Source organism: Parambassis ranga, chromosome 21, assembly GCF_900634625.1.
Source record: "Parambassis ranga chromosome 21, fParRan2.1, whole genome shotgun sequence".
NCBI lineage: Eukaryota > Metazoa > Chordata > Actinopteri > Ambassidae > Parambassis > Parambassis ranga.
The window spans coordinates 7,655,291-7,943,648 of record NC_041041.1 but is presented as its reverse complement, the minus strand read 5'-3'; the positions used below and the strand labels follow the sequence as shown (position 1 = coordinate 7,943,648).

Sequence of the window (288,358 nt, the reverse complement as noted above, 5' to 3'; positions counted from 1 at the left end):
ATCAAACACCTTCTGCTTTAACAGTTTCCTTCTTCATCTCCTGTCATTGTCTTTTTCTTAGAAGGTTTATACATGTAGACTCTCCATCAGTGACACTAATATCCATTTAAGTCTCTTCCCCTATCTCACAATAGAACAATAACCCCATGTTTTAAAGTGTACTTGTTAACATATTTACCAATAGAAGCAGTACAGTTTAGTTGCATTTATTTAACAGTGTTACTTCTGTATCTTGGTAAGTGTTGCAGCAAAGCATATAGTATAGTAAGTCTAGTGGTCGTGAATATTTAATGAGTGTGTACTGTAGTGAATAAAATACAGTTTTGAAGTAACGCCTCAGGCTCTGGGGATCAGTGTGATGCAACTGGATATAGATGTTTGTGCTCAAATGTCAATATGAGCTGATAAAAGCATCTCATTTGTAATTTGGAGTGGTTCTGTATAACCTGCTCCTCTTTGTTACAGGCAGATATCTCACAGGAGCAGATCCGTCCACATCTCAAAGCTGCATGCATACGTCACTCCCTGTGTACCTCCTCACTGCGTCCTCCATCATCAATAACAGCTTTGATTCATTCATAATTAATACAGACTGGATGAATGTGAAAGGCTTTTTCTCTCTGTTCTTTCACAGGCTTTCTCTCCCTTAAGATTTTTCATTTCTTGTTTTGCTGTTTCTCTCCTTGTTCTCCTCTCCTCCTCTTTCAATTAATTCTAACATTTTTACAAGGGAAACCAAACAAACACACACAGCAAACATACTCAGGAAAGTGTAGGAATGTATATTGTTTTAAAAGCAAATAAAAAGACCATTATTTTTAACATAATTATTATATAATTGGACTTGTTGAAGTCCATAAATTGTTGCTGCAGTACTGCTGCCAGATTGCATTGTTAGGTTTACAGAGCCTACAGCTTGTACAGTGTACAGCACCCCTTTCTGTCTGCAATACTTAAATCTAAAGCAATCCACCAGAGAGAGCTGAGAGAGCTCACCATATCCTAGCTTCAGAAAACATGTTGTTTGTGGTAACTTACTGACAATCAGAATGTTGATTGTGGGCAGGCTGGGATAATTAAAACATCCTAAAGTTGGCAACTGTAGCAAGCCATCATTAAGAACATAAATATACATTACTTAAAATCAACATTCAGGTTATCACAGATGCCATCAAGTTGCCAACTGCTTAAGAAGAACTCTTCAGCAGACAAAGAAATGCTGCTGCCTGTTTGTGTTTTGTGTAATTTAGTGTTATGATAACATTACACAAGGAGAGTTTGTTGCATTGTTGTGACAATACAGACAAACAGTGTGCCAAAATGGAACCAGAGAGGACACACTGTGTCCATCATTCTCCTGGAGAACTAATAATTCTGAGTGTGAGTAATCACTTAAAAATAAAGTTTGCTCATTACACAGAAAACACCAGAAAAAACAGTCAGATTGTCTCACCTTCTTTCTTGTAGAACACCAGCTCAGTCTTGAACTCCCTGCGGTCATCCAGCGCTCCTTGGATCTGGGCTGTCGACCGGTCGCTCGTTTCAGGGCCGTACAGGAAGTGACACGCGCAGCTCTTCTGCATGAGCTCAGCACGGGCATAACCGGTAAGCTCACAGAAGCCATCAGAGCAGTAGACGATGGGGTAGAGTGACTGTACCTGGGCATTTCCCAGAACAAAGTTGCTGTCTGTGGGAGGAGAGAGGAGAGAAGAGCCGTGGATGATCAGCATTACCATATACATTTCTATCACATATGTAATAATACTTCTTTCAGCATAGTCTAAAGGCTTTTATTTTTCTGCCTCGACCAAACCTCTGAACACAGGAAACTTCTCAGAAACTTACAATCTTTGCACAATATTTCCATCATATGCAGCTTTAAATCTGAAAACAACCAAACCTCAAAGAAAGCACTCTGATCATTTGTGTCAGATTTTCAAAATGATGCACATGAAAGCAGAGAGAGAGGAGGCAGACTGCAGCAAGATCAGTGAGAAGAAATGCTCGAGTGAAGTAAACAATGTCGAGAAGTCCTTATAAAAAAAAAAAAAGGTTTCATTAATTGATGCCATCAACTGCACACACAGCTAAAATTCCTGAGTATACAGGCAGGGACATGCCCTGTGCTGTATTACAAACACAGCAGCCCTCTCTGGCTGCAGATCAGTGATCAGTGTGTGTGTGTATGTGTGTTAGTGTAAGTAGTGGAAAATTTTGGCACCGTTAATGGCCCCGGGCATGTAGATGGGCGAGCACTGGGATATTTATGACTTTGTGTTCAGTCTTTCTTATTGATCTCAAGGGCCCTGGAAACCCTACAATAAATATTTTATGGCTCAATGATGATAGGAAGTGTGGGTGTGAGTGAGTGTGTTTTGCTTTAGGAGCTTAAAATAAAGTGTTTAGATAAGTGAGTGAGATAAGATAGGGAGGATAAGGAGGGTTTGCACCACATTTCTGGTCACATCAGATTAAATGTGGTGCCTTTAGATGAGCAGCAGTCAGTCGCACAACAGTTCATCTCATTAACTAATTACTCCCTTCTCTGATAATTCCCGCTCTCTCTGTTTTTGCCCTCTCTAGGGGAAACAGCAGAGACTTCTGGCAATGCCGACAAAAAGGTGACAACCACCTCCTTCCTCTGCCCTGATCCTGTGGGAGTCAACCCTGACGTCATCCAGAGCACTAGGCTTGGATATGGCACCAGCAGTAGCAAATACTCCAACAGAAACATCTCAAGACCAAAACTGAAACAATTTAGGTACAGAAACAAGTCAGAAAACGAGGTTTAGTCATTTTAGGACCTTACACAATCTGTGCGTTTGTCAAGGAGTATTTTTAGCTAGAGATGAATGCACATGAATCCATGCATGATACATCATGCAGCTCACCTGTTTTAATTGGATAAAGTTCTACAGGAGAATGGGTACGACTGCTTTGAGACAGGTCTTAGCTGCCTGCTTATGCTATTGCTTCGCCTCTTTGCCTAAATTTGGATTGAGCAGGGGTTTGGTCAACTCAAGCAGCCTCTACACTGAAGTTCAAACTTGCTCTTCACCAAAGGGTAGTGATGATTCATTCATATTTTTACAGTCTGTGCTTCACCTATGAGCCGAGTCAGGCTTTACTCAGACTTTGTGCTATAAGCTGGAAGGATGACATTTGGTTGATGAAAATTTCAGGTCTGCGGAAGTGAAACAGTGTGACTTCATAGATCACAGACATCCATGGAGCTCTGTGGCACAGAGAAAAAAAAAGCTTTATCAATTATTATTGGATGTGGAAAATCAAAGTTACAGCAGCATAGGGGACACGCTAAAGAGGTAGGTTCTGTTAAAGTAGAACTATTGAAAGTCTACGCCCAGTTTATGCAAACACAAACATAAAGTAGCTTTTGAATCAGCAGTCACTCTGTTACCAGCCTCATTTCTACATTCAAAGCTGATCGTTCTGTAGTTATGTCACTTTCTGCGAGGTCAAATGCGGCTCCCTGCAATCTGAATTACAAATAATGAAAAGTGCTGCCTCTGACCTTGGAGTGTTAGAACACCGTGTGTGAGCTCATTTGTATTACTGTCCCTGTATGGTTAAAACACTGAGTGGCTGATTGATGAGCTCTTATCTAAACACAGATTAATCACAATGATTCCCAGTTCATTTGTTACAATAAAATGTTTTTATTTTCATTACCGTGTCGTGTTTTAAATGAGAATTTGTGTGTGTGACCACGTGTGCCTGTGCATATGATGTCCTGCACATTGTGTGCTCTGTGATCTGACAGATACTTAAACAAACAGCTGTATGTACCTACACTGAAATGCAGCCTTAGGCCTCAAGCAGCAGCCATGACTGGACAATAATGTGTGCTCCTAAGTCTCCAATCTCATCAACCTGTCAGCAGAGTGATCCACTTCTATCTTTGGGCAATGTCTGACAGGCCACCTGAACAAAATCACAAATGTCAAGTTGTTTAAGCTCAATCCCAGTGGGGACTTTTGTCCAGCAAAAACACAATCACCACTTAAATACCTGCTGTGTGTTCTTCTGGAGCACAGCAATAGACACAGGAAAGCGTTTGTCCTGTAGCTATGACATCATCAGTTAATGACAGAGGAATCAAGACGTAAACTAGTCATGATGGTGGTGCGCCCTGTGATGGACTGGTGACCTGTCTAGGGGACTGTCCCCTCCTCTCACCTGTAGATATCTGGCTGGGAAAAAGTGGGTTCAGATGATTGATGATGGTGCATATCTATTTTGTTGCACACTTTCTGGTTTTCAAATTGTAACGATATAAATAATGCCTGGCCCACAGTACGACGCCTTGTCTTCCATCATGGTTATGGCAGTTCTTTTAGCTGTAAAATAGCTGTAAATTAATTAATTAATCAGGTCTTTGTTTCATACTGTCATTAAACTAATGCCAGGTCTTAGTTAGATTTTGTTATGTTAAGTGGTTAAGTAGGACCCAAACACAGAGCAGATAAGGTCCCACAAAAGGTGAGCTTTATTAAAAGCCAAAGTCAAACTCCACCAGATCAAGGGTTCAAACAACACAAAGGGCTAAGAGCAAGAGCAAGGTTTAAATTACAAATGAGAACAACAAAATAAAACCAAGAAATAAATTACTAACCTAACCATAAATAAATCCAAGAAGAGGAACAGGAGGACACGACGACAGGCAAACCACTACATGCAGGTACGAGAAAAAAGGGGAGGGAAAACAAGACACAGGTGGAAACAATCAGGGAGGAGCAGGTAATCACAGAGGCGGGAAACAGGAGGAAGTAAACTAACAGAGGAGACACAAGGTGGACAGGACTTCAAAATAAAACAGGAAGGACTACACAATGAACACATGACGGAGGTAAGGAAGAGACACATACAAAAGAGGTCAGGGCAGGAAGGAAAATAACACAAGGAGTCAGGAAATTACATCCACAACAGATTTCTAAAGAAATGGAGGCAAAGTGTGCACCTTAAGAGGAATGCTATATTTTTTTTATTTATTTAGTTTTTAGTTTTTAGTCTGTGTGCTGTATGAGTGTGGTGGGATTAAGACTTGAGAGTTTATGCACACTGGTCCTCCTCTCCAACTACCACAGTTGCCCTGAGGCTCAGTCCTGCACATCAAAGACTACATCCATCCAGGCAGGATGCCCACCACCAGCAGCGCCCGCTGACACAGGATGCAATCTCTACTGCCCTTCACCCAAAGCCCTGAAAATAATATGGTGCCCATTTTATCATTCAGTACACAACTCCAGGTTATGTTCATAGTCTGGATATGACAACTGCAGAATATCTTTACTGTATAAAGTCTGAATATCAAGATGTGTTCATTATAACCTTTTAATGCAACAATGTGTGATTGTTTTGTAAACACAAGTAAACTCAACTATTTCTTTCTCATTAGCAGTGGACAGTAAAGTGATGGAATTTGTGGCTAAGCAAAGACTCAGTGATTCTATTAGTTGAGGCGAAGAAGACTACACCCAGCAGCTGAGTGCATTGCAAACAGGCTTCTCCATCTTTTCTCACAGCAGCTTTTATGAATGGAGAACTGTGTCTCCTGCTCAGCGGTCATCTCTGTCCCTCTGTCAGTGTAACATCTATTAGCATGATACTCGCTGGACATTTTTCCAAAGTAGTGTGACAAAAACACAAAACCTGCCCCTGCATCCAGTGATGAATCAGTCTGCCCAATTCAACAGATGAAGCCATCATCTAAGATAAGATCAGATCTCATCGACTGTCTGCTGGTTCGTGACTGAATGACTTACTCACAATGAGAAACCCTACACATCATCACACTGTAGTAAACATGGAGTACTAACACACAGCTGTGGTTAGAAGGTCAAATGAGATAACGATGTCCTTCACGTTCTTATTTGTATGGTCTGAGTTTAGCTGTGAAGCAGACTGGCTGTCTGTGTTAGTAACTTTACAAACTGCAAAGCTGATTACTTACTTCCGGGTGTTTGATGTGAGACAGACAGATACTGAGTGTGAGTAAAGCTGAAGAAGAAGCATCAGAGATTTACTCTGCAAACATGCCTGAAGGCACAGTGGCTGCACAGCTTTGATGAATAATCGAATACACTGGCCTGGCAACAACTTGAGATGAGAGATTACAGGCCTGGACTGTGTGTGTGTGTGTGTGTGAGAGAGAGAGAGAGAGATGTGAGGGCGTTGCCTGTGCAGTTTCTATTAATTGCTGTTATTGGATTAGCAGAGCTCACCAAAGTTGTGATTGGATTGGAACATGTGGACTGTAAAAAAACAGGTTTGAAGCAGTTTACCTCTAATACACAAAAATATGAAAGGGTGTATTCCATCATGTACCGATCCACAGCTCCTTTGCAGAGCCCGATCCATTTCAATTTTCAATAAACTCATTGTACGAGCTGTACGAGCTGTCGGAGCTTCCCTGCTGCACGCTATTAAAACTATGCAATCACTTCTACTGTCTGAAAAAGAAGTGAGCAGTACAAACGAATTAACTGCAGTTCCAGTTAATGATGTATCAGCATGAGTCTGGAAGTGATTTGGGTTTGAAGCAGCTTTTAAGAGGCAAAAACATCATGGTCTTCCACAGTATCAGTGTTAGAAAGCGTTCCACATCATATGATAATAATGCTGTCACATTGTTTTAGTTCATCAAGTTATATGTCAATGGAGTGTGTGTGTGTAAAGAATAGTGAAAATTAGTCCCAGCTTCTGTTTCTGGTGAGAGGAACTGTATAAAATAAAACTCCACTATGTCTGACAAACATTTTGGACATACAAAGCAAACTTGAAGCACTAACCAGCGACAGAGAAGCACTTCATTCCAGCTGCAGCTCCTTCAGACTACAGCTGTTTGTACAGCACTCTTGATAAAGCACACATAAGAGATGTAAATCATTTGTGTAAATGTGACTGGAGAAGTTTTATAACTCTGTTAAACTCTTTTACACTGCAGTGAGTGCTGAAGAGCATTTCTGAATGTGCCCTCTGACCTCACTGTGAATAACCAACTGGCAGATCTATCAATAATGGATCCTACGGTTAGATGAAGATAGTGTTCTCCATGAGAATCAGGCAGAAACTGGCCAGCTGCTGACCTGAGTTCAGTTAAAATGGACCAGTACGGAGCGTGTTGACTGCCGCTGCACATTAAACAGGTGGGTTGATGTAGACCTTGCCAGCAGCAGTGGCAAACTAAAGCTCTCAGACCAGCTATCCATCACAGCAGGCAGCTTCACACTGCTCACATGCTGTAAACACACACACACTTTCCCTCTCCTGTTTTCTTTTACTTTGATGCCTCCATCACTCTTCTTCTGTCGTTCTCATTATTCCTCCCTGCACTGTATTCCACTCTCCGAATGCTGATATGCAGCGTGCTACAGTAGCGCTGTCTGATTCACACTTATCAAGACAGCTATGTGAATGGAACATGATATGAAGGTGTGAAAGGCTCTGTCCTCAAATCATCCATGTGCAGATTATCCTTCTCATACTGTGCCGTCAGTCAGTGTGCTAGTAGAACATTGATTTAGCACAGGTATAGAAATGATTTGTACGCAGAGGTGCATACATACAGAAAAACATTCGGTTTTTGATTTTGAGAGCTGAGTTTTCTGAAGCGTGTGTGCTGGATGGATGCTAGTTACAGGCAGGCTGGTAATCAGGGTCCCTTCAAAGGCACTTTGAAGGGACCCTGCTTTGAAAGGTGGAAATAGCTAGGGCTTGTGTGTGTGTATGTGTGTGTGTGGTCTGATACCCTTTAGAAAAGGGAGCATTATATAACTCTGTAGCATTCTGAGAAGACATAATGATGCGCATCTTGGCTGTAAATAATGTGTAGTGTTCACAGATTAAACTGAGAGGAAATCATAGTAAGAAATGTGCACCTGGATCAACAGACCGAAGGAGATTAGCAGCCCTCCTGTGCGATCAATACAAGATTGAAACATGGTTGCTGGGATGAAGATGAGTCTGTAAAAAAAAAGGGCGGGGGGTGAGGGGCACATGATGGCAGAAGAGAAAAACAAAGACAGGCCACGCTCATGACAAGTTTTAGATTAAAAGAGACAGAAGCCTGGGACAGAACAACCTGGTTGTGGCATTAAGGGTGCTTGAGCTTTGTGAAGGAGACACAGTTTTGTTGTTACCATCTCTTTTTTTTCGAGGTGTCAGAAAGAGGAGGAAACTGGTTAAAAGGTCTGTAGAAATGCATCCAAAAAGTGCTGAACTTAGCATGTTTCCTGCTAATGCAAAATATTATTTGAGTGAATGATAGCTAGCTAGCTTAATATATTGTGATCCATGATACAAACAAGTGTTTGTGCTATGTTCAGCAGTGTGGCTTCAGCCAACAATAAACTATGAAGTGAATTGTAGAAGCTGTTTACAGGCCTCCAGCTAGTATTGTTTCTCTGGTATCATCTGACTGATAGAGGATCTAATCTGATAGAGGACTTCCTCAGCCGTATGCTTTTTTTTTTAATAAGCGAAACTCCTACCTATCTTTTTGATCAATGACATGAATTGGAAATAAAACAAATAGTCAGTATGCATTTGTGCACAGATGCTGCACATTAAAATGCTTTCAGCATACCACTGTATTTCTTTTTAGTGTGAAAGAGACACACAGAGATGATCTTTTCATAAATTAACAGTGCAGTGGGGGAGAAAAATTACTGATTCTACAGATCGAGACAGTTCAGTTCCAATACTTCTATGTTAGATTAGTTTTTAATCAAGAGTCGACCTTCTCCTTACCATTTTTACTTAATGCATACTATCACCTGAGAATTTTCAGGTTCAAAAGTCTTTTAGATTTTCTTCAAATGATAAAGTATGATGGATAAAACTACCTGCAGATCAGTCCATCATGCAGGTTCACCCAGCCATATGATCAGTGGCTGCCATCAGCTGCTGTATGTGTGTGTGTGTGGCAGAACTGTGCCTATAAATGCACGGGTCGACACCCAGTTAAACCTCTTTGACCTCATGCTGAACCCTTCCTCGGGCTCATGGTTCACCACATTGGTTAATTCTAGCTGTCACAGGGAATGTGAATACACATAGATCATAGTGTGCCTGCGGTTTATGCTAATGATAACTATGCTGCTAGGTGTGCCGAGAGATTCCTGCATCTGAAAATTGAAAGGAAAGCCATGTGTGTTTGAAGCAATAGTGCAGAACTTCTACAAATATATATATATATATATATATATATATATATATATATATATATATATATATATATATATATATACTGGAAAGCTTGACCACAACAGACATTAATATATATATATATATATATATATATATATATATATGTTTTGGGGTCCACAGAAAGGATTACAGCTTGAAAAAAGTGATCAATGGTGGGGTCAAATACAAAACTCAAAGAAAGGCCTAGGCTTATATTCATAACAAAAATACAGAGAAATTCTCACTGTTTATGACAATAATCCATCCACCACAAATTCACATGATAAGATATATCCACATCAAACACTGACAGTGTCTTTTGGGCCCATTTCCTAGCAGAAGCTTTTAACTTCAAACAGAGGTAATGATCAGAGCTTATGACAGAAGTACAAAAATAAACACTGCTGCCTCAAATGACCTGAACAATAATAACATTTGTTTTGTACTTACCGGTACTCTCACAGGTGTTCTTCTACAGAAGCTTTTAGCCTCCTACAGGAGAGCAGCAGGAACTCATTAATCTGTGCAGAGCATCTTAGGCTGTGCTGCTTTTGTAAACCTATTATACAGGTTGCATAAGATGGTAATTTTATCGTTTTTGTTTAAAAGTCTTGTACTGCATCAACAATCATTGTGCACAATGTTGGGTGCTGTCCATACAAACGGATGGACCCACATAAAGACATGGACCAATCAAGGCAGGAGCCCGCCACCCTCCTCCTCCTCCTCCTCCTCCTTCAGCGAGACTGTGACAGAGGCAGAAATAGCAAACTAAATATACTGCTGTCAGAGTCGTCTCCCTCTGGCACAGTACTGTCTGTGTGTGTGCCAGCATGATATTTCTTGTAGAGACACTGTCCAGCTGTAAATATTATCTCTTGGCTAATCACCGTTTATCTAAACCAGTTACACGTTTGGTTCAGTTTCCTCATTAGCTGATAAAAAATGGGCTGAAAACAGATTTTATGTGACATTTCGTCCACCAAGCAGCCTAAACTTTGGGGTTTAATTGCTGCAGCCACTTCCTGCTGGAGGCTGATATTAAAATATAACTTGTGAGGGAGCAGTGAAGTGAACAGGAGTCCCCATTACACATGTAAACAAACCACGTAAAATGATGTTTCACATCAGGCACAGAGAACCCAGGACATAAACTATCCACCTGGCCCACCAAAGGCTTTTCACCAGTGTAACTGTACTGGATATGGATTGCAAAATAAAATGCACATTTTATAACCAGATTTTCTTTGACTTTTGAATAACTAAGAAAAGCATCATTTTTAATTTTGCGTTATCTCACTATATAAAGAATGTACACAGTGGCACACTGTGTTTGATAGAAGAAACCCGTCAGCCTTTTAGACACACATGTACACCCTGTGTGCTTGTTCCTCATGAGCAGTGGACACTGGAGGGCTCTGCAGTTTAAACTGTCTGGGCAAAGAAATGTGAAATGAACCACCTCTGTGACAGCTGAAAAACTCTGTGTGTGTCTGTTCTCTGCCAGCAGCTCTGTGTCCCAAAGATACCGGGCAATGTTGCCAAGCGACAGGTACCAATTGTGTTGCGTTTCCGTGGAGACAGTAGTGAGGGTGGGGCTATGATGAGAAGAACACTGTGTTTTCTGTCACGCGCACATGCACACACACACACACACACACACACACACACTGCATTAAACAGTGAACTGGGGGTTTGCAGCAGTGGACCTGAATTGAGCCCAATATCCTCCTTAACATAACTCCTCACATTAGTGACAATACACAGATGCATTTTCAAACCAAAAAGAAGAGAGCACAAAGTAACATGAACAGTCTGCATTCAGAAATTTCATCATAAATGTATTTCTCTTTTAACGTGCTTCATTTCAGTATCACTGCTTTTTACTTCTGACACACTCTCACTGACATTAAACAGTCATTGAGTATTTCTGCTACAGTTTCAAGACTCAACTTCTGTAAAATAGGGAGGGTTTTATTGTGAAAGAGACACAGGAAATAATACCATTGTATCTCAAAAGCATGCAAGCTTTGATTTATTCATTATGTGAGTCTAGCTAACCCTAGCACTAACTGATGTATTCAGTCAAATTCTAGATTGTGCTCGGACAGCACTGTTTGCTCTGTGTTCGAGCTCATTTGGCTGCACTGTAAACAGATGCACCAGTTTTTTGCTGTAGTACTAAGCTGCAGTTATGGTTACCACGGTAACCACAGCTTTAACCAAATAGCCAAGACTGAAATCTGCAGGAGAAAATTGACTTTCATTTATTATATGTGTTTAACATTAGTACTGAGTGGCCAGCAGAAACACCAAGGATGTCCAGCTGTTACTTGATGTATGAACTCAGTCTATTGTTCAGCCAAGACAAGATGGCAAAGCTAATTGCCGTATTAGCAGCAGAGGAGTTTTATTTCATTGCTGAAAAGTTAAATTGTGATACAAAAAACCTCAAACCGCTTGAGTTTAGAGGAAACAGCACAGAAGTAATCTGGCTCAGGTTTGTAGATGTGTTGGTCTTATCACAGGTTAAATCTCAGCATCCATCTCTCCTCCTTCCTTTCAGAGGTCACTACATGTCACAGCCACATAACTCTGGCGCTGCAACTTTTAATGTCTAATAGTGGACTTTCAGGGCTACTTATATGAACAGAAAACAGAGCAGCTGCCTCAATGCCAGCCAGCGAGGAGAGCGATGCAGAGCTGCTGTGCACCAGGCAGTCACAGCTGGTGGAGTCACTGTCTGTCCTGCTTCTTTTGGATGACAAACATTTAACATCTAAGCTTTCAGCAAAACATCAACAATGAAGTTTCCACCACTGTTTAACTTCACTTTAATGCCTCATATAGCAACCAGCCCAGTGCATTCTGGGCATTAAAGTGTGGAATACTACAGCTGTTCTCTGCTCAATGGACAGTCCATCTTTTGAGCAATAAAATATGTAAGTGAGCATTCAGCTTTTATTACAAACAGGCACCTGCAACGCTATGTAGGTGTTACAGCCTCCACCACTTCTTACAATCAATGGGCTGAACAGCATTAGGAGTCATGTAGTGATGTTGGAATTTCACCATCGATTTTGTTCAGTCTGATACTGAAGGAAACACAAACTGTAGTTAGAGGAATTCACCTCAAAAGACCCACAGCCCCTCCAAGAAATGCACCAAATTGGATTATTACACAGGAGAAACACAAACACTCAAACACACATGGCCTGCCTGCATGCACATACACACACAAATCTGAAAGTGTTTCCAAATTCCTTTAATCATGAATCTTGGAATAGAACTAACAAACAAGCTTTCTTTCCTCAGAGACGCTTGGTATCAGCGACTGTGTGTGTACGTTGGCAAATTGTGCTCAAACACAAAACACATGGCAATAAAAGTATGAGCTGAATAAGAGCAGGAGTCAGCACGTCTCCACACACCATGGCCTTGACCCAATCACAGCATTAATGACTCATTAGGAAGTAGTCGAGCTGTAAAAGGAAGTTGATCATTAACGCCACACCAAGTGCTGCATCCTGCCATCGCCATGGTAACCTGGCTGCAGAGTGGTGGTGAAGGTCGAGCTCCCGCCTGGCCAGCGGGCTAGCACGAGACTGCTCCCATCTAACCAGCCATCCCAAATTAAATGAGAACATTTATACCCTGGCACACATCACTGTTTTGTATGCACAGCCACACACACACACATTGGTATGCAGATCATGAATTAAAATTTAATTAACACATACAGCACTGTTCTCTTAAAAGTTTCTTCATTTGTACACCATCATGCTGACATGCACCAAAAAGCATGCACTCAGCTGACACTCTAATCACCCAAAAAGGTCCACTGGTGGTAGGTACACCTTGTTACAACAAGCAGAAGACTGCTGCATTCAAATGTGGCAGAGAGCCTGGAAGATGAGTCTCATCTAAGCAGGCCCAACAGGCCAAAGACAAGACAACTGATAAAACCATGATACGTTCCAATAGCACAGTAGTACGCTGGCACTGGGTATGTCCCAGGAACGCGGCCACGCTCTTATTCATAAAAAAATACTCATTGAGCAAGTGTGCAAGTGCTTCCTCCAGGATAACAGTCCATCATCTAACCCTGTTCACCTGATTTAAGACATTTTAAGACTCCTCTTCCCTGAGATGAGGTAGGAGCTTAGTGGTTGACATCAAGCTACAAAAACAATTCAGAAAATAAAAATCATGCAAAACATCGAAGGAATAATTGCTGTAAACACTGTTGGAGGATAAAAGATGTCACATTGGGCAACATAAATAAAACCTGACATCATAAGACTCTACATAGCTGCTTTATTCAGTGTCTTATTTTTCACAAACTGTCACTTGTGATGTCGCACTCCCGTTATTATAATATCATTTACCTGCAGCTCTATTATGCTATTCACACACACACTATCTCTGTGTAAAGAAAAGTGAGACGTGATTTGAAGACAAAGAAGTAACTATAAAAAAGAATATTATATGTAGTATGAGTGTATAAGAGGTTTCAGTGGTTTATATGGAAGTGTACAGGGTGTTCCATACTAACAGTATTTTATAGTATTTGTCAGTCATGATCCTGTTAAACTGAACGGCTTCATTCTTCGCCCAAACAACATAAATAAAGAATGAAATTATTTTTTTTCTTTTGCCGTTGTTGCTTCTTGAATAGAACTTTAGTTAGAAACAGTGTCTGGGTGTGATATCCTGCAGTGGCAATTTATAATCCCAACAGGAAGTCCATCCCTCACTTGCTGAGAAGCACTGCTGAGATTGACCAGGAAGAAAAAAAAACACAAAAAACTCTGAATAAAACCAGCACACATCTAAGTTATTGTTCCAATTCTCCAAAGATTCATTCCTACTAAAATATTGATGGAATCCGAGCCGTGCTTACTGATAGGCCTATCAAACACATCATATTATACAGCGTGTAGCTATCTTATCAGCCAGTTCCCTCAAGCAAGCTACAGTAGATGAAGCAATAAACGCTGCGGCTGGTTCAGGGACACTCAGCTGTGACAGATTCACTGAGCATGGCGTGGTGTTTTCCTGCTATAATTCTGTGATGAAAAATACAATTAGGGAAATCGCTTACGGGGCACTGCAGAGAGAAACTGAGAGGAGGCAATAAAGCCGAGAGAAGGAATGAAGAAGACAGAGTCTGCGCGTTCGGACGAGCTCAAATCACCAACAACAGAGCAGCTGCACTGAAAGGAGCTCCTGACATTGATTTTGTGAACATGATTGTCAGTCTGACAAGTGAGTGTGAGTGTGTGTGTGTCTTTATGAAGTTTGGCATTTGTCAATCACATTTAATTTCCTAATTAGCAACAGAAATCCCACCAGATCAAATGAATGGTGTCCATCCTGGCCCTGTCACCTGGCCCTGTTGATTTCTTCCTGTAAGATGATGCTTCACCACTACTACATGTTTTTTAATTAATGCATTGCACACTTCTTAAACAAATTTGACTGTTATTTGTCATCATCTTAGTTGTTTTCTTTGTCTGATGCAGGCAGCAATCACATTACTTTGCCCAATACATTAACAAAGAGTAGTCTAATTTTAAAAAACAAAGAGAAACAAACCCTATCTGGCAACAAATGGACAAGAATAAAACACAAAAAGATAAACAAGAAGATACATCGTCAAAAGGATGACTTAGGAAAACAACAATAATATGACCCTACTGAAACAGTAACATCTTGGCATGGTTACTAAAGAAATGAGAAGCTAGTTCCTACATCAGTTAGGGGTACTTATTGGCAGCCAAAACATTAATAATGTGCAGTAATTATCTAATAAAAGGCTCCTACCTAATGGCTTAGGTAAATCCAGCTGGTTACTTTTTTAGCTGGGCAGTGTATGTATAATGTGTTTATTCACATCATCTACCTGCTGCTGTTAAAAACCCACAGTAAAGACTGCTTGCCTGGAGTGTGCCTGGCCTTGTGCTGAGAGGGTTTTACATAGAATACCACCAGGACCCTTTTTAATGCCAAAAGGACTCTTTTGTGGTTTTATTTTTGCTCTTTGTGCACTGAGCTGATGGCAGCGTCCTTTCATCAGAAATGTGCTTTCAAAATCACCGGTTATGACATGGCTTTGCAGCCACGTGTGGTGAAAATGCACCCTTAATCATCTTTTTTATATATATTCTGAAACCTGGAATGTAGAAATTTTGACAAATGTTTGCTTTTACATGTCGTTATATAATACAAAAGTCCTCCAGTGAGCTGCTCGACTCGAGGAAAAGTTAAGTGTTAGGACAAATATTAAAAATCTGAGAAAGAAAGGAAAGAGGTGAGTATACAGCTCATCCAGTAAATGTGACTCATCTAACAAGACAGCTCAGACCAGCACGGGAAGAGCAGACAGACTCACAATCATTTAACCTGCTCAGTTTTTTTCATTCGAAGACTTTGGAAAAAAAAAATCAGACACCATCAAGGGACTCGATGCCCTGTCTGCCAGGAGAATGGGCTGCTTTATTTAAATCTAGTCTGACATTTTGTGGGTGGAAACAGGGAAAAAATATACATTTAACCTATTAAATTAAACAAAGAGTAATTTAAATGATAGAACAACCAAACCTGGCAACATCTGGATACAAATAAAATGTAAGCAGTATATTCATTGACATTAAGGGACCTAAAATGAGTTTTTCTAAGTGATGACATCACTTAGCTCTCAGTCCTGAATATTTATATCCCTGTGCCATTTTTTTCTCTAAATCCTCAATTAGCCAGAAAAGTGCTTCTTACCGGCCTTGAACTGTTTGTGGGGTCTGATTGAAGTGAGGTGCGTTAAGATGGAGAACCTTTAGCTGTGTTGGTGGACGTTCAAAGAAAGGTCACATTTTAGCAGAGTGGGAAAAAAAACCTCTGACCTTTGCACGGGTGTCTGGGGATGGTTGTCTGCTGAGGGAACGGCAGATAAAACCTCATCCTGCAGACACAGTTTAATAAATAAGGATGCCCGAAGGTACACTCTGAAACAAATCTACGTGATTTTACTGTACTCTTATGTTTTAATTACTGTGCCAACCTGACAGGAACAGGGTAAAATATTTGTTCAGTCCTGAGGGTATATCATCACAGCTAGAGATGCTCTGGTGTTCAAAGAGTCATTCTCAGACAATGGGCCATTTATACAAGAATAAAAATCCATGTAGCAGAGCCAGAAGTCTATTTATATTCTGCCCATTATTCTTCCTCATCACAGCCCACGGTGCAACTCAACAGTTGGGTCACATATCCGGTTGTTATGCTTGCAGAAGTAAACAGCAAGTGAAAAATAAAATCCAGTGTGAATGATCCTCCAAACACACACTTTGTGGCCTTCTCACGGGCCTCAGCATGAAATTGTCTATAGTGTTTAAAAACGCAACAAGTCTAAAACGTGCAGATAGCAAACACTCCTTTGAATCAATAGTGTACGGTACGTGACGTGCTGAGCTGACGCTGATGTCAATGAATACAAATGTGATTAAAGAAATGATTTGAACACAAATGTGAACACAAGTACCTCTTGTGACACAAAATGGATGGAGCATCTGTCATTCAAGCCTGAAAATGATAACTTACAGAGGGAAAAAGCAGCACCAAAGCCATACAATCCTATCGAAAGCACCACCTTGCTAGCCATCTTTACAAAAAAAAAATTGCCTTCGTTCCATCTAGAGACTGAGCCGCCTGTCCTGCAGATTAAAAGCACAAAATTTCCCAGCTTGGGATGGATAACGTATTCTATTCTATCTCTGAAAGCCACTGGACATTTTTCTCTCTCTGTGTTAAAGATAGAAGACAATTAAATGCATCTTTATGAGAGAAAGAAAAATGCATATTTATATCACTTCTTCAAATGAGTAGGACGGAGCACTCACCCACACTCACACCCACACAGCAGCTGTCTATTCAGGAACAATTTGGGAGTTTTTTTTTTCAAGGACACTTTGACAGGTGGACTGCACGAGTCTGGCATTCAACCCCTAACAGTATGATTTTTACATGAGCTGTGCTCCCTTCGTGAGGAAGCACAACTTTGTACCTGAACACAGAGCTGCTGGCCAAAGCATTAGAAACAGGAGGGCATTAGAGAAAGCTGAGGAGGAAAATGACAGAATAAACAGGGGACAGTCAAAGGCTAGAGATATGCTGCTCCAGTGCTCCCTCAGAAAAATGAAGCTCGGGCTCCATTTACAGATGAAATTGGTCCTTGACCTCCCAGATGATGTCTTTCTCAATGTGAGGTGAATCCTCAGTAATGGGAAGTTGATCCATGCTCGTCCTCCTGCGCTCTGTTATATTACATTGGTATCATTTGCCACCTTAGCAGGTAACACTCAGCAGGCTTGATGAGGATAGGGAAAATTCTGCAGCTGTATTCTGGTCTAGGATCATAACAATGTATGGTGGCTAATTTACAGTGCACAATCACTATAAGATTATATAGAATGTATAGCATCAATATTTATAACACAGAGCAGAGGAGGGATATGAGAGTGAAGTGCACCAAAAGACAGATGGAGAGAAGATGAAGGGAGCACAGGCATCACCATTCATATATGATGGGTCATTCACTTAAAGAGTATTGTGGAGGGAGGGGTAAGAAAGGAAGAATCTAATACAAAAGAAGAGGGTAACGAATCGGGGAGGAAGAATCCTTTATCAGTTTTTCACTCCTGTCACAGTCAGTGTGAGCTCATTGTTCACTGTATTATGTACAATATGATCATGGCTAAGCAGAAAAAACTCAATCATGTTTTTGTAAAGTTTAACTACAGAGACATGTAGAACAAAGAGGTTTGGATCAAATATTGTAAACATAGATTTTCTGACTGAACTGTACTTCACACATGAAGCAGTCAAGGAACATTAAGAGATTCAAACTTCAAGGACTCTTCATGTTTTTTTTTGATGAAGGTATTACAGAGATAATGAAAAAACATTTCAAGGCCGAGAGGTTGAGCAGACATTTCAATAAAATAACTGATTGATAAACAAAAATAAATATTTTCTCTATCCACATGGACCCAGTGAAGAAAACAGCCCTTCCTCTCTTTTGTTATTTACTCTCTCCTCCTTTCTCCTATTTTCACTCTCTCCGTCTGTCTCTCACCCTCTCCGGCTCAATCTCTGCCTGTGCCAGTGTTAATTTGCCCTGGCATTGTGTGGCTCAGCATCCACCTCTGGGGAAAAATCATGCTTTGAGCAGGCGGCAGGGTTCCTCTCTCTCTCTCTCTCTCTCGTACTCACTCACACACACAGGCACTGATGCACATCTTGCTAGTTCATAAAAATCTACAAACACAAGGTGAACATATGGTGCACAATTGTGGTAAGAGGGACAATCTGTGTGTTTGTGTTACTGAATTTGGACACACAGGTCTTGATTTTGTTTTCCATATTTGTTGATTAAGCTTGGAGAAGTAAAATTCTGCATTTACACTTAAACACAGCTGGTCTTTTTTTTTTTTTTTTTTTAAACCTACAAGCAAACGCAAACCATTGAGCATCACCTGCCTGCTGGCCAGCACACACATCCCCATGATAAAGCACCCTGCAGGACATTATGGAAATAACCCTACTCATCATTCATAGCAGATTCATCATGGTGTTGTCTTGAGGAGGCCAGACCAGGCTGAAATACAACCATGATTCCTTCACGGGTTTTATACTGCCTGCTCTGACTGCTTAAGTCCAGTGAACTGGCTCCAGGCCACTCATTTACTCATCTGTTTTCTTGTGCACTTATTTACAAACTCTACCAGTAACTGGCAAGATTAAATGGCTCAATAACAGTCTGCTGTGCTGTCAACACAGCTCCTTCGATACCCATGTGGGTAACAGCCATTGAGTGTTTTGTCTTTTTCACTAATCCCTCATTTAGCTTCCCCTCCTCCCCTAAAGAGATGAGGCCATTTAAAGGAAGGGTTAACTCAATATTTTACATGAATGTACACATACAGTATGTTAACACTGTACTATGGTTGACAGTGTCTCCTGAATGATGACTTGGTCATTAGCAGTGCACAGCAGCCACTTCTCTCTGTGCTGAAGAGCCTGGGCTTAAGAAGTGTTGTGACTAATACTACCTGTGTCCACCTCTGAAAATGGTGCTCTGATAAACACATAAGCCTCAACAAAACTCAAGAGGCCAAGGAAGCAGAGCAATTCAATTCAATTCAATTTATATATCACTTTTCACAATCAACACAGTCTCTAGGTGCTTTACAGAAAGAACATCAAATTCTATTAAAGGTAGAAGATATTGGAATACTGGACAGAAGGCATGCTGCTGCCCACTGGTTTCACTGATCTCTATATTTTAATTCCATTTCAATATTTTCTTTAGCTATCATTTTCTCCTTTAGTTTCTGCTGCCTCATTTCCCCCCTCACATCCTCCCTAAAAATAAAACCTACAGACTTTGCATGGCCAGTTTCCTAGTGACTTACGGTTAACGATATATGACCATAACTTTTCTCAGACAATTTGACAGTAGCAAAGCTAGCTACGCTAATTCAGCATTCAGCTAGTAGCCTGCCAGGTTGCACTGTACTGAAAGTACAGAGTTCCTAATTTTAATGCTTTCTTCTTTAGAGAAGCAGCTGTGCTTTCCTTTAGATGCAAAGGAAAAGGCAGAAAAGCTTGTTGCAGATTGAAGAATACCTAACCCTCACTATGGAGGAAATTAAAAGAAAAGTCAAAATGTAATGCTCCAACATACAATGCAAAGGCCAACCTCCTGGGGGAAGTCTGGACCTTGGTTCATACTGTATGAACACCTGCCACATGCAGCTTTTACCGTGGCAGTTCTCCTCTTCAGCCAGATTTGCAAATTAAAACATTCACAGCCTAATTGCTGAGGTAGTAGTAGTCTTAACGGACAAAGGCGCTGGTCATGGTCATGAATATTTATGAGTGGGCCATGAATGTTTGCATGGAACTGCACGCTAATAGCAATTTAACAAAGAGAGGGTGGCACCTGCTGCCGCCTACCCAAGACGCAAACAGAGGAGGAAGCTGGTGGGAGAGGGAAGTGGTGACAGACAGTAAATTTACTGAGCTGAATCACTGAATGAATAAGAGGTGAAACCGAGGTGAGAGTGAAGGGGATCTGTTAAGAGACAGAACAGAAGGTAAGAGAGGGCAAGGGTGAGGAGAGGAAGGGGGGGGGTTCTAATTAGAGAGAGAGCTGATAAAGTAGAGAGAGAACTGACTGGGATTGATTGACTGAGAGAAAATGTATGAACACTGAGGCGTTTTAAAGTGCCAATACACAGCTTTAGCTTCTAAACTGTGCAGAGTGACTGTGATAGAAGAGAATATGGATGAAAGAGGAAAATAAGAGGGCAAGGTGAATGAAAGCAATCACAGAGAAGAATTCAATCAGAGTGTGGATGCAGCAAGTGGACGAGAAAAACAAGGTGGGTGGCGAAACTGAGACAGAAAAACAATGGCTGACATGGAGAGAGCGAGGGAGAAAGTGTGTAATTTGTATGTTGAGGAAGTGAAGGGAAACCAAGACTCCATTGCAATCTGAAGTGCAACTGTATGACACCACAGAGCATAAATATAAAGCAGTGATTGATAAGTTTATAGCTTTGAGTGGCAGGGTACTACAGGTAGTTAGGGTAGCTGCGGCTGTAGTTCAGAGTGATTATAGAGAAGGTTTATGGCCAATAACAGGTCCGCAACCAAATGTTGAACCATATGGAGCATTTAGATCAGGAATATGTGCTGTTTGGTTTTCTAGAATAAAATAAATGAGTGCTAAACAATTGGTTTTAACTTCAGTGACAGTGAGAGCAGTGTCAGCAGCATGGACTGGCAGCAACACAAGCTAACGATGTAATGATGCTGCAGTCAAGCTTCGCACTGATAAGTCTCTTCCTCTGGAGGACTTCTGTTTGCTTTAAGCTATCACAGCTCACACCACACCCTGAAAGCCCACAGAACAACAGCTAAATTGAGCTTGCAGAGTTTCCAGAAGTATTATTCCAGGATGAGCGGGGGTGACCATGACACTTTGATTACAATGGTTCTCCTCCAGACTGGTGGAAACACTGTCTGGTAGACTAGATAAGCACCAGGTCAACAAGTGTACAGAAAAAATTGGGTGTAAAAAGAGCAATAAAGACACAGACACCACAGAGGTGTTAGTGGAAAGGTCAGGGAAGCTATGTAGCATCTATTTTTTTACATACATCGACCAGCCACAACATTCCCAACCAGCTGCCTAATGCTATGAAGGGTTGATGTAGTCAGCAACACATGTATGTATCATAGCATAACATCACATCACCCACATTTTCCCTGCAGAACATTGACCAGAACATCACACTGCCTTTAACAACTCTTCTTCTCACAGTGCATCCTACTGTCATCCCCTCCCCATCACTCCATGGTCTGGTCCTGGTATTCAAATAAAATTCAGGGACTGCATCCCCCGAGGGAAGCATTTGTAGACCGATTATATCAGAGCACCATGACAAGACCTCTCTGAGACGGTTGGAGTCTATATAGAATACAGAAGACTCATACAGTAAAGACTCTTCAGCAGGTATGCGAGTGAGGATTACAGTGTTACAATCTACAAAGCACTGAAGATGTTAAATGGGACCATGGCAGTTCAAACATCTCATAATGCAAGGAAATATGTACACATTCAGCAGCATTCACATCTCACACTGTGGAAATCCACCTGGTCCTGCAGGAACTGATGAACACTCACAGAGGGCTCTCATTTCTATACAGCATCTGATAATGAAATTCAGCCTTCCTCCATTTCTGGAAGAAAAAAAAAAAAAACGTGTGAAACTGATGGGCTCAATTACAAAAAAATAAGAGTCCATAACAGGAACCGCTGGGTAAAGCAGACCCCTTAGATGTGCCTCAGATCTGAGCCTATCGAATCATTATAGGGACCTGCAGCGTAATGAAAATCTTGTAACTTGCTGTGGAGATTGGCTTGATGCACGCTCACTTTGCTGCCCCTTGGGAAAGTCTACAGAGTGCCACCACCATCTGAACTCCTCAGATCTCATTTTCCACCACAGTGGACTCGATTATGGCTCATCCACATCCACACATTCTGCGTGGTTATGTCACCAAATACTGTGCCTTGGAAAAAAAAAGAGCATCTTACTACCCACTTCCTAAAAACCCTGGAGTCTCTGAGTATAGCCTTATAAATAATTCTCTGTTCGTCCACACAGAGTCAGTCTGTTTATTCTGTGGCGAGACTCATTGCTATTCCTCAGGAGAGGATCTGAGAAGGTTCCACGCTGGTCTGAGAATATTATTTATTTTTCCAGATACATTTTTTCGAGCTGCTGTAGTGTACAGAAAGGACCAAGCCTCTGTTGTATATAACATTATAGAACCACTGTTATGATTGTTGCATGGCTCCCTCTGTTTGCCACAAGCCACAATATCAGTTTGGAAGAAGAAACTACAGAGCGAGAGGAGGAACAGGGGAATCTGTGCTGTCCATTCACTGACAACACTACACGTCTTAAAATGTGTATATCTACAGTGCCAAAGTTATTGCCTATATTTTTTGCCTTAATGATTTCTACTTTACCCACCAGTATATACAAACACGGTAGCCTCACTCTGGCTGCATCACATATGGTTACATCGACAAGGTCAGAAACATCACAACATGAAGCAGCAGGTAGCACTCAGACTTTTATAAATGTGCTTTGTACAAAGGAATAAATCTTACAGTTTCACAGTAGATGCATATTTATATAAGCTTTCACATAGAAAAATAAAAAATGCCTTTGTCTTATAAAATGTGGATGTGCTTGAAGCAGGAATCCAACCAGAGACATGTATGCACAGTCAATACTTGAGTATAAACTAAATGAGCAAACTCTTAAATGTGGCCACCTTGATCAATTCTATGGAGACAGACATACTTTGAGAAACCACCTCATCTCTACAGCTCTGGGTCAACACTTGTTGACTGCACTGCATTATCGCAAAGCTGAAAAAAGAATACTTCAAGGAGATCTGGCTTCAAAATGGAATGTATAAAGCATACATGATAAATAACACCCTGATATTAAGCATATGCATAAAACCTTTAAGGATTACATCCACAAAGTTTGCTTAAAAACAGTGTAATGAGTACAGATAAGGCACCGATAATGTTTATAGTGCCCTGCATGTTCAGAAGCTTTTATAATGCAGGCAGAAAGCCATGACTTTGCAGCTCTGAGTCCTACACAGAGCTAAAGTGCCCTTCTTCACCTTCCTCTTTGGGAGAGCAGAGAGATGAGCATCTGATGTTTTGACTTTGACATTGAGTGTGAAAATCTCTCTGCAAGTCAGGCAGACGCAGAAGCCATCATAAAAAAACTATTTTCCTCCACTGGAAAAAAAGTCATGTGATCATGACAGCACATTTGTCTGTATGTGCTTTCAAAATCTCTTGTTGTAAATGGAGGGAAGAGCCATTCGAGTGCAAGTGAAAGAGAATATGAAAATGAAGAGAACAGTGTTTTCTTGCCCTTTATCACCTCTGCAAAATCTTTGCAAATCAATGAGGCACCCTGCGGTCTTCCCTGGGCTTGCACACAATGAATTGTTGGTGCACGTGACTATTTGAGACCGTGCATGTCATTTATTCCCTGGTTTGTACTCCTCCAGCAATCGTAGATCAATAGTAATTTTTTTCCCCAGAATGACCCCCTTAAGTGCCCTTCAGGAAATGAAGCTTCTTGTTGTGTAGACAGGCCCTTTTATAGTGGTGACTGCAGGGAGCAGTGATCCCCTTGGTTTAGGCTGGTTTGGGGTGGAGGGGTTAAAATGGAAATGATGTAAGAAGCCATTACCCTTTTGACATGCTCCAACACACACACACACACACACTTTACAAGGAGGATAAAACGACACTCTTAAGTTGGTCAAGCCAATTACTGTGTCATATTGCACCCATCAATCTTCTCCTTGTGTGTCTCTTTTTTCATCCTCTCACCTGTTCTGGTCCTCTGATAGAAGGTGTCAACCACAAATGCAGCTGTCATTGAAACATGCACACAAAAATTGCCATCACCCACACAGAAGATGTGCCAACAGGAGTGGAGCACAATCATTCTGAGGTAGAATGAGGCTTTGAGTGATGACAATAAAAGAGGAAAAAAAACCCAAAACACTGAAAGTGTCTGAGCTCTGAGTGCAGCCTGGAGCCACGTAAGACCAGAAGAACTTACACGAGCAATACTCACACACAGACAGACTTTGTTTCTCTCCCAGGACTCCCAGGGAGACAGATGACAATGAGTCAAACTGAATCAAACACTAGCAACTTCCAAAAGACACTACAATTCAACAACAAAAAACACCACCACAAACTGCTGCTCCAGCAAACTGACAGTCAGAGTTTGATGCTGCAGTAGGAGGCTGTTTTTTTTTAACTCGGAAAGTTTTCTAATCTAAGTCTGAGATGAAGGCATCCGGTTCTCAGCAGGATTTGTTGTAGTTCTTGTAGTTTGAAAACCAATCCCATAGTTCAGTAAATGGCCAAAAATTTTAAGGACACCACAATAAATATTATTCTATTTTCTTTTTGTCTCTGAATATGCTTCTAATCAAGCCAGAAGAGGTTCAGGACCCCATCAGCTGACACCTCAGTCATTTGTAGTTAGCTGTGGATAACTGCATGGACATATGCGGTCCTGGGAGAAACCCATTTCTCTCAGAATGTACCATTCTATTATTGGATCATGTCTCATTGTCTGTGGTCTCCTTTTTGAAGGAAAGGATCCAGCCTTAATTTTGTCATGCTCTTCTAGGAATTTGACCTTGCCCAGCTTTTCTCCTTCTTTCCTTCACAGCATTGTCTCCTAGCTGTCTTTCCTGACACCGGATTTACACCGGCCACGTAACAGACACGTGATGTAAGTGTAGCGACAACTGCTGTGAAACTCTTCCATTTTAGTCAATGAGAGTATTTACACCAGATGCGTATCGAGAGCTGTGTCGTGCCCAAGATGTGTCAATTTGCACCAACCAGATTGAGCAGGCAGGAAGTCAGGCACCAGAGAGAATCTGGTAGATTTTCCAAATAAAACACTGTGAGCGAGCTCTTCCTCATTTAACATCACAACCTGCGGAGAAACACAGGCATGTATGAGAGCTGAGAGACAGCACTTCATATGATATAACATGCTTTTTGATTTGATTTGATATTTTAATTGATGTCGTGCTAAAGACGCAGCAAAAATGTGCAGCAGCCCTTACGCGGCAGTTAAGTGGCCAGTGTAAAGCCGGGGTGAGTCTTTCAGAACCGTGAAACTGGCTCTATTTCAGCCCAAGTGCTTCAAAGCAATTTCTTCTCTCCTCAATCCTCCTCTGTCAAATCTCAGTCCCTAAAGAATCCTAGTGGATAAAAGTGCTTTGCCAATATTCAGATTACTGTAGCTATTTAATTTTAGAGTCTGCTGTAGGTGTCCTTGATTCTGAAGAGTGCAGCAACTTTTCTGCTTGCTCCTGCTCTTGCCAGTCCTACTTTTCTTCTTTTTTCCCCCAAAGGTTTTACCATTCAATCTTATGCCTATGTCACTTGAGATACATTCTTTTAACTGCATTTAAAATTTTATTTTTTTAGCAACTCAACGGACCTCCATGAAAAGTAGTGTTAATTATGATACTCCTACCTCTGATAAGCTAAACCTGGATGACACTGTGTCCTTTCAAAAACTTATGACAGCAGGACCTGAACAGACTGATGCCACCTGGCATACACCTGGTGCCAAACCAAAAAGACACAGAAAGAGAAAAATGAATGCTGCTATCACTGGAGTATATGCTGCATCACCAGGCATGCAGCTCAGAAACAAATATTAACCACTGTCTGAGATAAACAAAAAATTTGGAGAGAGAGAGAGATATATGAAGTGATGAAGAAACATTGGGCACACAGAGACAAAGATTCTGTGCCAAAAGTGAAGGACAGAGATATCTTGCTGCTTGGAGACGGTGCTATCAGTGACGTAAAACATGAAAGAATCTTCAAACACAGCTATTTGAGTGCCACAGTCACTGATATAACTGGACTTCTCCCCCAGGTCATGTCAAACCACCCAACAGTCAAACATATCATTCTGCATGTGGGTGCAGTTGATACCAAGAGGGGCAAATCAAAACTTTTAGAGATATTCAACCTCCCCCCCATTTAGCCTGATCAAATATATTCTCCTTAACACTGCAACCTCCCAGACCCCTTGCTTCTAAGACCTTTAACAGCAACAAGACTACTGCCAGGGACTAGGACGCCTGGGACAAATGCTGTTTGAGGACTTGTAGCCATAATAATCCCACTATCAATCTGTGGCTCAGGGACAGACACTGTCAGACAGCAAAGTAAATGCTACTCCTGACTTGGATGGGGCAAGATAATAGTTTAGCTGGTCCAAAATGCTGCTGCTAGAGTTCTGACTAATACCAAGAAACTGGGCCACATTACACTGGTTCTCAAATCCCTGCACTGGCTTCCTGTGAGTCAAAGGATACATTTGAAAACTTTACTCTTGGTCTACAAAGCTTATGGAACAAAATACATACATCATGGACTTATTGGTTCCTTATGAAGCATCCAGACCTCTGAGATCATCAGAGACAGGCCTGCTGTGTGTACCCATGCAGGGTCAGAACCAAACAGCTGAATACCTGAGGTCTGCTCAAACGTCAGGACTGAAAACACTATTGTTTACTGCAGTGCTTTTAATCTTTTATGACATTAACATATATGATGTTTCTTTTCTTTTTTAATGCTTTGTGTATGAATGGTGCTATATAAATAAACCTTACCTTGCCACTGTTTAGCCTGGGGCTTTTCTACACTGAGTTATAATCAAGTTATAAATTGCAAGTGTAAGAAACTGATCAATCTACATTTGGACAGAATATATGGGTAACAAGGGATTTTTTATGATTATTATTTAATGGTATGTTTTCATTGTGTTCTGTAGGAATGATAATTTCCACCAGTGAGAAGTATTTGTCTGTTTGTGTGTGTGTGTGTGCGTGTGTGTGTGTGTGTATATGAGATAGACCTGCTGCCGTCATACCGCTGCTCCCAATGGACACTGTCTCCATACCAATCCATATTAACCCTCCAGAAGCATTGGAGACATATATACACACACACTGACAAACAAATGTATGCCTGTTTGATGATGCTTTCCTTTCGCACCATGCAACACCATCCACCCACAGCAATCTGTAACAGAACATGGAGACAGAGCGGCACTGGGAGAACAGAGACAATTGGGTACAATCAAGAAGAGAAGCTCTGTATGTCTCACTACATTCAGAATCCAACTTCAGATCAGAACACTGAGCATGTTATACCTGTGCAGATCAATCCTCACGGGGACCTATACCTACATCCAGGCTTTATGGATTTATGCCCTCATTTCCTAGAAATTATGTCAACTTAACTGGCCCTTAGATGCAAACCTTTGTGCTAGGGGTGGGACACACAAGACTAACACAGACTGTTCTGTTTCTCCAATCAACAAAAAGACAGAAAGGAAACGTTACAAACGGAGAACCCTACAATAACCTAGTGACTATAGAAAGAAAAAAAAAGGTTTCATAGCCACATTTTACTAAACATATGATGCATTTCTAAATGCATATGTAAGTTATGTTTGCATTCTGTAAATTGAGTTTGCTTTGTTCAATAGATATTTTTAAACCTAGCAGCTATATTTAGATTATTAGTTGATTTTGCTAACATTAGTTGCCAAAAGTTGTTTCCAGCTAAGTGCATTTCCGACTGAAACAAAATACAGTGTTGATGTCAGGATGTGGGGTTTGTCAGACAGAAACCTTGTGACTATGTGAGATGCCTTTTGTAATTGTATAACTTAGATAATGAGCTATTCTGCAAACTGCAGTATACTGCTGTGAGATGAGATCTCAAAATTACACACTAGTACATTTTCCAAAAAATATTGCAAAAAAAAAAAAAAAAAAAACAGAAGGCGTCTGATGTGTGAGGTGATTTTTGGTCTAAGTGGCACCAAACACTTCCTGTTTCTCATATTAGCTTAATTTCAAGAGATGAAGAATCATTGTTTCCTCGTTACATCCCATGAGGAAGAAATAGCTCAGATTACTGTCATTACTACCTGTTGATTTGTGGCTACACACACACGCATACACAACAGTATATTGATCCCTTGGGTGGTTTGTTGCCATAGATACACTATTGTTGCTGCCCCCTCCTCCTGTGCTGACTGTCAGACACCATAGCACACAAAAGGTGGAGCTGATGGAGCAGGCAGGACAGATAAGGAACCTGAAAAACTGCAGCAGATGTTGTTAAGCATCTGTCTGAAGTTATCTCATGTTTTAATCTGGGTGTCTTCACATCCTCCCTTTTACTTAAGGCCTCTATGGAAGCCAAAGTCCTATGTGGGTTTCCACACTGAGTGTGTTACAGGCTCTGAGTGGTTCTAAAACACTGATGACCTGGTCACTATGCCTGAATGCACAACTTCACTGATAAGAAGCTGCATTTAGTGTAATGAGCAATCATGTGGGTTTGTGCAGAGGTTATATTGCCTGTGCATGCATGCACACACAAACGCACCACAAACTCATATATCCAAGCACAAGAGCGAGCAAGCAAATCATTGGCCATTTTAGCTGCTTTGCCAGCATGAAATTTAGGGCTACTGTGTGCATGGGTATGTAAATCCACATTTTTCCCTTTACATAAAAACAACAGATGTGTGTAGTTGTTTTGATAATAATTTTGATACCTGCATCATCTACACAGGTCTATATGTGTGCTGTTGGTTTGTATGCTTCATCTCTGTGTTGACTAAAATAGAGCAGATCATGTTGGAGCTGGCAGATCAAAATTTGCAACAAGCTTCTCCACCATTATCTAGATTACATGAACAATGTTTATACAACCACAGGAGGTAGCTAGATAGGCTAGCTAGTTCCAGGTAATCATGTAATCCTAGAGCATCACTGGCAGTATGTTGATGAAGATTCTCAGTCATCCAGGTCATCATACGTAAAGAAGATTGAAGGCGTCTGGACTTGTAGAGTTTTCTTGAAGACGTTTCGCTGCTCATCCAAGCAGCTTCATCAGTTCTAACTGTTTGGTGGGGAAACATGGTTTATATGTGGTTACAGACCTATGTGGGTGGGTCTGGGAAAAAAACTTAAAAAAACTTAAAAACAATAGCACTAAATGTTTCCATACTTACCTGTGATGTTCTGGCTGACTGGGCCAGGTGTGTCTAACGACTGGCTAACGACTAGGAAACTGCCGGAGGGGGACTGGTTGACAGCCCTTTGTTCTTTCTGTGAGTATGTGCAAACTTCCTGGGAATGGATGGAATCACTGCATTGTATGTGGTAGAAAGATGATGTCTGAGGCCACCACCTCTATTAAGGGAAGGTTTTTCCAGCTTAACATAGATGGCTTCCTTGACTCCTCTTTCATACCACCTTTCCTCTGTCTAAAATGTGAACATTGTTGTCCTCAAAGGAGTGTCCTTTGTCTTTGAGGTGGAGGTGAACAGCTGAGTCTTGTCCTGAGGAGGTGGCTCTCCTGTGCTGAGCCATTCTTCTGTGGAATGGTTGTTTAGTTTCTCCAGTGTACAAACAACCACATTTATTTCTGCACGTCTTCTGTCATCAATCAGGATTTAAAATGTTGTTGAGCTGCACTTGCTCTACTAATACTCGTTGGCTTCTACGGCTGTGGGACCAGAAAAATATTGATATTTTGGTTCCCTAGAGGCGATAACTGTCTGTCAAAAAAAGTCATCTGCAACAGCACAGATTGGATTCCTAGAAAATGTCTGAGAGTTCCAGAGATTCTTTCTTTTCAAACTTTTAACACACTCAGAAAGCAAACACAGACTTCACTTAAGCCAAGGCTGTGCAGTCTTCTGCATTTACAAAAGATGTTTCACTTGAAGATACAAAACAATGACAAACTGGCAGCAGATAACCTCAACACCAAAGAGACTCTCCAACAAAACAGAAACACCTACCCTACTGTCCATAACGCCGCAAGGTCTCATCAAAAACAAGCACCAAACTGTGACATATTTTTTACATGATATAAGTGAAATTATTTCACGAGTCATCTTCATTTATTAAGAAGATCTGCTGCTTTGGATGATTTGCATAGTGTTATGACATAATACCTATGACTTCACTCTGCACATTTAAATGGGTTTAGGTTGAATCATGCATCAGTCCATGCTCAGGAAGTAAGCCTCACCCCAGACTTCATTTAGTCATCTTCAAATCACAGTAACTAGCTATCAGCTGTTAAGTCTGCAATACAGGAATGGAACAACCAAAACATTCTACATGCGTGCTGAAGCTACATTATTTATTAGGTGTTATTATATAGTTTTGATATAGTTTTTTGATATCTGCTCTCTAACACCAATCTGTCAGCATCTGAAAAGAAGAAGAAGAGTTTTCTTCTGAGAATAAATCTAATGAAGATATATATTTATGTTTTTTAACCTTGTCAGAGAGATTCTGTAAAATTAATAAATTCATAAAATGTTCAAATATCTTTGATGTTAAAGGCTGGAAAAAATGGCTGCAATGTAGGCAGCCTTTTGTTTCCTTATCTAAACTGCACTGTTCCAACACATGCATGTGTGCTGGTTTGATAAATTTAGACTCATTAGTGTGTGTGTATGTGTGTGTGTGTGTTTAGATAAAGTACTCTATGTGTGTTGTCTTTAAATGGTATAAATTCCTTATTAATTCAACCTAAGGGGCAGGTTGATAATTACTAAAGTGAGCACTGCAGATCTTTGTTTGTGACTTTCTTACTCCTTGAGTAAGAAAACTGCACAGAATATTTACACACCTCTTTTATCAGCTGAACATCAGTGTGTGGACCTTTAATCTGGTCCTCCTGTTCTCTGAAAGCTTCCTCTAGGTTTCTCTGGTAACCCCCTTCCCCCTCCTACTCTCTCCTTCTATCTCAGAAATAGCCATGAAGCTTCCAGTCGCAGTCTTCCAGACTCATTAATATCACAGTGAGCACTGACACTGGGCCTTTAATTAGCCTGGCCTGGCTTCTCCTGAAGGAATTAACCTCACATTTGTTCTTCAGGCCTCAAAGAAGACCACGTTGGATAAACAACTCATCTCACAACAGCCCTGTTTGCCAGTGTTGTAGTGATTAGCACTGTAACCTCACAGCAAAAAGGTCCAAGGAGAGTTCCTAGTTGACAGGGTGGAAGTCTGTGTTTGATGGGAATAGTATCTGTGCAGCATACATAACATACAGGAAAGTGTTTTAGAACCTACATATTAAAATTATATCGTGACATTTTTAGGTAGGATCATTGGTCACAGATCAATATATCTAAATGTCACATATTGTATCCATTTCCAATACATATAAATTCATGTTTATGTGCTGCAATGGCATTTCAGTGTGGTGTATTGGCTAATTACTGTGAAGCAAATGATCTATCAGACAACCTTGATCAATGGTAATTACTTTTTTCATTAAACATTCAGCCTTTCCTCTGAGATGTACGGGCACATATCTGACACTGGAGCTGATTGATGAAAACCCTTCAACAATGTCAGTGTTTCCTGCTGAAAATGTTACATCATGTTAACATGGCTGGAAGGACAGACAGTTTCTTAACCTGCGGATGATGTCAACACCTGCAGTCATTAGTGGATGATTCACACTGACAGCTGTCTGACACATGTTCCATGCTTGCTGTCATTCCGCAGCCTCCATCCACTCTGACAGAAGGTGAAAATGAGCAGCTGATCTGAAATGCAGGTCCCAGGTTTCATACAGACTATGCCTGTATTATGGGACAAAGCCTGTGTGAAATGGAACATGTATTTCACCTGCACAACCCAAGCCTTCATTTAATGTTCTCTTACTCTAACAATAACTGCTCTCTATGCATCTGGTCTTTTTTGTCCATCCTCAGTTCCCATACTCCCTGAAGTGTCATTTCACTGCTACTGGCTCAGGTAATGGATGCACACTGCTAATTAGAATCGTAAGTTCTTCACACTGGTAATAACTTATTTATCGCGGAGGAGTGTGGGCCAATCTGCCCTGTTCCCTCTGGGTCTCTGTGTGACAACCCTTATATACTAATACTTATATACTAATACTTCAAATACTTCAAAATAATATTATATAGTGACTGAAGAAAGCATCAGACATGTCAATAACAAACCAACTTCAACCAATTACTTCTCACTGTTGTCATTGTAGCTTAAAAAATGCCATAACTACAGGTAGTTCCTCACAGTGGTCTAACTTCTTCTCTGAGGTTCTTTTCTCAGAAATCCAGCTGCTTCTGAAAGCAGCACAGAGACAAGTCCAGAGATAAAGTGAGAGAAATAAAATAACATTTTTCTCCACTCAATTTTACAGTGATGGAGACATTTCATGGTGTTAATAATACATGCCTCTGTCAGGTTATGATGGATGGTGTCTGCCCATGTGACTGTTCATGGTTTTGTAACACTCCCCATGTGTACGCTCAGTGTGACTCGGGGTGTATTAAAATGGGTATTGCCACACAGGCCTTCGATGTCTATTGTTGTATTGACCTGGCAGATCGTTGTGTGTCCATAAGGCTGGTTCATTACTCTGGGCATTGATCTAGAAAATTCCTATAAGCAACACACAGAGGGAGGAAGACAGCCCGTCAATGGTGCTCCTTTTCAGGCTTAACTAATTGATGAAGCTGTGTGTCTGTGTGTGGATGAATTGCTTGCTTACCTAAGGATAGCACAGTGTAATTGTCAAGTCAAGAGGCCCTGTGCTTCATGGCCATCGTGTTACCTGCTGTTTAGACATGTAATTACATATTTCACACATTACAGCGCTCCTCTTTCCATTATAAAACACACATCCACCAGCAGAATCAGGAGGCAGAGCCAAACACCATCGAAGCCCCATTACGTCTCTTTCAGGTTCATGCACATTAAAACACCACACATGTTCTGTTATGTAGGTGACTAAACACACGCTCACAAACACGAGCTGCACCACTGCCCTGTGTCACAACTCACCTCTTACAGAACCAAACATGAGATGGCTGTGAGCACATTAACAATGACCGCATACATTTTGTCTGTTCTTATATCACACACTTCACAAAAGCCTACAAGCACTCACACACACACACACACTGCTCTTATGCTGGCAAAGGACCCTGCATTTCTTATTGAAGCTGCACTTCAGATGGCCTGTCTGTGTGTCTGAAATGACTAAGTGTTGCAAATTAAGATGTGACACCTCACACTAACCCAGAAGTCTGACTACAGCCTGTAGTGAGACAAAAACACTCAGTTAAACTGCAGAAAGCTTTGATTTATGGCTGTAAATGTGGCTCATCTAACAAACAGACAAACAGGAACTTAAATAACGTGAGTGACTTTTATTTCATTTAAGTGTCTTTAAACAGAGAGAGAGACTTGAAACATAATAGCATAACAATGTGAGGCGGTGAGGCAGCATCAGAATGTTTTTCACAAAGTCATATCCTAAAATGTGCTATAATTAAAAACCAATTAAATAAAAACTTCTTTTTTTACTCATCTTTTAGTATAACAGTGAATGCAGCCTCACTGAGCAGAATCTACATATGATGTTTGTATTTAATCAGTACTGATGTGAGTGCCTTGCTTAAGTGTTCAACTTGCTAACATTAAGTGAATAAAGGCATCTAATTTAACAGGACTCCTGTGCTAAATCAGCTAGCCTGCCATTTGTATATTAGCCAGCTAAGCTTAGCTTATTTGCTTGTTTATTTCATCACTAAACACTACATAACACCGTATACACTTATTTGAGCCAGCACTGAGTGACATAACAGTACAGATACTGTGTATAACAACCAAGAGAATGCCTCGATTAATAAAATGTTTTGCCGAAAATAAGAGGTACTATAGTTTTTTAAGGCCACATGATGAAGGGTTAAAGTGACAGGCATGATGCTGCTCTAGTGGCAGATGGAGGATAGGGTGAGGACAAATTAACAGAGAGGAACACACACTGACTTTCAGTGTGTGAACTAAGGAAAGTTGTAGAGAACAAAAAAGGCTGCTAATACTGCAACACACAGAACAATCTAACAGTCTGAATCATTCAACCCCAGGAGGAGATGGATTTAATTAATCAGACTCTGTAAGTATTGTTTTTTTCTGTAACCTTTTTTTAGATATAAGGGGGGCCACCTTGCCGCAGCAGTGACGATTCATAGACAGAGTTCATTTAACGGGTACATTCTCCGACTACAGTATCATGGAAAAATAGTTTTTCTTGAGACTTATGGTTTTTCTACAGCTTCCATATGTTTTCAACTGTTTTTAATGGACGGGATGCTTTTTAGCATCCTGTAAGGTGTGACTGCCTAAATCTTAGAAAAGGTAAGGTATCATTTCAACTATCTCAGATAACTATTTTTGAAGAAGTGCTCTACAAACGTACTTGTCATAATTTTTTTTGTTATTATTGAGTTTGTTCCAAAAGGTGGAAAGAAAAACACTCTTCAGACTGAGAGTCACAATTCAGGAGCTGAGCAGAGAAGCGTGAGGGGAAAAAAGAATTCATATTAAAATTAATATTAAAGCTACCTGTAAAATGATTTTAAAATTGCTTGGGGACCAAGTGGGTAGAATAATATTGGTTACTGAAAAATTACATAACTGTGATTATTATTTAAACTAAGTGAAGTATCGTTGTTTACAAAGACTGAGAGGACAGAATATAAGGGGCACACATCCTAAAGAAGCAAACACACACACACACACATGTTAATAAGCCATATGGACACACAATGTGCCAGCAGTGACTCACACAGTGCAGCCTCAGTGATTACTGTTGTGCGATCAAAGCAGTACAACTGTACGACTGACAGCCAGATATAATAATTAGACAGATGGAAAGACAGGTGGATAAACAGAGTGACGTTTTTTTTTTTTTACGGACAGACTGGCAGATGAACAGATAAACAGATGGACAGACAGAAAGGCAGACAGGACTTTAATACAGCTCATAAAGGCACAGAATGATGTGGACAGACAGACTTATAAATAAAGCAGTGGAAAGACAGACACACAGAGATTGCTTTGCCACACGTCACACATGCACACATGAAGTATTCCTCGCAGCTAGAGCAATGACCATTCTCTAACCTCTGTGAAGTTCATGGTATTCCACTGATCATTAGAGAGGTGAAGTCAACCTCTTGGCAGAACCTGAGACCATCTAATTCCCTATGTTGTTTTCAATGCTCAACTCCAACTCAAGATTTTACAGTCCCATAGAAAAACATGCCTCTTTTGTTGTTTGACTGGTAAGGACAGTTTATTTTATCCAATTGACAGGCTAGGTGCGGGCTGACAGGATGTCACAGGTCGTCACAGGTCACTGCTGTGCAGAGCTGACAGGTCCGACTACGTTCAGATGGACAATTTACCAAAACAAAGTAAACTACACATGAGAAACGATGACTTCTGCACCTCTACTGTCAGAGAAGATTCATACACATAAATACACAAAGACAACCATTTGTCACGCTCACACAGCCTCTTTTACACCGACAGTCCAGCAGGTAGCAGCTCCTCCTCTGTGAGGAATCAACACACAGCAGCAGAAACATCGACCCTTTGCTATTGTCGTTCGCCCTGTCAGTACATCCCCTCTGTCTGTATGTATCATTCATGCAGCGGCCACATAGAATTGAATGGGTCACATGGAGCACAACATGGACTCTAGCATTAGCACTGTCTCAGGCTGTGAGGGCACACTGGCACCATGTTCTTTGTCCCTCCATCGCTGTCTTCACATTGTTTAGACTAAAGAAGCAAGAAAAGACCAACAAGACCAACTCCAGACATCCAGGCTACATCTGGACTGTGTTGGAGTAATGTAGGCATCAGATTTGACCTAGACTGACAATGCTGCAAGAATTCATTGCTTCAAGGTAGGGTTGAAAGAGGAGCACAAGGCTGAAGCCCAGATAAGCAGCCAATCACTGAACCTACAATATGTCATCAAGGAAAAAAGGAACATTCAGTGTGAAGTTCATCAGAATCATCAGAACGTGTGTGCAGCCCACTCCCACACCTCCCTATTCACTCCCACACCTCCCCATTCACTCCCACACCTCCCCATTCATTTACCACCAAAACGCTAACGTATCATCTGCTAGACTCTAGAAATCTAAAGCATCTAAAACTACACACCACATCTGAAAATTACACACTGTCGGCTGGCAAGCAGAACAGTGCAGAGCTGCTGTGTCCTTTTGGGTGACAAATATTTTACAATAGAAACCCACACAAGGACAGAGGAGTACTGGATACAAGAAACAGGAAGAAAACCTACCAAAGCCAGTTTGCTGTGAAAGACAGAATGAGTTTAACCTCACCTTGATACCAATGACCGGCTGTTAGCAGCAAGTGCATTCTGGATGTCTAGACGTCTGGAATGCCACAGACCCTTTTCTCAGTTTAAAAAAAATATTTACTGCTCTGTACACACTCAGCATTTATAAGTCCATAAGTCCATAAAAAAAAAAGGGGGGGAGCGGCCACAAAGACTCTCCATTTCTCCCTCCATTCATCCAGAATTTGTCACTCACATTTATCAAAAGCCAACATCCAGCACCTTGTTGACTTACAAGGCCACAACACAGAAGGAGCAGCAAAGGAACAAAGAGACTAATGTTCCAGTGACAGAACAGGCCAGTGACACCGTTAATATTAATGAATGCTAACGAAAAGCAGCCACGACGGTCTCGGCATGACAGAGAATGCTACCTACTGCCTCCTCCTCCATTTACTGCTGCTAAATATTTCATGTTCCCATCCAGACCTATCTGTCAGCTTTGCATATACAGGTCTGGTTATGTCTGGGCATCTGCTAGACAACAGTGTCTGGTCCATCTGTCCCTCTTTCACCCATTTGCTTTAAAATTAAGTAGCACAGAAGGACATCATAAAGGGCTCGGACTCCTCTGTGAACAGTACACAGTTACTCTGAGCTGTGTAGATTGGTTCTGTCTGAAACCTTCACATTCATCTACTTCACTGGTCTGCAGTATGTTTCTTAATGACCATTTGATTGTCTCAAATACATTCTGAATCTATAAAGTGTTTACACCGAAGCTGCTAGTGACAGTGCTGCACTACAGACTTTTTATACCACAAATCAAACAGTGATCATTAAAATGTGCCCTTCTTTCAGGCCACAGTTAAATCAGCTGTGTACAGTGGAGTTTTCAGATTTGAGAGAATATTTTGCTAAGGTCACCAAACAGTCCCTCTCTTTCTAACACACGCACACACTCACAAAGCTGGATGTTCTGTGAATAATGTGTGCAGCCTGATGAGAGATAAGTGGAAGGGGGGCACTGTGGAAGAGAGAAGATTGGCTGAAGATTACAATTTGGCATCTGTGCTCTGAATTCTTGATCAAAAGATTTCAAAAACAGGAACCAACATACTGCCGGCAATTACATGTAAAATAATCAGAGGGACGCTTACCGCAGCAAAGACAGACCCAGAGAGAAAACAGAGGCTGCTTCATGGTAAGTTAAAGCCGTCATTCTGGCTCATTTGACACCAAAGCTTTTTAATGTTTGACCTCTGCTACTCACCTGTTACAGCCCTTGCACCTCACTCTAAGTCAAAAAGGCGTACAGATGTTTTCATATTCAAATTGGTGCAAAACATAAGTGAAGGTTTCTGACCACAACTGGTGCGCAAGCTCAACTCAAATCCTCTTGGGTGTCCTGAGTATTTCTGGATTTTTTTTATTATATTCAGATATTCTTATTATTATCAGACTGTATAACTCCTCCCCTTTCTGTAGGGAGAAGAGCTATAAGATCAGATAATATCAGACCCTTCACTGGTCTATATTGGTATTTTATTTTAGCACCTTATCATCACTTAAATTACAGCCATATAACATATGCTGTGTACAGTCATACTGTTTACTGCTCAAATGTACTTTTGATTTGGATTATATTTATATTATACTCTTTATTTTAATGTGTAATCTGTAACCTCTGGCAAATCAGACAATCTAACACACTGTCTTGTAATTATATCCATATTGGATTTATTGTAGACAAGATTTTACTGCACACAGTATTTGTTGTATTATATATGACTATCAGTCTTCACTTGCCTGAATTTTACTTGAATGTTTATTAATGTTTAGAATTTATTAGGTTTTATTTGTATTTTACTCTTACTACTTTACCTTATTTTATATTTCTAACCTGTTTTTTGAGTATACATGGAGCACCTGGAAAGCAATTTCCCCCTGGGATCAATAAAGTATTTCTGATTCTGATTCTGAAAAGAATTTCCTTTGGGATTAATAAAGATTTATTTTATCTTATTCATGCTGTCTGTTTCTCTCTGTTGTAAATCTATGTGACAACATAACCTTATTTCTCTGTGTGTCGTTATTTTATTTCCTGTCTGTCTTTCTTTCCAGGTTACAGTGTATGTATATCTGTCCTTGTATCTTATAACAGGTGAATCTTCTCCACACACATTATAAAGCAGAGGTCATGCAGTTGCTACAAAAGGTATTTTCAGACAGTTGTGTCAGTAGTAAATAAGAAGACAATTTACAGACAGAAGTAAAAAGGGTGGTGATTATTCAGAATTGCTGCAATCTTGTGTTACTGTTATCACACTTCACAGACAGATTCTACAATCATCATAAGAATTCCAACTCTCCTGATAAGGTAGAAACAGCATTCAACAAGTGCAGCAAATCTACCATCATTATCCTTGTAGTCACTACAGCCAAGCAGCTGCCTCACTCTCTCAAATCAGTCAATCGATACCCGAATCAATCCCTCTTCCTCTCGCTCAGAAATCTCGTCACACCGAAAATAAATAGTGACCGTTTTTCTCCTCATTTCCACAGGGAGGACACGTCATTCTTCACACACTGCCGTGTTTGGCATTTTAATAATTATGAAGCTGTAATTAATTTGACAGAAAGCCTGTAGCTCTCCAGCAATTTGGAGAAAAGAGAACCATGCATAAAACTCTCCCTCATCAGTCTGACACAATGCCATAATTACATAATCGTATGACTCTGGCAGGCTATATTAAGAAAGGTGGTCACAATGCAAATGCCTTGAAGTCTCTCATACACACACACACACACAAACACAAATGAGGATTCACACATACAGCTAATTAGCTTGACAGTGGAGTTAACTTAGTCACTGTTGCATCTCCCTGCAGCTGACAGCTGGGATTAGACGGAGTAAACACCTGCCTGTAGGTGAGGAATTAAACTGCACTGTACATACACAAATATCGACATTTGCATATTTTAGTGGGGTAAACTCACATACAGTAAATACAAACACAGTTGAATGAAGCCCCATCATCGTTTATTGTGAGGCGGGCTGATTGTCGGTGCGCTCAGTCAAAGCTCAGGGATTAATAGCTTCCAGAGAGTCTTTGACCAGAGCGGCTTCTTGGACCACATCTCTACCTACAACTTAATCTCTTTTACACAGACACTGGGCGCACACTGAGCATATACACAAGTGATACTGATTTTTTTGTGCTTTCTTTAGCAAATATTCATATATAAATAAACATTATGGAAATATCAGTTGCAACCCAGTCTCACTTAAAAAGAAAAAAAGAAAAACTGAAAGAGTGGGATGCACCAAGGTGGTCCTCTGTGACACCTCATACACAGTGTTGGGAAGAATACTTAATAAGTATTTTACTAAATACAGATTACATGCCCTAAAACGTAATTTGTAACGTATTCCGTTACATTACTCAATCTGAGTACCAGATTCTGAATACTTGGATCACACACACATTGAATTGCATTTTAAGTGACTGAATGCAGCGATCAGTCCCTGCTTACTACAGAGGACGCTATAAAACATTCAATAGAAACTGTCCAGACTGTTCCAGCTGACTGGATTCACCTCAATGTTCTTCTATTTAGAGAAACAGAACATGATGATGTCAGAATATATTTTTTAAACAATGTAACCCAAAGTCATTTTACACACAAAAAATAGTTAAATATGTACATAAAACTGACTCATTTTACCACGTATAAAACTACCTGACTGCAAGAGACACGTTCCTACTTAAATGTTAACCAGCCTCAGTTTTGGATGGCGTTAGCTAGCAGCTAACAGCTACCTAGTTCACTCCTTCAAGTGGCGCTAACAGTGTACCGGCATCATGACGGAGGAGCATTAATTGAGCATGCAGCGCTTCATCCTTAGACTCTGACCCCATCAGTTCGGCTGTACTGTCCTCTCTGTCGCCCGCAGCTTTCTGTCCAGTTTGCTGAACCAAAAACTTTAGCTTTGATCAAAGATGTTGTATTGACGATAAGAGCTCTCACTCCAATGACTATTCACCGCCATACAGATGTATATGACCACACAATGAGACAACGGACAGGAGAAAGTCAGACATCTGCTGTAAATAAGATCTTTGTTGTAAGAAGACAGTGACTTTTTACGTGACTTGTTTCATCCAGCAGAGTGAATAAACACGTAAAAGTACTGTCATGTAATCCACTGATTTCAACAATGTAACTATATTCTGATTACCATCTCTTTAGACTGTAACTGTAATGGAATACAGTTACTCATATTTTGTATTCTAATTACGTAACGTCGGTATATGTAATCCGTTACTCCCCAACACTGCTCATACACAGATGGTTTGCTCAGAGTCTCTGACCTCTTGACCTTGTTTGCTTGTTTTCAACATGTCTGTCTCTCTTCTTGTCCACAGGTTAGCTATGATGAGCAGCCTCAACACACTCAAAGTTTCTTTTGATGATGGCTGCCCATTTTTGAGGTTGCAAAGGTTATGACCTCTGTCTATGAGTCATCTATGAAACTGTACTTGTGTGTTAATGTGATAAATAATAATAAACCACCAAAGTAAAAAAAACACAAAAAAACGTGAACACACTCCATCCATTGCATCCAGTGTCTGCTCTCTGACCAGCTGCCGCTCCCTGAGCCCTGCCATATCCAACAGAATTGTTTTCTTTATTAGAGCATTGCTTAGTCACCGGCCTTTTGATGCTACAAAGAGAGAGAGAGAGACAGGCCTGCACCTCTAAAGTCAATATTTGCTACAATTACACAAAAGCAGGAAGAGATGGCTAACTGGAGAGCAGTGGATGGGCTAATGATCCAATATAATGGTCATCTACCAATCCAAAAGCAAACACATGAACATGAACACAAGCTCAATAAAACATAAGCCCTTTCACACAGAAACATGCTTTAAAAAGATGCTTTGAGGCCGAACTCAGGAAAAAAGGCTGTTCGGGGTCCCCGCCATCTTCAGCGGGCAGGCTGGAGGTAGATTGACAGTCCCTAGGCACTCGCAGCCAAGTCCTGTTTGGGTCACTTGGCTCTGACAGAGTGTCTGTTTGACTGTCTGCTGACTGACTGAAGACATTCCAACTGCCCTGCACATTGTCTCACTCCCCTCCCAGCCATATGCCACGATACCCTGCCAGCTCCTGCCCCTTAAGGCAGGGCCTTTTAACCTCAGATTGACTCTGTGTGCTTTATCTGGCCACAAGGAGATCTTAAATTTACTTACTGTCTTCCTTTTTCTCTTTATCATAAACAAACTACTAGGAAAAGGAAAACTACAAAAGCTATAAAACTCTGACAATGTAACTATGCAAATAAAAATAGATGAAACTTTTTGATTATTTGATTTTCTTGAGGCACTTGTGTTCATCTAACTTGCTGTTAAATTGATATGGATCCATAATATTGGACATTTAACATATATGGGCCTTTCCAATCTCCAAGTGGCTATTTGCAAAATAGGCTCAGAGTTTAAAAAATACAGTATATAACTCTAAGAGTCTGAATTTTGCCTTGTATGTAGACATTGGAAGCCTCCAGTGAAACTTTTTGTATACACACTGTTTCAGGACACCTCTCTGATCCTCTCAGACTTTAACTTTGTTGCCTCCTTATCACTTCTCTTGTCCTTGTCCATGCATATATTTGCATCTTTGTCAGAATAATATCCCGTGGCTATAGTTGAGCCCCCCCTCGAATCGAGAGACAGGACGATGCCCGTTGGGAGCCATCAGGTTCCATCTGCTGATTTATTTACATCTTACCACAACTCCCTTTGGTACTGTAGCTGTAAACAGATGAAGGCTAACATGACACGAACAAAAGGTTGTCTCTAAAGGTAATCCTGTCAGAATAAAAAAACTGTTTCATGCTACATTACTCAATTGCACACTGTGTTTTCACCTCATCAGGTGAAAATATGCACACGCCCTGTGATCTGTAGGTCAGTGGTGTGGTGACTCATACATCACAGAGCGTTTGGAATCTAGTTCAAAGCAGTTCACTCTCTTGTTCTATGCGACATGGAGCACATATGAATGTAAATGGCTGGAAATGAAGAAATCACAGTATGGATGAGTGGATTAAGCTGTGTGGCTTCCACAGTATGTACAGTAGACTGAGGGATTTGTCACTGATGCTCGCAGGCACAGCTTACTGTTTGCATGCGCTCTGGTAGTTTGCAGAGCTTGAGGTAGCAGCTTTTAGGAATAAGAAGCAGAGAAGTCAGACTTATGTTATATGGCCAAAAGTACGGTACACCAACATGTCTTTCACTACCTGTGGGATAAATGTACACAGCTGCACTGATGCTTCCACAAGACTGACTTCCAGTGATGATGGGTGATATGGCATTTGCTTTGTAACAAGTCTGAAAACAAGTCTGTCATTTTTACTAATTAATCTGGCATTTTGTCACAAGTTTTAAAAGTGACCTAAAAATTAACCATTAGGGTCCAGATTGTAGAGTTTCCTGTATTCTAAAAAAGAACTCCTGGAATATTTTGGACAGTGAAGGATCTACCATTTGCATCCTTCCAGGAAAAAGAAAGACAAATTTTAATGCTTGTGGCATCAATGATGTGTTGCAAATATTTAGACCCTAACCCTAACCCATTTAAGATAACAGTCTGAGATACCACAGGTTATGAGATACATGCCTGTGGATAAATTTGTGTAACTAAATGTTTGATCCAGAGTTGGTTGAAACAAATAATTAAAAATTTTACACATGAATATAAAAGCTAAAGGCAATAAAAAGAGAAGACACTGTAATAGCTGCTTTTTCAGCCCTGTTCCAGGAGAATGTGGTAAGACTGGTGTCTAATGAAGCTGGAGTCTGGATTCATCTGCTTCCTATTTGAACATATTACCTCAGAGCAGTCTGTCACTTTGGCTTCATCACTTTAATTTACTGCTATTACAGTCTCAGGCTCAGTGCTTCTCCTCCTGTCTTTTCTTACGCACACGGTGACATCCTCATTGACCACCTGGTTTGGTGTTTATTTGTGGCTCTGTCTGCTTATATACCTAACTATCTCCCTCTCACTGCCTCCCTTATCCGATCGGTCACTCAGTTCACCTGCTTATTGTGTTTCTCTATCTCACTACAACTGAGCTGATCAACTTTATTGATCGCTTGTTCTAGTACCGCACAAGTAGTAGACGAGAGACAAAGTAATACATCAAATCTGTGAACACTGTGTGCACCTTTCCCATGTATAACCTGCAGTAGCCATACACAAACATAATGTGTAGTATTATAAATGAACAAAAGGCACAACACTAATCTCACCACTTGCACATCCACAGCTGCACGCAAGCGAAGGAGATTAGAGTAGAAAAGGACACAAAATACAGTGCAAAGAGGCCAGAGCTGCAATAACAAGCTGCTGAGTAAAAGGGGTCTAACACAGGTCTGCTGGTCTATAAGAAGCTGCTGCACACACAACTGAATGATTCACTGTGGAGAAAAGATGACAAAACACAACTTGACATTTTGACACTTGTTTCCTTCGGTTCATTTCAAGAGCTCTCGGAGCTCTGACTGGATACTTAGCTCCGATATAAAGAGCTTTTTCTTTTGGCAGCAGAGAAATTATAATCATAACCTCCGTCTGTTTTGGCATTTGATAGGTTCTATCAATCATGTTGTGTTGGCACTGAAAGTTCATGCTGAATATTTATGAGATTAACAACTCATAAACATAATTACAATATATTGTTGGAATAAGAAAAACTTTCTCAAGCAAAGTCCATGTTTTTTATCCAAGAATATGAAACTGAACACCAAATCCAAACGTTCAATAATCTGTTCTGAAGCCTGGTTTGTCCTTATTTGCCTTTGCAAGTAACCAACACTGCTGGATTTATACTGTAGCTTGGTTTCAGTTTCAGGTTGCAGTTTGTTTACCTAATATTCTTCAGACAGTGGTCCCTGACACTTACTGTATCATGGCGATACCTTTTCTTCTGTCTAACGAATGTACTCCGGTAGCAGGTGGGTGGTGAAAGCATCCATATTGATCCCTTTAAACAGACAGTCAGTGTAAATAATATATGACTGTTTGGGTAGCTATTGATTGCACCCGCAGTCTTCATAAATGCAGCCTGCTGCAGAAAGATTCAGGGACGTGTAAATGTGTTACTAAGCAAAATAAAACAACCTCTACAGGCCTTGCTGTTTCTGAACAGTGGAAATGATCCATCTGTTAACGACCTAATTCAGTAAGCGAGCAGAGTTCTCTCATCACTGATTATCAACTTCATAATCTGTCTGCTGGCTAAGTGCAAAAAGGAGACGGTTAAATTCAGAAATAATGAAGTGAGCTCTCAATAACGCCGCTCTCACTTTGCTGAGAGCTTTCTAGATTATAAACGCGCTTGAGAGCCTACCTAATGAACAGTTTCATTAATTGTCCTTCCCAATCACAGTCCATATTGCTAATACAGCAGGCATTGTACTGGGATGTGTTGTGATTCACAACCAGTAAAACAGCAGCAGAAGGTCGCTGAAGGAGAAGGTGTACCTGCAGGCATGTCACAGGTCACCAGCTGCAGAGAACAGGGGGCATAAACAACGTGGCTCTGGCACTACACCTATATAAATGTACTGTAAAGATCAGCAAAATGACAGGAATCACCCCCGAGGCAGGAAAAACAATATCCTAAAACTACACCCTGTTATTATCTGAAATGTATATAAACCGTGATCCTCCACCCTCCTCTTCCTACTTTACATTTTGATCATGCATGCAGCATCCTTTCATTACCCACCAATCCATGTTTATCCTCCTCTTTGCTTCCATTCCCCTCTGATATCGCTCTCCTTCTGCTGCTCCTTGTTCACCCAGTGTTGATAACAAGAGGTAGATTATGACCTGTAGGCTGAGCTACAGTACAAACACTGCATTTGGTGACAATATTAGCTGCAGTAACACATGGTGAATTGTATATACTCACAAACACTGAGGAGAGAATCAATGGAAATAAGGCTAAAAGGTCTACAAGGATAAAACCTAATCCAGCATGCTACTGATGTTGACAAAACTGGCGCTTAAAATCTCACCTCCAATTCAGACACCTTGTGCTGACTGCGTCTCCACCGCCTCCACGGCTCCATGACTCGTTCTGCCCTGTGCTTTTGTTTTTTCTCTCATGTGGCACCTCACTTTGTGTTTTATTTACATCTGTTTTCCCATAAGATTTTCTCAGAACCAACATCCTCACACAACACTGAGTGCCACTTTGCTCATACTTGGTATAACCTGAAGCTCGGCAGGCTAAGGCACTCAGAATTTAATCAATTAATAATTAAAATACTATCTGTTCATCAAACGTACTTAACGTGGAACACTGGCTGTAACCTCATAAAGCTTCTCTGTCATTCCTACTACAACGCAGAGTTGACATGCGCTATATTCACATGATCATGCCACCTGACCAGAATGTAAACATTACGTGACAATCATTTGTTTACTGAGAAAGGGCTGGTAGTATTGTATGTGCTCCTTTGAACAGGCTAATCTATAATATCATGCAAGAACTGAGAGCATGTTTAAAATTAGAAAGAAGAAACCATATGAGTCTCTGTATCTGCTACACATGCATGTTTGCTAATATCCACTTTGAGCCGTTCCTGAACGCACCCTCACAGAGCTGCTACCATGGCTCATTTTATTTGCTGTAAACCATAATGAGCATCCTGCTAATACCGAGACCAGCCTGGCCACTATTAGGCCGAACATTACAATCTATTCCTGACTGACAAAAAGGCCAGGAGAGGGGGAACGTACACCTGAGACATGACGATGCTTCACCACTAATGTGTGCTGTCAAAGACACACACACAAGCACGGGTGTGCAGGGATACAGAAACACAAGTACACAGGGAAGAGGTGACTTCTCCTAGCAGCCTGGAACTGTGAACACTCATTTCCTCACTTACACATATGCACATAGCCACAGAATGAGGTGAATATCAAGAGGAGAGGGTGGGAGGCAACTAATGAAAGAGTGAAGGAGGGGAAACAGGAGGAGAGAGAGCGTTGTCAGACAATTTGACACTTATCTCAGCTGCTAGAAAGAGACAGAGTGTAATATACCTCACTTCTATGGAGCAAATGGGCTTTGAGGCAAAGTAAAAGTAATGTGTGACAAGACAGAACATTGAAGTGAGAGATCTTTAAAATAATAATGGGAAGTGCTCAGTCTTCTATGACGAAACTAGGAGTTCTTAAATTTTTTTGTTAACAAGCAGAATGTGCAACTCAAGGACTCCTCAACCCTTCTCTAACAAACTGGTGACATAAGGGCTTAAATTAATAAAGGATACCAGATGAATTAACTTCTTGGTCACAGGTCACGCCTTCATCTATAACTGCACGCTGATGAGATTTAATGACACATCAGGATCCATTATGTTGTGCTTAAACCTCGTCTTGGAGTGAAATGAAGCATGAGAGAAAAAGCTGGCTGACAATGAAGAGGGCCAACATGACCATATGATGAGCAGGGCTCAGACCCTAACCTGATTAGGACCGAGCCGAGGCCCACTCAATTAATAGGACCAATTGACGTGTGCAGTCCCACACAGCTGCTGCTCATTTTCCAAGGAACAGCAGCAGCACCAAAAGAACATTGATTGAACTAAGCAGTGAGGTTCATGACTTCTGCTCTCTGTACTATAATTTCTACATTTTAAACAAATTTAAATAAGGATTTTAATGAGAACCCTGTACTGATTGCAGGATGAGAAGGAATAAACATCAATTCACATGGTGCTTAGTCATTTGACAAATGTATTTACAGCATGTTTGTGTGCATATATGTGTGTGTTCTCTTTGTCATGCTGCTCTGAGAGGTGTTGGCTACAGCAGTCGCTATGAGAGGGGTCTATAAATAATAACCTTCCTCTAAGTGTATGATTCAGAAGCTGTGATGTCTGAACGGCAGTGTGATGCAGCACTTCCAGCCTATATTTAAGAGTGTGTATGCAACCTAATTCTAAATGTCCAATACAGGTGGATGAGAAGGGTAGAATCATTTTGACTGATCATCTGATGTGGACAGGGTAAATTAGGTGTCAGGTGAGGATACATTGATCCAGGAACCTTAAGCGCAAATTGAACCTGCAACTAATCAACTAATCATTTTCAACCTATCAATAAATCCTTTAGGCTACAATAGTCATCAGTTTTCCAAAACCTACTGAGAGAAAGTATAGGATAGATTAATAAATGTATCAGTTTACAAATTATGGAGAGAGGAATATACATCTTCTGTCAAGTGACAAATCAATAAACTAGGCTTATTGCCTTTAGAGCAGATGCTGGTGTTTTTATATTTATTCATTGATCCTTGCTATAGATAGATTATTGCTTAGAAACCTTCATGCAGTCAAGCACATCTTTTTATTGACGGACCAGAAGCCAGGTTTATCTGGGTAAAGACTCTGTACCAGAGGATTTTACCACATCCTCACACAAACACAGACCATGACCGCCCGTGCCAAAAAAACACATGGGGTCAAGGTTTCTCACTTTCAATTGCGGCTTGGTTAGATTTGTTAACAACTATTCCTTGGTGAGGTTCAGGAAAAGACCATGGTTTGGATCTGGGTACCTATTACCAACAAAACAATTCCCTGCCTGCTCATTGATAAGTGATTCCTCACTGGTGCCTTCTACACCTACAAATATGATGTGTGTGTAGTGAGACTGCACTTTCAGTCCACCAACTACAGTACAGGTTGGCTTCTGGCTGCTGGGATAAATGATGTAAATACACAAAATTTTTTGTGAATTGAGCATAGCCACCCTATTTTCATGTTACATACATCTGATTCAACAAAGGCTGTAGAATCGGGGGCAAGTCACTCTGATGTGCTTGACTTTTTTTCTCCCCACAGCATGAAGCTGATTGTGAACCTGAACCTGCAGCCAGGGATTGGATGTGAATTTCTCACCTTCTCTGCATCTTCAAACTGGAAGCACTGCAGAAAGTGTTGTTAGAAGCCAGTGGACCTGAGTCACAGATGTACAGCTGTGAGGCCATTTCTGCAAGCTGCAGGTAATGGCAGCATGTTTGGAAATCAGCCTTTTCTGCTCTAATCTTTAAACTCAGGTATTATACCGACACAAGCAATCAGGATTTCCAGTTGACAATAAAACCTTTTAACAAATAACACACACACATATACACACACAGTGATATTTTTTAAGAAACAACACCTCCATCACCTCCACACACAGGCACAACTGCCTTTCCCCGTTCTCACCTCAGTGTCTGATTTAATGAGGAGCACTAATGTCACACCATTTAAAAAACACATAACTGCATCTTTGTCAGAGCCTGCAACAACATGGATTTATATTTAGACACCCCAAACCCCCCTTCCACCTTAGCAGTGACACACCCTCTACATCCCTCCCCCCACACCCCCAGCTCCGACAAGCAGAAAGGCCACCATGAATTCTTGACATCCATTCGTGTTAATTACAATGACTGCACATGTACTGGTGGAACTGTGTAATTATCGGCACCTCGGCACAATGGAAGGCCTGTGTTTTAGCTGCTCACAGAAAAAGAGACGCTCTCAGACTACCTCACATGATGAAGGCTAATCTACATGACTGGATGTACAGATTTGTGTGTCAGTGTGTGTGCAGCTCAGGGTGATACTGGTGCAAGCCTTTTCTCATGAATAATGCAGGCTACAGGGATATAATGTTGGAGACGTGAAGTATTTGTAGACACTGTTAGATGACACAACAAGTATGCAGCACAGAGACTGCTGGTAAAAGAAAACACTGGGAAGTCACTTTGCCTTTCAAAGTAAGAGCATTTAAATGTCCTGTAGACAGAAGAAAAGGATGAAGACAAGAGGACAGAGGGGAGAGAAAAGAAGACAAAGGGAGGTATATCCAAGATGAGAGGACAACAGAGGAAAAGAGAAGATGGGAAATGAGGAGAGGAAACAAAAATACAGGAGAAGAGAGACGATTTAAAAAAAAAAATCTTGAGTGAGATCAGGATCTGCCTTTGAGCGACTTGCTTCCTGCCTGGTCACATAATCCTTCCTATCACACTGTCACACATAACTGGTTTAGGGGAGACACTGGCTCACCCCCCTCACAGATTCACAACAACTCGCCATCGCCCTGAATATTCAACACAGAAGGAGGAGAGACGCAATATAAGCATCTCTCACCCGCCCACCTACCCAGCACGGGCCCAAACACACATGGGCTGCTCATTGCATCTGTTCACAAGACACCCTCGCCAAAGAGAAGAAGAAGAAGGTCTGTGCATCCTGCCTTCATCTCTACAGCATCATTTTAGCTGATTTTGCTTAAATGACCCCGTGTGATGACACAGATCAGAAGGAAACAAAGCATGTGTGTGATCATCTGGGCCTCACACACTCTGAACCTTAAGCAGACAATACTGAGTGCAGCTTGGATGGTGCACAAAGGAGGCAGCACAGGTCATAAAACTACACCACAGCTGGCCCTAAACCAGAATGCCCAGGGTGATATATAACTCCAAGGAAACGCTTGTTCACTTTAGACCAACACATTTAAAAAAAAACAGTCCTTTAATTGAAGAGAAAATAAAAACATCTTTTAACTTTTAAAGTTAAAATATTTCAGAATAATCCTATTAATGAGCTTAAAATGCACCATATATTTCAGGGCAGTTTTTTTGTTTTTGTTGTTTTTTTAACTACGTGACAAAAAGCTTGTTGTTACTCACGGGTGCCATCAAAGCGCGTGGCTATGGTGTCCAGGAAGGTGTTCTGTGGGGCCAGCAGCCCTCTCATCACCGGCATCCTGCTCCGGGTCGACTGGGTCCTCCTGCTGCGGCGCCCCGGGCCAGCGCTTGCTGACTCCTCGTCAGACCCGAAACTAGGCAGGAAGCGAGAGGTGCCCGGTGCGCATCCCAGCCCCTGGAGAAGCGCACCGATCCGAGATACGCGCGGTGGCTCCACCTTGGCACCGCGGGGGTTGTGACCATAATCAACTCAACGAGCACAGAGCGGGCGAGTATTAACAGGCGGGGTGCACCTGTGCACCTTCCGGAAAATCTAATTAAAAAAACGCCAGAGAGCGCGCTGGAGAGAAAGAGGAGGAGAGAGAGAGAGATGGGGATGGATGGAGAGACTGCAAGTTTTGGTACTGATGGTGCGTGGAGGGAATCTTATAGCAGCAAGCTCCTCCTCAGCACTCTCTCTCTCTCTCCCTCTCTCGTTGCGTGGTTATCTTCCCACAACTGAAAGCAGATGCAGAGTCACATGACGCCTTTCATGTCCTGCCAAGCTGTCCTGTTTCAAAGTGGAGGTGGGAGACAACAAAGAGGAGTCGGTGGCCTTTCTGTCACTCTGATTATCTGAGTGAATGGACAAAGTCTGCGATCGTTTTTTTATTTAAAAATTACCCCTTACAGGTGAATTAAATTGCCCTTTTTGTATATGTCTAATTAAATAAAGCTATACATAAGAAAGGTATAAACATGTTTTTAGATTTTTAGATTGATTTAGAAAAGGCTAAGGACCAATAAATATAGAAAAAACGCGTTGATTATGCTTTCTCTTTTCTCTCCTCAGGACCACATGGTTCTGAGACACACAGGAACGTCGCTCAAGTCTCATTGTACATTCAGATTGCGCCATCTTCTGGTCATACAGCTTATATTGCCCTTTCACGGTGTGACTTTGTTATAGGGAAATTGAAGTTAGCAAATTGTAAACAGATATTGAAAAAGCAAAGCTACAAACGAAGTCAAAGAAAGCTCTTTCAACTACTGAACAGGCACCGGAACATTTAGGGTATTTGCTTAAGAACTACAAACTACAAACAAAAATGTCATATTTTGAGTAAAAGGTATGGCAGGTCAGCTGAGTGTGCTTCTTAAACTGTATTGCCAAAATGAGCCACCAGGTGCCGCCATTCTCTGCTCACAGTAATAAAAAATAAATCAGCTCCGTCATCAGATGAACACATTGTACAATACTATGCACTGTGCATTTTTACTTTAACAAGGTATATTTACATAACCTCAGCTAATCTTCTGAGGGTTACTCACACAGACCTTTTCTTTTGCTATATCACTGAATACAAAATTATAGTTTTTGTTTTTTTAAGGAATACCTATTAGTACTGTAGTTTTCTCCCAAACCATCCTATTTGTTCATATCCAGAGAATGTCAGCTGCTTTATCAATTTATAAGAAAATGTGCACTGTTATAGAAAATATATCAAAATAACTGCTTGCATTCCCACAGCAAGCAGCAAAGGAGGACATACGCATTCTGACCAAAGTAAATGATGAACTGTTGTCACACAAGAAACAGTAAAGAACGCAAAATAGATTCCACTCCTTCTATGGCATTTCAGAAATTAAAATTAAGCTTGCTTTAATCATGCTATAGTCTAATGCCCCTGTGAATTCTCTGCCCACTAGCTGACCCACACGGTATTTAGTCCGAGGACAACTATTAACCATGATGGTATGATATCCTACATGAATAGTCTGTAGACAATCACCAAATATGGCAAACTATAGAACAAACATCCACATTAAAGGAAGCAGTCTACTACAGAGCAACACAACAACATTCAACCGTGTGCGTGGGGTTCTGTCTCTGGCCACACATGGCCTTATAGGACAAACAGGTTCACATAGTTAGTTGGATAGTTCAGTTTACACTACGTTAAATATTATATAATATTTATATAAAAACACAAAGATTTGCATAAGAGATTCGCAGAGATGGCAAAGAAGCTACTTACATAGGAAAATGTAATTTATTATGTTGAGTGTATTGTTGAGTATTTAATTCAATTAAATATGTATGTGTAATGAGGTAGATGATGTTTCATTAAAAATGCCCGAGTTCATTATTGTATGTAGTTTTGTCTTGAATCCAGGTCATTAGAATCAGAATATCCACCGCCAACCAGTTGAGACAGTTGAGAGAGTACACTGCGCTGCAATTTCACAAAGTGCATGCAAACAGACAAAACAGCAGCAAATTAGGAAAGTCTTCATCACTTTGTCAACCAGTTCTGTGAAGCGTTGCTGCTGCTGTCCTGCTGGGAAACGCTGGCTATTTAATCTATTGTGACTTTTGTAGTTACTGAGGTCTGCTTCCTATCTGTGGTGCTGGAAAAACATTTGTCAACCTTTTGCTAATTATTAGTGTGATCCCCTGCCCTGGCTGCGTGCCAATGTGTCCTTGGGTAAAAAAATTAACCCTAAATTTGCTCCCAGTGGTTGCACCACTAGTGTGTGAATGGGTAAATGTGAGGCATTGTAAAGCACTTTGATTACACAGAAAAACAAGGGGGGTATAAATATGGACCTTCTACCATTTTAGAGTAGACTCCTGGGCAGGTCTATCACCTGTGTTGTTAGTATTCACAGTGGATAGTTTGTCAAACTAATTAAGATGTTATCTTGATTTGCCTGGTTGCATGCAGTTTCTGCAGCTCAGCCACCGTACCCCTGACAGGTAAATCTCTGTTGTGGTTCAGGTGTCTCTTTTAAATAACCAGTAGAACCAGATCCACTTCCAGAATAACTGAAACCACCGTTAGTGAATCAGCTTTAACAGGATTTTTGTGAACCAAGACTAGCAGGAGGAGATTGTATATATGTGCCATTGCCAGTAAACTGGCAGGGTCCCCTTAAAAAAAACTGAATGCATCACATTCCTGCCAACAGTCATTCAAAAGTAGCAATTTTCTAAGACATGAGTAGGATTTTGAGGTAAATGGGAACAGGAAAAAAAAGACAGCAGCATGTAGAGAATAAAGCCAAAGAGGGTCGAGATGAGGAAATACAGCCCTTGACCTGTAGAAACAGAAATGTGGGTGTGCCTAGAGGGCGATAAAATCTCAAGACTTAGTCAATTATCATTGGGACCAATCAGCGGTCGGTGTCTGCAGTCCCTCCCCCCCTTCTGCTGTGTGGGCTAACCTGATTGGCGCTGAGCTTTGTTGCTGCTCTCCGATTGGCCGGAACTCGTGTAAGTGGGGTGTGTAGAAGGAAACCGGCTCTTCTCGCAAGCTGCTGCTGCTCCGCTGTCAGCTCGAACAAGACACCGTTCCTCTTCCTCACCTCGTCACTGTGTCGACATTATACCTGAGTAAGGTAGGAACATGCAACATGTAATTAAACTGTTTTTTACTACAGGGCGGAATAATGGGTTCGAACAGGGCAAAGAAATGTGCCCGGCTCTACTATTTCACATCTGCCACTACAGAGGTTAGCCGCTAGTCTGCACACAAACCGGCTAATTTAGCACAAATTAAACTTAAATACAAAACAAAACTGAGCTCGATTTAACGGCAGCGAACATAATGTCTTTTTTAGGGTGTTTATTTAAACGAAGTTGTGTGTAGTAGTAACGACAGTGCATATAGAGGGAACTCGGGCCTCGGCCTTTTCCTTTTTCCTTCCTGGTTCATGTTGTTGGGTTTTTAATCGGTTATTCATCACGATATGTAAGCTGCAGGTCACGCCAAAGGTTTGGACGGCCAGTATGTACATACTGCCTTCGGATTTCTTCACAAGTCTCCTCCCCATCAGGCGATGATCAGCCTGTCTGAGGACTTATGTAACTTCAGGTGCAGCCTGTGATCTTACACAAAAAGTAGGCAGAAATCACAAGCTGTGTAAATACTACAATTACTTCACCTATTAGGTTTTGCAATGCAAGTATGTTTATATCTCATAAGAGACAGTTGAACATTGAGTTTTTTATTCAGGCTGAAGGTTGGGGTTTTGGCCCTGGTAACTCATATGTTGTAAGAGTTAAGTTTAAGAGGATTACTAAACTGTGACCACTCTCCAGGGTTATGTTGTAAATGAATGTATTCATTTGGGACAAACTTAGTTATTATCCTATTGCTCTCACAATGTGTGAGAGAGTGCGCATCCTGGTTGATCCATTCAACAGATGTTCACTGTCCAGTACTGTTGTGTTGTATGTCATGAGTATTAGTATGATGACAAGCAACTGACTACAATGAAAAAAATCCCAGGGTTTGTTTTTTTTGTCAAGAAAAAGATTAATTAGATGCTGCTATCGGATTATTATCGCTATTTGGACAGCACAGTGTAGTGAGCAAGTTAATGTTAGCTATTGTTGCACATTGCCCCACCCAGGAAAAGCTTCTAACAATAATTGAATATGCACAAATCTATTTAAACTCTTACATCTCAAATGGTGAAACTGCCTGAATGTTTCCTGACATAAAAAAGGCCTCTCCAACTTGTAATTCTGTGTGGACAGATTTAGAGAGAACTTCAACCATCTACATTGCTGCCATGTTCTCTTTTTACCTCATCCATCTCTGTCTTTGACTTACTTCTGAATCATACTTGTCTCCTGTGTGAACCTTCAGGCTCAAAGATGTCTCAGAAGATCAAGGCCGGCTCTGTGGTGGAGATGCAGGGAGATGAGATGACTCGGGTCATCTGGGAGCTCATTAAGGACAAGCTCATCTTCCCATACCTGGAGCTCGACCTGCACAGGTGAGAACAGAATCAAGTGTTAGACATCACATTTTCCATTAATCAGGAAAATCTAACATCAGTTCCAGCCAGTCCTGTATTACTAGTTCGGCCTATTTATTATTCATATTATATCAGCTGCATGAGCTGTCGGCTCCCAAGTATTCTTTGGAAGGTGCATGTCCTTTACAAAGTTTTTTCAAATTACCTATCAGATCAATAGTTAAGTTTGTGTGGATATCCGCTGTTTCATTCATTTAGTTCTTCATTCAACCTTCCTCCACCTCTTATCTCTTGCATGGACTTTGTTCAGTTCATTTACATTCTGTATATGTGAAGCTCAAGTTGTTTATTATTCATATCATTAGACATAAGAGTATGAACAAACACATTAGACTAGCTTTAGATTATTTTTTTACACCTTATTTTCTATAAATATGATTCATGAAGTTTGGAGTGAGTCCCGGTGAGTGCATCATTTTGTTGCACGAATAATAAGAAATGAAACCAGCTTTCTGAGGTTGTCTGTGTCCATGTCTTGCCTCAGTCGTCAGTTGTTGAGCTCCGCATTGTCATGAGCTAGTGTTCGTTTTCGGGGGAAGGGCAGGAAAAAACTAGGTAAAAGTTCATTGCTGCTTTAAAGCCAAAGGGAGCATTAGAAAACAGACAAGAGGCTAATGCTGGAAGGGAGCAATGAGCACACTGAGCTAGGTGGCCTAGATGGGAGGTTAATGGCTCATCTTGATGGGAACACTGTCAGGTCTGCAAGAAATATAATTAGCTTGAGTATAAAGTGAACACAGCCCTGACAGCAGTTGTTCCTCTTCTCTTTGACTACACATTAATGTAATTCATGTCCTTTGACCTAGTAATTATTATTCTCAGATGTTAACATTCACTGCTTTGCTATCTATTAAACTAAAACAGATGTAATATGTGCTAAAGGCAGGCAGCTAAATGGTGAATACTGAGGCATAAATAATCATCGCTTTTCTTGAAACAGAGTGCTTTTGTTTACCCTGTTGCTTCCATGCCTCTGCTGCTCCCATTATAAATGGTTGTTTGGCCACATTCTTACATCTCATACAAGCATACAGATGCAGGCCCAATCCTATTTCAGTACTTGAATATGTGAAAAAACGTGTGTTGTTTTCTTTTAGTTGTAGCATTTACTGTGAAGACGAAAAGCCCAAACCTGCAGGAGCTCCCCAGAAGGCAGTCTGTTAGGGCTGTGTGAAAGATCATTCTGAGCAGTCATGTAGAAGCAAATGGGTGGACATGATATGGCAGAGTTAAACAAAAGAACAGAACAAAGAACACAACCACTAAATCTAATAATTATGGAGATGTTTCTGTGAACATCTCTATTTCGCCACTGTTGTTTGGCCTCTATATTGCCCAGATATAAAAACTCCACCACATTTCCAGCAGTATTAGCTTTCTGTCTGTCATCTTTAAGTTCGTTCTCCCTCTCTCTTCCCCTCAAGCTACGACCTTGGCATGGAGAGCCGAGATGCTACAGATGACCGGGTAACGGTTGAGGCAGCTGAGGCAGTCCGGCGTTACAATGTGGGTATCAAGTGCGCCACCATCACCCCAGATGAGAACCGTGTGGAGGAGTTTAAGCTGAAGCAGATGTGGCGCTCACCCAATGGCACCATCCGTAACATCCTAGGAGGCACAGTGTTCAGGGAGGCCATCATCTGCAGTAACATCCCGCGCCTGGTGCCCGGCTGGGTCAAACCCATCATCATTGGCAGGCACGCCCATGGAGACCAGGTACTAACATCCTAATCTGCTAAATGTTATTATGTTCATCTTACTCTTCAACTGTATTGCACCTTAACGGTAGTTGTATTTATACTGTATCTCTTAGTTTGATCTTACACTATTGTGTGTTGCAACAATGCAATTTCCCTATTGTGGGACAAATAAAGATTCTTAATCTAATTATTTTAAAAAAACATTAATGCAGAGATGCATTATCTAACAAGGCTATAACGCAAGCACTTTGATGGGTACACTTACAGCAAATGGACTGCTTTATCGTTTATGAGCTCAGCGAGTTATTGGACATTGTGAGGTTGTCAGGGTGGACACAAAGTCAATAATTGTTTTGTTAGCTGTCCTTTGGACTGTGGTGTATGCTCTCTGCAGTCTGGAGAAGATGCAGCAGCAGTGTGACAGAACTTAATGACAGGTTAGCTGCTCATGGTGCTGTGCCAACATACAGCGAGTTCTGTCTAGCATGTCCTGCCAATGTGTTTATGACTCTTTTGGTCACTGACCTTTGATATGACATGGCTGAATTGGTGTTTCTTGGTGGTTTCCAACATGAGTCCCTTTTCTTCCTCACAGTACAAAGCAACAGACTTTGTGGTGCCTGGACCTGGAAAAGTGGAGATGACCTACACACCCACAAATGGGGAGCCAGTCAAATATCTTGTCCACGAGTTTGAAGGTAAGCAGCCTTTAAGAAATGTACACATGCTCCCATACCATGCAGTGGATGGGATATATATACACACATATCATTTAGCTCAGTGCTGAACAAACAGCACTTTTCCAGAAAATGACAGCAAAATCTCTTTGAAATGGATTGTGCAATCTCAAGGTGGTGACATAATGTGCAACCACGCTCTAACCTTTCTTATGTGCAAGTAATCAGGACCTGTAAGCTGTCTAGCCAGATTTTTCCCCACTGACTGTTTTTATATAAGGGCCAGACAGTAGGTAGGATCATTGGTACCACACTCCTGTTCACTACTGCAAAAGGTTTGATTACATATTATGTCAGCAGGACAAGATAGCAGCACCCATTTCCACCACAAATGCCTTCACTTCGTAGGTTTCCCCTGAATCACAGGTCTAGTGATTTGACATTGGGCTGTGTAAATACAGTTGGACTTGTGTCACTATTGCTATCATAGTTTAAACATTTTTCAAGTGTGTAACTGTGGACATCAGTGTGAAATTATCTCTGAACAAAAATGTCAAATGTTAGAATATCAATATATAATGGTGTCAGTCAATAATACAAAATCAACGTACGAGAGACTGTTTATCTTCTCTCTTTTTTGTGACTATTTACCTGTTCTGTTTTTTTAATCACTAAACTACACACTGAGCAAACTGAAGACTTAAAAGCTTGTGTAACAGATTTCTGTACATTCCTCAGTGTATTTCTCTTTCACTATTGCTTTATATGCATATAGGATCTAGGTATAATCTGTGTGTGTATGTGTTTTGTACAGGTACGGGAGGTGTCGCTTTAGGAATGTACAACACTGATAAGTCCATCAGGGACTTCGCCCACAGCTCCTTCCAGATGGCTCTGTCTAAAGCCTGGCCTCTGTACCTGAGCACTAAGAATACCATCTTGAAGAAGTATGATGGCCGCTTCAAAGACATCTTCCAGGAGATCTACGAGAAGTAGGGACTTCCTGTCCACACACGCACACACACATGCTTGTACAGCACATGCTAAATGTGTTGTTGTGTGTCTCAGGGAATATCGCAGTCAGTTTGAGGCCAAAGGCATCTGGTACGAGCACCGACTGATAGACGACATGGTGGCCCAGGCCATGAAGTCAGAGGGAGGCTTCATTTGGGCGTGCAAGAACTACGATGGAGACGTTCAGTCTGACTCAGTGGCACAAGGTGCGTTAAAAGAAGTAATGGTAAGAGGTGTGTATGAACTTTTCTGAAAAAAAGGATATTAATTTGTTTCATGTATGATTGTTCAGGCTACGGCTCCCTGGGTATGATGACCAGTGTGCTGATATGCCCTGATGGACGCACAGTAGAGTCTGAGGCTGCCCACGGCACAGTAACACGTCACTACAGACAACACCAGCAGGGAAAAGAAACCTCCACCAATCCCATCGGTATGAAAATGGTCAAAGAGTTTAAAAACTAGCCAGACAAACACACATCAACTTAAGCATGTCCTGACACTGATCATCTCTTTGGTGCAGCCTCCATCTTTGCATGGACACGAGGTCTGCTCCACCGAGCAAAGCTGGACAACAACACGGAGCTGCGAGTGTTCTCTGAGGCACTAGAGGCCGTTTGCATAGAGACCATCGAGGCAGGCTTTATGACCAAGGATTTGGCAATCTGCATCAAAGGCCTTCCAAAGTAAGTCATGCATGAGGTGATCCACATTTACAGCATGCCCAAAATAATGGTGTAATTTGTTTCTGTTAAGTCCTCTGAACCTCCAATGATCACCTGATCCAGTACAAAGTGGTCTAAATTGTGTTTTCTTTCTTGCAGTGTGACCCGTGCTGACTACTTGAACACCTTTGAGTTCCTGGACAAGTTGGCAGAGAACCTGAAGAATAAGTTAGCCAACCAACCTAAGCTGTAATCTCACATTAACAGCAAGCTACAGTCAAACACACGTACGCATTCAAACACATACACACACTCATGCACACAGAGACATCTACACGTTTACTGGAATTATAGGCCCCTCCACCTGGCAACTGTGGAGAACCGAGAAGTGTACTGAGGACAGAAACCACGTCAAACAATGAGGGTGCCTGGTCCAGAAGAAAAGGGGAAGCCTCTGACTGCATCACAACTACACTAAAAGCAGCAACAGCACATCAACATTCTCCGGGACTAACACTGGGCAAAAGCCTGATGGCTCAGAGTCCTGTTTACCTTAATTGCACTAGGCCCTGTGAAGTGTTGTCAGTATTTGATGAATCTGAGCTGGACAGGGGTACAGAACTGATCTGAGAGAGCCTCTAGACCTTCACTGCCTTATTCATTTTGTGTGAAAGTCATTGATTGATTTTGGTCATCTCCTGCATCTTATGTTTTAACTGTAACAACAGAATGTTAGCACGAGAAAGCCAAAGCACAGTTTGTCTGCCTCTCATTCATGTCAGAGAGTGACCACACATTCCATGGCATTTTACTGTTATGCATTCTTCTGTAGGGGTACTGACACTTCTCACAGTTTGTAGTAACATACGTGGTATTAAACTACTTACTTAAAGTGTTTGTACTCCTATTTCCAGTTGTTATGCCAAGGTGTATTTCTTCGTCCTTCCTTTTGTGTGTGTCTCTGCATTAACTTCTAAGTTTATTAAGTTCATATCCTGCCAAAACAAATCATCAAACTGTCTGTTGGTTTGTAATCCACACTGTTTTCATTCCTGTAAGTCAAAATAAACAAGCTTGGTGTTTAAAACCATAGTGCAGAACTTTGTCTCCTCCTCCTGGCAGGGTAAGAAATTACAACATTGTTGACATGATTATGTGTTCAGGTGAATGTGGTGCAACACCAGGACTGTACAGACAAAATACAGTGTAAATGTATACATTTTTTAATTATGACATCATGTTTATTATCAGTAGTAGTAGTATTGCTGTGTAGATTAGGTATTCTACATTTACTACACATATTGTTTACTATTATTTATTATTACTCTGTTTTAGCTCATACAATTGACCTATTTAATCGTTTCAATAGGATATGAATTAATAATATTTGATATTCCTATGAAATATTCAGCCCATCAAACTAGCCTTTTCTTCAGGAAACTAGTTCTAATAATTAATAAAAACTAATGATTGACTGGATTAACCCTCATGCGTTGTTCGGGACATTTTTGTCCTCTGAGAGAAATTTTTCTGTTTATTTTGGCCATAACTTTGTCAATATGTGGACAAATTGAATCATTTTTCCTCAATAAGCTTAATTTTACATAAATTTTGTTAATATGATTTTAAAATTTTTCATAGGTCAACGGTACACTGTGGGCAAATTTTACCCCCTAATGTGTTGTTCGGGGACAAAAACGTCCCCTAACTTTAACGGTTTTAAAAATATATTAGATAAATATTTTTTTGAAATTTTTTTGCATAGCCCTTTTAATTAACTTCAGTTCTAATCAACAGTAGTGAAAAAATCATTTTCCCCCAGGATTTTAACCCTTTAATCACCAATTTTATAAGGGGTGGTGCTGAAAATTGAAAAAAAAACACACAAAATGGCTCATTTTTAATAGAAAAGGTGAATGTGGACTGGATTCTTTTGAACCTTTATTACAGTCTTGGTCATGTCAAACATCAGTAAAAAAATTGACTTTATTGCATTATTAGTTTTTGCACAGCACTGGATTTTCTTTTTTTCTCCCATTTTGTCCCATAGACTTACATTATAAACACACTTTTTTTGACTGCACAGCCATGGCACTAAATAATCATGCATTCTTGATTGTTGGTGGTTTACCCTGTTGGTAGGAGGTAACATTTGTGATTTTTACAGTTAACAACTTAATTACCATATTAACCCTTTACCTGCAGGCCTGTGCTCATGTACTGTAGTTTCTGGCTTAAGTATATGGAGTTATAGGGAGTATTTTAGCACATAATTGTGTGTCTACACACTGTGTGTGTATGTTAGAGAGGAAGAGAGCCATTTGCACACTGTCAGGGAAGGAAAGTCAGGAAAATAAAGTTACTAAGTAAGTGAAGTGTACCTAATTCAGACGTACAATGGCAATGCATAAGCATGTAAAATGAAAACATCCAGGAGTTCTGGCGTCTGAAGTTGTGGATGGGTAAAATAGCTGTTTTTTTTTTTTTTTTTAGCTTTCGGAAAACACGTCCTCCAGTAGAGTGACTTTACTTTTAGGTTAGTGTCTCAGTTGAGATCACTGAATTAGTCTAAGTGAGGTCTAAGTGCCCCTTTTCCATGGTGTGTTGCGCTCCACACGACCATACGTACATGTGCATGTTACTAAATAGACACCATAGATAGATAACTTGATAACATAATAAATAATCATTGACTAACCAAATCTAATCTACAGTTTAGTCCCCTACTAAAATTAGTATTAAAAGTAGTTTAGTAAAGTAAAGTAAAGTAAATTTGTTGCAGCCCTAAAAGTAAGTGCCGGGCCCTTTGATGCTGAGAGGTTCAGACTAAACAAAACAAAAACACTAGTGGACTTGCATGCATCCTCCTGGTCATTTAATGGTGACAAGAGCAGCAAGCAGCATGAAGAGAGGATTCACCTGTGCATGAGTGAAGGATTCACTTGTGAACGAATGAAGGATTCGCTTGTGAACAAGTGACGGATCTACTTGTGCAGCCTTCACAGCTTCACAGCCTGGCCCTTCATAGAGCCAGGCTGCACAATCATTTCCAGAGATTGCGCACAAGTGAATCCTCTCTTCATGTTGCTTTCTGCTCTTCTCACCATCAAATGACCACAAGGTCACATGTAAGACCACTTGCCTTTTTGTTTTGTTTAGTCTGCACCTGTAGACATCAAAGGGCCACACGTGCATAGCAACACTTTCTTTGTTTTTGTTTACTATGAAGACTCTGTGGTTGTGTGTACTCACAGACAACAAGATCAGTGTGCAAATGGCTCTCTTCCTCTCTAACATACACACACAGTGTGTAGACACACAATTATGTGCTAAAATACTCCCTATAACTCCATATACAAGCCAGAAACTACAGTACATGAGCACAGGCCTGCAGGTAAAGGGTTAATATGGTAATTAAGTTGTTAACTGTAAAAATCACAAATGTTACCTCCTACCAACAGGGTAAACCACCAACAATCAAGAATGCATGATTATGTAGTGCCATGGCTGTGCAGTCAAAAAAAGTGTGTTTATAATGTAAGTCTATGGGACAAAATGGGAGAAAAAAAGAAAATCCAGTGCTGTGCAAAAACTAATAATGCAATAAAGTCAATTTTTTTACTGATGTTTGACATGACCAAGACTGTAATAAAGGTTCAAAAGAATCCAGTCCACATTCACCTTTTCTATTAAAAATGAGCCATTTTGTGTGTTTTTTTTTTTCAATTTTCAGCACCACCCCTTATAAAATTGGTGATTAAAGGGTTAAAATCCTGGGGGAAAATGATTTTTTCACTACTGTTGATTAGAACTGAAGTTAATTAAAAGGTCTATGCAAAAAAATTTCAAAAAAATATTTATCTAATATATTTTTAAAACCGTTAAAGTTAGGGGACGTTTTTGTCCCCGAACAACACATTAGGGAGAAAAAAAGAAAATCCAGTGCTGTGCAAAAACTAATAATGCAATCAAGTCAATTTTTTTACTGATGTTTGACATGACCAAGACTGTAATAAAGGTTCAAAAGAATCCAGTCCACATTCACCTTTTCTATTAAAAATGAGCCATTTTGTGTTTTTTTTTTTTCAATTTTCAGCACCACCCCTCATAAAATTGGTGATTAAAGGGTTAAAATCCTGGGGGAAAATGATTTTTTCACTACTGTTGATTAGAACTGAAGTTAATTAAAAGGTCTATGCAAAAAAATTTCAAAAAAATATTTATCTAATATATTTTTAAAACCGTTAAAGTTAGGGGACGTTTTTGTCCCCGAACAACACATTAGGGTAGTGTTTGCGAACAATGCATGAGGGTTAATAAAGTATTTCGGGAGCCTGGGTGCAGCGCTAATGTATGCAGAAAATGTAAGCCTATAATAAAAGTCCTGTCTTTGTTTTTCCCAGCAGATGGCAGTGTTGCGGTAACGCCCTCCCACTCTGTTGCGTATACTGTACTGACAGCAGTGGATGACTGGCTGTAAGAGAAACCTGCTCCTGATATAGACTGCTCAGTCAGACCTCACCTCAGTGTTTACATGATGGATCCCTATCAGAACCAAAGAGGCACGAGAGAACAGCTGAACGCTGGAAGAAACGCGTCCTACCTGAGTGACAGCGCGGCAGGTGCGTCTGGAGCCCAAACACCTGTGGACAGAGGAGACCCTCAGACCGCAAACCCACCACCGGCAGACAGACAGCCTCGCTAGTAAGTCCTGTAATACATTTGAAATGAATTTTGACATTAACACAGGCCATTGTATTGTTTATGCCACCCAACAGAAATTATACGAAGGTCGAACACTAATAACAAGTCCCGCGTTTGACGTAAATGCAGTTATAAACAGGTCTATTTGTTTCTTTCCTAAAATCCACTCAGCTGACTTTCAGTTTCGTTTCATCTGATTGGAGACCGAAACGGTGCATTTAGGGGTACCAGTAAATTCCAGTTGCACCATTTTATTTTCCTGCTTCAATATAAGACCCAAAGAAACGCATGAATACCTTTATACTTTACAACAAAACAAGCTACTACATGAAAAAACAAAAAACAAAACAAGGCAACAATTCTAAAGTCTAGTAAGCTATCACATACTAAAAATACACTAAATAGCCTAGTTATTAATAAATACTTAGGGTGTGTTTGTAGTGGGGCGTTTTGTGGCAATAAAGCTATAGTGCAAACACTTTTACAATTTAAAGACAATGATCCTTTATTTATGTAAATGTTATGTAGGCAGTGTTTGTGTAATTACACTCACTGCCAGAAGAGGGTGACAGATATCCCACCATGTATGAAAGAAGCTACAAGTGAAGTCATTTCATTTTAAATTCCAAGTGAGACCACCACAGTTTTTCTAACCTTCCAATCTATTTAATGGGTTTAACACACCACTTAAACGCAGCAGCATGTCATGTTACCATATCAAAATACTTAAATAATTCTTCTGCTTGTGTGTCTCAGCTCAGGAGGATACACTGTGATCCCACCAAACGAATCTCGACGAAATGAGATTAAAATGAGTAACTATCCAATCTATAATTTATAACTTTCATCTTCAAATATGTCATTGTGTTATGTATGAAATTTCCCTGCAAAATTAATATAATCAAAATATTCTTGTTGCTGCAGCGGCTCAAAAAGACGAGGAGGTTCTTCAGAGATGGAGAGAAACAAATAGAGTTCAGTCTGTGGCCATAAATCCAGAGAAGCTGGGTAAACCAACACACACATCACCTTTAGTATTTTTCTTACTCTACGACTTTCTGATGTGATGCAATCTCTCACTTTATCTAGGTGGTCATGTGACACAATTTGAAGCCAGGGAGAGGCAGTTTAGAGATTTAAAGTGCTCCAAAATACAGAAGAAGGTACGTAAAGTTAGTCTAATCAGATATAGAATATTTCAAACACACACTATAAGATCACATGATATTTGGGATTAAAAAAAATTGAACGTTATCTTTTTCTATTTTCTAGCTGAAAAAAGAAGAGATGGACAAGAGAAGAAGACAAGAAGAAGAGGAAGAGCTGCAACGGATGAAGGCCGAACAGAGGGAGAAGGTGAGATTAAACAGGCCCAAGATTTAGGAAAGAGAAAGAAGGGTAATACTTGGAACATGAACAGAGGTAGGATGTGTTAGAGAGCACCAAACACATGCCTATGTGATGGTTTTTTTTTCTCCTGGAAAAATACATATGACAGCACAATATCATGTTCGGCCAGCAGATGTCAGTGGAGACAAGCGCCCACCTGAGTTGTACCAAAGAGTCTCCCCACACACACCCAGCACTAAAGCCATGAAAACCACCTGATTAATGGCCTTATAGTTTCCCAGTCGCCATAGACAGCCCCTTATTTGGTTCTCAGACATGTTCTCCTCCACGTCTAGCCCTGTCCTCCGTTGTGCGGTGGTTAATAAACTGCTGTACTTTTGGTGAAGGGTGATTAATGCTGGAGACCAAAGTGGTGTTCCACAGACCCTTTCCTGTTGCGCCATGACCTCTGTGAGGCCATTGGAATGTACTGGTAATCCAGCAAACTAACATATGAGCTACAGACATGATCTAACAAGATGCTGGTAAGAACCTGTCTTTGGGACATGAATCCGTCCTGACACATTTGGGCTGGGGTGCAGCATGCAGGGGCAGAGCATTATTATTATAAACACATAAAAACAACTGAACAGATGGCAGCTTGTCTCTGTGACTTGTCTCTGTTTTCTTTATCTTAGGGATAATGTATTTTTAGTTCGTTTTTGTCATGTGGAAGTTAGCATCACCCTGGTTCCCTTGACAAATACTTGCATGTTTTGTAGCAACATAACCTGACAACATTTTAGATTTGTAAAAAAAAATCTCACACATATTCAAGAACAAATCTTGGATATTTTCTGAAATTTAAACTTCCCCCTCTCTATTTACTGTTATGTAACAAAGGCAAAAGAACAGTTTGTAGGTATGTGGCTGCTTGATGTACAGTATGTAGTCTGACGGCTGATGTATTGTAGGCTGAGCGCCTGGAGGAGAGGAGGCGGCGGGACGAGCAGAGGAGGAGTGAGCAGCTCCGGCAGGATCACCTCAGGTCAGCCCTGGATCAGGTTCACTTGGGTCTCATCACTGTCACCCTGCGGTATTGTGTTGTTTTGTGTGCTGTGTTGTGTTCTTTCTTGCTCTGCAATGGATCTGAGTCATACACGTCGCATCAGATGGCACAATCTCCCGACCTTTACAAAGGAAGCTCCCAGTGTCTGATCCTCTGCTGACCTATAATTATCACTGGAGGTTTACTGAGATCCATTTTCAGTTGCCATAAAAATAATGAAGCATATCAGCTATAAATATCAGAGGAAGCAGACAGGCAGCTTGAGGTTCACCTCTGATTGCCCTCCTTTCACCTATTGTGCAGGAGGGGTTGGTACTTTAAGACAGAGCTTGAAGTCAAGATGTTTACTGTGAAAAAAAGGTCTATGCTAATGAGGTAATAATAATGATACTCAATTAAAGGGATAGTTCGGCTTCTTTGGTGACACCTCCAGGAGTCAACACACCTACAGTTTTGGTAAAGCCAACAGAACTCACAACAACACAACCGAGTAGGGCTGCAACAAACGATTTACGCGTAAATGCCATAGTTTTCCCATACATACAGCTGCAGCCTCATTGCTTCAGTCCGCGACCGCCTCCATACCCGGCGCCAAAACTGTGTGTCTGTGTCTGTGTGTGTCCGGCCTGCAAACGGCTCACCCGCGTTTCGAACCCAGGGCCTGTTGTGCCCAAAACACTGATCATCCCGCTACGCCACAAGAGAATCATTCTCAATGACGAGTCACCGAATACTAAATTAGTTGTTGATGCATTTTGTCCTCGAATATTACTCGAGTAATCATTGCAGCCCTAAAACTGAGCTAACCCTCACAACTATAAACAAAATACTGCTGAGGATCAGAACCGTTTCAGAGTAGTAAACTGACTGCTTAGTTGTCATTCCATTCTGAGAGAGCATGTCCCCCCACTTTAAATCAATTACCCTGACAGCCACAACATTACTGGAATATGATCCTGATGGCTCTGAGGGAAATTGCTTGTCTAGTAGCATCTCTGGCTTCCTTACAGGAGAAACAATAACAGGAGACAACAGACCAATGTGTGGACCTGAAGAAACAATGAAGATATTTAGAAGCAGGTTTCAGATCCTTTGTGTGAGAGCAGTGTCAGACAGGGACAAACAAACTTGGTAAACCTTGTGGGAGAGAGACATCCCAGGCTTGTAGCGTGTTTGTGGAGTAAAAGAATATGCCTTCGTGCCTTATTATTTGATTGCATGTCTCTCTTTGCTTAATGAAACTGACAAGTCATGTTTTTTATTCATTGCAGGAAAACTGAGAATTTTCTGCAGGAGCTTCAGAGCCGCACTCCACGTCCACAGACGTCCACCAGTGCCACACACACACCGCTCAGGGTGAGCCGACAACCGCATCATGTGTTTTGTTTGTACACGCAATCTCCACACCACAGTGCGTACATGTCGACACACACCAGCATCGGGTTCAGCACTGAGTCTCATATCTGCGTCATCAAAGGCTGAAAGTCTGTGGTAATTCACACCAGTAGATCTGCCTCTGTAAGCTGTTTTCTGAGTAAATACATTAGGGTGAGAAATTTTCATCGTCTGAGGCCATGTGGGTATTAAGCTGTATCCCCAAAAGGCTGAGTTGGGTGAGGAGCCCGATCCCCCTGCAATTATATCCTGGTCAGAGCTGGGGCACACGGCAGTACAGCAAAATCACAGAAAAAACACAAAGGGTAGAGTCCACTGCTTTCCCCCTTTCTTTCTTCTTGGTGTTGTTTTTTCTTGTCTGCTTCCTTTTCTCTCTTCCTCTCTGAATGTTGGTTTTCCTGGGAGGGAAGGAGTGGAAGGCTAGAAGAGTTCAAGGGACTTCCCAGAGTTCACACTGAGTAGAAGCAGACACAGGTTTCTGCACAAGAAGAAGAAGAAGAGTGGAATAACCTGCACAGGTGAAAAGTACCTGGACAAAAGCCACTGCTCCTCAACAACCAATCACATGCTCTGTCAGTTGCATGATGCACCACAGAAACCAGTTTGCATGACTGGTAAGAAAGGAAACAAAAAAACGAAAATGAAAGCAATACAATAATCCTCAAATCTCTACAAGTCCAAATTTGGACTCCACAAAATGACACGAAAAAAGTCATAATGCTGATTTACTGTCTGCAACCAGAATAAAAGTCCAGTAAACGGTTATCCATTTAGCCTGTCTGTGTGTTATAAAACAGACTTCTTTATCATTGTGACTCTTTCCCTTTTCTTCACTACACCACAGTTTGACCCTCTTTCTCACCACTGACTTTCCTGGTGAGATATTTGTATCAGGTCTGTTTGAGAGAAAGAGAAAAGCACAACAATGAGAAAAGCCCTGAAAGAAAACATTTGCTCTGTCTGCCGAGGGAGCTCTCTGCGTGTACACTTTTAACAGCGCTGTCAGTCAGCACATAATACGCTCACATCAGAGCACAGTGTGAAACACAGCATGTCCTCAGGCTGATTCCTGCTGTAACGTCGCTGATGGGCTGGGTGGAGGGTGCACAAACTATTAACACTGTGTCTGACTAAAGCTGTCAACACTCTCTAATAAATGTATGTTTTCCAAGCTAAGAATAACTGTGACCTTTTCACATTTCAAAATTAACCACAGCCACTTACTTCAGGATTTAGAGCAGGAACTACCCCAACGACTGGTTGATGAGGAGGAAAGTTATTTATAGTGAGCGCAAGAGGTCACAAAGGCCAATTAGTGTCCATAAAAGAAAAATGGACTATGTCTCATAATTTCCCATTACTATACAAATGTTTTAAAGCATTATCACATATTTCACATGTGATATTTAATACATGTATATGACAATAATCAAAAAATCATACCTTAATTATTACAAACGTTAACACAAATATTAATATCTGTTCAGCACATATATTGGACATATATGGATGGAAGACTGCAACTTTAACTTTTTACAAAGTATTGACTTTTTAAACCATTTAAGCAATGTGGATTTGGCGACTCTGCATTTTCCCTTGTAATCTTATCCTTCCACTTTAATCGTATTATCTGTGTGTGTATAATTTGCACAAGCTCAAACCTGACATTGCATTTTGCATATTGTTATGCCTTTCATCTTATAATCGTGACTCATCACTCTGAACTTGTGACTCTAAATGTGGATGCAGATTATGAAATAGTGCAATGTTGCACAGTGTAACGTTTATAACGTAATTCTCCCATCTTCTCATCTCACGATGTTACAGCTAATGACACATCCTTACCTCTGAAGTCCTCTCCTCTTCTGTCTCCTTCGTTTATTTCGTCTGCTGTTTTCCTAGCCTTCACTGTTTTGGTCTTCTCGTCCTCCTCCTCCTCTTCATCCTCCTCTTCCTCTCCTCTCCCTCTTCAAGGCTGCAGCTCTGTCAGATAGACGTCACAGATCAGGAGATGAAAGCTTGTGGCTGCCGACCAGCAAAAGTCAAACGTCTTGATGTGGTTTTGACCGGCACCCTGGGATCTGTTGTTCTTTCAGACATGGCTCCATGAAACAGATTGATCTCCCCTCCCTCATATCCTCTATTTGTAGTTGTGCGCGAGCGTTTGTGTGTGTGTGTTTTCACAGACCGTCACATTGGTTCTGCTGAAAAACCAAACACAGAAAATAATTCTAGTAAGAATGACAGTTTACAGTTTATTGCTGCTGCTTACCTGCCCTTGCATTGACAATTATTCTACCTCTCGGGTGCTCTTCTTAGCCTCCCTCCTTCTCAGAAAGCAACCGATTAGAATGAGCAGTGATGTTGAATAGTAAAACAAAGTATTAATGAATAATATGAATAGTTGTAGAACGTGTTAGGTCAATTGTCAACGTCTCCAGGCCCACTGATAGAGGAGGGTGGCATGAACACCAGACTTTTTATGTCCTATGTTTAAGAAATACATTTTTAAGTAGTTGACTCATTATTTGCTTTAGTTTTGTTTTTAGACACTGTTCAGATTTGCCACAGGGTTAACTCCACCTATCTGCAACAAGGTTCTCTGCCTTCTTTCATGGTCACAAAAATGATATGCCCTGGAAAGATTTACATGCACTTATTCATCCGACCACAGGGGGGCACAACCTACTGCACCTAAACATTTGTAATTCCAATTGCCTGTTGTTTATATGGTGAGGAAGTGTATCACACACACTTATGTATGTGTATGTATTCCATAAATACGGTCATAGAGCTGGGAACGGTATAACTACCTATTGTCAGTGTTACACAGATTTTTATTTGTTATCAGTGGGTCACTTATGTATTTATTGTGACCACCTTTACAGTAACACTGATAGAATCTTCTGAGTTCCCAGGAGAATATTACATTGTAGGATGTAAGTTATTTTTCCCCTGTTCTCTGATTGACCAAACTTTGGTTTTACTTGTTTTTTTCAGGATCTGGGAGACGCACCTAAAAGTACGAGAAATGTGGAGTTGGAGCACAAGAGGTATGAAGCATCTGTATCTGTATTCACATAAGTAATGAGGTATGCAATGCTAGAGCTAACTAAAAAATCCAAAGGCAGGAATGGAGTCAGGAAAATTAATTTGTTTTGTTCGTCTCTATGAAATAACACTATTAGTAACTGGCCCTGTTAGTGAATGTTAAGTGGCTGTTAGTCAGTACAGAAGTTTAAATACCTGTCAAGCAGTTCCCGCTCGCTACAGTACAACATTTACAAGTTTTAGTGAACCTATTTGTTTTCTTCACAGGGTGAACGCAGCCTTTCTAGATAAACTTGAGGGTCAAGGCAAAGAGAAAACAAAGGAACGTGTTGCAGATGATGAGGGTAACTATGTAGCTGCTGAAGACTTCGGACAACAAACTGGACATTACAGTCACCTGAATCCTGATCCAGAACAGAGCTCAGGCTTGACAGGAGAAGCTGGTGAGTTGAGATTAAATGTGTGAATAAAGCTCAGTTTACCATTTCTCACGCCGTTTTTTTTTAACACTGCTGGTTAACCAAATATAAATCAGACATGTGACACGAGCTGGCCGCCTCATCCTTTCTCACTGGACTGTGATTGTCTGTTTAGTCTGTGTTAAATCAAAGGCTTTGTGTGCTTCAGGAAGTTATGCGTGGTACGCAATGATACTGTACCTCCTGGCATTCAGATCCTGCTGATACTTGTAGTTTGTGAGAAATGGGAAAAGTGTGTATAATTGTAAGAACATTTTCCCCCTTTGTTCTTTTGGTTACTACAAATCGAGCAAAAATATCATATGCATGCAAGTGAGACAAACACACACCAAAACATGCCCGCATTAATCTTCTGTCAATCTGAGAGGGAAATTCTCCGGAAGCATTGAGACCAGGCTCAATGACAGATTCTCGGCCTGTAGCCAGACATGCTGAGAGGAGCAGTTCCACCCTTCTATAATTGGCCTGCATTGACACCTGACTGGATGCCATACACTAATGAATACCTGCCACACACAAAAATAAACAGAAAGAAACAAGAAAGAAAAAGAAAACGAGAAAGAAAACGGAAACTGAATTCGAAGCAATTATTACGAGTTGTAGTCAAGCATTTCACAAAACTGCACTTGGGCATTCTATAAGAAGTAAACACTGACATTGTATAGTTTAACAGAGATTTTAGATTATGATGTGAGGTAAGCAATATTTCACTGTATAAAATGTAATATTCCTAATATAATCACCTGCACAAACTCAAAAATCCCTGTCTATTAGCACAGGAGACAAGTAAGGGAGACATAATATAAAACAAAAAAGGCAAGAAATCATTATTTATGATGACAATTCAAGTTGTCTGTGTCTTAAGTAATTCTTCAATTGACTAAACGCATTGTGCTAACTGCTACCATTTTGGCACAGTCTAAAGCCAAAGATATTTTTTCCAAGCCTATGAGGATCTGCGTAGCAAAAATTTCAGAGGACAAACGTGAGCCTCAGTGCGGATGTCCCCTTTCTAAAAGGCCACTTGCAAGGACACCACCTGCAAAGGTGCCAGAAAACCAAAAAGCTGCTGACTTTCTGAGTTAGAGGTTTGGTGGAGCCAGCCTCCCTGCGCATAGTCTTTAAAAGAAATTAATAATTTGCTAGGCAATCGAAGACACATGAGAGGAAAGTGTGTGTTTCATTATAGTCTCTACGATCCTATCAGCTGTGCACGTGTGGACTGCAGACTCAAGTTGGAACCTTTTTCTCTCTCTCTCTCTCCGTGTCACTCAAAGCAGACAAGCTCTTAATTTTTCAAGTGCTAATGTAACTGAAACCTCCTTTTCAATTCATTAATCTAATGATGCATTTAGCCTACTCAGTCATGACAGGCCTCAAACACAGTCTTTAGTGCCTCAGTAATCCCTGGTCTTGTGTTACCAGACATAAAAAATGAGTCCAATCACAGTCATGTGTTTTGTACAGATTTGGAACAGAGGCACTGGTTTTGGATCTGTACTTGGTGTTGGTGGAGCAAGAGTTGACGTATTAGCTTGGTATTTTTAATATCCAGTGTCATGCACAGTATTCTCAGCCCAGTTTACAATCCATCTTGTCCCACCTCTCTATAGCCTTTCATTCTTGACTAACTGCCATGCAAACACTCACCACAGCAGACGACTTCACTCGGCCGAGGTTTAAGTTAAAATATCCAAGAATACTTCAAACTTCCAGGATTGCCACTGCCATTGTGGGCACACTTAGACATGTGGCAATCCCACAACATCCTCATCCGCTAGGCCTAGTCTTTATTTCACCAGCGTGTCAATCCTGTCTTTTTTTTATTCTGCAATGACCTGCTTGAGCCTCCTGCCTGGCTGGGTAATGGCCTGTCTTGTCTGTCCTTCACTGTTACCCAGGCCTGTGTTTCAGATTTTCTGGTCTTAAAGCTTGTCCAGAATGGATCATGTGGGTAAGGAAGAGATGCAAAAGTGGTCAGACAAACTGACTGAAAAAAAATTACAGCAAAAATCTTAGCTTTTGTTGCATTTTAAAGGTTAACCTTGTAATCATTGAACCATCATTTTCTCATTAGACTTTTTTAAACTAGAAAGCTTAATGGCACATTTTCAAAGCAACAAAAAAGGAGTCGGGACTCCTGGTGAAGTAAGTGTCTGCAGTGGCCAATTTCTCTTAGATGACAAACATTTCAAGGGAAGGTTTTTTAGCCACACGTTGACAGTAGAGTGCTAGAGACAAACAAAACAGGAAAAAACAACCAAAACAGATGGCGCAGAGGGACAGCAATTGTGATGGGGTTTTGTTACTACATTCCTGTGTACAAATCTTCAATACATGTTTTTATAGTCTGTCTGTTAGCACATAGACAGTCTCAATATGTCACCTACCACCGTTATCCAAGTTTAACTTCACTCTAATACCTCTGACCTGCTGTTGGTAGCAGCCCACTGCATTCTGGGCATTAAAGTTGGGAATATCACAGGTGGTTTTCTTCAAAATATTAGTGTATTTTTACAGTGACCAAGTATAAAATATGTTGCGAGGTGCCTCACAACCTGACTTTGAATGCAAATATTCAATATAACAGACCATACTAGCTCATTGATAAAAATAATACAATTACAAGACCTCTAACAGTGCACAAGAATGAGATAATGCAGAACAATACACAGTACCATAGTCAGGTGAAACAAAGAACCCTTTATCAACAGTGGGACAGCCCTGTGGGAACTCAGTGTGGATTATTTCTATCCTGTGTGTTTTCCAGAACCCGACTACGACTGGGCCTTGATGAAACTGATTAACAGCTTTCCAGACTGCAACAGAGATTTCCTAGAGGACATCCTTTACCAGTGCAGCGGTGATTACGAGCAGGCCTACACACTACTCATCTGCACACTCAACTGAGTATCACATATCTGCATGGATTTAATAGTGTCTGATACTTTCAGAAATGGCCAAAATGAAAAAAATGTATAAATCAGTATTCAGATGTTACAGAAAAGGAAAATGATTCCTTGGTGGTGGAAGAAAGAAAAAAAAAAGTCAAAAGCTACACCGACTGCAGTACACAACAGCCATAACAGATACCTACAGAGGAATATATTTTTCTCGTGATCTGTTTTTGATTATGCTATTAATCATTGAGTGTTTGGTGTCTTGTATCTGTCTGCATGCAGCGGTGAGTCATGTCGGGTTTCTGCCCTGACATGGAGTTAAATTGATGTTCGTTTTTACCAGTTTGGTTGAAGGTCATCACCATGACTCATGATCTTAAGATCATTTTTGGGGTTCTTAATCAAATCAGTGTGTGCAGATGGAAGAAAGCACTACCCAACTAAATGATGCTTTTTGTTTGTTTTATAATCAGATTCATGTGTGATGTATCTATAACGGGATGACAAAAACATGAAAAGTGAGCAAAGACTTTCTGTAAAAAAATCTTTGGTGATCGGTTTTCAATTCAAAGTCAACAAAACCCCTTTTAAGCCCCTCACTGTTCAAGGGTGTGTGTCATAAGTTTCCCTCTCATTTGTGCATTCTGTGTAGTGGTTTCCAGGTGGGCAGTGGGCATAGAGCTGCTGTTGGGACAGTATAAATGTATAAAATATATAATTATAAAGGGCTGAGCTGGACAGCAGAGATGGTTATCACCTCACTGAGGCAACAAGGAACACAGAGAACAAAGGGTGGTGCTCTCAACATAAAGGGCTGAAAATCCCCCTGCATGAAATCATGACATGTTTTTTGCTTACAATGATGTCATCCAGCAAATATGTTTCTAACAAGAATGTCACCCTGAGAGTTCAGCACTTCGGTGGTCCATATACACACATTTTTGTTTATTTTTCTGTGAACATCACTGAATAAATATCTCATTTTAAACCCTACTGAATATGTATTTATATATATTTATTTATTATTATTGGTAACCTAAATCTTCATATCAAACATTCATGTTCAGACAAACTGCTGTGATCTGACTTAAAGAGGCTCTAGGTTACCACTGTGAAAGAATTATTTGTGCAGTCTCTATTTTCCCTGTAAACTGTACTACATTACAAAGTCCTTTCCAGAAAACCCATTGGGAAAAAGACCAAACTATAAAATATCATCTTATTTTCTTCCTTGGGTGCTTACAGCAAAACTAATAATATAGTTTAAATACATTAAAATAATCTGACATTTTGGAGAAAACATTTGTTCTTTTTCATCTAGAGGTAGAAAACACAATAGATATCACGTTAATCGGGCTTATTAGTATAGTATAGGAAAAAACCTGAGATGAACTGCCTGTGTGTACACATGAGTGGGTAAGAGATGGAGACACGCCATTTCTATCACCTCATCAATACAGTTCAGTGAATGTTTGTGAGCTGGTGAGACACTGTTGTGGGAAGGTATTGGGTGATGTCTTCTCAAGCTGTGTGGATCACTTACAGGACAGTTCAATAAGCAAGTGGAAACAGCTCTGGGAGAGGCTGCACAGCAGATCTGTGGGCTGTTCCAAGGAATACGTTGACTGTGTTATCTGGGTAAAAACATGAAATCCCCTCAGATTTGTTACATGAATGGATGTAGAATGACTTGTTGCAAATATGTCAGTTAACCATCTGCATCTTGGAAAAGGCCCTAAACATGACTGTGAGTGTTTTAGTTGTGAGTTGTGGGATAGGATATCATGTAGACTTTGAGGGGAACTTATTTGCATCTGCTGTGATGAATTACAGTCTGATTAAGACTGTCCTGCAGAAAAAAACAACTCTATTAGTCATTTGTCCAGACAGCTGAAAACAGCTATGTCTACATTCAGTTTCAAAGTAGAAGGTGGCGTGACTTTTACATTAGGAGGAGTGAAGTTGAACAGATGGGAGTACAGGGTGCACGAAAAATTTAGAGTGTTGGCTAGTTATTTTTAAATTAAATGGTAAAATAATTGGAAAGGACAGACGTTTTTAAAAGAATGATATACATACTGAAAATCAGTGTCTGTCACAACTCTACTGAGCCACTCAGATCAATGAATCCCTAAAGAAAACCTTGGAAGCCAACCTTATAGCAATTACAATTTATGAATGAATGGTCACTTCTTGCCATCATCACACTTAAAACACCACCCCAAACTGCCAGTGCCTCCTCACAGAATGCTGACTTGTCCACAAGCAGATGGCTCGAAGCCTGCCAGATTAATTTGTGTCTAAATTGCACAAATCTGAAGGTTAGATTTGTCCGATAATAAAGTAAATGTCACCAAATAGCATGCAGACTAAAAAGAGTAAACACCAGGTGAAGAAATGAACAATGCATAATTTGACACATAAGTCAAGAGAAGAAAACAACAATACGATAAGTTACACATGAACCAAAGCAGTAATATAGTAAGCCAAAGCATTTTCACAATGGGTTTCTATAAAACTAATTATTAGGCCAGCTTTAAAATGTAATGTTCAAATGTATTGTGAGATAAGGTTAAAGACAAGGATAGCATTAGCTAATTCAAACCAATTGCTTAAACATTGAGCATGGTGCCTGTACGAGTCAAAGAGACACTAGGTTGCACTCTACCCTGTAAATGTCTCAAGTATTACTCCCTTGTGTCCCATCATCTCCCACCTATCAGTTAGGTGGTTTCCTTGAGACCAATCTTTACACAACTTTAACCGTTTAGTTTTGGTCTAACCTCAACCACAGATGTGGCAGCTAAAGATAAAGGCTCATATGAGTCATTCCGGCCCTGAAAAATGACCTACTTTGGTCTGTAGGTATGAGTACTACATGAGTAGTTTCTGATCCTTGTGGAACAATTGTTTTTCAAGACAAGATACTCAAATGAGGAAGGGGTGTCAAAGACTTGAAGCAGGGGAGGTTTGGTCTCTTAGGAGAGAGGAAAAGGGGGCAGGTGCAGCAGGAAACAGATTCTTTCCCAGAGCTTCAAAGCGATGGATATTTCTGCCTGCATAACATCCAATCTGCACAAAGCAAACATATGTTTGACAGACAAGTATTGTGCCAACACATGTGGAGGTAAATACACAAAAACACCCACCTTACTCCCACCAGAGTGAAGGATACTGATCCTTTCCTGTCCGGTCGCCTGCGCTGGTACAATGTTATTCTTGAATAGAGATGAGTCAGAGAACATGGTGTTCAGGAAGTACTGCCTTTTCACTCTCATGCTAATATTCTCCAGCAGGTCGTCCGTTTCCGTCTCTTAGCCACTAGGTGTGCATGAGTCGGAGTGTGTGCGTGTTGTGATAAATGGACTCCAGTGAGATCAAATACAAGTGGAATTTATTTGAATAAACTCAACTCAAACTCAAAGTCTTCAACATGTATTCATTATGTTAGTGTCATGACTCACAACTGCAAAAACCACGCACAGCTGAGGAGTGTAGCTACAAGCTAGCATAAACATTAGGACTGTTTAAGGAATTAGTTTGAGGTTTGATGTATTGAACTCTTACTGCAGCAACACAATGTCAAGCTTTCTTTCTCTCCACTTGTTGTACCTTCAGGCCATTGTCCGTGTTGAAGTCACAGGACCACCCAGTTGTTGTTTCTGAGGATGAGTTGTCCCTCCAGGACGACCATTACCTCAGTATATGGCACAGCTACACAGACTAACACACATGCAAGGATGCTGAGGCCTACAAACAATTTGTGAGACCAAGAGTTGGGGGATTCCCAGAGGGTGGTTCACAGTCAGAATGAGGTAACCTCATGCTGCAGTGTTACACACACACACACACACACACACACACACACACACACCCCAAAACTTCTGGGTGAAAAATATATTAAAATATGTCCACTTCAGATACACCCCAACAGGCAGACACAGCCATGGACTTCTGGAGAATATTAAATACTGGTTTAAAGAGCATAAAGTATTTTGATATGTCGGAAATCACTTCCATTTGTTTTTATAGCTGTGGAGATTGTTATTTGAAAGGCTATTTTGCATCAAGTTACAGTATGAGCTAGTGGTGTAAAGACTACAGTTTCTCTGTCAAAGAAACGCTATGCACAAGATGAGGAGAGTAAATCTGCACTCTGCAGCAAGGCTGTGAGATGATAAGATGATAAGATGATGATGATGATGATGAGATGATAAGATCTACAGCAAGCTTGTGTGATCCCAGCAGAGATAACAGTAAACCGATGACTATCTATCACCAGCATGTCCATATTAACTTTTGAAAGAGCAAAAAATAGTATAACTAATCTTATAACATCAAGGTCAGTAGGTTTAAAATAATTGTTCATCACAAAACAAACAATAGAAATAAAAAAAAAGGAATTTGAGTAAGATCAGCAGCAATGGTCGTTTTTCAGAAACAATGTCCTGGTTACACTGGGTAATCCACAGACCTCACTGATGGCTCGCACTGGGACTATTTCTACAGTAGAAAGTAGTTCCAATAAAAACTGCTTCGAGTGAGGTCTGTGGACTATCCAGAGCAACCCGAGACATTCTTTCTAGAAATAGTAGTTCCTCAAGTTTTTCAATTGTAATTTTTCGACACTTTGAACACCACAGGCCGATTTCCAGTCACCTCCATTAGGGGTGGTGACAGAAAACTCACAGAAGGATATTTCAAAACTTCAGCAGAGAAAACCAAAACTATCTGCATAGTAAGCTGTAAGCAGGAAAACATGTTTATTTTTTGATTCGAGTACTGACCCTTTAAATTACTTATGTGCGAGGTTGTCAGGTTGCAGCTGGCTGAGTTCGGCCTGACGTGGATACAACAATTTACACATCCAGAAGACACTGACTGTCTGAGTGCATTTTGGATTTGATAGCACCTTGCTAGCACCCACTGCTTTCTGTATGCAGTGTAGTTGTGTTAAGTCTGTACCAGCTGCCATTAAACATTTCCTATAGTAAGGTATATTACAGGACAACACCATGTAACCACCTAAAAATGTAAGCGTGAGATGTGCTTTCAAACACTCTTGCACTGACTTTGTATCTCTCTCTCTCACACACACACACAATTTGCACTCACAAACAATGTCAAACCACAACTGAGTCACATAGCTTCCTGAGGGAAAATCAGCTCCACAACAAGGTTAGTGCAGGCACTCCCCGCCTGTTGGCTGATATCGCTGACAGCAGCACATGTCTTGTGCGTTTCCATTCACTTTACTCACACTCATCTCTGCAATCAAACACTGAGAGCCCCTCAAAATACACAGCAACATGCAAAAAAAATAGGGAGGTTAGATTAGATATCATGCAACACTGCCGTGGAGGAGACTGATTGAGCCTATATCCATTCTGAACCAGGATATTGAGCCAAACATCGAGAGTCCTGCAACAGATGGTCTGACCACCGCACAAACCCATGCAGACTGAATTACATGAAAGCCACTGAGATCCTTGGAAGAAGGTTCCAACAATATCAGATAGATAGATATCAGATAGAATTGTCATTTTGTTTCCTTATTTGAGCTCATTTGTATGAACTTTATTGCCAGTGTCACTGAACAAATATGCCCAGGTGCATATGCTCATTGTTAGTGCCACATGGTGGTTATTTCATTGATCATGAGCAGACATTAAATTCACATGACTATCACTGTTTGGATCACAGAGCACACCAAAATAAGTCTGAACCGAGCATTTTATACCAATCATACATAAATCCTTAGTGTAAGCAGCATAGCCAGGAAAGCTTTCACATATAAGCCCAACAATAGATAAAAAACAAAATTATTCTAAATGTGTAAACACACAAAAAGACAAGGAGGTTATATTTCACGTTGGGAGAGATATGAAGGATCTGATGCAAAGGTATGCTCTTTATCCTCAATGGTTTCCTGTGTGGTCCACAATTTGCGACTAGTGTTACACAGACCTCGTCTCATCCAGCATCTATTACACAGACAGAACCAAGGTCAGAGCACAGATATTACCCTGTAATGATGATTTATAGGCTTATTCATAACTTTGTGACATCTTAAAAAATGCAGAGCAGTAAGATAATATACACTCATCTGTTTTCGTTGATTCCCCCTGCTTTTGGATGCATCCAAGTCCATGACACAGTTTTACAGCTCAGCCTATTTTCACTTGCACTACAAATCCATAGGAAATAAAACATGACCAAAGGAAATAAAAAGAGAACTTTCTGCTATAACTCCAATGTAACCAAAGTCACAGAAATATCAGTTAGAATTACCAACATTCCCACAAACAGTAGATGGGGGCTGTGTGTGGATCAAGAAAAACACAGCTGGTGACAGGAGAGCCGGTCTGTCAACTGGTGTTTTTTTTTTTTTTAATCATCACTGCTCTGACCTCAGACCGATCCGTACATCTATTCAGTTCTAATGAATGTGACTCACTGTGTTTATAATGGCAGACTCCAGGTTCATCTTTGTGCTAAGGCAGGTCACAAGTTCAGCCCTTTAAAGGTGGAGATACTGAGGGTGAAGCCGGGGTGAAGGGCTGCAGGGTTCAAGCACCAGGATGTAATTTACACATTAAAAGTTACAGACACACGCACTTAAAATGCTCTGCTGATATCACAGAAACACGTGTTCTAGCAATTTACCCCTCGTGCAAAAAAGCCAAAATAACATCTTTCCAGCTTAGCAACTGTCAACAGCACGACCAAAGGCAATGTCATCATAGGATTGGTTCTAAGTTTCCTCCACCCACAGGATGGTTTGCCCGGTGCCCCATTTCTATTTTATTGCTTATACTAAGGCACAAACAAACACACACTAACACTAGTGGTGGGATGAAAACGACTAAAACCACTAATCATTTCAGGGCCACTGTGCTGATTCCCACTCATCTTAAGACAGAGAGAAACAGTAAAAAAAATGGAGGGAGAGTTGTTTCTTCTGTTTAACTAGGATTCAGCTTCATATCCTTAGCCCCCAACCCCAGACCAAAAATGGTGGTCGTGTTCATCTTTTCGTATGTTGTTTCATGTCATCAGCTGGTTTAGAGGGGTGTTAAGCTGTGCTGCTGCTGCTATATGCTATTCTAACAGGAGGTTTTGGAATTAAAAGGGCAAGACACACAAACAGACAGATGGACAGGGAGATGACAAAGTTTGCAAACTGGCTGTGAAGGCAGACCTACAGTGCAGTGTGGCTGGTTTGCACAGCGTACAGTATGTGGTCCAGTGGGAGTTGACTGGGAGTATAATTAGAGGCTTGTTTCAAGTGGAACAGACCTTACAGTAACAAGGCTGTGACGGTGACAGATTGATAGTGTGTAATGGGAGGTTAGGACAACACTGGAGGTCCTCATGAATGGATGAGCATGTTACCTACTGTGCTGCAGTGGGTAATGTACATGATCTGTCCCGAGTCTGGGAAAGAAATTTGGGAAAATCCCACGGGGGTATGCACTTGAAGCATACACTTGCATTGACAGAGACAGAGATTAAAAAAAAACTCATTTTTTCTTCACTCAAATTAGATGATGCAACTCAAATATAAAAATAACTTTAACCCTGTTAGAAAGCTGATTGTCACAGTCACACTAGTTACTGTGGATTTAGATCAAGTTTGTGTAAAAGGGTGGGGTACTGGGTGGCTTTAGGTCCAACAATCATTTCTGTGCAGTTTCTGGCTGTAATGAAAGGCTTTTTAAGAAAGCATGGATTTTTAAATTTGCTGGTGAGTTGTCAGGCATTAGAGGGTTAAATCAAGGCAAATGACAAATAACCTTCCTGTCATCTCTTGTGTTGAAATGAGGCTAATTTCTCCCTGTGTAACAGTGGTGTGGCAAAGTAGAAACATTCCATATCAAGCTACACATTATGCAGGATTAATGGAATATGAAAAACCTCTGTGGGAAAACAATTTGCCCAGTTTCTGTGGTCAAGCACAAATGATTCAGGAAGATTTAGAACTGCACAAATACTCTTGTACAGAAGCCTGATAACATTTCCAAACATTCTAATTGCTCACACTGAAATCAAAATGAGTATTTGCAAGATCCAGGCAGTCCAGGAAAAGTTTGATTCAGGAGCAGCAGAAAGAATAGCACAAACAGCTTACAGTACAATGAACCCAAAAACACGGGTCAGCTCCTTTCCCTAAAAACATTCCCTGAAACAAACTCAGTGACTTAATATAGCCATTCCCTTCGGACCCTGCCCTGACCCAAGCTTGACCATGTCCTGACCAAACCTGTGGTCGCTCGCTGTCTCACTAGGATCCTCACTGATGACTCTGAACTCTCAGAAATGCTTTGGCTCAGTGGACCCACTTCATCAAGTCAGGAGACTGCAGAACAACATACACACACACAAGCTCATGCGCAGCCATGCATGCATGTACAGAGACACCGAAATGGACAAACACACACACACATTTGCACACTGTAATGCTTTCTCAGCATACTGTAGCTGGCTACATTTGCGCAACGGCCAATTCAAAGCAATTATGGTCTTCCTACCAAAACAGGTCTCCCCAGACTGTCTGTCCAACTGCTTTGCACAAAGAGCTTTATTTCACTTAGATCCATCTCATACAATAAATCATGGACATTACAGCATAATTGTGATGTATATTCTTTTGTGGTCATATCTTACCATACTAGATTGCCTACATTATGCAAATACTCTGTGTTAAGAACACTGATGAGTTTTGAAATGGCATTCACTGTCTGCCCTTCCTCCTGACTCTTTGTTGTGTTTACACTGCTGTTATTGTCTTTCTGAATCAGATATTTAGGGTAACACATTGGTGACTGTGTGACTATCTGTGTGCAGAGTTACATATTATTTACCAGGGAGCATGTTTGGATTTTGCATTTCAAGTGTGCAAAATATATTGGTTATGATTTTTTAGTGAAACCTGCATCTGCATTCAGCTTTTATAGAACATACAAGTATCCAGGTGGCTGATCCCTGCATGCTATTTGCACCTACGTATATAGCTTACACACATAAAACGGCAATAAAAAAAAATACACCCTACAAAACCGCTATTATTTTAATTTGCTGATGTATTTACTTCAGTTGTTGACAGGCAGAAAGTTTCAATCAATAAACTCATATTCAGCTGTGTATAACCCAGGACACAGGCAAAGCCCTTAGCAACTCCCTGTGGGCATTACTTAAGCAGTGTTTGTACTGAGCCTGTGTAGTTGAGTGATAACTCTTCTGTGGTGAACATGCTGATTTCTAGCAAAACCAACATTAGTTTAGTCTTTTGTTTTTACTATATTGTTGACTTCAATAGTTCAGTGTATTTCTATATGTATGTCTGTTTAAGAATGCACATTGTCACATCTGCTTTCTACAGCTGAGCCGTTAACTTATATGTTCTATCCTCTAGTGTAGCATTTTATTTGCTAATCATATGTTCCCTCTATAATATGTGGATTGACCCATAAAAAAACAAAAAATTACAGTACAGTCTCAAAACGTATATTGACGCTGCTTGAAATACATCTGAAGAAAATGTCAGCTAACGTTTCCATGGTAAATATTAGGGGTGTAAGAAAAAATAGATTCTGTGAAATATTGCGATTTTTTATTTGGGGATACTGGAATCGATTGAAGTTGTGGCCAAAACGATTTTTTATTAATTATTTATGAGCAAACGTTAATTTCAGCGTCTTACTTTCGTGGTGCACACTGTGTCTTTAAGCAGCTCTGCTTAAGCCACCACGCCATAGCTGTTTATTCTCTAGTCTCACAGTTGTTGTTACACAGCTCAATGTTGATACTGAACATGGCTGACACGACAACGAGATACGAGAGGTGTGTATATACACACACACATAATCGCAATATATCATCTTTGTTACAGTATCAGGATATATCGTATTGTATCGTGACATGTGTATCGTGATATGTGTTGTATCGCCAGATTCTTGCCGATACACAGCCCTAGTAAATATGTGTTGTAAATAACTCATTACCCCATAGGGCAGCTGGATTCTTGCAAGATTTGCAAAATCACAATATCACACCACAATCCATCTTGCCAGGTTTCAAGCTACATACACTAGAGTAGAGGCCAAACAAGAGTTACATGGGCCAGTTAAGACACTGCTGAGGAACAACCAGTGTGTCAACACTCTATAGTAACAATAATAAGAAGAAACCAGAAGTGTTAAATTTAGCTTATGACAGATGGTTCATTCATTCACCCAGATGCACAAAAATTTTGAATATACGCCTAGTCATGGGCAGCTCTCACTTTACTGGCATGTTCTCATGGTCAAGGAAACCTAAGTGTATTTCGCAAAACACAATAATACTGTAAATAACTATTTGCAGGAACCTAATGACATCCAAGTTGTAGTTAAAATGATAATTAATGCAACCACTAATCTGTTCTACATATGTTTAATTTCTGATTTAATTAATTTTCTGTGGTTGATGAATCAGAGTTGTTAAGCTCCTCCAGGTCCACACCCTTATTTCTGTCTGACATTATCTATTTTTTCCTCAGCACGTGCATGTGGACTAAAAACTAATACAGAAAAATACATTTACAACAGAAACAAAAGCCTCAAAGGAGATTAATATTCTCTGAAGTGAGATCTATACCACAACCACACTGCCAAACCCTCTGACACACACACTTACATTCACAAGCAGACATATGACAACTGCATGACCGAGTGTTTCCTGGCCTTTCGCTCTTCTGTAAGGGAGTCTTACCAGAAACATGTCTATCCAAGATCCACCAAATCTGTCTGAGGTTGGAGACGTTAACACCTAGCTTGACTCCATCGTCATTTCCTACAGTAAATGTCTCGTCCACCCCCGACTCTGTCTGCAGTTCCATGAAAAGCCAGCCATGACCAGAAATGGGTGGATGGCCTTAACTAATGCTGTGTGTAATTGTTGCAATTATCGAGAAGACAAATCAAATCATGAGGACTTAGCTTGTCGTGAAAAGCCAGATATGTGGGTACCAGTGTGCTGCCTGATGACATGCAGAGCTGTGACAACTACTTGCGCAAGGCTCATCAGTGCCTTAGTTGAGAAATAGGTTTTGACTCGGAAAGTTGATTTGCAGTTGGGGTTTTTGGGGTCATTACCTAGCTGCTTGTGCCAGTTTCTGTTAGAGCAGCAAAATGAAACACAGTGCTTGGAACAAAGAATGGAATGACAGATTATTGTTAGAAAAGGGTCTTACTGACTAGTAAATTTCTACCGAAATTCAAATTGATCTTAACCCCAGAGGTGTCTGTCTGTCCATCTTTTGAATTTTTGTCATGTGACTGCTCCTCACAAGTGAGTCAATCATGGCTTCCAAGTTGTGCCGACTAGTGCAGCCTTGTTTGTGCAAATGGTTTACTTTTTATGTGTAAAAAAAAAAATATGAAATATCATCAGTACACAGAACCATACTGCACATGTGATGTGTTAATAAGGACCATCTAAAACTTGAAAGGCCCATCTTCCCAGTTTTCAAAAGATTCAGCCTCTGTTGGACTTTATTTCAAATACTCTGTTGTAATGCATTCTTCTGAGGAAATAGTCAGCAAAAGGTTTTAAAATGAATTCATCCCTGTGTGAGTATTGCTTTTGCATAATGGTGGCAGTGGATAACAAAACCACATCTGCTATTTTGCTATTGTTTTCTGCCAATAATCTCCATTTATAATAAAATGGCATCACTAAGTCTACGGTGCTATAATCCAATTATCTGAATAAGTAAAAGGCTATTTTTTGCAGCTGATCAAATGTGCAACTTTGCCACGTGTTCTCGATTTGAGTTTCCATGAGATTTTCAGTTTAACTTATTGTCCCTGAAAAGAAATTGAAACTATTTTTTTCATTTCGTTCACAGTCGAAGCTGCATCTCAGGGCCCCGTCTGACACAAAAAGCAGGAGCGGAAACGCCAGGATACTACCTGGTTATCTGTGGGTGGTTTCAGCCTCATGACCTTTCTAAACAAAAGCTGCAGATGTGGGTTTCGCTTTCAAAGGTGTTTTTTAGTTATCTCTGACACAGATTTTTATCAGATAAACACCAACTATTGTTCAGTCTGCACAGTACTTCACCTCCTCGTGTCTTACAGGGCCGACCTAGCAAGCCCTTTGCCCTGCCTGAAGAAGACAGTTTTGGAGCCTACGAAGGCTGCAACTTATTTTGGTACCAAATAAAGTGAAGTCACCTTGGAGAGCGGTGACGTCTGCAGCTACATTCCAGCTCAAGTGTTGCTCTCTTACAAGCGGGGTAACTGAGAATCCTCATGGCGGTTTGTTTGATTAAACACAGCCTTTCACTTGACTTTGCGGTGAATAATAAAACTAATGCACCCTGCTCTGTGGGAAATGTCAAGCTTGCAAACCATGTCTAATAAACATCCAGCCAATCTGGATCGATGTCTGGTCAGCGTCAACAGGCCAAGACGAAGGAGGCTTTGAAATGGCAGTGACACACACCACAGCCAGGGCATCTGAACTTTTCCCCTCCTGGCAGTATTAATCTGCACGTTGTTTAAACTAATTGAGATGGAGATAAATCTGTCAGTGTGCCTGCCTGAGGTCAGTGAAGCGAGGTAGGGGTGTTAATGTCACAGTAACATGCCAGCTGAGGATTCCCTAAGAGTCCTTAAGAGAAATAACAGTTGTGTGGTGCAAGGGTGTGTGTAAGGTTGAATACGGTACTGTGTGTGTGTGTGTTGGCTGGAGGGAGTACAGTGACTCTGAAACCAAAGAGCCCTGCCCACTCCCACAGTGGAAAGAATGACGTGTTATTCTGTAAATGACACTATTGACCAAACAGATGCTTGCCTGAGGTGAGACCCTGAAATTCAATGTTTGTGTTTGTGTGTCACGACGGCCCGAAAATTAATGTATGTGTGAATCACCTTGCGTGCAGCAGTTGGCAAACAAAATATTCTTTTAATTCTACATGAGCTGATGAGCTAGTGCTCCTGCAGATAGCATTGAACACCATCGTTGTGGCCTCCTGTGGAGCACTTGGGTTAAAAATCCTCCATCGTCTGTTGTGGTTTCAGTCTGTGTGTGTGGACTGAGGGGGCCGGCACCTTGTTGTACTCTCTCAGGGTGCTTTCTAATCACATCCACCGCAAAGGAAGCTGTTTATGATGTGTAGGTGTGTGTCCATGTGAGCCGCTGGTGGGCCTGTATTGTGAGACTGCAGGTGCAGATGAATGCAGTGTGTTTTGCTTTATGAGTGTGTAAGTGAGTGAGTGAGTAAGTGTAGTGTGTAAGAGTGCGTGAGCAAGTGTTTTGCGTGAGAGTCCATCTCCCTTCATGTGGTCACTGAATCTTGCCACAGTTAGCATAATTGTGTTTACAGTAAAGCTACTGCCTACTTCTGACTGGCTGTGGAACAAACACTTACTGGATCGGAATCAAATCCAAGGCCAATTGCTGCAGTGTGGGGTTTAAAATAAACTGTGTTGTTAGGTATCAAGAAAACACAAAAGGGTGGCTCAAAATTAATACTCTTTATGCAGTCCAACTAAAATGTTTTGCTACTTATACAAGTCAAAATCAAGAGACAAGCAAACCAGCCCTAACACAATGACTGTCATGTTACACACACTGGCGCATTTTCATTCTGGTTTCAACTATCTTTAGCTGTCTCCTCCTAAACTTCCATAATTGTCTAGGTAATGGAATTAAATGTTATTTCTGGCTGCATCTAATTCATCAAATGCTTTTACTGTTGCTGGATTTCAAACCAAACTAACATTGCACTTCTTGTGTTACATGAATAAGTGGGGATATTGTTGCACATTTCCACACAGCCTCAAGGCATTTTATTTGCACACACGATTGCTGTCAGACGAATCTATGTACCAAAAGAATTAACATTGCAGAGAGAGGTTCAAACCCAGTGTAGAAGCTAAACCCATGGTTTAAGCTGCTGAGGTGCACTGAGTCAAGACAAATATTCAGTTCATTCATTGTCCTTTAAACTTTCAAGTTAAATCACTTAGCTTAGTGTTTTCTGATACAACATCTAGCCAATCACAAAGTTAAGTGTGTAACGAGTGGAACCAATTTAACACAACAATGCTGATTGGAAAAGACAACAGATCCAAAGCACTACATCACAATACATGAAATAGTATTAACACTGAATGTTTGTCCAGATAATTTCCTTAAAACATACCAACATAGAGTGATGTTACAGACACTTTGTTGGAGTATTGTTATGGACACATTCTTGGTCAACAACCTGTCTCCCCTGAATATGTCTTACACCGCCAGGTCTTTAACGCTCCTTTAGATCCACAACACTCAGACAGTCACAGACTTGGCCCTTTGCTACCAGAAGCATCCCTTGGGCTTTTTCACAGTCCAATAAAACCTCATGCCAGTAGCAAGTTTTTGAGCAAATTCATCCACAGATGTCGGAAAATTCTGATGATGGATGGAAGACTGATTGAGATTGATTGATTCTTTACACCACGGCCCCTGCTGAGAAGTAATTTTTCCTGTAAGCTGCCCTGACATTGTTGATTTAGAAACTTGAAGAATACCCCCAGGGCAGATTTGGAGAAGTGGATATCTGTTTGTTAGATTACAGCCTTAAACGTCACACCAGCAGTCGACAACCAGCATGCAGACATCAAAGAGAGATTACAAGAAATTCGGAATATTCTTTGTTTTCCCACGTCCTCATCTGTCTTTGAATGTTGCATGAGTTCCAGCAATGTCAGTGAGTTCATCACCCAGGCTTTGTAATTTTAAACAGCTGTTTGTGTGCCTATGCATGCATGTAATCCTGTGTATGTGTGTGATCCTCTCCCAGACTGATGTTAAACCCAGCACACCACACCACACCACACAGACAGACAGTTGTTGATTCCTGGATTCCTCTCTCTAATCTGCTACTGCTGCAGTGGTTTACGGCAGACACACTGACGGATCACTGCAGGGAAATGGCCTTACAGTAGATGACATGTTTGCTTCCAATCAGTGGGAGGATTAGCTACAAGTAAATTGGGCTCTTCTTTTTCAGGTGATACATCCCTGGCAACATGCAGCTCATAAATGTGGTCTTGCTGCTGGTTAATCCAGAAATAAGTACGGTATTTAGGTTTGAACCTACCCCAAGGTCAGCTGGATTCTGGTAAAGAGATGTTTGGCAGAGGTGTGCAATCTCATGTCAATAACCCTGTGGGTGGAAGTTTTTACTAGTTCTCTGTGTGAGTCCTGTTGTAAGTGTGTGAGTTTGTGTGTGCATGCACTTTGTACATCCTGCTCTTTTGTATAAATGTCATCATGACTGCTTTCACTGGAGAGTTAGAGCCATTTGTTTACTGCACAGTTTCACAAACACTCAAGTCATCCAGGGTCATAGTAGGAACAGATTGCGAGGATCAGTGATGAAATAAAGTTTGGGCATAAAAACAAAGCATTGAGGGGAAATCTGAAAACAAAGAATCACAAAGGGTTGCACAAGGAATGATGAGGATGCTCGGAGAAAATGCTCTGATCAAAGTGACATGCCACAAATGTCTACAATTGCACCTAATAACCTGCAATCAACTATAGACTTGCTATAAATCTAGATGCCATCAGTGATGCTGAATGTAACCGGATAACACATTCTATTCTGTCAACTATGAGATCACAGTGGGTCTGGAGAGGGCCAGCACATCACAGCATTATTCCATTGTTTATCACATGCTAGAAAAATCAGCCACTCTGCAACAAGTGTGGGTTTTAAAACTAGCTCCTGCAAATGGATGGCAGCCAACATCAGGATCATCACTGCTAATAAAACAAAATAGTGTACCCCTCTACACCAGTGTTTACTAAGGGTCAGCGTGGGAGGTAGGATGGATAGATAGATAGATAGATAGATAGATAGATAGATAGATAGATAGATAGATAGATAGATAGATAGATAGATAGATAGATAGATAGATAGATAGATAGATAGATAGATAGATAGATAGATAGATAGATAGATAGATAGGCCAGCCGTTCTTCACTATAAACACAACATTGGTGCAAACTACACCATATGGCCAACTCATACATAACACACAACTATAATATTTGTCATCTTAAATAAAGTATATTGACTCACCAGTCACAGAAGAAGGTTGTATTTCTTCCTACTTATTTGGCTCTCTCTGGTCTTCGGTTTATAAATAAACCTCAGTCTCGGGGAGCTTCCACTGAGCTAGCAGGACCGCCATCATCACAACAACTTATTGCCTCCTCAACGTCGGACTTTATAGTCACGTTTGCGTTACTGGAACAACAAACCGACACTTAACACAACCTACATACAGCTACAGCGATAAAAACAAACAAACAAACAAACAACAAAACGTACTTTATGAGTAACCAACCCCCGCTTACAGGTGCACGGGCCTCTGAACGTAGCCAGTGCAGCCACACATAACTCTGCGATCCAGGAACTATGAGCATCCAATGAAAACACGGGGTCACATGGGGTTAAAAGAATTATTAACGGAATTTTGAAAATGATTTCAATTGCTTTGTTAACTTTTCTATAAGGTTTAAATTAAAAAAATAATTCACGTTAAAAATTAGAAACGCATTTTAGTGAGTGTTTTGCGGAAGCTGGCACGCCCCCTTGCGTTGGCGCCGCGAAACTGCTAGATAACGCGAAGGTAAGCTAAAGAGACAGTCATATCTGAATAAATGGCAACAATAATACAGGTTCACCAGATTTTTTTTTAAGCCTGGAAAAATATATCCATCACTTTCCATTTTTTGCTGGCCAGGAAGAAATTTCAATTTAACTAAATTATTGTGGACATTTAAAAAAAAACAAAAGGCTTTTAAAATGAAGATGTATGACGTGAAATAATACCAAATTTATTGCTTGATTTCATGCATGAAAAACCTCCATGGTTGAGCATGTACACAGACCTCCTTGCATTTGTTTTAAACATTATTTTTATGACGTTATAAAAGAGGCCACAAACCCACAACATTATATTTACAAGCAGCCAAGAGGTTGACCTTTGCAGAGATCTGAGCAGCACAGTGCATTGTTTTTCCATGTATCTGAGGGCGACAACACACAGATGGGCTGCATGAACCTAGAGGAGCACTCATTGTGATTTTACAGCCTCAGCTTCATCACACATATTTTGATTGAACTCTGGCAATGAGCCATTCACACCACTCCACCATTCACTATCTTGTGTTTATTAAAAGATATATACACTGTAGAGTGTATGTGTGAATGTGAAGAGGAGACACAGAGGATAACTTACTACAGAAGTAAATGGATATCATCTGTATACAATCCAGTGGTTTCAGTTTACCAAATGTATGAGTGTGTTTCCAGGAATACGACCTAAAGTAACAACACAGCAATGTTGAGCACGGTGTGAGTTTCCTGCCTGTCTCAGCACTCCTTTAAATCCACATTTTCACACACACAGTTCACACAAAGACTGAGTGGCATGACATAGCCAATTTATAAAGAGCACCTAGCTGAAACATGATCCAGTCAAAGTTCCAGTAATAAATAAATCCCTGTTTTAACTGTTTTCATCATCCAAAGTCTTGAAGCTTTTCACTCTTGACTTTATGCATCGTGCAACATCTGTAAGGCCGGCCATACTCGGTATGGGAGCACATCTGTTATTATTATTATCTGAAATATTCATCTTTATTGCTTTTTATTTATTTATTTTTTCATGTAGTGTTAATTTCTGAAATTTGTCTGCCTTATAATTCACTCTTTTACCACATTTTTAACCACTTACAGTATATTTTATTGGCTTTAACTTTGGCAAGCACAGTAGGCCCGAATAAAGATGGAAAAGATCTTCACTACAGATTTGGCAATTTCAGCAGTCGCAAATTGTTTCAATTGATGTGTAACATGTCTGTGTGGGTTTATGTCAGGATAAATCAATTATTGCAGAGAAATTTAGGTGCAGTGAACCTTATCTTTAGTGTGTGTAACCCTGCCGCAGTCTGACGGCTCATCATTCTTGATGGTGTTCCCAGTCCATTTCCACCCACAACTTTCTCTTCATGATCCTGATTAACCTGTTACCCTCTGTGTTTCCAAGGAATTCTTTGTCAAAAGTGTCAACAGTGAATGTTCGGTCCGCCTCTAACCATACATATCTTCACCCTCACACTGCACAGACTGATCTCTGGCACGCTGTCTGTCCTCATTGTCCACAGTGTAACAGGAGACTTCATCTCTCAATGCGCCCAAACAGCTCAACTATTGACAGGCTGCGGGTTCACGGCGCTGTGTGGGGGGGAAAACCAGCGGGAGCAGCTTTAATGACATGAGATTGTAGACATAAAGCCATGTGGATCTGACAGATACAGGCTGCGGCTAAGGCTGAGGGCCTTCCTGGTAGCACTGCATGTCGGTGGTTAGCATGCACTGTGTGGTCGTATCAAGGCCAGTCTCACAGAAAAACTGCTGCAGTAATCGCAATACGTGTGTCGAGGCACTGAGATAAAGATCAGATCTGATGCAATGCATTGCAGCTGACATTGTCCTAGTTTGACAAAGAGTCAGAAAGAGAGATTGCCAGCCATGATATTGATTTCCTTTTGAGTGTGGAGGGGAAGTTTTGTTATTTGAGTAATGGAAAGTTAAAACATCATGGTAAGTTGCCTGTGGCCACAATTTAATACTGAGTTTTCAAACTGGAGTGACTTGTTTTGCTCCTTGATCTAAATGCAGATAGATAATAAGCCTTTGGCTCATTCTTCTAAACACAATCCTCAAAAGAGAATCTAACTACTGTATGACAATCTACACCATGACAGGCAATTGTATTGTCTCTGTGATCTGTTACACAATGCAAAGATTATCAAGGTAATAATATTTAGAAGATACACAAACAGCCAGCCATGACTGTTTCACCACAATCAAACAATCCGCCAACCAGCCACACAAACGGACTCACAAAGAGCTAACCGATGAGCTAATTAGCACATTATCAACCCTCAATCAAACAATAGCTGACTCATGAGCTATGAGGCATCATATTTGTGGAAGACGTCATTTTAGTAGCTTTATCTGCTGAAACAGGAAGAAGAAGGAAATGTAGAAAATTTGTAGAAAATCTAATAATTAAGTTTAAAGCAGCAGCTGTGGTGGTATATCATGTGGTGAGGAGGGCATCCATTGTAGTGACTGCTTTTTACATGTGATGTTGTCCTTTTAGTGCCATCTCTAGACGGCCTCCAATACTCACTTAAATGGTTTGTGACCTGTTGTGATGCAGCTATAATGAAAGAAAAAACTCAGCACCTGTTACTGTGGGGCTGAGGTCTTCTGCAAAGAAGGGTCATGGTCACTGCAGGTGAAAAGGGGATAGTCTTAGCTCATGAATGATAGAAAAGGGATTGTAAGATCAGCAGTCGGCTGGGTACTTCAGTCCATCAGTTGATCTGTGTCCCAACACTCATGTACAGTCATGAAATCCGGGTAATGAACCAGAAGAACCAGATAGAAAGTACACGTGGCAGCTTGAGTCTGCAGGGGCGACTTTCTGAGGTTAAGTAAAAAGTTTGGATGCCTGATCTCTATGTACCTCCCTTTACAGGTACTAGGCACAGTCAGCTGGGTGGAGGCCCAAGGCCTTACTAAGACAGGAAGCAACTGGGGCTTCCCCAGGAAGAGCTGGGTGTCTCTGCTATACCATGACCCCGATGGACTGAACGATTCAGGGAATGGATGAATGAGGTATTAAATCATGTTATATAATGAAGCTCCACACCTTCCTGAGGACCTGTCAACAACAAGCAGGTCAACAAGTCAGCTGTGCATGTGTCTTAGAAGCAGGGTGGACAATGTGTGACAGGAAGAGAGAGGGGGAGAGAGAGGAGGGGGATGAAATGAGGAACATATGAATGACATTCCAGCTGGTCTGGATTCTGGGTGTGTTGCTTGTTGTTGCTGGTGGTTTTGGGACGTCTGGGAGCCGCTGCTGATTTAGGTTATGTTGACATTGTCCTGGCACAACCCCTCAGTGTGACTCATCAGCTCCATCACCTGTTGACACTCTCATCGGCAGTCACAGGTGTCTTGTGTGATGAAAGTTAGTGTGTTAATCGGTTGACAACAACTCCATCCAGGTGTCACCACATTTATTGGAAGTGAACAGATCCATTTAAGATGTTTTATCCTGGGATTACGCTGAGGATTGCTGCTGCATGACTCGAATGGGGATTCCCTCTCCATCTACATGTTTCTATGTGTGTGTGGTTAAATGCATGAGTGTGTGTGTGTGTGTCTGTATCATCTGTGTGTCTATTAGTCCGACCACAGTCTTTCCTGTTTTTAACTGTATTAACATTCCCTCTTCCTCTGGGTGTATTTTCAGGTTTCATGATTAAATCTGTGGGATAACTGGCCACCAGAATTTAGAGCACTGCAGAGTTTTAGTCACAACTTAGAATTTGAGCAAACAATCCATTAAAAGAGACAAAACACAACTGAAAACAAAAAACAGTCTCTTCTCTGGGGCACAAAATGGACTGCATATAGATGCAAAATACCCACACACAAAATTACATCAAACAACTGTAAAGTCACACACAATGACCACAAAAACCAAAAACCAAAATGTTAAATCCCCACAAAGAGGCACAAAGAAACGTTTTTCTTTTATCTGTGATCATTTGTTGTATTATTGTCAATATTTTGAGCCTTATTGTGTCATTGTTAGTTTGTGGTGGTTTTTGCCATCATCATTTCCATCTCTGTGCTGATTTTCTGTCAGTGTGTTTGGTTGGATCTCTTACACAGATGTTGTTGTTGTTGTTTTGTTCCTCTCATCAGTTTTGGTATCACTGGGGCTTTTATGTGTCTTCCCTCTATTATTTGTCATGTTTTAACATCTGATTGTTATCATTTTGCTACACTTTGTTGTTGTTGTGAGACTATCTGTGGCATTTTAGTATTTAATTTTTTCTTCATTCCATATAATATTAAAAAACATTGATGGTGTTAAACGTATTGTCACTTTTATCACTTTGTTTTGGCTGCTTACCATAAATGTGTGAAAGCACACTTCTCTCCAAAGAGACAGAAAAAGTCTAAAGGTTAAATTATATTATGATGAATGAGTCGTGACTTCAGCACCATCTTGTCAGGATGATTACATATTGGTGTATGTTTTTGGCAATGATTGTTAGCCTTAAGCTCTCAGAGCCATGATGCATTTTTGTTTTGGTCAGCTGAGACTCAGCTGGCTCCTCAGCACACTTTGTGTGCCAATAAACTACATCTTAACACAATGATAAGTTTGTTTTTGACAAGTACTATAATAATATGCCCTTTTTTTTAGCTGTGTTGGGATTTGATTAATGTTAGCTGCTACGAAACAGCTCACATAGACATGTGTTATTCTCATTCACCAGGAAAAACACACCTGGAAGTTTGGAGTTTGATCTTCAGGGTTATCAGGACAAACCGCTGGGCATCAGGAAAACATTTTTTAAAACGTTAAAAGTCAGATTTGTCAACATGCTCTCTGTGGTGATTAAGAAAGGTCAAATGGGACATCTGTGAGGTCAACTTAAGGTCCACATTGCCTTTTTATGAGCCTTTATGGCAATCTGTAGAGGATTTATTAATACTTTAATGGGTGTGTCCCTCCATTGAACGACCTACACACACTCTCATGGACAAGTCTGGCACACATGCACACACACTTTTGCCGACAGCTCATGCAGGAGATGACAGGGTCTGGTTACGGTAATAACTCTCCTGCTATCTCACGCCCATGCGTCTGCAGTGCTGCCTGTAAATCTCACTCTGTTATTGTTTTAATAACACTAATGTTAGCATTAGCCAGGCGGTAAAAAACGTCAGACATCAAAAGCCTGAAACATCTGAGCTATATTGGGGCAAAGATAAAGGGCTAGGGCCCAGCTTGTGAAAATATCTGCCTGTGCTGACTCAGCGGGGAGGTGTGTGTGTGTGTGTGTTATATGTGTACACATTTATACATTGATAGAGCAATTGTGGATATTTAAATGCGTGCTGAGCAACATGCACAGAACAAAGCTCCTGCAGTCGACTTCCTCTCAACCACAAAGGCTCATAAAGCTGAGTGCCCGTCGTTAGCTTCCACACTGATGCCTCTGGTGCTGCTTATAGGGGGAAAACACCCTGATATATTTTCCAGCGCATGACTTTTGTTTTTCTGAATCAACAGCTCTGCCTCCATACCGAGCCGCAGGGAGAGGACTCTGAAATAATGTCTGATGGAGATGCATGGAAAACCTGAAAACACAAGTCAGCACTCCAGTTAAATTCCACACCAGCTCTGAAAAAGACCGGCTCATTGGCTCTTTGTGTTTTTACATGTGTGAGTAATAAAACAAGCCGGTAAGTTCTGCACTTGTGCCAAATGGACCCGTTTTATAAACCAGTGAAAGCAGCGGGTAGCAGGACTTCTTTGTCTGTGTATGGATATGAGCATATATATGTGTGTGTGAGTTCAGGGTGGCAGTCAAGTGGACGCCAAGCTTTTCAAAAGTGTTTACTGACACAACACATTTTAATGGTTTCTCTTGAGCGCCAAGAATTGAGAAATCAAGTCACATCAAAAGTGTGGCACGCAAGCGGAAGTCCAGTGTTTACACTCATGGCTTCAGTTATTTAAATCTGAAACAGAGAAGGCCTATGGACACCACAGCAGGCTGAATGGTTTTGTTGTGCAAGTGTTGCCTCAAAACATTGTCTTTGGCCTTTTTAGATGCTTTTTTGTTCAGAGACGTCTCATTAGGGATAATTAAATGTTACATGTCTGATGCTGGGATTGAAGGTGAAGGTTTAGAAGTCACCATTTTGGGCATTGACAAATTGTTTCACGGTAGAAAAGAGCTAACTCAGAGTTCAGTATCATCTGCCCCTTTGTCAGGTTGTCCACCAGCAGTTCTTGGAAAGCTATCACTTTGATGCAGACCTCACTGGTTTGGTGTGGTTGTTTCCATTGTTTGGCTTGTTGTTGAATATGGTTGCCTCTAAATTACTTTCACATCAGACTCAAGAAAGCGTGATGACCCAGCAAGCTGACGCCTTGGTCAGTGTTGTGGATAACTGCATGGACATTCCTGGAAGACACACAGCTCTGGATTGCTCACTTTAAATTCAGCAAACCCTCAACTAGGGATGCCGTCATGTCTTCATGGACCTGCTTGGCCTGGTGGCTCACGTTGTCTCAACTACTCAAAACAAACACACTACAAAAGAAATTGGCTTTTCTGTGCAATCACTCAAAAGAGTTGACGTGCACATGCAAGAAACATAAGCTGAATAAGGCATATCCTTCTACCACAATCACCCCTCCTATACATCAAAAACACAGCAATAAAAATCACCCAGAAACTAATCAGCTCCACGGTCACCTCTGCCAAGTCTTTCTCCTTGGACCCCCTCACAGATTTCATTTCAAACTCTTCAGTGAACAATGCACTGAAAGACGTGTGAGGTCCCAGCGTGCAGCAGAAACGTATGAAACTCAGCCATTCTTTGGCCATATGCTGGTGAACACCCAACAGCAGACAATAGAGAAATTGTTTGGGTCTGACATTAAAAGTTTTTCTCGTGCACGCCACAGGGCTTTATGGGAGACCCATCACCACGACGATCAGAAAAAGAAAAAAAAAACACACACATTATACACATAACAGTGAAGTAATGAAATCCTCCTCATTATTCCCATCCCATGCAGTCTGTTTCTTGTTTATTCTGCAGGTCGCTCTGAGCTGAGGTCCAAACGTCTGCTGTGAGTTAACTGCAACAGCAGTGGGCGGTTTCTCCATACAACCTATCTCTGTAACGAGTTGGGGGGGGGGGGGGGGGGGGGGGGCTGCCGCTCTGACCAGTCGGGGAGCGGAACAGCGTGACTTCACTTTTTGGCCATAATGGTGTTGGATTTTCCAAAGATGTTGGAGATGATCAAATCTCACATCTCAACAATATCACAGTCAGGGTGGCCTGTACATTAGAATCTGCACAGTTCCAATACACGCCAGTAAAAAAGTAGTTTTTTTTATTAAAACGTACACAAACATAAATAAAAACACTGAAAGGAAAAAAAATCTATCAGATGGAATCAGTTGAAGGTCTTACAGGTATGCTACAGAAACAATATAACCATATTGCTTTTGGTTAGGCAGGTACACACAGAATTGTCAAAATCATGATACATAAATACAGAATTTAAAATGAAGCCCCTGTGTTTTAATAAGAAAAAGCGTGCCTACTATTTCTTCTAAGTGCTGCATAATGGATGTCATACAGACATAAAAATATAACTGACAGCTGAGAGGTCACTTTAACAATGACCTGTCTCTGTACTAGAGCTAATAAATAAATATTTAGTGCATATTCCCCATTTACCTCAGTGAAGAGCCAAATGAAAAACAAAATTTAAGTTAAAAGATGAACCAAAGTCAACTCGGTTCCTCTGGTTAAAGAAGACAAAGAGTCTATTCATGTCATTGTATGGTCAGACAGTCCAGCTATCTGCATTGCTTGTTGGTCGTCAGAAAACAAAACAAACAAGAGTCGAGTAAGTGCTTTCAGTAAAGCAGGACACACACACACAGACGACTTTAAACTGGAATGAATCCGTCATTGCACCAAGTTTGAATGGTGCCTCTGAGATTTTTGGCTGTTGACTTACTTGCTGTGAGGACGCCTCATTGCCTGCCTTGTTCACACTTCCAAAAAAATTCAGGAAAACATTTGCGCATTCTCAGCTGTGGGTCAGACACACACACACACACACAGACGGACATATATACACACACAGGCCCGGGAGTCTTGTTATTTTTATCCTGTGATAATCTGCTAAGTACAAGCAGATGGTCTTTCTACTACAATGCTCGTTTTGGACATTTTGTCTGACGATAGGCGCTGATAAATCCTTTCTCGCTGCCAGCAGATGCGCTTCCTCAGCTGCTTACTGATGGTTTGTTTAATTAGTGCATAAACACATGTCATTTCCTAAGTCTAAATGTTGTATTCTGTACTGAAGTGTAAAAAAATTCCATAATAGTCTGATAAAGCTCCAGTGCCATTCTGGGTAAAGTCACTGTCTTTTTTTTTAGGGAGGAAGGATGACTTTTTTTTTTTTAAAGGTAGTTACCTTTTGATTCTTATAAAGGCATTGGATGAAGATCAAAACACAAAACACACATTTAAAATAAAACAAATGAACGTAATAAATCACTAACAGTGGTTCTTTGGCATATCAAATGTTCAGTAGCATGTCTGCTCACCACGTGTACAAGTTTCAGTTACCCAACTTTATAGCCCCGAAATACGTCCCTTCTCCCTCCGGGTCCAGCATCCAAGCATTGGACACATTGACGAACAAGGCGTCCCCCTCGTCCAGCCGGACACCCCGGCTCTGCTGGGCGCAGTACATGTTATAGGTGGTGATGTCCCAGCGCATGGTGCTGCCCGTCTTCATCAGCACCACGGCCTTGCTGTTCAGTTTGATACTCTCATGGTAGACATACTGGATGAGCTGTGTGTTGCTGACATCCACCAGAGAGATTCCAGGATGACTGCTGTCATCTAGTCCGCCATGCTTGTAGTAGCGGAAGCAGGTTTTGGCATAAACGTAGTAGAAACCAGACTCCATTACCAGCAGCTTTCCCTTCTGGTAGTCCATTCTGAGGCGGTATCCATGCACCTCATCCCAGTCAATGGTGATAGCTCTTGGCTCACCCTCTGTGTCAACACAGAAAGTTGTTAAATCATTTATCGTTTATCATAAATAAAGCAGTGTAAAGTCACATAGAATCCATGCACTACATCATGAGACAGTACTTTGGCCACCGATTAGCGGACGCCTTGTTTAGATTTATCATTACAGTGAAGAGGGAAGAAGGAAGCACCTCTGTGATAACGTATACACACTAACAGGAAACAGAGAGGGAAAAACTGGTGCAACCTGCTTCCTTTACACAGTGATTCCTGTGAAGTAATTAAAAAATCCTTCACTCACTTTTGGAGAACTCCTGCTGCACCTTGATTGGTAGATGAGCTGCTGGCAGGCTTTCTTTGGGAGTTTTGCATCGTCTTCCATTTTTCCTTGTGTCTCTCAAAGCATTTAGCACTGGCTCTGTCTGCACTTCCTGGAGAAGTAAAGAAAATTTTAACAAAACACTGACTCACAAGTGAAGGACTCCCCAACGATCACCCTGCACCCACAAATGTCTTCTTACTAAAAGCACGATTTACCACAGCTTTGGTCTGTTGTCTATTTTTAATAGCGGCCTGTTTGTATGGAGCTCTGTGTGCATGTATGAAGACATTAAGTGTCCATGGACAGCATGTCTGTATGTATTATCCGTCCTCTCTGGCTGGCCCGCTAACTTCTTATTACAGCTGTGGTTGCATTTGACAGGAAAGCCTCCCGGTGAGTGTAAACTTTCAGGAAGATTGTGCTTCTCACGGATTTGGCACAAACAGCATCTGGACTGGTTTCAGTCACTGAGTGCTGATTCTATTCGAGGTCTGCGATGACGCCGCCATCCACAGTCTGAGCTGGGCTGTCCTCGGGCAAGGCGGACCGTATACAGTGTACTCAAGGAAAAACATGGTTTCCAAGCAAGTAAACAGTCACTGGATGAGAGCTGCCAACTCTCCTACACATCTGGCACAAGGTGAACATGTCAGGTGTTGTTTTCTAGCACTGCTTACACGATTGCACAAAGAAAACTCACGGATAAACAAAATGTTCATTTATTAAAAAAAAAAATGTTTAAACTCAACTGATTTAGGTGTTATTTTATCCCTGAAGGTGTTTAAACATGTTCTATGGTTTTCCTATGATGCTGGCACTCTCAAAACATCTCTGAGCCAACATGTTTCAAAGACGAAAACAAAGACTTGGAAAGTGGTGTTGAAATGTCTTCAAGTTTTAAAACATATCACACATAAACTCTGCTATGCATTCCAAAAAAACCTCTGCTCACATGGTTTTGCAACACTGCACCTGTGCTGTGCAAATATTACTCATGACCCGACTTATTTGCACTGATCCCGCTCTAAGGTTAGCACTGTCTGTCGTCCAAAAACTATTTGCTGCACAAAAATGTTTATAGTGCAGAGACTTGGAAAGAGACAGGGGTAAACATCGTCCTGCCAGTGCTACTCGTAACTCGTGAACGCTCTCCCAATTGGCCCTTTTCTATGGGATCTATCTTGATTTGTGGCGAGACCACATCATACCTTTCTAACCAGAGTGAAGAGATTATTTAAACAAAGTAACAGCAGCTTGGCAGCTTCCTAATCTGCAGTGTGATCTGGAATTATAGTGCGGCACGATGACAGCCGCTCTTCAGCAGCAGGAATGTCTTGTTGAAAAATATGCATCTGGCTATGTCTGACTTGATGGCTCATGCTTGGTCCTGCACTACCACAGTGCATGCATCATTCAACAGTCCATTATGCTGATGAGGAGTTTCCTAGTCACCAAAGAGGATTGTCTCTTTGTGTTTCCTGCCTTCCTTACACAGATCATGACCCATGTCTGCTTCATGGTGCCGAGTTCTCACCACTCCTCAAGATCATGCTGACCACAGGCCCAGCCCAGCCCGGTGTGGGTCGGGCCTGCGCATCCTGCCTGACATCAAAGAGGCCAAACAGCTGTCTACTGAGGCCTGCTCTCCATGTAAACCCCATGACAAGTGTGAAGGGATCGCCGCCGGTCTCGGTGTTGACCCTAACACATCACAGCATGTCGGCCAAGTGGACCCATCACCCTGACACCTCATAAAGCTCCAAGCGTGCTCTGTGGGAAACTAACGACACAATGAGCTCCTCAGTCGGACGCAGGCTGGGTGGTTTGTGTAAGCGCTCCACCAGGGACACCCGAGGCAAACACAAATACATCATTTCAAAGGAAATTAAAGCATCATGGGAAACCAAACACTGCCGAAGCTTGTATTCTGTGATGTTTTACTTCCTGGATAGTGATAGATTCTGTTTTTGCTCGAGTTGAAAGATGGGTGGCGACTTCCAAACAGAGATTAGGGGAAAAATACATGACTTCATCAATTAAGAATTCACATTTTATAACCCTCTCATGCTACTGCTGATCATTGAAGAAACACTCTGCAACCACTGACGCCAATGAGTGACGCACCAAAAGCTGATGCTATAAACTACTGTCTGTGTAATTAATCAGCCTCATAGAAGAAAAAAAAACCTTTGTAAAGGACGAGCTGTTTGACCCAGAATCGAAAGCAGAAAGGTGTTTTTCCTGCTGCGGTCTCTGCAGCCCGGGTGACCACCTACTGTAGGGGGTTTTCTGCTTGCTTTACAAAAGCTGTGGCATGCACTGAAAACATACACCCATGGGAAAATTGTGGCTCCGTCAGTGCAAAATTGCAGATGATTATCTTTTTTACTGCTCTGGATTCTTCTCATTTTAAATGTTATTACAAGTACTTCCTCCTCAACGGTGACAGGAAGACATATCTTAACTGTCCTCCGTCCTCTTAGACAAGTAAATCTGTCAAAGGCTGCAGATATTAATTAAGTGTGATGCATAAGTCACAGATCACAAACACTGTTGCAGCAGTGTGTGTGTGTGTAGAAAACGCAGATGTGCTCAGTGGACTGTTGTTAAGTCAGAGGATGTGTAGCCTGGAGTCAACCAGGGGTCAGACTCACCTCAATGGGCCGATGAGGGGCTGAGGACAGATCTACCTGGAGACAGAAACAGACAAGAGGTGAGAGGGGTCGATGTGAAAATACTCACAGTGCATCTGTCATTAAAATGTTTCTCTGGCAGGTGTGAGTAGGAGGAAAATCTTTACATAAACGTTCAGGAAGGCTTTCAGCACTTCGGTGTGGATGTTTGTGTGGGAGTGAGTGGTTAAATTACTTTCCACATGTCACTCTGAATTCCAGCACAAGCAGGCAAAAGTCAAAAGGATCCGGAAACTCAGCTTTGCTGGTCTACTTTTTCTTTTTTTGCCAGTTAAAAACACACTGAAGCTTTCAGGTTCCCATCAGTGTTCCTGCACTGTGCACATTCCAGCATCTCCTCAAACTTCTACAGGTGTTGAGGGCTGGGGATGGAACGTGCCAAACTCCAGCCAGCACACAACTGCTGACTCAAGAGTGCTACCATCTGTCATCAGAAGTCAGAGCTCTAACTCAAGGAATGTTTCAATCACTCCCTCCTGGCACACACATCTGATTAAATGCTGTCTCCCTCCTCTGATCTCATCTCTTTCTTTTCTTTTTTTTTTTTTTTTACTACCTTCCCTTCTCGTCTTTTTATTTTCTTTTCCCTGTGGCTCACATCCAGCACTTAACTAGCCACTACCACACTGCAAAGTGTTTATGCCAAAGACAAGCCAAAGAAATTTAACACACAAACACTGAGAAAGCGAGAGAGAAGGAGGGAGAGAGAGGGAGAGAGATGCTCCCCAGGTGAACTCCCTGCATCCTGACGGTGCGGAGATGCGGTCTGCTCTTCTGGCTTGTTCAAACATGACCATCATTCAACTGCTGAACCGCGATAAAGTAACAAAAACAATCCTGGCAAATTGTAAATGTTATTTTACACGATCAGAAATGCTGCCTACAAGATGGTAAACACGCTCTGATGCACAGCCAGAGGTGGCACTCGCAGAGGAAGAAGGCAGACCTTCTTGACCTTTAACAGGAAATTTACAGCTTCTGCTCATGCTCAAAGGTTTACAACTTATGACACATATAAATTACACACACCGCCGTGGATGGCATGTAAACACGCGTGTGAAAAACTGCAGCCTCGCTGCTTCAAGTGAAAACATCTGTACTTGGCAAACAGGACATCTTGCAAGTCTGACATTTGTAATTCGCAGCGGAGCCTCTCTGCTGAGATGTTATCACGCCAGAACGGAGCCTTTGAATTGAGCTACAACAAAACAGATCTCGTTGAAAGTAACAAATCTTCGTGGAAAGTTTCACCAGGGGGTTCGTGAGATGGTATCTGTCAGCCGAGGAAAGGAGAAGTGTTTAAACTGCCTGCCGTCGATGCGCAGCGCAGCGCCTTCAAAGACACGTTTGCGCACAAAACCTGAGCGCTGACTCGACGTCGAAGCTTTTTTTTTTTCTTTTTTCTGTTTCTCCTCTGCAGATTCTTTTACTTCAAAGAGCCGACAGCTTTCTGTAGCTAAAGCAGGAAACGTATCCAACTTTTTATGGCATTATAAAATTGCGCAAATAGCCCATTGTCGGACTGCCTGGTACCTCAGACGTGTTGACAGTGTTTTAAGTAAATATTTACACACAGAATCAAAGTTTGACTAAAGCTCCACACACACACAGGGAGCAGTGGAGGAAGAGCGAGTCATAGGTAGAGCATACCTCTTGCAGATAACCAGTCAGGTGTAATAAGATCGCCACGCTGGAAGCCACCTGAAGCAATCCCATAACAGCGAGGGTCCCGAAAAGGAGCGGCCGGTAAGTGGGCTCCGAACTCTGCACCGGGTGGAAGCGGTGCTGCCCTGCCTCGATGTCGACGGTGTTCCGCAGGTAGCCTCTGTACTCGCTGTGGGTAGCTGCCATGATGCGCGCTGTGTGTGTGCCCCGGGGCCAGGTCCCAGACTCAATGCAAACGGCAAGAAAGGAAAGCGAGTCTGGAAGAGTCCCTATAATCAGCGGTGGGTGGGCTGAGAGAGAGCGCTTCCCTCCGTAGCCAATCAGAGGAGGGATAACTCCGGTAACTCAGACAGAAAAGGACTGAAAACCAGACTGTCAACTAGATCGACCTGAGCGCACGACAGGTAAAGCGAGCCCTTTATGGCTTCACGGGCCCTTTGCAGACAGGCATGAACATGAGTTCCACCCCTTCTGCGCGTCCACACCCCCCCGGTGACAAACACACACACACACACACACACCGCTGCACAGTGATGCAATGATCACAGCAGTCATCTCTTGCAAATCCTTGAAAAATGCAAGTACATAAATAATACATATATTATAACAATCAACAATCAATACATAAATCTGAATGCAGATCATACAAATCTCACATAAGTTAATTAAAGTGACATTATGTTGCCCTGGAAACGTCAAAATGAAGTTAATACATTAAAAATAATCACAGTGTTATTATGCAGCTTAGGGTTTGGTTACCTGCTGGACACAAGATGTCTGTTTCATTAGCTCTCCAGTCCCAGGGTGTTCAGCCATCAGTCATATCAGACAAAATCATCATTCAAATTACAGATCCACTTAACCCATTAACCTCTCATGTTCATGTTCACAGGAGCATCGGGACAGTTATACCAGATGACTCCGCCTGAACCATGATATAATGTGGTTAGGTCAAAGGTTAAAATGCTCACATTTGCTAAATACCTGGGAACTGTTATTCATGCATTTATCACATCCTTCTGTGATGCTTTCGCACTAGAACAAGAGGAAAAAAAGTCCCTGGCAGGACACTAGCATATTGAACACATCTGCCCAACACTACTTGTAAATTATGAAATCGAGGATTTTGCATATTTGTGAGCTGTGTGATCTCTGGAGATAAACTAGATGCAATTTTAACTCACTTGTAAAGCTGCACTGGATTTCCACTCTTACAAAAAGTGGAGACATTAACGTAAAAAGCATGAATATAACAGTGACTCATGAGTCCTAACAGGTCTTTGTGTGCACATGATGATTTCCTCTTATCTTCCTCTTAAGACTCTTTCATAATAAGTTACAGTAAAGGTAACCACAATTTATAAATAAGAATACTTAAACTATTGGCCCATTGTTTAGCCTTTTGTTTTCATTGACGACAGTGTTCAAAGATCTCAATGTCTGTTGTCTGGTAGCCGTCTCGCTGTCACGTCTTCTTAAGAACTCACCCACCTGCTTCCTTGTGGTGAAGTCCCTTAATGTTTACTTAATGTTACCACACACAAGATAATGTAGGTAATGTATGTATTGTATTGTTGCCCTTTTCAATTAAAGTTGCTTTCCTTGATTGATTTTTTTACCTCCATGTACAAAGTAACACATTTAGTTTAGCATAGCATAAAGAGTGAACACAGTGCCCCCCCCCCCCCCCCCCCCCCCCCCCCCATTTGAATACTCTCTTTGCTCTTGTAGTGCTTCTTCCTCTCTTGTTAAGGACAGACTCAGCTGTCTCATTAGCACTTTGAATGCATGTTTATTAGTATCCCTTCCTTAGCACACACTGGCATCTGTATGATGATTAATGAATGACAGATTGAAGTGTTTGTGCAATGTGTGTCTGAAACGGTCGGTTATGTACCTAAAAAAAAAGTCCAAAACAAACACGAGAGGATGCTATTAATTCTTCTCATCTCTTATTATAATCCGCTGACACCTACGTTCTCTAAAAAGCACAATGATGTATTGTTACATGGACCACCTCATTAAGGCCGAGCGTCCACAGACGGCCTAGCGGTCACACATGGTGGCTGTTGCAGCATCTAAACACGGCAGTGGCTCCTGTTCGCCCAGAGAGTGACCTCCCTAACCTCTCCTGTTTCCCCACTGCCAGCAGAACAACGGAGTAGTATTGAAAACCAAAGCAGAAAACGAGCCTGCTTTAGGAGCAGAAGTTATTTTAGGCAGGAGCAGTGACAATGGGAAGGAGGGGTGGTTGTAGTAGGTTGGGTGAGTTTGCGAAATCTAAGTGAATTTCAGGGTGCCAGTGGAGTTCATGGGAGAAAGCTGGCTTTTTATTTGTGCCCCCCTCCTCCCCCAAAAACCATCAAACCTCATGGCGCTACAATCATTTAATACTCCATCATTATAGGCTTTCTAACTTCACAAAACCACACACATGATTTTGGTTATGTTGTAGTACAACCACATACCCGTCTTACTATGCTCTCATTTTCACAACTTTCTCTTTGGAAGTAACGCAGCACAGGAATCTCCTGACGCCGTTTCAGTACGAACCTGGTGAAGATAGACTTTATCAATCCCAGGAGGTCGTTTGAACCCATGTCACTTGGCTGGCCATGGTCTGGTCCTGGCACGTGGTATTGTGAAGTGCTTTTCTCCTGGTCAGGGGCCGTTAATACACCGTGAGAACCCGTGTTTAGCTGTCGGTTTTCTGTGCCCTCAGCTATTTCCTTCAGGAGTTAGGAGCTTGGTGATGCAGCAGGAAAAAGAGGCAGCGTTCAGGTTAATGTGTGTTTGTTTGGGTTGTACTGCACTTTTATTCATGTTGGGCTGATTCTCAAATGTGTGTGTGTGTGTGTAGATGTGTGTGAAAGTGTGTTTGGATAGTCTCCATGCCCCTGTGTTTTGCTATGTGCAGTGCTGCCAAAGAATGGAACCTGATGCTTTCTCAGATGATGACAGACAGCCAAAAGCCCTGTAGTGTCGAGAGGGGAAAAGAGAAGAAGAAGAAAAAAAAGATGAAGTATGAATGAGAGAGAAAGGGTGAAGGGAGGTAAACAAATACAGAAGTGCCCGTATAACAGCATGCAAAGATTAAACTTGAGACAGGGTGTTTACCTTTGCCACCGGCCAACTCTTGCATTGTTATGTGCAAACTGATTATCTTTGGTTTTTAAAGAGCATTCCTTGTTCACCATTGCCCTCATACTCACCCCAGCATTAAACTCACCAACCTCATGCTTGAACTCTGACATTGGAAGTTTATCCAGTCTGAGGTATTGGGGTCAAAGGTGAAGGTTCAGGGTTCACAGACAGACTGTGGAGTCACGGTGAGCAGGGTCCGGTCAGTCTGGTTCTGCCCATGGCTATTTCAGCTTCAAAGCAACCAACATGATTCCACTGGATTCAGCTTGTTTGGAAACCAGAAGGGTAGAGATGCATAAATTAGAGAAGCCAAATATGAGGAAATGGTTGAGCTGCTGCCTGGCATGGCTGTGTGATGGCACGCATCCCAAGCACAGCTGTTGCATAGTATTTCATTAACTGTTAAAACGATAACATGCCTCCTCACGATTCTTCATTCTTCATGCACGAGAGAGGCAGGGAACACTGCAGTTAGAGCGAGCCTGGATTTTTCCACTGTTTATTATCGGTTTCTGTTATCTGATTGAGAGACTGCTTTTAAGGCTCACGACATGAGGAGCAGAGAATTGTCTCTTTCCCCTTACTCCCACATCCTCTGTGGTAACAAGGTCACTCCAAGTCTGCAATAAAACACACACACACACACACACACTGCTAAATCTTCTTAGACTGCTGCCTCCATAGCAACCTCAATGTTTACACCCTGCTCCCCACCTCCTCCTCCACCTCTCCCGTCACATCACACCGGCCTGCGGTTTTATCAAAACTACACATTTGAAAAGAAAATTGGAGTGATGATCAGCCCAAACAGGGATATTCCAGACCATTAGGCAGATCCTGTTTCAGCTGATGTGTGTCGGTTGGAGAGTGTGGGAGAGTTGGAGAAAAAAGACTGAGCAGACTATCATACGGGCACTTCTGGACTTTGTGAAGGGAAGCTCGCTCAAATGACGAGTGACACTAAAGTACTATTTATCATCCATTTATGCGTGTAACTCACCGTTGGAGTCAATCTCGGGGCTACTTGGATTTCCTCCGTGGGCGATGGTGCCTGGGAATGAGCTGTGGGAGGGGTCACATGACCACGCCTGCCAGGATGCAGCTAAGCTTTCTGAAGGATGTAGATAGTTCCAATGAAAATATGTAAGAGAAGTGAAAGATACAAGTAAATCCAAACCCTGAAGCTCTTTAGCAGGCGTAAAATTTCACCACTATTGTGTTAGCATGCTAGTATTTGCTAATTAGCTCTAAATACCATGGAGTCATTAGTCATTTGAAGGTTAAAGTTGAATTGTATATTGCATTTCCAAATAAGGAACTGTGTCAAACTTTATCCTCTGACCAGCAAAATCTAATCAGTTCATCTGAGAGATTTTAAGCACGTTTAAAAGAGAGTGGACAACCAGAACACATGCTGCCTGCTGGTATGACCGCTATGGCTGCAGGTGTAGTGGCATTCAATACACAGTAAAAGAGCATCCCCATCCATGTGGCCCCTCACAGCGGAGGGAGCTATATGCTCCTCTTGTGTGAACATGAGTTCTTCCCTTCAACATGAAGCCTAACACACTTGCTGAAAGTTAAAGCATCTGTCAGCACTCCCCATGTGCTCCTACATCCTCTCACTCTCCGCTCCTTCCTCCTTCCTCCCCCGACTCTCTTATTCCTCTCATCTCTCTCCATCTTACATCACAGTGCAGGCAGAGGTCTTTGTCCAAACAAAAGATTTAGCCTAACTGTGGGATTTGTTTCCAATGACCTGGCAAAGAGTCTAGAACAATCTTATACCATTAGTTTGACATCCAATTTAGGCTTTCAGGTACAGCAACATAAAAAAGGTTTATAGAGGAAGGTGTTGATTTCAGATAGTGATAAATTTCTATAAATAGATGTAAAGATATATCCGTTTAGATATAAACAACGGATGAGTGGAATGCTACCTTCCTGCTAAACTGTTGAAATAAATCTACAAAGAGAAGTGTGCAAAACATAAACAGTAAGCTATGAGCAGATATGTCATCTAAGTCTGATATCCTGGCAACCCCTAGCACTTTGCTAATCTGCAAACCTCATCTCTTTTGTGCGAATCTGTTCCTATAATGGGACACTTATTGCAAGCTTGACTGCCAGTCAAGGCGGGTGAAAAGGAGGCAGAGGAGGAGGATGGAGGATAGAGGAAAAGAAAAAGTTCCAGGGCATGACCCACCCTGACATCAACAGGAGGCATCTCTTATTCATCTGGCCATGTAAGGATTCCCCAGACTTAATCTCCGGCTTCCTCTCTGTGGTCACATTACACACAGACCACGGTGTCATCTCCAGGGTAGGCATGGACATGCAACGGAAGGATCCTGAGGTCATTAATAAATGAGAAAAACATTAGTCAAGATGTTTCCTCATTCATGTGCCAGTGGTCGAACCCAAACTTGCGCACACACCTGAGTCAATACAGCTAGTGGGTGTAAGCAGATGAGCAGAGACACAACATTAGATGAAGTAACCTGTTGTAGAATCTGTTTTCTGTTCCTCCCGGCTGGGAACATCAGTGCGTAGTGTGCACCGGCTCAAGGATGTTTGCTGTTTTTGTGACTCACACAGGCCCACTGCTCATGTTCACAGATAACACTTAATACTATTTACCATGTTACCAGGCCCACACCAAGCCCCAGATGCTGTTTTCAATTGCAGAAGAGTCAAAACAGAACTGTCGGTTTGGGAAGCACCAGCAGCCCCTTTTGACTATGATATTTCCCCTCCACCCAAGGTCCAGGCTCTCTGCTGATTTTCAGATAAACACTCAGAATTTCATCATGACTCAGCTGTTCCCTCTGACATAAACTCTTATCTTTTGCTGCCCCATCCCCCCCTCCTCCTTTCATAACAGTCTCCATCACTTCGCTCCCACGCTGATAGTTTTCGTTGTGCCATGGTCTGAGCTGCCCTGGGTCTGAGCTGCAGCGCCTGAGTTGTTGTCCAGCTTTCACTCACACACTAATACAGCATCACTGTGTGGTCACTCCTGGAAACAAGCAGACAATGGCAGGGAAATGCCATGGGTAGTGTTCTGCTCACATTTTGAAAGACGAGTGTTTCCATCTCCCTGGTGGTGACTCCATGGGATCTTTCATTAGGCCTTACTCATAAAGTCAACAGTGTGAAGGAAGCCCACCACAGCCTACGTTACTATGGCATCAGTAAAAACATCATCAGGAGGAGCTCCTGTATGTTTATTCAACAAGTGATTCACAACAAGGTGTACTCACCTAACCTGAAGGTGAGACTGTGAAGTTAAAATAGAGATGATTCTTTCATTGACTAAACTGTTAAGTGGAACCGTGTACAAACCAAGGCCTTTAGTAGAATACAGCTAAAAGCAGAAATAGCTAATGAATAAATAATTGTCATACACAGCTAACAGTGGAATGTATGAGCCGAACAATTAGCCAGAAATAAAAAAATAAACAAAAATCAATGTGTTTTGACAGAATTTCAGAAAAATAAGGTTTTGAAATAGTTGAAATGCTGCATTAACAGTTCATGTGGAGAAGGTTGAAATGGTTAGTAACTGTAGTCAAGAGAAGGAGCGGAAATGAATCTAGCTACAGTTGTATGAATCTGACGACTTGAAAAGTTAAATCAAATGGTTCAAATAGTAAGTAAAAGGTTAGCTTAAAGGTAGGGTAGGAGATTTCGTTCTGATGCACTTTTTGTTAAATTAGTGTAACGTCTCTTTACAATCCGATAGCAACCAATTAGTTCGGCAGTTTCGCGTTAAAACGAAGAATATGAATCATCTGTGGAAGCTATAATACGCTAAAAACATCAGCCAATCCTCCGGGTGGACCCTGCGCAGAGTATTGGCTGGTGGTCACTCTTCCTGCTCTGCGCGCACCAGAGAGGTACGTGCATGATGGCCGAAGTCACAGGCCGCAGCTCGTCTTCAGGTAATGCGCGTCCATGTGATTGGGAGGCGTGGCTTCGGGGTGAGCTCCGAGAGAAAGGGGCGTGTGTTTACTTTCGAAATCTGGCTGACTCTCACTGAGTTTTCAAAATCTCCTACCCTACCTTTAAAACCAATATTGAAAGCTAAAATAGTTGTCTAATTGTTGTCTAAAAAGGCAAACTGAAAACTGTTAGCCCAGCTAGAAATGCTCAATATAATAGTTGGAAGTGAGCAACAGATGGATAAACTAAAAATATATAAAGTGTTAAAGTAGTCAGTTTAATTTAGCAGCCATAACTAATAAATCATATATAAATCATCAGAGGATGACACATTGACTCGTTGTTCAGTGGTTGTACATACATTGGATGATGTCAGTGAAGGGGTCTGATCTAGACAGGATGAAGCAAGAAGGAGCTCATGAAGAAACCACACATAAACAGAGTTCTCATACTGCAGTAAGCATTTTAAATCCTTTACATGGTGCAGGTGGTGGCGTTGCGTAACACTGATGACGTCAACACCCGCTTGTTTCATACATCCAGTGAGAAAGTTGGACACGGATTAAACAATAAAAGCTTTCCAATTTGCAGACGGATTTGAATGATTAAATTTTCCACTCTATTAACAATTTCAGTATTAAGGTTTTTGGATAGCGACTGCACGACTGCAACCTCCGCCTAAAAACAATTGAGCATGAGAGCCAGGAGACAATTAATTTGTGAATTAGCTTTTATGTGTGTGGAAGTGCCTCATTGCTCTGCAGTGCAGCGGGTCATTCAGCGAGACCTTAGACCAACCTCAGTGATTCAGTCCCTTGGCCGATTGACCACTCACACCTATTAGTCCATAGTAATGAAAGGAGAAAATACAAAGGAGGTGTTCTTCAGGCCCGGGCAAACAAAAGACTAGTAGGGATGATGTAGTTGGTTTTCCCCTTTCTAACACAAAGCCCAGTACAGTATATCATGGATTCCATGTGCTTGACTCAACCTCCCCCACCTCCCCCCTCCTCCCCCACTCATCCAATGGACTCTCCCAACAACCCGGCCGTTTGTTGCTGTTGGGAAGGAAGTGATGTCAGTGAACACTGTGGGGGACAAAGCAGGAGGATGCACCCAGCCTATGTAATATCAGTGTGTGTGTGCGTGTGTGTGTGGCAGACATGAGCACACACCGCTGTGAAACAGACTGAGGGTGGTATGGCACTGCATAGGCTCCTGTCTGTCTCCACATACTGATGACTGAGAATGTTCTGCGCAATAATTGCTATACATCACTTGTTGATCCGATGACTGTGTGTGTGTATGTCTGAGTGACGTTCCTCTGTGGCTTCACTTCTGTGAAGTTGTTGCAAACTTCGATTAGTGATTCTGCGGTTGTGTGTGAGTGTCACACTGGGCCATATGTTTCACCCTGGCTGCTCGCTCTGCTGCACCCACCTTAAGTATCAACTGACAGAGTGAATGTAAGACTCCACCAGACCGCTTAATCGTGGCAAAATGTGTTCTCACAATATCCAGACTGATAACATCTACTGTTCCTACGCTGCAAAGGAGAGGAAGATATTATTTTATTCATAGTTAGAACAATAAAGATACTGAATTATAGGCTGGATTAAGAAGAAGTTGTCAGTGGAATGCTTAAATGTTTTTGTGGTTATGTGGTTGACTTTTTACATTTCTTTCATCATACGTACCAGCACCCCGCCTCTCACCAGTAGACAGCAGCAGGGATAGGCTCCAGCCCCCTGTGACCCTGCGCTGCAGGACAAAGCGGGTTCAGATGATGGATGGACGGATACGTACTGCCCTAAAACAGAGATTATAGAAATACAAATACAGTTATCCCTCCTATGAAAATATCATTCCTATTCAAATATTTTCTGTGCTGTTTAATAAGGCAAAGAAATGTTACCACAGTTTCCCTTAAGAAAGCCTTAATTACTTTAATTTGCACAGTGTAATTTTTTTGTCTCCGTTTAGCTGAGTGACCCTGTAACTGTTTGATAACAAATAATGTTTTGCCTTAACACTTGTGAAAGCATTAAGACAAAAGTGAAAGAAATAACTTTAGACTTGAGAAAAATGACTGTTAAAGCAGGGGAAGGATGTACATGTTTATCAAAGTGCTTCTATGTTTGAAGAGCCGGTGTGAGGGGGTTTATCAAGAAGTTCAAACAAAGTCAAACAGTGCAGACTGGAAGAGGTAGGAAGTGAAAGATGTGTATAAAGACCTCAGAACAACTGCCAAGACACAAGCGAATGATAGCCAAGTCTGGAATTGAAGTGTTAGAAGAGACACACCACAGTCCTGCACAGGAATGGACTGCCAGGTTACAGGCCAAGAGAAAAGACACCCTCAAGCCAGACTGAGGCACGCTCTCTAGTCACACAGATGTTGCCTTCATTTAGAGAAAGACAGGAGAGGTGTATAAGCAGTTCCCACAGTCAAACACGGTGGTGGCAGTATGATGCTGTGGGGATGCTGGAACTGGGATTCATGTCAGGGTGGAAGAAATCTGAAAATCTTCAAAGAAAAACTGAAGCAGTCAGTAGTAACAGTGTAGCTTGGTCATTGTTTTCACTTCCAACATAACAATGAGTGAACAATCTGGTGAAGAGCTGGCTCCAGGGGAGCAAAGTCTTGTTGAGGCATAAAGCTTTGACCATTAAATATAGAAAGAGACCTGCCTCTTACTGTAAATTATATTTCTGTGTATCAAGGTAAAATAATGTAAGCTTCCTAAATACGACCACTATGATAGGACATGTTTTAAAACGACTCCTCTTTGGGGTGATATTGGTATTAGCAGATATCAGCTATTAAAATGAGCATCGGCCTGTAAAATAACATTAAAAATAGTATTGTCATCGTGTTCATACACTGGACTAGCAAAAAGACTGAATGACTGAAAGAGAACTTTCATAAACAAGCTTTGTTGAGGTTGTTAACAGATGTGTCTCCATGACAACTACACTCCATCCACTAATACAGAAAGCCATCTGTTTTCACAGCCTACACATGTGCAGCACAGATAAAGTCAGGGCCAACCATCATTAGGCTGGTGACACCTGTTACTGTTTCTCTTTTGAATTTTTTGTTTAATGAACAGCAAGAATGGCTGAAATGTTTTCTGCTTTGTACCCACATCGGTTAGTAATGGGACTTTCCCCTGTGTATTTTTACTTTTTCTGTGCGTGCTGAACCTTAGGGCGCGGACACACTGACACCATAAATGCAATTCATGAAATGTGTTGGAAATATGATAAATTAAAGAATAAATTAAAAAAAAACATGTCATTAGGCCTGTTTTACTTAAACATAAAGTCTGAGTCCCAGGAGGCCACCAGATAAAATGTTGTGTCATATTGCTTTGAAAGAGAAAGAATGCATCTTCTCTCCCTGCGCCTACTCTTCCTTCTTTCTCAGAGCAAACAACAGTTTGCTGAGATTTCGATCTGTGTCTTCTAATTTTAAGGCTGCTGGAAATGACTCAGTCAGGTCACCCACGAGCTGGAGCTAAGCTTTATCCTTGTACGGCTGCACCTCTCACTGTCTGTCAGCTTCCCGCCACTCCGCAGATCAAAGATGTGCTTGTCAGACACATTCCTCGTCTCCTGTATCACTGTACAGCCTGCAATTAGGTACTCCCACCTTCCCTGCTCCCTTCTCTCTTTCTTTTCTGTCAGACAGACACCTCCATTCATGCACACACACACACACACACACACAGAGCCTCATGCTGACAGGTACCAGCCATTGTAGCAAACATTACCTAATTATACATTTTATGCCTGTGTGGTATCTAATCACACAGCAACAATGGCTGTTTTGTGCGGCTGTATCCAGGCACGACGGAGAACTGCAGCACTGTTATTGAGACCATCGTTAATAGACACACAGCCCAGTCTGTTTCGTTTGGCACCTGCAGCACAGATAACAGTGAGGAAGGGTGGAGCAGTTCTGGCTGGTGGAGTGACAGCTGTTTAATAGGTTTGGAGGATTCTCTGATGTTAGCAGCAGGAAGGCTATTTATTTATTTATTTATTTATTTATTTATAACTATATTTGCTGCCCAGGGGACAAATAAAGTTCTTTGATTTGATTTATTATCAGCAGGGAAACCGCAACATGATCTGATAATGATGGATGACAGCGAGGTTTTACTGTGAGCATCACAGCTGAAACTAATGGTTTCGTGACTTTGCAAACTGCTGCATCTATAATCTGAGAGATTGAGTAAGTGCTCCAGGAACATGACCATGCAGCCCTTTACCAACGAACTCCAAATGACCAATGTGTCAGCTGATGAGAAGCAGTTTCATCACAATCGTGTCTTACAGTCAAACATGCTTCATGCTTCCCTGGCAGACACATTTATCACCTTAAAAATTTTAGAACAAAGGACTCACTCCTCTCAACATGTTGAGAGCCAACCTGACATTTTTGAGGTGGACTCTGAGAGATTTACAACCAGAGAACAAACAGTGGAAACAACTACAGTCTCTAAATCAGCGAGAGCTGCATTAACCTTAAGCTGCCAGTGGACGACCTGGAAAAGGGGGTCGCACTGTTACAGGAGCTAAGACGCTGACGCCTGAGTCAGCTACGAGCGAACTCTCAGCACATCGTCATAAATTACCGTCACAGTTGGTCAATTACACATCAGCCAAATACAACACATGGTTACGTTTACGCGGAACAAATGACCATGATGTCATCCAATCATAGGGCCGAAGGAGCCGCAAAAAAAAAACGAGTGAGGAGGAAGGCTGGGAATGGTGGAGTCCCCCTGACGCCGCAAGCGGTTTTGCTCTCAGCTGGTGTTGGAAGTTTTTCATTTTTAATTGCAGCTGAATTTAGCATAGAAAACAACGGGTTAAAGTCTGGCAGGAAGCACCTGTAGTTCCACAAGTCAGAAACATTCAACATGCATGCGTGGGATCTTCAATAAAACAAAACAAAGACATATAACTTTGAGCACATGAAAAAGCTTTATTGTCACATTGAGTTTTTTGACATAAACTTTTCAAGCTTAGAATGTGTAAACTATTCAGCAATGCCACTAGGGAGGACAGGTAGTGAACTCACTGTGTATATATATATATTATAATTTATTAAATATCTTTATTTGGCAGGATTTTACAAGGAAGCAGGAAAATACAGAGGCGGTGAGGTACATCTGTTTTTTTTTTTTTTACTTTTACTGTGTGGTTGAATAGAGGCAGATTGTAACACTGGAAACAACAGTAGCAAAAACAAATAGATTTACTGTACAGTTTTCTAATTGGATGCCTGGCAAGTACACATTCAGCTTTCACAAATACAATGATAATAGCGCTATAGGTCATCTGGGATGCACAGGAATGTTAAGAAAGAAAACAGAAGGAGGCAGGGCTGGAAATAACCTGGGAAAGTCCTACTTCAACAACTAGACATTCACTCCAGGAGAGGATTTATACACTGTGACACTCTCTCTTCAATACATTCCTTTAATGTAAACACACTGTCTGACTTTGCTGGTAATACTTCACTGTGTCTTCATTATTTTTTAATGGGCATCAAAAATTTTCACATTTGTGCGTAAACAAATCAAACAGGACGAACACCGTTAAGATTATATGTCCATTTGGCAGCCCAGAGAATAAGCAGGAACAAACAAGGCATGTAAAGGCCTACTGTGAGGCAGCGTGGACACCCACCAATCACTGCAGCTCAATTAGTGTTGGCCAATACAGTAATAATAAGAATAATAATAAGAATAATAGTGAGCTTAAAAAAATCTGATTGAATCATGCAGGCAAACACCACCAACAACACTTAGTTTATAATTATAGATGAGGTTGTGGTATATTACAGTGTTTCAAACTCTAAGTCCAGATTTAAATGAGAGGATTACATCATAAAAAACAATAATAAATAAATACAAACATCCCAATAGTCTTCTTTTGGGAGGGATTCTGTGCAGTAGCTGACTGGTAGTAGCCCGCAGAAGAAAAAAAAAAGTGCATCTCAGCATGTAGCTGTTAGTGCTGGGTGTGTGTGGACATTCACACTGGTGAGTAATAAGGGTGTGTGTGTGTGTTAAGACCAGAGGGGGGCTTGCTGTGCGGAAGTTGTGGTGTTCAGACTCCTTGGTTCCACACGGTGACTGACCGTGTGGTGTGGGTGACAGAATGCGAGTCCTGGCTGGAGCTGTGCAGATGCTGCTAGTCTGTGGTTGTGGAGGTGAAGAGCGGACGGGTGTCTTTAATTACTAAATGATCCGCTGCCTGCGTCACTGGATCTTCCCTGACCTGGACGTGGGCCACTGAGCCAGATGACCAGTGTATCATGCAATGACTGGGAGAGTGGACAATGACAAAGCAGCACTGAGCAAGTATCACGGTTTCTTTCATAACTTTGAGCAGCATTTCATGTTTGATTCAATACTTCAAAAAAATATAGATATTTTTTTTGTTTTCAAATACCGACCACCGAGCTAAACATCATTCACTCCGAATATTTTACTAAGTTTGACAACCATGACGATTGTTGCTAGGCAAGCAGAGCTACACAAATACTCTCAAGAGGCGCCTTCATTAGGTGCATTTTATCACTCTGCAGCCAAATGAATGATCTGTCTGATCATCAGTGCAAAGTGACAGAACAGTACTATTTACTACAGATATGGAGTTTATACTTTTAAAGCTACAGAGCGCCCCCCCCCATTCTGGAAGCAACATGAATTATACAAACACATGTCAACACATGAAACTCTTTTCTGATTGGTCAAAGAATATGATAAAGAACCAGAGGTGCCCGTGGCTTTGATAAGAGCTAAGCCAGCTTGGACCTCAGAGAATGGCTGCTGCCAGACTTTAGTTGGAACCAACCCCATAATCAAGAGATTTTGAGTAAGAAGTTGGTAACGTATCACGTCTAGAACATGTTGCTACTTCCACTCCACATTCAATCAAGTCCTGCCTTATAGCTTTAACTGCATCTCATCAATGTTTATGTATGACAGTATGTTGATGAAATGTGAAGAGTCACTGAAGCAAACCATGAACGACAAGCACAGTAATTCTGAATGGACTGATACAATGATAGAATACTACAGGGGGATAACTGTGTGGATGCATCGTGGATTGGTTCTGATAATACAAGGGTGTGGTTTGTGTGTATGTGTGAAAGAATTGGTCTCTTAACATGTGGAAACACCACCACAGAGGTGAGCTGTGGGTGTAATGACATCACCCACCCTGCAGCTGTGGGGATTCCCTAACAAAAAAACACATTCTCTTCCTCTCAGCTCACTGCAATTCTGTCTGGAAACATCTCATGGGCTGGGTCTCTCTTTCTCTTTTTCTTTCTCTAAGACAGCAGCAAGGTGTGAGGCCTTCAATTCAGAAGTGTAGGCGGGCAGAGGAGACAGCTCACTAAATTAGCAGCCTAATAAACAATAAAACTGCAACAACAAATAGAAGGTGGAAAGAAAAATAAAACACAACAGAATTACTGCTTGGTCACAGCATGCAACGCAAAAAACACACACACCGCCCACATTCATAAGAGCAAGTCTGATTAGCTGATTTGTGTGGCGCCCTCTGGGGGCTGTGGGGTTTGCAAAGCCCTGTCTGGAACTGAAGAGAAGAGAAAAAGAAGAAGAGACGTCCCTAGGTGTGCTCCAGGAGCCACTGGAAGAGTGGGATGCAGTGAGGTTCTCTGCCCGCCTGGAGTGCCTCCTCTCTGGTTTGGGGCTGACTGTGCGCCTGGCTCTCCTCGCAGTAGCGCAGCAGTGTCTGCAGCAGCTCTCCCACCCGCCACTTTCTCTCTCTAAGCCGTTGAACCACTGCTGGGAGCTGAAAGGGCACAGTTATCAATCAGGAGGACACCTAAAACATAGCGTACCCTAATGTAGATTAATAGTGTGAAGAAACTGGGTAAATACTTCTATTTCTTTCTCACTAGTCATGAAAGGTGTGGCCGTCACGCTTTACAGGAAAAGACATCAAATCATTCAGCATGAAAGTCATACATAAGAAGGAACACACAATTTAATATTATACTTGCGCTCCTATGTGTTCCTTCTAAGTATGGTAGCCATTAACAAAATAAATAATCAAAGAAATTCAACTCACTAATAAACACACTGAAATGACAACGTTTGGAAGGAGGCTGTTGTTGTCATTGAGGCTGGACTTGGCTTTGTGTGTGTGAACATTATACTACTTGTTTTATTTAATCATTGCATTAACTGGTGGTTTTTTCAGCTGTTTGTCTCCATAACAAAGTTAAGGCTAGTGGAAACCAGGACTGCTAACCTTTAAAACCAACGTTCATGGAAAACATGAGTTCTTCCACTGACATGGTTCAAGAAAGACTTGAGTGCTGAATCATAGATACAGCAGAGGAAACCTGTTGCTAATGGATACATTCAGAATCACCTGCTGCAGCTCTCTGTCAAGACTCAGCTGGATCTGAGGGATGTCAGCCATGGAAGCTGCCGCCCACTGCAGCATGCACCGGAGCTGGGGGTCGAGAGTCAAGTGTGGAGGGCCACGCCTGAGCTCTCTGACGTCCGAGTTCCCAATGACCAGTGTGGTCCTGGGAGGCAGAGTCCTGTCCACACACAGAGTCCCTGCAGCACAGAGAAAGCGATTGTGACTTGACAAGACAGGCCACTACAGGAAGAGTGTGTAACTGTTCTACTCAGAGCCCTCACTGGAGGTTGCTCTAGTAAGACATAATGAAGAATGAGCGACTGTGGTGGGAGGGGAGTGGATGAATGAGTGTGGAGGTGGTAAAATCCCTGGCAACAACGCACTCAGACGGGCAGACAGATGAACAACAGCCAGCCGAAATCCAGCTGAGGAGTGGAAAGAGCAAGACCTCAGTCAGGAAAGGGGCCGTCCCTCCCCCACGTTTCCTGCTGCTATGTTAAACTGATTGATTTTTTTTCCATAATCTGCTTTTTTCAGTCTTTGCCGAGTTAGAAACAGACTCCAGAAGAAGAATAAATAATATTTCCTTACCACTGGATTCCTCTTTGACCTCAGTCTCCCTCTCCTCTGTGTTGTCACTGTTGAGTGAGAAATATCACACAGGTTAGTAGGAAGGCCAAAATGGCATAGGAAGCTGCATGCGACGATAGATAAACAACAATAAGCATTCCTAAGCTAACAGTCTTTGACATAAGCACAGCGGGATATAGGCCACAAGCACTGCAATTGAAGCAATCCTGATTAAAAGGCATGTCAGACACACAGAGGGTTCAGTGCTGCATATTTCCAGTCAGTGTTGTTTTACGCATTCCAATGAATTTACTTTTCTGACTCTTCATCTTTTGTCAGCTAAGACATGAGGGCGATGAGTACGTCTGGATGCAGTGTGAAAGTTTCCTTCTGAAAATCTTCTCGATATCTGTTCTGTCAATTGTGCAAATATTTGCCGTGTGACGTGCCAACAGGTAAACAGTCATTTCTCCACTTTATAAGATTGTTAATCACAGTGTTGTTGACACAGCCCACGGCTACAGACACTCAGACTCTTGCTTGATATGATATAAGGATATCATTTTCTCTGCAGAGGGAAAATGTCTATGAATACTTTTTCACATACATTGTTCAGGGTTACACCATCAACGTATGAATAACAGATTGTACTAATTGACTAGTCATGCTTTTATGTACAGCAACTCCTGAACTTTGTTTTGATGGAGGTGACAGGTGTGCAATATTTATAACATTTGTAATTTGCAAAGTATTAAATGTTTTTTTTTCCTAAACTGAACTGAAGATAAGCTCTAACTGATATAATGCAGCCATTTGAAACATCTAACACTGAGCATATTTTGAATTCTTTAACTGAACCACAAACTTAAATCTGTGAGAAAACTGCCATCTAATGGCAGGCACTGAACTACCTCACTTTGTTTTACATTTCTCAATGAATAATACCTAAAATAAAGTATTTACACTAACAGGATTCTGCTTTAAATGTGAATTATCCAGTGTAAATCAGCAAAATGTAAACAGTTGAATATCTACAGTAATGAGTGAAGCTCCCATTTGTTTCCCCCAGTACCGTTACACCTGTGGGCAAAACATTTTAGTAAAACCAGGAGACAAAGAACACGTCAACGTGACCAGTCCAGACCTCCTCGCTCCTATTAGCAGACTTTGGAGGTGAATTTGTGGTTCGGTTACTTTTTACTGTACTGGTCCATACTGACAGTAAATATTTGTTGAGAGCTGTTGGTGTTTGGCTGCATTCTTGAGAGCTGTTTGTTTCAGTTGATGTGAGTATGAACATGTACAAGCTTGCTTGACATATTCATTTATATTGTCATCTTGAGTTTATGTCAGAACTGGCACTAATTGGCTTCAGATGTCTGAGGGAGCCTCTTGACATCGGAGAACTGGTTGTTGCCACCCAGCATCAGAACTGAATTCATGTACTGCACAATGGTATTGTGGCTGTGGCTGCAAAACTCAAATGATACTTTCTCTGCATGGTACAAGTGACAACCTCTGAGGCTGAGAAATGAAGCCAGGACTGAAAACCAAAGGCAGCTCTTAACAAAACCTATGGTTAATCCCATTGTTTTAATGAACTGGTAGTGTTTTAAAGATCATCAGCAACTTGTAGCTATTTCAACTTAGCTTGTGACTGGTGTCAGATTAGAATCTAGAGTGCATGACGGCACTAGCCTGAAGAACAGTGTCTGACAATGCTTTTGATTGCTGTATCTCTGTGTGTTTTTGAATGGTCTCATGCAAATCTGCAGAAGTTCCATCTAAAACCAATGGTGGCTTTAAACCTTTCCACAGCATTAATATGAAGAGGGACAGAAACCCCAAAATATAATAACACAACAAATTATTCTGTTTATATACATGAAGTAATACAGCACCAGCACAAACACAACTTGAGTATCACATCACATGCTGACATCAGTATAGAACAAGCACATGCCATGTCAAGCCTATTTATATTAAAGCTTAACTGCGGTCATGCCAGGAGGGGGAAGCGCTGGTGGTTCCTAGTATGAGACAAAGCATGAATCAATATGCTATTGTTGAAAATCCTTTTCATATGATGGCTCCAATTTAGTGTCCACATGTGGATCTGTAACATGCTGACCACTTTCTGTAGCACTGCTGTTTTCTTTGCCTCATTCTAGGTGAACCTCCAGGTCATATGGACAGTTTGAAAAGTTTAGTCGTGTCAAGCAGCTGCTGACCAACCTGTCAGAGGGGGAGAATGACATGCGCTCCTCACACGCCTCCCCCTCCAGGCCCAGACTGCTCCAGCTACTACTGTTCCCATTGCTGCTGAAAAGAGAAGGCAGGTAACACAGCACTGTAACACTGACACAGGCTATCACATGAGAGCTGCTGAAACGCAACACAAGATAATGAGCAGTTTTATATCTATTGTGTACTGTCCGTAAACAGCATGCATTTGGAATAATCCTTTAACTGTCAGGTGAGGTTGAAAACAGAGGAGGATCCTCTGAATGATGCTGATTTTTCCACCGAATATCCCCACTGAATCATCTGTAATGATGATCAAGAGTTTGTTGGTGAAGGCCTGAGATGTGAGATCATTACATTCTTGTCCTCACACAATCTCGTTAAGCCTCTGGGTTCCATCAGGACAACCAGCTGGCAACAGAAGCACAACACACACACTCTCTCTCTCTGTAATTAGTCAATGATTAGCCTGCTGGCTGGAACCTGCACATAGTGTGGCGTGCAACAGTCTCAGTGAGTCTGAAGGGAGGAACATTTTTGGTATCTAAAAATACCACCATTAATTGTCATTACCTCATAGCTTTCTCCCTGTGGTTTGACTGAGTGACATATTGTGACAGCTCATTCATTTAGTCAATCATCATCCTCCACGACTCAATAAGCTCGTGAGGGTTTTTTTTTTTCCTTCCGTTATTTCATCTGCTGATCAGGAGTGGTGGCAGTAGGCCTTTGAAGAGAGTAATGCATTACACACGGTGGACTTTGTTCCTGTAGAAACAGCGCCTGAAGTGAGGAGAGCACTCAGACACACCTTTTAAAAATATTATGATACATTAACTTGGCCCCGATGGCCAACATACCTAGCCGTTAACACATTGTGTTCTTTCAGTATCTTGGGAAAGTATCTTAAATGTTGTCAGCTTTGCTTCCATAGAGATAGAAACTTCTGCCAGAAATGTCAACAACCTAAATTCCCAGACTTTATGGGACCCTGTCACTGAGAGGGCTGATACACACTCACTCCATTTTTTTTAATATGTACAAACAAAGGTGATGTCCAAGGCCAATTCTGCCACAGCTACTACTAAGGACTTGGCAACACAGACAGCAAAATATTTAATAACATATCCTTCATAGCTTGTGTATAATGCACACATCAGGGAAAATTGCATTTTGGCAGTGGAGTTTAAATGAGGTTCCCAAAACATACACTGTGCCCCATGGTAACCCTGAGAAACCTCCCATCTAGACTCAACCACAGGAGACTCCTTCTAAAACAGATCCAACACAAGCAATGTGAGACAGTTTCAGCTCTGGGTCTGAGCAGATGAAGATCATAGAAGGACACAGCATGACAAAGTAATATCCTCCCTCTAATAGTGCTTTCACATCTGCAGGTTTTATTCCATTTGAATCAAATTCTAGTTTGCTTATATTATTAGTGCTGTGTGTTTCTGGTGTGAACACTGTAATCACAGACCAAAACAACCAAACTGAAACCCACTGAGGGCCAAAAGCTATGAATCACATAATGAGCCTATCACAACTGAAGTACTGCCAATACGTTGGATTTTTCTCTGTGAAAATGAAATCAAACCAAGAGGCAACTGCTACAAATTTTACGAACTAATGAAGTGATTCACACCAGAGCAGACAAACTAAAATGTGAAAGTCCACAGACAAAAACTACACAGAAATCATCACAACAGTGATTTCTACATGTCTGTTCCCAGTAGAAAATACCAAAACTGAACAAAACTGCTCTAAAATATCTGGAAATGTGCTTACATGATATCACTTTGTCGAAATCACACTTTACCAGGTATCTGGATAGGTGTGAAAAGTTTAGTGGTTGTTTACCTGTCGCTGAGGTGGAGGAAACTGCTGTTGTCGTCTGGGTGCTCATCTTCAAAGCTCAGGTTAGACCAGCTGCCCAGACTGTCATCTCCAACACTCAGCTGCTGGGACACAGTGGACTCTGTGGCTTCCCTTCCCGAAGAACTTAAAGCCACAAACAGGTGAAGTGAAATTTACACTCAGTGACAGTGACAGTTCTCTTTTAACGAAAAGATAAAGTCAGGTGTTTAAATCTCTGAACAGATTCTAAGCATGTCTTAAAACATTCAAGTGCACACAGAAAACAGTAAAATAACAGATATTGCACTTTACAGACTCTAAAATCTGTTTTTCAAACTACCCTGTGATCAACTGTAGAAAGTCTGCAGATCAGCCAAATACTATTTCATTTTTTTGTACAGTTATTGAAGTTACACACAGTTTAATTTAAATTTTAAGATATGTGAATAATGTATTCCTTTAAAGAAAAAAGCCTGTATTTGATTTGGAGTTCTTATGGCTAATGCAGAAGTATCTTACAAATGTTTTTGATTCATGTGTATGACCTTGGCTATTAAGGGCATGTGAAGATCTATTACCAGTATAGATCATGGTGTAGGTACCTGATGTTGGAAGCCTGGCAGATGTTGGACAGGGCTGATGTCATGATCTCTGCAGTTAGGCTCTCAGCATAGCTTGTGCCGTCATGGCCGATGCCGCTGTCCGCATTAAGGCTGGTGTTACTCAGCTCACGTTTTGCCGTTTCCATTGCCATGGTTACCATCTCTTCTGCAAATGCTGCCCTGTGGTCCAGGTCAATGTGGATCTTGGGAATCTCCAGGCCAGAGAGCCTCTCAGCCCTTGTCTGACATTCCGACATTCCTCTCTTCCTCTGTAATACAGGTTGGTAATGCCGGCTGACTTTGGTGCAGTACGGACACTCCTGCACCTGACAGTAGCGGCATGTCCTTTCACCAATTGCACGGGCAAGTGCAGGCCCATCTGACAACCTCTGAGTGTGAGAGGGTCTGTCATGGCCATGGGTCCTTTGGTGGACCCGTGATGAATGTCTAACTGAAGCCAGGCTCATCTTCAGTGTGTCATCCACTATTTTTCTGGCATAATGCTCAATTACCTGCATCGCCCTGCTGCTGTAGCCTCCATCGTACAGGCTTCCAGTACTGTGGTAATGCCTGCTCTTGCCCTCTTTAGACAACAGGGGGCAGGAGAAGGAGTTCCTGATGAGGGTGTCTGCCATGTCTTCAAGTTTGGACTTTTTGTACAGACAGGAGTCAGTGAAAGATTTGGGTAGTCGTACAGAGGAGAGGCGCAGCTTGCGTGTGACGTCACAGGTGATGTTGTAAGCTAACGATTCTGCAAAGTTGACCAGATCCATGTATTCCCTCTTTCTTTGCTCTTCAGAGTCCCTGCAGCAACACTGAGGATCATCAACTAACTGAATCCTTGCTGACTCTGCTGTCTCCTTGGGTGACGACACCTCACTACCTCCAGAAGCCTTCCATTCATCTGGAAGTGACTTGGAGGAGTGGAGGCGGTTGGTAGAAGTTCTCTGCTTGATCTTGCGACTGGCATGAGCTAGGCCTTGTTTTATAGAGCGATATGCTAAACGGCTTGCATACTGGTCTAAAACTAACTCCCTGCTGCCTCCTTCCTTTTTCAGTACTCTGATGAGGTAGCCAGCATATTCATCTGTCACACTTTCACAGCTGGGATACTCAGAGGACAGACCAGAGCTGAAGCTGGAGATAGTGCTCGGGGTGGAGGTAGGAGACCGGGAGACTGAGGCAATCAGGTCATTAGACCACTGCTCAGCCAGCCTTACTAACCTCCAGTCTTTGTTCTGGTCTGTGCTGGGTTGAGACTGGTGTCGGTGGTGGTGATGCAAGCATTCAGAGCTAGATCTTTCCAAGCTTCTCCTTCTGAGCGCCCTGTGATACGGACACTGCTGTCCAGAGTTCACCATCCTCTTCACATCATTGATGACCTCTCCTGCCACCTCACCAGCGTACACCCACAAAGTGTTCAGGGTCTGCTCTGAGAACTGAGCCACACTGTCTCTCCTTCGATCGCCCCCCTTGCTCCTCTCTGCGCCGTCCTCTGCCACTCCCAGGGTGTCCATCTCTGTTGCCATAGAGACTATGTGGCATGCCAACCGCTCAGCATAGTGGAGAGCTTCCTTGTTGGACATCCGGCGAGAGGATGTCTGGTTGAGGTCATGTCGGCCACCCTCTGTCTCTGAACGTCTGTTAGTGCCACCTTCTTCTTCCTCCTCCTCTTCATCCTCATTGCCATTGGCCTCCTCAGAGAGAGACCTCATCAATTTGAGCATGAACTCTGCCTTGTCTGCCTCAGGGACGATGTCTTTTGGCCCTGGTCCAGGCTCAGGCTGATAGTGAGGGGTGGGAGGTGGCGTTGCAGGAGAAAATTCCTTGGCCAGTTTGGTCTTCAGCTTTTTGGAGAACTGTTTTATCTGCTTCTCCTTGGACACTTCACTGGGCTGCTGAGGAGTGGAGGGAGGAGTGCCAGGCGTCCCACCAGATTTTCGGCCAGAACTAGGAGCTGAGTCATCCACAGGAACAGAAATCCTCCTTTGTCCGCCCATCTCAGTACCCGGCACATCAAGAGTATCCATCATCATAGGCTGTGTTTCAGCCACCCCTTTGTTCTTGAGGTCCATCTCACAATGGACTCCCTTCTGGCTATGAGAGGCTGTCTGAAAGGAAATGGAAGGAACACAAAGGTCTGGTGTTTGCTGAACAGGGTCACTCTGCCTAAAACATCCAGAATCCCTACAGTCGTATCTGAAACTCTCCCTGCCAGCTCCCTGTCTAGAAGGAGAATCTGGAGAATCATCTTGTTTTGAGTCTCTTCCAATTGTCTTTGTCAGGAAATCAGCACAGTCACCAAAACTTTTCTTCATCTTAGAGGCAGTGATCAGTTCACGGGCCTCAGTTACTATCATATCCACCATGTTGCCTGAAAAGTTTTGAAATGAAGACTTTGTTTGGTCTTCTGCAGGTATTGAGGTCTGTGTTCCATGACTATATGGGTGATTTTTTGAGGATGAAGTGCTGTCAGAGGACAGTACTGTGGCACATTTAGGGCTGCCCTGTGGGGCATCTGACAAGCTCGGCCTATGCTCACAGGGCTCTTCAGAATCCTGGAAGTGGGAGAGGGCTTGGCTTGCATGGGGAACAGGAATACAGCTGGCCATGCCTGATACAGTGAACAGGGCTTTCTTCACGGTGCAGGATGCATCCTCTCCTGAGGGACATGGGGCTCCTGTAGTGGAGCTAGAACTTAAAACCTGCTGGTTTGCAAATGTACTACAGGTATGAGTGCTCATGTTCAGTGCACTAACATAACAAACATTGTCCAACGACACACTAATTGCAGCTTGGCTAGTGAAAGCAACATCAGCCTGAGAGAGCTCTATAAAGGCCTCCTGGATTACAGACTCAGACAAGTCTGAAGCATATGAGGAAACCACCTCCTCCTCTTCCTCTTCCTCTTGCCCATTGCCAAAAGACCAGTCACTAGGTGTGAGAGGAGTTGAGGGGTGGGAGAACTGACATACTTCCATGATCCCTTCAAACACCAGCTCCTCAGCCAAGTCGGCAGCAAAACGTGACACGGTGCTGTGGAATATCTGCTTTTTCACTGTAAGAAACTCCTTTAGAGCTCCAGACACAGCCTCTCCAACCAGGAATCCAGCCAACCCATTGATTGCTCGCTCCTTCAATACATAGGCGTGACGCATGCCAATCTCATGGAAGGCCATCTGAAACACTGAAGAGGTAAGTCGTGCAGCAAGGTGACACAAGGTGGTGGTACAGGAGGACACACCTTTTTGGAGGTCTCGTAAGGCGCTGCCCAAGCTCATTTCCACTAAGTCAGTGGCAAACCTCTGAATGCCATCCTTCAGAGACTGAGACTTCTTCTGCAGCTTGGCCACCGTTACAGTCTCCTGTATTTCTGAGAGCTTCATCAGGTAGCCCGAAGGATTCTTGAATTCCTTGTGGCAGACGCAACTAAGATTCTTGTTGTCACTGATGTCAACGGCAGACTGGTATCCACACACAGATCCCAGAATTTCTTTGGACAGACTGCTGGCAAAGTCTGAGTAAGTCTTGTACAGTGAGCAGAGATCTTGGGGTTTGCGTAGCTCTGAGCTGTCCTGTGCATCTTCATCTGTCTTCCAGAAGTACTCAAGCGGCCCACTAGAGTCCACCAGAGGACTGAAAGCAGAGGAGCTAACAGGACTGAACAGTGGGCCACCATTCTCATCAGAGGGGGTCTGTACCAATCGAGGAGAATCTGGAACCTCAGAGTGAACTGAGTAGGGAGAACCTGGTTTCAGAGGAGTAGGTTTTTTCACATTAGCTGGGAGAGTGGGCTGGTCAAAGCGGTGCGGATTCATTGCCTTGGTTGAGCAGCCCCTGGAAACATATTTGGACGCACTGGTACCAGACTCTGCAGACTTTTTCTGTGTAGTTGGGGCACTGATTGCATCCAGGGGCAGTGTGAGAGTGCCACTCTCTGTGCTCAGCTCCTCCAAATCATCAAACTGGTCAAAGCTGTCAAAGAATTCACTGACTTCAGAGTCTGAGTCTTCCACTCTCTCTCTAGGCCCGCCTGGCACCTGGGGAATGTCCAGCTTGGCCAGCAGGCTTTTCTGGTAACCCACTTCATCTAGGAAAATGATGGGGCTGGGGCTGGAACAGTCGGACTCTTCTGATTCACTGACATGAATCACAGGTGAGGTGTGACGAGCTCCAGGACTACAGTAAGTCCACTGGGACTCCATGCCTGATGACCTCTGCACTGTGACGGAGACATCTGGACCAGAATTATGTTTGGCCGAATACTTCTTCGAGGATGAACTAATAATAACACAGGAGCCTGATAATTCCTTCCTTCTCTTGTGAGCTGGGACTGTCTGTGATGCCACATCTCGCTTTTTAAAATGGCAAAAGAGAGCTGTGGAGACATGAAAGAGAACTTTGTTTTACTTTTTCATCAGTAAAAAGACACCAGAGGCAACTAAGTGCCACTAAACGTTTGATATTAAAACCTACAGGGGTTGTCTCCTGTGTCCTCCTCCTCCAGATGCTCCAGGGCTGTGACAAAGTCATCCTCAATTGATGAGACAGACTGGTTGGTGTCATCTTCCTCTGGCTGGCTGGATTCAGCTGTGCCCCTCTGAAGAGCCTGAAGCTCCAAAACATATCGGACCCCCACCATGTAGCACCCCAGCAAGCCCACTAAAGACGCCACACTGGCCTGAGAGTAGACATTGGTGCTGGGATTATGCCTCAGTACACACACAGCCTTTAACAATCGCTGGAGGAAGAGGAAAGGAAGAAAATAGAGATGATGACATTTTATAATGAAGAAGAGGAGACCAAGCTGCCAAATGTTAGCATGAAATATCTTGACTTTTTTCAAATTAAAATGAATACACGTGAGATTGTTTTAATCTTACAGGCTGGAAGTGTTTTGTTATGGCTGTGCTCTGACTGCAAGATGCGAATCATTTGGTGCAAGTCTACTCTAAAATCCATGTGTGGGAAGTCTTGCTGTCTGAACCCACAGACTAAGCTTTGTTCACAGTAATAAAGTGCAGGACCACAAAGGAGAGAGCTGCAAATGTGAGCCAAAAAAAATGGCCATTTATGCCACCTGCATTTCTTCAAAAGCGTGAGAAAGACTTGGTACGTCTGTTTACATGCAGAAACCGATGAGGCCATCAAGTGGGAAAACAATTTAATCAACTGGTGGAATTTTGTTTTACTGATGAGTTCTAAAAATACCTTTTCTCTAAATCAAAATAAACATCTGCCATGTGTGTATATGTTTCTAGTGGAAATAAACAGGACTTGTCAAAAACCGACATTTACACAAGTAGCTTTGAAAACATCCAGGATTTTCAAGGAAATAAAAATACTATCTTATGGCCTCAAAATGTCAACACACCTTCACTTTTTGGACTCACAGCATCTCCACTCACAATGCAATGGTTTAAATAAATAAAAGTTGAATGGGAACTGCAATCTTCATGTTTGTCTACAGAAGTGTCCAGGCTACTCAAGGACTTCTTACAACGTTTCTGGCATTTGTCCTGATAAACAATGTGTAGGACCATAAGGGGAAACATTCAGAACTCCCTGTCCTATTTTCAGCTAGAGGTGGTTCAGTGGAATTAGACTTAAGTAAAAGGAAGAGACCACCGCAGCTGGTCAATTGGCAAAGAGAGCTAGAGTATGCAGTGGCCTTTTCTTTTCTGGCCATTCTTTTGGATGACAAATGGGAAGAGAGTGCAGGATACAAACTTTATGATCCCCAAAAGAATCAAGCCCAGTGAATTTCGGGTGTTTTAAGAATACCATAGTGATTTTCTCTGTTTTCTCTGATCCCATAAAATAACATTTTAAACACTTTTTATCTTTTAACTTTTTATTTAGTTTAGATTTCAGTCCATTGTTTCAGTCGTAAAATATCACTTTTGGTGTATGTGCACACATTTTACAGTTGTAGACTCACCTGAAGGATAAAAATCTATCTTTGAATTTGTCTCTGAAATTATATCTGCAATATAGTGAGCTAAAACTGAAGGGGCCTCAGTCCTTATTTAAATCCATGAGACATCTACAGGCACAGAAAAGTGTGAGCACTGCCCATTCTTACTTCCTGTTATTCTCTCCCCTTACTTCTGCTTCCCTCAGCATGCTGACTAAGCAAATTCCTACTGAAGGAAAGGTCCGTCACCTACCTGAGGCCCGGCATCCTTGTGCTCTGCCAGCCTGCGGGAGTCTTTGAGCAGCAGAACTTCGTCATTCTTCAGTCCGTGAACGTGAAGCGACCTGAGAAGATCGCACAGTGCCGCTGGCAGAGATGACAGAGCCTGGGGATGGAGACCACACAGAATTAACTTACAAGATCTAGAGCTCATTCAGAACATATTTATGGTTCTTTATGAATTCTTACCTGTTGGGTGACATCTTCCCCTTCACACTGACCAGGCAGGCACACAAAATGAACCTGAAAAGAGCACAGTTATCGGTCAGTAAAAATGTGTCTTTGCTTCAGCTTTATTCAGTGCTGTTGGTGTAACAAACCTCTGTCAGTCTTGTGGTGTCTCTGTTGGGAAGCTCTAGCCCAATGCCACATAGCTCCTTTTTATTCCTAAACAGGCTCTTCACTGACTGTGGACCCGTGTCACGCACAGTCTGTAAACACACATGCAGCGTTGCATAGAATTAGTATATGGTCACCCCACATCTATAATGACAAGCCAATGTTTACAAATGCAAAAAATGCATGTGATATTATCATACATGTACATCCACATTGTGTCTGGTGAGGTGCAAAGTCCAATTTCTAAAATTTAGAAAAACTAAAAGAAATTGTGTCCTCTAGTACAGATATAGAGCAGGGCTCTAGACTAACTTTTTGCACTGGTTGCACCGGTGCGCCTAACCTTTTTTTCTTGGGTGCACCGGCACAAAAGTTAGGTGCACCGCATCACACATCACACAGCAGTTTGTTTTTTAATTGCTGTCCATATATTTTATCGATCAGGCCTTAACTTACACCTATCCTAACGCAGAAGTTCTTTTCATCTTCTCTCATCATCTGCAGCTACATCTACTGTTTACCTGACGGCCTCGCAGGGCTGCAGCCAAAGTTTTAGAAATACTGAGGTCCAAAAATTGATCTCTAGGAAATATGAACGGGCTTAATAATCACATATCATCCTAAACTGACTTTGGACCTTGTTTAATGAACACAGGTAAATACAAATAAATAAATACATGTACTGAGAGTACTCATTCAAATTATGGACAAACCAGCCAACAGGTCTGCCTGTCAGAAATCCATAATGAAGATTCAAAGTTACAGCACTCTTCAGTTCCCTGTTTGCTTTCTCTCTGTATTTTCTGGCTGTTGCTCCTCACTTATCTATCTGGCAATGGGAATTAAAAATGATTAAAATCATATACACCTTTATTTATTTAATAGTTGTGATTGAGATATATATTTTGTTTTCTTCAACACATTTCTAATGCAGCTACAGTATCTCTTCTCTCATCTTCCTCACCTCTTCCTCTCTTCCTCTCTGTCTCCTCTCTTTCTAAAGCTGAGCTGCAGCTGACAGACTTTTCATTCTGTTACAGTTTTAGCTGTATGCAGACATCATACTGGCAGACAATGCTCTACTATAGCAGGATAATAACAATACTGTTTAAATGGGTGTTCATCATGTAACCATGTACTATAACTCCTTAAACCAGCTGACTGCTGTCAGTCAGTGACTCAGCCTTCATGGATGAACCTCACAGGTCAGATAACACTGTCCGTCAGACCTGCTGTTCTGTTATAATGCTACGCGCACGTCACGCCCCCTCCCTGAACATGACCGGCTCGTTATCACCCGTCATTCAGGTCAACAGCAAATTAGCAAAACCCGCATAGTTGCAACAAATCCTGCTCCTCCGCTGTATGTTCACTTAAACTAAACGTCGTTAATACCGGTCTGTCTGTGTGTGTGCGCGCTGAGCGGTGCAGTGAGAGGGTCGTATGAGTTCTGCACACACGTTTTAAAAAGTCCGGGCCGAAACGAACTTTGTTCATATCTCTCTGTTCTCGTGCAGTATGGAACAAGCTTTATCACACAGCATCAGCTCTGCACAGCATATGTCCGCGTCATTCTCTGAATGTTCGGTCTCGGCTGACCGCAGCAGACACGTTTTCAAAGACACACACACGGAGGTCCCGCCCTTCACCGTCTCTGATTGGTTCAGACCACGATATGGGCCTGATGTGTGTCTGTTGCTGGAGACTTTTGAGAGTCGCGGAGAACGTATCTCCCTCTTACAGCTGGTCGTACCAGTGCGACCTCTGATATTTTTTGGTTGCACCTTTGAGAAATTAGGTCGCATGTGCGCCCAAAATGGTCGCACTCTAGAGCCCTGTAGAGACTGACCTCTTTCCGGACTGAGGCCCTAGATCTTAGTGGGACTCCTCTGATTCGGGCGCAGGCATCCATAGCAACAGGGAGGTGCACGTGGCTGGTGGGCTGACTGGCCACACACCTGTAAGCAGAAGAAAAACAACAAAAATGACAGGGTGAATGACATATCAAATATGTGCTACTGCTAAAATGAGAACAAGTAAAGAAATTAAATTCTACATCATCGCATTCAGTCTCATAGCTGAGCCTCGTTCTCTGAACAACAAGCCTCAAACAGAAATGTTCAGTGATCGTTTTGTTGCTCTCACATGCTACTCAGCCCCCCCACCATCAACCACAGCAGCAGTCACATGACAGTATAAAGGTTATTATTGAACAATCAGATCTCTCATTATGTCTTGGTGTAGCTGTTGCACACATGACATGATAAAGTCACACAAGCACTGAGAAACAAAGCCTATGCAGTTCTCCCCATGGACTCTGGTGCCTTGCTACGAGTATCTGAGTTAAAATGTCAAAAAAAGACGTAAAGTGATGCATAACTAAGGGTGCATCCACTGGTGACAGGTGGGTGTCTTGATCTCTACCTCTTTCTCGATTTCCCCGTTTCTGGATTAAAACAGAACGGCCAACATGGTGACAGCTGGGTGTGTGATGTCATGCAAGTTTTATCCATCTTTGTTTATATCTAAGAAAGACTTTAAGGGGCAACAGTGGCGCAGTGGGATAGCAGGGTTGTCCAATAACCTCCCTAGTCACTGTTGTGTGTTCTTGGGCAAGACACTTCACCCTAGCCTGTGGCGCGCCTTGCTAGTCATTGTATGACACTGCACAAGCAGTGTCATACAATGAGTGTCATACAATGACACTGCACAAGCAGTGTCATACAATGACACTGCACAAGCAGTGTCATACAATGACACTGCACAAGCAGTGTCATACAATGACACTGCACAAGCAGTGTCATACAATGACACTGCACAAGCAGTGTCATACAATGACATGATGATTCTTTAAACAGCCGGGCCTGCATCAAAGATCAAAGAGAAAGGCAGGAGAGCAGGGGTGTGTGCTCTGAGCAGGGGAAACACACTTGGTAAGCAGCATGAGAGAGCAAGTAAAGGAGGCAAAATATTTACAGTGTACAAGAAGGAAAAGTTTCCCAAGAAATCCAAGCCTCTCCTTTGAGGTATGGTCCAAAGCAGCTAGATGAGTCTAGACACATGTGGGCGGCTCTATTGATCAGCCCATCCTGCATCCTGTGAAGCAAAGGGAGCAGAATACATGCCACCGGCTTCCTCTGGTGATCCAGGACCTCCTGGCTTCTCACGAGTGCTTTAGTGGGCTATACAAAACCAACACCACCGCCACTGCTGCCTAACCTCAACAATGCAGAGCATCCCAATTCACTCACTTAGGGGAAGGGGCACGGTGACGTCTATCAGTGCTGTGACTAACCTTAACACATAAGTGTGGAATGTTTCATGTTTACCACACTTATGTGTGAGGATGTTTTACCTCCGCAGTGCCTTTTTATGAGAAACAATTCAACAGGCCAACATCATCAACTTATGCAACAAATGTGGTCACATAATGAGATTTGTATTTAGTATTAGTCATGTCATGGAAAAACGGCAATTAAGTGGAACTAAGATTTGTCTCACAAATCCTCAAGCGCTGATTCATAAAACTAATTGTCACCGTTTACACAGAAATGTAACCAAGCTTAGCAGACTCAGCCAGAAAGATTCTGGAGATGATCGCAGAGAGACAGAAAAACAACAACCTGCCAAGTGGAGGAACTGTGTAGTCTAAAATCTTCTTGATGTGGGCCAAATACTGAGCATGAGTGTGGGTGGCCGGAAGGATAGATAAACAGAGAGAAGGACACTCTGGAGAACATAAAAACTCACAGCTCACTGTGGTCTTTAACAAGACACAGGTGTTTTGGGTCTGATGACAACAGTAAGGCAGGTGTGTATCTAAACTAAATATACCACAATATATCAACACAGGTGATTATTGTGACACTGAACCCCTAAAGCCACCAACAGGTTTGAAATGCATCCTTTTTTTCCTCACCACCAGAAGGAAGAATCTGACTTGGAACTTTCCGACTCTACTTGAATGCATCATGTGAAATTCTAAATGCTTTATGAGAGATAATCTCAGTTTACTGCAGCACCACATGGTCTTTAGGGGTTATTTTATAATGTCACACACTATCACATGAATATCAGCTTTTAAAGGGACTCCAAAATGACCTCTAAATCTAGTTATATTGAATAAAATCTGATTATTTGTATTTTGGCACTTGGCACTGTCCATATAACATAACAAAACAAAGGCTATTTCCAACATGCTGGAAAATGTTTTACATACTTTTACTAATTTTTCATCTCTTTATTTAAAGGTGTAATGGCCAAAACAGAAGATCAGACCAATTACACATGGATGATATCTTAGTAGACATTGTTTTACCCATATCTTGATTTGTTCACCGAAACCTTAGTAAAAACATTTAAGAAGGCAGAGAGTCAATTTGTAAAATGGAATAAAATGAGCCTTTTTAAACTGAACTTGACAATATGTCATGTCTTTTGGCCCACATTTTCGCCTGAAGCTGATGTCTCATTTTAGCTTCTGGCCAATACTGATAGCCTATAATTAAGCATATCTGTAAATTCACATGCATCATCTCAGAATGTATTACACTGATGTATAGTACTGGATGGATAAACCTTTTAAACTGACATTGTCATCCAGGCTTTAGGTCTTGGAGTGTAGATACTGACTTACAAAAAGAGAAAAGAGATCTTTCAGGGTGATCTTTCCCTTTAAGTGACACCCCTGTGCTGGTCCAAAAATAGCCTCTTAAAGGACTAAACTGCACATTTTACAGAAGGACATCATGCTTTCACTAAACTCTGTGCTGCAGAATCAAGATGTATAGGGAGCTGCTACAAACAGTGCTGGATTATTTACATACAAACACTTTGCGCTACATGACTTGTTGATACCCATCATACAACAACTGATGTTACATTCGACACTTGAGTGTGTTATAAATAATTACTCTTGTTAACTAAGTCCTAATTAAGGCCAATCTATCCAGAAGGGTGTATGTGTGTGGGAGAGCAGTCGGCTAATGTTACAGCTCAACAGGGCTGGTACCCGCCGCAGCAGGCCACAAAAGGAACCACACACCGCGGATGCTGATGTTGATTCACGACTGATCAGGCTCTATGCAGTCCAAAACACACGGACGGTTAGCTAGCACGTTATACTTAACACACTTTATCCACAGAAAAGAGTTTATAATAACAAATCCCGGGGGCTCACACATCAACAGTTCTCCACAGCAACAGAAAGCCGCCTGCGAGCTGACAGGCTGTCAATCACCAGGCTAGTAGCAGAGGAACCAGGCCGCGGTCAGCTCGGCTATGATGTCACCCTGCTGTCGCTAGCTTAGCGCCTAGCCACCGAGCTAACGGTCACTGTAGAACGGTAAAAACAAATACCGAACAGACAGACATATGCAGCCATTTGCTGTTTATCCTAAACATATCTACTAAGCGTCAGTAAGTCAGCTCACCTCAGCGCTCAGTGTCGGACTCCAGCAGTGATGACGGTAGCCGCTGTGGCGGATGTTCAATCCGTGAACGATTTGCTCGTTTTGAACTCCACAGATCAAAAACCGTCAACACGTGCCGGAGGAACGAAATAGGAGCTGCTGATATAACTGTCTCCTATCATCTTCATATCTATTGTTAGTTCATTCATTTTAAGACTTTTTCTAAAATTGAAACAATGAGTTCAAGAAGGCATTTTGATTCAAACGACTCCTAAAAGTGATCCGAACTCTCCATCCACTGTCGTTCTTCCCATGAAAACAAGAGCGAGGCATCATTAATCGCACACCGAGAAAACAATGCGTGTCGCACTCACAAAGTCAAAGGCAGAACGATCAAACTGCAGGCCCACACAGTAAACACTACCCATAATCTTTACATTTCTACATATTAATTGCCACATATTCCAATAAGACACAACATTGTTTTAACTATTTAACGTCTTTCTATTCTGCATTCTGTATGTATACATTCTGTTGCTTAGGATTCTTTCTTCCCTCTTGTTAACCAGATTCTGTCTGCACATTCCTGTAAGAATTCTTTATTGAAATGGGACAGTGGCGAGAACTGTAAAGTAGACAGAGGGAGATAAAGGTAAAATAAGAATAATCATTTCCAGGTTAACTACCTTTTCAGGTAGCTTCAAAGAACTACCACGGGATAAATATTAGCCAATAAGATAATAATAGCAAACTGTCTGGCCAGATGAATCTTTGTTTGTTAATTATTAGTGAAATAAAATAAGATGTAGCCTGATAAAACACAGGTTCCACTGGGGGCTGTATGCCCCATCCAGCCATTCCAAGCTCTAGCTTTATCTGTGCTCATTTCTCTTCATTGGCTTCCTGTAAAATCCAGAATAGACTTTAAAATTCTTCCTCTTACATACAAGTCTGTTAATGGCCATGCTCTGTTATACAGAGCGCAGACTGTTATCACAGAGTGCAGGTTTGTTTGTAGATTCCAGAATCTGTTTCACACTTTACACACAGTCTATAGATAGTCAGAGCCATACTGTGTTAAGGCCACTAGACATATATAGTCATTTTGCAGGTTGGGCTCTACTGAGCAGTCCCTCACACTCCCCTAACACCACCATCTGTCCTTTATAATATATGTTGATGTTTGCCTGTTCCTCTCCTTTTTCTCTCTTTCACCCTCTGTCCTATCTACCTCTCCTTTTTTCTGCCATTGTTTGCCTTTAAGTGCTTGATTGGCAGTCAGGCAAGTGCAGAGACAACTCAAAAACTCAGACTGCAAAAGATGCTATACCAATATAAATTAAATAGAGGCCATCTGGTTTGGATAGAGATAGTAAACAGGACTCTTCAGCTACTGTAATGATCTATGTTAAGGAAAGAAGTGCTTCACAAACTAATAGGCTACATACTAATTCCTGTTTATTTGTAAATTGGGATTAGTTTGTTAGTTTGTCTTATGTTATTTTTGTAAGATTAACATAAAAAGAAACATTATTTTTCTGATTTCGGAGTGTAGGACATTCTTTAATGAATAACAAGCCCAGAAATTTGGAGTTCAAAGGGTTAAAGCTGTTGAGGCAACACATTTTCTATATAAGGTTTGATGACTTCATAGAAATGAAAACAGAATCAAAGGGAAACACACTGCATACGTATTTGGTTTTATTGAAGAAGAGAGATATGAATAGGTAGCCTGTTTTAAGGCACCTTAAAATGTACAACAAAGCTGAACCATTTATTTATTCAGAATACAAAAATACACATCTCAGTGACTCCAAATGTAATAAATAGTTAACCATGCATTCTAACCATAAAAAGGCACAGAAAACAGTCACTTAGTAGTCATAAAAATGATCAACTACTTTACCAAAAAAATCATCCAGATAGTAATACAGGTGACAACTGTAACATTATATTCCAAATGTGAAAACACAATACACATCATATCATTTAACCTTAGGCAATAAATATGCAAATATTGTCTATACCTACATATATATTCTTACAAATTAAAACTGTGCCATTGTAAACATAATGTAAACAAATGAATTTTTTTTCCCCATCACTTCAGGAACCACGTCAAAAGTGTTAAATCTGTCTTTTGGAAATCCTTGCATGGGTGTCGTCGGTTTTTTATTTAAACCAGGCAGTTTGCAGCATTATTTACAGACCACTGGAACACGGGAGAATGGTGGCAACTACTTCCACTTTGTATGGAGAGGTCAGGACACTCTCCTGCCTTTATTCTAGAGATCTACAGAACCTGGCAGACACACACAGATGCAGAGTTCAGTGACGGAAATTAAATGGGTGAAAGCAGGAAGAAGGCAGCGAGAGCAGCTTGAACACATCGCTCCGTTTTAAAGCACATACTAACAGAAAGGCTTCAACAACAATGTGCTCAGCAAAAAGGCCAACTATCATTAAATAGTCTGAACTTTTTAATGACAAAAAAGGCATATGAGACTAAATGAGTTTTAGGCATACGTGCAAATGGAAAATAATCTCTTATGTAGGTTTAAATCTGCTATCTTTGGCCGGGTGTTGCAGAACGATCAATAATGTGAAAGAATGTTGTTGGAATTTGATTTATAGGCTTGTTAATGTCTTCCACACTACTGAACTGATTGTCTGCACAATCAACTGTAAAAGCTTGAGCCTCAGGGACTGCAGAGGTGTTATCGCCCTCTGGTGAAATGTCAGGGACGATACACGACGCTACATGGTTTTTTTTTTTTTTTAAATAAAAAAGTTGATTATCTCAGAAAATCCAAGAGAAGTTTTCATTTAAAAAAAAATTTAGTCGTAATAAGTAATTTTTGAAAAGCACAGATTTGCTACTGTCAAAACTTTTCTCACTCACCATTTTTCAATAATTGTCCTAAATAATGTAATTATTATAACAACTTTTTTCTTAGAATTTTTGAGATAACTACTTGGAAAAAGAAGAAAAAACATGGATGCAGTTTTTCTATTATAATTCTGGAAAAAGTCACATTATTCTATTTATGAAAAAACAGTAATTACCTTTTTTTTACCTTTTTGTTTATTTTCTATTTTATTTTGTTTAATTTAGAACCTCTGTATTTTTATCATTTAGTTTAGTAAACATTTCTGAACTAAGGACCAATAAAAGTTTTTATACAAAACCCCCAGTTTTGTAGATTAAGCCATTAATTCAGAAAAATACTTTTTAAAAACCTTTCTGAGAATTTTTGTGACAAATATCTCAGTTATTTAGAAAATCAGCACCCATTCTTTTTTCCTCCAGTCAATGGAATACACTTCAGTACGATGCAGACCCTGATTCACTCACACTCTGCTACAACTTGTGATGATGCTAAAAACTTGTGCGCCTTATTAAACTGCACCATTCAATCCCACAAAGATCCTAAAATCCTTAACACAAGATATGTAACTCTGAGGGAAAACGGTGTGAAGGAGTAAAATAGTTGTCAATGGTACAATTATTGATAAAATGTGCCACTACAAACACACTGTGATACATATCAACACAACAGTCATGTCTGCCCATTCCACCCACTCACTGATACACTCCTACTATCATCCTGGAAGCACAGAGGAGCAAAAACTACAAACTAGTGGAAGAAATTTTGGAGTTAGTAGGAAAACGCAGTCTGTCTGTCTGAGGGTCCAACTTTTTTTTTGTTTTTTGTTTTTTTAAATCCAAACGTGGACGAGGAGAAAGTGTACAAAAAAATGTCTCCCCCTGCACTGAGAAACATGTCGGAAAGCTTCAGAGACAGTATCAAAACAAGAGATAAAATATTGCACCATCGTTAGAATACAACAGCATCATCATCATCATCATGTACAAGAGATTAAATCAACAATACACAACTGTTATGGTGTAATATACACAATCAAAACGTGTGAGCTGTTGACAACGCATGCCATGTCAGCGATCTACAAATGATGCGCCTGACTACAACACTTACAAACATTGTTTGCATACACCGGTATACTGTATATACAGTGCATATATATGTATATGTATATACATACACACATACACACAAACTTACAAACCTAGCATCACATATAGAAAATATACCCTGTAATGCCACCAGTCTTAGAAGAAACTAAACACGTTTTTCTCACTTGTAATTTGAAGGAAAAGAGAAGCTGCGCTTGAATGACGCTATGCAGGCTGCAGATCAACTGCTCTACTACAGATTCAAAACCCTACTCTCATTAGTGTTAAATACTGTGTTAAACTGCCAAAAAGGTACAAAGTTGAGGTGAACTCTATGTAATGATATGAGGATTTGCACTTGCATAAAAGCAAGAAGTAAAAAGTGCTTCCTTAGAAAAAACCCTACAGTATACGTGGTCGGTTTTATTTCCTTCCTCGCTAACACTAATCCACCTTAAATGGACCTACTGTAAGAGCTATTAAATAAAGACTCATCCATGGTTATGTTTTCTTAAGACATTCACTTTGGTACTGATTTCACATCCACAGAGAACGCGTCGACTTACAGATATTAATTCCATATTCATCTTAAGATGTCTACTTGATAAAGCACGCTTTACACTAATAAAACCAAAACATGGCACTTGACAGAAATGTTTGACACGTCATGCAAACAAAATAAATTAAAGGTTTTGATTTAGACCAAAAAAGAATGCTGTCAGTAGTAACAAATGGCATCGTAATACTTAAGTAAAACTTGTTCAAGTGTTATTCTGCACGCACAAATAATCAAGACACTAATCATGCAATTAAACATATCTAAAGTTAGGCAAGCATAGCATGCAACAGTTTCCCACCAATCTGCACACACAGGCTTCAGGCTTCTCAAACCGAATCTCATGGAAGTCTTGGTTTTGCTACGGGTTTGTTACTCTGAGTCAGCTGTGTGGTTAGTTGCATACCCGATTGTGTGCTGTGAGTGGTTATTAACTTAAAAATGGCTTTATTTTCTTTTTATGAAGATCTGTGACTTCCTTTTTTTGCACCTCCATCAGCGTTCCCTACTGTCATTTTGGCACCAAAGCACAAACACACACACACACTCACACACGTTATCTTGTTCACAACATCACAAAGGCTTTCTCTGCAGAGGGATGAAACACCCAGCTCTGCTTGTCTTTTCTCTCACTGCTCGTGGTGCTCCCAAACACTTCCACTGATGTCAGGGGGAATGTTCGCTTCCCCCCTTCCAGCTGGTAGCTTCTGCTACCCAGTTAAAGGTCAACCATAGAGGCCTTGGCCAAATCCTTAGTTCCCTGGAGAATTCTCTTCATATGACCCACTTTCGATATCCCCAGATCCTGAGGACAGGCAGAAACACCAACACATTAAAAACACACAGCGAGGCCCTAATAATCACAGTAGCTAAGAGAGCTAGTCACACTGGAACTTTAGAAAATACAAATACAAAGCAGCAACAAATTAAGAAAGTCATCATCTGAAGTCACACACAAGCAGAAACTGACAACACAATGGAAATGTTTTCAAGGACTTTAAAAGGTGACGGACCAGCCTAGGTTAGCAAAATACAATGAATAAAGCACCTTTATGACTAAGATGTTATAATAAACCTCACCTCTGTCAACATGTACACATAATAAATATAAATGTCACGAGGTGTAAACAAAGTTCCAGCAGGTCCGTTACGTTTCCTTCCATTGTGCTGTGAGTATTTGCTCATCTGTTGTGAAGCTAATGAATGCTTTCTTCATTTGCTGCTGTTCATTTTTGCATGTGTTTTCTGAAGGTGCAGAGTGGTTAGCTTTCTGTGCCATCGTACACCTATTGACATGCCAAGCATCAGAGCCAAACACTGACCCAGAGATCTGCTATGATCTATAACTGACAGTAACTCGTTAAGTTTTGGTAAATCAAAACATCCGGATGACTCTGGACCTTTACTCTCATGGAGACAGCTCCAAAAGCAAACTGGTTAAAGTAATTTCTTATTGACAGTTACACTCTTCTTCATCAGGAGGAGGAAGTGTTTAAGGAGATTTGGGAGTAGAATCGTGATCAAAGACATCGATTGCAGTGGATTCCAAATAAACCCTGAACACTTCAGTCCAGACGAAGAAAGCTTTTTGTTCAGTGGTTCATGTGAAGCTGCTCATTCCTATAATGTGTCTGAATTTTTACACTCTAAAGGTCTATAGTTAAGAAAAGATTTTCATATTTACCACTATGGCCTAAGAGACACTTTTTTAAAGCTTCTATGTGTCTTAAAAATGCATATACATGGAATACCAGGCAGGCACAATGGAAATATCCCATTGGCTTGTTGTCAAAGGAACTCATGAGATAACGGCTGTCATTGCCGAATGTTTTGTTTTTGTGACCCCTGAATTTTAATCAGTTCATCCATAAGCCCAAGTGAAAGTGACCCACAAGGTGTTCCCGAGATCAATTAAAGCCTGTGTTATCAGAGATCCAACAGATCTGTACCAAAAAAATTCCACCACAGAAACATAAAAAGCCGTGCTTATAGTTTCATATTGTATTCATACACACATCATATGAAACTACAAGAGGATTTGCCCAACATCGGTTTAATATTCTAAACTCACAGGTGTATCAGAGGACCATGTCCAGCATGTCATACAATGTTTTTGTGCTTATTTTTCACTGCAAGCTGTGGGTGTTTCTCCTCCTTGTAGCCTATATTGTACCTACAACCCGACCTGTGCTAATGCAAGTTAACTCACCGCCTGACCCCCAGCCCCTCTCTTTGACAGATACACAGTGTTAGTGGGTTACAGCATGTTTTTTTCACCAAGAAGCGATTGGGCAGTAAAAGCCAAGCAGAGCAGTGCAGCACAGCACGAGAGGTGGCAAACCAGGAAGTCCGACAGGTTAGAGAGCAAACACAGAGGATACACAAAGAAAGAGTTGATTGGAGGAGAGGATTCACACAGAGGTGTGTATGTGTGTACCTTCAGGTCCCTCCTCTCCAGGTGCAGCAGCTCCGAGCCTCGGATGTCGTGTCGGATGAAGGTGTCTCTGTACTCGCCCAGGCTCAGCTGTTCCAGCCAGACTCCCACTTCCTCTGTGCCCCATCTCTCCACTACACACACACACACACACATACACACACACACACGGAGCAGAGCAGAGAGAGGCTCAGAGCGCCTCACAGGTATGCACACTCACTCTGTCAAACTCTCTGAATATGGCACCACATACACACACAACTTCACAAGTGAGCACAAATCATTGAAGGAGAAGATGGAGGGAGGAGAGAGAGAGAGAGAGCAGTGGCGGCAGCTGGCAGAGGAAGGAGTATAACGGAGACAGTGGCATTCAGGGAAGGTTGGGCACATGCACGTCATTGTCAGAACACATGGAGAAAAGTAGGAGGTAAAGGGAGGCGGAAGCCTGCAGGAAATACAGCCCAACCAATCAGGAACCAGCCCACGATGAGAGGAAGGGCGATTTATCAGTCCTATGAACACCCACTGATAGGACTGGACCGAAATCTGATATGCAACAATCCCCCCCGATTCCCGTCCCCTGCAGGCTTTTCCTTCTTATCCTGACTTCATGTTGACAGCAGCATGAATGGAGGGGAAGTTGTTGATGGTTAGGGTCAGACTTGTGGAATGTAACACCTTAAACACACACCCATTCATTTGGTCTCTACCAAGGGGATCACAACACACTAACACCTGTATGTATGAATTGTAACATGATGGTTTGAGAGGAGTAATAAAACACTAGTGCTCCCTGTGTGAGAGGGGACACACTCTGATCCCTGATCCCCCCTCCTGTGTGTCCGATCTGCTCAGTGCTGAGGTTGAAGCTCAGCCCTACCTGACTGAGGGCTCGTCTTCTTGGCGGCCTTTTCCTTCTTGAACTTGGGCACTATGCGAAACATGCTGCTGCGACTGTTCCTCTTGCCGTAACCGAGAGAGTGGTCCTGGTACATAAGCACAGTCAACCTATAGCCTTTCATTTAGCTACTCAACTCTCGCGTTACCTGGAGCCATGCTACACGAAAGACATACAGAAAAAAAGGCATGTGGATACTTTGGAATTATCTGATTAGTGATAAAATGTGACCTGATCTTCATCTACATCACGATGATAATCGCGATTTCATCATTATTTACATCATTAAGTGCTTATCAGCACTTGTCTAGGGGATTTGTTGATTAATCTAACATCCATCCTTGTCAACAATAAATCCTTATTACTCAATTAAGGATTTATTGTAAGGATTTCAAAAACACACAAAGTTGACTTGAATGGACATTAATTTATATCTAAATCAGATTATTGTTAAACAGCTCCAACTTAAGCCTTTAGTTTTTGTTCACTTGTACAAATCCACCATCAGAACTTATACATATAAAACCTGCAGAAATCTGGACTTGCACATGCATGTAAAATAGAAGATTGTTCATTAGTGTAAATACAACATTACTTAGCATGATGTAAATATTTATTTGTAAAAGATTTAGATGAAGATGTGACCACATTTTGAACAGATAATTCCAAAGGCTTCACTGACTTTTCATATATCTGCATAGAGAGGCAAGTTCCCAACACTCCCTGTGAACCATAGGACCGTATTTAAGAAAAGAATGTTCAATCACGAGTTTATACAATCTGCTCTTTTCACATAACTGCAGTTCTCAACATGACTTGTTATTCTCACCTCTAACACCTTGTCTCTCATTGTAGAATCTGAGGTGAAATACACTGTGTAAGACAAGAGATGTAGCCCACACTGTAAAATGTAATTGTAACATTACTTAAAAATATCAAATATAAAACTTTCTAATGAAGAAAGTATTAAACTCATCAGCCTTGAGTAACCTTAACTGAAAAACTGTGAGTGATGAAGACCGATCCACAAGACACACATCACCTATACCTGACACTAGGTGGAAGCACTTGGCTCGACATGTGCAGTTCCCCTTTGATGACATAATTGGTAATAGCTGCACAGTAAACTGAAAGCTGGAAGAAAGGTTCTTTTCCAGTTGCAGCAAATTGGTACATTTGAAGGGTTTTTATTAGAGATGGGTAGATGAAGCTTTGAGGCCTTCTCCTGGTTGTCTGAAATAGTTACAAAAAGTGACATCTTGTGGTTTACCTGCAATATTATATTGATTTGCACCATCAGCGAGGAGGGCGGTTAGGGTGTGTATATACTGTATGTGTATTTGTTATTAACAAGGCAGGCGAAGGTCTGTGTGGTTGAGATAAGTCCCCCTCCCCGATTATGTGGCTATGCAGACTGAAGGGGACCTCTTGCAGTCTTGCATCTAATGCTCCCAGTTTGGTGAAGTACTGACACACAGGTGTTGGTAAATTTCATAAAGACATATTAGGCATGTTGAGTGACACTGTAAAAGTGTAATTCTGTGTAGTGTTATGTTCAGGACAGTATTAAATTAAGGCAATTATAGTCATTGTTCTGTAGACATTTCTTTACTCCCCCAACCACTTTCACTCATGGTCCCTCCATTCAGGGACGTAGTGTCAGCCTATTACATTTTACAGTGCAGCGAATAGCTGAAATATTGATTTGCACTGTCAGTGAGGGGGGCTTTAAGGGTATACATAGCATCAGAATGATACACGGTCTGGGTGGTTGTGTCAACCCCCCATCCCCACGTGTTGTACCTATGCCTCTAGATGCGGCCCTTGCATTATATACACACAGTATTAAATGTCATGATACTTCAAAAACAAGGTGTAATTTCTCTGACAAATGCTATGGGCATGAAAATAAATCAAGAAACAACATAGTCTTTATTTTTTCGGTCTGTAGACATTTCACTGCTCCCCCAACCACCTTCACTCATGGTGCAAATCCTCCATTCAGGGACTGAAGCAGTTTCCTCGTACTTTTTATGTAATCTGAACTGATATTTTATAGTACACCTAACTAATTTAACTAATATTTTGATTTATATACTGAAGTTTAAACATAGCTTATTTCAGCTTTACTGACTTAAAATTAATGACATACTACTTACTTTTTGAGGCAATCGGTTTCCAAACATTTTTTTAAGTAATGTCAACTTATTCCACAGTGCACACTCAACACTTTTTATCAAAAAAGGTGTGACTTCCTGTGCTTACACAATGATCTTTTGAACTGACACACATCATGTGTGTAACAGATGCCACAATTCAGACAGGACACATAGAAATCTATTTGATCTCATCTCTGATCACTGCACATCCTACAGGTTCCGCCGGTAGCAATGGGAGCTTAGCCTCTCGATACATGTGCAGATATCATGACTTACAAGACTGAAACAGTAATATTACATGTAGCGTGGTGTGTGTTGTCTCTCTTACCTCCTCGTCATTGGGCTGCAGGATGTGGTACAGCCAGGGGATTTCTACCAGTTTGCCCAACTCTAACTCCACACTCTGCAGAGCACTGGACAGCTGATCTTCCTCTGGAGGATCCAGCTGCTGCAAGGAGAAGGAAATGAGTACTGTTAAATAATATGGAAAGTAAAAGTAATGAATTAAAAAGAGTGATTTCTGCCACAGAATCTTACCAGAGAGACTCGTCCCAACAACAGGGATTCTGTCTCGTTGTAGAGTGCCTTCACTGTGCTGGCGACCTCAATAGCAGTGTTCCTGGTCAGGCTCTGGACAAGGACAAAACAATGAATTACACACAAACAGTGCACACGTTGTTTCCTGCCTGCTGACAATAAACTGAAGGCCTTTAACGCCAAATAAGACATGATTACTGTAACTGTCTATATTATAATATTATATTATAAACTGAGATACTCCTCTCAAAGACCTTCAGTTTTAGGTGAACCATGTTTGGAGCTTGTTTAACTTGTCCTATAGTGACCTCTAGTGGCATTTTGACTAAGCAAAGGAAATTCAAACTCAAACTGAAGCTTTTAAGGACATAGCAGTGAGCTTTGGAAGACTTGCTGCATATTAGAATTGTTCAAACTCAAGCACTAAAATGAACAGAAGTAACTGCCCGTGGCCCTGATGTTCAATGATCCAACCCCTGCTCCTGTGTGATTTATGTTGATGGCTCACCTCTGGGAACTTCGGGTGTGTTTTATTGATGGCATGAGATGCAGCGTTCACTGCATGAGCCAGCTCCTGCTCCAAAAGCCCGTTGGTCTTCGCTGCCTCACATATCCTGTGATTAGACAGATGACGCAGTCAGCAGGCATGATTCAAAAAAATCTACTAAATCTGAGGAAACTTGACGTCCATGTTTACCTTGTAATGAGCTCTTCCGCAGCTCGAGCACACATCTGCACCAGAGAGGCCTCCTCCTCTGTGGCCAGATCCACAGACTGCTGAGGGTAGAGGTGTGGTCTCAGAGGAGGCTTATCGTACTTGAGCTTGTCCTCCCATGACTTCAGCGTGTTCTCAAACGCCTGCAGGGGAAGTCAGACATCAGTACACAAAGTGTCATATATAATAATTCTGGTAAAATACTGACGATATTCCAGCACAAACAAATCCAATCTCTTTCCCAGAGCCTCACTTAATCTCCCTCCCTCCCTCTCCAACTTCCCTTCCTCACCCGGTCTCTGGTGAGCATCTGCGCTCTGTTCTTGTGCTGAATCTTGATGACTCCTGGTGGTTGGATCCAGGCCTCACCGTCCACCTGAACAGGAACACCCTCATCGCCCAGGATTGTAATCTTCACCGTTCGACACTGATTAGGACAGAGGCTCAGATTAGACACACATACCTTCCTTCTCGTGTGTGTTTTCCAGTCATGTTGGTTGTCTCCTCACCTGTGCTATGCGGTGGTGTTGTAGTTTGATGACTCTGGACACAGCCATCTGCATGCTCCCAAAAACGGCCACAACCTCCAGGATCTTATCGTCAAAGGATGGAGCACAGAAGATCTGCATGACACAAGAAAGACATGCAGCACTCAAGATGTCAAATAGAAGATAGATAATAGATAGTGCCCCCCAAGGTGCCTGGGGCCCTGTGCAGCTGGCTGACTGCTCTAACTGCTGTGAAAGGAAAATAAATTCAAACCCTTCAAACTTGATACTACATTTATTGATGTCCCCAAGTGTGAGGTACACTGAAACACGCAGAAATGCCTCGCTATATATGGAGGCACATTCATTTAAGAAATTTTCCTCAAACCTTCACAAGCCTTTTAATGTAACTGTGACAGTGTTCCTGCCTCCGAGGACACGTTTCACTCTGTCGGCTCAGTTTAACTCAAGCCTGAATGACAAATTAGTTTTCTCTGAAAGAAGAGGCTCCCAACAAGTCTGATATTGATCTATGCCTGCAAACTGCAAATGAAAAGGTCAAAGCAATGAGGAGTCAGCATCTGCTCATGTTCACACAGCAAAGACTCAGCGAAAAAAATAATGCTGGACAGCTGACAGATGAGTCTCTGAGCTGTCCTGACAGACACCAACCACTAGGTGGACACGTTTAGAGAGAAGGTGATCAGTAGTGTGGATCGGTGGTGGAAAAAGATGAAGAGAAAACTTTGGCTTGAATGATGGCTAAGTTTTCCTAAATGCCCTCTCCCTGTTTCGTTTTCATGCACTACAGTTACATAACACCAAACATACAGTATGCGTGTCCAAGGGTAACCTCTGCAGGGGCACACTAAGAAGTGTGTGTGTGCTTGTGTGCAAACTGACACTCTAATCCCTCAGCAGCCATTGTGTTCTGAGCCTTAAACAAACAAGCACAGATATCTCTCCCTCCCCTGCACCTCCAGGCCATCGTGTCAGACCAGAATCAACACTGTCATTCATTAAGTTAACAACATGGAAACACATAGGATCCAGTCTGGCCAATGTTATGCCAGAGGAGGGAAAAACACCCCCTTTTCCTCTCCATAAGTGATGTAAGGCAGGATGGAATGTTACACAGAGTGTGGAGTGCAAGTGTGCTTACATCATCCTCCTTGGTGCCTCCCCAGAAGTTGGTTCCACCTGCGTAGCTGGGAATGTTTAACACGGCGATGCCTTGAAGGCTGGGCAGGGGAATGTACTGACCGTCGCACTGGGAAAGACAAATAATAAGCAAGGTCAGCTGGCCTGTGGGAGGGCAAATGGGAGAAAGTGAGTGACTGCGGCTTTGGTGAATATCAGTTCAACCATGTTCATCAACTTTTGCAAACATCAGAATCAATCTTCTTCTTAAGATCATCTACAACTTGTGGACTTAGTGTATGTAATACTGTTGAGAGGAGGAGAGTCACATCCTCATCTCACTGCTGGCCCAGCTCCCAGTTACAGAGGATCCATAGATTTTCCAGGTTTTTAGACAAAAACGTCAGTGAAATGTGAGTGCAGTCTGAACCTCAGATGTCTGGCTGTTTTGTCCCCTGTCTCACCTCGAGCTGCACCTTCTGCTCCAGGTTCTTGTAGGTTCTTTGCAGAAGCTCCTTAGTGCCCAAAACACCGTACCACATCATGTTCTTTGTACGGCTCCTATGTAAGAAAAATAAGATCAACAAAACTTACAAAAACTTTTTTTCCCAGCTCTGACTGGAAACAATCTAAGAAATATGTCTCACCTGCATTTTTCTGGATGCTCCTCTCGCTTGTTGTTAAACTCCAGAGAGATTTTGGCATCTAGGCCGATGCCAAAGTAGTTGTTCATGACACACTTCTCCATGTATCCCTCCCTGAGAGGAGATACACAGTCAGCACAAACAAACAAATAAACAACACAATGACAGTAAAAGACAAACGTCTCTCACAGCGAGTCGAGGTCGGGGTCGATGAAGGGCGTGGCACCAAACGGGTCGATGTTAGCCAGCAGCATCTTGCTAATGATGGAGCTGCCGGCGATTGAGGCAGCCAGACCTGCTCGCAAGCCTGCACACACAAGCACAAACACACTTTGATTACACATCTGTCACATCTGAGCTGCAACAAGTATGTATGACATGCCCTCGTAGATGGGTTGCTCCCTGTGTGTGTGTGTGTGTGCTTACCGGGGCAGATGATGCGGGTGTTGAGTACGGGGAGGTTCTCCTTGCTGGTGGTAAAGGGGGTTATGGTGAAAGAGCCGTAGGACTGCGTGCTGCGGCTCACCCTTCTCTCCGTTGGAGAACAGGGACTCTTAGCAGCTAGACACAGAACACCCCAGATTACTTGTAATGCAAACAGCCACATAAGCACACAGCAAAAGACAATAATCTGATTTATTATCCTCCGCTTCGATCTGAAGTGCTGCACAGACGAAGGATTACTGGATTTACCTGGAGTTTTGGACTCAAATGCAGTTTATGATCATAAATCTGCACATATAAAACAGAATTCATATTTACGGCTGTACAAAATGAAGCTTTTTTTGCTCTTTCTGACTTCCTGTGGATCTGTCCCTGATGATCTGGGATTAATACACAGTAGTAGAAGGGAAACCACTCAAATTTACTTTTTGAAGCTGTCTTGAAACTGCTATGTTAAACTGGCCAGATCCACTGACTGTGTGGCTGACTGAATTACTGGAAGGTGGATTTGGAGCAGTCACACACACCTTTAGTGTGTTTCTAGGTCAGAATGGAGGGGAGAACAGTGAGCAGAAGGTCTGACTGAGACAGCCTTGTCTTCTAATGGCTGGAAAATGTGTGGAAGGAAGGAAGCAGCTCCATGATAAACAGGAAGAGCTTCTGCAACTAAGACAATAACACATCCTCTAACCAATCCACACAGACATATGCACATATGTAACCTGCTCGTGCATCCAAAGCTGCACAGTTATATATAAACAGTCACAGAGGCCTGCCATCAACAGGTATGCTTCTTTATGGCTAAAGAAGTTCTCCATGTTCAGAGACACCGATCCGGAGATAAACAGCTCAGAAGTGGAGTATCATAGGAGAGGAGAGTTTCTCCAAGCACTTTTAGTACTAATCCCTGAGTTTATTTATGACAGGAAACATGATTTGCGTCAGCAGGACTTTTTTTTCCATTTGTTACGAGAGTATCTTGTAGTGTAGAGAGCACAATGACCACAAGGGGGCAACATTTAGAACCTTCTCTGTGAATTCAGAGTGAGTCTGACTTTCACAAACTTGTCCAACTTTAAAAAAGTTAGAAAATTATAATATTATAATAATATAACAGTAATCAGTATAGCAAAGAGAGACAGAATGTGTGTTGACAGTCAGCCCTCGGAAACTGAATGAGCAGGGCTGAGCAAGTTACTGGAAGTGATTTGGAAATGGCCCAGAGTGAAAAACTATTGAGTGCCAAGCACGCAAAAGGTTTGCAAGGAACTGGTCTGACAGGTGAGAGGTCTGAATAAGGGCATAAATACTTACATGACACTGCTTCCAGTTCCTTGGTGTCTTCATCCTTCTCGCTGTCTCTGTTCTCCTCTTCACTGTCCTTCCTGAACTCCAGAGGTGATGGAAGCTCGGTGTCCTCTGTGTGAGCGTTCTGCTCATCCACCACTGAAACACGAGGGATGGAGAAACAATATGAATGCATCCTTCTAGCAGCACTGAGCTGTCATTTCTTGTAACTGTGTAACTGTCCATCTCAGTGTGTGTACCTCTCACGGCCTGTTCAATGATCTGCCGCACAGCTTTCTTCAGACTGTTGGCCCTGACCATCAGCTGCTCCCTGCTCTTGAACAGCTGGTGCGGGGAACCTCCTCCTCCTTTCTCCGTCTCCTCCTCCTCCAGCTTCTCCTTCAGCTCCGTCAGGCTCTCCTCGCTGGCTTCTTCCTCCTCCTCTTCTTCCTCCTCCTCCTGCTCTTCCTCTACAATGGGAGGAGTGGAGTGGGGAAGTGGAGGCAGAGCCTGGCACTCCGCGTTGAGGGTCTGGAGGAGGGAGTCCAGCTTCTCGTTGAGTATGGCACACTGATGGGCATAGGAGGAGAGCAGACTGAGGCAGCATTCGGAGTAGACATTTATTATACAGGGCATCGCCTTTCAGCACAGGCTTGATAATGGATGCTGTTTTTAAGCTTACTTTGAGAGACATGCTGTCACACTCCTCGGCATTCTCTGTGCTTTTTTCATATGCTTTCCCCACTTTGGCAACAAAATCCTTCACAGTTTCACAAAGGATCCTAAAAACCAGGAAGAAAAGAGCAGATTGTTTTTAAATACAATATAAAGTCATGATCTGCCACACAGCTTTCTTTAGACTCTTGGATAATCGACATGTTGAAGAAGATGTCAGATTTTAGACCGCCTGATCACAGTCATGCTGGTGTATTAAAAACTTACTTGGCAGAGGAGATGACCACAGAGTGCTGCTCCGAGTTGAGGATCTTTGTGAGGTGAGCAGCTACGGAGTCTTCATAGGCTGAAATGTGAAACTGCAGAGAAAAACACATAGAAAAGCAAACTACACATGACTGTTTAGCTAAAAACAATCATTCACGCTCTTCATCATGCATTGTTGTTTTTCAACCTGAGCTGAGGTGAAGCTGACTTGAAAATGTCAGGCACTATTTCCAGCTGCTACCTCCTACTCACGTCTGTCTGTCTGGAGGCCCTGCCGGGTTTGATTGTGTCTAGTGATGCGTGTGAATATCTGTCAGCTCCTGTGAGTACCTGGCAGTCGTGGGCTCCTTCAGGCGTGGTGGGGCAGCTGTGTTTTGGTGGGATCTTAATCTCGTAGGTCATGATGCTCCAGCGGTCCAGCATCTTGGTGCTGGCCCTCTCTAGTTTCTCCAGGATTTGAGGCAGCTGGGTGTCGTCGTCACATGATGGGCCCCAGCCCAGCACCCGCGCCAGATCATTGCCTGTGCCCAGAGGCAGCACCCCCAACTGGCACTGGAAGACATGCAGAAAGGTTATGCTGCAGAATGGAGGCTAAGTGTGTCTGTGTGTGTGTAAAGTGTTTTTTATGTAAACTAAGGACATATTACTTTTAACTTTAAGTATGTTCTGACAATTATTTCTTCTTTCACCACCTTCGTTTATGACAATTTGCATTCATTTTGATACATTTTACAGTCTAGACCTGAAACACTGCATGTTGACAGTGCATTGTAGTCCTTTTGCAACAATAACCTTTTTATCTGTGTTCACAATGCCCTACCTGTTTGTGTAGATTGAGTTTGTCAATCTCTGAGAGGACCCATCCCACGCTGCCGTCACCTCCACACACCAGAATTCGGAAATTGTCAAACTTCTGAAACAGGCGCAGACTGACACACACACCCTTATTTAGATGTACATTGTATGCATACTCATAAATGGATTTTGATTTCTCTTACCCGAGGTGCGGACCACCGTTGACCAGGTCAAAGACCTGAGCTGGGTTGAGGAGCTGCTTGAAGCGTCGCAGGAATTTCACCCCCTGGTTGTCACCACTTTTGGAGTTGACAAAGACCAGGAGGGGACTGGCACATGATGGGGGGCAGGTGGCCTTCCAGAAGCCTGAGAAGACATGGAAACAGAAGAAAAAGAGTTGTTTAATGGAGCTCTATTTTTTTTTTCACAGCTGCAATCATCTCAGCGGAGGTGGGACATGTATGTTGCTCAACATACTCCTTGATCCATATTCCTCATACTCTCTATAGTATGTTCACCATAAGTTCATAATCCCCTGATAACATCGTGGTTTACTTTGCTATGTACTATTTTCCTACTTTTCATGAAGTATTCAGTTTTAGCCCTTATAGGAAAAAAATTTTGAATTGATCTTTTGCTTTGTAATCAGTCAGCTGGGCCCTCCTGTTTAAAGCAGATGAACTGCATGAAGAGCCGCGGCGACAGCTCCCACCAGTTGTGTAAAACTTAAGCTGTGTTCGAAATCACTCCCTAATCACTATATAGGGCCCTATATAGTGCCTTCGCCATTTTGTAGTGCTGTCCGAATTTTTAGTGAGAAATTATAGACCCTATATAGGGCCCTCAATGTATCCCACAATGCAGCTTGAAAAGTAGTGTCCATCCAATGGTCACTACTTTCAGCGATATGTACCGTCATGCATTGCGCAAACGGGCTAAAAGAACGGGAACGGAAGTTACGTCACCTGTCTTATAAATATAATGATGGTTTAAAGAATGTAGCATGACCGGTTGCTTTATTTATGTTTTGCCATAAAACGTTTATTGAGCTATAAAGGCACAAATTATAACTGCTAACAGAGATCGGCTTGTTTAATTTGTGACAGCAATGACGTCATCAACGGTGACAGAAAATCAAGGAGGTAGTGTCCGAAATGTCCAAAAATGCTTTCACAATGAGTTCACTATATGAAGCTCTACATTGAACTCCCCATATGGGGAGTAGGGAGTAGGGAGTGAGAGTGATTTCGAACACAGCCTTAGAGTTTATGTTAATTTCTGCTGTAAAGTTGGACATTTAACAGGGAGACCCATGAGGACTGACTCACTTCTGTGGCCAGCATCAAGTGGCCAGTAGAGGAACTGCAGTTTTTTTCTTCTAGCTGTGCTAGCTTCATAACAACACTCTGTCAACGTCCTCATCAAAGATACACATGTGTAATAATACATGAGAGCAGAGCACATGCCAAAAACACGTGTCAAGAGCGACATACACACTAATCTGTGGAGGGTAATGCTACATGAGGTTTCTTTGCTTACAGCCTAATCTGTGCTGCACCACTGTGCCGACAGCTTTCTGCATATTAAAGCTTCTGTGTGTGTGTGAGTGTCTCTTTCGAGAACCCCCTGTTCTCCTCCACTTCTTTCCACCGTTCTCTAATCTCTCTGTCTATACTCTTCGATTTTCTTCTTCTTCTCTCTCTCTGATGTTGTTAGTTAAGGAAGGATGAAGGGAGAGCGAGTGGGAGAGAGAAAGGGAGGGGAGTCACGACACTCCGGCACGTGTTACAGTCTGCTGCTGCCCCCCCCCCATCCTCCCTGCAGCCAATTACAACCAAACTCCCCCTCTTCTCCAAAGCGTACATTTGGGCAGAGGGGATCCTGGCACGTGAGGAGATGCAGAGAGAGTGAAGGGCAGAGGAAGAGGAGCAGGAGAAAGAGTGGGAGTGTGCATTTTATTTGCCCTTCTTTCTCATTTGTTTTATCCTCTTCCTCTTTTCATCTGGATGCCCCGACCTCCCTTACTCTGGCTCGCTTTCATCCATCTACCAATTAGCAGATGCCAGCTTTTCACATAGTCTTTGGGCTGTGTGTGTGTGTGAGAACAAGCCACTGGCTTTGACAACAATAATCCAATCACACATGCTTATCTGAGTCTGTCTAGCAGGTGCTGATCTCCATCTAGAATGGGTTTAAAGTGAGCTCTGGCAAACACACAATTACACTCACGTGCATGTATAGAGTGTATGAAATATAAGCGCACACGTATGCTGCACAGAAAGTCTAAATGGCTTCTGAGTCTTCCTCCCCTGTGATGCTCGTGACAAAAACCATTTTCACTGCTTTTCATCTCACACACATGCACAGATCTATTTTAAGAAAGGTGTGTGTCGACCTGTCAGATAGGGCTATTTTTAAACACCTCATTATACAACATCAGGCAGTTTCCTGGAGCACAAACCATGCTCAGTGCCTTTATCTAACACCTCACAGGATGAGCAGGAAGCTGATTAGAAAAACAGATTTAATTCTGAGATCAATAGCAGAGGGGAAAAAAATAATATTGTCATTTTTCCTAGTTTTTTTCCAGGCACATGTAGCAGTTTACAGGGAAGAGAAAAGGGCTATGTGTGTTTGAATTATTGCGTGCTTGAGTGGACGTTGGTGGCTTTGACCAGAATGAATCATCACCCTCCACCCCCTCTGCTACTGTCTTTCCATGTGACAGAAGGTCAAAAGTCAGATAGAAGACATCAGCTGACCAAATGGCTCGAACTCTCATTTATTCACCTCTTAAAATTTAATGATTGCTCACAGGTGCTGCCTGCCATCAACCTCTGACCTTTCGAATGAGTCAGAGAAAATGTGCGTGTCTATGTGTGTGTGTGTGTGCCTACCATCTGAGTCGATGCTGTTAAGCGCCGTAGGGGGAATGATGGAGACTTTGCATTGACCTAGAGGACACTTGCGAGGGTACAGGTCCATACAGGCTGTGTGCACCTGGAACAAAAACACAGAGGACATCTTACTACAAAATTCAAGCACAAGAGCATTTTCACAGCTTTGACAAAGTTTTCTCTCTACTCTGCAGATCAGCTTGTTATACTTGAATCATCACAAGTGAGCCAGTCATGGCTTCCTAGTTGTGCTGTTGAAAGCAGAATCAATGCAAAGATTTGATACAATATCAAGACTATATTTGCTGTGATTTCTGAAATACTGCTATGTCACAAATGGTGCATTTAAGTACCATTGTAAATTTCAAAGTTGTCCTGCTTTAACAGTGTCTAATGTTAACGTAATGTAGCATAGCATAAGGTAGCATAGCGTAACGTAGCATAGTGCAAAGTAACGTAATGTAACGTACTCGTTACGTGCCGGTACTCGTTTGTTGTGTGTATGTCTGTTATGTGTGTCTCTTTGTTTTCTGTGCAGGTTCCCATGTGCACTTCGGGTGAACCAAGTGGATCATCCACAGCTGAGTCCACTTGGTCCTCATCAGCACGCCTATATCAGCTGGAGGTGTGCACATGGCCGGGGCCAGTGGGCCAACTTGTGGACGCGCACACCATACGTCTTTGCTCCGTCCAGAGAGCAAGATAATCAGCGCTGATCTTTTAAGTTTTGCTTTTGATTTGCCATTTTGTTATTTATTTTATTAAATTAATATATAATGCACAGTCACTGTTTCCGTCTGCCGTCTCTTCCTCAGGCCTGGGTAACATTATTGTTGCTTCCCCTCATCCCCTGGTCTAACCGGGGAACGTAACAATGCTGCTGCAGTGATATGATGTATTCAAAGTTGCTTTGAAGACAGTTAAACGGTGTTGTTTGCTGAGCTCTGCAGCGTGTCTTTATGCATTTACATTTTATGAATATGAGACAGATGCCTTACCATAGCTTTGCACCAGAGACAGCGCCAGTCCTGCAGTCGGAGCACACTGCCACATGTTTTATCACACACTGCACACTTGGCACTGACTGGAAGGTTCCCTTCCAACCACTGGTGAGGCATTGCAATCTGTGGGTTTAACACACACACACACCTCTTTTTACACTGTCTACTTTTATCATCATTCGTCGAGTAACACTTTTCTACTATTAAAAATGCCATGAAGGACACTCTTATGTCTTATGTCTTGCACAAACATAAAAACTTGTGTTCTTATTAGAAAACAATGCTGGTTTGATTACACTGAAAAATCATCTGACTCACCCCATCCTCATCTTCGATAATGTCCTTCCCTATTGAAGCCAGGGTCGTCCATTTACAGTTGTTAGTGGCTCTAACTGCGCAGCGTTTGTGGGCTTTGAACTTGCACACTGAAAAACACAAAGAGGCCACACATACACATTGGTCTAAGTGTTTTCCTCCATCAACCTCAGCCTCTTCTTGCAGTCCTTCATTTTAAGAGAGTAAAAATGGATGGCTGGTATAATGGCGAATGTTTAAAATACAATTAGAGAAGAGAAACATGTACATTTTTTTTAGCACAAAAACCAAAAAATGCCCTTTCTCAGGCTGAAACACTGGACACTAATGAAAGACAGACACACCCAGAAAAGTACAGCGTTCTAATAAATAGGTCTAATTAGATGTCAGTGGGTGTAGAGTAATTACTAACCTCCCAAAAGCAGTTGGGCACTCACACATCTGACAGATCTGACAGAGGTCTGATGACTGAGCTCAACCTCACAGCTCCAGCAGCACAGTTCAAGTCACACCTAAAGCTACCTGCTGCACCATCTGTCTTACTGTGTTATAACCACACACACACACACCTCATCACAGTACAGCCTCAACACATCAGGACACTGGTCTCTATTCTTCTCTGTACATCCTGTGCATCAGCAGAAGCAGCGTTTAAGCATAATTCAAACCAAACCTGCATAGAGGGCAGTAGCCTTTACATTACAATATATACAACAGGTGATAGCCTTTCTTTATTTACTGCACTCATCATCATCTATTGCTGACTCCAGCAATAGACAAACAAGCTTCAAACACTAACACTGTGCAGGCAAGTTGGGAATCAAGATGCTGTACTACCTTGGTTCAATGTAATGATTAAAACTTTAACATCCACCCTGTTATCTCCATCTATCATGGTTCAAGAAGCATAGGCTTTAATGTGCTTAATGCAGCCTGCTTTGAATAAGAAACAAGAGTGAAATGTAAATGTGAAATGAAATGTTTCTTATGAGCATGTACGGACTCCACTAGAGGCACCAAGAGGCACTTAAGGCACTCATGAATAATGGCTGCACTCCGGGGAACTTTGCTTCCAGCCAACCCACCCTCACTCATACACACACACACACAGCATTGTCATTAGGCGGTCTACACAGAGATACTACAAACTGAGTCAAAGTCATATCCGGGAGCAACAATCAATGTTCCAATCTATTCTACCACTAAATGCTGTTAGAGAGCATTAGTAGAACATTAAGAGAATTTAGAGGACATGATACCACTGTCTGTTAATGGTCGGGCCATACTGGAAGAAAACACTGTGTTTCATTGAGGGTGAAATAGAGACAGAATGGCAGGAGTGTGTGAGTGTGTGTGTGTGTGTGTGTGTGTGTGTGTTTGTGTGTGTGTGTGTGTGTGTGTGTGTGTGTGTGCGGCTAGGTAGCACAAATCAATCCCCGCTGACTGTCCTGTGCAGGAAATCGAAGGGAAATCTAAGCCGCGCTGATTGCTGTGAAACTGTTTGGCTGGCTGAGGTTTAATAGAGACGCTGTCCTGCTCTGCTTTCTCACATACACACATGCACACTTTTCCCTCCTTCTCATAAGTGATCTTGGCCTTCTCAGACCCCACAAGGCTCCAGAACAACATGTGTGGTCTATAGCTTAATATCTTTATTAACCCTCTGACACCAGGTATTTCACTTCTGCTACATGGTCAGAAAGTAGAAAACATGTCTTTAGGCAGTATAACAGTTTTAAAAGCATAAATCAGAAGTGATTACTTCTTTGTTGCACTGAAGGGCACAGAATTCGTTTTTTTACAGAATCTTGCTGGTGCAAAGGCATTTCAAACCCGTTGGCAGGTATCAGAAGCCAGAGAGTTAATAAACCAGAGCTCAGTTAAGCACCTTGTGTCCATCAGCACAGCTGGATTCCATGTTTTGACGAAGGCCCTAAAAGTTCCAATTGCATCTTTTTTGTTGTTGTCTGTGCAGAGCGGGATAAGCCGATTTGGTCTTTTCTCTCTCTGATGCCTTCTGCTCTGAATATGAGAGGACCTCATTGTAGAGGATAATGAGCTCTGAGTGGAGAGGCTGCCTTCGCACCAAACCAGGCACACATGTATGCACACACACACACACACTCACAGGGGAACATTAGCAAAATTAGAATGAGAGGATATGCAGATGGTGCTCATTACGGTCGGCTGCCTGTCACTGACACGTTACACCAGCTCAAAGAAAGATACAAAAAAAAAATGGTGTCAGCGCCCCTCTCTTTTCACACCTCACCTTACCCCCCCTCACAGATGAGGTGAGGAGATATGGTGTCATTCACAAGATTCCCTAACAGTGTTTTTTCCCCTGATAATAAATACTAAAATAAAGTATTCTGAGTCAGCACTTATCTAACCCACAATATGACATAAAAGCATGTAGACACCAGCTGAAATGCTTTCATATAATAGCCATAATGGCACTTTTCACTCCTTCTACTTCAAGCTATGAGTCTGATGGGCATCCTGCGCCGCTGCAGCCTGGAGTCTTTCAAAGACTTATGCCGCCTCCGGTGTATCTAAGCTGCAGCACTCAGACACACATCTGAAGAAAAGAAAATTTCTCACTTCAATGACTCACATGTCCTTACACAACAGAGTCAAACGCACCTTCCCCAAAGTACCTATAGACCTGCCAACTCCCAGGCTTTGTGGTTCCAAATGATATGTGGCGACGGTACAGCAATCTTTAAAAAGGAAATCTGTGAGAGCCAGTAATGAGATGCAGAAATGAGAGAAAGCAGCTTCACAAGTCAGAGGATTAAAGAGAGTTATGTAAGAAAACAGTGTGTCATAAAGGAAGCCTTCACTTAGTGTCAGCCTGGTGGGACTTCCACTAATTCCTTGTCTATTGTGTCTCTGTGGTTCATGCTAAAGTTGCACTTTCCATCACCAATGTAGAGTAAGACATTGCACAAAATGGTGTAAATCAGAGCAGCTAACATGTATGCTGAATAGATTTTTTGTGTGAGATTACTTTTGGAGCCTGTGCAAAAGTAAGCATATATATTAGCTGTGCTGTACAGCCATTTGTCTAACTGCATTAGGGATCTCCGTGTGCGGCTCGACTCAGCTCACAAACACTGATCCTGTTACTTTTCCACTATGTGTTATCAATATTCTATCTGGTCTACAAAAAAAAAACCAAGACGTGTCTGCTTCAGACAGCAGCAGTGTCTCACCACCAGTGTCCTTATTTAGCAGCTCTTCAAAACTAGCTCAAAATAATGAGTCAATCTGTAGAATCACCTGAAAGTGACACTTCTAATCGACAGACACACACATATCCTAAAGTAAACCACAGGACTAAGGTTGACAAAACAATTCCTGCAACATCAGCTTGAGTGGATGATGTAACGATCAAAGTAAGCCCGGCTCATTACCATGTGTTTTCTTAAAAACCCACCATTACATTTTTTCCTTGGTTACAAAAATGTCCTCGCTGTGGCCCATGTTCATGTTTTATGTAGTGGCCCAGAGTCATCAGAGAAACATCTACATGCTGGAAATGAGCCTTAGTGCAAATATGAAGAGTATTACTGTTACAAAACATTTTCCCCAAACACACAAAAGTTGCTTTAGTTGAAAGAGTGAGTGAGGTACAGGAAGCTTTCTATGTGTTAGCTCAAGTTACAGTTGTTACTGTGTTTACTGTATTAGCTGTAATTACTACCTGCGATCACACATCCATAGAACAATTCTAATTTCATTATTTTCGGAAAGCTGAAGAAACCTCCTGCATCTTTACAACAGCTTCAGTATTGCCCTCCTCCCAGTAAGTGTGTGCTGTGCTGTGTGTGGTGCTTACCTTCGCAGGAGAGGCCATGAGATGTGACCCCGGACAAGCTATCTTTACAGACGTTGCAAAAGGTGGGCCGTGCGTGCGAGCAGGCGTACCAGTTGTGCATCCCTGAGAAATGTTCCACATTAAACTGTGCCGTCTGGCGAAGGAGAGGTTAAAATAGGTTGGCAGCAAAGAAAAAGCAAGCAAAGTATACACAGTAAATCATCAAGTATGGTATCTACTGTAGGTTTAATGCATGTTACAAGCAGCATTTAACTTGAAAAACTGTGCCATGCACAAAATGTGCCATCTCTCCCTAATAATAACACATCTGAGAAACACTACCTCCAAACTGGAGGAAACCTTCTGCTAGGTGAATGTGATATTACAGCTTCTCCTGGTCAGGATGCTGCTGCACACACTAAAGTATGTGTTAGCACAACAATGTGGGCGTTACATCTGCACTAGTAGCCCTGGATACAGTTTTGTAAGTAGGAGAAACAGGTGCTTTAAACTGGGACATCATTACAGTGCCACGTTAAGAGAAGATGGTAATTAAATGCTGTTGTGTTGAAATCTTGGCAGGGGTACATGTGTGTGTGTACTCTGTGTGTTGTGTGAGCTCTGGGGTAGTTGCTGCACTGCAGTGCAGTAAGGGGGTGAGGCATGGGGTCTTATATAAGATTTCCCTCTCAAATCAAAGGCATTAAAATGCAGTGCTGCTTTCTTCCTGTGTCCCCCTCTCTCCTCTTCCTCCTCCTCCTCTTCCTCACCACAGCCACATTAACAGTCATTTTACATGTTTTTGTCCCATTTCTTTCTTCTTCTGGAGTAACAATCGAGTAGATGGACGGCACCACATGTATGACGTTCTAATATCAGACATTTGTGTCGGCGGTAACTCTGCTGGTAGAGTTCACCTTTGACTGCATGAGCCTGCTTCTAAAGAGGAAAAACTTCATGCGTCTCTTATTCCCACTACACTCTACATGAGCAGTTTTCGGAACTAACAGTCTGTAGTAGGTCTGCATTTTAGCGCAAATCTCTGAAAAAGGATACGCCTTATCCCAGATCTATTGTTGCTGCAGCACCATCTGTCCCTTTTTATGCTATATCTCTTCTCCCCTAATCCCTGTCATATACACACACTCTAGAGCAGGACTCTTACCTCATAATGCTCCCTGGACTGGACGGACTTGAGTGAACTGATCCAGTCCTCCATCTCTTTTCTGTTTTCGGCACAGAGGATGAGCCTACGAAACGGAGTGATCACCTGGAGAGAGAGAGAGTGAGAAGGATGCGGGTGAGACAAAAGAGAGAGGCTTCTGGAGAGGGGGAATGTTTTCCAGTGTTGTGTCCTCCTCAACCCCACGGTGCCACTGAGAAGAAGGAGCGATCAGCTCCGGCTTTAAGGGAAAGAAAGGATGAGAAGCCGCCCTCCCTCTCCGTCCCTCTCTTTCTCTCTCTCTCTCATTAACTCTTGCTCACTCACACCTTCTTGAGTTAGTCTTTTGCCTCACTCCAGCATTTTCCTTCCCAACCCGCTCCCTCCTCTCTTTCGCAGCTCTTCATGCTGCTTTGAGGCAGATATGAGCTGACAGGCGAAGCCCCTCAGTAAAAGCTAAGAGCCTCTCTCTCTCTCTCTCTCTCTCTCTCTCTCTCTCACCCATGTTGCCTGATGTCCTCTCCCTGTTTGTATGTGTGTGTGTGTGTGTGTGTGTGTGTGTGTTTAAAGGACAGTCCCTGTAGACAACCCTACAGACATACAGCACCCTTTCAACACCTCATCACTTATTCATGTTCCCCATCTCTTCTTTTCTGCACCTCTTTCGAACTCATTGTGTCCTTATGTTATCCCTGTTTAAATGAGAGCGAAGTCATTGATCACATGCACATGAAAAGGAAACATTTCACCCATTTAACCCCTGACATTGAGAGTATTTTGCCAAAATTGCCACCTGAAAAAAACAGATTCAGTCTGTGTTAGTGCCAGCATGATGAGGCTAAACCTATAAGCACTAAAAAGCCAGAGTGCTAAAAAGCTTGTGTCTCCATCAGCAGGTCAGAGTGAGAACACAGTGTTTTCAAAACCAAACTGTGAGTAAATATCAGCCTTCTAATGATGCTGACTGAGCCTCTTCTAGAAAGTTTCAGCTGCAACTCTACCATATCTGATGCTACAGCTGTGGTGTGATGCTTGGTAGCCCTCTAAATGGCAGCATGTTGTACAGATACACATTGATTTGGAAAGGTTTCCCCCACTGAAGATCAGCTGTTAATAATCTAAATGTCATTTGAGTTGAGACATGGCAGATTCACATGGTATTCAGATCACAGATGACCTCTGTAATTATTACAAATAAGCAGAGGTTCCCAGGTAAAACTAATCCTGTGTGAAAGTAGGTTTTACTGGAATAACAGACGCTTCTTTCTCTGTTGTGGCTTGCAATAACCACAGTAGATACAGATTTCTATTCACTCAAATTCATATTTTAAGTACCCCTAAAAACAATCTGCATCAGCCTAAACACCCAGCTTTGTATTCCGGCACATAGTTTTTTATTTTGTTTCTGTCTCTCCTACAAAGTGTTCACTGAATTTTCAACGCACCACTTCCCACCATCATTTCAGGCTGTCTGTGGAGGTCCATTCTTTTCTTCAGTTACACCCATTTCAGCAATAATTGAATTGATGTGTGTCTGTGCAGCATGCTCAGCCTGCAGACTAAACACACATCCATCAGTCAAAGAAAAAAGAATGAAAGAACCCATCTCCTCTACAGGCCTGCCTTTGTCTGATCGTCAGGTCTGGACCAGCAGCACCTGTGGCTTTTACAAGGTGCGGAAAACAGCAGGTGCACATCACACACCCACATCACTGAGTGTGTGTGTGTGCATTGTGTGTGCCGGTGTGTAGGTTGAAGTGTTTAAGTTATATCTGCTGAAGCGCTGCTTTCTTTCTGCATGAAGGCCACTGTTGCCAGCCGACCATCTGTTCTATACACATGTTGCTGACAGACAATGTTCTGGTAGAACACTACATAATAAATGTTTATGCATTATTAACAGATAAGGACCAATCAATCTAGAAAACCAGACCATTACTAATGGATTCACATACTTATTCACATTTATTATGATAAATGTGGCTTGACTGCCTCCACACATGCAGCCTCAAAGATCCCAGCAGCAGGTTCATTTAAAATTGAAACTACCAAATTGTATACTTTATTTTTAAACATTAAGAATAGTACACAGGCCACACTGTGATTTTATAGATCCAGCAATTAACTCTCTGATCACCAAAACTACCTGGTGAGCTGACTTGTTAGCCAGAACGTATCAAAACACAAAAAGATAGTTGGATATTTCACTTTTCAATGTAAATGCATCATGTGTGATATTTATTTATGTCAGAAAGGGGTAAAAATGTCAAAGATAAATAAAAATGCACTAATAAAATTCTGTAGAAATCAAAAAATGTATGCAAAAAAGCATGTCTGACTCAATTCAGTGAGTACTCCTTTAGAGTAAAGTGAATATGACACAAAAGCACAATTGTGCAGTTTGCCGTGAACATTTAGCACACTGACTAATAATGCGACAGGAGGAAAGGGATGTAGAAACTGAATGGAGTTTGAAGGGTTAATAAAGAAAAATTAGCTGATCGCTTTAGCCCTAAATGGCCTTCTGACACCCAGTGCCTTGATCAATCACCTTAATTACTCTTGTGATCAATCTGTAATCAATATCTGGTTAAGGCTGAACAGAATGTCCTGTAAGAGAGGGACACAATAAAATCATATTGTCTGTACAACAATCACGGTTTTCTGTATGAACAGTTGTCGTTGTTGTGTGTGTGTGTGTGCTTATTGTCCTCTCTCTCTTACCACGCTAAAGCTAATCACATTAGCATTCTTCCCCCGTTTTTTTAAGTGGAGACGACAACAGCCAGATTACTGACAGGATTTCGTGAGTGTATTCACATGCTTGTGTGTGTGTGTTGGGGGGCATAATTGCACTTACCAATCAGCCTTTGACAATTTATTCATGCATGTACAACAAGTACAAGAGTAAATCTGCTGATCCTCCCTCTCTTTCTCTGTTTTCGGCCACTCAGTCTTGTGAGTTGTGTGTTTTTCTCAGCTATTAATCACAAATCATCTTCATTTTCCACCGGGAACTGTGAGGATTAGTGTGTGTGTGTGTGTGTGTGTGTGTGTGTGTGTGTACTTGCATGGGCAAATTGATCCCTTTGGACATAGATCATCCCGTCTTTCTGCTGGCATTCTGTCTGTCTCTGTATGCAGAGTAGTGATAAGATTGGTTGCCAGGGGAAACAGTAACGACTGTTTCCAAAAATGGCATCAAGGCATCCCTCAAGAGTGGAAAACCTCTGCTGATGACTGACCTTCTGAGCTGAATACATCACGTGTGTGTGTGTGCATGTGGGTGATAATAAGTGCAAACAAGAAGAGGCTCTTTGATCAGCTGAGCAATCGAGATGAGATCATGCTGTTATAAAGAGGAAACCACCAAAGATGAGCTTATAACGAGGGACACCAGTCATTTAGACACACACACGCACACACAAGCGAACACACACAGGCACAGGATTGGTGGCAGATGTTGTGTCCACGGAGACCTGCAGCGAAATAGCAAGGCAGGCGGAACAGAACTATTACAGCTGATTGCACTTAGACACACGCAGACACACACCTAAACCACTCGAGTGCACATTTCAAAGCTGATGCAAATTTCCTGGAGATTGATTTTATGGATGCAAAGCAAACAGTAATGAAGGAGCCAATCCAATAAGCCGCAGTGAGTCAGTAAAAGGGGCAGGGCTGAGCTCCGTCTCGCTCGCTCACTCACATGGACTCCAAGGTGCTCCCTGTCTGCACTACAACAGAAGCTTCATCATATGACCACACAACAGCTTCTCACCAACACACAGCTGCTCAAACACGTGCAAAGAAGGAGCAGCTGCTTGAAAACATTTTATAGGCACATTTTCCTGCATAAACACCTTTCATTCACCCCGATACATTAACATGTTTTGGGAAGCAGCTGCTGGTGAAACATTTACAGCAAAAGAGAAGCTGATACATGCTGAGCAATTCAACCTATAGTTGTTTATCAGCCTTTCCATAGAAGTGTATGTCCTATAGGATACAAGGACAAATGTGGCTGTAGCTAAATGTCTTGACTTTTAGTGTAGTTGTATTTTTACCAGAACTGTACACTATATATATAATACTATTAATGCTACTGGAGCTGATATGCACATCCTATATTGTACTCTATGTAAATAACTTTGATTTTATCACCGACTTATGTCATGATGGAAGGCACAGTGAGGTTCAGGGAACTTCACTGCGTATGACAGCACATGTTTTAATCTTAAATCAATGCTGTAATTAATTGATAATCCTAAAACACCAGCATGCACACACTACACGCACCACACTGATAATTACTTGTTCAAACTATTCGACTAAATCACACCAACCTGCACAGATGATGCCAGCAACATCACTCATCCTCAGACAGTCACTGCAATGCCTCCTCTGCAGCCCCTCTCTCCGCTCCCTCTCTCTCTCTCTCTCTCTCTCAGTCGTGATCGCACAACCTGTCCGATGAAGCCCGGTCTCCCCCTGTTGGTGTGTGTGACTGTGCTTTACAGAGAATCGCATGCGATTCCTTTATGTCTCACTGCTTCCTCACGGTGGTCTGTCCTGTCTTCATTTCCTCTTTCGTCCTCTGCACCTGTCTCCTCTCTCCCTCGGTGCTCGCTCTGACTCTACCCCTCGTTTTCTCTTTTTCCCCCCGAGGAGTATGAGTGCAGTCAACAGCGCTGTGACATCACTCCAGGATTTCCCCTGCTGCACTACCTTTTCCCCGTCTTTCCCTTCGCCATCTTAAGCTGTCCTCCAGTCAATCGTGACCAATAAATTCTTCAGCCTATTTTCATTAAGCTCTTCTATGACTTCTGTTTCTACATCCTTCCCTTCATCTGTTCTACTCCCTTCCTCTCCCCTCCTCTTCATCATCTCTAGTGGGATCACATCATGTTGGGACACGCACACTGTCACACACATGCTGCAGCAGACTAATGTAATCTTATTTATGAATATGGCTGCCATTAAGCCATGCCAGGCACTCAGTGAAGCGTTTGGAGGCGATACTAAAAATAGCCACGTGTCCTCCTCAGGGCACTTTTCTGCTGCCTGCCTCCTCCTCCTCCTTTCTTTTTATAGCAACAACCAGGGAGAGCAGAGACGTTTATAGAAAGGCGAAGGCACTACTCGCTCTTTCACTTTCTGTTTTCATCTCCACTGCTCATAATATCATCATCACCATATTCATTTCCCTCCAACTCCCACGCCTGCTCAGCTGCTCATTCTTTTCCCCTGAGCTAGCATCCATTCACAGCAACATCAGGTGTTTTCTTTCTATTCATAATGAATCACCGTCCTAAAAGGACAAATCCTATTTACTTGTAAACCCTGATGGATCTCCAGCTGAATGCAGAATAAGTGTGTGGGCTGCAGTCTGGTGTTCATTAAGGAGCATACATGCGAATCGCTGCTGTGCAAACAATGTGTCTCGCTGTAACATCTTAGAAAATAGGACCAGGGACTAATGCGGCAAAAAGGACACTCAGTCAGAAGACACGGCCCTGAATCGACGTCAGGGGGGCTGTTGACCTTCACAGGGAGTCACACATGTTTGAGAATCACAAACAAGGTTCCCATTTGGGACATAAGGGCAAAGTTGTAAATTAAAAAAAAAACACCATAAATGCTGTTTTAAGGCTGTATTTCCTCTATTCTCTATTTCGAAGCTTGGTAGACGCTATAGCCCGAAGGGTATGTGTCAGACTGTTTGTTGGTAGTAAACTTCTTGGTAATGTTTTGAAATTGTAAAGGTCAAATTCACATGTTTGTGTCACTTTCTTTTTCCCACTTCCAGTTGTAAAGTTAAGCTAAGCTAGGCTATCTGGCTGGTTCATGTTTAAAACTGTATTGGGCTATGCAGTTATGTACGTGTTTTAGTTGTGACTGTTGACTTATTTAGTTTTTTACAAATGCTACATGCTAACCGCTAGCTTTAAATGATTCTAAGCTGATTTTTTAAATTATAGTGATAGGTTGAAGTAATTCTAATAGTTCTGTGCTACTATCAGCCACACCAGGTTACTTCTGACTACCAAGGTCAGGTGGGAGGCACCAAACGTAACCGGACAAACCACACCCACGCCTTCAGGGGTTTATAAAAACAGACACAACAAACAGCATGATCATTATTGTTAAACAAAAAGGCTATAAAGCCACAGCTTATTGTTTTCAGAGATTAAATATAATCTATTCTGAAGGTAAATATGCTGAAAGCTCTTTAAGCCACAAACAGCTCAGCTTCATATTAAAACGCACTGTTCTACACATGCTCTGTGTTGAACAGTGCTTCTGCCTGTGATCGCACAGAGTGTGTGTGTGTGTGGGGGGGTGTTAGGAGCGTTGTATGCACTCACTGTGAAGCTGTTGTTAACATTCTTAGTGCTGGACTCTGCGACGCTGGCGTCCGATAGGTCCACCTCATCGAAGATAAGGGACTGCAGAGAAGACGAGGTACGAAGAAGAGGGAAGTCGCAGAGAGAGATAGAAGCAAACAACAAGAACAAGAGAGTCAGCCTTTGGACAAAATTTACAACACAACTTAGCTTATTGTTACATCTTTACTACAGCATGAAGACTGTGGTGATTGGCTGCGAGAGAAATGACCAGCAAAGCAGACCTAGAATGACCAGATGAGACTTCACACCTACAGGCTGAAAATAAGTGGCATGTAAAGGAAAGCATGAGGAACTGCAGGATTTCTTGACCCACACAAGTCACAGAGGGCATTATGCTAAGGCTGCGTAAGTCCAAACTTGCTAAATGACTGGTTGTGCTATTTTTATGATGGGGATTAAGGAAAAACCTCCCCTCATAAAAAAAAAACAGCTGCACCCTTAGAGGCTGGCTAGATTCATTTGTGGCATTTATGTCACAGATTGATAACCCTTTAACTGTTCTTCAGATGCCTCCATCCCTGCTATCTGCAGATCCTCATTAAAATGTCTGATAATATTAAATCTATGATCTTAATCTATAAACTGAAACTTCCTCCCTTGCCTACATGTGACATTTGAGATTTAATGTGTTTGGGTTGCAGTTTGTGACTTTATGTTGTAGAAATCATATTCTAAACATATTGATTACAACACAACAGCATAGGGAGGTTACGGAGAAGAACTGAAGAAACGTTCTGGTCAAGAATGAGGAGTTTAATTAACGTGGACCTTTTTAAGGATATCTCATTTTGTTCCACATTCACCTCAACACAGCTACATTGCAGTGAGGCCTTCCCTCATGTCTTTTGTTTTGTCTCTGCACTGAAATAAGAGCGGTGTGAACGACATCACAGCGAACGTTAATATGTTTTATCGAATTTCTGAGTGGTGGAGAAGCTGGAGCCAGACAGAGAGGAGAGCCAGAGTCTACAAACAGGAACATGATATCCTAACGGGGCTGCGATGCGTAAGGCACGCAGCTGAGCTCTTAGAGGACCGCCGGCCAAAAAACTGATGCCGTCAAAGGAATGCCCTCTGACTGTGTGTGTATGTGTGTGTGGGAGGAGTGAGCTGCTGCAGCTGTCAGAGGGAATGCCCAGTTAACGACACTCTGTTCGAGCCTGGCTGGAGAGGGATACCAGCCAACATTTACAATGTGTGTGTGTGTGTCTCAGCATCTCCACAGTCAGTATGTCTACAACTACATGCGTATAAAGAGGCGGCCAAGAGGGCCTAAGTATGAACAGCATGCCAACACATACTGTCCTCGTGTTACAGCGCTCTTGGCTGTAACATCACGTGTTTGCCCTGTCTCTTTCATTCACTACCCCAACAAACTAACATACACACACACACATGCACACTTGTAACTATCTGGAGGGAAGGCGTAATGAAAGCTGACAACGAATGGTGGACAAAGGCAAGCGCCCAGACCCTCTGTTATCCACAGATCCAGAGCTTAGCTCAGTGGCAGCATCTCAGCAACCTCCGTGAGACTCCTGTCCTTCCTCATCCAAAGCCTGCCCCTAAATTCAACCTCTGACTCAGGAATGGATGGATGGCCAAAGATGGGCTGCTATCCACAGACAAGTAAAAGCAGTCCTCTTTGCAAGTATCCAAACAAGAAAATTACTTATAACTTCTCATTCTGGGAACATTTTGTGACTCTTTTGTTATTATTTTGCACATCCTGGCACTTATTTTCAGTCGCAGCTTACTTCCTACAGAGGCTCTGCTGTCCGCTTACTAATACATCCATGACAGGAAGGAGAGGAGAGAAGCTGAGATGAGGCCTGCCTGATGGATCAATGAGGGAGGTCAGGCTTCTTAAGCACAGGGCAGCACAGCCAGCCAGGCCACCTTGGAGAGGATGGACAATGGGCACTTATCTATAGACATAAACATCATCTGGCCATGACAGAAAGAATTCTTTCACTTGTAATGTTTCCAGTATAATCCTTGCCATAACACACAAACAAAGATTCAGATTTTTGTTTCTCATTCTTTCAGCACGGCCATAGAGAGATCTTAGGATGAACAACACGCAGTGTAAAGCCATGAAAGCCTGAGCAATTATCTACGTGTGGCCTTACAGTCTCTACATGTGTGCTTTGCAGCCCAGCCTGCTGTTATCTCCATATTATATAATGCATTCATGTCATATAGCAGTATGAGGTCAGGAGTTTCAATCTCGGCTGTGGGAAGCATCAGCTTTCATTTGAATTGAATAAACAATATGCCATACACAAGAAAATATATAGTATTAACCCTCTGAACCCCAAAACCTGCCAGTGGGTTTGAAATGTTTACTCTAAAACAAAAACAGTAAGAACTGTCTGGATATTCAATGATCCTTGAAAGCAACACATCCTAAAATCTGATATTTTAGGGAGCCCATTATGTTCTACATGTCTTAATTTTAAAAAAATTACCAAAATTCTGCACCTCTTAGTACATGTAGGAAGCCATGATTGACTCACTTGTGACCAGCTGACATGATAAACATTCGGCTGTGTGAAAACACATCTCATATGGAGCTCCTTTTTATCCAGCTTGTGTTTATTTTAATGTATGTTTAACCTGAGTTATCCTGCACAAAGGTATGTGTGAGTTCTCTCTACCTTCAGCCATTATTGTGGTGTTTCCAAAGAAATGCAGGATTTTATATCGTTGTGAGCAACGAGCCCACACTGCCTGAAAATGAGTGAAAAACAACCAGAAACAGATTGGAGTTCAGTGGGTTAAACCCAATCTTGACCTGAGAGACCCATATATGCATGAATGCAGTGCTACACTGTTTATCTGAGTGGTTAAGCTGTCCTGGTGGTCTGGCCCCTGGCTGTGCTGTGCTGACCCGAATTCTCACTAGGCCTTCCTCAGATCCGCTGGCACCCAGAGGTGGAGGGGAACGCCGTGCGCCCGTCCAGCACACGGACAGTACCCGCCAGCACACGCGACTCCTGGACACTCTGCGCAGCGCCCGCTCCTGCCAGCGAGCCAAGGCACTGCCAGACTAGTGCGCGTGCAGACATACACACAGATAAACACACGTTCCAGACCAGGGAGGAAAGACATGTCAGCAAGAGTTCATAAGAACATTAAACAAAGGAAAAGAGAAAATTACACCGATGTTAAATCAATTTAGGTAATTTAGGTAATTTGTTTAAGCAGGTTTTCATTCACCTGGATGGGTCAGAAATAACAGTGAGGACCTGGTTTGCTTAGCTTAGCATAAAGACTGAGAACAAGTGGGAAACCCCATCGTCCAAAGTTAACAAAGTACACCTCATAAAGCTGACTAATTAACACAGCATCATTAGGGATGGGACCAGTTGCTAGGCAACCAGTGGTCCCCACACCAAGAGACAATCTGCTGCCAGTAAAACAGAGAACTATTTTGTTTTTTTGTAGAAATGTGATGTCAGATGACTTTTCTTACCTTTGGGAAAAGCTACAGTGTTCCAGGTGTTATAGTAGGCTAAGCTGACCTGATGCAGGCTTGGCTACATATTTATGTCCAAATCAGTTTTTTATATTATTTTATAAAACGGTCTGATTGTCTCTGGAATTCTAAAATGATCCTGTAAGGATTAGCTGAGAGAAATGAAGGATAAGTGAATTTGGATGCTGAAGAATTGACAGCATTCACCCGGCTCACCTGTGGCTCCTAGTGCAGCTGCAGAGGGATACACTGAGTAAACCTACCTTGGCATCTTTGGCGTAGTAGAGGGTTCGGCCTCTCAGTTTGAAGTAGCGTTTTTTCCACCTCTGGAACGAGCTCGTCTGTTTCAACAACAGTCCTTCCTTTATGCTCGTCTGCAGGGAGAACAGACCATTCAAATCAGAAACACAACCCTCTCACTCTCAGACACAGATCACCCTCTTGTACTTATCTACAGGAAACTGTCAAGATAAAAAGTGCCTACTGTTTATATGTGCATATGTGTGTGTGTGAATGTGAGGAGCAATTTTATGCATGGGAGACAAGGAATAGACCAAAAAGTGGGGAAGAAAGGAAACCCATTACACACACTATAAACACTCATCACTCACTCAACTGCTGGGCAGCTTCTGCTGCCTTGGGCATGTGGGACACTTGAACCATTCCAGCTAAAAACAAATATGTCTTCCAGCACACAAGTTCAAATATTTTGAGGAAGATTAATCAAAGTAAGTCGTTTATGTTTTCTTCTCCATTTGAAACATAAGAGAGGAAGAATGTATTTCACAATTTAATTTCAAATAGAGGTCCAATAATTGACCACACTATACAGAACCCAGAGCCTAAAGCCTCCAGGGTGAGCATGAAGGCCACAGCGGCACAGAACAACTCCCCTTTGAATATAACCATGAGCTGATCCAGGCTCACATACGGGGATTCCCCCTCCTACACACACCCAGCCGGTAAAGTGGGGCGAAAAAAAGGGGGATATAGGAAACATCATCTTCTATAATGTCCTCTCCCTTCTTCTATGTCCACTGTCATTATTTATATAATAATAATAAGTGCAAAAATGACACCAGGCATTGCAAAATAAAACAGTAAAATCAGGAAAAAGATAGCTATTTCACAGTGTTCCTTAAATCCTTGAATATAAAAGACAATATCATCAGAATATGCAGACAAATATAACCTTATATTCTGATAAATGATTCAAACTTTTTTTTCCACCACTGGAAACGATGGTGTGGTAAAATGTTTCACATCCTGATCATTTTAATTTAGTAAATTATTTTATCTAACAAATTCTATTTTTCTGATTTATGCCTTTATAACTATTATACATGTTTGGGATTAGATGTAAATATTAATTACATGTTTTTTTCTGGAGATAAAAGCTTTTTTCTGGTAAAATATATATAGAAAAGTTTTGTTAAGTTTGTACTTGGGAAGTTCAATGAGTCCAGTCCTCCTGTCCTCTGTTGAGTGCATGTGTCACACTGAATCAGTGTCCATGTGCGATGCAGTACAGACAGTCATCATCATTACAGCCACCATCATTTTGCACACATTAACACACACTGGACCTACAGAGCAAATACAGCCAGACGTGGAGCAGTAAAACACGTGCACACAGATGGAAATGCTGCACGGAGGAACATCGTTCTCTCTGGGCACACAGAGGAGAGGTGGGGCACATGCACACAAACACACACACGCAAAAGGCTATTTATAGCAAAGGAAGGCTGCTCTCTTAGGGGAGAATTACAAACAGACACAGAGGCCTGAAGCTGACATCCTGCCCACCAGCTGTGTCAACTTAAACACAGAAAACACTGCAGCAGAATACACACACACACACACAGGTATGTCACACTTGGTCAAACAAGCCGATCCTATTGATCACACACGATTCATTCAAGTACAATCAGGAAGTCCAATGAGTGTTTTTACAGTTTCTTTCTATGCTGAATGAAAGCAGTTAAAAAAGCAAACCCTGCTGGTAGGGCTGGGCGATACTGGCAAAAAAAAATTAATCACGATTAATTTGACGATCAATTGATAACAATTGCACTTAGATGTTTTTGACTCTAAACCACCACATTGTTCTAAAATGATACTGACAAATCATCAGTCAAGTTAACTACTTTATTATAACAGGTTAAGCTGGTAAGTAGTGATAAGGCACAAACCAGCCATGTTTGAAATATGTATTGATAAAAGATGCACAATGCACAAACTGCTTCAAAATAATAATGAAGCAAACATTTAAAGTAACTTTGTCCTTCATATGTTCTTATCTTAAGGTCACAAAGCAGTGCATATCAACATTAAAATGAAGAACAATGGTTTGATTGCCTAGCAACGGCAATCAAACTGATTAAACAGGACAAATGAGTCCAGAAAAGTCACATCAGTGGTTATTTCAAGTTAAAAAAATGTGTCTGTGAACCTGTGACTGGAATATGTCGCACACTAGTGCATGTTTTCACTCATACTGTAGAACAGCAGCAGAAAAAACAAACAAACAAACCGGACAATTCCACATTAAAATGTGTGTCTGTGCAAATCAACCTGTTACCTTCTTCCAGCACTTAGTTTGGTCGTAAGGAGCACAATGACTAAACGTATCGTGGATTGTCGGCTGAGTGGAATTCTTTCCAACATGTGCTGGAGGAGACTTTTATTAAAACAAACATCCAGTTATTATGGCAACAACCAACGCTCCATGCTTTCTCACCTAATGCATGTTGCGTATGCATGCGCGGCACTATACTACAGCTGTAGCCGGCGTTGTGGCCTCGTTGCACTTTCTTCGGCTTTCTTTGTGCACCGGCTTATGGTGACAGAAGTTGAACCTCTGTTAGGAACATGCTGCTCCGCATCATTTAACTGAATACCACTGCCTTCCTCCATTATTGTTATTGTGTGCTCACATGTGCGCTTGCGGGTGAGAGTACGTCGCACACAAAAATGCGTGACGAGACACTAATCGCTGTAATCGATAAGTGGCAAATATTAATAAGTGACAGTTTTTCTGGCGATTAATTGCACACGATATGATTTTGCACAGGCCTACCTGCTGGTGGGTTTTGGGGTTGTGAAGGTCTTTTTTTCATACCAAACTGAACTGATGTGAAAAACAACATGGTGTGTGCCACTTTTGAAAGGCATTTTGGTCCATCTAAACAGTACTCAGACTAGCAGGCAATTACTATTCTATGTTAGCCCGTGTGTATGTTTTCATTTATCTGGTCTGTTTTGACAGAAAGGGTGACTGAAGCGGGAAAAAACCCAACAGGAAGAGGACACACTGTGAATTCTCTGAAACAGCTGTGCACCTATGTCGATTCCCTGTTTTCCTTTACGTAGCCTGAAGAATAAATTCCTGCAGTGGATTAAGGTGAAATACCTCAAAGCTGACTTCCCTATAAGGCTTTAGCACGCATGTAACACAGGCATGGTGGGTGAAGTCATCTTCTTCATTTAGAGCTGCAGGGGGATCGGAGAATACTGCATTTAGGATCTCCTCTGGAGAACAAAACTGGTATTTATGAAGAACCATGAAGTGTTGTTAATTAATCTATGTATGAGTGTAAGCACCACATATTGTAGGCCCTAATTAGCTTTCATGGTAGGTCCAAGAAGAATAAAGAACACCTCATGACTGACTCAGAACAGAACTGCCAGCGTAATAAGACGAGGAGCTGAGCTGCACTATTCACCAGGCATAGAAAAAAATCCGAACCGTTCGATGCACGTGTCATGGTTCGGGGAGTGTGTTTTATGTTTTGTTTGGTTCAGGACACTTGCAGCAAGTAAAGGACGAGTGTTGCTTGGCAACTCTCGCTACATCTAGCGGCAAATTTAGCAACTTTCTGTGTTGACTTTTGGAGACTGACGTGGAAACCCGCATCATTCTGTAGTTACTGTCCTCAACAGGCAGCGGGTGCGACCCTGAACTCCTCCCCCGCCCCAAAGCACTGATAGGCGGTCAGTCTCACAGGAGCTTCGCACAGCAGTCTCAGCTGCAGTCAGAGCAGAGAGGAGACCCACACCACGCTGCGTCCAACAGTGTGCAAACGTGCCGCTGGTCCCATCATGGCTTACAGAGTGCACTGCAAATAGCGTATATCAAAATTAAATAGCAAAATTAACTATGCAATGATGTCATTTAGTGGGACAGCCAATAGCTACTTGTCTTACTGAGGAGTTGGCAACACTGGAGCATCTCTCTGAAGAACACAAGCACTGACAGAATGGAAACTTCAGAGGAGCAACAGCAGCAACACAATGTAATAACTGATTCTTAAATATAAAGGATAATTAGGCTATATATTTTATGCTGATCTATGGTGTTTCTAGAGTGTCAGAAAAGTAGAAAAAACCTCAACAACGTAAACCGAACCAAACCAAAAACCTCACGGCTTTAATTAGAATGAGAACAACAGCTTCTCTTGTGGTAATCGAGCTTTATTTGACTGGTTTTCATCCAAAGAGAAAATGTAACTTGCACGGTAGAAAAAAAATGACTCTGCTCTTGTTGGACATTCTATTTTCTATTTTGTTCCTCCTTAGCCTCCATAGTTCCTTTCCTTGTCTTCATCTCCTTCCTGTTGCCAAGTAGGCCAGAAGTGATCTATAAATAGTCCCCTTGCTTGCCTCTGTGCACAGCTCCTCTCTTCTGCTAAATTGTGAGACAGAGAGCGAGTCCTGTGCCAGAGAGAAATGAGTAACCTGAGCACCATGTACCTTACACCCACACTCTGCCCAGCCACTGACAGGGACACACACAAACACACACACACACACACACTTATACAATAGACAAAGGCATAAGCAGTTCAAATGAATCCAGCAGCTGTGGTTGGTGGATAAGAGCAGAGCAGGAGTTCCCTGGAAGGCCAAATGGAGAGAGCAGAGCAGGCCGATGTCCTGCCTTTGACAATGCCCAGACAATCAGTCAAACTGCTCACCCAAACAGCTAGTTCATGTCAGACCATGTATGAACTTAGGACTAACTAGTGTGGACAGAACTTTACACTGATGCCATAACACAACACTGTGTCCTAAACAGGTCACCAGCTCCTTCTGATCCTCACTGAGGGAGCTTTAATGTTGCACTCCTGCTTGGGTTACATTATCTGTTTATTAATTCTGTGACCGACTTCACACACTATCACAGTTTGTAGGATCCACTGTGAAAATGAAACACTGCATTAAGACTTTTTTGATTCAGTTTTTTGTCTTTAACACAGATGGCCGATCAGCAAACTTCCTCCAACAAGGACTTTCACAGGTGTAATATTCTGGTGGCCAGATGACCTCGGGCCAAACATTCTGACCTTTGGTGTAAACATATTTCTCTATACACTCACATTGGCTCAGTTTTTTAGAAAAAAAGAGGCAATTCTTTGTCTGTTGTCCAACTCATGACTGATAAAACTCTAATGATGCTATTGAACAGTCCATAAAGAAGATGGCTCACTTCTTGGTTTCAGTGGCCACTGAGAGGTGCCCACTGTCTTACCACTCATTCCATGCACTTAGTGCTCAGCCAAACATTACCAAATCATCTGTCATTGCTGAGTAGGCTGAATTTGTGCTTCACTTCCTCCAACCTACTTCTTTGGCCTATTGTCCTCTCTTCTGTCATGTAATTGTATCTTTGTATACCATTCCTCCTCCAACTCCCACCACATGCTAAAATTTCACCAAAGTGATGGGAAAATTACAACCCGGTGGCGGTGAGGGGGTAATTCCCCTGTCTATGATCTGCTTTGTGCAATTACGCCACATATATGGGTCGTTGTACATGTGTCAAGTGAAGGATGTTGTTGTTTAGGCAACAGTTTCCACACAAGTAGATCCAGCAACAGCTTTGACCAGAAAAGGACTCATTTACACTCCCTTCAAAGGTACATTATTATGTCTGTGAGTAGGAACAGTGACAGGTGAGACTATGGTGGAAAAGGTTCTCTCATCATTCCCTGACTCCGGTAGTATACTGAGAAGCAACTGTAACCATGGAGACAGGGAAGACTACAAGCAACTAGAATAGAACATAACTGACAGATGGATCCAGGTATTAACCACGACACCTTAATATTTTTACATACAGCGCTAATAATGTGTGCGTTGTCATCTACAGGTTGCAACTACGCTGCTGTAAATTAATTTTCCTATTTGCGAGTTTGGATTTCCAAAGACATTTAGGTGCTAGTTTTCATCACCAGCTGCCACCACCATCTGTTCATCTGTGGCACACGTGCATATATTAGAAGTGTAATTACTCGCACTGCCAAAAGATGGAGGTAAAGATTTTGCAGTATGGCTTTAAGTTTGTTTTTAGTACAAACTAGAAAAGTGTGTACCTTAGTTTTTTAAACTGTTTTATGCATTTAGATGAGGAATTAGCAGATATTATGTGACTAATACACACTGTCATATTAATTAGGCCTGGATGGGAAAATGTACCTCAAAGACATTTCTTTCTTCTTCTTGAGTGGAGACAGAGAGGAGATGAGGAGGGCCCAGGCAGAGGTGAGGGAGAAGATTGGAGAGGGCAAGGAGAGCTACAGGAGGAAGCTGGAGAGCCAACTTGCCCGGAACAACTTGAGGGAGGTATGGAGTGGCATGCGAACCATCACCGGCCACAATAGGATCTCCGACCAGCTGATGGATGGAGATCTGCAGGAGGCCAACCAGCTGAACCTGTTTTTCAACAGGTTTGACAGTCCACTCCCTGACCACCCTCCCCCTCCCTGTGATGCACCATTAACACCTGTCGATAACAACAATGTACCTCCTCCTCCTCCCCCTCCCCCTAACCATACTAACCAGTTTCACCTTCCCATCAATAACATCACCCTGCCCCCCTTACCCCACCTTCCATTAACAACCCCCCACCCTCCCCCATCAGATCTCTCTCTCTGCTCTTCTGTGTCCACAGTTACCATCACCACAGAAGATGTGAGGAGGGAGTTCAGTCGACTACGACCGGGAAAAGCTGCAGGACCGGATGGACTCAGCCCCAGAGTACTCAGGGACTGCGCCACACAGCTGTGTGGGGTCTTCCAGCACATCTTCTCCCTGAGTCTGAGCCTGATGACTGTCCCTGCCCTGTGGAAGACAACATGCCTTGTTCCTGTGCCCAAGACCAAACATCCAAGCACACACAGCGACTACAGACCAGTTGCTCTGACTTCACATGTGATGAAGTCTCTGGAGAGGCTGGTCCTGAAACACCTGCGTGCTGTTGTGGAACCATCGCTGGACCCCCTGCAGTTTGCTTACCAGCCCCGTATTGGAGTGGAGGACGCCATCATCTACCTGCTGCACAGAGCACACACCTACTTGGAAGAGGCAGGTAACACTGTTAGAATCATGTTCTTTGATTTTTCCAGTGCGTTTAACACCGTGCAGCCTGCCCTTTTGAATAGGAAGCTCCTGGACATGCAGGTAGAGACCCCACTGGTCACCTGGATCACTAACTTCTTATCTTACAGGTCGACCACAATTTGTGAGGCTGAGGAACACCGTCTCGGACACGATAGTGAGCAGCACGGGGGCACCCCAGGGCACGGTACTGTCTCCATTCCTGTTCACACTCTATACATCGGACTTCAGACACTGCTCACAGTCCTGCCACCTGCAGAAGTTCTCGGATGACTCTGCCATTGTGGGCTGTACCAGCAGAGGTCGGGAGGCGGAGTACATGAGTGTGGTGGACAGCTTCGTGGAGTGGTGCGGACAGAACCACCTGCAGCTGAATGTCACAAAGACAAGAGAGCTGGTGGTGGACTTCAGGAAGCACCAGACACTCCCTAACCCGGTCAGCATCAAGGGGACCAACGTGGACATTGTGGACAGCTACAAATACCTGGGTGTCCACATTGACCACAAACTGGACTGGTCCACAAACGCAGAGGCAATATACAGGAAGGGACAGAGTCGCCTGTATCTACTGAGGAGACTCAGGTCCTTTAACGTCTGCCAGACCATGCTGCAGATGTTTTACCACTCGGTGGTCTCCAGCGTCATCTTCTACGCTGTAGTGTGCTGGGGCAGCAGGATGAAGACGGCCGACACCAACAGACTCAACAAGCTCATTAGGAAGGCTGGCTCGGTGCTGGGAGTGGAGCTGGAGTCTGTGGTGGAGGTGACGGAGAGGAGGATACTGAGGAAACTCCTCAGTATTCGTAACAACACGTCTCACCCCCTGCACGACACACTGCTGTCCTACAGGAGCACATTCAGCGGTAGACTGAGACTACCGAGGAGCAGCACAGAACGCCACAGGAGGTCCTTCCTGCCAGTGGCCATCAGACTGTATAACTCCTCCCCTTTCTGTAGGGAGAAGCGCTAGATAATCATGTCAGGCATCACTGTCATTCCTATATTATGTTTACTTAGCACCTTACATCTCCATATTGTATCCATGTATCATATATTGTGCTCATACCGCGTACTGTACTCTTTTTGGATTATAGTGACACTTATACTCTTATACTCTGTACTTAACTGCATTTATTGTGACTTGATACCTCTGGCACAAGAATTTCCTTCGGGATTAATAAAGTTTTATCTTATCTTTATCTTATCTTATCTTTCTGTTTCAATACATGGTGAATTAAAAAACCCTCCAGATCTGATCCTGAAAGCATCTATTTCCAAAAGCCATCCCTGCTCTCCATAAATGGATATCACAGTGTGTCACCTCTCCCCGCGATGCCTCATCCCTATATACTCCCCCTAACTCAGCATCTCTCCGCTCTGGATTATTACATGTCAGGCTCGTCGAGTGATCCCCGTTCCCCGTGCAGCAGCAGCAGCAGCAGCAGAACCCTGACATACCATTAGCTCTGCTTTCAATCACACGGCTACGGTATTAGTCACAAGTTTATAAGCTCCCTTCAGCTGCAACTGTGAAATAACAAGAGAGCACGCTGAGAGTAAAACGGCTGCTATGATTTAAGGTGTAGTCCGAATATGTTTCTGTGCGTATTATAATGAATTTGAAAGCTGAGACACGAGTACATCAATATGAGTTAGACGAGATAAAAATGAATGAGTATCAAATTCCCATTATGTGCAGTCAAATCCCATTACATCCTATACGAGGACAGAGGTCTGAGAATATCAGGCAGACACAGATGAAACTCAATATCCTATTTCTATGTAAACTGTTAAACAACATTTGAAAGCTGCCGATGTATTGATTTGGTGCGGTGCTTTTAAAACAACAAACAGTGGACAAACTGAAAAGTTAGCTACAAATGGCTGTATCGGTTCCAGCAGTATCATGTGCAGTACTTGCCAGAGAAAAAGTTAAAGCTCGCAGGAAGTCAAGACTGTCACAGCAAAGATGACAAATTAGCTCTCAAAAAAATCTTAAAATATACCCTTTATATTTATAAAGTAGTACGCACAATTTAATGAAAACTCATTAATACATCTCTTTTTTTTAAATATTTTTCTGTTGTGCAACATAAACTGGTTTGCTGTGTCCTTCTTCCACCAGTTTCTAGACAATTTTCTTGAAATACTAAACCACATGAGAACACAGACTGTGGTCTTCGGCACCATTTATCCATTTCTGCTGTCCACTACAATGTAACTGGATCACACTCACAACTAAAAACTCATCAGCATGTCTCTTTCCATAAATTATAATCTGGCTTTTCAGACCTTGTTTTGAGCAATTTTATGTATAGGAACTACTTTTTCTACCAAAATACACCTGGCATCATCCACAAGGTGGACATTACTGCTCAGTCAAGGGCGATGCCTTCTGCACCGTGATGTGGTTGTAGGTTGTAGTTCAGTACAAAAACATGAAAAAGCTGTGGATGTTCTTGAGTAACCAGGTCATAATTCCTGGCTCACTCTACGGGCGTTCTCTCCTAAACTCAGTGACTGTCCTAATAACAATCTACACAGTTACAGCACTGTATGCCACAAAAAAATAAATATATGGGATTTTTGGGTCAACTGGCCCTTTAATTGTGCAGAATATGTTTGCCCCCTTTAATCAAACCAGCTGTTTTAGTGGCAGCATTGCCATGGAGACGACATATAAGGGGCAGAAGATGTAGTCTGTGGCAACCAAAGCAGAGAAGTAGTGGACAGAGGGATGGACAGACACAATATCAAGGGCATGCGTGCACGTGGCTGCTTACACACACACTATCTCAGTACAGAGCTGAGCAAACAACCCAGTGGAACAACACTCAGTGAGTCAGTGCCTGCATGATCCATTAGTGTGTGTCCACTCTGAAGACATACACACACATATAGACCCAAACCCACTGACCCACACGACAACAAGTTCAACATGCTATGCACACTGATACGATTACAGTAGAAGTGCTCTGTTTTGCAGCACTGTGATTCCAGCTTATTCTGAGGTGAAGAACAAATCAGATCTATTTTGGCCTCTGTTTCAGCCAGCACAATTATTACATCATGTACATCACAGCGGTCAGAGTAAACGTCGGACTCATGTCACACCTGCTGACACTCCTACAACTGCAACAACTTTAAAAGGTGACAGGAGAAGAAAAAAACAGACTGCACGTGTGAGAATAGTTCTTCAGGAAAATGATCAATAAATTAAAGTGCCTGCACAAACACGTGTAAAAGCAACAGGTAGTGAATTTGCATAAGAGGAGGACGGACAGCCCAAAGTTCCAAAATATACCCCCGTCCTGAATAATGCAGATAGGGGTGGAGTACAGCAGTCAATAATTAAGTGGATCCATTGGTGTGTGTGGGTGGCGCTCGTTTACAGTGTAAAAGATAAGTGGGCCAGGACAGAAGCTTGGGTGTCAGAGGTACCGAGTCCTGCATGTCAACTGCAGGGAGATAGTTAACTTAGCAACCAATTCATTAAAAATGATTCATTATTTATGCTTGTATGTTTAAACGGTGTGCATTTTCTGCCACGTCAAATAGACACAACAGTCATAAGAGAGAAAAGTATTAGGTATTGATTTTTTTATTGTCATGGGGAGGTTAGAATCCTGTGTGTAATAATTAAAAGTTAGTGTGTTCCAAATGTACTAAAACAACTTAAAAGAGAGAGCTTCTTTGGAGCAGTTTTTAGGTAAACTTGCATTTTGTCCTGCAGGTCAGAGCCACTGTGCATCTTGAACATCCACATTACTTCCAGCCACCACAGATCTGTTGAATGTCCACAGCAGCGGCGCAGCTCAGATAATACATAGAGTGCAACAACATAGTGCTTCTAACCACCTATTAACAGCCCACCCTGTTGCCAGCGAGTGAACAAACACACACAAGCGACATCTGGCCGTCCACACATCCATATACAGTCATCCAGAGGAGACACGTCTTACCTTGCTCCTGATCTGTCCCGAGGTGGACACTTTCCGGATGAGTTTCTGGGGGCCTTCCTGTTCTGCCTCGCTGTCGGAGGACTCGTCCGCAGCACCGGAGCCGGTGACGGCAGCGCCCACCACATGGGCATGGATCCCCGCCGCGGACGCCGGCCCTTTCTCCGGCTCCTGTCGAGTAGAGGGATAAAACCAATCGGGGTTACTAGCCTTCGCCCGGTCCGCCGCTCCCTTCCTCTCCTGGAGGCGAGAGCTGCCGAGCGGCTGTGAAGCGTCTCTCCTCGCTGTCATCTCTCACTGCCTCTATGATAAAGACGGCCGTGTTTTCTGGAGTGTGTGTGGGCTGGTAAACGCATAGGGACTGGAGCATGTCGCGCGGCACAGCGGGGATGGGCTCCACGCCGTATAAACCGCCCCTCCTCGGTCCCTGCTGATGGTTATTATGGCTCCAGCCTGCGCGGCCAGTCCAGACTGAGGCAAGAGACCGCCTCATCCACTCCGTAAAGCGGAGGACTTGTCCGTGGCATGGCAGACCCTAGCGGCTGTTTCACACCAACAGAAGTCACACGTGTAATCAGACTACTCCGATTTAATTCAGACTACTTTTCAGTGCTCAAAATATTTGTTAATCAACAAAAACATGTCACAGGCAATCTTATTGCAACACATTAATATCACATCTTGCTTTTCTGTTAATATTCGATTAAACAGAGGATGTTTGATTTAAATACAATCTTCAACTCTCAGTAAATAACTCCTTATGTGCAAGTAACTGAACTAAATTCACTTGACACCACAGAGTTAAAATGAATGGCCATGCAGCGCGCAATACTGTAGGATTTAGGAAGGAAATGGGGAGGCAGTCTGGAAAATACACTCTACCGTCGATTTGAAGAAGAAAACCATCATTCAGAACAGTTTATCACAACCTACTCTCAGAGCTTCAGCAAAACTTAGAAAATTACCGTCATTTAAACGTCCGACAGTTAAAGTGTCGGGAGTCCACTCTGCAAATCACGACAATAGAGAGGAAACGGCTTTACGCACGGAGAGGAAACACCTCCAAAGTGCACAGCTCACAATCAGCGCGCTGGATTCACCTTTAGAGGTTTGATTTCCCCTCTTTTCTTTGTGGAAACTGAGACGCGCACTGATTTAAAGTCTTCAGTGTTGAAATTTTTTTTTTTTTTTTACTAACCAGTTCCTCCCAGGCAGGGCTGCGCGTGTAATGGTAGACATCCTCCATAGTCCCAGAACCTCTGCGTCCTCTCCGGGAGGAGAAAAGAAACGAATCAGGGAAAGGTGGAGGAATTCACAACCTGCCTCGCTGCCTTTACGCCGCTCATGTGCAGTGGCTGCTGCTGAGGAGATGACGCTGAGCTTCGCCTCGTCCTCCCACCGCTCTCCTCCTCCCTCCTGCCCGCAGCTCTTTCTCCCCTTCGCGCGGTGCTCCTCTCTCCTTCCCAGGGTCGGGCCTATCGGCGCTCCACGTGATAAATGTCAAACCCGCTCAAACGCGCGCCGCTCGCCACGGTTTGTCAAGCCCCCCCAGCAGGGATGGCACGCGCGAGAGTGTGTAGATTAAATATGAGCGTGTGCACGTGGGTCTGAGAGTCCATTTCAAATTACGTAATCTATAAATAGCCTATTGTCCTTAAATTAACAGAATAAACAGCACAACATAAACTCTGAGAACATCCTTACCCAAATGTATTCATCATTTCTGATAACAAGGAAGCATCAGAGTTGTAATAGAGTATATATCTTCAGAAATAAGCTATTTATTAACCCATAAATGTGGCCTAATGCCTAATAATGCCTAAAATCTGGTTAATGGGTATGTAAATTATAAACACTAGCATACTAATTATAACCAAGGAACATACATTTTCTCCCTGTACACAGCTCTGAGGTTACACTTCATCTGTTCCTTTGTTCGTTGAGTCAGAAAAGACAAGAAAATAAGAACAACATCATTCTCGAGGCAACCAGTCTAGCTTGTAATGTCTAATTTTGGTGTGAGACCCATAAGACGTCCCAATAATCATTTTCTTTTCCAATTACACTCTTCTAAGTGCTGTGCCGGCGCGATATTATTAGGCTACTCTACACCATATTTCAACCTGCTTGAGCTTTACTTATATAAAGAACTTAGACTTGCTAATTCAAACACAGTTGCATTTTAGAAAAACTACGTTTTTATAGTGTAATTAAAGTCACACAACGATGTTACCTTTGTAAGAATAAGGCCCGAACAAACTGAACAAACGGAACCCTTCTCAACAGCAGTGAAACCCATCGGAAGGTTTTAGTGCCGGACCACTTTGTCCTTCGCTTAATTTCTTCCGACAAAATGAGCTGACAGATGATATGACATGGTTATAAGGCCGGGTTAGGACGCTGCTTAATAAAAAGTGTGTGAGTTTTGTTTTAGTATGGCAACATAAAAAGGACAAGTATGCACTCCCAGATATTATGCAGAGGCACGGCAGCCGCCGTGGCAGCGAGAAGGATGCGGAATATTTTGGGAGCTGTCTTGGGAAGAGACGGCTGGATGTGGAGAACTCATGAGGTCAAACTTCTCAACACATCCTCAGGTGACCTGCTATTAATTTATTATTGTTATAATACTACGCGTGCGTGGAGGGATTATGTTATGTTTTTAGCTAGCAAATATATAGCTAGTAACATGTTAGTTTCCATGGTAATAGCTAACTGGCTCGATATGTGATTAGCTGTTGTCAGTGTACTCTCTGTTATAACCGTGTGCTTGCACAAAATATATTGTGATGATATAGTTGTTTTCAGGTGAATGTAAACTGTGTGATTAGCATTTAAAAAATAAGCATGACGTACTGGGCACGTGGTCAGTACCTTTAACTGGATAATAGGTGAAAGGTTAAAAACAATTGTTTAAACTTTTACAGTCACCTAGATTCACAAAACTAACATTTTATGAATAAGATAGAAATTAAACTTCATTGGCTTACAGCACTTACTACTTATTTAAAGATATAAACAGCCTAAACACTCTTTTAACAAAGTGTTGCTAGATGATTTTATGTGTCAGCTTACATTTTTGTTTGGCTAAGAAAACAAGTTTCTAAATGAGGGCATTCAGAAACTTATTCAAAACATTGATAGACATTTTCTTGGGTTTTTAAACTTTAGTAACAATGATGGTTAGATCTTTATGTTTATTAATGCAAATATAAAAACTGTTTTTTTGACAAGGTTATGACCAGGACTTAACTCAGTGACCTGTTACACTGCTTCTGTGCCTAAGGTTAACAATAATTAAAGTATATAGTACAAACTGATTATAACTAGGTTTGTTAAAGACTTGCTCATTATTTTGCAGGTGACACGGTGAAAATCGGCGACATCTCTTTCAAACTGAAATCACCACAGAATCCTGAACTCGTGCCTGTGAAACACAGTATGTATCACTTCTCTGCATGTGAGTGTTTATGAAACAACAAACAACAAAAGCTACGTCAAATTCTTATTTTGTTTAGTTTCAGACTCCCTGCCTCAGACTGTGGCTCAGCACCTGCGATGGATCATGCAGAAAGACCTTTTAGGCCAGGATGTGTTTCTCATTGGTCCTCCGGGACCTCTGAGGCGAACCATAGCTATGCAGTACCTTGTGAGTGCTCACGTTTCACATGCTCACATACACACACAAGACAAAGCTTTAACAACTTACTCTATACTCCACCAAAAGCCAGATGTGCATAATATAATATGGTAGTCTATCACTGCTAATGGACACTATACAACACTGAATAATAATGCTAACATCAAAAACAGTTTTGTGACAGTCAGCAGAGACATTTAGTTAAAACAGAGGCTTGAACAAACCAATGGTCACAGGTCACTGTGACATGTTTTTACAGTCATATGTGCAGCCTGCTATTTTTCATTTGTACAAAAAATGAGTTTTGAGCCAAGATTTTCATTTGTTATTCTGCCCCTGACCTGTGGAACAACCTTCATGAATACCTGAGGTCTGCTCAGTCACTTTATTTAAGTCAGGCCTGAAAACACTATTGTTTACTGCAGCGTTCTCTTAAATTCTCTAACTGCACTCTTCTCATTTAATTTGATTTTTTTAAAAATTGTATTCTTTTTATGATTTAAATTTTCTTCCTAATTTAATGTTAATTACATTTAACATTAAATTAATAAAATGTTTTAATTCTGTGATTTAATCCTATGTAAAGCAATCTGAATTGCCTTGTGTATGAATGGTGCTATATAAATAAACCTTACCTTGCCTTTGTTGTTGACAAGGAGTTGACCAAGCGGGAAGTAGAATATGTCGCCTTATCCAGGGACACCACAGAGACGGATCTGAAACAAAGGAGAGAGATCCGCTCAGGGACAGCCTTCTACATCGACCAGGTAAATCTGTTTCCTTTGGAATTATTCTCTATCAAGCAGCGCTTGCAACATTGGAATTCAGTTTGAATTATGTGCATGAGTTTTGTGTGCAAATGTAGGTGCCTGTCTGTTTTGTGTTACAGCCTCGCCAGCATGTATACCTGTGTTTTTAAATTGTATCTGCTCATGTTTTCTTCTCAGAGGGTTGCAGACAGATTTTCTAATGGCAAATATTGCAGAATAGTCTCTCAATAGTCTTTGGCTGATGACTGCACTCACGCAGGGATTTGTAGTGTGTTATTGCAAATCTCTGAAGTGCTGGTGAGCCCAAAAAGTACAAGCTGTAGTACAAGCACTACACCGTAGGGACATAGTAAGGATGGCAATGTGTGTAAGAGCCAACAAGAGTGTTGAGAGTGTATCCTGCAATATGTGTGCATATGAGCAACGTGGGTCATTTCTAGTTCATGGCAACCATGAAACGGTTTTCATTTTAGAATAAATAGTGTATTGAAGACCTGATGTTACGGATTCTAGAAGTTGTTAAGACTACGTTTGTGGAGCAGGGGTTAATTTTTACCTTGTCCCTACTCCCTCACACCACCACAGTGGCTTACTGCTTGAATCTGTTCCCTTCCATACCATCTTGTGATTGATCAAGCTTAATCAATGCAAACACCCCATCCCACTCCCTGTTGACTTTGTAAGTTAAGTAACCATAGAAACACCATTCCTCATTATCCAGTCGGGTTTCTCTAAGGAGAACTTTCTGTTCTTTATTCATCTCCATTTACCTCACCAGAAAAAAAAATGAACAAAAAGAATATCCAGATGAGCCTGATCATTGAAAGCTGTCAGTGGGCTTCAAGGAGCCAGCAGCACTGACAACTCTGATAATTAACATTTACTCAGTCATGTCATTTTCCACCAACTAATTAGCACATGGCTTCATCCTTGCAAAAAATAAATCTGTTGCATAACAGTTCACATCAGCACCATGGAAACAAGGGGAAGTTTCATTTTGGGCATATTTATGCTTCAGACTTAAACATGCACTTCTGGAACAAGAAAACTCAAAATGAATAATTAGTTTGACACAATTAACCCGCAGCTGGGAAGAAGTAGTATCACTCCTCTTTTTCTCAGTGCTAACTGTGGAAGGTGATAAATATCTATATATAGAGGTGTCTCAGTAAATGCATCACCAATTTACTCACTGAAAGAGGAGTATGTGGCTTATACCCTGTGGTGTGTGAGGGGTTTCATATAGTTTAATTGAGGACAAGGTGGTCTATATGTGCCAGTGCAGATTAAGCATTTAGGCCTTCATGCTGCTGATGTGGCTGTTTGTTCAGCTCTTTTCTAATTCAATACTTATAATGCTTGTGGTTCATTTTGCTAAAATGACAAGGCAAGGTTCCATAAGGGGGTGTGACACAGTGCAATTGTATTATTAAAAACCTATGCTTGTGTGTAAAGGTGTAAGGTGTACACATAAGCCTCTTTATTTTGAAAATAATTTAGTTTCATGTCATTTTGCAGCCTTTTAAGCTCCGACACAACCATTAACAAATGTGCACATGTCTTTATGCATTTTTTCCCATATATTTTTGGCTTTTAACCATTATTATTATAGTGTTAAGTGGGGATAAACAATGGGGGAGAGGGAGAGGACAATGTAGCAGGGAGGACAGCCTAATGCTCTTCCCGCTTCCTTTCCTTTGTTTTTGCATTATAGTGTATTTTACAGTACTTACATCATTTGGTCATGTGGTCAGAGTGTTTAGTAATATTTATTTATCATTCAAAGCATAACATTGACAGCATGTTATGCTTTCTCAATACAGTGACCAATAACACTGGGTTTAATCTATCTACAGTAAACTGAATGAGAGTCTTATTCAGCCTTTTCCTGAATCTGAGTAATCAACTAATTGCCTTCCTAAGCTAAAGCACATGTACAGGTGCTGTACATGTGTTCAGTCAGCAGACTGTGTTAAGGGATGTGGTGTCATTTTGTAGACACTGCATAAGGATCATAAGAAAGAATATTTAGCAATGTCCAAAATATAGGTATAATGCACAAAAAAGGTAGAATGAGATTGACAGACACAAACTTCCAGGATCAGTACAAATTGCAGAATTGATGCCACTGATACACCGCTCCCCCAACACCTAAATGAGATCCAGCAGTGAATTCATCATCGTCTGTGTGAGCATGATGGGGAAAATGGGAATCTGTATATTTACACTTCCATAAGATAAGATAAGATAATCCTTTATTACTCCCCCGCAGGGGAAATTCACATTTCATCAATATGGTTTCAAATTGCCTCAAGAATCGAAAATCTTAGAAACCTTTCTTGAATGATTAAACCATTGGCTCTATGTTTACTGGCTCTTACAATGACACTAATGTATTAGTCAAGAGATCTTTTCCAGTAGCAAGAAAAGCTAGCCAACCCCTCCAACTCCCCAGGCTCTTATACCTCCCACTTTCTCATCAAAATGAAAACAGCTTGACCATTGTTTCCATGGAAACGGCTCATGCATACATGTAACATTATTGATGGCATTAATAGGTGTGACAGGATTGTTTATCTCCATTGTGCGTGTGTGTCTTTATGAGTGCTCTGTGTTGAAATGCACCTGCGGGTATAGTTGCCGAGTATTTGTCCACATTATGGTGTCTGTCATTTGTTTTAAGGACTCACAATGTGTGGGTGCATATTAGAAAGCATTTGAGGAGAGTTTGGTGTCGTAGGAGGTGTGTGTTTGTGTGTTAACTAGAACATCCAAGTAGTCCTCAGGGCCCTGTGCTGCTTTGGAGTCCTATATTGAGGCTTAACGTGTCAGTCCCTGTGCTGTCCCTCCCCTCCCATCTTTCAACTTTAGTTCTTCTTTTCTCCTTCATTCCAAGCATCACCCCACTCCCACCTCTAAGTTTGCACTAAGGATGTAGTCACATGGATGTAATCGCATGCTTGTTATATTTTTGACATTTCCAGTCACCCTTCTCCATTTAGCAGGCTCTTATGTAAGACAGCTTTCCTCAAACCCACACTGCAAATAAGTCTCTATTACTGTAATAAAACGCTTGCCATCTCCACTAGAGCTCATTTGGAAGTGAACTACTAATCCACCTCTGCAGTTGTGTTTGATCCAAATGCTCTGTGTATGTAATGCATAGTTCAACAAAGGCTGCAACTAGCCTTTGTGTTGTCAATTAATCTTAAGTACTGGCTTTTAAATTTAGCTTGAAGAAATATCTTATACAGCTTAAAGTTTGCTGCTTAATCCAAAATGTAAAAAAAATCTATATGAGAACATGGGTATATTGTAGCGAGTTTCTATCTGCGCAGAGCTGTCACATTTAGATTCACCTTTGCCCTCATACCCTTCTACCCCTTTACCTCTCTCCAACATCCTGACTGCTGGCTCAGAGTGTCTCGGTATCTGGTGGCATGTTTTTCTCCTTTCCGCATGGTTAATGTCAGACAGAACACAAGGCCCGTCTGTTCTTCCCCGTCTCCCTTACCGTCCTGCGTCACTCACATTTCTAACAATTATCTGATTATAGCGTTTGGTGCTGAAAATGGATCAAGAGTTAAATATAGAGCATCTGCTCCCCACTATAGTTTTATGGCTGTGCTTCCCACACAACCTGCCACGTATTTACATGTTAACCTAATTACACAGCCGCTTGTTCTGCGGTCCACCCAGACAGCTAAAGTTTCCTGCCTTTTGACGTCAGCTGTGCTGTTTGATTTCTGCAGAATACACATGTACACACACACACACACACAGTCTGTGGAAGCTAACGTTTTATCCCACATTTGGTGGTAGAAAATAGACCTTCCTAAAACAGCAGAGACCTTTTGGAGAAGTTTGGAGGACATTCCGATCACAATAAGCAGAGGACATCCTCAGGAAAGGCTTTATTGCAAGCTTATACTGAACATAGGCAGTTAGAAATGATGGAAAGTCACTCTGCTCTAAAAGCTTTTAGCCCTGTTAACATTTGCACAGGGTCAGAGGTCAGCCTGGACAATGGAGCAGTGAGTAGGGTGGGTTTAGCTTTAGAATGAGCCCATTCCTGGTACGAGCATCTTCCCCTTCATCTCATTATTTCTGATTGACTTGACTTGTTATTTTTTTTGTCTTTTGATGTTTTTTTGTCCAGTGTGCAGTGAGGGCAGCAACACAAGGACGAGTCCTAGTCCTAGAGGGGCTGGAAAAAGCAGAGAGGAATGTTCTGCCTGTCCTCAACAACCTGCTGGAGAACAGAGAGATGCAGCTGGAAGATGGACGCTTCCTCATGTCAGCGGAGCGTTATGACAAGCTGCTGCAGGTCAGAGCAGCACACAAGTCACTTAACACTATTCTTAATTAAATACCATCGGAAAATTAAGATTGTGATAATATTTTTGTATTCATGGCTGTTTTTAACGGAGCTATCGTCTGTGTTTGAACATTCACACTTACAGTGAATTTTCACACTACTCCTACAGTGCTCTTGTGCTTTCAGGGAAAAATGCTGTTGCTATAAATATGGTGTGACATTCTGTTCTTGTAAAACTGAAATCTTTTGCATAAAATTAACCTTTAATATAAAATGTGTCAAAAGTTAAAGGAGTATTTTTTATACCTTTATGTTTTGCAGGAGCACACAAAAGAGGAACTGGACAGCTGGAAGATTGTCCGTGTAAGTGAGGACTTTCGGGTTATCGCTCTTGGCCTTCCTGTTCCTAAGTACAAGGGCAACCCGCTGGATCCTCCTCTCCGCTCCCGCTTCCAAGCCAGAGACATCTATTACCTGCCATTTAAGGTCAGTGTTGGAATTTACAAATTATTATTATTAACAAGTACAAATGTCTAGCACCAGAAATAAAAAGATGGTATGAATAATTCACATAAATTAAACTTCATGTGTATAGCACTTTTAATTAATGTTATGTAAAATAATTGTTATAAATGTCACTTATTGTCACTCATATTTTGGTTAAAAAACATCTATCCTTGAGGATTGGTTTAAGGATAACACAAAGTAAAGCACACACCTACACAAAGGGGTTGCACAGTATAGCCCTGCAGCAATTCTCCTCTCTATATTTCAAGGACCAGTTGGAGTTGTTGTACACAGCGGGACCAAATATTGCTGCAGAAAGGTAATAGCTTCTTTGGCATGCAAGTATTCTTTTGCCGTCTCTCAGTAGCTCTTTATGTATTGAGTATTATGTGGTGTCCTATCTGTCAGGGTGTCGCAGCTTCTGTCACTTGCCACAACGCTCTGCTCCCAGGAATCATCCAACATGGGTCTTCCTGACTTCCCTGTGGATAACCTGCTTCCTGCCCTCCACGTCCTGGTGAGACACGACAGAGAAAGAAAAAGTGAAAAGGTTTAGGATTCAGCACTCTTGGTTAGTAGTGACTGTGTTTTTTGTGTTGTTGCAGAACATATTCCCCATGTTGTCCTCCCAGCAGTTAATCCAGAGACTTTACCCCTATAACTGTCTCTTGGGCAAGGATGGGAGAAGCGCTGTGGAGGGTGTGCTGAGCGTAAGTCTGCATGTGAAACATACATTTGTGGTCTGCATGTGGCATTATGTGGCCTACTCACTGTCTGCGGCATCTTTCTCAGCGTTTTGAGCTTTTGGACAGTCGGCGTCAGCCAGGACCCAGCGCCATTTTGAGCGTGTCCACCGCAAAGGATCTGGAGCGCCACGCAGACGTCACATTACGTGTAGCAGACAAGGACGTTACCTTTCAGGTAAGAAAAGGTTTGCTGTGAAACCAAAAGAGAATTTTTTGTAATAACATTTTAAAAAATGATTGTTGTTTGATACACTGTTGTGGTGGGACCACACAAGACCCCTTTGTTGAATTATACTACCTCTTATACTACCATCTTATCTGACTCTGATACTCCATACCTGACTGTGGAGTCAGTCAAAAGGTCACCTTTATCAGCCTTTCATTTTTTTGGAGAAAAAGCATGCATGTGCCTAGCTGTGCATCAGAGTTGCTGATGATTTATTTTTAATGATTGAGCTTTATGAAACTTAAGGTCCCAGCAGGCACCAAGGAGCTGCGTCCACCCAACAGCAGTCCCACCTTCATCAACACACCAAGCCATTCCCAGCTAATGGCTGAGATGATGCAGTCACACATGGTGAAGGACATGTGTCTGATAGGAACCAAGGTAGCAAATAATGCGCACACACACGCACACACACGCACACACACACATACAGTTCAGAATTTGTTAAACAGCAGTTTTGTCTTTTCATAGGGTTGTGGAAAATCAGTGATTGCCAAAGAGTTTGCTGAGATGCTCGGTTACAGCACAGAGCCCATGATGCTCTACCAGGTAAATAAATGTCTTATTACACTGCATGTTTTGTGAGAATCTCAAGAAGGAAGAACCTAAAAACACAGACTATTCATTAATTAATTAAACAAAAGGTGAGCTTTATTAAAATAAAGCTGGAAAATCCTTTAAGCAAAAACAATCCAAAGAACAAACTAACTAAAGAACCAAAAAGAAAAGGTCAAACAAACAACCTGAACAAATCCACACACCACAGACACTGGAGAAACTGGAAAAAACAGGTGACAACACATGGATATCACAAGACAGGACAAACTGAAGCACAGGACTTAAATACACAAGGATAACAAGACACAGGTGATAACAATTAGGGTGGGGCAGGTAATCAAAACTGGAGGGAAACAAGAGGAAGTCAAACAGACAAAGACACAGGGAAGTAGGACTTTCAAAATACAGCAGGAACCTAAAGGAAAAATAACAGCTAAGCAAAGAAACCACAACTTAATCAAAACAGAAACAGACGATTTACAAATGCAACAAAAACCAAAGACGCAGATAAAGTAAGCCAACTAAAGCCAGGACCATGACACTGCGCTGTAGGGCATGTGAGGAAATAAGCCACAGACTGAGCACATTTTTTTGTGTCACAGACCTATAATTAATGAAGCAGTAATGTCTTCCACCATCTGCCAGTCTTTTGGCCTACACTGAAAAACACAAGCAGCATTTCCTTTCACACACAATCCCTTTTTTTGCATCATATAGATTTGTAGTTCGTGCTATTGTTGTGTATGCAACTAACAGTTTGGACTTTACTTTAGAATGATTTTACCATTTATTGTTTTTAAACTGAAGGGAGGAAACCATACACTTGTGTGCAGTCATACATTGATCGAACGGCTTATTGCCTAATGGGGATGATGCTTTGTGTAGATCGAATGAAAAAATTGACTGAAAAGGCTTAAAGTCCAAATGGGGATGACCACAGCAAAGTGATGTGAAAACAGCAATGAAGCGCGGACAAATGAAAACCTATATGTTACACTCTGGGACCACTCCGTTGTACTCAGTTTCACTCCACTGTGTATCACAGCAGGGGCAAAGCAATAGAATAAACATAGACATCAGCAGGCTGCAGGCCCAGTGTCCCCCATGTTGTTTCTATACTTCCTTCTTGTGGGTTAAAAATAGCCAGACTCTCTAAAAGTGCACACGGCACTGACACAGAATCATGCCTTGTCCTTGATTCCCAGTTAATCCAAATGTAAGTCATTGTATTCCCAGCATGTTGGACATTTTGACATGGATGTTTTTTTTGGGACAGAACTGCTTTTTCTGAGTCAGTCCCAAGTGGCCAATTGAGGAACTGCGTTTTTTTTGGCACATTTTGCAATGTTGCTCCCCTGATGATGTCACTTGGGGGCTAGCAAACAGCGCATAGGGTAGTTTGTTAAGTTAAAAGTTAAGTTAAGCTGGAAAAGAAAGAAACTTAAAATTTGCAGCTCCATTTAATAAGCAGATGCAATTAATCAGTTGAAATGATGTACAGGGTAATTACCATAGTGGGTTGTGACTCACAGTATAAATTTGTCTTAATTTAAATTCTTAAAATAAAATGAATCTCACACATTTAACATGAGCAGCTGCCACAATATAATATAGAGCTATAAATTTAGGCTGTGTGAATCCCCCCTCTGTGTGTTTATGATTATGTGGAATGTAGTCAGCTGGGTGATGATTGTGCAGGAAGCGGGCATGCTGCAGCCTTATGTATTCATGCATCATGCTGCAGCTATTTTTAGCCTGCTCAGGTCAGGGGTGACTTGTACTGCGGGAATTGCGGAATCCTTAGCCGCGCGATTCATCTGGTCAGCTCAGAAAATCCCATTTTTGGAAAACACTGTGATGTGTAAGGGTAGAGGGGAATATAAATATACTGCTGGTGGCCATACAGTCTCAATGGACCCAAAAAAAAATATTTTTTGTGTGTGTAAAAAACTGAACAATAATGATCTCTAAAATTATTATGTCAAGGCAACAGAGAGTTGTACTGCGTTTCAAAGTGTTATTATTATATATTATTTGGGCTTTAGTGGTGCCTTTCCCTGCCTTACCATTTATCTTTTACCTTTAATGTCTCATCCCTGCTGTTGTTATAATGGCTAATTGTCCTGTTATTTCATCTAATTTTTCTTCTTCACCCAAGCACCCAATATTTCTAAATTTAATATAAGATGTCTGCAGTTAGCAGCTCAGTAATCACAGCCTGGAACAAATTCTGCATCTGCACTTGTCTTCCCCCTTCCACCCTGTGTCTCCACCATGACATAGTAGCGTGATAGTCGATATGACAGTCTTGCTCAACAGAACCATCACCCCCCCTCCCCACCTCAGGCAGAAATGTGCCATTAAGTGTTATCTGTAAAGAAGCACTATCAGATTTAACAGCTTGGCCAGATCAGACGTAGTGGTGTTTGATTGAACGAAAATCAGTGCTTTCTGTATCTAGGTCCTTTATCCTATAAAGTTTACATTTTCTCTCACGTGGTTTTGTTCCTCTTATCTCCCTCCTTCTGTCTTTGACATCCAGGACATGACAGCTAGGGACCTTCTCCAGCAGAGGTACACTCTCCCGAATGGAGACACAGCGTGGAGACCATCTCCGCTGGTCTCTGCTGCCATTGAGGGCAAGCTGCTGCTTCTTGATGGCATACACAGGGTAAACCTGGGAACCCTGGCTGTACTGTCAAGGTAAAATCAGAAAACTTCATTTGGCCGCTGGTCTTAAGTGGATACATTTTCCATTTTAAACAACAAATACAAACACAGATCTTAACTCACTCCATTGTGTTTTGTGTCCCAGGTTGCTCCACGACCGGGAGCTTGATCTGTATGATGGGAGCAGGCTGCTGAGGTGGGACAGATACCAGATATTGAAAGAACAGCTGCAGTTTACCGACAAGCAGCTTCAAGAGCGGTAAATACAAACCTCAGTAACAGAGAGCTGTCCTTTGACAATCATGTTAGCTGCCTTTATGCTCTCGAAACCTTCTCAAAACTATCCAAAATGCAGCAGCTTAAATAACAAGAGCGCTTTGGAGCTTAATTTGGTCTGGTCCCTTGCCAATTTGTAGTGCTGTAACAGGAAGAAAAACTTGGAAAGTCTTCCAGCTAAAACAAGAGATGCCAAGAGGGTGATCATCTTCCGATTGTGGGGACGTATGCTAGTGTGAAAAGAGATTGGGAAAAAAGGTTAAAAAAAAAAACAGAAACTTATCTAAGTGAAGGGTATGTTTATGTTATGTCTCTCTTTTCAGATTGTTATCATCTAACACATGCTGGAGACCAGGTGTTCAGAATGAAAATAGCCCAAAGTTAAAAAAGTGCTGAGGAGTCCTGAAACACTTTTCCAAGAAGATTTTATAGTTCAGAGGCTTTTTTTTATTCCCCAAAACTCTGTACAGTTTATAAAAATATGCAACAGCTTTTTTGGTTTCAAAATAGTGTATGTGAAAGGCTGTGACCTTAACTATTCCCTCCATTTGACTCATGGAGTGTGTTTGTGTGTGTGTTTACATGCACGTTTGTGTGTGTGCCTTAAAAACCCACCTAGGCTGGCAGGAAGGATGTTTGTGGTGGGGCGTCTGGGCTGAAATAAACCCACTTCCTCTTCCTCTGCTCCTGTGGCTCAGATGAAGTGTATGTGTATGTTTGTGTGCGCGTGTGTTTCCACAAGGCTTTTACTGGCCATTATAGAGCAGGTTCCACATTTTCCTCTCTCAATATAAAGTTTGACATTTAGCATTTCTAGCATAGCAAACATTGATTTGTCAATGTCCGAGATGGATGAGAAAGAAGTTGCTAGGCAACAGAATACAGTAGGTTACAGCCTACTGTCTTTGGAACTTTCTCAGAGACTACTTAATACAGGTACCTTGCCATTGTTTTAGGTTTGAATTTTTTTTTATTTTTATATCACTTAATATTACACACTCTTTACAGATTTTTGTATTTATTTTTTTTTATTTTGAACATGTTACTGTTTTTGTTCTTTTAGATTTTCAGACTGGTGAATACTGTGAATGGATAGATGCATAGATAAAAAGGATGGATGGATACAGGGTGTGATGATGAGTTATATAAATTCCTTTTATAGATCAATAATGAGCCAAGATGTTCATCCCTACCACAGATCTGAGTGGAGAACAAGTGTCTATATTCTGTAGATGTAATTTTGTTTCCCATAGCAACAGATAAATGCAGAGTCTGGTTTCAAGGTGCTGTTTTCCAGTTATTGGCATTTAGCTTACATTTATGTAAGTCGCTCCCTTAGAACAAAATGAAGGGTCTGTATGAACAATGAAAATAACAAAAACTAATCTTATAGTGAATAGTGACAAACAGTGTATGGATAAGGCAGATCATAACAGCCTCTGATATAGCCTCCCAATATATGATCTGTCCTCCCACACATTTTTCTGGTGATGATGATGATTGTTAGCACCCGCTCTCACCCACAGTAGAGTAAATTTAACCTGATTCAGTGTGGGTGCATCTGTGCTTTGATAGAAATGGACTTTGCTGTCCCCTTGAATCAAAGAATTTTACAGCCAGCTGTCAAAAGTCATGCTCCTGACCCTGACATTGATTGGGTGGGACACACACACACATCCGTGACAAACCCTACTTACACCTGCACATGAACACGACTGAACAGATGTTTAAAACTGCGTGTCTCTTCCGCTGCCCGTGTTCACTGTGTGTTTGTATGAATGTTTCAGGTCAATCTTCCCCATCCACCCTTCGTTCAGAGTGCTGGCCCTAGCAGAGCCGCCCGTGGTGGGTGCCAGTGCAAGCAGCAGCAAAGGTCAGCAGTGGCTGGGTCCAGAGGTGCTCACCATGTTCCTCTACCACACCGTCACACCAATGGCCAAAGCAGAGGAGATGGATCTCATTCAGGGACTGGTGAGACACACACCGTCATCTGTCCAGTCATCTACTCTAAATAGCTTAGAACATCTCCCTTTCTACCCTTGTCCTTCTCACTGCCTTTTTTCAGACTCCCAATGTTCCACGGGAAGCAGCAGAGCAGCTATTGCACCTCACACACAGCCTCCGCAAGACAAACGACCCCACAGTAAGTGCGTTAATGTTAATACCAGTTTGTTCATGTGTGTGACTGAAGTGATTTATTTGTGTGGTGTGTCTACAGGCACAGTCTTTGGCCTCATCTCTCTCCACCAGACAGCTGCTGAGGATCTGTCGCCGTCTCTCTCAGTACCCTGAGGAAAGCATTGCCCACGCTGTCAATAAGGCCTGTCTCTCCAGGTATATACACGCTCTCTAACAGATGTGTGTGATACTGTTTGTTTTTTTGGGTGACGAAACAGCTTTCTTAAGTGCTACATGATACACTGTTTGCTTTTTATATGTTTTAGGTTCCTGCCCAGCCTGGCTCGTGCTTCTCTTGAAAAAAGTCTCACCAACTGCTCCATAAAGGACACACATGATCCTGCTGAACACACTCGGGATTATAGCTGTGGGTTTCAGTATCCTCTGGATACAAATCACCAAACTATCCAGTGATTTATAAATTTATAAGAAACAATCTAAAGTGCACCCCTAACCCTTAAAGCTTTGGTACTAGTATTTTGAACACAACAAACAACAAAAACTCTTACAAAGTAAATAATATCTGATTTCAACATAGTAAAATTATCTGAATAATCACTCTATTCTGCTCCTATGGCTTCTACGCTCTATCTTTTACTGCAAACATAGCAACCTCTGCATCATGTGAAAGACTATTTATGACTTATCTTTATCTGGAATTTCTTCAGGTATGGTAAAGGATGGTATGTTGACTATCGGCAATGTGTCCGCTCCTATCTTCAACCCCAACCAGAAAATGAAGGTTCCAGATGTGCTCTTCTACGATAATCCTCAGGTAATTTTCACACTCTGGATTAAACATTTACTGCAAGTGTCACCATGTTACCAATTAGTAGAGTGAGAAAGACAGACAAAAATATGAAAAGTGGAAAGAAAATAGATACAAAAATCTAGATTAGAAACAATAAAGCAGAGTCTGTTAGCTACCTTTGTTCTTTCTCAAACAAGAAAGATCTCTCAAAGAGATTGTAGATATAAACTAATAATCCCAAAACAACTCTTAACTCTCTTCTGCTTGTGCAACATGTTTCATTATAAAGGATTTTTTGCCTTTAGTTCTGGTATTAGCTGATATGTCCAGAGGCCCTGCTCTGCATGGACCTTATCAAATACACGGAGGAGTCTCAGAGATGCTAATCTCAGCCCTGGCCTGGCTATGACATCTGCCCCAGTGCACTGTTAGTGACTTTCGATGGTTGCTATTGATGAATTTTATGGATGCACAGATTTGTGCGTTGGAACATGCAGAATACAAGTATTGGATGGTTATCGTTATCTAAAGAATGTAAGCCAGCAAAAAAAAAAAATCAAGAAGTGATTACAGTTTCAAACTGCAGAATTATAGGACAGACACTCTGGCTTTAGTGTTTAAACCGTGGGTGTGAAAAAAGGCAGAACTCCAAGTACTTAGTTCTCATCTCTTCTTCCCATTTCCCAGTACATAGTTTTGTCTGTCTGCCTGTGTGAAGCAGACAGAAAAAACACATAATTACAAAGAGAAAGTTAATTTCTACACAAAGCTTTGAGTTTGACTGCTTTGTATCAACATTAATTAAATCATACCTAGTAACACTTCATATGCAGCTAAAGCTGGTAACAGGCTGTTGTCATCTCATGTCTTCTCCCCATCTCATTTGCTTTTTTGAGGAAAAGACACTTGGACATCCTTTGGCAACACACAATGCAACCTAGATCTATCTCTTTTTTGCCCTGTCCTCATTCTGCCCTTTCTCATCTGCCTGCTTGTGTTGGGGTCGGAAATAAAAAAAGAGAGTGAGATAGAGGATGAGAGGAGGAGGATGCCCTACTTTTTTGAATGACCTCTTTTCTGTTCAGCACATTTATGAAATGGAGAAGAAAATAAACTTCCAGTTTTTCCACACAAATCTATGCTCTCACCCTCAAACAGATCCTTAAACATCATCAAGCAGTTTCACTCAAGGTGTCTCACATTTCAGTCAGTGTGGGTTCATTATTCAGTGCAAAATTATGTCCTGCATCTCAATGGAAAAAGCACGATCATTGCTTTCTCATTAGATCTTTTGTCATTGGTTAGTTTTTAACCTTAAATTTGGATCTGATTTGAAAGTTGAAAATGCAAAACCAAGTATCATTTCTGAGCTATTTGTTGTTGTTTAAATGTCTCTGCAGCACATGATGGTGATGGAGGACATGTTGAAAGACTTTATGTTAGGAGAGCACCTCCTCTTGGTGGGTAACCAGGTGAGTGACATGTCTGAGGTACAGTATATACAGTATTGAAACTTTCCTGCTTTACTGTGCTTTCCCCTACCCACATAAACACACTGAGTGTTTGATCATAAATGTCCCCCCATTACAATCCCACTTTTCTTCATGTAAATAAATAGAGCTTGCTTTTGCAGAGACTCATTTTTAGACTCAGTGAAGTAGGCCACATGTCAGCACTTTCTCTGAGCGTAGAGTTATGAAACAGACTCCCTGCATCCTGCCGTCACCCTCCAACTCCACTCGCTCACAGCCCACAGTGGGCACGTTACGCTTCCTGAGGGATACTCTGCCCCCAGTCTAGTCCTAATGGGCAGGGTTAAAGGGAGGGTAGAGGAGGAGGGTCAAGTGGAAGTGGACATAGTGTACCATTAGCCAAGAGGAACATGCCTGCATTCACATTCAATGTTTATGTGTGCACACAAGGGAGATTGAGTGGGAGAAGTCATTTGCAAATCTGTGAGCACACGACCATGCATGGTCGAAGCCGAGATATTAAGAGCTGTCAGAGCAGCTCACTGGACGTCAGACAGACCAGCTGAGAGATTCAACAGCCATCTGAGGAGAGGCAGGCTCTGTGGGAAGCCGGTGGGAGTCCCAGAGAACAGCCCCTGTCAGAACATAGCAACGTCAAAACTGAGGGACACACTCGGCTCCCCCTCTCAGCACTGCCTCTCTGCAGATAGACAACTCTATTCACAGTCACTGAAACACAAGTAAAGATGTATAATGTTATTTTGGTTTTGTGTTTATCGATAGGGTGTGGGTAAAAATAAAATAGTGGACCGGTTCCTGCACCTTCTCAACAGGCCCAGAGAATACCTGCAGCTCCACAGGTGAGAAGGATCGACTACTTGTGAATAAGATCTTTACTGTAGCAAACTAAAAAACTAAAAACAAAAAATGTTGCTTTTAAATTAGTTTTCCAGCAGGAAGAACAAAGTAAACATATTTAAAGGAACTGTAAGCAGCCAGCATTTACTCTAATTACTCTGCCAGCCTTCACCTTCTTATCCAAGGGTGTCAAAACCTAGTTTGGTCCTCTGTAAATTAGGCCATTCTTCACCAAAACAAGGACTTCACGTCTACCATAAAGGAAAACCATCTCAAGAAGACCTTGTTAACAAAGGGTTAAGAGTTGCGTTTATATATAGACACAGGATCACACCTCAGGAAAATTAGGTCAGAGCTGCTCATCCGTAGATCAATGTGCTATGTGCCATGAAATCAGTCGATTGTAGCTTGGATCAATCAGTGGCAGAGATGGCCCTTGTTTTGATTTCGACGCTAATAAGACACTTATCTGTGGCTCTGATGAGAGAAGAGCAATCACTTGTACAGGCCTAAAGAGCAGAGACGTGGTGATTTGAAATGCTACATCAATTGCACTGACTACATGAAGCAAATAATCCACATGTAGTGGATTTCTCCTCTCTCTAGTTGGTCAAAGTCTTGTGAAAGTCAAAGCAGAGCTGAGCACAAATGTGGCCTGGTTAGCTACTGTAACATCAGCTAATATTAGACCAGGGCAGAGGCAGGAAGATCTGTGCATGTGGCTTTTGGGAGCCAGTGACTGAAAGCCTACAGAGATGTGGCTCAGAAAAGCAGGAGAGATGCAGCCAGCCAGGAAAGAAAGTAGGACAGCTCCTGGGTCACACTGAGAGAAATCGAGGAGAGGTGGAGATGGAGCGCTAATTAAGGCTGCCATAGGGAATCAAATGTGTAATGGAAATGTTTCAACATTATGTTTGTCATCCTTGTAACCGGCCCCCCATCTTCAGTGATCAAATTGTGTTCATGTTAGGAAGCATGGCACAGAAGATATTTAAATAAAGCATAGACACAGCCCTGATTATAAAAAGCACTGTATAAATACTATTGAATTTGATATGAATTAGATCTTCTGACATTTCTTTATAACTGTCCTATAATTTTTACAGGGATACAACAGTCCAGACTCTGACACTACAGCCTTCAGTGAGAGATGGCGTCATCCTGTATGAGGACTCACCTCTGGTCAGTTATGAACACAGACACTTCCTTTGTTTCAACAGAAAATATAGAAAAACTAGGATGAAACTAAAGCTTTGTGTAATACACTTGGTCATCAGTAAGCTTGATTGTATTTCTGATGTATTATTTTTAATTAATGAACACAGCCAAACAAAACTTTTAGCTTTGTGTGTGTGTGTGTGTATCTGTGTTTTAGGTGAAGGCAGTGAAGCATGGTCATATATTGGTGATTGATGAGGCTGACAAAGCTCCCACTAATGTCACATGCATCCTGAAAACTCTGGTGGAAAGCGGCGAAATGATCCTGGCTGATGGACGCAGAATTGTCTCAGGTGCGTGTGAACACACATGCAAGCACGCACACACACACCGTGACAATAGAGACATCCCAGATACCGCGTGAGCCATCAAAGTAGGACAATGAAATGGAAGAGCTGCAGATTGGATGTCCTAGAAAGCAGACATATAACAGATGATAACATCAAATGAAGGCTGCCTAAAGGAGGCTTAGGATAAAAGCCTTTATGGACAGGTACCAGGAGATTTTGGGTCAAGCTGGACAGCACACATGTAGTTTTTCCCATATAGTCACACTATTAACTGACAGCTCCTCCATCCCTGGCTCATCCTCCTGGAGGAGCATAAACAGCACTTCAGGACTTCATAAACACAATCGTGGGAAAGAAGAAGAATCCAAATGTGTATGTGTTTGCTCTGGTTACATACATGCTAACTGTAACTGTGTCTCCTCCAAAGATCCGTGTGAAGCCAGAGAAAGGCCCAACACCATTATCATGCACCCAGACTTCAGGATGTTTGTCCTGGCTAACCGGCCTGGTTTTCCTTTCCTGGGCAATGACTTCTTTGGAGCTCTAGGTACACGAACACATGCACAACCACCTATAACCAGTGTAAATGCTTTCTGCCCTGCTGAGTTGATCTGTCGTTTCCATGACTGCAGGTTTAGTTGTTAGATATCCATAGTAGATGAAGAGATAGCTGGAAGCATGAGATGGTAGATCTTGTTCAGTTAGACTGAAACTGATATTGGCTTTAAAATTAAATATTGGGCTGTTTTAATGCTGTCTAATCCACGCTGTATCCCACAAAATGACATTGTTACATTGGTAAGCCTATAAAAGGGACAAGTATGTCTGCATTATGGAGGTTTTTAAAGAAGCAATAATAAAATCTTGTGTATTGTGTAACAGGCGATATATTTAGCTGCCATGCTGTGGACAATCCGAAGCCCCAGGCTGAGCTGGCGATGTTGAAACAGTATGGTCCCAATGTTCCTGATGCTATTCTGCAAAAACTGGTAGCTGCCTTTGGAGAGCTCAGGTCCATGGCTGACCAGGGTACCATCACCTATCCCTATTCTACACGAGAGGTGGTCAACATCGTCAAACACCTCCAGGTAAGAAGACGCTCTGAAACAGACAGTACACCACTTTTGGTTTGCTCTCAGACTAGTTTCTATCAATAATTCATTAAATTTATCTGACCTTAATCTTGCACTGCTGGAAGCTTTAATAATGCATGAGAGTGTCCTCATAACTTGGGAAGACACTCCATGCAGACCTAGGAAAAAACACACATCTTGAAATACATGAACAGCTCACCTGAAAGGACATAAGATGTAGAGCCAGCCATCATGAAAAACATTGAGAGGCGGTCATAGTGATTGGAGAAAATGCTGCCTCCAATCACATTTTCTACCTATACCCTCATCTCTCCCCTTGAAACAGCCACAGCTTTCTACTACACTTTAGTCCCATCTCCTTGTGTCCTTAGATGCACACAGTATTATAAGAAAAAGTGACCAGATGACCTCAGCTGGGGGAGGAGACATCAGGATTCCAGCTGGCATTACTGTAGATCAATAATTCAATACAGGGGGACAAGCCTTTGTGTTTGATGTCTTCACTGGCCTCTTGGCCAATTTCTGTATTCATCACCAGCAGTGCGACAGGCAGGGGACAATTCAGCCGAAGCGTAATTGTTGCTTCTTTTGAGGCCGGTGTAGGCTGTGATTACCATTTCACCTTTGGTGACGAATGCACTTTGGTGGTAACGGGACCCCTGATCAATACAGCCCAGGACTCTGTATATTTAGCTGTAACTTGTTGGGATGACAATTTCATTGATTTTTGCAGCAATTTATAGCTCTGTGTAAGTACACTATAATATATAGGTGTGAAAGTGCAAACTATAATCCTAATATGCTGCAGGATCCATGACTGTTAAGTCATTACAGGCATTGTGTCTTATTGAAACATATACAAACATCTAATTACAGCTTCTAAGAAGATTACTCGCATGAAGACTGACATAGTATGAGACTATATATATGAAATTGGACTTCCTCTTTCTCTCTCTCTACCTCCCACTAGAAATTCCCTGATGAGGGTTTGGCCAACGTGGTACGAAATGTCTTCGACTTTGACTCCTACAACAAAGACATGCGGGAGGTTCTGATTGAGTCACTGCATAAGCATGGGATCCCCATTGGAGCCAAGCCCAGCTCTGTCAAACTGGCTAAGGAGTAAGGCATAAAGACAACAAGGCACCACACACATACACACATTATAGGCAGGTACATGATCCTCAGTCAGACTGTCACAGCAGTCAGTAAGGGGTTAGACCAGGTCAGAGGATAATAGAAAACACTTAATGGCCTACTTTGTTATGTCAGCGGTGAAGTAGGTCAGGCTCCTTCCTTACACGATGCTACTAGGCAAGGTCTGCTCATTAGTCATCATCCCCTTTGCAGAAACACTAGGGTAAAGGTAGAAAGAAGTAAATCTATCACACATTGTTGTATTGGTTTGCAATATTTTTAACTTGTGAATCATAAAATAAACATTATTGACCTTCACTAAAATGATGATATCAAAGTGTAACACTGTAAATGACCTGTAAACCTCTAAACTAAATCTGCATGAGCAATTCCAGTTTGTACATGTGGTAGAAAAGAGGTGTAGACAGCAGAACTACTTGCCTGACAGTCTGGAGTCAAAAGGTGTCTAAAGTCAAGGGTCCTTCCAAGTCAGATCCTTAGTAGTCTTTCCAAGTCAAATCCCTTAGGGGCCAAGCTAATGCCTTTTGCATCTTCTACATTGCTGTCTCTTTGTTATTTGGGTCAATTAATGTTTATGTGTGTGCAGATTACTAGGGGTGTTTGAATAACACTGAAGATGCACATGAAGCATTTTCAGTGTTCTATGGTACAGCTAACTGTAACTACAGTGTCACATTTTGGGAATTTTGAGAGCTGCCTTCAGATTTCTGCTTTGTATCTGCCCAAAGGGGTTAACAAAAGCACTTTTTCTGCACATGTACATGTTTTGTTTTTCACAAACTAGGATTTCTCATGCAGATTTATATTTTTGCAGAAGAGCACAGGTTGATTTACAACCACAAACTTTGAAATATGACCTTACAAGCTCAAAACCTCCTTTACCCTGACTGGGGTCTGTGCATCATTCACTCATTTTAAAGTATTTGTGGTTGTTGGGATCCTGAAGTGCTTGAAGTTGGCTGGTAATGTCTTTAGTCCTGTGACTGGACTAAACTTCGAGGCTTCCATGAAGTCTACTCACATCTTCCTAAAGTGTTAAATTAATAGATGCATTCATCGTACACATACCTCAACTATTTATCAAGGAAATATTGATTCTAATATCCACTGTTTGTCTTATTATGTACAGCCGGTGTCTTTCAAATAAAGGAAAATATTTGTTTCTCGTCTCCTGTGGTTTTATTTAGTAGTATCAAAGTATTAATAGTATCAACAATTAAATTACTTAAGAAGCAGGGAAGAAACAAGTATTTTCCTTGACAAATTATGTGTTCCATTATGTCTTTGGACATCATCCAAACTGTGGTAATCCCTGTTTTAAATCCCCATCTTGAACAGTTTATATCAGACTAGCGGCTTTAACCACATCTTGTGGATGTAAAAGCAAACATTTTGTCTCTTGATTTTCAATTTTGGACATGGAAAACAAGACGTTCCTTTTATATGTCTTGCTGCTTTTCCATTCATAGAAATATTTATGGTTAGAGGACGGTCCATCCTCCAAGCCTTCTTCCAGCCCTTATGGGATTGCAGTGTTTTGTGGTCATGCTGCATTTGTCATTCCACCTGCAGCCAATGAGACGTTGGCCTCAATCCAGCTGTGAGTCATGCGTGGACCAGTACACATCTGGTCAGACACAACAGGCTGAGCAGGGACTGTTTTCCTGCATGTATTGACTGACCAGTTTTCAAATAAAAACATTTAAAACAAATCCAGCTCAGAGCAAATGTAGCTATTTTGTGGCAGCTATTTTGAGCCTTTTAAAAAAAGGATAATTTCATTTCAATTTATGTGGACATTCAAAATCTGAAAATAGCAGCCAAGAGTCACATTTGCACAAATAGTCAAAATTTATATCCTAGATAGTAACACATTTCCTCAGACAGCTGTCACCATGTTACCTTTGGTCTTTAGGTTGCCGCTGCCGGAGGTCAAGATGACCGGATACTGGACCATAAATCAAGGTGGCAACGCTCGCCGCAAACTGCTCTGCCCAACGGAGACACACCCTATAGACATCAAGGTAATTGCACATTGTCAATTATAAATGTTCAGAAATACACATCATTAAAAGTGTGTGTGCTTACACTTTGTCAATTGAAGACCTCGAGTCAGACACTGAGAGAAACTGAACACAAATGATGACAGCACAGTATGAACTGGCAAGGACAAAGAGGAGCACTAGACTTAAATACATGAGGATAACAAGACACAGGTGAAACACCTTAGGGAGGAGCAAGCAGTCACAATGGCTGCAAACACAAGGAAACCGTACTTTCAAAATAAAACATGCAATACAACCAAACAGCAGAAACTAAATAAACTTGGAAAATCAAGAGAGAGTCAAAGGAAAACACAGCTAAACAAACTGGGGATCATTACAGTAACACATTGATAAACATGAATATTATTTTCATATTTTGTTGTGTGCTCCTTTGTGTTTGTGTGTGTGTGTGTGTGTGTGTTTCAGGGCCCTGTGTTTCTCCGTGTCCAGAGTTACCCCTGCAACAGGCAGGAGAGCAGGGCTTTGAGTTTTAGTGAGGAAAAGGCCCACTGGCAGATTCCCATGAATGAAATTAACATCATCTGTGATGTCATCACCAAAGACGGTACACACACAATGCTCATACACAAAAAAATTATATACTGTAATACAATACTTCACATAAGCCAGACCAAATGAATGGATTTTTGTTCATTTTAAACATGTCAATACTAATATTGTACATGTTGTACTGACATTGCCTCTGTTTATGTTTTGGCAGATGCCCTGTACGTGGCAACATGTAATCCGGTGTCTTTGTACTCCATGAAGGAGCGTGGGGGGACAATTCAGTGCATGGACCTTTATGATGTTTTCCCCAGGACCATCAGTGGTGTCTGGCAGCCCTTTGTTACCATTGCCCCACTTGGGAGCCCTCTGGATGGACAGGTGGTGCTGCACGAGGAGCAGGTTGGTGCACACAGAAATGACCATAGATTACATTCATTTCAGTGGCTTTGGGATTTTTTTTATTATACACTGATCCAGTAAAGCAATGTAAGGATTATATTAAATGCATCCTGTGGATTTTATTCTGTCCACAAAAACACACTGTTTGTTCTTTAACAGCAACCTTAAGTTTCCATTTAAAAAGAAGAGTGGTGTGGGAGATGTCTCAGCAGCTGCTTGGAGAGTTGAACATGGCCTTGAACAGTTGGGGTTGTGACATTTATAATTTTTTGCCCGCTTTTGGTCAGGCTAAATTTTTCATTCTCAGGGAGGAGTCACTTTTTCAGCAGTAGTCACATTTCCATATTGACACAACTTGTTCATAAACAGAGCATAATAACAGCTTTGAAAGATAATTGTGAATAACTAGGTTGCCTAATGTTTCGTTCAAACCGTTACTTACGGTGACTTGCAGTCATTGTGTGCTCTTCTCTTATAGAGTGCTCCAGCTAACGTCATCCATGATACAAACGTAGAGTGTATGTTTGGATTCTATGTTGCAGGGTTAGCCATTTACCTATGGATCTGGCATCGTTTGCTTATACTCAATGTGTCATGCTAATAGTAAATATAGAGACCTATAGGTTTGTTTCTCAGGCAGGGTACAACATACTGAATGCGACTTTTTGTGCATCATAACACTAAGCTAACTAGTGTCATGAGGCTGAGTCCAGATCAGTCCCTATATATACTTTATTCAAAATTCACCTGTACACGTGTCAGTGGTCATTCTTCACAGAAGAAGCATTATCTCTTTTGTCTCTTGTCCTTGTTCTGACTTGTAATGTGATGGGTTACACAACACTGGCACTTATTTATGTTTTCCATTGGACAACCACAGCTCCGAAATAACTGTGCACAAGTCCTGTTTCTTAAAATGGTTAGTGGCTAGCGGTTGTTTGCTGTTGAATCTTTACCCCAAAAGACTTGGCCCGATGACAGCAGAACATAAGACAAGAACAATGCACGTTGTTACTTCAGCCAGAACACTTGTACAGCTGGTGCTTATTAGGCAAGAGGAGGATTTCTAAAAATACCATAGTGATGGATCATGTTGCGTCTGTCTAAAAAATGAAGAGGCCCAGACAACATAAAGTTCATTTGCAGGTCATTGGCCTTCCAGGGAGATCAGGGAAAGCAACACACACACACACACACACGTACACAAAACACATAAATGCATGCATGCACACACTTGTTATTGGAAAAAAAGCATGCAAGAAAAAACAAAGGAGAAATATTTACATCACTCACATACACAAACTCAGAGCAAAGGCACTTCCACAAGCAGGCGGTGCACATGTTCTCTCACATGTACAACACTCCCTCTATTGGCAGTGTATGTTTAGAATCAGGAAATGGGGTTTGCCCTCTCTGAATAGCTCAGCTAGTCCTCAGTATAGCAGCGTGTATGTCAGGAATGGAAGACCATAAGGAAACCATTAGTGTGAAGCAGGGTAGCTGGGGCTGAGGCCAGCTCCCCTGTGGCTCCTTCTCATAAAACTCAATTGAAGATGAGTCCTTGTGCGTCACAAACCAAAAGCCTTTCGCACAGTTCATCCAACACACACACACATACAGAAATATCCTGCACACAGATGCCCATACTGCACAGACAATATGTTTGTAAACTGAATTTCCTGCAGTGCTCGTTGTATTTAGTATCAGTGCAGCAGGTTTCTACCAGGAAACCATTTGCAAGAGGTCTTATTTATGGTAAAATAATGGGACTAATTGCATTAAGAAGGTCATTACAGTGGATTGAGATTTACAGTGAAACAATTGCACATTAGAAAACTAAAAAATATTTGTGAAGAAATTGAGACCAGGTCATCAACACACTACAGAATTGTCAGCAGATGGTCATTTATTATGTTGTTTAATTGCCATATGTCCTGTGGTGACTGGTTTGTCTTTCTTTCAGAGTAACACAGTGCTCCATTTAGATCTGGTAACCGGCGCCGTGCGGAGGCTCATGCTGTCTCCGGACAGCGATCAGCCACCCACAAGAGCCTCCAACTGGTGGAGCAGTAAGGAACAACAGGTCAGAGGTTTCAGAGTCTCAGAGGAGAAATGTGGATTGGCTTGTGCCTCACAGATGCTCTGGAGTCGTCTGTTTTCATTCAAGACATACTGTAGAGGACATGTTTTTCTTCTCTGTCACATGGCCAGTTTTACACTTACACTATGCATGTGTTTTTCTGCCGATTTGGAACAGATTACATTCTAGTAAGTCCGCTACTTGTTCTTTGCAGGGAGCATATAAAATGTGTCGTGACTTTGCCCACAAAAACTGGATTCTCTTCTATAAAGAAGATGGGTAAGTACTTCTGAATCAGTACAATCTGAATCTCAATCATGTTGTGAAATCAGCCACTAACAGTCATTGATTGTATGTGCAGGAACCAGCTGGAAGTGCTGGATGTGCTGGAGGGCCGGGTTCACTCTATTTCCCTACCCATCAACCTGAAGTCTGTCTTCTTGGTGGCAGAGGACCGCTGGCTTTTGCTGGAGAGCAACACCAACAAGTAAAGAATGGATCTCAAATCTCTTAGTAGGCCCCTGGAAAATCATGTTGTGTTCTGACATTTTTCAAACCTTAAACTCAGAATCTTTTTCTTCTGAGGTTTGAGGGTAAAGTCAAATTAATTCACTGAAAAAAAAACTAAATTATTTTGCTTTTTTTATCTAACAATTCTGAATTCTGAATATCATAAATATAAGAAATGTACAGAAAAGGTTTAGAAGTAATAATTCTGACATGATTTTACAAATCTAAAAAAATGCACACGTCTACTTTTTGCTTTGTTATAGAACTGAATATGATATACTGTTTGTTTATAGGAAGTATCTGCTGACAAAGCCCATGCATATGGCTGCTGAAGATTCTGGTGTTTGTCAGCTCCACAGCATTAGTGACGACTCAGTCAGCTCAGGCCATGGAGCCAGCTCAGGTATATACTGTACATATATACATATATGACACCTATATATACACGTTCTGATGCATGTAGCACTGAATCAGTCCACAGAACTGTTTGTTTATTTATTTCTTTTCCACCTTCCCAGCTGAGGTGTCCATACCTCAGATGCTGTCCTGTGAACAGCTGCCCAATGAGAACCTCAGTGCTGCTCTGGACCAGAAGATTGTTTCACCTAACCGCGTGCTGACTGACACTGGCTCTTTTGCACGGATTCTAGTGGGCTTCCCAGATCTCATGGTAAGATTTAAAGGTGTGACGCCTAATGCATGCACAACAAAAAAATAGTTGTACGACTGATATAAGCAGTGACATTTTCTTTTTGATTTCTTTCCTTGACCAGTCCCCTAACGAGGTGTACAGCTTTAAGAGGCCTGTCGACTTAACAGCGATGAAGAGCAGTGAGAGCGGTGCTCACATGTTCCTTAGAGGCGGGCTTCGGTCCAGTCCTGCTAAACACGAGAATTGTGTCAATCTGCTCTCGGCCAATCAGGTGGTCCGGGCCTTGCCACCCAGCAAGGTGCCCCTAAAAGAGATCTACCCCAAAGGTCAGAGTTCAGCTCAATTAAGCTCAGGCATTGTCAACATATAGAACTAATGTAAACTTTTTTTTTTGTTACTCAGATGTTACACCTCCTATGACAGCTGCATACCTTGAAGTGACTGATCTGAACTCCAAAAAGCTCAAATATATTCCTGTGCCAAGGTAACTACAGTGCTCCAATTCTTACTGTGAAGCATTTTCACATAATTCTGTATCCTCTGGCCCCACCTAGTGGTTAGAGACTGCATTGCCTTAAAAATGTTGAAACATCTCCTTCACTAGGCTGGTCTGGATTTTGCAAAATGCTTTAAGTACTATTTCTGGTGCCAATAATTTCTAAGAGTGATAATATGAGTGTAAAAATATAAATTGTTTGTTTGTAAGGTTTTCTATATATCTGTGATTGACAGGTCAATGTCAGTGTCACCATACACTAGCTGGCTGTCCAAAGTGTCAGAGTCTGATGTGCTGATAGCGGCTCTTGGTTCTGGAGGTGTGGTCACGGTGGACGTGGGCGGGTATGTCAGGCTCTGGGAGACGGGCTTGGACACTCTGCAGCAGTCACTAATGGAATGGAGGAATATGATTGGGGCAGAGGACGGCAGACCCATACAGGTAAAATGACCAGCTTGAATGTTTTATGGAGAAGCTTCTGGCCCCAGTGAGGTTATTGGATCATGATGCAGAAAAATGCTTTCAGCCTGCAGTTTCTCCGTACACCACTGAGAGGCAGTGCTGCAGCAAAAATAACCTCTGTGAACAGAACATCATCTGGATGTCCCTCTGCATGTTTGCTACACTCTGGCAGAAACATTCCTGATTTTATGCTAACCGGAATCTTTCCAGGCCCAAAATTTATGACTTAGCTGGACCCAGGGTGGGAGGGTATGAATGAATGGGCATTGTGCTGATGATGCAATAGGGTTTGACCCTCACCGCAGGTCAGAACATTTAGGCCTGAGCACTGAGACAGCATTGTTAATGTGCCCACATGTGCACACAGATGGAGGAATTCTTTAGATAATGTAGCCTTCCAGACGCAGGGGGCGTTATGTGCAAATCTGGGGGCATGGAGCAGTGATGGAGGAGGCACAACAAGGATGGAATTGATCATTTCATAACATAGGATGAGACTGTTTTCTCACTCAACATCCAGATATGATGTGGATGTTGTTTGATTAGGAAGAGCCATCCTCTACTTTTCTACTGCAAAAAAAGTCTCACACTCCCCCATACACCTGCAAAGCACACATGCACACACAGGACCTCTTTCTGGCCCGGATTCCTCAGTAGTCAGGTCTTCTTTGATGGGGCACCTTGAGTCCACTGTAGGTCAGCCATACACAGACTCTCCCTGTTAGCGCTCTGCAAACAACAGTAGCTCTACTGTATTTAAACATACCTGCCTAAAAGACTCCCTGTATATGTGGAACTTTTACCAAACTGTTTACACACACACTGGTTCCATACGGGCTTACCTGTTTGCACATGGCTCATGTGCAATACTTGCCAAATACCTTGCTTTTAATGACTCACCGAGTCATAAAACAGTGTAACTGTCAGGTTTTTGGCTTATGAATGAAATTGCTTCATGTGTTCCCAGGTTCTTCTTCATGAGGGGCAAAAGACATGACAGCTCACTGCCTTCATAATCCCAACATTGTTCATTACAGGCAGCTGTTGACATCATCAGTACACATGTCAATAAAGTATGCAGCCAGCAGTATGTACAGAACAGTCAGTCACTCAACCAGACACTAAATGTTGTACAGTATTGTTGTTTTTATACCTGTATGTTTCTTTGCCCTCTGCTGGTGTTGTTGGCTACCTGCCACTATTTTCCCAGCTCCACCCTTTAAACTAGCTTATCAGTGACACTCACACGCATGTATACACATGTTTCCTCCTTAAAACTTCAGGTCATCTGCAGGAGCATGTTGCAAAAATGGAATATGAATCACTCCACTGCTGCTATAATTCCATATTTATTAAATCCATGTAAATCAAGGGAGAGAGACTGTGCGTGTATGTATGACTATATGACTTCAAATTTCATGTTTTTGCACACCTGCACTCCCTTATGTTTCATAGCCATGCATATATGCAAACATGCTAGTTAGTACCAAAGTTCACACTGGAGCATTTATTTTAAAGGAAAGACTTATAAGTGGACACACACACACACACACACACACACAGCATCACTCCTAAATCACTCTTTGACTTTAGACGCCTGATGGGAGAATCAGGCATTTATGAGCCTATTAATCCTGCAAAACAAGGCGTGGACTGCAGATGGGAGACAGAAAGAGTGAAAAAAGAATGACAGAATAGGAGGGGTTAAGACATTGATTCCCACAGTCATAAAACTGGCCTTTTCTCCACTCCACCACCACACTCATTTTCCCTCTCCTGTCTTTCCATTCTCTCTCTCTGTTCATCTTTCTGTCTCAGAGTGAAGGCCCCTGGTTTGCACGATATTTTCACACTGTCGGTGATATCTTTCTTGTTGCTTAAAGTCTGAAGATTTCTTCACTGCTCAGTGCTCACCATAATCTCTGCTCGAGCAGAAAAATCTAATCCTCATATATACTAGAAGGCTGTGATAGAGATGATGACAACCTGAGATGATCAAGCCCTATTCCCTGGCTAAGTTTTAATAAAGTCAGGGGATAATTAAGTTTAATAAATTCTCTAATCTTGTGAAAAACCTTACAGCTGCTCTCCAAAAATAATAAAGCCAGTGAGTAGGTGATCATATCTGAAAGAAAATGAGGCTTCTCCTGTCTAATCATAGTGGTATTATTAATGAAACTAATAGTCCCACTGCTGTAAATGAACTGTGACATACCCATCATGATCCTGTAGCTGTTGTGGCTGAGTTACTCATGCCTCTTTCACAGCAGTGCGGGAACCTGAACCGAGTGTGGCAGCTTTAAAAGCCCCTCTGATCCTGGAGTGAGCGCATGCCTTAAACCATCACTCATCATTTTTCTTTACCCAAACGTGAAGCATTAGTCACCCCCTTACAGCTACAGCTATATGCAGTGTGATGACAGAGGTAGATTACTGAAACAGAACAGCTTCCTCTCTGATGGGCAGGGAAGAATCAGGGAGCTGCTGATGGAGCTGCTGCTGTGTTGGCAGGTTATACGTGTGTGGCGTTTATCAAGTGATCATAATCACATTCACAAACAGTCAGACTGATATGTCTAGCACTAGCAGCTAAGCCTTTGAAGTCACATTCCGGTGCATCAGGTGCACACCCTCATTTCCCAACATGGCGCAGGCATGTGTGCAGCAAAGCTCATGTTCTGCTGCTGTCTTTTTGCTGTATGACTCATGCACATTCTCACATGCATTAGCCTGTAATCAGAGAGCAGTCACATGGTGGAGGTGAGGTCCTGAAGGTGAGCTGTGGTGACGCAAAGGACCTGGACCTTTCACCTTTTACCTCAGCTCAGAGCTATGGTGCCATCTCTCTGGTTACTGAGGCTAACACACACCTCCTGTGGATCTTTGCAGCTGTATGAGACGGCAAAGATGTTTCTGTCCTCATTTTAAATGTGAGACCCTGCTGATGACTAAAACAGCCTGTCCCTGTTGTCCCACTGTTACTGCCTCACTATGAAGGGCCAGTAAAGATTTTTCTCATGCAGATCTGTAGCACGAACAAACAGGTTACACTGTGTGTATCTGCAGGAGACTGAGATATCAACATAACATTAGGCAATGTGAGAGTTTGGATATGCTGATAATGAATAATCCTCAATCCCATGATATTATCTTGTCTCTATAATCTGACAGTGTGTGTATCAGACTGGTCGTCCTAATCTGAACTAAGTACAGAGAGCTCTGCTGACACAGCAGCTCCGTGTAGGTGTGAGAACAGAGCCAGAGCTCTCAGGGTGTCAGTGTGAGGTGTGGACAGTGGGTCAGAACAGGGAGGGGTCCTCCTCCTGTTCACTCTAGATAAGACTCTCTCCAACCGCTCAGATCGTAACACACCAATGAAAAATCAAAAACAGCCGACCACAGTTTACAAGGAAACCTCATCCCCCACAGATACCATTCAAATTCCTGCAGTGTGTAAGAATGCAGCTGAACCACAGGGGACACACTCAAATACCCCTTTCTCTCTGCTGCTTCGTTGTGTGTGCCAGACTCTGGCTGGTCGCCCTGCCTCACTGTGAGAGCCAGAATGCTGATTTTGGCTCGGATGGCGCTGCTTCCCTCTCCATCGCTCTCCTGCAGAGACAGACAGAGCCTATTCTGTGTATCCTGCTAAGACCTCAGACCTTAGAGATTCTTTAATTTTGGTTAATGCCTTCCCTGTGTGGCAGGGAGCTGACCGGGCATTTTGATAGCTCTTACATACAACAGCAGGTCAGGGATTGTAGAGAAGCTTGAGAAGGAAAAATCTCATGTCTGCATTTAAACTTTTTCCAGAAAGTTTCTAAACGCTGTTATTGTCTCATCACCGCAGCTTTCCTGATTTAACAGTTTGTATTGTATTCAGTTAGCTAAGCATTGTGTAATTGTAGTTTGTCAAGAGTAACCACAACATTATTCCTGAAAAACCAGACCATCGCCATCACCATGGGTCAAATTGTAATTTGTGGTTGAACTGACCCTTAAAACCTCATTAACTAGAACACCTAGTGTGAGAGCTCTTCTTTGGGAATCTGGACTCCACATGACATCTCTCATTCGTCTTCTTACAGATCACCATTCAGAGGGACAGTGGTCTTGATGTCTCTGCCCCAAAGCATGGCAAGATAGATCCCCACAACACTCCTCATGTCGGTGGAAACCAGTGGGCGGGCGGAACAGGTAACAGGTGTTTCTAACTGGGTCAGCAACAAGCGCAAATACTTTCTGTCCACTGAATGAATCTGAGATGACATTTACACAGACATTACTATGACTGATAGTGTGTAAGGAGGTGGGTATTTGTGAACTGTGGTGTGCTCCCTTCTTTCAGCGACCGTTTAGTTTCCCTTAGGCACTGCACTAAACCACCGTCTGCTCAACTTCATTAGGGATGGCAGCAAAAACTACTACTTGCACAAGGCAGCTGCTAGAATCTAAATGTGAACAAAGACGCCTGTTAATCCAGTGGTCAGTTAACAAAAGTTAAACTGATTACTATATTGATAATATGTATTTACTTACTTCTTTATCTGGCCTCTTTGTTCACAGTAATATAAAGCTGTGCACGTCTGTGGAAACAGAAATCATGGCTAGAATTACAGAGAACTTGTCAAGTCTTCAGTGCAAATTTATGCAACTATATTGCAGACAGGGAAATTAAAGGTGCCCTTAATTTTTGTTCATACAGGTGGCAGAGACACTGCAGGTCTAGGTGGCAAAGGCGGCCCCTATCGTCTGGATGCAGGCCACAAAGTCTACCAGGTTTCCCAGGCGGAAAAAGATGCTGTTCCAGAGGAGGTTCGCAGAGCAGCCCGGGAAATGGCTGAGAAGGCTTTCAAAGAAAGGTGGGCTGCTAAAAGTGTCTTTGCACAGTTGAAAGTTGTGCTCAGACCTTAAGTTTGAACCCGTATCCACACAGAATTAGCTTCACAGGTGGGAAGTCTCATAAGAGTGCACAGATGTTCTACTGACTGTCTTTTTCCGCTTTGGAAACTACCGTAACTGAAGTGTGTGAGGTGTGTAATGTGGGACAGGTGTGTGTGTGTGGGCTGTAGTCAGATATGGTGCTCCATCTGTGGTAAACACTTTTAAGAGTGCACTGTCCCGACTGGATGGTTACATGCAATGATCCAGCTGCGGTGTATGTGTGTGCCTATGTGTGTGTGTGTGTACATTCATTTCAGAGCAGAGGGTTTAGAGGGCATCCCTTTCACCAGCCACCATGAAGGCTGTCTCTGTTCTCTTCAAACACTCTTTTTAGTTTCTTTTCTCCCCTGTCCCCCCCTCATCCTCGCCCGTCCTCCCTCCCCCCCTTTCCTGCACAGCCCTCCTCATACACTGGCTGCTTTCACACCAAGAGGACAACCTTTCTGACTCTCTCTCTCTGTATCTCCTCATTTTCTTCTTCACTTAGTCATTTCACAACCCTCGTCTCTCCCTGTCCTTTGCAATGTGTATCAGTGTCTCACTAACCCTCGACAACATCATGTAGCTACATGCTGATTTTGAAGGAAACATCACTCTGCTTAAGTAGGTGAGCACACACACAGAAATACCGTCATACAGTAGAAGCTGTTTAATGTGAGCACCTTTTTCCATTCTCACATATGTGTACACAATCCTAAAAATCAAACTATGATCCCTCCAAAAACATTTGAGACACACACAAGCACAAGCACAAGCAAAAACAAGCTTAGGTATGCCAAAAAAAGAAATACACAACCTGAGTTTCCAGCTGTGAACAAAAGGGAAAATGTGGTTGAGAGTATGTTAAAAGAAGAATTTAAGCACTAAATATAAAGAAATATACTTCATATCAGCCACATACACGTTGAATTTATGCCATACTGCTCATCCCAGGTGAGGCAGTTATACCCTGCTAGTCTCACTTAAGAGTGCAGTTTTTTTAAGGTAATCTTGAATTTTTTACATTTTTTAATTGTGATTTTAGGGAACAGAGCTAATTAACAGCAACAATTAAGTCCCTATTTAAAGAACGGAATTACAACAAATTGCTCAAGCAAGTTAACTACAATAAACAATCATTTTGAGTCAGTACAAGCACAACCATTGTTTTTCTAAATGAAATGCATCATAAAGAAATTTGAATCCTTATTGTGAAATGACCCCTGTCTGTGGGCTTGTGAGATGGAAGGCTGCTGTTTGGGGAGCATGTTTAGCTGCAGGGAGTGTCAGCCTAAGTCCTTGTTTTTGTGGTTGTTGTGTGTGAAATTTCAGCGCGCCTCCACCTTCCTGAGCCAAAACAAACTCTTTCTCTCTGTTTCACTCCTGCTTCTCTTTAAGTCAAGGTTCAGGAATTTAAAGGAAATAGCTCCGGCCACTGGCCAGAGTGTGTGCTCACCACATCCACTCTCATGCACTCTCTCACACACACACACACACACACACACACACACACATATATATATATATATATATACACACACACTGACACACATAGGAATGTCTGAAGGAAGCCACTCCGCTGTGTAAATGCAGAGAAGCAGACACAAAGGCGATGTGTCAAAAATAACTGCAATTTAACTATAGATGAACCAACAGAAAGAACAGCAGATCTTTTGATAGTACCGGAATGCATCATATGTCACAGACGGTTTAATCTGGAGAAAAACAAGCTTAAAATTTTGAGGAAAACCTCTTTTCCTTTGATTTTTCTGTACCATGTTGATTTTGCATGTGTGTCCGCATATGCATGATCTCTTGATTGCATGGCAGATGACAGCGCAGTCTACACAACATATTTGTTGAAATCTGTTATCTGCTCTCTGACACACATGCACACACACAGATTTGTTACGAGCTGTGACACATAAAGCCAAATGCTCTCCACCTCCATCCCTCAGTCCCTGTCTGTGTTTTGAACTCAGTATCTCTAATTTCTTTACGGTCTGGTTGTCACCAAAAAGTTTGAAACACCTGGTAGAGATTATCATGCACACACACACTCACACACTCAGGTTGGACCCTCACCATACCTGAGGAGGAGTCTGTGTATTTAAGCAGATACTAAAGTACCTGCACAGCTTATCCCGAAACAGGAGACCACCTGTCTTATGATGTTCACAGGTGTGTGTTTGGAGCCACACACACACACACACAAAGTGCTTCATATTTAACAACACTGACCCTTGTGTCAGTTTGTGCACAGGTGTCCCGAGCCAATGAAAACATCTCTCTATGAAGTCATACATGCAATGGGACTTGGAAGTCAAAGGAACTATTGTATTTTATTAAAGTTATGGCTACAACACTGTACCTCTCTCTGTGTTTCATTTCAGGTTGAAAGAAATCGACATGAGCGAGTATGATGCTGCGACGTATGAGCGCTTCTCCAGTGCTGTGAGGAGACAAGTTCAGTCTCTGCGTATCATCCTGGACAGTTTACAGGTCAGCTTCACTCCAGACACACACAAACACACCTACACAACAGTAACAGCATTATCTCTAATCCTTTCTCCTGCAGCAGTTTGGATTTTACTTCATCAACAAACTATTCAATTGTAATCACAACTTGACAATGTCAAGAAAAAAAATCATGTTGTTCTAACAAATACCAGTTGTTGAACCTCACACAAACCAGCATGTGTTTTGGTGGGGCTAGATGGAGGGAGTGCTGTCTATCAGGAGCTATTGATTCATTAAAGTTACCGTAATATAAGTATTGTGTGGAAGTTCAGGAAGGACCCAAATGCAGACTAATACAAACCAACAAGTCTAAATAAAAGTGAGCTTTTTTTCAAAATAAAGCCAAAATCGCTCATGAAAGGTCAATAAACAAAATGTCAAAAGACAGAAAAGGGCACTGAAACTAACAAAGTACAAAACAGAAGGTAAGTAAAAAGAACAAACCATGAACCCAAGGCAGCACAATACGTAAATACAGACGGGTTAACAAGGGTTAACAAGACACAGGTGAACACAATGAGGGTGTTCTCAAAAGACAACAAACTAAACAAACCAGAAAAATAACTGAGACTGAAACCGAGAAATTATAACCAGAAAACCAAAAATACAAAGAGAGTATGGATCATGACAGAAAATGAAGAACTGGGAGTGTTTGTTTAAATATCCAGGATATGATATTGTTTCATTATTTTGGTTTCCACTTTCCTCCCTTTGTTTGAGCGTCTTCTGCTGTGTGTGTGTTGATGAGCCTCTGACGAGAGGAAAATCATGCAGCAATGATTACAGAGCAGTGACACTGAAGCTTGCTCTATTATTCTCCTGTCCAGGTGTGACACTCTGTTTGTATGTGTTGCAGTGGGAGTGGGTGTGTCTGTGTGTGTTTGTGTTTTCCATCCAGGTGTTTGCAGTCTGGCTTTGAACATGAACATTGGTTATTGTTTGTATTTTGTCCTTGTAGCCTGCGGCTCCTCTCTCACTGTAAAGATGATGAAAATTATACCAATGCAGTGTGGGTGAGACGCTGTGAAGTCATGTTATTTTTAACATACCTGAAGAGTGATTTAAGGTGTCTGACACACACACACACACACACACACTCCTAATCATAGCTGGCTCTATAAAGTGATGTGTATTGTTTCCATCTGCTTGAGTCTCTCCCTGAGGGAAATCCCTCTCTATTAATCCCTCAACAATGGCCTCCATTGCTGGTTATAAACACCTGGGCCTGTATTGTCAAAAGAGGAAATCAGTCCCAACTTCACTGTTTCCTTGCCCTGTATGGCCTCGGGGACTAAAGCCTTTTTTCAGCTATATCAACCAGACAAATATTTAGAAGAGCCAGAGGTGTTCTAACCTGTCAGGAGTTCTCTGGAGTTGGTGGAACTGTGTGTAAGAAGACACAGATACATAAACTGAAGAACCACATCTCACACACTGTTTGATTTTATATTCCATTTACATGCTTCCATTTGGCAAGATCAATAAAAGTCACAATTTTCATTGCTTAGACATACCTTCCTCTGTGACCTGATAATCCAAAAAGCCTAGCTGTGATTTCGGCTGACATAAAAAAAATGATCTCCTAAACAATAACTCCAAAACAGATTATTGTGTTAAATGTTTCAAATCCCACAAAAATCTTAATAACTCTCATATTCACAGCCACTAACTTCACATCCACTGCCAGAAACTCCAGAGTAATATTTGATTTTTTTTTTAACCACACACCACGACAGTTGCCCAGTCCTGTATCTTTCACTCCACACCATCTAAGACTCCCACAGTCTGCCCTGAGAGAAGTCCTCAGTGCCTTTATTTTCTTAAGATTAGATTACTACCATCCCCTCCTTTCTGGCATCACTCAATATTCCCTCTCACACTTCAGACAAGTTCAGGACACAGCAGCTGATGAACAACATCACAACGCCACAATCCTGGCCTCTTCTGTCTGACTGTCTGATCTTTATAGAATGGATTTAAGATCTCTCTTAAAGTACATCTGGGCTTTAAGCTACATAACAGAGCTGTTGACCCCGTGTGAGCCAGCCTGCAGCCTTATATCCTCGGGTGGGGCCCTTCATTTGTCTGTATTGTGTTCACATGTTCACCAGAAAACTGCTGCCAATGCTTATCAATAATGTGAAGTCATCAGACCTGTGCGTCCCATGCTGGCTAATCTTTGTTCCTTTGTGTGTGCACACGTCATCGGTTATGTAAAGAAATGCTCGAAACTAAATATCATCACACGCCAAGTGGGTGTGGAGAGGCAGATTGTGTTCCATCTATTGTCGTAAAGGAAATCTCCTAAAGACAGGAGAAAGAGAGAGTCGCTTGTGTTCTCTCCTTCATCTGAAATGGGGTCAGAGCGTCAAAGTGACCCCAGCCTCCTGCCTCTTTTGTTAAATGGGTGTTGGAAAGGCGTAATAGTTGTTGGCCGTGATGGCAATGATTCTTCTCCCACACAGATTGTCAAACTGTGCACATGTGTGTGTTTCAGGCTAAAGGAAAGGAGCGACAGTGGCTGAAGAATCAGGCTCTGGGAGAACTGGATGACGCTAAAATCATTGACGGACTAACAGGAGAGAAGGCCGTGTATAAACGCAGGGGAGAGCTGGACCCAGAGGTGTGTGTGTGTGTTACTACAGACATTTGAACCATACTTTCTTTATTTTCATCAGCCATACCTCCAACTGCGCACCCACATAATTTTGACCTTTATCTGTCAGACGCTACATTCCAGCACAGAGAGAGTCTGTGTGTGATTATTATAGCCTGTGATCCTGCTCATGCTCACACACACCGTTTCTTGTGCCGTCATGTATGCTCGAGTGAGCCGACATACACACTGCTCAGAGATAGTTCCCAGACTAATCATACAAACACACACTAACCATAATATGCAAGCCGTGTTTTTCTAACTTATTTAGCTCCAAGTGCTGCATACTTCTGGTCTGGCCCGAAGGTCTTCATTTAAATAATTGCCCCCCGTTTTGAAATCCTGGCCTTGTGTCGAAATGTTGTTGTAAGGAGTGTCACACCAAAATCAACAAAAAAGACGAATTTTACTTTCATCAGTAGCTTCTGCTTATTTTTTCTTTTGAAATTTTGTTCGCTTCCCTGCGTGTTTCCAGCTCGGCAGTCCACAGCAAAAGCCTAAACGGTTAAGGGTGCTAGCCGACGTGTCGGGCAGCATGTACCGCTTCAACGGCGTGGATGGCAGGCTGGAACGCTCCATGGAGGCTGTGTGTATGGTCATGGAGGCTCTGGAGAGCTATGAACATAAGTTTAAGGTGAGAAGTTTCATTTTGTAGCTCATGATTTAAAATAAAATGCTCCTACAAGTATGTGGAGCCAAAGATCGACAGGACTCCAAACTCATACTTCTTCATGTCTATATACCAGTAAGTGTCGGGGATGGCATTCCATGTGTTGAATACAAGTTTGTCCTGATAGTTGTGCTCTTGTGACAAGACTATCTCTATCTCTAAAATTACTATTACAACAAAAAAATTTAAATTTAAATTTACATTAAATGGCCATTATTTATTCACATTACTTTGAGCCTGCTGTCTACAACACACGGGAGCTGCAGCAGAGGGGTAAAAGAGCCTGCATGCGGCACCACGGGTTGCCGACTTCTGGCATAGATAGATGAAGGAGACACAGCTAGCTGGTTGTGGCCACATATTCATCTTGGAGGAGATGACTTATATAAAAAAAAACTGGTTTCACATTGAGTAATAAAAATACAGGAAACTGGAGAGAGAAAGAGATATAGCACAAGTGTTTGCATAAATGTTGAAGGGAGACAGACTTCTTGGCCCCACAGTGACACTCGAACTAATACTGATCACATATCACACACGCACACTTTCGTCACTCTAACTGCCCTCTTGACACGCCTTACATGAAAGTGCATCTGATAACACACACCTTCACCGTGCACCACCTGCAGTGTCATATCGTGTGTGTCCTGTTTACAGTATTCTACCATTCAGAAATAAAACAACTTTTCTTACCCAGCAACAGTGATAGGAAGAGATGAGACACACAGTCGCATACCTTTGGCCACCACAGTTATAACTACCCATATACATAATACCTGGGGTACTGAAATAGCTGCCCAGGCTGTGCCCATCTTATGTAAGCCTGTCATGATGGATGGTCTATGGGAGGCATGTGCACCTCTGACAGAGTTAACATTCTCAAGGCGCGGTGCTGGTCGGAGTGAGGATAGCCGCTTATAAGTTATGATGTGCTGTATCCACAACGTCACACCTGTGTCTTTGCACTTTATTTAAAGTGCTATTCTGAGTGCAGAATGTGGATGTCACAGTCAGACGGTGTGATGTGGGTTACATAAACTGTGAGTTGTGTAGAATATTGTCAATTAGTCCAAACAGCACTTATTTGTCTTCTGCTACTTACAACTATTTCTCTTCACAGTATGACATAGTGGGACATTCAGGGGACGGCTACGACATCGAGCTGGTCACCACAGACAAAATCCCCAAGAATAACAAACAGAGACTCAAAGTCCTCAAGGTACAGATGCTGAACCAGTGAAGTCCATATAGACTATATGGACAGTGTACTATGTGTGTGTAATAATCTGGGGATGAGCTCACCAGACCTCTGTAATGTGCCCTGCCCTGCAGACCATGCATGCCCACTCTCAGTTCTGCATGAGCGGCGACTACACTCTGGAGGGCACAGATGCCAGCATCAAGGAACTGGCACAAGAGGAGGCTGACGAGCACTTCGTTGTGGTGCTGAGCGACGCAAACCTGGAGCGCTACGGCATCCGACCTGAGCGCTTCGCCCAAGTCTTGACGTCTGACCCTCAGGTCAACGCATTCGCCATCTTTATCGGCTCTCTTGGTGATCAGGCTGAAAGGTGAGGAGACCTAGTCCAGGTGGAACATATGAATAAGAGGTGAAGGGGACGGATGAAAGGACATAGAAGATGCAAAGAATGTCATTTAGACAGGATCCTGTAGCCAACTGGAACCATCCCATTAAAACACTAAAGCTCGTCTTTGCTGTAACCAGTCATCCAAAACCAATAAAGAAAAGCTAGACTTCAAAGTTTAGGGGAACTATGATCATCCAGTTTAGTTTAGCTTTGGCCTCTTCATGAACCTGCCCGCTGCCCATCACACTGACCTTTGTTGCCACATCTCAGATTAAATCCTGAGCTTAGCAGGGACAACAAAAGACAGCCAGATGCACTTAGAAGTCTGTTCCTCCTCATTAGAATTCTGCTCTAGGCTGCTACAGTAGCTCCTGGCCAGATATGAATCCCTCTCTGCTGAGGCTTGTGCGCCTCAACATAGAGCCTTATGAAGAGCTGCTGGCTTCAGTCATGAATGGAGGAAGCTACAGAATGACAATAAGTCTGAGGAGGGAGGGAAAAGGGAAACAGCTAGCAGGACTCACTCTGCACAATACTCCACCCTGTATCATAGAAAGAAACTTTTAAAAATGTAGCATCATTTGTGAAGAACAATTCTGCTGGATAGTATAATCAAATCTAAGCCAATAATCATAATTTAAAAAAATTTGGTTGAAGTTCAGCTCCTCACTTTAACCCTAAACTTTTCTTTTCTTTTTTCTTTTGGTCTGTTTTTCAGGCTTCAAAAGACCCTTCCAGCAGGCCGATCCTTTGTTGCCATGGACACCAAGCAGATCCCCCAAATCCTGCAGCAGATCTTCACATCCACAATGCTATCCAGTGCCTGACACAAACACACACACACGATCATTACTTATCTCAAACACTCAAAATCTCACATCAGACTTCGGCAGTGACTTATCACAGCGTGTCCTTAACCTACATTCTGCATCAGATACCAGGTCTGGAGACTCTGCACAAACCTGTACTTATTATTCTACAGAAGCCTTGTGACTGAGTTGTGTTAGCGTGACAAAGTAAATAGTTTGTTTTGTCCCTCTGGAAATAGGTACTGTACAGCCTTTGATGTGTGGCTGTAGTGACAGTATGAATGCCTGGAGCCTGTCTCAGACCCCATGTGGAGATCAAACACGCAGCCTGACCTGTTGTTTTTAATTGTGAATTTGGCCGGCAGCGAGGTGACGCACAAACACACGTGCTTGTCTTTGTCCTGTTTTGGGTTATGAGGAATTCTAAAGTGAAAGGGTCACGAACTTGACTTAGCCGCACTTATTTTGGATTTCCTCGTCATTTATCGTCTGACGCAGAAAGGGTGACAGTAGCGCGCCACCAGACTGACACTTGGACGAGGCAAGTGGCAGTAACTTGGCTCCTGTGGAATGCCAGGACTGTGACCGGGGAATTTCCCACCTGACTGCACACACTCTTTAAAGGCTGCCGCTGTTGCATAACGTGTGTGTGTGTTCTCCTACAGCATCTATGTCAACATGCACAAGCCCTTTCCTTCCTGGCCAGTGGACCTTGTGACGCCCCTTGCGCTCCTAGCTCCCAGTCCTGCAAAGAATCTCAGATCACCTTTCATTGCCAGGCCTCCCACTCCTCTCACACACACATAACTCAACCACCACAAGATGAATTAGCAGAAAAATCTGTGTCAAATCTTTGTTGTAGCACACAGACTCGTGCCACGTGCATCCAATACCATATCACTACCTTCATGGTTAGCGTTCATGCCTCACTAAACTGGACTGAGGGATCAATACAACAGCCTGTCCAGCAATCAGCATCTATTGATCCCTTGTCCCTGTTTTAATTGACCTACTTTAACAGTCTTTTCTTGCCTATATTGTATGTTTGCTTGTTGAAACTCATGCATGTTTTTAGGCAATAAACATGTGCATAGTATAATAAATCATACAGATTTTGACAATAGATACCGGTAATCTTATTTAATTGTACATTTGTATTAATTAACAGTGAGAAAAAATTGTAACGTACAAATATTTTAATAAATCATCATTTGACTGTCCACAGTTTCTGTCAGACATTTCTTGTCAGTTGGTAATTTCATGATTAATCACCTGTTGTCTGGAAATTCTCTGTTTGTTTGGAAGATTTGTACATGCTGAGACAATCCCCTAAATTATTTGGCCAAATGGAGGATTTAAAAACCCACCGCATGATTTAAAAATGCAGTCACACCTCTGAGATAAGGGTTGTTTTTAATGGCACCATAATATGTCCTCTCACTAGCAAGGAGCATTATGTATAACATCTTCTCAAATAAACACCACAGTGGCACATCTGGGTGTATGGTCTGACGTCAATAGGCCAAAATGGATCAATATACCTGGGAAAGTCTGCAAGATGAAACATTGGTAGGTTTGGTAGGGTTACTTTAAAAATGTATTCCGGTACAGTTACTAGTTACCTGTTAAAAATGTATTCAGTAACGTAATTCAAAAACCACAATATTGAAGTAATGTAACTTAATTACTTTTAGATTACTTCAACACCAAATATTCCAAACATGGCATGAGAAAATAAATCAATCGATAAAATTACTAACTTTTGTGCATTCTGTAAGACAACAGAACAATGTGACCCTATAAAAAGAGTTGAGGGAAGCAAATTTAGGCTGTAGCTTATAGTGCTACAAGGTAAGTGAACAAGTCCTGACCACATACTACTACAGTATATTAAGAAAGAAATCTGCTCCCGTTACATAGCAGACACTATATGCTCTGTTTTAGTTCACAGTATGGATCTAGAGCAGCCATATGCTTGTTTTAAACCACAGTGTTCACCTACTAAAGTTTCAACAAAATGGATCTACAGAACAGTATACAACACAGAAATCAAGTCTGCTCCTTACACTTTAGCTGTATGTAAAACAGGGTTCCTCATTTAACCATGTATTTAACTGTAAAACTACCAGACTGCAAGCAAATTGTTAAGACTTTAAATTAATGTTAATCAGATTATTGGACAGAATTATATTAGCAGCTAATAGCTAACTAGTTTTGCGCCAAAAAGTGATCATCTGCCAAAAACTGATTTCCAGCCCTGTTACACCTCAGAAACTGCACCCCTTTTTCACCCACCTGCCAAAAAGTGATTAAGGCCTCTACAGAGTGTCTGAGTGGTTATTTCTTCATTCTTGTCTGTGATATTTAACAGATTATAATCCAACCAGCCCCTCTGTACCTGTTAACACACTACTAAAGGGCCAATACACCTCAGAAACCACATTTCCACCTGCCAAAAAGTGATTAAGGCCTCTACAGAGTGTCTGAAAATACAAATAATACAAATTTCAATTACACAAAAACAACCAAGAATGCAGGATTTGAACGGAAAACAGGAACAAAACCCAGGTGATGACTTCTTGTATGTATTTTAGTTGAGGTTTTAATTACAAAAACATTTCATACATGTAGGTAAGTAAAATAACCAACTATTATGTGCAGTATGTGTTATGAATGTGTTAATGTGTGTATGTTATTCTACAAGAAACCAGAAGCTTTTCATTCTTAGAAACTCAAGGACTACTCAGAATCACAGACTGCTCCCTCTCATTTCCTCACAGTCACTTTTTCCATGTGTTGTAATGATCCTGTCTCCCAGCCCACCCTCACTGTTTTGACCATAGCCAAAACAACCCAACACATACAAAAGCTCTCAGTTTGGATTGTTACAGAGAAAGCTTCAACACTGTCAACACCAGGACAATCAGAAAAGTTAGGTCAGCTGGAAATGAAATGTTCATATCTTTAAACATTCAGTGTGAGCGCAGCAGCCTTCTGCCTTGGCACTGTCTGCTGCTAATTACATGCTGCTGTCTGCTCTTTCCCTGCTTCCAGTACCATACACTGCTTTATTGAATCACATTCTATCACCCTGGATTTGCAATGACAAACTGACTTACAACACCTACTCTCTCTCACACAAACACACACCTATAATACACACCTGTTTAAAGAAATCCCTGAATTACAGCAAAGGGATGTCTAGACTAGAGGGCTATTAGTGTATTAGTCTATGTTTTTGTATTGTGTCACTTCCTAAATGCACTATGCGAGTCAGTTTCTCTTTTTTGTGCAAAAATCAGCACCACAAATTTGCTGGTGATTCAAAAACTATTTTTATGCAGCTGATGTCATCACAACCTTTTGTTTGACAGAGCAGGAAACACACACTCACACACTCAGAACAGAATGAACACATTGTGTGGTATTAGGGGGCAAACCTACTGCAGGATGGATTGGAGAAGGGTGTAACAGCGAGACATCGGCAGGTGATAAGGGGCTAAAGCAGAGCAGGATCAGGGAAGGACAGCACTGGAAAACATTGCTGGGTAATTGCTGAGCTTGATCCACTATTTGACAAAGCAGTAAAACACACACACCATAACTACAGCATGATTGATCAGCGAGGAACACCACAAGGACAAACTGGTGGTGTTTACTGAATATAAACAGTAGAAAGTGTGTGTGCTGACTTGTCTACACCTGGGGGCGATTAATGTCATTGTACTTGCAGCTCCGCAAGTTAGGAATGTGCCCACACTGCAGCATTGCTACCTGGGTTAGCGGATGAAAAAACTTCTCAAAAATGTGCGTGCTATAGATCTTGTGTTGTTTTTCTGGGTGATGAAGTAGCTCTGCCCAGACAAAATGGCTTCAGTCTGTTGTGATGGCAGAGAGAGGACGCTAGCAGCTGAAGCTTTATGGCTAATTCCTAATAACAGTCAAGAGTTAATAGTGGCCACTAATGACAGTGTGGTTTGTGAGGACCCTTTCTGGTTGTTAATATCAGTGTGTGTGCAGTTACAAAAAAAGAAGCACAGACATTAGTTTAATCTAAAAGAGTGTGAAAGAGATCTCCCTATTGGATCACCATTGACACACACACACACACACACCCACACACACACACACACTGACCAACTGACACCTGCCCCTGTCAGACTCTAATTGAGTCGTGGATTAAATCTGGAGAGGAGCCTTATGAGCGGAGCTGCTGACAGACACGAAGACAGAGTGGCGGAGCACCTGACATCCAGAAATGCTGATACACAGATGTACGGGCAGCCGGTCAGACTGCTGAGGAAGTGATGAAAAACAAACTGCAGTAAAGAGAGGATTACAAGACGGTGTTTCAGCACCTTATCTAAGTTCACCTACAACACATGAGGCAGCTTTGCACACATGTTGATAAAATGAGATGACAGCAGGAGTTTCAGGATGAGCAAAAGAGAAAGGAGTTTGTGAATGGTGTCAGCTGCTGAACCTGAGCAAGAGTTCAGTTTACTATGTGGGACTGTCAGTACTTTTTGTCCAATGGTTCTGCAAAGTGCAGCTCTACATGCACACACACTCACAGAAAACACGAAAACACCAGGCCCAATTTATTTGCAGGCATCCATAAACTGGAGAAACAGGAGAATTTGTCTCACAGTCTGCTCAGGGTCACAGAAAAACACGAAAACACACACAGGAAACCAGTAGCTAATTGTTTGCATTACAGAAATAGAAAAACTAGAATGGAATTCATGGATTTGGGAGAGTTTTAAATCCTTGATAAACTCTCTCTAAGGTGTCATCGTGGTTTGAGAATAAAGGACACAGTCTCTCTTCTTTGTCCTCACCATGCAGTTAAAGTGTCAACAGATTACCACTCATAGCCTCTAAGAAGCCTGGTTGTTGAATAACTCAGGTAAGATGTGAACATTTGTAACAATAATCCAGACAGCTAACTCATTTCCTAACAGCTAGAGTTTGTATCTCAGTGATATCCCACTAATGAGACACAGGCAGCGAGCTTCTCCTCTTTGCACTGGCGTCATTGTGTTGTATTTGCTGTCTATGTCTGTTTCCATGGTTACTGATATGCTATATATGACATTTCATTTCTCACCTATTTTCCTCTCTATGAATCAGACCTTACAGACAGTAAATACACTATTAGTAATACTTCCCAAGCTAGCTAGCTGAGGTCTTCGCACCGTCCTGTGATGAGTCTTCTATTATGCAGAGGATGTGGTTTTGGCTCAGTGTGACTGTGGTCAGCTCTCAGATATGATAAAACTGGTGTCCTTGACTACTGGTGAACTGTTATATCTTACTCTCATTATGTTCAGTGTCAACCTAAAATCTACTGAATCTAAGCGCTCAAATGACCGACGGTACATGATGGAGTCATTGACACTCAAACTGGGTCTAATTTATAAATGTTGAAGAGGTTTGGTTCTTTTGTGTGTGTGTTGGTGTGTGTTTGTGTGTGTGTAATTTACAGAGCATGCAGAGGACTTCCCATGTGACAGTGTTTGTTTTGGAGACACCATAGAGAGACAACATGCTGTGAGGGAAACAACACAGCTCTAACAGATTCTCTGACCTGCTCTTGACACATATGACAATAACATTTATTGCCAATTGGCCATATTTATTCTGAGAATTCTCTCTTTATGTTCCTCCCTTTTTTAAGTTACGTTTTTCTTTCCTCTTTTAGACAGTGTGTTGTCCAGCTAAGTCACATGAGATTTTTGCATACATGCAGACTGTGCACACACGCACGCACGCACGCACGCACACACACACACACACACTCTTCTGGTATCACAGCAACAGTCTGCGAGTGACAGCAGGGACTTGCCTTCTTGCCACTGGTGTTTGTAACTTGTTCTTGTGGAGATGTGTGTGTGTGTGTGTGTGTACTTTTCTGATTTGTTTTGCAGATTTCTCCACTGTTCTTCCACTCTCATTCTTTCCTTTCTGCTTTCTCTCTCTCTCTCTCTCTCTCTCTCTCTCTCTCTCTCTCTCTCTCTCACACACACACACCACCATGTCAAACCAAGCTGGTCTGGCGAGACCTTAAACCACCCCCATATCTCGTTTTTTCCAGCTGCATTCCACTGTATGTGATAAAATGTGATAATTCAGGCCATTGAAGATGAAAGTCCCTTTCTGCTTATCCCTAATAATGAAGAAAGAAATGAGACCGTCTGCCTTGCTTTGTCTATTGGGTGTCTTTAATTGTGTTTGTGCTTGTCTCTCACAAAACAAGGGTGGAGTCGCAGCAGTTGACCTCAGGACCGTAGCGTCCTGCAGACGGTGTCTGAGCCAGTTTTCATCCCCCAAAAACAGCCCAGAGGAAAGAAGCAGTGATGATGATGAATGACGGTGTGAGAAGGTGACAGGTAGAGGGAAAATTGTGAGGAAAAGTACTCTACACCCACACCCAGGCATACATACCTCCTACGACTCTCAGAGACAGTACAGCAACAGTGGAGGAGGTGTAGGGGGGTGTGTGTGTTTGTGTGTGTGTGTGTGTGTGTGTGTGTGTGTGTGTGTGCATTTCACTAAATGCCAGCAGTCTGGTTGTTTTGGTATTACACAGGAAGACGTTTTCTCTGCTTCCCTCCCTCGCTCCCTGGATCTCATCACCCTCAATGATTACAGCAATGGTTTCTTCTCTGTAATATTATTTTGCTGCCGGATGGGCCGACAGATTACAAACACTGGAGTAAATGGAGGCGACTTGCAATTCTTCAAAGAGTGAGAGAGCCATAGCATGAGCACTAATGGGCCTAATTAGAGTATATCCACAGTTAGATTTGGTTATTTCTGTGCCTCTGAGCCTTGATGGGCCTAATTACCTCAACAGTCAGGAAATGCCTCTCTGAATGAGCACAGTTTTCTTCTCTGCCAACAGTAAAGGTTTTATTTTGTCACTCCCTAATGTCACACAGGGCCTCAACACGAGTCACGCACACTTACATAAAGATGTTTCTGGAATTCAATTATGTGTGGAATTTATTAATAATTTGTCCACTTTTTTGATTTTGAAGGAGGTATATGCCCCCCCCCCCCCCCCCCCCCCCCCATTTTTACACCACTACTATGGCTGTTTTGTCGACCAGTGTAAAGGTATCTGTCCTGACCTGTGGACACTGGGCCCCTGCTGTATATCAGGGACCTTACTTCCCCTCCCCAGCTGACTTACAGCTTTCTCGGTTAAACTCTACATAATTCTCCTCTCATGACAAATGTTCAGTGGAGTTCAGTGAGGGTAAAGCATGCAGTGTCTTGTTCAGGCATCTGGAAAGTTCTATTTATCTGTTCTGATAAAAATCTCAGCTTCAAGACGAGGACTGATCGAACACCTAGATTTAACAGTGATTTTGTATCTCAAACAGAAATCTAACAGATTTAAAGACAAATCCTGACTGTTCTCATTTGGGTTGTGATTTATGAATGACAAGTAGCTCCTACACACACACACAGTCAGTGAGCTCTACTGTGTAAACGCAAGTGTGTACACATTTAAAAGGCCTGTCCAACTCTACTTTATTGTCTGAGTGGCAGTAACATCCATAAATCTGAACAAGAGGAGGGAGAAAGTCTTTAAACAAATGCACTAAAACAAAGCATTGCCTGTTGTTAGACAGAGGACTGTGTTTGGTTTGTTTGCACTGTGTGTATTAGGCAGTAATTATCTTGGGTGATTTCCCCTGCTGAAGATGAACTGAGCACCTCCAGGCTCTGCAGTGCATTAAATGGGAAACCTTGCCCCGAGGTGTCAGCTGAAGAAGCCTCTCTGTAGGTGTAAAGTGCCGACATGCATGCTGTTAAAATGACTACTGCCATTTAAAACTGAATTTTGGAGCAGAAGGTCTTACTATTATAAAGTGACATCGAGGGGAAATTGTAAGAATTTACTGTAAATAAATGAAAATGCAACTAAATCGCTGGTTGCATCTACACTATAGGAGCTGATATTTGGCTGCAATTTATCATTATAACACCCACAATGCTAGTGTAGCTATGTTACAGCTAGTTCACTAAGCTATTTGGCTTGTTCTAAATTCAGGTAAAGCATTAGCATCAGAGGACTTTCGAAATCTGGCTGACTCTCACTGAGTTTTCAAAATCTCCTACCCTACCTTTAAGGTGATTTTTTTCCCCTCAGGGTCCAGTTCCCATGGAAGGCCTCATCACGTGTAAACTCAGTCTTAATGACAGGCTGCTGTTGTTGCCCCAAAAGCTTCAACCCTGACCCAACTTTGTAACCTGGGGGCAGGGAGCACAAACACAGACTGACAGGGAGGAATGGAGAAAGAGAAGCTGAGTCAACCCACACTCCTAAGAACTGCCCGCAGTCAAGTAGTGTGACAGGAGTGCAGACATGATAGACAATAGGCAGGGACAAGTTTACAGTAGCCATGAAAAGGAAACAAAGAAAGTGGGTGGAGAGAAGACACAGAAGGAGGGTGGAGAAGTGAAAGCAGCAGGAAGGTTCAGCTGGCAGCAGTTTAATTATTAACAGTGGCCTTATGTTACTTAGTAAAATAAGTAAAATAATGTTTACTTGTGCAGATGAATGAAAATTACCTATATTTTTCCATAAATATTTAATGTGATGCATAGCTCCAGAATGCTATGGTTTTGATTTTGCGAATTTCACCATTAATTCATTCACATCTCATGTCCGCCATCTATCATCCAACCCCGCTTTGTCATGCAGTGCAGGGTGACAGGGGGGCTGGAGCCTATCCTAGCTAACTACAGGTGAGAGGCGGGATACACCCTGGACAGGTCACCAGTCCATCACAGGGCAACATACAGACAAACAACCATTCACACCTACAGGCAATTAGAGTCACCAAATCACCTAACAAGCACGTCTATAGAATGTGGGATAAATACATGTCATGTATTTTTGCCATTTTTCTAATATGTTTCAGCCTGTTTTATGATGTTGATATAAATAAATAATAAGTCTATTTGCCAGCACTGCTCTGGGACTCCCCACAGATTTGTGGTTTGGGTGTAATTACACAGAGCTTTGTGAATGACAGCTTGTCTTTCACCTCCTCAGCAGTATGTTAGAACCTCCAGTATCCCTGACTGTCAGAGTGCTAGATGTGGAATATGGACACTGATCAGTTTACTGTCATCTCAGACTGTCCTTCTTCTCCTCGCTGGTAAAAAGGGTGAATCTAAGCTGCACACAGTTAAATGGGGATTCCCTCTTTCTCTCCTTCTTTCCATGGTTTTCTGCTGTTGCCTCTACTAAAAGAAGAGAGAAGTCATTGTGGCTGCACTGGGGAACATTGTGAGAGAACAACTCAACACTGGGGGAACCTTCCAACAAACATGCAACAGTAAAGACCTCTGAGACCTAAACCAGCAGGACATATGAGTCATCTCTTCACATGTCTCTATCTGGGGTGATGTCATGACTCAGTCATGACTTGTTTGATGGTCTGTTGGAGTTTACCTCCCATTAAAGGATTTGTGTCATGGCCCTTGAGAATTTATCACACTACAACTGAAAACAAGATAAGATAATCCTATATTAGTCCCATGTAGGGGAAAGTCTCAAATACAACGTACAAATGGAAAAAAATAGTCATGCAACATGCACTGCAAGCAGGTGGTAGGTACTACAAGAAAAATGCTGTTAGGGGACCCCAAAATTGACGACTACCCTGAGACAGGCTTGATGCCTGTCAACTATCCTAGCCTGCCTTTACTTGGACTTTTGGGGCTGCATCGGCCCCATGTTCTGATGACATCTGGCAATATGAGCATATTTTTTATTAGCATCAACATAACCATATGTCATATCAGAAGGACTAAATGTCTAAATGTTGCATTTGTTTTGTGAGTACATGTTATAATTATTAGAATCTGAAGATAAGGCACAAAAGGCAAGTTGTGAAGCCTGCCAGTCAGATTTTTTTAAAGCACGGTATGTGGAAGGGAAAAACAAAAGCTATTTGTGTGGTTAATAATATACCCCTTTATTGCACAGGAAAACCACTAGATGCACGGAAAAGTAAAGTTTCACTCACAAATCTGCCCTGAGATCGTTATGTTTACAGCACTTAGGTAATAATTTACTTTTGTTTTCTCCTCCTCTTCTCCTAGTTTGCCTAAGGCTCTCTGTCTCTCCCTCTCGCTCTCTCTCTCTCTCTCTCTCTCTCTGCAGTGACTCCACATCACTAAATCTTTAGTTACTGAACATATGATGAACATGGTGCATGCCCACTGAAAGTGCCAGTTTCTGTGGTGACAGCTCACTCCTTTATATGACAGATAAGAGGAAAGAGGAGGGACATGGGGAGAAATTGAGGTTTTGTTAAATATTTTATGGAGCTGGTTATGAGGATGCAGAAAGACAGATGGATAAATGGACGGAAATGGAGAGAGAGCAACAGATGGGGACCAGACAGTCGGAAATGATAATAAAAAAAAAATGCATGACAACAGACGACCATCTGGGATCTGTCTGTTTTCTCTGTACGTCATTTTGTCCATAATTTTTTTTTGCGTTCATACAGGGTCATAGTTAACATGCTAATTGCACATGTTGGATTACACTTTGCTGACAAAAGCAGAATGCAGTCATCATATTTCCTCTTGGGGGTTCTTCATCCATCATATGTGCAACACTCAAGTGACTCATCAGCGGGAAATATGTGGTCACACTTCACCCTAATAAACCGCACACTGACTCAGAGTCCATATGTGAACTCACACGTAGACATCCGGCATGACTCATGAAAAATAGCTGCGTTTACATACTTGGGTGTCCTCTATACTTTTTTGTCCTCTATTCCTTTCTCCTCTCTTCAGATATTTGCCTGTCTCACACCAGCTGTTCTGTAAAGCAGAAAACTTCATTTGCATCATGACCTTAAAAAAACCCAAGTTTCCTGATTCCTCCTTGTACAAAACTTTATCCAGATTGAGCTCAGAGGAAGTGAGGTTGAGTCACCAAAGCAGACAGCTGTGTCTTGAGGACTGGCTGAAATCCTGGTGATCCCAGTGTGATTCTGCAAGGCATACTTTTTGTAGCTGAAAAGTTCAAATATGACACTGGCTCTGTTCGTCAAGCTAAACAATCTACATGTTAGCATTGAGAAACTACAAGTCCTACAAGGCTTTGGGAGCAGGTTCCATGACTCCATGGGTCATTTTTCCAACTGGTCCTTACACCACCAACTGTAACTTTTTTCTGCAGACTTACAAATTGATCCTATGTTTTGAGAAAAAAACAACAACTAAAAGAGAAATCGCTATTCACAAAGAAAACCACAGAAAGGTTTCAGGTTTTCACAGACTAACCCCCCTGCAGCGGGTGTAAAGGGCAAAAGTTTTTACATAACTCACAGACTTAATTCTGTTGTCATAACACCCTCAGTTATGTCTTTTTTTCAGATTAAAAATGTCAACCTGATTTTTCATTCCACAATGTTTCATAGCAACCAAACAAGCCGAAAAGTCACATGTTCTTCCCATGACGTTCTTCCCTGATGTAATGAGTCTTCAGAAAACCATCCAGCACCTGCTACCGAGCTGCATGAACTTCCACAGCAGTAAATTCACCGCTCTGTCAGCACCAACACACCCACACATTGTCCAGCCTTCCCAGCGGCTGTAGTTTCTGCTTTGTGTGTGTGTGTCTGTGTCTGAAGCCTCTGCCTGCCTTAAACTGTGTGACTAAATTTCCGAGGTGGTGATGAGGCCAATCTTCATCATGAGTGCACCATTCGAAGTGACTTCAGTCATGACACACAAACCATCCCCCCAGAGCCATTTTCAAGATATTATCAGGTGGAGCTAACGTAGCTGCTACAGTACACAATCAGGGTTGCAAATACAGTCTGTCAGGTCATAGAAGAGTCAGTCTGATAGAGGAAATGGAGATCATAATGAATGTGCAATTTAAGGAGCTAAATGAGGTTGGGGAGAGGCAGTAATAATTACCTAAATGACAGCCAATCCTGCCTGTCAATCATCTGCATGGGTCTGGACTCTGTTAAAGCTGGAAGCCTGTCATTAGCAGGGGAAGAGGTTCAGGGGTCGTCTGCCTGCATGCAGCCTGCTTCCAGAACTCATTTACTGTGAAAGGTCCATCAGGTGACTTAAAAACGCATCACATGGTCGACTCCTGAGCTGCTGCTTAAACAAATTCTGCTTTCACATTTAACATCAGAAATATCAATCCTTTCAAATTTAATATCCAATTCTTATAAATAGGGTTAAAACCGCTTCACAGCTACAACCAAAGTACTTTTAGTTTCATCTATGAGACTATGCAATTTAAAGTTGACTGGACTAGAACAACCTGTGAGCCCCGCTCAGAAAAAACCCAAATCAAACCTCTCATCCAGGAAGCAACAACAAGGTGAACACATTCATCAATGTCTCCTTTTCTCTGCTCTGCCAGCTGAGACATCTGGACCCCAGCGATGTAAAGACCCAGCAGTAAGCTGAACCTGATATTTGGTTCAGAGTATTTCTGTCTCTTTGTGATGTGGACACACATCTGTGCGTCTCTGCCCAGCCTATTCATAGAACGACCACTTGAGCAGTCTCAGGGAGGCCTCCTATAGGAATCCATCTCAATGCAAAGGCTGACATATGGCTGAAAGTTCTATTCACTTTGGATCAGTGTATCTTCTTCTAACCGTGCCTCCTCAGATTTTCCCACACTTCCAGTTCCAGTTTCCAGTTCTCTGGTTGTCCACTAGCCAAGGCCAACACTTCTACTACGACACAGACCTATGTGGCCAAAAAAAGATGACCACTGCTGCCAAGAGGGCACCCCCATCAGTGCCTGCTCACTGGGGATCATGTGTTGTGTCAACATAGTCTCTCAGATCAACGCCAGCTGCAGGGCGCCCTCCAAACACCAGAGTGCAGATAGGCGGAGTGTCAGTAGGACTGTACCCACAGCTTCCCTCTGCCAACTCTACTGAGGAAACACCATGGAGACATGGTGTCTCAGTGCCAGCTTCCTGCCATCAGATTAATACAGACTGGCATGGAGTTATAATAGCAGGCTGGCCGGGTCTGCAGACGAGAGAACAGCAGCGGATTTAATGGAACATTATGAATTCAGAAAAGTCAAATCAAAGGCTCAGGTGCATCCAGTAACGCCTGGACAGTTTGGATGTTTTCACATTTTTCATCCCTCCTAACGAACTCAGATCAATGACTCAGCATTTTTTGCGCACAAGTGAACACTCCAACCATACTCAGTACTCAGGCCCCACTTGAAGTGAACTAAAAAGTCTACAGAACGGTTCGCCTAATAAGTGCATCGTGAACACAAAGCGCACCGGGTTCACTCTGCCTTTTTCACTGTATTATAACCCTTTTCACTTGCCGTAGTGACTGTAGCGATGGTGAAAACTCAGAGGTAGAGAACACAACATCCAAAGCATGGCAGCAGCATGGCATTTTGTGCTCATATGTAATAAATAGCCCTGTTTTCCCTATGAATGTGCACATGAATTTAACCAGAAAACACAGGAGGAGGCAAGCATAGCAGCAGACATATTGCTTCAAGTGAGAACTGCCCAGAAATCAGTGCAGCAGGGGTCTGAGAGCTCTAGAGGTCCTGGTTTGAACAGAAAGATGACTGAGGCCCCAACAAAGCTGAATTGGACGAGAAAGAGAACCCAGTCCTCTTTGTAATAAACACACAGTGTGAACACAAAAAGACCTGAGACCTTATTCTGGTGGTCCACTTTTTGGTCCACTTAGAGGACTGAGTTCGGTTCTTTTAAAAGGGACCAGGTGTAAAAACACCCTTATTTACATGTGGTCTGGTGCAGGGGTTGCAACCTTTTTGACCTCGGGGCCCAATTTTCCTAGTTTAAAGTGGCCCAGGGCCCATTCAAATAGTAACACTTGTGTGATCCAAGTCTTGGTCTGATTTGTATTTAAGAATCAAGTCCACTTTAACAAGCTAAAACCTTGTGAAAGTATTTTCTCTTCCTGGCCCCTCTTAGTCCACAAAGCAGGTTTCCTCTTGAAAGCTTGAACTTTGTCTGCAACAAAAACATGTTGCTATTTCTCCCTTGAAGTAGGATATTCGGCTGGTTTAACAGTGCAAATGGGATATTTTTTAATTTTCTCCAGAAGCTGATGCAGTATGTCTGCGGCCAGGTCAGTAATACAGTGACTCACGTGTCGTTGAAGAGGGGGGTGGTCTTCTTGCCCGATCATCTCACGGCACCGCGGCAGAACCAACTCCTTCTCCTCCTCCATCCACACGTCTGGCTACGAGCTAGCTGTATTTCCAAGCACATTTAGCGTTGCCAGTCAGATTTTCTCTGTATCTGAAGCCCATTTTCCTTTTTCTTTCCAACCAGCTTTGGATGTTTGGTTTGTTGATGCCGTGTTAGCTTTGAAGGCTTCAGAGCTTCGTTGGATATTGTTAGCCCACACTCCTCCCCATTCACAAAGCCAAACTTTATAAAGTCATTTGCGCAGAATTTTAGCTTTTTAGGAAAGGTTGGCACCACTTTCATCTTTATTTTTCTGTTTTAAAAACTTCTCCGTAACTTCAGCCAAATGTTTGTAGCTGACTTCTTCTGCTGCTGCTTATTAGAGCGTGTTAAACGTCTGGCCACCGCCGCGCTGCCACCAAGCGGTGGGAAGCTGCGTTGCGGCCCACAGGTGCATAACTGAAAGTTTTTTTTGCGGCGGCCCACTAGTTGGCGCTCGTGGACCAAGAATGGGCCCATGGGTAGGAATCACTGGTCTAGTGTATGCTTGATGAGATAATGAATGCAGCAGTAAGGCTCCATCCCTTAATATTTAGAGAACAGCTCTCATCATGGCTGCCTCTACAGCTAGGAACAACCTGTGTCTACCAAACTGCATTATGGGAAATGTAGGATCCAAAAAAGATTTTGTTGCAGTTTTTCATTGACCACCTATGGCTGGATCAATCCTATAGACATCATTGATCTCATCAGGCTCTTCCTCTTTGCCCATATTTGGATTAGGCAGACTGGTGCGCAGCAGCCACACTGAGCTCTTCAGGAAAACTGTGGGTGACATCACAGAGGCTTCATCCATCTTTATAGACAGTCTGCACCTGCTGCACTGGAACCAATATGGAAGTGTGTCAATGACCTTTGACCTCTGCTGGTCAGCAGACAGAGGGGTGCCTCTGACATCAGACCACTTTAGCCACAGCTGCTGCTGGGCCTGGATGGGGTGGGGGTCACACCATGCTGTCTCCCTCCACCTCTGGAAATAGACCCTGTTGCTAAAGAAGTTACATAACCCCTGCTTTGTTGAGTGGTTGATTAATGAGCACAGGGGGTGAGAGACGGCTAATATCTATTTCAGCGTTAAATTACAGGCTTGAAAGGAAGTGAACATCTCACCTATTTATGTGCTTTACTGACAGTTACTGTGGGGCTGATTTTGGGGGCACCACATTAGCATTGATCCTAAAAATTGGGGTAGATCAGCAGGTCAGTGAAGCATACAGAAAGAGGGAAGTGTATGTGAAGTCAAAAATAAAGAGAGGAGCCATGAGTTAGTAAAAGAACAATATTCCATAGTTTAATATCATCTCTGGCAGGCATTAACTGTATTAAATACACATATTGCTTTCCAGTTTTTGTGTTGAGAGCGATTTAAGTTTTTAGTTCACATTTAATCAACTTTACTCCAGTCGACATGTGTCAAATCTGAATCTGACTGTCCTGTCCAAGGCAAATAGAATTATTATTTACATATGATACAAAAATATATTTCACAAAAAAAGAGACACATTTACAATACGAAGCTCTATAAAATTACAAATATATTTCTATTATAAAAAGCCATTTTTAAATACTCTCAAGTTTTTGGATGAGGGAGTGTGACCTGTGTGACCTGTGTGTATGTGTCTGTGTGTGTGTGCTGGGATGTTTTCGGTTCCAGTGACTCTTTGAAGTAAAATATCCTCCTAACTCATCATGGGGTCCATCACCTCACGGCTGTTGAGTGTTGTCATTATGCAAAGCTAATTTTGACCCTTCCTGCAGTCCAGAGCGCTGCCAGGTTGACTGGTTGCCATCCAGCTGCATCCTGTTCGGTGGGTTTCTGATTTTTGTGGGGGAGCAGGTGCATATGAACTGTTCAGGGGGAGGTGGGGTCCAGACTTCCACACCCTCCCTCTTTCCCTCCCTCATGGCTACACTCCAAGACGGCTGGTAGCTACTGGGTCACATGCCTAAGAAGAGACAGAAGACAGACGTGATTAGAACGGGACTCCCTGGCTCCTGCGTCGCTTCTTTCTATTCTCAGAGTTTTTTTTTTTTACAGTAAACAGTGGTGGCCCCAATAAACACGCTTTTCTCCAAGGCTAACAGGGGGGAGCCAGGTGATTGCTGACTGACTGAGAGATGGGGACCGCGAGTCCAAAACAAGAGCAGGCTGGTGAAGGTGGAAATATGTTTAACTCCTACTTGCTTCTTGTTGCATTCCTGACATTTACAGTTTCAGCCCAGTTTTGCACCAGTGCACATTCCTCATACTCTGATGCAAGTTCCAACACTCACAAGCCCCGAGTACAGGAGAGATCCAACAAATGAACCATGTATGATTGTAAGCTGTGTTACCACCTCCTATCGCCTTCTCAGGTTTGTTTGTGCATGTCAAAGTTGTCTCCAGGTCCTTTGCAAAGAAATACTCCCGTTTTATAGACATAAGAGGATTTGCGTTGCACATAACATACTAAATATATATATTTATACAAGCAACACACTGAAAGGGAGAAAAGAATGTGCTATGTGGTGTGTGTTTATTGATTAACCACCCCTTTTTCAAAGCGTAGTGATGTGTAAACAGAAATACGCCGCCTCTCTCTCTCTCTCCAGTGTAACCTCAGAGGCCTAAAGGTCCACATTACGTGCCTCTGCTCAAACATCATTGTTTCTTAGAAACCTAAAGGGAGTGGTTCCTGTGTCACTCCGAGTGGTCATTAGCATAGCTGACATGGGGAACAAACGCTCCTACTAATCCCAAGTAGCGGGCGGCGCCAGCATGCGGGCTAATTCATCAGGGGGCTTTGACAGCCAGATTGCATTAGCACTTACTCTCTAATGTCCTGTCAAGGTCGGCGATGAAGTCCTCAAGTTCTTTAGTGTCACCCAGTTTGGCTGCAGGGAAAAAGAGAGAGGTGAGAAAGTTATGATGGTTCTTCACACTGCCGTTTTTTTACTGGGTTCTGATGGTTTGTGATGGATTTAAAAAGAAGTTTAGCTTACGTTTAGGTGACAGGAGAGGGTGAGGTGAGGGGGTGGTGGGGGAGAACACAGTGGGGGAGAGCATGGTGGGGGAGAGCACGGTGGGAGAGTTGAGTCTCTCATCGCTGAAGCTGAAGCTGTTTCTGTTAAGCGACTCGGCACCTGTTCCGAAAAAGGAGAGAAGACAACAAATTGGATGAAGCGAGTGTCATCTGTGTCAGTGGAGCAGCTTCAGGGTGTAATCACTGCATTCTCCTCTAATGACAGGCTTCCTCTATGTCACACATATGCGGCACATGCATCGACAAAAAAAGTTCAGCAAAAGCTGCTTCTCTTCTTCCAGAGAGAAAAAATATAATTAATTCTCAAACGTGGCAGCGATACAAATATCATTCTTGAACAGAGGGGTCTCTGAAGTCATCCTGCTCTTGAGAGTTATGAGGATTTATCTTTGACACATCTAGAGGCTGATAACAGAGCATGCTCCTGTAGGGAGCACATATCATAGACAGCTTTCTATTTGTTTAGATGAGCTTTGCAGAAGCATCAGCATCCCTGATCTGAAGTGTGTGTGACAAAAAACTAGCCTGTGTATATCCCTGCGGAACTCCATTTGAACTTCATGGCTCAGATGTCAAGCAGCTACTTATCCCCCCCTCTGTGACCTGCACCTCTGCCACCACACAGTGCAAAGACGGGGACGCACACACACCACAGGGCGCGCGCACACACACACAGTTTAACCTCAGTGTTTGACTTGAACCTGAAACCTCATTCCTATGCTTCCTTTTTTGTCATAGCCATCTATATCCTTCACTCTTTCTGTCACACACACACAGGCACTCTGGGCTACAGACACTTTTGTGTCATTTATCTGCACTTTCAACAGTCAGTCCATCCATCAGGCTGCAAGACAATAGTGGACAGGTCCCCCCTTATTAGACTGCCATGGAGAGGACAGAGCTCAGGCAGGAATCTGATCCCTTAGGCAAATCAACAAGCACATTAAGTGACACTAACAGGTCCAAACACCTTCAGTGCAAGCTCATCGTCATCATCTGTGTATATTCAAGCGTTGTTTCATGCATGTGGCCAGATGATCATCTCTGTGCCTAAATGTTTCCACAGACAGACACACGCTTTCCCCATCTGTATGTCCTGCTCCCTGCTCCTTGAGTTTGGCAAACTATCTTTGCACATGGAGAATATTTTTCTCAGTGCTTCATCCCTTTTGGCTTACAGCCTGCCTGGGGCCATTTCTGCAGCTGCTTCTTAAAAATCTGTATGGTTATACATGACAGTAAAGCAGCCACAATATAGGGACAGGTGTGCCAAAATATGCAGCGCTGTAGCTTCATCCAAAGTTTATTTTTTCTCACTCCTTCTCGCTTTCTATCTCTCCATCTCTGCGCCCTGAACGTGCAGCAATGTGGCAGTCTGCGCTGTCGATGGTACATGATAAGAGCCTGACCTCCTTCATAGAGTTACTACTAATTGACAACAACAAAGTAACCCTCTCTGATCCAACCAGAAACTTCTTTCTGGTGTCACATTCGAAGCAGAAAACACACTTGAATCAGATCATTCCTCCCTACTCACTCTCTGAGTCGCTGATGCCGCTGTCGCTGACGCTGGCGCTGCTCCTCCTCTTCATGGTCTTCAGGTGTTCGTCGTACCTGAAGTGTCGCTTCTCCACCGGTGACGTGAAATCTTCGATCACCGCGTCGAACTCGCACAGTACATCGTTCAGGTCATCCTCCTTGACGAACTTCGCTGCAAGAAAAAGCGCAAAAACACGTTGGATTCTTGTGCGTAAATTGGATTTAAAGCTACACTGTTAATAAATTAAAGCAACAAAAAAACAGGATTAGAACTTGCAGGTACCTTGGGGTTTCATCTTGGGAGACTTCATGATATCAATTATCCAGTTAAGTCCTAAGAAAGCTGTGTTTTCTATATGCGTATATGTCCTTCAGTGTAAAGTTCCGGTCTGTGCCAGTGCGCAATACCGCTGAAGGTCTTGAACTGAACCGTGCAGGTCCGAGGAGTGCCGCTTTTTAACGAGCTTTGCTCAGCGGGGGCGGTGACAGGGAGGAGTAGGACAGAGAGGGGAGGGTGTGTTCGTGCGTGGGTGCGCGCGTGCGCGCGAGAGGCTAATAAAACTTTTCCCGGTTGATGTTACACACCCCTGACGTCTCCTTCATAAAAAGCATGTTTGTAAACAACTTGTGTGTCGCTCACCAGGCAGAGGTGTGAAAAGGAGATATTTATAATCCTGACCCAGTGCTGTTCACATGAAGGCAGGAGGAAGGTTCACAGTTCCAAACCTACATTACATTCTGCTTGCATGTGAATGTGTGTGCATGGTTAATCATTTATCTATTATTCAAAATCACAGCCCAGCAGCTCTATTCTCATGGTGATGGAGTTCATCCAGCTTTGAGGGAGGATTCGGATGAAGCGGGAGAAGATGGGAGGATAGATGTAGTTCTTCACATGGTCATTGTTATTTGTATTGCCAAAAACACACTTCTTAATCTGGATCAATGCAAACATTTGACTGAAATCATTTGACAAGTAGGATTGTTGACTCTGATGGAGAGTTTAGATGCTATATTTAGCCCTCCAACCATATTTATGTGTGTTAACACCGACCTGGGCCTTGTTAGTAAGTGAGTTTAAAATTATAAACTGCATGTATCGGGTTTTTAGCAGCAACAGTATTAGAAAAACCCACATCTTTTATGTGACCAAGACCTGAAATCAGGACACTAATTCTGATTTCTGGTCTTCGTCACATAAAGGATATTGGATTCATCTGGAACAGAGGAGAAGCCAGGTTATTCCCATTCCTGTCATACCCGTATCCTTGTTTGAGAAAACCACGATGTTCACATCAACAACACCAAGAAATCCATTCATATGCCTGATATAAGTGAACACACAAAAACATGCAATAGAGTGTATTCAAAGAAACACAATATTTTTTATTTAAATACTCTCAGACAGAATCTTTAAGCAGTGAGGGATCTGATCAGACCAAATCCTGTATCTATCTCACTGACATGAACATAATTTAGTCTGAGCCTGAGCTACAGCCAAAGTGAACCTGGAGCGACATCTGGTGGCAAACATAAACAGTTGCAACTGATCTTTGTGTGCTGGTGTTCTTCCCCCTTAATTACATTACTTCTTATGTAGTTTAAATGACAATAAACTAAACTTCTTCTTCTTTCTCCACTTTTTCTTCTTCTTAACAACTTCATAAATCCATGCCACAGTAATATTACCTGCAGTATTTCCAGACAGACAGTCGGCCAATAAAGCTGTCTGTGAGTTCATTTTCCCTCCACAGATCAGAAGGGAGTACTGCACCCATGCTGAGACTTTCACACCTCCAGTGCCCAGTTTAACATGATCAGCAAATGGATAAACATAACATGTGTTTGCAGCTGCACGTGTCTGTTGACTCTGGAGGCCCGTCAGGTGCTGCTTAATGACGGGTAGGGCCTCAGCAGAGGTGCTAAAAGTGACACCTTCCAGACACTGTGAGAAGATATCAGAGTTCCCATGCTCATTCTCAGGATGCCAAGACTCTGCGCAGACTCAAAATCCACTCACACATCACTGAGAAGGACACAGAATAACAAGAAATCTTTATTTAAATATAAATTATATGATCACTACTTACATATTTACATTCATTCAGATTTATTTCTGATGATAACTTGAAAACTTGACATTTAAAAATACATAAAACTATTGACAATAATTCCTAATTGTGAAATGCTGTATTATCCTTTTGTAACTTGATTGAACATCCAAGCCTGGAAATGGAAACTTCCCACAGGCAGGAGTCCTAATTCATGAAGCCACAGCTCCACAGACTCCATGATGAGTTTAACAAATGCCTGAAGCAATAAAACTGTGTGCGATATGCATAATAAACAACTGTATATGTGTGAGAGTGGAGGTGCTTATGTCCAAACCTACATTACATTCTGCTTGCATGTGAATGTGTGTGCATGGTTAATCATTTATCTATTATTCAAAATCACAGCCCAGCAGCTCTATTCTCATGGTGATGGAGTTCATCCAGCTTTGAGGGAGGATTCGGATGAAGCGGGAGAAGATGGGAGGATAGATGTAGTTCTTCACATGGTCATTGTTATTTGTATTGCCAAGGAAAATCTAGATTGTGAGCAAGAGAGAGAGAGAGAGAAAGAGAAAGAACAAAAGTCAGTTCCCTGAGACTTATTAGACAGTCCAACGTAATTCTGTCACAGCTCACCCTGAAGGACTGGTTCTCATCCTCTGTGTAATGGGTCCAGTGGATTCCACTGTCACTGTACTGCAGAGCGTAGGAACTGACGTACATCTCTGTGCCCAGAGATTTGGCTCCTTGTGTTACAATTCCAGTGATCTTCTTAACCTGTGGAAGCTCCACCTGAAGCCACTGGTTCATGTCGCTATACTGTGGAGGAGAAGGCCCAGAGACAGAGAGAGAGAGAGAGATCTTAAAGTGTTTCGCTGACTCTGAATGTATTAGATGAGCTGTCTGTTAGGACTACTACCTTGGCCTTCCATGCATTGATGGTGCCCTGTTTGTTAAGCCGTGCTAGTGAAGGTCTCCAGGGTCCAGAGTACCAGCTGGGGGCAGTGGAGCTGGCTGTGATATGACGGTCTTCAATTAGGCCGCTCTCCATCCCTAGAGGCATTGAGCATCCTTGGATGCAGGAGATTATTAGATATGTGACATTTGCCACTAAACTGAGTAACAGACTGGATACACAAAGATGTGCGTTAAATTTGTGATTGAAAAGCTGCTGGCCATGGTGGCTGAAGCCTTACCATCAAGCTCACAGCCGTAAAACTCCATGCGGACTGTGGCTGTGTTGTACCAGGTGATGGGGTGGAGCCTAATGTACCGTCCAATCACAGGAGGGAAGAAGGTGTTTTTCTTTGTCTCATAGACTTCCTGGTTACCAGAGAATACCTGGACCAACATAAATTAACATTATGATCACCCACATGTATGGTGAAGTTTGTAATATCACTCAGTGAGCTGACCAAACTCCTCCAGTCCCACCTTCCTGAAGTCCCTGCTGTCTCCTTTATAGAAAATCCACATCCGGCGGTCGTTGCTGTAGGAGATCAAGTACCTGGTCACAAAGTGTGAGTGGAACATCTGCTTGGCGCCTTGTGTGGCCACCTGGCTGATCACTACGGGTCGTTGGAAGTCCACCTATAGCAAGCAGACTGTATTTACACTAACAGCAAGTATACAGTTAGAAAACATGGTTCTAACTATATCTACACCACATACCTGAATCCAGCTGTTGTTCCTCTCTGTGCTCCATGCGTTGTATTTACCCTGATTGTTCAGTCTGGCAAGATGAGGCTCCCAGTATCCTGCAAATACAGTATGGAAATGTTATCATCACTCTTGGGAGCAAGTTGCAGTTGGACCAAACAGAAGCCAGAATGCCTACCTCTGGTGTTAATTGCTGTGATTTGGTCGTCTTTCACGCTGCCTGATTGTAGACCCAGTGGGCGGTAGCAGTCTTCAAGACATAAAGGCAAACTTCAAGTTGCTGTAGTTAGAGAGTCCGATTGTAAATATGTTTTGTATGTACACACCATTATCTAACACCAGAAAGAGGGTCTGCATGCCCTTCTGTTGGTTGACACCAACTTCTGTCTCCAGTTGCCACAGGCCAGGTTTGGATGGGTACATCTCCAGAGTAGCAAAACCCCCTGCAAGGACAGTTCAGTTTAAATATTGACAAAAGCATCTTTGATATGATTGGGTTCTGATTTCTGTTGCAAACTGGATGCTCCTTACCTGGCAGCAGTGGGTAAACTGCCTGTCTGTAACTGGTGGTCTTCTTGTGTAGGAATGTCTGGCCATGGAAGTGGATACTGTGAAAGTCTTTTGGTGAACCCATGTTGATCAGGTGCCAGCAGACAAGCTGGTTGGTGTACATCCTCAGGCCCTTCAGGCTGTAGATAATACCATTGATGGCTGCAGACATATATAAAAAGCAAAAAGTCTTAGTTTTGGTGGTCTTTCTGTTCTACTAATAATTACTATAGCAAATGGTAGCAGATAATTCATTACAATGGAACTTTAGGTTCTCCTTGAAGTTTGGGTCCAAAGCTCTCCTTCGGTTTTTCCTCAGCATAATCTCATGGTTCTTCTCATAGTACCAGCTCTGCGACTCATCGAAAGTCATGAAAAGCAGCGTGAACTCCCTCATGTCCAGTAACTTCCTGTCCAGGGTGCCCTCTCGACACACTAGCAGAGGCCCAATCAAGCCAGAGTGGATATCCCTCTCCTTAAAAACGGAGCAAACCCTAGGTTTAGCATCATAAAATGTGTGTTTTCTGTTAAAGTTAGTTTAGAAAATCCACAATTTCCTGCCATTATACACTTGCATTTAGTTAGAATTTATTATGAGGATAAACTACTCACAGGATTGACACCTGAATAGTAAGCCCAGGTCCGACAGTTAGACTCTCCTGGTAATGGCCCAACCATAGAGTTGACTTTCCATAAGTAAGTAAAGGTGGTATTGGGCTGGACCTCGTTGTCGTATTTAAACCAGTACTTGGAGCCATCCTCATAGGACAGACCTTCTGTTTGCTTAGTGTAGGAAACCCCATTTGGGTGTAAAGAGTATGGACGGTTAGCATTGTTCCTGAACACCACCTGCAAGACAAAAAGACATGTTCTGTGTTGGTGTCGTTAGGGCTTCAAAGAAAGACATTTTGGAGAATTACTGATTTAATTTAATGCAAAACAATTATAAGAGAAGACACAAAACTTTTTTGTTTCTTAGGTAAAAATGAAGCTGCTACCAGCAGCCAGATAGCCTGGTTGAGGGGCTCAGAAGTACTTCCTGTGGGGGTTTGAAATGAAGCAAATGTGGAAGTACAGTCCCTTTGTACAACTGCAATTAAATTATAGAAATAATAATAGAATAGAAATAGAAAAGATTTACTATGAAAATCTCAATTTAATTAAATCCTAATGAGTATTGCTAGCAGCTCTCATTAGCTATCATAAAATACCATCTTAAAATACAAAGTTACCAGGAAAGTGGTGTACAGACATCTGGCCGTCAACAGGGAAACACACAATTGGATGCTGTGACTGATGCTGGCGGTCTTACCATGATGGTTTGTTCAACCTCTGCCTTGATGACAGGTCCCAGTATGCCAAGATGCTCATCTATTTCCCCACGGATATCAGGCGTGGTGAAGCTGCTGTCCATATACCCTCGGAACACCACCTTGGTGAACTTAGTTTCTCGGCTGCTTTGTAGAGACTTTTCTTGTCTCCTGTGTCAGAAACCACATTTATTTTTATCTGTGTGTGTGTGTCCTGGTTTCTTATAACCTTTTCCTACTGAGTTTACCTCCCGTAGCCAGCGTAGTCCCATTCTACTTCTTCAGCAGCGATGAAATAAGTCTTGACATTTTGACCTGAGAATTTCAAGTAGTACTTTGTGGTCTCATCTATGTTGAGATTCTTGATGTCTTCAAGACTACTGTAAGGGTCTTTGTACATCACATACTCATATTCGTCTGCTTTCACATCCGCTTCATCCAGGCCCAGGTGATGGGGTTCATCACCTGGAAGGTACAGCTCATAGTCACTGAAATCAGGTCGAGGCACACCAATGACCACAGGGTTGTTAATGAGCTCCTCCTCATCAGACACTGGTTGGGGTGAGATGGGTCGTGAGCCACGAGGGCTCATTCCTGGGTGGAATCCTCGAGGTGAGAATGGTAAACCACTCCTAGCCTGAGGCATGTATTCCTTCTTTTTCTTTGTTTTTAAACCTTGGCCCTTCTGGGGTCTCTTCCGGAGGTTCACCTTCCTGGTCTTTTTGGGAGGTGGTGTTGTCTGAGGGGTCTGCTCCTCAAAGTATTTCTTCATGTGGTCAGGAATCTCCATGGGTTCCATTTTATGAGTTCCATCGTAAGTCCAGTTGTAGCCTTGCGGTTTGTAGGAGGAGGTTTTGATGACCTCTGTATTATTTTCTTTAAGGTAGATAAAAACCTCTTCACTGCTCTCTGAGACATTTAACTCTTCAGAACTGCTGCTTTTAGAAATGGCACCAACAGAGGCGGTGACATTACCTGTCTCATTGGAGGAGCTTTGCACAGAAGATGTGCTGGTCAACTCATCAAGCAGAGCGGTGGCATTCTCCCTACTCTCTAAACTCATCCCTAGTGGATCCAGATTATGTGTAACATTTTCAAGGCTGGAATTGGCTGGAACATCTTCAGAGGAATTCATTTGGAGTCCATACTCAAAGGTGACCAAAGAGTCATTGGCACTGGTGGTGTTGTCTGTCAGCACTGACTCGGTTAAGTTGTATCCGTTTGTGGCGTTGATGTTCACCTCTCCAACATCAGCTGTTGGACTTGGCAACAAGTAATCTGTAGCATCTACTGACATGTTAGCATGATTTGTTGCTGTGTTATTATCATCAGCATTCAGACTGTCAGCAGATTCAGTGATGTTTTGGGTACTGTTGAGACTGTCGATGGTAGGCAAAGGTACTGAATAAGAGAACACATCTCCTCTAGTGAGTCTCTCCTCTGACACATTCCCTGACAATGTCATAGTGAGGTTGGTAGTTTCTTCTGAAGTTATGGTAAGATTTTTAGTCTCTGCAGACACATTTAATGAAGCTGTAGCATTGTCAACTGTCATATTCTTTGTTTCAGAGACATAATCTGGGTCTGAGAGAAATTCAGACACATTGCTGTTTGAAGTTATGTTGTCATTCTGTAGCAACACACTGTTCTCTACTTGATACACAGATGAGTTATCTAATTTTGATACTGTATTATTGTTCTGTATTTGCGTTGTGTTCTCACTGATGCTTCGGTTCTGAAGATGAACTGTTGTCAGATTTACGTCATCCCTCCAGCTTGAAAACAAAGTGTCATTCTGTACATCTGGCTTTGCGTAAATAAAGGTGGTATTTGTATCACCGTCAAGCACATCAATAACATCATAGTCAAAGACGGAGAGGTCCAGCAGCTCTAAATCTGAAACATATGATTTGTTTTTCAGAGACCTGAGACCCAGCTCTTCTGCAAAGGTATCTGTGTACATATCTGGTTCCTCTGGTTTTTCCTTTGCGGGGACCGGCTTCTCCTCTTCCTTTTTGAGATCATCTAATGTTGGAGGCTTCCACACAGTAAATTCTTTGTTTACAAGTGTGTCTTCATCCTCATATTCATACTGGTAGTCACGATAGCACTCAACATCTTGAAACTTGACACGCATTCCTTTTGTCGTCTCATGGGAGTTCAGGGACGCCAGGAGCCAGACACCTAGATCAGGAAAGAGGTCAGCCACTATTGATGTGTAAAGGATTCTGATTCAGAAAATACTTATCATCACTGACTCACCAATGTTGTCCATGTTCATTGTGATGGTTTCTCCAGTCATGGGATAAAGGCTGAGAAAGTCCTCTGTCCTTTCATGAAGCTCAAATGTGTGGCCATAGAAGGTGGCTGTCTGGATGTAGTCCTGTGCGCCGATGCTGGATACATGCCATGTTGCAACCTCACCGTTGCAGAAGCCCAGGAGTGGGCCACTCTCATAGCTGTATCCATTAATGGCTGTAAGTGTATTTACTGTAACGTTAACTAGAGTTCAGGATGGCCGATCAATAAAATATATTGGTGACACTTACTGTGCATTATGTTAGACTTATAAAAGTCCGGGTCTGCTTTGTTGACTTTGGATCGATCACAATACTGGCGAATGTTTGCATCCAGGTACCAACTCTTGTTCTCATCAAACACAGCAAAGACAGCATGCTGCTCCTTGTCTGCTTTCAGCTGCGGAAACAACACGTTGGAAATGTGACTTAAAGCAGACTACAGACTAATATATGCTGGTGTATGTGAGACACACCTTCTTTTCTAACTCATTTTAATTACATAACTAATATTGAATTACAGGAGGGGGAGATATAATGCAAATTGCTTTAGCTTCAGACGTGTTTGCTTGTTACGTTTATTTGCACAAAACACTCATTAATGCTCATTAACCGTTTTTACCTGCACATTCCTGACGTTAAGGGACTGACTTTTGCAGATAAGGATCGGTCCAATCAGTCCTGAGGCGATGTCACGTGGTGTGTCCACCGCACTGTGGTACAGTCGTGTCAGACATCGGGAATCTCCATCCAAGGGTTCATCCTCTTCGGCCACTGTCCAGACATAAGTTTGTGTCTCACCTGGCTGAACACCATGAGACTGGTTTCCTGGCAACAAAATGCTTCATTAAACACTTCATGTTATTAAATCAAAGTGGACAGAAGTGTTTAATCAATGAGATCCTTACCTCCTTCTGGATAGTTGACTCCCTCTTCTGACTTCCCTATTGTCAGTCCATGTGGGTAGATGCTGTAAGGCCTGGAGGCCATGTTCTTGAACACAATCTGTAAAAGCAGACACACAGTCTGTAGTCAGTGTTAAATGATTGGAATATCTCTGCATCCTTCAGATAAACATGGCCTCACCGTTATAACATCTCTGATTTGTGCTCTGATCACTGGGCCCAGGATTCCCAGCTCATTTTTCCTTTGCTTGTTTTCTAATCTCTCAGTGAATGACTCGTTTTTGTACAGAGTGTACACCGCCTTCTTGTACTTCCCACCTATACGTGTTGATGACTCTCTCAGATACTGGAACTTGAAGTCCCTAAACAAAGAAGATTAAGAGGTTTTGTGTTATTTAGAGTTATTTAAAACAGTTGTATATGCTATATTTCGCCCCACAGAGCCTTGAACATTTGTCTACTTACTCATCGATATGTTGGTGCATGTTAGGTGTATAGTCCCAGATAACTTCTTCAGCAGCTATGTAGTATTTCCACTCCGTACTTTGTCGTTTTTGTGCGATTGTCATTCTTCGTTGGGGTTCTTTGAAGCCTTCACACTTCTTTACATCCACAAAAGCGTGCATGCCAGCTGCAATGACAGAGATAACATTTCATGTATGTCTGTTCAAACTATAAATAGTGGATCTCTTGATGCACAACTCACCCTCCAGGTGTTTCATGATGTGTGACGACAGCATCCAGCGACCCGTGTGCAGAGCCACCATCCTGACAGTGGTGGAAGAGCCGCTGATCAGCCCCACTGAGGACACTTTATGCCCGGCCTGCTCCAGCACCTGCCCGTTCATATGCACTGAGAATAACTCCGGCTCTGAGCTCATGCCCACCAGATGCAGGCTGATGGAGGTGTAAGCACACAGGCTGACATCTGGAAGGGAAACTTGGGTCACTTTGTGTATTTTACCTTCACATTCTTAAACAAACCACCTTGTGAAGGTTTTTCTAAAGACCACCACCTATTGCAAAGTATTCACAGAACTTATATAGTCAAAAGGAGCATATGGAAAAGTAGTACAAAATGATTTATCAGCTATTAAAAGGCGGCTTATTGAGATGTGTTTATGATGCTGAATGAGTTTAGTATAGACTAACCTGGCAGCGAGCCTTTTGTGTATCCGTTGATGGTGTATTTCACATGGTTGTCTGGGGCATGGACATTAGGACTGTACTTGCTTTTATTCTCATCAAACACACCGAAGAGAAACACGTACTCCTGATGGACGCCGATCTGCCTCCCAGACTCATCTAGACTGCCTGCACAGACGGAGAAACACAGTCATCAAAATGAATTCCTCTTAAAGCAGCAGCAGCAGCAGCCCCACGGATGCATTTTATTTCTTACCAGGCTTGCAGATGAGCAAAGTACCAATGAGTCCAGAGTTGTAGTCCTCTACCACATTTTGATGGGAGATGTAGGTGTAGGTCAGACAGGTGGGGTCGCTGGGCTGTGGAGAAACGTCAGATGTCACCTCCCAGTAGTAGACGTGTTCCCCGTTAGGCTGCACTACATCGTCCTCTTTTTCTTTTTGTGATGTGTTGTCAAAGTAGTTGGCTCCTGCAAAGAATAACAAAAAAAAATCATTCATTACAGATGAACAAGGAACTGTTAAAATTCTGGAGGTAGATTCCATCTCTCTGTGTGGGTCTACAGAGAATACATTAATAAAGCCATAATGAAGAGTTTCCTGCAAGCTGTTCCTTCATTTTGTATTTCGTTTGTACTCTGAACTTTGTATTATGAGCAAATTAAGGTCTTAATTTCCTAAATCCAGTTCTGTATGTACAGACACAGACAGAAAGTGATTTCCTAAAGGTTAGCAGCTCTTCCTGTTGGACTTCAGAACATCTGCTTTGATAATCTGTCCGTCCTGGTTAATGTTTTAGAAGAAGACAAACACAGTTGTTTGTTTTATTGGCTGTTGTGCAATTATCAGAAGGAGGAACACCAGGAGCACCCACAGTGACCCTACAGCAGCGGGACAGCTGCGTTGCTACTCTCATCAGATTAGCCACATTTGTTAGATAATTCTGCATCTGGGAAAATAGACACCCACCTTCAGACTGTTTCCCATAAGCCACCCCGTGTGGGTGGATGCTGTACGATCCGCTCGCCATGTTTCTGAAAGTGACGACAATTGTCTCCCCCTCCTCAGCCCTCAGCGTGGGTCCGAGGAGACCTGCAGAGGAAGAAAGGCCTTTGAAAAAAGTTTTTTTGAAATTCACATTTCTTATGCTTCGACATGCAGAGATGATTTCAGACAGACTCACCACTGCCTGTCTGGCTCATTATTTTTATGTAATCACTCTCCTATTTATTCTAGCATAAACATTCAGTTTGCCCAATTTTCCCTAAGATTCATAATTATGTAACCTTGGAACATTCCTTAAAATAAAAAGTATTTTGGCACTAAATCAGACCTAAACTAAACTTTAAGTAAGAATGAAATAAAATATTGAGAACTGTATATGGCATGTGGTTACATTAATTTATTGCACTGCGACAATTATCATTAACCTGGGATAAGAATGTAAATACAAGACTGCAAAACATTGGCTGAAAATGATATTAAATAATAATAAGAATGTATATAAGTATAATGTACATACTAATTAAACCCACCACTCCAAAAAAGTTAGGCAATATCTTTTGGGAAGTTATTGTGAAGACAGGATGATGTGTTTCCTCAGATATGCAAGCAGACAGACAGACTGTGAGTACATGCAAACCTCACACATTTACCTAACCAGGATGGATGAGTCTTAGCCTGTCTGAAGTCTTTCTCATATTCCCGAAAGACCACCTTCTTATAGGTGGGACCAAACCTAAGGAACAGTGGAAAAACACACATGAATCTGCACAGAAAAAAAGGGCAACATGTAGCTATACGTCATAGCAATAACGTCAGATAACAAACTGAACTGTTATGAAGGACAAATAAAAAAAGACAAAGCTACTAAAATGATGTATCTTCCAAAAATGATTCATCAATTCAATATTTCCATCAGTATCTTACCTGTTTGATTCATTTCCAGAGAAATTCCATTCTATCTCAACAGCAGCAATGTAGTAGTGTCTCTCCTTGGGTGTATGCTGGTCTGCTTTAACATGGAGGACAGACAGAAGAACCAGGACAGACAGGAGACAGTGAGCTGTAGCCCAGGCACAGAGCCCCATTTCTGGGATCAATCCTCCAGGTGAGACTGGTCTCTTCTGCAAGTCAAGAAGCTGTGATGTGACAGCAAGGTCTGCTCTGTGTTTTATCTGTGACACACACAAACACACACACCCACATGTTTAAACGTCGCCTCCCGGGGCAATGAACTGTGCCTCCCTCTTTTTTCCTCTTCTAATTCAAACCTTATGTGTATTGCTGTGAGTCATCCATAAAGGGTGTGCAGATTCCCATCATCCCCCCGTGTGGTGTAAGTGACATCGCAAATTCTCTGACCTCAGAATGTTCCAGGATCACGTCATAAAGTTGCCATAATTCAACCGAAACATACATCACTGTATGTGCAACAGCTGGTCCACACCAACAACTGGGTATTTGTGGTTGTTTATTGTATGCTACAGAGTTGAAATAATAATTCTTAGTTTCATTACAATTTAAAAGTGTTATATTTATATCAAACATAAACCAAAAACAAAAGTTTATTTTGGCAATTTTATTTATTTGCTTTGTTTCTTTTTTGTTTGCTTATTATAAGATTAAGGGGGAATAAGTCGGTGTACACAAATAAGAGTACAGGATGTCGTCGACACGTCACTGCGCCAGTACGCAGGCGCGCTGAGTAACCCGGAAGCCCAACTGTTGACGGAGTAGGAATGCTACAGCTATGTCTTATTAAAAGGGAGAATAACAGGTACGCATTTTACGATAATGTCATTTTTATACCTCAGCTTGAGAACCGTGTGTGTGGTTATTTAAGCGGACGTGCCGGTTGCGTTTGTTGAAGGTGTTAATTTGCAGAAACATGACTGTTGTTATTCTAATAAAGATGGGCTAGTTCTGAGCTCTTAGATCTGTGGGTTTAAATCCTAACTTCTGCGGATCACTCACGTCCCTGTCAATTATGAATTATTTTTAAGCTCATCAAAGCACTGCAAGGGAGTTCCAGATTCCAAACATAGTTAATGTGCCAAGCAGATAAACACGAGTTTGAGCAGCTGGAAGCAGGTGGTACAATGCAGTGCAAACAAACTAAAGGCAACCTAACAGATCTGATATATCCCCGGTTTTATTGCATTTTAGATACAAATTTTGCACATGTGTTTAATGATCCGTTGTCATCAAGCTTCAGATAACAGCTATATGTGTCTGTGTATTCAATAACAAATCCAGGTTGTGTCCCAGCCATGGTGGGCCAGTCCTGCTCAAGACTCTGCTCCCGCTCTTCAGCCTACACTCTGGTTCTTGGTCTGGGCTTTGTAGCCTTGGGGACCAGTCGCATCCTGCTGCTTAAATTCTCTGCTAACGCAGGTGACACACACAGAGACATGTTAAGCAGAACTGTTGCTTTTTCCACGAGGTGTTAACACCATGTTAACTGTTCTACTTTACAGAAAACAAGTATGATTTCCTCCCTGCTTCTGTCAATCTACTTGCTGAGGCACTCAAACTGCTCTTTTGTTTGGTGATGTCCATCAGAGTTATTGTACGAGGTAAACATTGATTTCATTGCTCTATCCATGCGTTTGTCTGGTTGTGAGTGTCTGTATTCAGGTTGCATGTTATGTCTTGGAAGGGAAAACGTACTGTTGCTTCTGTCTGTAGCAGGCAGTTTACAGGTTTTTCATCATGGCAGAAAACATTAGATTAACAGTGTATTAAATGTGAAGTTAATGTTATACTTAGCATTTCAAAATGGCCTGTTTTGGGTCAAAATCAGCAGTACTCAGTAACCATGATCAGGTTTGGGAATTAACTTTTTAAAATGTGAACTGTTAATCAGCAACTGAAGCAAGTTAATGTTCAGATTCCCCAGATACTCAGAAAATCTAAGGGCAACCTTCCTGTTCTACTCCCCAACTTCCCTCCCAGTATCCCTCTCATCATGTGTTTATGATTTCTCTATGTTCCATGTAAAACGTTATTCTGATTAAATACAATACAGAATAAACCTTTTCCCCTCTTTTTCTCTCGTTTCCTCAGAAGGACGATCATGCAGAGAGTTGGGCTGTGCATCCAGCTACTCCTTGCTCCAGTCCCTGAAATGGGCTGTCCCGGCTTTTCTCTATTTTCTGGACAACCTCATCATCTTCTATGTAATGACCTACCTGCAGCCGGTTAGTCAAGACTAAACTGCAAGACTAAAAATTCATGCACTGCATTAATTCCTGCTATAACTGACTCAAATGTTGTTGTTTTTTTAATCTCTAAGTCGACTGTCCTTTTTTTCCCAGGCCATGGCAGTGTTGTTTTCAAACTTTGTCATCCTGACCACAGCTGTACTCTTTAGAATTGTTCTGAAGTAAGTGAACTAAAACACTGTAATGTTTATGTTACTTATGTTATTTATGCTCGGAGAGGACTGTGTGTGTTTGTGGAGAAGCTGTTAGTTATTGCAAGAGCATAAAAACAGGAAATAAGTGTGCAACACTTGTTGCTCATTTGTAACCTCTGTAGAACGCTTTCCTTTCTACGTTTTAGTTTTGTCCACTCTCTGAATCACAAATTATTATTAGTTTATAACAATGGATTGTTTTGTTTCTGGTGCTGTCCTTCAGGAGGCGTCTGTCCTGGATTCAGTGGGCTGCTTTGGTTATCCTCTTCTTGTCCATCGTTTCCCTGACAACAGGATCAGGAAATAGCCAAAAATCCATAGCTGTTCCTGGTCTCCATGCAAACCCCCTCTCCACCCCCTCTAACTCTTGCCTGCTCTACACACAGCTACTGGAGCAAATGAAGAACAGCAGGTAATGTGAGGAACAAATGTGGCATAAATAAAGTCCCATAACAAAGGTTTCTAAGCATTTTTTCCTTTGACAGTGCTAGTGAATCGTGGACCTCATCCTTACCTGGTCAAGCCTGGAGGGACAAAATAGTGGAGAAGCTTCGATCTCTGGGTGTTGGTCACATCCTTCTCCTCCTCCAATGTTTCATCTCCGCTATGGCCAACATCTATAACGAGAAGATTCTCAAAGAAGGAGACCAACTCACTGAGAGCATCTTCATACAGAACAGTAAATTGTGAGAAGCAGCTGATGGAGAACATGGGTATGACAGAGGTCACATGTCTAATCTCATTTAATTTCTGCACGGTTTTGCAGGTATATCTTTGGTGTGGTGTGTAATGGTCTGACTCTTGGGCTCAGTAGTGAGGCACGAGGACTCACAATGCACTGTGGCCTCCTACATGGACATAACATCTACTCCCTGTGTCTGGTGCTGGTCACTGGTGAGTGAAGCTGGATATATTCCTAATTCGAAAGAAAATATCAGAGCTGTCCAAAATAACTGCTGCCTCTCTGTTTTGGTACATAAAACCATATTTTGTGCTTGTCTGCTCTCTTGCACAGAGGTTAACTAAAATATTGATATCACTTTTTGATCTGTCTGTTAAATATTAAACTTTAGCCGAAAACCAGTTAGCTTAATGTGGCGTGGGAAAATGATTAGACAAAAATTATTTTGTCGGCACCTCTTAAGCTCTGCATCTAAAACATGGGAACTTGCAGTTGATGTGCCTTCCAAAGATTTTCCACTACTATTTTTATTAATTAAAAAAAAAATCACAGCATGAGATATCACATTGTTTGTATGGAAATGAGAGTCGCTGGATACAGAATTAAAGTCACACTCCACTCTGTCTTCTCCCCAGCTGCCCTGGGTCTATCTGTGGCCTTCATTCTTAAATTTAGAGACAACATGTTTCATGTGTTGACGGGCCAGATCACCACCGTTCTGGTTACGGGCATCTCCCTCTTCCTCTTTGACTTCCGCCCATCACTGGACTTCTTCCTCCAGGCTCCCATGGTCCTGCTGGCCATCTTTATCTACAACGCCAGCCGGCCCAAGGACCCGGAGTACAGCCTGCAGCAGGAAAAACTGCGGGTCATCAACGGAGAGGTGTTTGAGAGGTCAAGAGGGGTAGGCACAAAATCTTTTTTTCTCCACTACTTCGTTCACCTAACCCTGATGTATAGCCACTTCCTCTCCACCCACACACCAAGTTCTCCATAGGAAACTTGGCTCTTGTTTCTCTATAGGGTGATTCCTTCAGTGCAGACAGAAACTGGAGTCCCTGCTATGAAAACAGCATCCAGACTCATGCTGGAGCTATACCTAAAAAAAATCAGTGCAGTAGATTTAGAGAGAGGAAGCTATTTAACAGGACAGATCTCTGTGGGGGCCTTCTAAGGACGCTGTCCTGAAGTTAGCAGGACTTCATGGTAGCTGCTTAGCAGCTGTGGCTTTAAAATGCTAGGTATTTCCTGTCTGTTTTCAATACTCCTCACCAAGGTCTCACAACAACTTGGAGAGTTTAATATGTTGATGTGTGAAATACCTCAGTGTGTGCCCTCTGTATTTGACCTCTTCTGATGTCCTCTTTGTGTTTTCTTTTGTAGGACGGAGAGGAGCTGGAGCTGCTTACAAAGCCTAATACAGACAGTGAATCAGAGGAGGAGTCACTGTAGTGTATATTCATCTTAATATGAAACAGACTTATTCCTCTGGGATGCAACATGGTCACAAACTGTCATGGTGGCCGGCAAGAAAAAGTGTTAAACTTTGGGATAAATACTCTTTTATGTATATTTTGAGGCGTGCCTGTTTGTATGCGACTGCCGTCCTTTGTGTGATGGAAGCATTTAGCTGAATGTGGAATAATTTTTATGGATTACTTCTGATGATTCTTCTTACACATGTTGCTATTTAAAGTGATTAATGACCAGCAGTGTGGTGAGGCTGAGCTGTTTACACAATCTGTGCAATTCATTTCCTGTGTTTAAACAATGTGGAAAGTATAAGTTTACCCAGGACAAATACATAAAAAGCTTCAAAACATTTTTATGTAATTGTAAATTAGCAGAAATCTATAAACATCAGGCCTATAGGTTCCACTGCAGAGCAAAGGGATTGTATTGATAAAATAGACCACTACTGCCTGGATTCTGGAAAGCACAACCACCTGGCCCCTGCTTTTCTTACTTTTGCCTTGAACTGTTGAGCACTAGAAAGTACATATTTTCTTTTTAATTAAGGTTTGTGCCATAAAATCTCAAATAAAAAAACTGTAAAAAAAGATAAAACGCAATTATCCAAACTTAATGAAACGCACTGTAATTGATTATTCCTCTAAAATATAATGACAGATTTAACACCGTCCGTGAAGCAGGATTATCATGATCACAGTCCTTGTTAGCATGACAGCTAACAAGACGGTTCATTCTCATTTCAGTGCCACTTACTAACGAACCTTTTGCCACTTAAGAGACAAACCGTGAAAGTGGACAACCTTTCTCTGGTGGCTGTCAATATCAAATATTCATCTCTACAAACATCACCTCCCTTATAGTGATTTCAGCATGGTAGACATTGTCAAAAGCTGTCACTGTTGGTTTGCTAGTGCCAGCTGATGTTCATACCAAGCACCACACAGACATCACGGTCTCCGCCAGGATGACATGGTGCTGTACATGTGGTGAAAAGTTTATATAAATAAAGTTGCAAATATAATCGTGTTTCACTGGCAGGGTTGTTGTTTTAAAGATGGATAATACACCTTTTAATTATGCAGACAGTGTTTCATTTTGTTTTTAGTTTTGAAAGGGATTTAAGATGTTCTTTGCTGCACATACGTACTATTGGCCATGTTGATCGGACCATGGGATTGGCAGGGTGTAGTACTAACTTCAGTATTCATTTATTTGCTGTATAGAATGTACTTTTTTCATCATTAAATACCAATAAAATTCACTCTTAAAATATTTCCCTAGCCATCTTTACAATATTGTGCCACTAGGGGGAGATGTAGCTCAAAACATAGTTGCAATCATTTAGACTGAAATTTGTGAGATACAGTGTTGTGCACAGCATGATCAATACTGGTAGTAAACAAATGTTTATTTGTCATATAGCCTATAGAGTATAAATAATAACATTGTATAGCAACAGAAACTTTACAAAAGAGAAATAATGTGACAGCTTCTTGTCATAAAATAATTGGAAACTGCACCTCAGATCCAACAAATGTCCAATAAATACTTATTTTAGCCTGTTATCTACAAACGTGTGCTGAAAATATGAATACTGGTTTGTAAATCTGATTTGGAAAGCAAGTTATGGTGACATACTGCCCGACATCCACAACACGTCCCTGAACTTCTAGGCTCATCTACATGTTTATCCACTAACCAGACCCTCCCAAATTACCAGTACTTGAACCATACTATGTTATATATTGAATATCAAAGAACTGGAAAGGTGAAAGCAGGTTTTAGGCTTCCACTAAGTGCTACAAAACATTCAAAGAGCTCGCTCCATGTGTGACAACTGCCTAGTGAACAATGGGTAGAAAAGGCAACAGCGTGCACCCAGAGTTACTTATTAGTAACCATAACCTTGGTGGTAGCCGTCCTGGTAACCATGTTCATATCCATGCTGATGGTAGCCATAGCCACCGTACTCATCTTCAGGGCATCGCATGCCCAGTGACTGTTGGATAGCCATTTCCTGTCTGCGTAGCTGCATAGAGTCTACAAGGTCATAGATGATAGCCATGGACCACATGGGCGACGGGTACCAGGACTTAACATTACCATCCTTCCCTACCAGCAACATGGAGAAGTATTCAGGGCTGATCTGGAAGTAGTTCCTCATGTCCTTCACCAGTGTGCCTGACAGCCCTTCACGCTCCACAGTAGCAGTCCCTGGATATGGCAGAGATGCAGGCATTTCAGGACAGAGAATTTATTTTTTACAGTGAAAAACAGTGTTTGCCTCTACAGACTTGTTTGACATTTACAGTACCTCCTCATGCTGAGTTTAAATGCCAAAGACAGAAACCTCAGTCTGCTGGTGATAATTCTGGTTTCTACAGTATTGTATAAACCTGACTCAGATTCCTTTTCTCCCAGTAAATGTTTTTTGACCATGGTTGACTCAATAGCAGCTGCTTGTGGCTTTGTTTAAGGAGGGTAAATCAGGGAGAAAAGTTTAAACACCACTAAAGACACTATTTTAAATCGACTAAAGGTGACCTGAGTTTAATTTTGGCTGCATTAGAAAACTAAATGCATCACAACGATGTGCCAAGGCTATCCCGTTATAAAGGCTCTCTTAAGAGTGAGTGGCCTTCTTTTCCTTCTTTTACTTTTATTGATAGCCCAAACTTGCCAAGATTTATTAAGAGAGGGTGATGCCTGGGATCAGCAAACAGGTCTGCAAATGTAAATTGTAATTACTGAGAAGTACAAACTTTAAATGCAAGTGTCAATGTTATTAAGTGATAAGAGCAGTTGTCAAGGAAATAAGAGACCAAGGGTTTTAACGCCACACCATGTGACCATGAAGCCAACACTTCCCCTAGACCTAATAGATGTAGTTTACAAACAATGAATTGAGATACATGTATTTGCTGTGACCTTCGTGGACTATGATGGACATGCTCTGCAGGCCACATTAGCTGCAACACTGTGGTATATGGAGGTAGAACCTGCAACCTTTGTGGTCTTTGTAGGTGTGTTCTTCAAAGGCCATGTAGTCCCTAAAATGAGATGCATATACGGCAGCTATGGCCACAGTCCACAGACTACAGTACATCTTTCAAAGATCAAGTCTTTGAAGCAACATAAAAACTTTGTGTGAATTTTGTGATCTACAAGTCACACTCCCGTTTATGGAGGCATGGCTGCCCACACAGCTCCTGTGTTTGCTTCAGACAGGGCGTACCCACAGTTACAATACATTTTGTAGGACAAGGTTCTTACCGTTAATAGGATAGAGCTCCAAGACTCCGCCCATATCTGGTGCCTCCGTACCAACCAGCTTCAGAATGGCGATGTGCCTCAGACCTATATCACCATGACGACACTCATCAGAAAGAAGCAAACATCTAAGAGAAATAACAATAAGATTTTGAACACTGCGTCTGTAATAAGCCGAAAAACTGCTTTTTTATCCACCAGCCTTTCTGTTAATCCGAGCTGATTTCACTGTGGTTGTTTATTATTGGAACCATACTGAACACCGGTTCTGAAGTAAAGGGTGGAGATCGTGGCGGTGGTCTGGAGAGTCCTGCCAAAAAGCTGTTTCCTCTGAAGCGAGAAAGCCCACATTAAACACAGGAGAACGCTGGCTTTTACTTGGTGAGCGCCAAGTACTGAATACCAGGATCAAACCTCTCAGGCCTTCAGCCCAGTCAGCAGGACAGGCCTTTGTCTGGGGCACGGAGGGAGGGGGAGGAGTGGGGCAGGGAGTGAACAGCCAGTCCTGGGTGGCAACCCAGCCAAGAGCAACATACAAGGGGGAAAAAGTCCTCATAGAACCTGATCTGGACCTGGTGATGAAGTAAAGCGAGCCGTTTTCTTCAGCCTGACACATTTAGGGATGGTTAATTTTATATTTTATTATATTGCCTCAATATGAGGTAATATGTCAAAGCGTAGATAAAAGTGTTCTTATTAGATAATCCCATATAACTTTAACAAAGATAAAGAGACGAGAATGACACAAATACATCTGTATGTTCTCGACAGGAGTGTTTAGTATTAAGAGCCAAGTAGAAATCTTGAATTCATATAAACAAGACTGCCGCATTAGGTTCAACCCGGGTACAGTCCTGATGACAGCATTTATTTGGTTTTACTGAGAAGTGCAGTTCACTGTGGGCTATTTAAAGTTTACATTTATCTTCCATAAATCTGTCAGACACATCAGACTGTTGAGACTTGCAAGGTTTAGATAAATGTCTCATTTTGAGATATAGAGTAATAACTGTAAGTAATTGTGGAAAAGTTGACGGGGCCTGAAAGGGGTGTCGCCAGGAAGAAAACAAAAAAAAAAGAGAGCAGCTTGTTATCTTCAGAACTGTTGAGTAATCTGGGATCCTTCTGCACATCCCTCTGTGCACATGTACAAACATACACACACACACACAACGGCTGCAGTAAACAAAAACATTCTGTGTAATCAACTTTTTCACATATTCATAAGTGGTCTGAGTAATACTTTGGCAGGACACATGGCTGGGTCAGTCATGTGGAGCCAGACCGTCCACTCTCTTCATCAGAGACTGCACAGGAAGAGTTTGGAGTTTGGCATGAAGATATAAGAAGATAAAAGGGTTTATTCTGTGGAGATGACCCTCAGCAGAACCGGACTGTGGAACTTTATAGTGCCTTGTGGTTTGCCTGCCCTAAACTTTACAGTTGTGTTTTCAGTCACAGTATAAAGAAGAGCAGCACTCTGCCCTCGAGTCGGGGAAGTGGGAAAACTCAGTAGTCACAGGTTGGAGTTTGCTGAAGCCACTGCTTCATTTCAGACAACTCACCCAGATTGCAGGCCTGGCTCGTCAGGGCATAGAGCTGCTGCTGATAGGCCCACTCCTCGTCGTTCGGGGCGGAGATGATGAACAGGCGACGTCTCCAACGGAACCTGCAATCACAGAAAATTTTAGCCTGGATTTAAGTGGCACTTTGGTGCAGCGGTGAAAGCTCTACAGTGAGACAAGGAACTTGTGCTTGTATGCTACATATTCCCATACTATTACTGCCAGAGTGTGACAACCCTGAATTATGGTCAAAAACCTGCCAGATCGCTGCACTGTGATGTGGAGCTGCAATTTACGTTGCCATGGCAACAAAAGACAGCCTGTCTGCTGTAGACATCTCATGAAAATATGTGACTGCAGCAATTCAGCCTTGAAAAACGGCAGGGGTTTATGTTACTTTTAATCTCTCTGGAAAACACACACACAATCAGACCGCTCGCAATCTGCCAAATGCTGCTTATAAGTGCTATAAATCGTGGTCCAGCTGATCACTGTCTGAGCAACGCAACAGATGTTCGATACAAGTGGAAACAGCCTGATGAGACCACCCAATAAGTCTGACTTCTTAATTCACATATAATAATTCGGATTTCTTAGGAGAACACTCAGTGTTCACAATATCTGTGACTCAAAAGAGACACAATTTTTCTGCAGATACCACATTAATGAGGTAAACTTCACTGAAACATTGGTGTGTGACAGACGGTTGAATATTAACTTAGCAGTTAAAATACTTAGCAATTAATAATAAATAATGTTTATTATAAACATTATAATAATGTTGATAATGCTACAAACATAGCTTCACTATAAACATGCTAGTAAAACCTAAACCACTACAGAATATTTATTCACATAGAACTTAAAAAATACAACTAAAAATGAACTATATATCAGAATAGCACTGATTCTTACAGCTAAGGTCATTTCCCCCATATCATGGCTTTAACTGCCAGTTCTAGACTTTTGACACCAGTGGTCCACCTCACTACTGTGGCAGAGTGAGAGCAGGTACCTACAGCTGGCGTCCAAACTCCTGTAATGTTCTTACCTAGAGAGGAAATTTTCTAATGATCTGGGCTTGTCCTCTTTCTTACAGACAACCCCGTCTCTCTTCTGCTGCTCCATCTCTCGGATACGAGAGGAGAAGGTGTCGATGTAGTCAAACACCGCCTTCATGGCGATGGGGACCTCGTAGGATTGCTGAGAATAAAAACATCAACAAGAACCAGTTACATTCTGGTCGACTTGAAATGCAGTGAAGCCACAGAATAAATGAGGCAATATGCCTGTGGAAGAAAACGGCACAGAGGTTCGGAAAATACAATCCCACTGCATAAAACAATGGTGACACTGTTTTCCAATGAAGCCACGAAGTTTGCAGTGTGTTCATAAATGTGGCCTCATCCCAACCATTCTGTGTAATCACTTCTGGGAAGCAGTTCCAGGCATGTTTCTTTAATATAACCAGACATTCTATGTAATGTGTGAAATGCGAAGCTAAAGGCTAAATGTAACACACTCACACTTTCTTCAGGATTTGCTAAAGTGACAGCACAGCTCTTTCACACGTCTTGCTTTTCTCTCTCTCACACACACACACACACACACACACATCCCTGTACACTCACAGGCTGCCTTGTCTCTGCCTGTGTCAGCAGAGGATGTGAACAGTGGTCTCTTTGAGGAATCTGTCCAAAAACAGCCTGGAGATTTTATCCTGGCACACACACATGAAGAGCAGTAAAGCTGACGTCATGTTGTGTGAATTAAAACAGGATTTTAGTAGGACAGGTCAGTCCACTAAATTGAATCAAGCAGAAAACCTGTTCAGGAGCGGGGGCTGGAGCCCATCCCAGCTATCAACACAGGAGGCGAGGTACCTGGACAGGTTTCTTGTCTGTCGCAGGGCTAACACAGAGAGAAAAACAACCATTCACTTTTATTCACACCTACGCCCAATTTAGAAACTGCGAACTCATAGAAAGGCCCCAGCTGGATTCGATCCTGGGTCATCCCTACAGAATCTTTACAGTTTGATGCATGTGGTAAGAAGGCATCCTTACCATGTGCCCAAACAATTCTAACCTGGCTACCTTCCATGAAAAAAAGGCAGTTGATCCGCCTCTCCCAAAATTAATAGAAATAATTTCAGCTGCTTGTTTTGCTGATCTTGTTCTTTCAGCCTTTTACCACAGAGAAGAGATCTGCTGTTGTATGATCATCTGTGCCGTTTAATTTAATTTTATTCTATTTATATAGTGCTTTTTACAATCAGAATTGTCTCAAGGTGCTTTACAGAAACCCAAACTCCCTGAACCCCCCTAAGAGCAACAGTGTCAGGAAAAACTCCCTTTTAACAGGAAGAAACTTTGAACAGGACCCTGCTCATAAGGGAGAACCTTCCTGCTGATAGTCAGCTGGGTAGAGGAGAAGAAGAGATAGAGAGAATCAAGGAGAGAGAGGGGAACAAACATGCAACAATCGTGCCTACGAGGAAGACAGGAAACACAGTTAATGACATGAATCACAAGTATGAATTGGGCTGATGAGAATAGAGGAGAGGTAAGAGGGGTATTTGAGGGGACAGTGATCTACTCAGTGGATCATGTTTGTGTCCCCTGACCGCGTAGGCCTATAGCAGCATAGCTATGTGAAAACTTATGAATTTATTGGCCCTATGCCACCTGTGACCAAAGTAATGCCACCAAGAGAGAGAATGTTATCATAAAATCTAGTTCTGAGATGTTTGGGTTCGAAAAACTTCAGTTTTGTCTGAGTTTAACAGTAACAAATTGGAGGTCATCCAGTCCTTTATGTCCTTAAGACATGCCTGAAGTCTGACTAATGTCTCTGTTTCATCAGGCTTCATAACAATGAAAGTTTATGCCATGCTTCTGAATGACATTCCCTAGAGGGAGCATGTAGACGGTGAACAGGATCGGTCCATGCACTGAACCCTGTGGAACACCGTGATTAACCCTTGTATGTGAAGAGGAAACATTAACAGGAACAAAGTCTGGGTTCCAAGTTTAAATAATACTTTTCTGTCTGATAAGTATGATTTAAACCAGCCTAATGCTGCCCTTGTAATCCTAATCTCATGCTCTAATCTGTGTAATAAAATGCTGTAATCTACAGCCAAAGGCACAAAACAGGGATACTGAACATGTGGAGTTGACATGTGGCCCATAGTCTGCAGGATTCAGGTGCAATGCGCTATGGGCGTCTATCCAGGATCACACATCTTAAAAGGAGCTTGTCCTTACCTTGACTCTCATGTCGGTGTCTGTGAGGACCATGTAAAACTCATCATATGTCATGCCAAACTCTTTCCTCAGCTCTGTGATCAGATCCTGGTTCACCAAATCCTCCTGACGAAGACCTTTCATAGGCTTGTCATTTTCTACAGAAAGAAAGAGATGTGAGATGACTTCTGGAACCTTTTTGCTCTCTTTCCTAAAGGCTGGTATAATCCATCACATTCAGTTAGTCCCTGGGACACATAAGATATATAACGTGGCTTGTGCTTGATACTTTAGCTCAACAAGTAAAAACAACAAGGAAATCTGGCATATTGTGCAGTAGACATCAAAGGCTCATCCATAGGTTAGACGATTGCCACAGGTCTGAATGTTATGTGATCATTGTCCCATCAAATCCTAATATAACAGGACTAAGATGTGATGTCTATTGCCAGCTTAAAACATGTTAAATTAAAGTGTCTGAGAAGACCGTGAAGTAGAGTCTGCAGTGAAGCATAGCATGAAAACATGCAGAAGGAATCAGGGACAAACTCGACAAAGAGCAGCTTTTATTCACTGAGATCCTGCAGGGCCAGATGTCTTCAAAATTTACTGTCACTGGCGTTTGTACAGACCACAGCAAAAGCCTTTAATCACTACTCCCTCCATGCATGTGTGCATTACATGCAGACCACAGAGCAGTGGTGGTTGGTTCACCCACTCTTTGCTGTGTAATGTGCATGAGCAATCAAATTAGGGAATGCCCCGGTTCACGTAGGAGACAGCAAACACAGAAATGTACAACAAACACACTCCATGTACAACACAACTAAAAACAAAACATCCAAACCGGAGGCGTGAAGGAGGGGCCTTCACTCAAAGAACCAGCTGTGTGTGTATACATGCACCATATGTGTGTCCATCACTTCTGTGCAGGACATTACACTGACTCACAATTTGTGTTATGAGGACTTGCTTTTTGGAAGAAACACATGCAAACCTGTACATACACACACTGACCCTCCAGTCAGCAAGTGGAACAAACGTGTAACCGAGCCCAACTGTGGGTGGGGGCGGGTGACATCGCTCCGGCAGCATTCCACTGGGATAAATCCTCGTCGTCATGTGGAGTGACAGACTCATAAAGTGGGTTTGGATGTCACACATAGAACCGAGGATTTGGGTTTGACGGCAATAAAATCCCTTAAAATACTAGAGCATAAATGACAGAGCTCATCTCAGTGGTTTTGTTGCTTTTCAACAACTTGCTGTGAGTACTTAAAAATAAGAGGGAGTTTTTCAGAAGCTGTTATAATTGCACATTGAGTGTGTGCGTGGGCGTGATGAATAAACCATCTCCAGCTTACACATCAGCTCTATAGGAGGCAGAAGATGATACACAAGGAAGGTATGGATGTGATTCAGACCCCTCTGCTGCTGAACTCAACTCATTTCCTGGCTCATTATTAAAAGACACATTGCAATAACTCTGAAATAAAAGTACTGTGAGAGGAAGACACCACAGCGTTACATGCGCACTGCCCCAAAGCCAAGATTGCAGGAATCAGACATCAGAACAGTTTAGCATCACCTGCGTAGACAAGTTCATAATACTGTGGCTTCTGGCAGAAGCAGAGTGCATTTCAGAGTGTTTTACTTGGAGCAGGGATCCCGTCTGTAAACATCCAGTTTGACAAAACTCAAGTAAGGTAGAACTAGGACAGGACAGGAGACACCTCTCTTAGGTTCCATCTCAGCATTGATGAGTCCCACAGAGCTCCAAATTTACAGCATAAACTGATGTATTTAATATTTTGCGACAGTCGGAACATGTGCTGTAAGTCTATTTAAGGTTGAGTGGAGCAGAGAGGACAACAGTTAGCCTCACTGTGGGGCAGGTTCATTGTATGATTAAGTCTGGAAAACATCTGCAGCACATTCACATCCTCATAAACAACTTTTCACAGTAGATGCCTGACTCAGCAACTGAACAAGAACACTGGCAGTCACGTTGTGTCCCAGTCAGTCAGATGTTAGCATACTCATCATAACATAGCCCGTTTGTGGTAAAACAAAGAAAACAGAGCTATTTAAAGCTTCTTGTTCATCTATAAGAGCTACTTACCTATCTGATAGTGGTCAATTTTCATGGTAGAGTTGGTGAGGGAACCAAAGATGGTGATGATGGAGACTTTCCTGATGGCCATCTCACACACAGACTCCAGGTACTCATCCCTCTGCTGAACATACATACTGTTCTCCTCACTGGGGGATGTAATCAGCTGCAGGGAAGAAGGTATGGAGAGGTTAGAGTATCATGTATATGCAACGACACACACACACACACACCCACCCACACACCCACACTGAGCTGCAGAGGTGGTGTTTACATTAACCTGCAAGCAGAGGATGGGTCATATTTTCCCAGCCTCCCCACAGCACTGCTGTGATAAGAATCTATACTGGCTGCAAAGCAGAGACTCACAGTCTGTTAGCACACAGCTGTGCAGCCTGCTTGCACTACATACCACTGCAGTGTGATTATGAAGCAATGGCATTATAGAAAACACACGGCCGGGTAGATGTAAATGATTTTCTACTTCTTTTACTAGTTTTCAGCTTCTCACTGCAGAGTGATGCTGTGACTAGCTTCACATTCAACCTCTGAAGTCAGTGAAAACTGGAGGTCAAGAATTCACAAGTATTCTCAAGTATTTGTAATTTTGTTTGCAGACAGTCTCTGTGCTCACTGCCCCACCACTGCTGATACAGAAAGTGGTCATAATGACTAACTACAAACTTTGTTTTGTAAGAGTTAGATGATAACCTACTCACCTACCCACTCTCATGTCTGTACACAAAACATGAGCCAATAGCTGGTTAGCTTAGCTTAGTTTAGCTTAGCTAGGTAACAAAGTCCACTGTTTAGCATTTGACTGCTTTCTTACTCAACTGAGTGAGTAAGTGAGAGTCAGTGACTTCTCTGAGTGCTGGTTGGACTCAATGAGCCTCATGCAGCAGCATTCTCTTATATCATATTATTATATTAAGAAGCTACTCTGGTTGCATCAAACGTTCTTACTGTCTACATCGGTTTTCACCGTGTGCTCATAATTGGGCTTAATTAGCATAATTATGTGACGCCCACTAAACACCATAAAAGGACAGGTGTGCCGTGTGCAAACAGCCTGCTCTGGGTCGGCAGTGTCAAGGATGCCGTCACAAGAGGGCAGTAAGAAAAGACCTTAAGCAGCAGATACATACTTTGAAATACAGTCAAACAAAGGAAAGTGGTCACCTTTCAGTGTCAGTACTGATGTAACAGGAACAACAAACACAGCAGAAATTTACCTTCATGTCGACGTTAACAGCCTCTATAATATCACTGCTTGTAATTTGACGCCTTTGCTCTGTTAATCCAAATATTTTCGGACTCGGTGCAGCGTCAGAGGGAGAGTAGACGTGCCCCTGCGTGCGCGCACAGGGCTGCATGTGCACGCGCATTTTATATGCTTTTATACTGTATGTCATTAAAAATAGTATAAAGTAGATGACAGAAACATTAATAGTGTATAAGTTAGTGTAAGCTAATAAAAATAAAAAAAATAATATATTTGCTGGAAATAACGCACCTATATGTCATGACGTATAAGCTTTAAATAATCCTCATTAATCCTCTGAATTTCTCTAAAACATAACATAATCTGAATTAGATTCTATTATGTGTTTCTGTGTTCCTTAAATGTAAAACATATGTTTCAGTGCATGGGCTGTGATGTTTTTCTCTTATCTTGGTTGGTTGAGTGCTCTCAGCCACTCGTAAAATCGGATCTTACCTGGAGAAAGAGAAAATATAAGAACTAACTTTCTAAAGAAAGTGTACATTTCAAACCCATTTCAGAGAGTTAAAGGTGTTTTTATTCAGACTCTTTTCTCTTTGGCCTGAACCTGAAGGAGGGACACCTTGCCTTTGGTGAGCTGTGAATATTATGTCATACACTCACCAGTAGCCGCCTCCTGTTCTCAAAGTAGTCCAGAAAAGAGGCCAGCGAGCCTTTTGGAGGAGGTGTCGGCTTCTTAGTGGGCTTCGGGTAGTCCTCTTTCTCTGGATACTTTGACAGCTTCTTTCCATTTTTCTTTCCGCTGATCTTTCCATCCTTCCCGGCCTTTCCTCCTCTCTTTCCTCCGGCCTTGTCATTCTTCTTCTTCTTCTTGTCGTGCTTATCCTGCTTGCCCTTGACCTTCTTGGGGGGGATGATGTCTGTGAAGGTTTCCGTCTCCTCTGGATCGCTCACTGTTGGTTTACTGGGTTCGTACTTGTCATCATTCTCATTAATCTTCTGCAAACACAAGCATATCTAGTCTGTATTTGTTCAACTTTAAAGACATGCTGTTATTGTAACTTTTAAGGAAAAAAAGTGATTTAGGATTACCAAAAATTTGAATTAAAATGTTCAATCACCTGTTCTCCCCCGTTCTTCTTCTTCGTGGGTTTGACCTTAGGGGGTTTATGCGTGACAGGTACCAGCTTGCGGCTGTGTGGATCTCTGTCAGCGCGGTTATCTCCAGCTGGGGTGGTTTTAGCCGGATACCTGTCCCTACCACGGTTGTAGTAGTAAGAATTGGCGGTGGTTCTTGGGGCCGGGAGCCATAGAGCTGTGGTGTGAGCTCTGGTTGTTCTTTGTGTAGTCGTGGTGGTGGTGGTGGGTCTTCTTGTTGTTGTGGTGGTGGTTCTTCTGGTGGTGGTTGTGGTGGGTTTGGTGGTTGTTGTTGTGGCTTTAGTTGTGGTTGTGGTTGCTCTGGTGGTGGTTATGGTTGTGGGTTGGGTTGTGGTGGTAGTAGTAGTAGTTGTAGTTGTAGAAGGGGGTCGTGTAGTTGTTGTGGTGGTTGTGGTTGTTGTTGTGGTCTGCGCTGGCTTTCTCTGGATGTTCTTCTCTGGTTTTCGCTCTACAGGAGTGTCAGGAGTAACAAACCGTATTGTGTTGTGTGAAAACTGTCCACATCTAAGCGGGTCATTTTTGTGCAACTGAGTTGCGCACATGTGAATTATCTGTGTGCCTGTGAGCGACCATCACTACTGACGTCCTGGGCTTAAAAATGAATGTGTGGCTGTTGATGGTTTTAAAGGCACAGTACACCCAAATTAATTATATTCCTTTGCTTGTTTAGTTTTACTACAGACCTCATGTCTGCATAGATCTGGATAATCCACAGAAAACACTAAAAGGTTTAAAATGGATATTGATATATGAATGTTTCCAGCTGTTCTTTCTCACCTGTGAGTGTGCCCTCCTCCACTTGACCCTCCACACCGGCGCCACGGCACTTCTGGACGAAGCCTTTCTGCCTGAGCTTCTCCAGCTTCCTCATAGGTGACTGGTCGATGACCTCATACATGGCCTCTAGCCTCACAGGGTAGGGGTACCTCTCTTCTACCTGCAGGGTCTTCTTCAGCAGCACCATCCCAAACTTACCTGCAGAGCAACAGATCGTCAGTCAGGTGTTGTGTTTTAGTAAACCATGGTCTGAGGTCTCATTTCTTACCTTTCTCTAGTTTGAGAACGCTCATGAGTCTGGGGATGAGCGCAGTGTCAAGTGGCTCCTCCATCACCTTCCCCTCTGTGGTGATCCTTCTCACATTGCCGCCCATCTCTCCCTCCTGGTGGAACATGATAATCTGGTGCACGTGTCTCTCTGCCAGTTCACAGTACACATCTGGCTTCAGGAGTGACATCATCAGTCGGTAGTAACCGTCTGAATCATGAGGCGCTGAGATCACAAGGACTCGGTTCTTTCCTGCAAAACTGGCCAGCAGATTTGGTGACCCGGCGTTGCTTGGCATCCGGGTGACCCTGGCTCTCGCTCCAGGAGTGCCCTCATCTTGTAGCATGCCCGCCTGACGTGGCAAGCCTATCTGCCCTGTCACTCCTCGCCTTGGCACAAGACCATGATTCCCGGGTCTCTTGCCCTGCACAGTGACTGGAACACCTTCATCAGCCTGGACATCTTCTCCGTTCTTGGAGCCGTGCACTGCGATCGCGGAAGTAAATCCAGGACGCAAACGTCCCACGAAGCGCTCCTTGTCTGTTGCGCCCACATGGGCACGTCCCTGCCTTGCGCGGCGGTGTAGCTGCACCCGCTTGAGGTGAGTCTGTTTGTCAGCTTCGGTCCACGTTAGCAGATATATCAGAGCTAAAGACAGAACGAAAGCCCTCATGTTGGTAAGATGTGAGGAAAAAGTTGGCTTAACACTCACTGTAGGGAAGGTATAAAGATCCAGTGGTGGAGCCTCGATCCTGTCACGTCTTTAGTGCATTTGGAGTTATTAATCAATTAATTCCAGATGAAGTCATACAGTGTGGAGGATCAGCACATAATAGTCTTCCAGAGATGACTTTCAGAGCATGCCTTCTGCGGAGGAAATCCACTTTACTGAGCGCTCTTCAGGCGAATAACAGTGCGTTAAGAGTTACATCCACAACTTCATCTCAGCGACACTTCCGTTCTCAGATGAGGAGCAATAAAGATCCTCGCTGTTACACAAACATCCAAACTGCTTGAATAATTCCGGATAAAAATAATTAAAGTCCTTCGGCTAAAAGTTTTGGACCACGTCACATCTCCAAAACACGCGCTTTGTTTACACGCTAAAAACTTCTCCAATTAATCCTCAGGCATTGTTTATTCCCAATAAACTGCGAGAAGATCCTCTGAGTCTTTACGCAGCGCAGGAAAACGCCACTGAGCCTCTTCCAAGGTTCCCCCTTTTGGCGAAGCTGAGCTTTGGAGTCTTTCCCAGAAATGTCCACACAAACCTCAGCCTCCGGACTCTTGGCGACGCAATGTCAGGACCTGCCCCGGGACTCTCGTTGCCAGTTTACTCTGCAACTCCCCCTTTCACAGGAACGTCTGTCTGGGTGGGTTTTCCAGCGCTGTGCACTAAGAAGCTGACTCAAATTCAAAATATCCCACATCAGGAAAAAAATGCAGACAGGGAGAGTAGCGTCAAGTCCCCATTAAACTAAGAGAGAAACGGCCTCAAACCAACTTTCTTTCTCCTTTGGACCGTTTTTTTAGCTTACCTCCTGACCTGGGTGGGCAGACAAATAAAAAAAAACAAAAACAAATTTGCTGTTCCCCTCTAGGTTTTATAGTGAGAAACTGAATGATGTAGTTACATGTTTACTGCCAAAACAGCATAATTACAAAGGCAACCTATGCTCTTTTCTAATGTGTCTTTTAGCCGTTTTTTCCATTTCCTCTATGAAAGTTTCCCCATTTGGCTTGTAATTAAGGCCTAAGTAAAGAAAAGTAAACCGCTGAGTCGAAGCCACATCCACTCTCACTGCTAAAACTACACACCATAGAGTGTGTGTCACTGTCTCCAGTTTCCACATTTTGCTATGGAATTATACAAAGCAAAGGCCTTTGTTTTATTGCAGTTTCCTCACGCCAAAGTTCTTCAAGTGTTGAAATTCAACTCTATATCATCTGGTAAGAATAGATCTTCCTCATGGCTATCAAAGTAATTAATAAAAAACAGATCTTCCTGAGTCCTCTCAGCTGTAAACCAACCATCACTCCATCCAGTTTTCTTTTCTTTCTTGTGCCTAAAAGCCTCCATCAGCTTTTTACTGTCACCATTATTGGGATGTGAGGAGCGCTCAGCTGCAGGCTATCAGGAAAACAACGGATGCTTCTCATCAAGGTCACACGCAGGTTCCCCAGGCAGTAATATTACCACCGAATAGATGTTTTTTGAATGATGAGAGCAGCATGAAAGTGCCTCAAGCATCCTGAATTCCTCATGATGTCCACAGATAAGAGCAGCTGCAGGAGGGAGGGAGATCGCTCATGTAATCTCAGTCTCTTTGGTTTTAAGTTTGTCCTTTTTTTAAAGGAGCAGCTTTCTTTTAAATAGCTGAGATACTGAAGATAATTTCATCCTGATGTGTTGTGTGTCTTAACTACTCCACTACTCCATCACTGAGAAGCAACCAGAAACTGGCACTAAGTAAATGTAAGGCACAGCAGCCAACCACAGAGCCGAGGTACCAAACAAGGTGAGGTACATGACTGTGAAAACAATGATGTAGCAGTCTAAACCTCCACCAGTTCATCCCAGGGAAGACACACGAGAGCACATCAGATCGGCTTGTACACTGGGATTTGTTTTAGCTGAGTATGTATCCCAGCTAAGGCTTCCCACAACACACACAGATCATGTAGTCTTGGTAGATAAACCATGCTACTGATTGAAAGATAAAACAACCTCACACTTCCAAAGAAACAAAAAATAATTGTGATACAATGCTTATGTATCCTTGTATCATGTTACCCATCTTCACCTTCAGGTAAATGTTCATCTAAGATCCTTGTATAATTTCTTTTTAGCACATAAGCTAAATGTTAGCCGGGCTCTTGTTTACCTGTCCTCTCATATTGCAAATACATCAATTGCACTGTTTTGTTCTGCATTTAGATTCCAATATGTAATATGTATTATCTCCTACTGCAGTTGGCAGCTGTAGACGGGTTTTTACTCATTTTAAGATCCTCTGAACTGCTTTAGTGTTAAATTTGGCTTGTTTGTGCTTTATGTTATCTGGACAGTATTACACATTTTTGCTGCATTTGTCCCATTCAGAATGTTCTCAGAAGTCTCTGTGTAATTACACCCACCACAGCTACAGCGCACACAAACACACACAGATCACTGTGGATCAGCCAAATCATTCCCAGGACTGCCAGCTGAAAGATGTACTTTACCTCCATCCAGATGCGTCTTTATTACAGTCAGACAAAGCAGTAAAGTCACATAAGCGGCCATCTGCATTCATATACACACACATTAGGGAGCAAAAGACTTAGGATGTACTTAAAGCATGTTTCATGTGGCGTTCACATGCAATGGTCCCTCAAAACAAACATGAAGCATCCAGACAAACTTATAAATGACACATGCTTTTACTTTTGTTATTTTATTCCAATAATAGATTATGCAATCAAAACAACAGCGCTAACTCATATCTGGTAAGGCTGAGGACGGATATTTTCAGAAAACTTTGTTTTAAAAAGAACACGTTGGTCTTGCTGCACCACCCTCCTCCTCCTGTTAACCAAGTCTGACATCCCACACAGAGATCATCACAGCCATCTGCACCTCACATGTTCTGTTCAAAGCCTTTCTCAGGGAGTGCCTGAGACTTCACTGGCATTTTGAGATCTGTCTGAGATTTAAGAGCTCAAAAAAAGCTTATAATTCTCACATGTCTCATAAAACAGTGAGGGGTGTGTGGATGAATGGCAGCCTGCTACATCTCTAATTTTAAGATGGTCAGATGGTCAGTGGATGTGGCCACACTTTCATCTTCCTTTCTTTACTTGACTTAGAAACATGTGTCTGTACAGAGTAAACACAACAGACTGATATTTAGAAACGTTCTTTACTTCCTCTCTGCTACAAAACAATCTGATTGGAAACATGAGACCTGGTCTCACTCCACAGTGACATCCTGCCCTGAATGAATTTCTGTTGACGCAGCATGTCTTGTGTCTAGGCTGCATTCATGAACACGATGACCTCTGACCTTGCCTGTTCACCTTTGAACTCCCCTTTTTACCAGCCTGCTGGCAGGTCAGTCAAAGGGAGACCTGTCATGTGTTACACACATACACAGGATACACAGGATTCTTGTAATAAAAATACAGGACAAGAAAACGTCCCTGTGCCACGTCACTTCAACCAGAGAGCTAGTAGAGCTTCTGAAAGCACATTTTAGATTTAAAGTACCATGTTTACATGCTTCACTTTTGAACATCCAGGTACGTCATCAGAGGTGCTGTGCCATGAAGTGAAATTTACTAGTGAGGTCTGTGAGCTACAGTATAGTAAAACACAGTATTCACTCTGTGAGTCCTGGGTGCTCTTGACCTTGTAGCAGGTTCACTACTTGTCCTTCGTTGGAGCACTTTTTGTAGCCTCAACAGCAGCAAACTTCCTGGCTGAGTAATAAACAGTAACTTTCAAGAACTACAGTCCCTCTGTAGCCTTGGAATGCTAGCTTCAAAGTAAGTCAATCTCCATAGACTCCTATGTTACAACAGAAATAACTATGTTTACAGCCTGGTACAAAGGCTTGACCTGAATGCAGGCTCTGTCTCCAAGAAGGACATGGCAAGTGAGGCGTGTGCGAGATTGTAGGAGGCTGAACCATGTCATCCATCAGTTCAGCTTTATGCCTGTACACCTCAGCTCCACTTGTGCTACACCTGTTTTCCTGTAATTGGATTATTTGGGAGTTTAGGTAGACTGGTGGTGTCAATATGAGGACAGTCAGAACCTTTCACAGAGAGATAACTTGTGGGTAACATCACAGATGTTTCATTGTATAAAGTCTATACATAGATCTACTAATCACAGCAGGCCAGGAGCACCTGACAGGACCTTGTAACAAGATGTTTCTGTTTGTAATTGATAGCTCTCAGTGGTTAAAGATCGAAAGTATTAGGAGTATGGTGATGCAGAAGGACGCTACAAAGAGTGGAATTGAATCTGTGGCCATTACATTTAGGCTTAGATAATGGATCAGCTGGTGAGCTCTCTGTGTGCCAGAGAAGACGTAATATTTTTCACTTCACTGGCACTCTTCAGGTGTTTATAGAAAGCAGACACGTCTTTCAGTACCATTTTAACACTGGCTCCTTCTCCGATGCTGTAATTTCCTAACAATCACCCTGCTCCATTGTTCTTTTCTGGGTTGTGTCCTCTATTTCAACACTTCACATGTGAAAACACAGAGCAGCTGTGAATGTATGTGAAAAGGCATGTGTGTTTTGTGTGTATATATAAGTGCTTTTGTGTATGTGCTGGGCGTTGAGTTTAATCCCAACCACAAGTGTTTTGCTGAGACCGGAAGCCCCCACCCACCCCTCTTGTGCACACCTTGTGCAAACAGCATAAACGTGGAGACTAAGGGGACTACATTTTATGATATTACAGAATATTTTATATATATTTATAAATACTTATTTATACAGAAACACATGCACATACTGTCTGCTCAGAGAAAAAGCATTGAATTTATACAGTGCACAGGCTTGGATCATTCTGAAAAGCCTGATGTCACTTGACAAGGCTGACAACACATCCATTGACATGTGTGAACAGATTCTTCAGTAATGTTTGCTTAGGTAAGTAGCCTCTAAATGTCCTAACCTGCTAATGCACATGAGCACATATTAGGATTATTATGTTCATGTGTAAACCTGGCTTGGACCGGTGACCTCCCGGCCATGACTCCATTCCCCCAACCCCAAGCACCATTCATCATGTCAATAGGGAGCCTTTCATTGGGGTGAGACATCACAGAGGGCCTGTGGTGTAGGAGGACAGACTATGAGTCAATCCCCACATGGGGCTGCACAGGTCTGAAGTAATCCCAACTAATGACCCTAACATGTGGGCCTTTCAAATCCCACTTGTTGATGTATTATAAAGACATCTTCTTTAAGGGTGAACCTGAGACTTAGACGCCTAAGGGGGGGATTTATCTTCATGGGTAGTTAAAGGTTAAAAGTTTTTATTTGCATGTATGTTATTGTATTTCTCTGAATTAAATCCCTAAGCTGTCAGCATCTTCTCCAGCCAATGGGGTAGGATGAAGCAATCCTATTTCAGTATTTTTGTAGAACAACGCATTAGGATAACATCTCTTCAAAAAAGCCAGAGACTCCGTTTTTATTGGCTTTTGTATTATTGCAGAAAATTTCTGGGTTTTTGGACCCATTCCTGCAAAATTCAGTTGAGTATCTTCAATCAGCAGCTGACATAAATTGCTCTGGCTGTTCAGCTTAATGAACCGAACTGAAGACAGATGTTGAGATGAGATGAGACATTCAAATGATATTTTTACAACAACACAGCCATCTGGAAAAAAAGACAGATCTCAAGTACAACTTTTAGGCACATGTCTGGGTCTTTGAAAACATTTTAATAGCAGTGACCTGTATGATTGCGTTAAGAACAGAGGCTTTACTCAAGCCCTTCATACAGGTGACTGTTGTTGTGACAGACATGGTGCTTGGTCATCTCAAGCAGACAATGACACCATGATTAACAGAAACAATGACTCTAATAATCATCCTTCTGCTCAAACCTAAGTTTGCCAACTTGCAAGACACATCTGGATGAAGATGATAAGAACACCGCAGATAACTTCTATTCTCTGACAGAGCAGTGCTTTATGTTTTTGAGGTGAAATGCTCTGACAGTGTGCGATGATGCGGGTGGAGCTGAGGCTACTTCAGCAGAGCCAACTGCAATGAGCCGCATCCCCAAACTCGGCAGGACAAAAGCGCATTCCTGCATCGCATTAGTTTTGTATAAAGACCGGGGAATGCTGCCTGATTTATCTTGGGTATAGAAGCAAAGCAAGTGAAACCACACTGTACTCCAAATCAATCCCATGTGAAGTTGTGTAACTGGAATGCTAATAGATTTAGGGCAGTGAAACCTTGGGAATGTGTGAGGGAGGTTGTCCATTTCTATTTGTAATACAAACTGTAAATTGTTATTCTCCAATAAAAACTTTTATTACATTTTATGAACTAGCTCCATCAAATGTTAGACTTCAAGATATATATATAAAAACGTATCATCCCAGCAGTGAAAAGCACCAGGCTGCACATAGATCATGTCAGGTCACATGTAGCATTCTACACAATACAAACCTGCAGAAGTGCAGTAAAAGTTTGACTAAATACAGCATGAAACATGTAGACATCAGCTGCACAAGCTCCCTCTGCACTCAGGAGCCTTGTTGTTAGTTACTGCTGCAGCGCAGATTGGATAATGACTCGCAGACTTCCATGTTGGGAGAGCAGTGGGACTATTAGCCTTGAACACAAGCCACATGGACACACCAAATTCAAACAATATCAAAACAGAAATCCCATGCCTTGTGGAAGGAAATATAATCGAGCACAGATGAGGATGCTAATGAAATCTGGCTCCGGTGCACAGTTAAGAGATCCAGCACAACAATCAGACTTGGGTCTGGACAAGCCTGGATGTTTTTCTTGGACTTTAAGGTCATTCGTGTTTGATATGAATCTTTAATAAGCCTGTAAATGTGTTAGGCCTCTAAGGTTGTTGAGTCTTTGGCTAATTTTAACTCAGGAGGAAATTTCCTTTCCCCTAAATATTATTTAATAATTCCTTCTTGTTTGGACAAATTAATGTATCAGGATGTATGAATGTAGTGAAGATCTCCCCCTCATGTTTTCTATTACAACAAGACAACAACAACAAGTGCTCCTGTAAACATTCTATGACAATTCTCATTTAAACTCATGCTCGTCCAATATGGTTGTTAATGGGGAAACTCTTGCCTTATAGGTGTGAGCTAAAAGTAACTGGAAATCAGTCAAATGCATCACACAGACTAAATGTTATCCTTTAACCTTTTTTTCCCCCTCGGTATTATCTCCTAAAATGGAGATAGTTTGTGCAGCAGGGCCAGAGCAACAGCTATCTACACCAGTAACGATAATAACTATAACCAGAAATATATATAGCTCTACAATGCTCAAAAATATGTATATATCTACACAAGGTTATTGATACAATTGTATTTGTCAACAAAACAGGCAACATCCAAAACATTTCGAACTGGATCTTTGACAAAATGTATGTTGACATGTCTTCACAAAATGCAATGCAACATTTTATTGTTATTAATATGTGTGACCAAGCAGATCTCCCTGTATTCTTTCAATAATCATGATGGGTGTGTGACAGAACTTCAATATCATTTGATCTTTTTGGATCTGTGCCCTTTTTGTCCAGTTTTGCTGTTTTTGTGTCTAAAGCCTGAACAGAAGAGTTTATGGTTTATTCATAACAGACATACTCTGACCCTGAATCTAAAAACATAGCATGTGGGTGATGTATCTCTGTTTCCTTATTTAACTGAATTATGACTCCAAGTGTGATCATTTTTGCTAGGATGGAGGAGAACTCTTTCTGTCCCGTGAGTTTAACAGCAACCACACAGTGAATGTGTCTGTTTGAGGAATTGATCTCTTTCCTCTGAAGTGGGTGAAGAGCAGCTATAGTGTAGGTCAAGGCCAGCCTGTTTGTGCTCACCTGAAAACACTGTGGGTCAGAGGATAAGGTCCCTTTATAAATGTAAGAGAAACTGATGCTGTGTGTTGGAGCAGCTGGATTTCTACCAGAGAATTTCAAGGAGAGCTTCGTGACGTGACTGCAAAAGAAGATAAGACGCTACTATCAGTAAACAGACCATAATGTTCACTAACTCCCCCACACACATCCAAACTAAGCATTTAGCCCCAAGGCTAAAGATCAGAACTTTATTTTTGAGTTTTAAGTTGTGGAGATCAGAGGTTATACAATTTTCTAACAGACTTTAAACTCAAAGGAGAAAAAAATCAGAACTCTAAAGCCTTTTTGTTAAGAAGGGGAATACACTGTATGATTTGAAGCCTGCTTTCGAGCCACACAACCCGATTAGGTTAGACCAATACTTGTGTCATTTTCAGTCAACAGCTGCCAATCTCTCACAGTTTTGCAGCCATCTTTTTCCCTCATTGCTCCTGCACAAAGCTGCAAATAGAAGCTGCTGGTGACAAAATGTGTCCTCACACCTGGCAATATTCATTTCACAGCTAAAAGAAAACCCTCTCTTCTCAACAGTGTTAAGTCCTGCATGGGAAAGAAGCAACACAGAAACGTTTCAACTGGATGCACTGGATAATTGAACCAAATCTAGACGGGTAGTGCGGAATGATTGACCCAACTACAAACACGTGTTACCAACAGCAAATGAAAAAGAGAGGGTGGGACACAGTAAGTGGCGCGAATATCAAAACGATGGCGAACAAAGTTGTGTCATCAGGTTGTGGGTTGAGAGAAGGCAAAGAGAGAGAAGATATGTTTTCAGTGAATAATCTGAAAACATCCAAGCTTCATTTTGAAAGACAGCTACCAAAACTGCTGCCCAGGTCTGTCTCTGACCTGTCCTGTGCATGATTATGTACGTTCACGCATCCAGGTTTGCATGCTGTTACACGACCAGAGGAAACAATATGTGATCAAATATGAATAAAGGATATCATTTCATTTAACTGAGGTGCCAACCTGATGTTTTCAATCAGCATGTAAAGGGAACACAGTACAGTGTGTGGGTAATGCTATAATGTTTGAATAGTGCATTCCACAGTCAGGCTTTAGAATAACATTCCCTTCACGCACAGCTTCTGGTACAAATAACTCCAAGTGCTCCATCAGCTCATGATTGAGGTTCTCATATTGGACTCTACCTACACAATCATCATCATATACAGCACACAGTGGAGTTAAATAACAAACAGCTTCAATCCATTCTGAAAACATCTTCAGTTAGAGCACACTGGCTTATCTGAGGATGCAGAAGGAGGTAAAAACATCCTGTCTGGTGCACACCATCCTCAGGCCTTGCCAAATCTGGTCTTCAAGTTTGCTTTGAGGAGGATTAAAGATGAAAATGTTTGCTCTGTTACTAAGCATGGCTGGAGTCCTTTAGTGTCTTCTCTTGCCCCCAGTTGGCACCTCGAACTGCCAATTCCCCTGCGGCCAGTAGCTCTGATGAATGCTGTGCACCAAAACATCTCTGATGTCTGGAGAAGGCTGAATAGAGCCCTAATACCAGGTTGAAGATCTAATAAAAGATCAGAGAAACAGGCAGACTGCCTGGCATACACAGAGACAAACCTGTACAAACTCGTGGATTTAAAGAGGTCAGAACTAGATGTTCAGCCAAGGACTACAGAAAAACTGCACCATGTTCCCCTGTAATTGCCTCTGCTTCATCACAGGCAGCAAAGGAAATTCAAAAATAAACCATGTTCTGTCCAAAAATGATGATTAAGATATTTACCATGTTTTTCAGAGAGTTACAATGACAAAGGAAACAAGGAAAACATTTCTACATTTCTAATGTTTGGCATTAGTTTCAGGGTGTGTTGGGGAAATGTTGCACTGAGAGAACATTGTCTTTGAGCAGAGCAGCATTACTTGTCTGCCTAAAGGATCTTTGTCTGCTGGATTTACTACGTAGTCTGTGTGAAAACATTTTGGTAAGATTGATTTCACAAATGATAACTTGTGTGAATCATCTCAAACATACTTTTTATCCGGGGTTATCCAGCTTTGGGAAGAGCATTAAACACACAGAGAGCCAGCTGAAAGGTGTTATTACTGTAAGCTTAAGCAGCTTACAGCAACTTGTACCTGTACGATCTACTGTCTCTGAAACTGTGTGGGGTTTAGTGTGCTCATAAATTTTCACTTTTGCAAAATTGTCAGTTTAAAAAAAAACATCCAGAGACACTATGCTAGCTGCAGACTGCACCCTCACTTAAAACCACTACATGAATGGTGTCTAGTCTTATGTTTACAAATGTTTCATTCACATCACACCAGAATCAGCTGCTTGCATGGAGGCATTAATAAGCTTTCAACAGATAGTGTGTGTGTGTAACTAATTAATAATTGTCAGTTGTTGCACTTTTCAAATCCTAGGCCTTCAAAGTGTTCTCTTTTACCCACTACAGTGATCAGAACATTTTAGATAAGAATGGAGACTGGTCTGTGATTGATGCTGCCTTAAAAGTTCAGAACAAAGCTTTCAATACTACTAAACAAAAAGCAAACACATATTCCAAAACAGAGCCGAGCTAAGCTTTCCCAAGTGTCCCATACTTTAAACACTTTGTCATGTCTTTGACGCTGATACAACAGTCCCATTGTGGAGCGCAGAGGCAGACAGTCTGCGTTGTACTAATGTTGACATTTCACAGAGACAACTGCTACAGTGACAGTTCCAATGAGCACAAAGTATCTTCAACACAGACTATACAGATTTCTCACACAATTAGACAAATGACTGTGTGAAGCAGCTTCACTTAGATGTCATCTGGGATCAGAAACCGAGCATAACGTGACCTGATGTAGCCGTGGAAAATACTCAGATATCATGGAGAGAGAGCCGTGGAAAGTATGCTGA

The 288,358-nt window shown here is 42.1% G+C and overlaps 11 protein-coding genes across 24 annotated transcripts in view; 4 read left to right on the top strand and 7 right to left on the bottom strand.

Annotated features, from left to right (window-relative positions):
* The window catches only part of kcnh3 (potassium voltage-gated channel, subfamily H (eag-related), member 3), an 81,998-nt gene extending 31,517 nt beyond the window's left edge, over positions 1-50,481 (bottom strand). Inside the window, exons 1-2 of the mRNA XM_028433755.1 lie at positions 50,406-50,481; positions 1,454-1,687 (exon numbers count right to left, since the gene is read on the bottom strand). Of these exons, the coding sequence (XP_028289556.1) occupies positions 1,454-1,687; positions 50,406-50,481 (310 nt within the window). The remainder of the gene's footprint in view (positions 1-1,453; positions 1,688-50,405) is intronic.
* Positions 50,482-53,677: 3,196 nt separating this feature from the next.
* On the top strand, positions 53,678-60,180 carry idh1 (isocitrate dehydrogenase (NADP(+)) 1). The gene is made up of 9 exons (XM_028433758.1): positions 53,678-53,804; positions 55,061-55,190; positions 56,657-56,948; positions 57,528-57,630; positions 58,424-58,601; positions 58,678-58,829; positions 58,916-59,056; positions 59,147-59,309; positions 59,448-60,180. Exons 2-9 carry the CDS (start codon positions 55,069-55,071, stop codon positions 59,539-59,541), a joined length of 1,245 nt encoding a protein of 414 aa, XP_028289559.1. The 5' UTR covers positions 53,678-53,804; positions 55,061-55,068; the 3' UTR covers positions 59,542-60,180.
* A 3,535-nt stretch (positions 60,181-63,715) lies between these two features.
* On the top strand, positions 63,716-75,213 carry epsti1 (epithelial stromal interaction 1). The gene is made up of 10 exons (XM_028394014.1): positions 63,716-63,992; positions 64,749-64,807; positions 64,917-65,000; positions 65,082-65,155; positions 65,265-65,348; positions 66,296-66,369; positions 67,662-67,746; positions 70,786-70,838; positions 71,104-71,279; positions 74,086-75,213. Exons 1-10 carry the CDS (start codon positions 63,823-63,825, stop codon positions 74,223-74,225), a joined length of 999 nt encoding a protein of 332 aa, XP_028249815.1. The 5' UTR covers positions 63,716-63,822; the 3' UTR covers positions 74,226-75,213.
* Positions 75,214-98,260: 23,047 nt separating this feature from the next.
* tnfsf11 (TNF superfamily member 11) lies at positions 98,261-105,503 on the bottom strand. Of its 2 annotated transcripts, none has more exons than XM_028394365.1 (4): positions 105,384-105,503; positions 102,921-102,956; positions 100,246-100,375; positions 98,261-99,968 (listed from the first exon to the last, which is right to left on the bottom strand). In XM_028394365.1, the coding sequence occupies exons 1-4, from the start codon at positions 105,438-105,440 to the stop codon at positions 99,526-99,528; spliced, it is 666 nt and encodes a 221-aa protein (XP_028250166.1). In that variant the 5' UTR covers positions 105,441-105,503; the 3' UTR covers positions 98,261-99,525. The 2 variants fall into 2 exon arrangements, with proteins under 2 accessions (XP_028250166.1, XP_028250165.1); XM_028394364.1 differs by lacking the exon at positions 105,384-105,503 and adding an exon at positions 104,610-105,080.
* An 11,321-nt stretch (positions 105,504-116,824) lies between these two features.
* Positions 116,825-137,644, bottom strand: akap11 (A kinase (PRKA) anchor protein 11). Of its 5 annotated transcripts, none has more exons than XM_028392935.1 (12): positions 137,381-137,644; positions 133,798-133,906; positions 131,930-132,040; positions 131,799-131,852; positions 131,584-131,715; positions 129,890-130,154; positions 125,414-129,791; positions 124,815-124,955; positions 122,946-123,032; positions 120,732-120,778; positions 120,144-120,337; positions 116,825-119,558 (listed from the first exon to the last, which is right to left on the bottom strand). In XM_028392935.1, exons 2-12 carry the CDS (start codon positions 133,858-133,860, stop codon positions 119,373-119,375), a joined length of 5,658 nt encoding a protein of 1,885 aa, XP_028248736.1. In that variant the 5' UTR covers positions 133,861-133,906; positions 137,381-137,644; the 3' UTR covers positions 116,825-119,372. The 5 variants fall into 5 exon arrangements, with proteins under 5 accessions (XP_028248736.1, XP_028248737.1, XP_028248733.1 ...); XM_028392936.1 differs by lacking the exon at positions 137,381-137,644 and adding an exon at positions 137,128-137,372; XM_028392932.1 differs by lacking the exon at positions 137,381-137,644 and adding an exon at positions 134,925-135,093.
* A 2,429-nt stretch (positions 137,645-140,073) lies between these two features.
* On the bottom strand, positions 140,074-186,252 carry dgkh (diacylglycerol kinase, eta). Of its 8 annotated transcripts, none has more exons than XM_028393072.1 (30): positions 186,019-186,252; positions 184,824-185,362; positions 173,727-173,837; positions 169,941-170,021; positions 163,576-163,680; positions 162,432-162,564; positions 158,591-158,697; positions 158,270-158,395; positions 157,272-157,374; positions 154,578-154,740; positions 154,400-154,508; positions 153,910-154,131; positions 153,580-153,671; positions 153,320-153,419; positions 152,898-153,207; positions 152,665-152,796; positions 151,333-151,467; positions 151,096-151,213; positions 150,910-151,020; positions 150,727-150,823; positions 150,285-150,392; positions 149,144-149,257; positions 148,927-149,061; positions 148,617-148,777; positions 148,428-148,533; positions 147,920-148,012; positions 147,711-147,830; positions 145,206-145,333; positions 144,329-144,459; positions 140,074-142,696 (listed from the first exon to the last, which is right to left on the bottom strand). In XM_028393072.1, the coding sequence occupies exons 2-30, from the start codon at positions 185,109-185,111 to the stop codon at positions 142,644-142,646; spliced, it is 3,792 nt and encodes a 1,263-aa protein (XP_028248873.1). In that variant the 5' UTR covers positions 185,112-185,362; positions 186,019-186,252; the 3' UTR covers positions 140,074-142,643. The 8 variants fall into 8 exon arrangements, with proteins under 8 accessions (XP_028248873.1, XP_028248871.1, XP_028248874.1 ...); XM_028393070.1 differs by having other exon boundaries at positions 145,206-145,311; XM_028393073.1 differs by having other exon boundaries at positions 145,206-145,311; positions 184,824-184,991.
* A 239-nt stretch (positions 186,253-186,491) lies between these two features.
* vwa8 (von Willebrand factor A domain containing 8) lies at positions 186,492-229,090 on the top strand. Its single transcript, XM_028393240.1, has 45 exons — positions 186,492-187,417; positions 188,182-188,259; positions 188,339-188,469; positions 189,117-189,227; positions 193,390-193,557; positions 193,870-194,034; positions 194,325-194,374; positions 194,464-194,572; positions 194,661-194,765; positions 194,848-194,976; positions 195,274-195,408; positions 195,499-195,576; positions 198,128-198,288; positions 198,401-198,514; positions 200,319-200,502; positions 200,597-200,674; positions 200,750-200,865; positions 200,976-201,076; positions 201,378-201,484; positions 202,861-202,932; positions 203,716-203,792; positions 204,897-204,972; positions 205,166-205,301; positions 205,726-205,845; positions 206,181-206,386; positions 207,363-207,514; positions 209,466-209,574; positions 210,022-210,160; positions 210,317-210,504; positions 212,468-212,587; positions 212,799-212,863; positions 212,946-213,071; positions 213,388-213,497; positions 213,613-213,764; positions 213,868-214,072; positions 214,149-214,230; positions 214,479-214,683; positions 218,793-218,901; positions 219,410-219,566; positions 222,021-222,129; positions 224,645-224,770; positions 225,279-225,437; positions 226,594-226,692; positions 226,806-227,044; positions 227,781-229,090. The coding sequence occupies exons 1-45, from the start codon at positions 187,279-187,281 to the stop codon at positions 227,887-227,889; spliced, it is 5,706 nt and encodes a 1,901-aa protein (XP_028249041.1). The 5' UTR covers positions 186,492-187,278; the 3' UTR covers positions 227,890-229,090.
* A 14,328-nt stretch (positions 229,091-243,418) lies between these two features.
* rgcc (regulator of cell cycle) lies at positions 243,419-247,159 on the bottom strand. Of its 2 annotated transcripts, XM_028394578.1 has the most exons (5): positions 246,999-247,159; positions 246,714-246,887; positions 245,136-245,276; positions 244,965-245,027; positions 243,419-244,099 (listed from the first exon to the last, which is right to left on the bottom strand). In XM_028394578.1, exons 1-5 carry the CDS (start codon positions 247,024-247,026, stop codon positions 244,092-244,094), a joined length of 414 nt encoding a protein of 137 aa, XP_028250379.1. In that variant the 5' UTR covers positions 247,027-247,159; the 3' UTR covers positions 243,419-244,091. The 2 variants fall into 2 exon arrangements, with proteins under 2 accessions (XP_028250379.1, XP_028250377.1); XM_028394576.1 differs by lacking the exon at positions 243,419-244,099 and having other exon boundaries at positions 244,954-245,027.
* A 1,649-nt stretch (positions 247,160-248,808) lies between these two features.
* Positions 248,809-258,796, bottom strand: f5 (coagulation factor V). The gene is made up of 25 exons (XM_028394296.1): positions 258,564-258,796; positions 258,290-258,372; positions 257,604-257,726; positions 256,892-257,104; positions 256,642-256,803; positions 256,196-256,417; positions 255,955-256,120; positions 255,671-255,851; positions 255,493-255,589; positions 255,207-255,412; positions 254,837-254,984; positions 254,550-254,762; positions 252,536-254,471; positions 252,290-252,458; positions 251,590-251,826; positions 251,236-251,452; positions 250,960-251,139; positions 250,755-250,871; positions 250,607-250,678; positions 250,441-250,526; positions 250,204-250,359; positions 249,966-250,110; positions 249,689-249,840; positions 249,406-249,588; positions 248,809-249,305 (listed from the first exon to the last, which is right to left on the bottom strand). Exons 1-25 carry the CDS (start codon positions 258,722-258,724, stop codon positions 249,159-249,161), a joined length of 5,772 nt encoding a protein of 1,923 aa, XP_028250097.1. The 5' UTR covers positions 258,725-258,796; the 3' UTR covers positions 248,809-249,158.
* A 514-nt stretch (positions 258,797-259,310) lies between these two features.
* Positions 259,311-264,481, top strand: slc35a5 (solute carrier family 35 member A5). Its single transcript, XM_028393277.1, has 10 exons — positions 259,311-259,413; positions 259,893-260,030; positions 260,114-260,212; positions 260,703-260,836; positions 260,954-261,021; positions 261,278-261,466; positions 261,540-261,740; positions 261,821-261,948; positions 262,372-262,640; positions 263,120-264,481. Exons 2-10 carry the CDS (start codon positions 259,907-259,909, stop codon positions 263,186-263,188), a joined length of 1,281 nt encoding a protein of 426 aa, XP_028249078.1. The 5' UTR covers positions 259,311-259,413; positions 259,893-259,906; the 3' UTR covers positions 263,189-264,481.
* A 118-nt stretch (positions 264,482-264,599) lies between these two features.
* On the bottom strand, positions 264,600-278,228 carry ccdc80 (coiled-coil domain containing 80). The gene is made up of 10 exons (XM_028393276.1): positions 276,834-278,228; positions 276,566-276,763; positions 275,752-276,236; positions 275,294-275,629; positions 273,415-273,571; positions 271,314-271,450; positions 269,096-269,247; positions 268,045-268,148; positions 266,483-266,566; positions 264,600-265,423 (listed from the first exon to the last, which is right to left on the bottom strand). Exons 1-10 carry the CDS (start codon positions 277,504-277,506, stop codon positions 265,101-265,103), a joined length of 2,649 nt encoding a protein of 882 aa, XP_028249077.1. The 5' UTR covers positions 277,507-278,228; the 3' UTR covers positions 264,600-265,100.
* Between the last annotated feature and the right edge of the window lie 10,130 nt (positions 278,229-288,358).

What these genes read in the sequence shown, in the direction of transcription:
- idh1 (XM_028433758.1), top strand. Translation starts at nt 55,069, where the DNA reads ATGTCTCAGAAGATCAAGGCCGGCTCTGTGGTGGAGATGCAGGGAGAT. An exon ending in GTCTGACTCAGTGGCACAAG is followed by an intron (nt 58,830 to 58,915) that starts GTGCGTTAAAAG and finishes ATGATTGTTCAG; the next exon opens with GCTACGGCTCCCTGGGTATG. An exon ending in TGCATCAAAGGCCTTCCAAA is followed by an intron (nt 59,310 to 59,447) that starts GTAAGTCATGCA and finishes TCTTTCTTGCAG; the next exon opens with TGTGACCCGTGCTGACTACT.
- dgkh (XM_028393070.1), bottom strand. Translation starts at nt 185,111, where the DNA reads ATGACAGCGAGGAGAGACGCTTCACAGCCGCTCGGCAGCTCTCGCCTC. An exon ending in AGTCCAGGGAGCATTATGAG is followed by an intron (nt 162,565 to 163,575) that starts GTAAGAGTCCTG and finishes CTCCTTCGCCAG; the next exon opens with ACGGCACAGTTTAATGTGGA. An exon ending in CACACCCGAAGTTCCCAGAG is followed by an intron (nt 148,013 to 148,427) that starts GTGAGCCATCAA and finishes GTCCTTGTCCAG; the next exon opens with AGCCTGACCAGGAACACTGC.
- slc35a5 (XM_028393277.1), top strand. Translation starts at nt 259,907, where the DNA reads ATGGTGGGCCAGTCCTGCTCAAGACTCTGCTCCCGCTCTTCAGCCTAC. An exon ending in CATCAGAGTTATTGTACGAG is followed by an intron (nt 260,213 to 260,702) that starts GTAAACATTGAT and finishes TCGTTTCCTCAG; the next exon opens with AAGGACGATCATGCAGAGAG. An exon ending in GTGTCTGGTGCTGGTCACTG is followed by an intron (nt 261,949 to 262,371) that starts GTGAGTGAAGCT and finishes TCTTCTCCCCAG; the next exon opens with CTGCCCTGGGTCTATCTGTG.
- tnfsf11 (XM_028394364.1), bottom strand. Translation starts at nt 104,810, where the DNA reads ATGGCAGCTACCCACAGCGAGTACAGAGGCTACCTGCGGAACACCGTC. An exon ending in CCCCTCATCGGCCCATTGAG is followed by an intron (nt 100,376 to 102,920) that starts GTGAGTCTGACC and finishes TTACTTCTCCAG; the next exon opens with GAAGTGCAGACAGAGCCAGT. An exon ending in GCAGCAGGAGTTCTCCAAAA is followed by an intron (nt 99,969 to 100,245) that starts GTGAGTGAAGGA and finishes GTGTTGACACAG; the next exon opens with AGGGTGAGCCAAGAGCTATC.
- rgcc (XM_028394576.1), bottom strand. Translation starts at nt 247,026, where the DNA reads ATGAAGTCTCCCAAGATGAAACCCCAAG. An exon ending in TCCCAAGATGAAACCCCAAG is followed by an intron (nt 246,888 to 246,998) that starts GTACCTGCAAGT and finishes TTTTTCTTGCAG; the next exon opens with CGAAGTTCGTCAAGGAGGAT. An exon ending in CCCTCTCCTGTCACCTAAAC is followed by an intron (nt 245,028 to 245,135) that starts GTAAGCTAAACT and finishes TTTTCCCTGCAG; the next exon opens with CCAAACTGGGTGACACTAAA.
- ccdc80 (XM_028393276.1), bottom strand. Translation starts at nt 277,506, where the DNA reads ATGAGGGCTTTCGTTCTGTCTTTAGCTCTGATATATCTGCTAACGTGG. An exon ending in ACACCGACATGAGAGTCAAG is followed by an intron (nt 269,248 to 271,313) that starts GTAAGGACAAGC and finishes TTTTATTCTCAG; the next exon opens with CAATCCTACGAGGTCCCCAT. An exon ending in TTAGAAAATTTCCTCTCTAG is followed by an intron (nt 268,149 to 269,095) that starts GTAAGAACATTA and finishes CTGTGATTGCAG; the next exon opens with GTTCCGTTGGAGACGTCGCC.
- akap11 (XM_028392932.1), bottom strand. Translation starts at nt 135,043, where the DNA reads ATGCAGGATGGGCTGATCAATAGAGCCGCCCACATGTGTCTAGACTCA. An exon ending in TCATTCTCCCCCTCTGACAG is followed by an intron (nt 120,779 to 122,945) that starts GTTGGTCAGCAG and finishes CTCACTCAACAG; the next exon opens with TGACAACACAGAGGAGAGGG. An exon ending in GGTCAAAGAGGAATCCAGTG is followed by an intron (nt 120,338 to 120,731) that starts GTAAGGAAATAT and finishes TCTGTGCTGCAG; the next exon opens with GGACTCTGTGTGTGGACAGG.
- f5 (XM_028394296.1), bottom strand. Translation starts at nt 258,724, where the DNA reads ATGGGGCTCTGTGCCTGGGCTACAGCTCACTGTCTCCTGTCTGTCCTG. An exon ending in AAATCAGAGATGTTATAACG is followed by an intron (nt 255,590 to 255,670) that starts GTGAGGCCATGT and finishes CTGCTTTTACAG; the next exon opens with ATTGTGTTCAAGAACATGGC. An exon ending in AGGTTGAACAAACCATCATG is followed by an intron (nt 251,827 to 252,289) that starts GTAAGACCGCCA and finishes TTTGTCTTGCAG; the next exon opens with GTGGTGTTCAGGAACAATGC.
- epsti1 (XM_028394014.1), top strand. Translation starts at nt 63,823, where the DNA reads ATGATGGATCCCTATCAGAACCAAAGAGGCACGAGAGAACAGCTGAAC. An exon ending in CCACACACACACCGCTCAGG is followed by an intron (nt 67,747 to 70,785) that starts GTGAGCCGACAA and finishes TGTTTTTTTCAG; the next exon opens with GATCTGGGAGACGCACCTAA. An exon ending in GTGGAGTTGGAGCACAAGAG is followed by an intron (nt 70,839 to 71,103) that starts GTATGAAGCATC and finishes TTTTCTTCACAG; the next exon opens with GGTGAACGCAGCCTTTCTAG.
- vwa8 (XM_028393240.1), top strand. Translation starts at nt 187,279, where the DNA reads ATGCACTCCCAGATATTATGCAGAGGCACGGCAGCCGCCGTGGCAGCG. An exon ending in TGTATGAGGACTCACCTCTG is followed by an intron (nt 204,973 to 205,165) that starts GTCAGTTATGAA and finishes TCTGTGTTTTAG; the next exon opens with GTGAAGGCAGTGAAGCATGG. An exon ending in CACACCCTATAGACATCAAG is followed by an intron (nt 209,575 to 210,021) that starts GTAATTGCACAT and finishes TGTGTGTTTCAG; the next exon opens with GGCCCTGTGTTTCTCCGTGT.